The sequence below is a fragment of the Vipera berus genome (assembly GCF_964194415.1).
Source record: "Vipera berus genome assembly, chromosome: 7".
Classification (NCBI taxonomy): domain Eukaryota; kingdom Metazoa; phylum Chordata; class Lepidosauria; order Squamata; family Viperidae; genus Vipera; species Vipera berus.
Genome location: NC_138209.1, coordinates 13,963,431 through 14,251,788, shown reverse-complemented (window position 1 = coordinate 14,251,788; position 288,358 = coordinate 13,963,431). Strand labels below are relative to the sequence as shown.

General features: G+C 41.6%; 3 protein-coding genes across 7 annotated transcripts; 2 read left to right on the top strand and 1 right to left on the bottom strand.

The window, feature by feature from the left end:
- Positions 1 to 5,603: 5,603 nt before the first annotated feature.
- On the top strand, positions 5,604 to 37,337 carry GPRIN3 (GPRIN family member 3). Of its 2 annotated transcripts, none has more exons than XM_081332764.1 (2): positions 5,604 to 6,008; positions 33,916 to 37,337. In XM_081332764.1, the coding sequence occupies exon 2, from the start codon at positions 34,026 to 34,028 to the stop codon at positions 36,288 to 36,290; it is 2,265 nt and encodes a 754-aa protein (XP_081188890.1). In that variant the 5' UTR covers positions 5,604 to 6,008; positions 33,916 to 34,025; the 3' UTR covers positions 36,291 to 37,337. The 2 variants fall into 2 exon arrangements, with proteins under 2 accessions (XP_081188890.1, XP_081188891.1); XM_081332765.1 differs by lacking the exon at positions 5,604 to 6,008 and adding an exon at positions 13,080 to 13,138.
- A 26,799-nt stretch (positions 37,338 to 64,136) lies between these two features.
- On the top strand, positions 64,137 to 217,092 carry FAM13A (family with sequence similarity 13 member A; the record flags this gene model as incomplete). 2 transcript variants are annotated; one of them, XM_081332705.1, is made up of 24 exons in its annotated part: positions 64,137 to 64,430; positions 69,033 to 69,222; positions 74,465 to 74,674; positions 79,445 to 79,625; positions 90,579 to 90,729; positions 96,535 to 96,615; positions 121,229 to 121,398; positions 153,545 to 153,586; positions 162,067 to 162,108; positions 165,526 to 165,705; positions 171,436 to 171,622; positions 174,356 to 174,432; positions 174,868 to 174,910; positions 187,970 to 188,114; positions 199,864 to 200,077; positions 201,199 to 201,337; positions 202,373 to 202,454; positions 202,569 to 202,786; positions 205,221 to 205,304; positions 206,328 to 206,423; positions 208,978 to 209,061; positions 210,493 to 210,689; positions 211,657 to 211,758; positions 213,533 to 217,092. In XM_081332705.1, 24 exons carry the CDS (start codon positions 64,404 to 64,406, stop codon positions 213,657 to 213,659), a joined length of 3,069 nt encoding a protein of 1,022 aa, XP_081188831.1. In that variant the 3' UTR covers positions 213,660 to 217,092. The 2 variants fall into 2 exon arrangements, with proteins under 2 accessions (XP_081188831.1, XP_081188830.1); XM_081332704.1 differs by lacking the exon at positions 64,137 to 64,430 and having other exon boundaries at positions 68,976 to 69,222.
- A 7,819-nt stretch (positions 217,093 to 224,911) lies between these two features.
- LOC308670896 (putative E3 ubiquitin-protein ligase HERC3) lies at positions 224,912 to 286,974 on the bottom strand. Of its 3 annotated transcripts, none has more exons than XM_081332701.1 (25): positions 286,862 to 286,974; positions 274,566 to 274,830; positions 266,418 to 266,577; positions 264,100 to 264,176; positions 262,806 to 263,027; positions 260,105 to 260,196; positions 256,929 to 257,059; positions 254,932 to 255,092; positions 253,779 to 253,855; positions 252,467 to 252,591; positions 251,287 to 251,349; positions 249,156 to 249,267; positions 246,408 to 246,597; positions 244,591 to 244,754; positions 243,132 to 243,245; positions 241,951 to 241,974; positions 241,775 to 241,864; positions 237,967 to 238,137; positions 237,187 to 237,330; positions 235,798 to 235,964; positions 233,363 to 233,429; positions 231,954 to 232,036; positions 231,165 to 231,348; positions 228,976 to 229,078; positions 224,912 to 226,553 (listed from the first exon to the last, which is right to left on the bottom strand). In XM_081332701.1, exons 2-25 carry the CDS (start codon positions 274,789 to 274,791, stop codon positions 226,345 to 226,347), a joined length of 3,156 nt encoding a protein of 1,051 aa, XP_081188827.1. In that variant the 5' UTR covers positions 274,792 to 274,830; positions 286,862 to 286,974; the 3' UTR covers positions 224,912 to 226,344. The 3 variants fall into 3 exon arrangements, with proteins under 3 accessions (XP_081188827.1, XP_081188829.1, XP_081188828.1); XM_081332703.1 differs by having other exon boundaries at positions 251,287 to 251,346; XM_081332702.1 differs by having other exon boundaries at positions 286,845 to 286,959.
- Between the last annotated feature and the right edge of the window lie 1,384 nt (positions 286,975 to 288,358).

Here is a 288,358-nt window from a genome sequence, read left to right as displayed (position 1 = left end):
AGATGGACTCCAGAAGATGGTAGAGGACAGGAAGGCCTGGAGGAACATTGTCCATAGGGTCGCGATGGGTCGGACACGACTTCGCAACTAACAACAACAACAACAACAAAATTCAAAGGGCTTTAGGTCTGGCTCCAGGAAGAACCCATTTGGATTTATAACAGCACTATCTGTCAGACTGCAATCTCAACATATGTTTATTAGGAACAAAGTCCCTCCAAATTCATTGGATTTAATGACCAAGGAAGTCATTGAGAGATCAAACTATACTGTTGCGATCCTTAAACATGCTGAGCAAGAAATGAGTTCTTCCAAATCTAGTGAGATGTTTTGAATTAAATCTGCTGAAAAACTGCATGCTCGCTTGGCACATCCTATGATAATGTCAGTAAATGAAAAGTTCTCAGCTCAAAAGAAGAAATGCCCAAAGGAGGAAGAAAGCTTTAGGCTGATGTGGTAGAAAGGTGATTTTTCTCTCTCCTCTCTGATTACCATGATTCACACAGAGTGCATTCAACCACATTTGCTGCTGAATAAGCTGGTATTGGCAGACCTCAAACTTTTAAAACTCTCCTGTTTAGAAAGCACAACCAGGTAGGATAAAATGTCAGAAAAGCCTACTGACTTTGGATGAATGATGGATTCTTTCAAGCCATTATATTGCAGCTAGGATCATTTCAAATGCAAGAACTGAAAAAGCACGATATAAAAAAATAAGTAGTGGACGAGTCCTTAGAAAAAGGGCAGAATAGCAGAAGTGGCAGAATGCATCAAATCTATTGCATTACCCTGAAAGTGTTGCATAATCCCACCCCTCCTGCTGGACTTTATTAATTAAACCCAGAGTTTAAGGCTCAAACTTAAACCTCAGTGTTTTCTCCAGTGCTGTTCTGCCTCTGTATGAAGCCACTGGGTGAGATCGTCCATCTTTAGTTCTGAACGAGACTGCGTTTCTCCAAATAGAACTGGTTTGCAATTTGGGAATCTCCTCCTGGACTCACAGCTCTGCTCCACAGGTAACAGTTTGTCTTTGCTGATCTCCATCTTGTGCGCCAACTAAGTCCTTTCTTGATATGGGAGGCTTCACTCATGTCACTCATACCTTAGTCATCTTTTGAACGTACTCACGGAATGTGCTCTGAACTGGCTGCCTGTGAAAAAAAATCTGGAAGCTACGGCTGGTCCAGAATACAGTGGCTTGAGTAATTATGGGAACATCTAAAGGCACCGATATATCGCCTCTACTTCAATTAGCTGCCAGATGGCTTCTGGGTGCAATTCAAAGTGCTACGGTAGTTGCCATCTTTTAAGACCTGGTGTAGGGCCTGGATATCTGTGGGGCTATCTTCTCTCAATAACATCTGTTTGTTTGCTAAGATCATTTTGAATTGTTGTTTCCCTCTTCAGGAATTTGGGTGCTCCCCTCTCTTTGTCTCGTATTCTTCAGAAAGTTTGTAAAGACCAGGGTAGGTTACCACGGTTTACAGCTACTGTGACTATCCCATTGGATGAATAATTATTTTTAATTAGGTTTTGGGAATATTTGATTCCTGATTTTGGTTTTGGTTTTTATTATTATGTATTCATTTAAATTCAAAATACAGATCTGAAGGAGTGTTTTGCTGTTTGGAATTGGCCGATAGGGACAGCCTGTAAGCCAAGCCAATAAGTAAATAATTAAATAAAGAAACTTCTGGGGGGGGGGGGGAAACGGTAGCAGTATTTTTTTAAACAGGCTATTTCTACTTCATACCCCAAATCCTTGCCTTTTCTATAGCTCTACCAGCCCTGGAAGAAATTATAAGTACATAGATATTTTCTCTTGTAAATGAAAAACAACATGGAGGCTAATTAATTTTCAAGAGGAACACAACACAGTATGACAGATTCTCTCTTGAGGCTACTTTGGGTATTTAAAAATATTAAGTAGACGATATATATGATTATGTGTCTCATTTGGTTGGGGCTTTAATTGGATTACCAAATTTAAAATTGTTCTGCGGGCTGGGACATATATTCTCATAAAGAAAAAGTAAATTTACAGGTGTATCTCTGACAAAAACCAGGATAATTCTTGTCTTGAATATTACTTCATTAGATTCATCTCTGTTAGCTAACTCCTAAAATAGGCTGTACTGAACAAAAGAAGCTGATGTTTATGGATGTTGCTGAGATATAAATAGACTTCCAATGGCAAACTGAACAATAGGCTTTCCATTGTCATAATTTTGAGACAATGTCCTTAAAAGCTGGAAAAGAAACTCAGAAGCAACTTGGGTACTTTGTATAAATAACGCTATCGGAAATGCACAGCTTTTAAAGTGTTTTAATATTGCTGTTCCTCCTAGAAAAATCAAAGGCATAATAATGAAAATTGATGCCAGAAGGACTCAGCTTAATGACATAGAACATGCTTTGCATGCAAAGAATCCCAGGTCAGTCACCAGCTTGTTGACATCCACAAATTCAGTACTAATTTGTGTAGAAGGAACTGGACTTTATGGACTAATGATCTCAAAGGAAGGGTTTTTCATATTTCTGTTTTTCAATTGCCAAATATGGAACAAGACAGGGAATATCACATATCTAATGTAATTCAGCAATCTGCTCATAAAAACTGAACAACTAAGTTTTGAAATTTGGGTGATTCTGATCATTTCAGAAACAGTTTTCTTTGCCTGATGTCAAACTCAGATGGCATTTATTTAAAAAAAGAAAAATCTGATGTGAATGGATTTTAAAATGTCTGAGAACAGACTTCACCATCTTTGGTTTATTCCTGGCTAGGTCAACCATATTTTAGCCTAAAATGTTATATGAATCCTCCTGGAATTCAGTTCAAGATTATGTCTGCCTTGAGAAAAGTTTGTCAGATAGACACAATTGTGAGTTGTAGCACTGTAGCACATGTGACTTTGGATACACATAGAGTGTGCAGCCAACCCCTATGATAAATACCGGTAGTCAGATTTGGGCTCTGTGAAGTTAGTGAAACTGAGTGAAAATTGTTATAATAGAGACCTCAATGAAAATAATAATTTTGTACTTGATGGTCATGACAAAAATGTTTCTTTCAATCACTTTCAATATTCTAAGGTCCTTATATTAATTTGTGGACTTCTATTGCCAAACCTCAAAAAAAATGAAAATCAGGTTACTTGTGTCTATCTGATAAGAACTAAGAGGGGGGGAAAATGGGTGTTAGGTTAGGAGAACAGTGAAAAAAGAAACACAACAGTGCTAAAAAAGCATCTCCTCTCCTAGATGAAATGAATAGCACCCATTTTACAACCTTTTTGACACAATTGTTATGCAAATCACTGCAGCTGTTCAGTGTATCTTGTGGTCTTTAAACAAATTTTGCTTCCCCCATTGACTCTGAATGTCGGAAACTGGCTGGGAAGGTCACAAAAGGGCAATCATATGATCCCAGGATGCTGCAACCGCCATAAATACATGCCAATTGCCAATACCCAAAATTTTGACCAGATAACCGTGGGGCTGCTGTGACAGTCACAGATGTGAGGACTATAAGTAACTTTTTTCAGCGCTGGTGTAACTTCAATGGGTTGCTAAATGAATGGTTGTTAAGTTGAGGACTTCCTTATACCTCACCCGACAGAGGAACATTATAAAGTCCTCATGGAATAATGGCCCTCTTCTAGTGTTCTCCTCAGCTTAAGTCAGAAGCTGGTGAACAGCCATTAAGACTAGCAGCAATTAATAATCTGTATTAAATGTAAATGTAAATGAGTCCAATCCTATTTTAGAGGCCCATCCACACATCTAAAGGTGCCAAATTCCTCTTTAATTGCAACATTGCATTATATAGTGCTTCCTTTTATTGGCGCTCTCTGTACTTCATCAATAATGGTTTTGACTCTCCCTCTTTGTTCTAAATGTACCACTCGGGTCATACGTGTGGCATCCATACACCTATGCTCACATACACTTCTACCAGAAGAAGCCTCCATTGAATCCAGGAACTTTTATCAAAACAGCCACCCTAGCATTGCAGTCTGCCTCACTTTTTATTTATACGTGTGCAAAAGGGGTGAAGCTAGCATAATAATGCCACTTAGCAGTGTCATTTCCCCAGATTCTCCCCCCCCTCTCTCTCTCTCACACACTCACACACACACACACACACACACACAAATTAAGGAGAGACGCAACCCAGAACTAAGAAGAAATTTCCTGACAGTTAGAACAATTAATCAGTGGAATAACTTGCCTCCAGAAGTTGTGAACGGTCCAACATTCAAAGTTTTTAAAAAGAGATTGGACAACCATTTGTCTGAAGTAGTACAGGGTTTCCTGCCTGACCAGGGGGTTGGACTAGAAGACCTCCAAGGTCCCTTCCAACTCTGTTATTGTATAGTCTAAACCCTATAGTTTACCTGAAAAAAAATGTGAAGTCAGCAGGCTGCAAAACAACACATAAAATTCCTTTTTTTCGGGAGACCTAGGTTTTTTGTGGGTTTTTTTTTCTTTTTTCTTTTTTGATCAGGAAATGTGTAGTAACAAAGTTTGGAAGCAGAGAAGTCACAAACTAAGGTATAGTAAGGAACAGAAGCGGTGATAAGAGGTATTCTGGAAAATCAGTATTTTTGTCACTGGCTACTTTCCTTTCCCTGCCCACAGCAGCCATTTCATGAATGGCCACTAGCCATTCTAAGAAAGCGCCTCCATGTGCTCAGAATACCACATATCCCCTCTGGTTTGGGGATTCCCTGTTTTTATTGGCACAACAAAGATAGCATACATATGTGTATAATAATCATTTTGTAGTGTTTGTTCCTCTTGGGAGAAAGAGGCGTCCTTCCCTGTCAACTCATCTCAAAATTATTATTTTTCTCCAATGTTTTCCACACTTTACACTGAATAACAGACGAGTTTCCTATCCAATCTCTGGAAACAGCACCCGGAACTACCTACAACAAACGTCTTTCCATTAATTCCAGGCAAGTCAAAGCCTGGAAGATCTGAGTTGCGCAAAGGTGAGCATGGAAGGGGGGAACAACATCAGAGAATTCTGCATGTGGGCAGTGGCACCCTTTCTTTGGCCTCCATTTGCAGATACCACAGAACAAACTAAAGGTTGCCCTCAACTTACAACCGATCATTTAGTGACCATTCAAAGTTAAAACAGTACCGAAAAAAGTGACTTAGGACCAGTGCTTTTTTTGTAAAAGAAAAAGGTGCCGGAACTCACACATGTCATATAACCCACCTTTTTTGGTTCCATCCAAAAAAGGTGCCGGAACTCCGTTCTGAGCGTTCTATGACAAAAAAAAGCCCTGCTTAGGACCATTTTTCAGAATTAAAACCACTGAAGCATCCCCACGCTCGCGTGATCAAAATTCAGACTCTGGGCAACTGAATCCTATTTTATGACCGTTGCAGTGTCCTAGGAGGGTGACGCGATCCTCTCTCTCCACCTTCCGACAAGCAAAGTCAACGGGGGAAGCGAGCCAGATTCACTTAACAACCGCGTTGCCAACCTAACAACCGCCAGGATTCGCTTAACAACTGTGGCCCGAAAGGTCGTAAAACGGGGAAGCCAGATTCACTTAACAACTGCTTCGCCTTAGCCCCAGAAACGCCGGGCTTCACCGAGGTCGCAAGTCGAGGACTAGCTCTACTTTTAGGGCGCCCAAGGACGAACCGAGCCGGAGTTGTTTTCCCCACCGACGAGAGGAAGGCTGGCGGGGCTCCGCGCCGGCTCCACCTCCTGGCGCGGCGCTGGGGCCTCTTCGGTTCCTCCCCGCCCTGCCTGCCTGCCTGCCTCTGACGCGCCGGTCCCTTTCGCCTCGTGCGCTCCCTCAGCTCCTCTTCGCCGTTCAAAGGGCGGCCAGGCGGGCGCGAAGCAGCAAGCCGGTCCGAGCGCTGGCAGCGGAAACAGCCGCCTCCCTGCCCCGACGCCGGGCGAGCGAGCGAGCGAGGGAGGAGGCACCTGCCCGGCCGCTCAAAGCAACCCAACCCCGCCGCTTCCGACTCCTTCAGGGGTGTGTGTGTGTGTTTGTGTGTGGTGTCTTCGCAGGCTTGGCGCTCGGCTGGCGGGTCCTCCTCACCCGCGGAGGGCTGCGGGGAAGGCGCGCTCGCTTGAGGAATCTCTCCGCAAGGTCAGCCCGCCTGACGTCTGCGCAGCTGCTGCAGCGGCGGCAGCGGCAGCCGAGGAGGAGGCGGCAGCCGGTTCCTCCTGCCCTGCTGAGAGAGGTGAGGAAGCCGCGACTTGCAGAGCGGGCGAGGCGCTGCTCGAGCTCTGGGAACGACGGGCGAAGAGGCGCAACGCCTCGCCTCTTAACGGAGAACCCTTTCCCTGGGATAGCCAGGCGGGACGTGCTGTGGACTGAGGGGGGGGGGGTCGGGGGTGGTTGTTGGGGGTTTTTTTGGTTGGTTTTCTTCCCTCGCTCCCTTCTCGGGAATTCCTGTTTTACTTCGGAGAAAAATCGGCGTTTCCCAGAGATGCTTGAGTAGAGCCTAGCCCAGGGGTCGGCAACCTCGGCTCTTTTATGACTCGTGGACTTCAACTCCCAGAATTCCTGAGCCAGCATAGCTGGCTCAGGAATTCTGGGAGTTGAAGTCCACGAGTCATAAAAGAGCCGAGGTTGCCGACCCCTGGCCTATCCTGAGCGGCTGGGGGGAGGTGGGGGGTGGGCTAGATGACCTCTACGGGAGATCCCTTTCGAGCGTTGGGATCCTATGAGATCGGCCGGGGCCGGTCTGCTTTGCAGCCTGGCAGTACTTTGGTTGGCAGGGCTAAGTACTGTTAACTTGGGAGGATTCCTCTGAGCTACAGGTCTTAAAGAGGCAAGAAAATGTTTCACAACTGTTTTAGAGCCTTTCGGCATTTTCTTCTGCTCGGGGTGTAAAACGACGCCTCTCCCCCTTCTCCTCCTCCTTCCCCCCCCCAGGAAAAAAAAACACCCCTGGGGTTTCTATTGCACGTGGGATGGTGGAGAAAGTTTTTAAAAAAATATATAAAAAGGATTGCCTTCGTCTTTCCTCTAATTTATACCTGATCTAATCCCAAATAACATTCTCCTGTTGTCCTTGTTTAAAAATTGGCTTCCTCCCTCCCCCCCCCAAACTTCTCCAGAGAAGGAATTGAAGGACACCAACAATTTTTTTATTTTTTATTTATTTTAATTCCATTTATATCCTGCCCTTCTCCGAAGACTCAGGGCGGCTTACAAGCTTAGCAGTAGCCTTCATTCTATGTATATGCCTGCTTGTTAGGGCTTTCACACACCCCCCCAAGCGGCATTATTACAAAGTCAGCTTATTGCCCCCAACAATCTGGGTTCTCAAGATTTTGCAGGGGGGGGGGAAAGGGGAAAAAGAAGGAATAGAACTGAGGCCCGGAGACATGTCGTGTGTGCAAATTGTTTGTATTTATTGGGATGGCTGGATGAATTATTCTGAAAATAAAACCCGCTGGCATTTATCCCTCGTGCAAATTCTGCCTTGAAGAGACCCTCCGTTCATTAGGTCATTGGGGCTGGGGATGATGGGAGATGTAGCCCAAAACGGTAGAGAAAGGAGGCGCCTGCAGACATAGAGGAGTATTCCGGTGTGCAGGAAATCAAAGTTTCCGGCCAGCCTTGATTTTGCCCATTCATAAATGCAATTCACACAAGAACAGATGTTGTTACACTCAGTGATGGCTTTGTGAGAGGGATGACTCAGGCTTCGTTGTGAGAACGCAGCCTTTCTACATACGTCTTGGGTTTGCTGAACGATGCCCAGCTTCCACAGGCGTGCAAACTCCAGCAAGATATGGCAGACAAACGCTCCCCAGTAACTCTGTTTGGGAGAAGTGTGCATTTCTGTTTACCACATACATCTACCTCCCTGTTCTTTAAAATAGCTTTAAACATATTGACTTCCCTCTTCCTGTTTCTAAGGAGTGGTTTGTCTACAGATAACAGCAAGCTACACAAGATAGCTGTGTGAAGGTGCTATGAGAAAACAATGAAACCTTGAGGTTTTTTTAAATCAGGGGGAGGGAAGTTAAAGATCCAAAAAAACAACAACAACCCCAAAGACAAAAGCACCAATTCTTTTTGAAAGAATAATAGCATATCCTGTTGGAGCTTTTGACCAAAATTTCTACCAACTGAAAATGTCTGCTCATAGTCCACCAGGAATTTTTCCTGTAAAAACACCATTTTGACATGAATGGAACTGGGTGTAAATATTGGACCCTTTGTCATCGTATGTTTTGCTGCAGTGTGATTAGCTTTCGGTGGATTTTTTTTTTCTTCTTCATTTTATTTTTTTGCCATCCGGTAGGGAAGAGTCATCACCATAGCAACACAACTGTCACAGCCTCCAAATGCTGCCCCGGCACAGGTGATCAGAAAACAACGCAACAGCCTCAGAAAAACAAAAAAAACAGGCTAGTTGCTTTGTTGGTTAACTCTCGCGTTGATGTTTCGGGTCCTTGGTTGACTAGTTGCGGGGACAGACAGGAAAAGCCTGAGGAAGAAATATTTGCATTTTTACAAAAATGCTATCCTATGAATTGTCTGTGTTGACCCATATATCGCTTAGGCCATCTTTTTAAGTTGGGAGAAGTGCATTAAAAAATTGTGCTGTTTTCTCCTTAGGTCTGTTCACTTACAAACCGGCCCATAGCAAAATACATGCGCCCTACAGAGGTAGAAACAGGATGAAAGAGAAAAGGCAATGCAGAGAAAGATTTGAGTCTCTGCTCAGTATTGAAGCTAGATGGTGAGGTTACGTTGATCCAGTTGCTGTATTGCTCACCGCCTTGTAAAGAGTGCTAAGATGGTAACTTAGATATGTATTCAGCTCTATGTTTTCTTTGCTTGTTTGTGACAAAATGAAAGCTTTAGGAGTGTGAGATAACGAACCCAAATCGGATTGGTTCACCGTCTGGCCTAATCCTGTCTACTTTGCAAGGGCACTAACGTATCAAATAAGAGTTTTTCCCCATTGACTGCTATAGCTTTTCAACCCAGTGTCAGATGTCCGCATTTTGGGCACTCGGCAATTGGCTTACTAGTCAGTTGTAACTGACCACATCACATAGCCATGATTTATGACATCTTTGCCAGTTTCCAGACTTTAGGGGCAGCTTCTAGCAAAAAAAAAAAAAAAGTCCCATTGGAATATTTGGATTCGCTTAACATGGCAATTGCTTAAAGACCACCATAAAAAAGTTTTAAAATAAAGTCTGGTCCCATGGATGCCTCAACTTATGACAGAAGTCGTATCATGACTTATGACAGAAATTTCAGGCTTCATTACAGTCGTAAATCAAGGACCATTTGTCTTAGGCCTCGAAGATATATGGTAGTGATGCCCCTATACCAGAGGTCTTCAAACTTGGCCCTTTATGTGACTTGTGGACTTCAACTCCCAGAATTCCTCAGCCAGGCATGCTGGCTGAGGAATTCTGGGAGTTGAAGTCCACAAGTCATAAAAGGGCCACGTTTGAAGACCCCTGTCCCATACTTTCGAGCAGCCTCGCTGCCCCCTCGCAGAACAGCTAAATGGAACAGGTAGGACTTGATGACTATCATTCCCCTGAATCTTGTTCTTCATATACTCCAGGGAGCAATCAGCACCAACCAGGAAAGTAACATAGGGTGTTCTCTATTCTCCCATTTCCTGTTCAAAATAAATTCAGTAAAACAGTGGTTCTTAACCTTTTCTTCACCCTCTGCTCCTTTTAAATACCTTTTGTGGCCACAGACCATGGCCACAGACCCTCAAGTCTTAACTCAAGATTTAAACCATAACATTTCTTCAAGCCTTCTCGGACTCCCCTGTGACAACATTGCGACCCTCCCCCTCCAGGGCCACAGGTTGAGAGCCACTGCGGTAAAGTATGGCTGTGTTTGTGACTGATGCTATCATTTTACCACAAGTAAAAAAGAGGGGAGCTGCATCTGGAAAAATGGCAGCAAAAGTATGGGTATTCTTTGTTACCTGTTAACCAATAAAGGAGAATATTTGTACCTCAGGGTTGAAATGAAGGGTCCTTGGTGCTCTTTGAACTTGATTGTTTTCTTGCAGGTGTTTCATTACCCAAACTAGGTAACATCGTCAGTGCTTTTAACTTATGGCAGTTTGGCTTGCTGCAGTCTGGAAATGCAAATTGTCCTTCAGCTTCTGGCATTGCTGCCTTTGCCCTACAGATGATAAAAGGGAGATCCCAGTGATGAACTTGTTGAGAATCTTGGAAGTGATTTTTGCTAAGGTAATTGGTTACTCTTGGGAGGAGAGAAAGAGATTCAGGCCATAAAGATCCCAGAGTGACCTTGCACCAGTCAGTAACTCCATTCACACAGTTATTTTGAAAAGATATCTGCAAGGAAATACATGGTAGGGATAAAAGCGTGCGTGTGCGCGCGCATGCACACGTGTGCATATACTCTGTGTGCTACCTGAGAGAGAAGCAAGTAGCCTATTGAATTGCTTATGTGCTTTTAACCCATCAAAATAGATTGCGGTCTGTCCGGGGGAAGGGGGGGGAAGGTCTAGAGCTAGTTTTGCATATGCAAATTTCCTTCCTTTCCCTCCTCCCCCATTTCAGAAAGTAAACTCATGTTTCTACTCCTGCAATGCAAATGAGCACAGTTTGGCATTATATTTACTGAACTGGGTAGGAGATTTCAGAATGACACGGCGATTAGATAGATTTAGTTGCTGTTTCTATCTTGTTCGGAGACTAGTGGTGCCCAGAGCATCAGGAAGGTCTAATTCTAGAAAACCTGGAGTCCTAACATATTCCCCCCCCCTTTCAAATTCTGTCAGCCGTGTGACATGTGAACCAAACAATCCATGCAGGCGTTAGCAGGCAGGGGATGTTTTGGTAAATGTTGCTATGTGCTGTAGATCTCAACAGTGGCATTTGCCACCTAGCTGCCTGAAAGAAATAGAGCTGTTCCATTTTCTGTTGAGTTCTACCCAAAGTTGGAGATTCATTGAACTGCTGGTATGTAAAAGCCTGCTGGTTTTAGCGGTAAGTTCTTTTTCTGGTACAAATAGATGTGGGGATGCAGGAAAGGGAAGGAGGAAATGAACCAAACAATGCATTGTGTCTGAAAGAAGGGAACCCTTTTTCACAGAATTATATCTGAGTGTAGCAATAGCACCAGCTGCACTAAGAGAGCTTTGCTGTGATCACACACACACACACACGCCCTAGTGACATGATTGCTGCAGTGTATTAACTATGGGGCTACCTTTGAAGTCTCCTTAGACATTTATTTGGTTCAAAACACAGTTGCTAGCTATAATCTGGACCTTCTCTTGAGACATATAGCATCCTTAGTGGTTTCCATTTGCTTCTAGGAAGAGGCTGATTTCATTGTTCACATTTATAGTTGTTTAAGTGCCTTCACATGTTACAAGATTTTTGCAGATGCAAACCTTGAGAAAAAAAACACCAGATTGACATGTTGCTGTATAAATGCAGCCAGAATGTTGGTGATTTGCATGTTTGCAAACTGCCTTTTCCTTTTCTTTTTTCTTTTTTCTTCCTTTCTTTTTTCCCCGTGAGCAACCAAGTGCTCACATATTTCCTAGAAACACAGCTGCATGGAAGATTGTCCACTGACTATGAACCCAGGATAGATCTAGGATCTTCTAACTAACGATCATTCATTTAGTAACCGTTCGAAGTTACAATGGCACTGAAAAATGTGACTTATAACCAGTTTTCACACTTATGACCTTTTCAGCATCCCCATGGTCACATGATCAAAATTCAGATGCTTGGCAACTGGCATGTATTTATGACAGTTGCACTATCCCGGGTTCATTTGATCACTATTTGTAACCTTCCCAGCCAGTTTCCGATAAGCAAACTCAATGGAGGAAGCCAGATTTGCATAATGGCCGCATGGGTCAGTTAATAGCTGTTAAGTGATTCACTTAACAACTGTGGCAAAAGTGGGCAAAATGCACTTAACAATTGTCTTGCTTAACAAATTTTGGGCTCATGCTCTAGTCTAATGAATCTACTCCCTGGCATTGTCTCCAGACTGAAAAAGACCAAGCAGTAAGATACTATCATCTTCATCCTCCACAGTGAGTCAGTTGGCTGTTTAGGTCTGGTTAAAATTGGTGTTTTATCCTCACCTAGAAAATTATCAGGGACGCGGTGGCTCAGTGGGTTAGAATGCTGAGCTTGTCGATCAGAAGGTCGGCAGTTTGGTCGAATCCCGAGTGCCGTGTAGCAGAGTGAGCGCCTGTTACTCGTCCCAGCTTCTGCCAACCTAGCAGTTCAAAAGCACGTAAAAATGCAAGTAGAAAAATAGGGACCACTACAGTGGGAAGGTAACAGCGTTCCGTGCGCCTTTGGCGTCTAGTCATGCTGGCCACATGACCACAGAGACGTCCTCAGAGAAGCAGCGCTGGCTCTTCGGCTTTGAAACGGAGATGAGCACCGGCCCCTAGAGTTGGAAACGACTAGCACGCATATGCAGGGGAACCTTTACCTTAGAAAATTATCAATCTTTTTGTTGGCCCACTTAATTTTGTTAGGTGTTTGGCTGTCAGATCTGAGCTCATTGCTCAAACACCTAAGTATTTAATTTGCTTTTGTTCCTGATCTTTGCATCCATAAAAACAACAACCAATAAAATATTTTGGGATAAACTTTTATAATGTTGACACCTTTTTTAAAAAAGTTATTTGTGAAAGCTCACTTCAGAACAAAAGGAAAATAAATGGTGGAATGGGACAAGATGCCTTCTTATTTCATGATGAAAGGCCCAGACAGTCATTTGATCTCACTTAAAATATACATTTGAAACTTGGTGGTTAAGATTAACACCCACCCTGGGAAAGCACTTTTTGATGCCAAATTTGCCAAGATTCCCTATGAATACAAATCAGGAAGGATCTCCCAGATTGAAGAAATGGTAGACGCTATCCTTCCATTTCAACCCACGCTCTTCATCGGTGGTCTGTTGAATGTCATTTAAACTCCGTTTGCTTTTCACTTGTTTTTTGCAGACAGCATTAAGAAAGGCTGGGAATCTATAGGCGATATATGCAATACTTGAGAACAAAACCCAGAAGCAAAAGAATTTGCATAAGGCATAAGATTCTGATGTAAAGGCTGGTTTGCCCATTCATGTTTCTCACTTGAAAGGTATGACATTGAGGTATTGTGGTTTTCCTGTAGCCTTTAATAGGATTTACGTTCAGTTTCTTGGAAGAACAAACAATACCTTTGCTTTTCTAAATGTGATTTGAAAAATTCATCAATTCTGCATCCTGTTTCGAGCAGTATCAGAAAGATGCAGGAAATGAAAATTTTGATCTTCTATTTTTTTTTGGTCTTCCTACCTTAGTTTATCAAGGTATAAAGCCACTGGACAATGGATAAAATTCAGCATCCATTGAACATTCTTAGTTGAAAACAATAACAGAAATTGGATATATTTAATGCTTAAAATCTCTAGTGAGCTCATTTTATAACCAGAGCAATAGATGGTCATAGCTATAGACAGATTGGTTTGTGGTCCCAGAATGCATGTTTTTTTTTTAAAATTCCATTTATATCCCGCCCTTCTCCGAAGACTCAGGGTAGCTTACAAGCTTAGCAGTAGCCTTCATTCTATGTACCGTATATGCCTGCTTATTAGGGCTTTCACACACACCCCCAAGCGGCATTATTACAAAGTCAGCTTAATTGCCCCCAACAATCTGGGTCCTCATTTTACCTACCTCGGAAGGATGGAAGGCTGAGTCAACCTTGAGCCTGGTGGGATGCGAACCTGCACTAATTGCAGGCAGCTGGTGTTACTTAAGGAGGCATTAGCCCACTGCTCCACCAAGGCTCTTATATGTTGGTAGATTAAGATATTGGAAGATGGCCAGGGATAAGTTAATAAGCAACATTTTATAACTGCAACTTATGTACATAGGTTATGTGTGAAACTACCTGATAATAGTAAGTCTGGATGTTTATCCATTCCATTAGATAAGATTCCTGTCATTCCCAATCTGAAATCCTGAACGGCAACTCAACTGAAATTCTCTAGGGGACTACATGCAGATGCCATATTTTGCAGTTCTTTGTGCCTTAGTGACAGCATGCTAATCAATGCTTCATTTCGTACCTGAAAGACACAATGCAAAGGACCAGTATAAAAATAGACCACAGTCATAGCCATAATGGTGAAAATATCCCAAAGTCTTTTTTTAAAACACAGCCTTAATGGATTTGTTTCTTTATTATTCAGTATAGAATAGAATAGAGCTGGAAGGGACCTTGGAGGTCTTCTACTCCAGCTCCTTGCTCAAGCAGGAGAACCTATACCATCTGAGACCGGTGATTGCCCAGTCTCTTCATACTGCCCAATGCCAAATGACTCTGAGCAGCTCACAGTCCACCAAGGCAATATATATATATATAGAAAAGAAGAACAAATCAGACTCAGAAAAACAAAAGGAAGAAGAGCAAAAATATATTGAGTTGGGCAACCCCACCTACAACTGACATCCAACAAAAGGGTCCCCAATCACCCAAGGGAGAACAGCCAAGGGTTTGAGGTGTTCTGGATGCCAATAGGGTGAAAGCCAAATGGAGGACCTCATTCTTGAGGCACTGCAGCCAAGAAGGCACACTTCCTGGGTCCTTATGGATGCCATTCTTTAATCAAAAGAATCCAAAGCATGCCAACACTGTCCGTTAAAATCAGTTGGGTAGGCACCTCAGAAGATAGATCTCAAGCAACTAGGCTCTTGATCTGTATGTCTTTATAAATCTTAACCAGCACCTTAAATTGCACTGGATTGGAAGTACAAATAACCAGTGCAGCTCACGGAGCAGAGATGTGACGTAGGTACACTGAGGCATGTCCATTACTTTCTCTACTGCTGAATTCTGGAGTACAGTAGTTGAAGCTCACAAGTGATCTTCAAAAGCAACCTCATGTAGAGCACATTACTGTATAATAGTCAAGCCAGGAGGTGATTATGGAATGCATGAGTGTCTACAGAGCCTCTCAATCTAGGAATGGAGCACAACTGACACATCACATGAAGCTGTGCAAAGGCCTTCCCAGCTCATTGAGCAGGAACTGTAACTGACTATGTGCCATTGTTAAATGGGGAAACACAATCTGTCCAAGGTCAAAAATGGAATATCCCCAGATCTAGACGACTCAAACTCCCATAGCCATTCAGTTTTGGTAGGACTAAGTCATAGGCAGTTCTTCTCTATCTAGATCTCCAGGCACAGGGACAGGACCTTGATAGCATCAGTTGACCAGTCTGGGGTCAAAAGACATAAATGGGTATCAGGAGCATGCTGGTGATGATTCGAGCAATAGTTATGAAAGACATCATGGCTAGTCCTGCTAACGTTGAAAAATATGGATTTGCCTATTCTCTCTCACTCTCTCTCCAGCCCATATGCATAAACAAAAAAATGATAATATGTATTTTGCATATAGGTAAAAAGACTTCAAACATTGGAGCAGCATTATATTTAAATTTATTTTTTTGCACCTCTAGACAGCATATCAAATGTTCCCTCCTATTTTTCCCACAGTAACAACCTTCTGAGGGGTTTGGACTGGGAGACAGTGACCAACACAAGGTCTCCAACTGGTTTTCATTCCTAGGGAAGGATTAGAACCCATGGCCTCCCAGTTTCTGATCAGCACCTTAAGCACCAAGCTGGCCCTCCAGTTACACTGTGCAATGAATGAAAATGTGCCTTTTAACCAAATTGCCTCAGCCTCCCACATTGCCTGGAAATTGTGGAGTTGCTGTCCTTATGAAGGGCACTAAGGTTGGGAAAACTCTGTTTTGAGTAGTTTATCAACTGATTAAACAATGGAAAGGTGAAATCGTAGCAAGTTTGAATAGATTGATATATTTCCAATCTATTTTTGTGCACTTTGAACTCTACTGATATTTTGCTGAAATAAAGACTTGTGAAGACTGGTATTGTAACTGTGGAAATTTAGTTACTTATTATATCTGTAAAAATCTTTAGACCAAAGTTAGTAGCTTTGGGGAAGTGAGGAAAAAAAGCCTTTTTAAATTGGTATTTATTTATATATTATCAGTGTTTGTCAAACTTGGCCACTTTAAAAATTTGTGGACTTCAATTCCTAGAATTTTCCAGCCATGGATCTCAATTCCCAGAATTCTCTAGCTTGCCGGCTGCGGAATTCTGGGAGTTGAAGTCCACTTGATTTAAAGTGGTCAGGTTTGACAAACACTGATATAGGTTGCTATAATCTGGTTTGTTTGTTTTTTGTTTAAAATGGTGCTGCCCTCAGAACAATGGTGAGCATTAATCACTTTCCTCAACATAAAACTAAGTGGGAGAGACATTAGAAAGGAGAAATGAGCAAATAGGCAAATTTAGAACAGGTCGCTTGTGAAGAAAACAGATTTCTGCTACAGAAAGATCAATGCTTTGTTTGGAAACATTTCTTTGTCTTCCAAACAGTGAAGGATAGGATAATTAGCTAAATGAAGGAAAGTGCATCTTTACAGTCTGACGGTACTGTGTTTAGAAGGCCATTGCACAAAACGATCTTTAGGCATTAATTTGAGAGAGTCATGGAGAAAATCACTCGTATTTGGAGAGCCCTTTCTTGACTGCTAAAAAGGTTGGCTTTATATAGCACTTGTTATATGAATACAATTAATTGGTGAGGCAGGTTCTGAAATATTTAAACCTTTACTGTGTTTTATTGCATGCACTTTTTTAGGCAAGTTCTTCTGGAAGACTTTATTTTCAGATTTTTTTTAAAAAGCGGGTAACGGATAAATAAAGTTCAAATTGCACCAGGAAACCAACCATTCACTAACGCTGTGATATAGCAAGAGAGAATGTAATAGACATATCTGATACCTTTGTGGACTGCCAAACTGGAAAAAGATAGTTCCATATTTTCTTTTGGTTGTAAACCTGAAAGTGCTACTGGAGATGGACTTCAGTTTACTGGCTAATGTATTTTGCCCAAATTAGTACATGGTGTTTCATTTCTATCATAGTTTGGCCTGAACCTTATATCTATTCCATGTTTGGTGATTTTTTTAAAAAAATAGAATCTGTTCTTCAGATTTCTCAGTGCTAGGACTGATTTGCAAACTCAGTACCAACTCTGTTGGTAACAGTGGCCCGCTATCAATAATAATAACAACTGCAGAAGTAATCACAGCTTCACACCAGTATATCTGCCCATTAAGCGAACTACTTATCAAGTTTATGTGAATAGCTGTTCCAGTTACCAGAACGCCCAGTGAATAAACATCCCACTGAACAACAGGACTTATTATACTGTCTAAGATTAAATAATACCGGTAGTCCTCGATTTATAACCATTCATTTAGCAATCATTGGGGATTACAACAGTTGTGAGAAAAATGACTTATGACTGGTTTTTGTGCTTGCAGCATCCCCACAATCACGTGGTCAAATTTGAGCGCTTGGCCATTGGCACGTATTCACAATGGCTGCACCATCCTAGGGTCACATGACCTCCATTTGTGACTTTCCAGTCAGCTTTGGACAAGCAAAGTCAATAGGGGAAGCTGGATTTGATTAATGGCCACATGATTTGCTTAACAACTACAAGGATTTGTGTAATAATCAGGACAAACAAAGGTTGTAAAATCAGGTGTGACTCACTTAACAACTGACTTGCTTAGTAACAGAAATTCCGATCCCAATTGTGGTCATTTGTAAGGCTTCCTTTGAGCTGGGCTCAGTTGTGACGTCTTCACAGACATTGATCTGGAGTTTCCTTGGCCCATATCTAAGCGGTAATTGTTGCCTGCTTTCAAGATACTGTCAAGGTTCCGACTAACAAAACCAACCAAGCAAACACCTTCGAGACATTCCGATCTCTTAATGTGAAACTTTATTGAGTACATCACTTCGGCACTAATGAAAGCAAAACCAGGTCTGGCAAGACCCCTGCCAAACCCATATGGTAAAAGCATTGAATTCTCCCTCCTCCCTCTGGGTCAGGTGACGTTGCCCAATCAAGTGGAAAAATATTGTTATGAGAAAGCATCTCTAGCTCTGGCCAGACACCTGGTGTAATGTCCTTGAGTCTCATGGTCTAGCCTCTTAATCTTTGAAGTTGGCAAGTTCATTGGCAAGCTGAGAAGCAATATTTGTCGCACCAGCAAAACCATGCTTCAAAACTTGACAGATACTTTTTTCAGTTTCCCAGTCTAGCTTTCAGTTCTGGTATTCCCTGGAGATTCCCGTGGGAATAGCAACCAAGCCCAACCCTACTTAGCAATAACAATAGCACTTATACCATCTCTGAGTGGTTTACAGAGTAAACATATTGCCCCCTACAATCTGGGTCCTTACTTTACCAGCTTCAGAAGGAGGGAAGACTGAGTCAACCTTGAGCCGGTCAGGATCGAACTCCTGGCAATCGGCAGAGTCAGCCTGCAATATTGCATTCCAGCCACTGCACCACCAAGGCTCTACTTAATCTCTCAACTGAAGCAAGGTCAGTCAGGTGCTGTTGTTCGTTGAAGCCTTTCCTTTAAAAAGTAAGTTTCTGCTCAGATATACACTTTGATATAGCTCCACTTTATTTTTCCATCTAGGTACAACAGTAACTGTGGTCTATTCTAGCATACTTTGGCCAGTTTTATGCAAGTTGCTCCACTTCTAAAGGGCATATATAAATTGCAGAATCCCGTGTTTAAATTAGTACAAGGTTGGGTGATTTGGGAGTAGGAAGTTAATTAGTGGAATACTGCCTTAATCTAAGATTAGGAAGCATTAGGAAGTATAATATTAAGATGGAGTGGGAAAGTTGTAGTTTGGTTCTTTGGAGGCAGTCGTGTTTTTTTTTCCCTCGGCAATACTTCTATGCAGTTTGAACAAACCAAGCTTTTAAATGAATTATAAAGCAGAACTGACTGGACCAGATCTTCCCTCACTCTGCCATTGGCAACAAGTGGTTAATACTCAGTTTTGCAGTGCTGTGAAAATGTGTGGTACACCTGAGGCTAAATATGTTGTTGATCTCTCCAAATGTATTGTTCACCTGGATTACTTCTAAGTTAATAGATTTTGAAAGAATGTGTTATTAACACATCATATTGCATTATTTTATAAAAAACAAGATATTAATTAGACACAATGATTGGGGGATTTCCATGGAAGCTGTGAAAAATGACAGCTGTATAACCTAGTTTGATGCTTATTGGCACAGAAGTAGCACCTTCTTAATTAAGGATGGAATAAGTTTTTTTCTAAGAATTGAGAGTTTTCCTGTAACATAAGCCTACACCCTTTATAATCAGTTAAGCTCAAAATAGTCTGTTAAATGCCAGGTGTTTGTCCTGTTTTTCAGCCCAAAGCAGGACAATCTGGAAGCTATTGAACTACGTAAATTGCTATATGTGGCATAGTGGTCAGTTCTGGGACCTTTTTTTGCTTTTACTTCCACATGTGAATATGACCAGTTTTGTTCACTTTTATCTGCATGAGTCTCACATAGAGATCTTCCACTGCAGTTAAAGGTAATCATTTGTGTAGCCCAGGAAAATAGGTAGTTAAGGAAACATCAACAAAATACAATAAGATCATGATGATGGCACCACAAGAGGGTGCTAGAAATTCCTAAAAGAAAAGGGCACCCCAGTAATGAGTTACTGAGGGCCCCTAGGAGAGAACTAGTAAAATCTACCAGATTTTAATAAAAGCCCGCCAAAAGATAAGTTGTGTGGCCAGGTGAATTTAGTCATCCAATAAGAATTGCAGATGTAATGTAGGAACTGTATAAATATCTGCTGTGAGGACATGCGGTGCACTTGGTTTGAGATAGTCTCAAGTGAAAATTCTTAAACTCTGTGCAGACATAAAGTTTTTCAAAATGTTACCACCCACCTTTGTATGATTATTTGGGCTAACTTACACTGAGTGAAATGAGCCATCCAGCTTTGGACTGGGCCAACAGTGGTGATCCCCTTAGAGCAGGGGGGGGTCTTCAAACCTGGCCCTTTTATGACTTATGGACTTCAACTTCCAGAATTCCTCAGCCAGGCACGCTGGCTGAGGAATTCTGGGAGTTGAAGTCCACAAGTCACAAAAGGGCCAAGTTTGAAGACCCTTGCCTTAGAGCCTGCTTAAATCAAATGGTTATTTTCTGGGTGTCTGCAGCTAATGCAAGCCCAAGAAAAGGGTCTCCTTTAAGGATGCACCTTAAAGTGCTCCAACACTGGAAGGTTTAAGAAGAGATTGGACACCCGCTTGTCTGAAATGGTATAGGGTTTCCTGCCTGAGCAGGGGGTTGGACTAGAACAGGGGTGTCAAACTCAATTTCATTGAGGGCCGCATCAGCATTGCGGTTGCCCTCAGGGGGCCAGGTGGGTATGGCCAGGGTGGGCGTGGCCTACTGGGTGGGCATGGCTAGAGTGCATATGGCCTACTGGGTGGGCGTGGCCAGCTCTACATCGTTCGCATCAAGGGTGCCTATGGGGGCCTGGGCAGGAGTGGGACAGATCTGAGGATCTCTGGCAGAAGGAGGGTCTCTGGGCCAGGGCCAAGGCAGCGGGGGCCGTTCCCTCACTGTTTCCAGGATGGTTTCGCGGGCCAAAATGAAACCACTTCGCGGGCCGGATCTGGCTCCCGGGCCTTGTGTTTGACATGTCTAGACTAGAAGATCTCCAGTCTCCTTCCCAACTCTGTTATTCTGTTAAGTGCCCTTTCCTCTCTGGATCTGAATAGCTGCACATCTCTGTTTGACACAGATTTATTCTTCTTTTTCTTTCTCCTGCTTTCCCATTCTGTTTTCCTTCATTTCTTTTTATTTGTTGTTGTTGTTAGCTGCGAAGTCATGTCCGACCCATCGCGACCCTATGGACAATGTTCCTCCAGGCCTTCCTGTCCTCTACCATCTTCTGGAGTCCATTTAAGCTCACGCCTACTGCTTCAGTGACTCCATCCAGCCACCTCATTCTCTGTCGTCCCCTTCTTCTCTTGCCCTCAACCTTTCCCAGCATTAGGCTCTTCTCCAGTGAGTCCTTCCTTCTCATTAGGTGGCCAAAGTATTTGAGTTTCAGCTTCAGGATCTGGCCTTCTAAAGAGCAGTCAGGGTTGATCTGCTCTAGGACTGACCGGTTTGATCGCCTTGCAGTCCAAGGGATTCTCAGGAGTCTTCTCCAGCTGTTCTGTACCAGCCTGCTACCGGCCCTGCAGAAAAGGCAGGGACAACCCCTTTTACAAGAAGGCAAGAGGCTGGAATACGCCTGCCAAATTTATAGCTACAAAAACAAACAAGACACGAACCAAGAAACAGGAGCTTTAAGAAACAGGAACTATCCAAGCGGTTGCCTTCAGCAAACCAGCCCTCCCACACATTCCCCTTATATAGAGTTCAGGGCGTGGCTTCTCTCTGCCTCCTTCTGAGGAGCCCCATTGCCTTCCTCTGTTTACTCCTACTTGACTGCCTCCTGCGTCGGGCATCCTTGAACAGGGCCAGCTGTGGGTCATCTTCATCCACGCTGTCAGGCTCACACAGCTGGGTCTCCGTGGTGACCAAGTGGGAGGGGCCTGGCTGAGGGCTCTCATCAGCAAGATCTTCAACCCCCTCAGCAAGGTCTTCAACACCCCCCTCCTCCTCTGAGTCGTCCGACCCAACTGCTGAACCCACAGGCTGACCCTGAATCACAACAGCAGCACCATAGTTCAAAGGCCTCAATTCTTTGGCGCTTAGCCTTTCTTATGGTCCAACTTTCACTGCCATACATTGCAACTGGGTAATAAACTTGTTGAGGTTCAGATGACAGAAGTTATCCCATTCAGTCACGACTGAATGGCTTTCTTTTCAGGCTGAGCATATATGGCTGGTTTCAGTGGCAAACTAAGAAACAAACTTCAGAAAGTAGGTGACCAGAACGAAGAAATGGACAGGGCCAAGACAAAAGCCTAAATGGGTTGAATTTACAGTTCAGCTCACCTTACTTAAATGTCATTTAATTAAATGAAATTAGTTCTCATTTACTTAATTACTATGCACATCTCTCATCTTAAAAATGATACGTTGGGAGGAATCTTTGGATTGGCCCCAGGAGGAGGGCCTGAGATTCTAGGGTGCTATTCACACCTGAAATAATTGGGGTTTTCCCCTTGTATTAAATCAGGGGTCTTGACTCTTTTATGACTTGTGGACTTCAACTCCCAGAATTCCTCAGCCAGCGTGCCTGGCCAGGCATGCTGGCTGAGGAATTCTGGGAGTTGTGCCTGTCCAGGCACGCTGGCTGAGGAATTCTGGGAGTTGAAGTCCACAAGTCACAAAAGGGCCAGGTTTGAAGACCCCTGTATTAAATACTGACTAATTGTATCAATTATACATACCTTGTTGTAGAGCTTATCTGTAACACTCCATACATTTACATAGGCTTATTTACTTATAGCTACAAAATCCCTAATATTTTTAATTTCAGAGGCACCAACAGGGTAAAACAAGGTTGTGCATCAACTAACTGTGTCCTTAAACATATATTTATTTGGGACTTCACATTTGCTGTGCAACCCCCCCCCCCCTGCCACCCCCAGGCACCCCTTCTTTAAGGGGACACCAACAGGTGTACTAAGTGCCCCAAAATTTTCTCTGAAGCATTTTTCTTTAAATTCAGATGTGAACAGCTGTATAAACCCTAGTATTGGGTGAGGCCAGGACAAAAACAATATCTGATTTAATTTCACTTGTACTTGAATCTATAATTAAGGTACTTATTCTCTAAAATATTCTCTCCTTCTGTCTCGTTGAAAATTACTATTTAATGACAACAGTGGGAGATCTCCGGAGCCACACACAAGATTGCTGGCCTCTATAAGTGCAGGACTTATTTTAAATAGGGCAGCACAAAATGTGATATGGGAAAGCTTAAGGAGAGCTTAAACAACTTTTAAACAACTTTGCTTTGAATACAGGTCAGCCTCAACTTATGACTGTAATTGATCCTGGAAGTTCAGTTGTAAGTCATTGTGGTTGCTAAGTAGGACATCATGTAACCTGGCCCAATTTTACAGTTGTTGTGGTGGTCATGCAGTTGTTCAGTGAATAGATTTTACCAGCGGTGGGACTGAAATATGTGAACAACCGGTTCTCTGTGTGGAATGCTGCTTCCGGAAGTCCGTTCTGGGCCTGGGCAACAAAAAATTAGCTACCAGTTCTGCCGAAGTGGTGCGAACCAGCTGAATCCCACCACTGGATTTTACCCAATGTCCATTGTTTTCCCCAGAAACTGGAAGTTTGCTGCTGTCATAGCTTCAGAATTTGGTCATAAGTAACTTTTGAGGGATCCACTGTAACTTCAAACCAGTCATAAGTTGAGGACTACCTATTAAAAAAATGACCTTAGGGTAGAGTAGAGGGATGATTTAAAAATTTTACTCCTTGTGCTGATGTCCATTTCTCAGCTATTAATCACTATTTGGTCTCACTTTCTGATTTATCAAGTGCAATAGTGTAAAAGAGAATTATAAAAACATTAGCTCCGTTGATAAATATAAAAGTGTTCAGGAGATTGAGAGAAGGCAAGGCCATTTTATGATGTCCAACCAAGCCTAGAACCTTCAAATTGAAATTCTGGGGGACAAAGTAAACAGCTCTTAACTTATTTCTAGTATGAATTTCTCAGCCAGTCAGTCTCACCAAACTGGATGGTGTTCCTGCAACAATATGGAAATAATACAGTGATAATAATACAAGCAAATAACAATTAAAATGTGTTTTCATGTTTATAGAAGCAGTTACAGGTTTTTTTACAAAGCTGTTTTTTTATTATTGTTACATTTTCTTTTGTGGAAAAAACAGGGAAAAACCCAAAAGCTGCTTTCTTCCTCCATTTTGCTCCATGCTCATTTGCTTCCTCTGTTTTAAAACATTCAAGCACACACATAGCAGTTCATACTGTCTGCCCAACCCCTTCACCATGTCCACCCATCAGCTTTGGCTGGTTGCTTATTAAGAGCTGCAGCTTTACAGACTGGAAAAACTGGATTTGAAATGGGGAAGGTGAATCACTCTGCAAGTTCACTGGACTCCAGTTTGCAGAGGCTACCATGACTTAGGCAAGCTTGCTGTAAAAGCTTTAGAAAATGCACACAATGTACTGATGTATCAGTCGAGGCTTCACACATTGGTTTACCAAAAGAGTATCACCCTGGATTGGTTGCTGTCACCCAAATGTATATAGAACATCGTAGTGGGTCTTATTACAGGTGGAGATGAAACAGCATACAGGGGGGAGGTACGAAAACTATCCATAAGGCGTTCAGAGAACAACTTGCACCTGAACATCGGCAAGACAAAAGAGATGGTGCTAGACCAGGGCTTTTCAACCTTTTCACCCATTGTACCTCTTTTAGGATATGGCAACATTCGAGTACCACCAGTCGCCTAGCAAGGTGTCAAAAACATGATGACCAAAAAAAAAGGAAAAAAGTGATGAAGTACAGGTAGTCCTCGACTTACAACAGTTCGCTTAGTGACTGTTCGAATTTACAATGGCACTGAAAAAAGTGCCCCCCAAGCCACAGCCAAGCAAGACACCTGCCTGCCCGCCCAGCGACACTCTTCCTCCTGTCCGAGGTTTTCATTGTTGTGAGCATTTCTGCTGAGGATTGGCAGTGGGGGTGGGGGGTGTTTGGTTTTTATTCCCCCCCGTCTTCTGGGTGGTTGCAGCAGGTTTTGGTCACTTCACATGACCCTGGGACACTGCGACCATCATAAATATGAATCAGTTGCCAAGCATCTGAATGTAAATCACAAAACCCTGGAGATGCTGCAACATTCCAACTGATTGGCGCTTCTGGGCTCAGCAGAAGTGCCAGGATCAGCGCCGAGCTCCAGCTGGAGCCTAGCGCTGATCCTGGTGCTTCCACTGAGCCTTGCAGCTCCAGCCATCTCTCGCTCAGGCTTGTGCGGTGCTGCCACCGGTTCAGCTCATTGCCCTCCCCTGCTACCACTTTTCTAGTATGGTCGTGTACCACCTGCCAGGTGCCAATGTACTACAGGTGGTACCTGTACCACTGGTTGAAAAGCCCTGTGCTAGACTTCCAAAGGAAAAGAGAGGAACCTGCCCCACTTTACATCGGGGGGGGGGGCTGTGTGGAGAGAATTTCCTCCTTTAAATTCCTGGGAGTCTACCTCTGTGAAGATCTTACCTGGAAAGTCAATACAACCCAGGTGGCCAGAAAGGCCCAACAGAGACTCCACTTCCTCAGGGTTTTGCGGAAGAACAGGGTAGAACAACAGCTAATGACCTTCTTTTACCGGTCTACTGTAGAGAGCGTCCTCTCACACTGTATTGTGGTTTGGTATGCTGGCCTGACAGCCGCGGATAGGAAAGTATTACAGAGGGTGGTGAGCACAGCACAAAACATCGTGGGCTGTCCCCTGACACCACTGGATGACATCACCAGGGCTCGCTGCCTTGGAAGAGTGAGGAAAATTCTTAGGGATGACTCACACCCTGGTCGGTATCTCTTTACTCTCCTACCATCGGGTAGGAGATACAGGAGTATAGCCAGCCATAGCAACAGGCTGAAGAACAGCTTCTATCCATGGGCTGTCAGTCTCTTGAACGGGATATAATTTTATAATTTTATGTATGATTGACTTGCGAGGCCGGTATGTTGTGCAATTAGCTCACATGGTGTAACAAGATGGTGGGTTTGTTGTCACTGTGAGTTGTGGGGCGGGGCATGAAGGGAGGCTCAGCCAATCTCAATGTATACATGGTTGTACTTTGACAATAAAGGTTTATTCATTTAAGTTGTTGATAGATCTTCATTTATGGTACATACAGTCTACACTGGAGCTGCCCTTTGCTATAGGAACTATGGAAACTGTAATATACTGGGCAGACCACTTGCCAATATAGCTCAACTTAGTCTTCTCTTACTAGCAGTAGTAAAGATCTTGAGCAAGGTTCTGGTTCCTGAACCATTTTAAACAAAAGGTTGTTGGAAATGGAAATAGAATTCTCTATAGATAAAACATCATTTTTTAAGATAATCCCTTCTTCAAATGCAGGGGGCACAATGGCTCAGCGGTTAAGATGCTAAGTTTGTCAGCTGAAAAGCTGATAGCTGGCTTACAGACCTGAGCACTGAATGGCGGGGTGAGGTCTCGTTACTTGCCCCAGCTCCTGTCTAACTAGCAGTTCAAAAGCATGCAAATGCGAGTAGATAAAATAAATACCACATTGGTGGGAAAGGTTACTGCATTCCATATTCTCAAGCTGATCACATAATGAAAGAAAAATGTCTCTCAGACAATGCAAAACTCCCTTGGCTGAGAATTGTAGACGAGCACCACTCCCTTGAGTCAGTGACAACTGGACAGGGAAAACATTTAACTTTCTTCAAATGTGTATAGATGGTTGAAAAGCCAGGTGGAATAAATGACAAAGATATTGAGATGTGGTGGCACAGTGGTTAGAATGCAGTATTGCAGGCTGACTCTGCTCAATGCCAGGAGTTCAATCCTGACTGGTTTAAGGTTGACTCAGCCTTCCATCCTTAAGAGTTTGGTAAAATGAGGAACCAGATTGTTGGAGGCAATCTGTAAACCACTTGGAGAGTATTGTAAAGCACTATGAAAACAGTATATAAGTCTACGTTCTACTGCTATTGCTATATAGTCTAGTACAGTGTTTCTCAACCTTATAACTTTTAGCGGCATGCTGCATGCTGGATAGGGAATTCTAGGAACTGAAGTCTACAGCCCTTAAAGTTGGCAAGATTGAGAAACATTGATCTAGTAGGAACTCCATTTCTCACTGGCTGCTTTGTCTGTGTTAGAAATTCTGTTTATATATAGTACCACAGAGCAAACAAAGAATACAGTCACCATGTGCTTTACTGCTCAGTTGTTAAGCTGTAACAGGAAACTCTCCTCAGAACATAAAGAACCATAGATAAAAATCATAGATGCAAACTAAACACTGCCATCTACTGGCTGAATTATTCTGTAATGGTTGCAATACAAAATACATTCTAACATGTATTCCAACAGTCTGGGCAGAAGCTGAAAAGCAGACGAGCCAGTATTTCTTTGGATACTGTACATATAGCAGCAAGGTGGCACTTTTATTCATAATGCATATTTTGCCCATGACATTCTTTTAGAAACATCGGCATTGCTTTCTACATAATGTTTTGGTTCTTTTGTTTGTGCTGTCATGGGGGGAAAGAATTAGTTAGAATTTTATAGCTTTTTTTTAATCCTCTGGTTCTGAAGGTATAATTCAATTGTTTTTTAGGTTTGCTTTTACCATGTATTTTGCAAAACATAAAGAAATGTTGCCTTAGTTTTCATGCCACACAGTACCCATAGGTATAAACCTGGGTTTTTATACTTTCTCCATTATACTGTAACCAACATTCACAGTCACTGAAATGCAACAAAATAGGGAACTAACTCCATCACCCATCCCTTTATGCAATAGATTGCAAAGGTCAAACCTGTTTTTAAATCCTGGTTCCTTCCAACTTTATTATTATTATATATTATATTATATTTAGATTCCCAAACAAAAAGAGAATCGGTCTCTTCATTCAATAGGACTTTTATTAACTTCCTCAAGGTCTCCTATCATCATAAAAGCGATGAACACTTGCGCATTTTGCTACATTGTTGATTTTTATCTTCAAAGTGAGTTGGGCAGATTTAGTCCCATTATCTAGTCCCTTTGTAGGTGAAAAACCAAGGTATGTTTCTCAGGAAAAATGGGTAAGGCAAAGGTAGTTCATACTGTTGACAACACACTAAACATTATTTCTGCAGCCTGCAGTATGAACTACTTGCAATGCAATCAGTTCAATGTATTTAAATGATAAGCTTGAAATAGAGCATTTGAGTGTTGAAAAGGAGCTTTTTTTTTAGCTTGGAGCAATAGTTGAATTGGTTAAGCAGTCCCATTTTGCATTCCCAAGGGCTTGGTCCCCAGTAATGCCCCCCACATTCACACTTCGGTTTTGATCTTAGACATGTCACCATGTCTTGCAGTGTTGAGATCTAAAATAGGTTGCTGTGGACTACTTTTGTTGCGCTGTTCGCCTTTTGTTTTCCTCTGGGCACAATATCGACATATTGTGGCTTTTGAGTGAGTTGGAAAAAAGGCATCTTCAAAGAATCATTTTCTTTGTGTGGAACTATCATTTTAAAAGAATTTTTCTAATAGCGGACAGAAAAATAAAAATAAAATGTAACCATCTAATCCCTAGTGAAAAGAAGAGCTTAATCTTAGCACAATAGTCATTATGGTGGCAACTCACTATAATCCAGTTGTGTTTGGAAGGATTGATGGCTGAATCTCAGAACTGCTGTGATTTATTTGTTTGTTTTATTTATATTATTTTTACAACTAACTCAAGCCAGCGAACATACGCCTTCCTTCTTCTATTTTCCCCAGCAACTACCCTGTGTGGTTAATTGGGCTTTCATGGCTAAGGTGGGACTTGAACTCACAGTCTTTTGCTTTCTAGCCCAGTGCCTTAAGCATAAGACCAAATAGGCTGGATTGTATGCTGTATTGGATTTTGTGCAGCAGGCAGGACATTCAACTAGGTGAACGTTGCGGTTCTTTCCAACTTCCTGATTTCATTGCCTGAAATTGTCCATTGTTGTCTTCTAAAGATGGAACTTAGGGTCATGCAAGATTCTCTGAAAACCAACGAACAACTGTGCATAAATATATGCAGCCACTATTTTAAGACAGTGTTGACTGCATTCTGAATAAACTACTTCAACAAAACTTTTTTAATGCCAGATAATCTCACCAAAATTAAACAACTTACTTTTAACATTAAAACTTGGACAGTTTATTTATTCTATAAACTCTTTTGCCCAATGTATGATAATAATTTTTTTTTAAAAAGTTAAAGGAGTCTCTGTGGATTTTACTCTGCTAGTCGTTGCCGACTATAAGGAGCGGTGGTCATCTCAGTGTCAAGGCCATTGAGCCACACATTTCCATCATCATGTGGCCTTTATGATAACACAGAGAACTGTTACCTTCCCAGCAAAGTGCTACCTATTTATCTACTTGCATTTGCATGCTTTCAAACTGCTAGGTTGGCAGGAGGTGGAGCAAGGACAGAAGCTCACCCTGTTGTGTGGTGCTTAGGTCTCAAACCTGGATTGCTGGCTTTCCAGCCAACAAACCCGGCATCTTAACTGCTGAGAAATCGTGCCATCCCTGTGATACTGAATAATAGGTCCAAAACAAACAAACTACACTTTATAGTAGTACAAAGTATGAATAAGGCTTATACGTTCAAAACTTGTATAAATAACCAAGCCTCTTAAATCAATGACAAAAAGTGAATTAATCATGTATTCCTTTTGTTAATTGTAACCGTAAGATTTATTATAAAGATATTTGCTCAAGTCCACACGATACAGCTATGAATATCTGATACACAGCTAAGTTAGAACAAATAATTAGGGTTTGAGACTTAAAGTGGAATATAGAATTTTTCCTACTGTTAAATGTTATGGATGGTGAAACTAATAGGGATTTTTTCCCATGTCCTTCAGTTTCATAACAGCCATTTCAAAGGTCCTTGAAATACAATCTCCTTTACATACAGTTTCTTAAGAAAACCCATGTGGAAATGTTAATAAAAAGGAATCCAGGAATCAGACTGAAATTAAGGAAGGTTTTTATACGTAATCTGTTATAATTGTTCAGAATATATATAGTTTGTATAATAAAAAACATTGTGCAGATTAACTGATAAGCAACCGTAGCTGAGTTTTATGCAAACAAGAAATTTCATGGTTTGACCAACAAATAGAGGCTGTCCTGAGATGGCTTGAACTATAGTAGATATGAGAACAGTCTTTGCTTATAATTCTCTTAGTTGCTTTGTACAGGTGTTGTTTGATTTAATTTCTGTGTTTACTTGCAAGCTGTATTCCTTTTCTTTTACCACAAAAAGAAAAACAAACCTGTTGGTATTGGATAACAGGGTTGAATTTTGGCAAGAAATACGATGTGTCTCACAAAACAAAGACTTGTACTTTGAACTCAGCCTGAAGATGAATAAATATAATGAACAATCATTTTTTGATTGGAGTCCTGGCTGTGTAAGTATTATCTATTGAGGCTTGATAAAATAGGAGTTAATGGACTTCGGTAATGCTGTTTAACTTGATTATTACTTTCTGGTCAGTTGCCAGAACTGGAACAAAACAAGATTTTAAAATTCCAGCTGCATTACATTTGCTATTTTAGAGTGAATATGCTTATGATCTTCTCACATTGAGGTCTATTTCATGAGCAGCAATAAAAAATCTTATTTATATATCTTGTCTGCCTACCATTTTAGTTATGCCATTCTTATAGTAGGTCCTTTTTTATAGTTTCAACTTTTTTGCTTTGTGTGTGTGTGTGTGTGTGTGTGTGTGTATGTGTGTGTATATATATGTGTGTGTGTGTGTGTGTGTGTGTGTTTGTGTGTGTGTGTGTGTATCAACTGTCACCTTGTATATTTCTTCTGTAAAGACACTATTGCTTAAGACTGAAAGCGGTGGGGGGCCCTCTAATATTTAAATATATAATGCAAACATTTCCATTACTAAGGCAATAACCTTCATGAGATGCTAGCATTCAATGTAGACGCCTTTATTGTACTTGTTTTAAGCCAGACATGTCAAACACAAGGCCCGGGGGCCGGATCCGGCCCGCGAAGTGGTTTCATGTGGCCCACGAAGCCATCCTGGAAACAGTGAGGGAACGGTCCCCACTGCCTTGGCCCTGGCCCAGAGACCCTCCTTCTGCCAGAGACCCTCAGATCTGTCCCACTCCTGCCCGGGCCCCCATAGGCACCCTTGATGCAAACGATGTAGAGCTGGCCACGCCCACCCAGTAGGCCATACACACTCTAGCCACGCCCACCCAGTAGGCCACGCCCACCCTGGCCATTCCCACCCGCCCCCCTGAGGGCAACCGCAATGTTGATGCGGCCCTCAATGAAATTGAGTTTGACACCCCTCTTTTAAGCTTTTAAGTTTAGTCACTTAAAAGGAATCTCTGTCTTTATTTCAGCTAAACTACGGTATTTTAAACATTCCTCTCATATCGTCTGCTCTTAGAATGCTGATATACAATTTTCACTGACAATGTTTTTAACTGATGGCTGCATATATGTAATGAGAAAATTAAGGATTGCAGATTTATTATACTATTGATTGACCTGCTTTGGATCTGTCTGCCAAACCCCTAGAATATTCTGCTTTATTACCTTGAGAGTTGCCAAATTGATAAATGAAGACTTTGAGGGAATTTAATTTTTTTGTTTCATACTGAACTAGATCTACATACCAGTTTTAATAACACTGTGTGTGGTCTCCAAGCTCCAGCTGTTTATATATTTAAGACCAGCTGAGTCTTAGGAAGTAAATAATTACAGTAATTTCTTTCTTCAGCCCTGAGGGATTAGTCATTGGAGGAAACAAACATTGCCCAAGATTGCAGGTAATGTTTCTGAAACATGTCAAATGTCTATGAAAAATTGTCCCTTTTTTTGCTCTAATTGCTGCTTTGAAAAGGTGGACAAGCTATAGAAGTTCCATGAAAATGGTTTGCTTTTTATGAAGCTAGAAAATCTTAGTTATCAGGCATGTCCACAGGATCAAAAGGGTCAAGATGGCAGCCACGTTGGTGTGATTGAAACAAACATTCATTAAAAACAGAACTTTAATCACATCACTGTGGGCGCCATCGTGACTTTTTTTTAGTATACTTTATAGACACACCTGATAATCATAAAATGATGTCTTAATTCAGCTATTCTGGAGGCACTCCATCCCATCTCATCCTCTCAAAAAGATAATATAAATCCTAGCTGATAAATCTTCCTTCATCTTGCAATTCTGGGTTTTTGCTTAATTCTGATTTGAGTTTTACTTTTGACACCTTTTTATATAGATTAGTTTTGCAGTTTTGCCAATTAGGCTAGTGACCCCGCAACCTTTTAGGCACCAGGGACCGGTTCCGTAGAGAAAGGTTTTTCCACGGACTAGAGGGGACGTGGTTGTATGTGCTGCCTGCATCCTACAAATTGGGCTTCGCTTAAATGCGCAGCCCCATTGCTGACATGTTGCGGACCCGTGCCTGTTGCACAATTGAATGGAAATACGGTAAAAGGAAAATGAAAGGAAAAAGGAGAAAGGAGAAAGAAGGTATACAAGTTTGGCTGTCAGTTTAAGCCTATGTTTTACAATGTATTAATTAACTGCAAGGAATTAGCCGTGTAGCATTGTTCACAGTGCTTTCATTTATCAACATCTGAAAAAGTTTGACATACACAATGAAGTTACCAGGTAAGGAAACAGGATGGGAGCTAGTTTTGGTGTAGTGAGTAAGCCACTGAGATAAAAAATAGGAGTCTGTGAATTCTAGTCCCACCTTAGGCATGGAGCCAATTGGGTGAAAGGGGCATGTGCCAAGTACCTCAAAATCTTGCCAGAAAAGCTGCACTGACTTGTCCAAGCAGTCACCAGCAGTTGACAATGACCTGAAGACACGCAGACACATATATACACACACATACACATGGAGGAAACAAGATAGGTGGGTCTAATTTTGTCTACCCTGATATGTTTAATGGGAATGTGGTGGCTATGGGAATGCAGTGGCTTGTACAGTTAGGACGATGGGCTGATGAACGTGTTCGAGACCCATTGCTGCCACAACAGGGTAAGCTCCCGTCCTTCACTCCAGCTCCTGCCAACCCAGCAGTTCGAAAACGGGCAACCCGAAGTAGATTAATGGGTACAATTTTGGTGGGCAACTTCATGGGGACACAAAAGGAGGCCCCAAGTGGGTGTCCTCTAGGCAACGGTGGTACCACTGCCAAATTCTTTTGCCATGGAAGCACTTCAGTGCTTCTGACCTGGAGAGAAAAAAATATGTTTAGTAACAGTGATTAGGAAAGGATCCATTGTTTTCCATTATGACTTCCATTCCTCAGGAGTCAGCAATAGGTTCTGAATAATAATGCCAGTTTCATATGCTCAAGTCACTGTGATACAACTATGAATCTACATATAAACATAGCCTACTTTCCATTTCCTTTTGTGAAGCTTGTAGGCCCCTGTTGTGCTCTTACCACATTCCAGAATCTCAGCAATAGGCAAATTACAAATATTCTGAATCCAGCTTCACTCCTGTGGGTTGGAATCCACGTCATTCACAAGGTCATACCTGGGTTGAGTACCCAGACAACAAAGCAAAGCCTTTTGTTTACGGAGCTAGGTATGTGTGGCAGACCAGACAGGAAAAGCTGAGACTTTTCTTCAGTCTATATTTTAAGATGGAAAATCCTGGAAAATCTCAAGCCAATAACTAGTAAAAGGGAATCAGAAAGGGGAAAGTCCTGATTTGCAGAACTGTTATCTAGGTAGACAATATGTAGCTAAATGATTAATTAGCATTATGTCAAAATTATTCTTTATTTTCTGTCTATAAGATTAATTTCTTGTCTGTGATTATTATTGTCTGCACACAACTTCTGGCCTTTGATACTTGATGTACATTCACACCTCTTTGCCTCAGAGTTGTGTCTGTAATTTTGTGATCTGCCCAGAAACTTACACTTTTTAATATTTTTCTATGGTAAAACGTTGGCTGTTTTACCAACATAGTCTTTCTGTTCTCCCTGATGATGATTATTTTTTAGTATCTAACATTATAATGACAGTTTTTCGACAGCAACTACCAGCATTTCTTCAATAACTCCTGTTTTCTTGAGAGAGAACAGGTACTTCACAGCTAGGTTATTATCAAAATACAGCAGGTCTCCAATTCTGATAATGTCCATAATCTTTATTCAAAATTTAAGACAAGGTTATTTTTATGTGAACATATTATTAATGTGCTTTACTTTTTTTCTTTTAACAGATTGATGCAACGAGAGCTGTCTGTATCCTTTCAGCCTGAGCAGATCTTAGAAAGAATTTGTAATTGACGCTGCATGAAGTTTCCTAGCATTTGTACTGTGTCACATTTCCATGGGGACTGTACAAGATCCACTGAGGTCTACTAAGCTTTCATTAGTTACAGCTCATGAATCTCCTAAACACCAGTGCAAGCAAGCAAGCATAGAAAGCAACAGTAATGGATATCCTTTTACTACCCAGGACCAGCCTTCTGAAGGATGCTTGTTTGAGGTGAACTCTGACCGAGACACCAGTGTTCCAAAGAGTGAGTGGCATTGTGAATATGACACCAAGCATCCAAACATGCTTTCTCCTGGGTCCTTCACTTCTTCCAAAGAAGGCAACATGGCAGCTCCAGAACCAGTAAGTTATGCTAAGCAGGAAGGCTCCAGAGCCAAGATCCATGCCCCAGCACCTGAAGACCACACTTCAGGGCTTAGTGAAGTTAAAGTGTGTCTTATTCAGGAAGCTAACAGAAATATTCCAAGTGGTGGTGGACAAGCATATAATACAACTGATAAAGCAACCACACTGCCTGGAGGAGACCTTGATTGTGTGGAGAGCAAATCCAATGATTGTGTTACTCTTCCTTCCCCTCCAAAATATTCTGATATCCAGCAAGCAGCTCCTGCAGGGAAGGGACATGTGTGTGAAATTATTGTCTCTGAAAACAGTCGAGTCTTGGTTTCAAAAGATGAGTTGGATCTCAATCTGAAAGCCCCTGCTTGTGCGGAAACAGAATTGGGGAGTACAGAGTGTGCACTTTTTTGTCCCGAGACTGAGCAACAGACTACATCTGAATGCAACCTTAAGAGCCCTCCAGAGACATCGTGTAGTGATGAGCCTGCACCAAAGGTGGTTCCAAACTTGTCCAAATTCAAAGACACAGGGACAATGACAGCAAAGCCTGAGAACAGATCTGTAGATGCAGAGACAATAAGCAGGACTCATCAAGATGCTGAGGTTCAAGCTGTAGCTAGTGTGGAAAGCAAGTCATCTTCTACTAGCCCAAGTATCTTGACTGCATTCTTAAGAGAGAACATGTCTCCCGAAGCAAAACAGGTCCCAGATCAGTTGCACATTATTTATATGGGAGCTAGAGGGAAAGAGCAGTCTGAAGTAATTGGTGACTTTGCAGCAACTGTCCAAACACCTTCGTCTATGGGCATCATGCACAAGGCACATGTTCAAATACCAGCTACAACAGAAAGGCCCCTGGGAAGTCCTACTGTCAGACTTCAGGAGAATCTCACAAACATGCGTGACCCAATCTGCTCAGCTTCGTTGGATAAGGCAGAAGAGAATTCTCAAGAAACTTTGGCCAAGAGGACAGAAGTGCAAATGACAGACATGGCTAAAGATTGTGGCAATGTTCCACAGCAACTGTCAGACAGTTCAGTTTTGCAGAAAACAAGACCTATTTCCCAAATTAGTGTCAGTCCTAGTAATGAGCCTGTGTCTATCCAGCACCCTGCAAACTTTGATACTAAACTACCTCCGTGTTCTTCAATCCCAGCCATTGACGGTAAATATCAACACTCTGGTATCGACACACTTCACAGAACAACTGAACAAGCCAAGGCTATAGTTACCAGTATGAATACTGAGAGGACCCATCAGGAGAAACAGCTGCAGATCAAGACTGTTGATAACCTTGAGACAACTTTGCCTAGTTTGCCCATTGCTGTAAATTCAAAGAGAGAAGGAAAGGGTCATCTCATATCTGAAGAACAAAAGATGAATACAACAGGATCTGTTACTGGTTCTCAAACAATGAGTGCTCCAGTTGTAGCAAAAAACAAGCAGGATACGGTTCCTGGGGATACCAAGGCAGAAACTTTAGTCAATCCCAGTCCAGCTTCTGAGCTGAGTAGAAGTTTTGCCACTGCAATAGGAATCCAGAATGATGAAATCCAGAAGGGTCCAGTGCTTGATGTATTGGCTGCTCCTACGTCTTCAGGTCCTACACCACGTCTTGGTGAAAAGAAGAAAGGACTCAAGGCTATCGCTGCTGAGGCGAAAGTGCATCTGAAGCAATCCAAGCGTGTCAGGGATGTCATGTGGGATGAACAGGGCATGACCTGGGAGGTTTATGGAGCAACTCTAGATCCAGAATCTTTGGGAATTGCTATCCAGAACCACTTGCAGAGGCAGATCAGAGAGCACGAAAAACTCATTAAGTCTCAAAGCTCCCAAGCCCGTAAATCCATTTCTTCAGATACGTCCTCAAACAAAAAACTGAAAGGGAGGCATCACAATGTTTTTCATTCCATGCTACAGAATTTTCGACGCCCAAATTGCTGCGTTCGTCCAGCTGCTTCTTCTGTGTTAGACTGAAAAAAAAAATCAGAAATGAAGATGGGAAAGTAACATCATTTGTGCGCATTTGTGTATTTGTACAAGGAACTCTATGGATGTTTGAGTTTCTAATACACTGATACAGGGTTGAGGGGAGAGGAAATTATGACAGTGTACTTTATTCCCACTAGTTAACATGCCTTCATCTGTCTAATTTCTACAAATGACACATGAAACATTCATGTTCAGGCTGAAACCTCCCAGTCAGTTGCCAAATAAAATATGAGTACCTCGTGAAGCACAATTCAGAACTGTCAGGTTACAGTAGCTTTAGATAAAAAGAGAGGGGCGACAAAATCTTAAATAGATTGGTGGGGTTTTTTTCATGAGATAATGTAGAAAAAGATTCCCAAACTGAGGAGTGGAAAGAAGGAAAGCTGGGTTGGGTTCAAGTAGAAAGATTAGAAGGAATGGTGCTTTCTTAACTGTATAAACCCTTCAAAGTTGAGACTCATCTACAGATTAGATCCAGGACCTGGTGCCCAAACCCTTTCAGCTGAGTTTTACTGTAGGCCAGAATTCCCCAACATTTCTGGCTTTGTGGACTGGCAGGGGTGAGAGGTAATGGTTCTGTGCGAGTGGCCGGCAAGCGGGCTCACACAGCTCCATTCGTGCGAGTGGTGTGCACACGTGCCTGCCGCTCACTTAAATGGAGTGCTCCCGCTTACCCACTGCTCACGCAAGTGAGGGTGCCTGTGTGTGGGCACACATTCGCCAGCCATTTCCACAGCCTGGTTGCAAACCCGCGGCCCACAGGTTGGGCACCCCTGCTGTAAGCCCATTGGCAGCCACTGTCAGCCTTGCCCCACTGAAAGTGATTAATCTCAAATGAAAAGTGCATAAGTGTCCAATTATCCTTCAAAGCCAGATTTGAGACTTCTGTGTATTCATTTATATGCTGATTTTTCTTTTGTGTTTTGTGCCTTGTTTTATCTAATAATTTTCAGAGAATGTGTGTGTATGTGTATGTATGTGTGTGTGTGTGTACACATACACACACACACACATATATATACATATATATATCAATGGAAATATAATTTAATCAAGAATGTAATGCAATAACTTTTATGAAGGATTTGCTATTAGAATAGCAGTTATAAAGAAGAAAAGTGAAACACGTAGAAAAAACGAAATATACAAAAATTATCACCATGTCAGTTTATACTTAGTTGGGTAACCTTTAGCATGAATTACAGCCTTACAATGTCTTCCCAAGAAGTAAACCAAATCCTTTAGTTCTGCAGCTGTTATAAAGTGAAACCAAGATTGAATGATTGCTTCTATTAACTGGGTTTTATTGCTGGGTCACTTCTGACTAACAAGTTTCTTTAGTTGGCTCCATAGATTTTCAATTGGGTTAAGGTCTGGTCTATTCCCAAGCAATTCCAGCAGTGGAATATGATTTTTGCACACAGCAGCAACATGACATGGAGCTGAATCCTGTTGAAATATAAATGCTTCATTGTCTTGGAAAAGATCATGTGTGGAAGGCTTCAGTTTGGGCTCAAGTATTTCATTAATGTATTTTTGGCCATTTATATTCCCATTAATCACACAAATTCTGCCCACACCTTATGATGTCATACAACCCCAGATCATAACACTGACTGGATGTTTCACGGTACATGTAATGCAATCAGGATGCAAACCTTCTCCAATTCTTCTCCTTATGTATTTTATGCCATCACTACCAAACAGGGAGATCTTGGTCTCATCACTCCAAATAACACTGTCCCATTGTTCCTCTGTCCAGGTAACATGGGTTTTAGCCCAGTTTAGTCTTTTCAACCTTTCTTTGAGAGAGAAAAGTGGCTTTTTTCGTGGAATTCTAGATTTCAGGCCAAATTCCTGCAGTCTGTGCCAAACAGTCCTTGCACTCAACTTCACATTGCATTGCACCATTTCATCTTGTATACACCCAGATGATTTTCTTCTGTCACGTAGGCACAGTCTCTTAATTCTTCTATCATCACTTGCTGTTGTGCACCTTTTTTGCCTTTACCAGTGTGGTTTTGTAGTGACTGAGTCTCCTTATACCTCTTCAAAAACTTAGAAATGCCACCTTTGGTTAAGTTTCCACCATTTTTCTTCTAATTTCTTTATACGTAACTGTAGCCTTCTTCACTTAATAATACTATTTTACATCACTTTCTGGGTGACACAAACAGCATTTCACATAATGCTAGAGAAAAAGGGATGGATGGAAATCTAGAGTGGATTGGAGAAGTTAAGAATTGGTAGAACCTTTTGCAGTCTTTTCAAATAGATAGTTCCAGCCTATTGATGCCTGCTGCATAGATATTGTCTGCTTGTTTCTTGATATTGCCTGATGGCTAGGGAATTGTGGGAGTTGAAGTCCATGCAGAATAAAATTGCCAAGGTTGAGAACAGTCATCAAAGGGAAAAACAACTGCATTTACAGAAAAATATTCAAATCATTGTATAGTGAACCAGTCACCTACTGATCACTGGTTTAATTTTTCGTGTACATTTCTTATGACAGTGTTGTATATTCCAGCCTTTCCAAATATTTTGTGCCTTCCAGGTATATTGGATTAGAAATCCTGGAAGCTGTGATTCCAACAATTTGAGAGTTCCAAGTTTGGGAAAGGCTGTTCTAGAACAAGGTTGTCAAACTGCTGGCCCGCAGGCCGGATGCATCATAGCAAAACTGCACCCACCCCACTGCCAGCAATGGCAAAAAAAGTCATGATACGTTGTGACACATCACGTGACATTGCGAGTTTGACACCCCTGTTCTAGAACAAGAGCTTTTATCCATGGTTGAAAAAGAAGATTAGTATCACTTTTTCTATTTTGTTTGTATTTTCTTTGGTACCAAAGCACCAGACTATTTTTCATGCTTGAAGCTAAGCTTTGACCCTTGTGTTGATTGTTATTACTAAGCTCCAGTACTCCAGTTAACATAACAACAAAGTTGGAAGGGAGCTTGGTGGTCTTCTAGTCCAGCCCCCTGCTCAAGCAGGAAACCCTATACCAGGGGCAGGCAACCTTGGCTCTTTTATGACTCGTGGAGTTCAACTCCCAAAATTCCTGAGCCAGCATGGCTCAGCTTGGAAACCTCTCCCTTTCCCCTCAGCATGGCTGGCTCAGGAATTCTGTGAGTTGAAGTCCACGAGTCATAAAAGAGCCAAGGTTGCTTACCCCTGCCCTATACCATTTCAGACAAATGGTTGTCCAATCTCTTTTTTAAAACCTCCAGTGTTGGAGCATCCACAATTTCTGGAAGCAAGTCGTTTAATGATTAATTATTCTAACTGTCACGAAATTTATCCTTGGTTCTAGGCTGATTCCTTGATCGGTTTCCATCCATTGGTTCTTGTCCTGCCTTCAGGTGCTTTGGATTAAAGGCCCTTTTGATATTGCTTGTATATTTTTTTTCCCAGCATAGCATTCCTCTGCAAATGTTTCTAGAGACGTCAGTGCATAAACAGCTGTTTCTAACTTCGGTTCTAAGATGACCATTTATATGTGTGTCAACAATTTATATATGCAGATGCTGATGTAGAAACAGTTGCTATAACTGAAAGTGCCATGCAGTTCAGCAGAAGGGAGAAAGGTTGTGATTATGTGTGACCTTGGAGCATATTTCACATTGTCTGAATTTTAACTGCTGATAAGTAACATCAAGCAAAGTATCTTTCTTCTTTTTAATCTTTAAATTGGATTAACGTGAGAGCCTATCAAGTAAGAAGTGTTTCTCAACCTTGCCATCTTTTAAGATATGTGGATCTCAACTCCCAGAATTCCAGGCCAGCATGTTTGGGGAACATGGCTGGTTGGGGAATTCTGGGAGTTAAAGTCCACACATCTTAAAAATGCCAAATTCAGAAAATTATCTCTAAAAATATAAATATAATTTAATTTAATTTAATTTAATAATATTTATATACCGCCCTTCTCCCTGAGGACTCAGGGCGGTTCACAGGGCAGAATAAAATACTAAATACAAACGTTAAAACAAGATTAAATAATTGCCCATATTAAAACAGTTGGAATCAAGTTCTAAAACACCAAGTTAAAATTAAAACACAAGACTAAAAACCCCACCAATCCCCATCAGGCTAGGCCGGCTTGAACAAACAGAAACGTCTTGAGATCGCGACGAAAGGAGCGAAGATCGGGCGCCATCCGGAGCTCTACCGGTAGCTGATTCCACAGCTCCGGAGCGCCCACAGAGAAGGATCTCCCCCTGGGGACCACCAATCGACATTCTCTGATCGGTGGCACCCTGAGGAGGCCCTCTCTGTGGGAACGCACAGGGCGCAGGGAGCTTGATGCCGGCAGCATGATATGATCATGCAGATCTGCTTGGAATATATTTACAAAACATTGAACAAAATTGCGGAATTTTCTGTGCAAATTGATTAAACCTAACAAAGTTCCTTTGTTAACCATAATTAAGTCATAATTAACTGTACATTGGGACAAATACAGGCAACATTATAGCTTCATACGATCCATAATCTAGGCCAGTAAATTTAAATGAGTTGAATCCCAGAAAAGGTAATGACATTACAGCAACCTAAATCTCAGGGATTTTTATGATTTTTTGTGGTTCTGCCTAATAGTTCAGGGCTGTTGAAACCAGTGGTATGGGTACCACCTGTGGTACATTGGCATCCTATAAAAGTGGTAGTGGGGGAGAGGAATGAGCTGAACCGGTAGCAGCGCTGCACAAGCCTGAGCGAGAGATGACTGGAGCTGCAGGGCTGTCAGGGCTCAGCGGAAGCACCAGGCTCAGCTTTTGCTGAGCCCAGAAGAAGTGCCAATCAGCTGGAATGTTGCAGCATCTCCAGGGTCTTGTGATTTACATTCAGATGCTTGGCAACTGATTCATATTTATGACAGTCACAGTGTCCCAGGGTCATGTGAAGTGAACAAAACCTGCTGCAACCACCCAGCAGATGGGGAGGGGGGAATAAAAACCAAACACCCCCACCCCCACCTCACCCCTACTGGCAATCCTCAACAGAAATGCTCACAACAATGAAAACCTCGGACAGGAGGAAGAGCACCGCCGGGCGGGCAGGCAGGTGTCTTGCTCGGCTGTGGCTTGGGGGGCACTTTTTTCAGTGCCATTGTAACTTCGAACAGTCACTAAGCGAACTGTTGTAAGTCGAGGACTACCTGTACTTCATCACTTTTTTCCCTTTTTTTTTTTGGTCATCAAGTTTTTGACACCTTGCTAGGCGACTTGTGGTACTCTGATGTTGCCATATCCTAAAAGTGGTACAGTGGGTGAAAAGATTGAAAAGCCCTCTAAAGAAAAGATTACAAGCCTTGCTTCTAATCAGACCATCTTTGGGGGGAAAAATGCAATACAGATAGTAATCATTCATTCTGCCAACTTTAACCAATTTCATATTGCACCGCTTTCAGTGGAAAGTAAGCATGTATATTACCCATTTCTGTTTAATCAAATACTAAAAATTATTTCTTTGGACTGAACCATCACATGAATGATAAAAAAAACATGTTTTCCTTTATCTTCCTCCCTGTTATAGAAAAAAATATCTTTAAATGTTATCATTTGTGATTATCATGTTTATAGGCTTCCAACCATTATCATTAGAGTTTTTGGAACATAGATATTCTCAAGCTTTATTGTTTGCCTTGCAGCAAAAATCAGCTCCTCTGGCAATTCAACACACACAATTACTACGGCAGGCAATTTCTTGAAAGGCATTCCAATTTTTCAACCTCTCCTTGAACAATGTACTATACTGCAAACCCAAACAAAAAGAGCTCTATTGCATTATTTAATCAAAGAACTGAGGTTTTAACCTATTGTATTTTGTAATGGCATTGACTGCCTCTTGAGAGCTGCTTGGTGGCCTAGAGGTGGCTTGCCTCGCAATCAGGAGGCTGTGAGTTCTATTTTAGGTAGTGGCAGATATTTCTCTCCTGGGCACAAAGAAAATATCTGCTGCGAACTCCACATAGGTGTCAGGAAGGGCATCCAGTCAGTAAACGCTCAGCTCCATTCACTCACCCTGACTCCACCCCGATGCAAGAGAATACAGGGTTATTTTTAAAAATTGACTGCCTTTTGAGAAGATTTGTGGAGTCTTAACTTGACTTTTTCGCTGTGGCTCTTGGCTACCTATCTATATTTAATTATATGGACAGAGCTAAAAAAAAGAGAAGGTTAAAAGAAATGGATATGTAAATTCCTGTGGGAAAAAGATGAGCTTCTTCCCACCTTCCTGAGATTCAGTCCTTTGAACCTGATAGGACATTTTTGAATAGAAGTGTACAAGATATTGACTTAGAATTGTATATTTGGAACGCTTCATGTTACGGAACAATTTATTATAATATACACAAAGCCCAGTTGTTTATTCATTAAAAAGATCAGTGTCAAGCTAGTAAGGTCCTATTCCCTTAAATGGATTACAAACCACAAGTAGGAAATGGAGGTCCATGTATTATATTTTTATCTGGCCCTTCTGCAAATATGAGAAGATTTCAGTAATTGTTTGCATGCTTTACCTCTAGAAATCTCAGTGTGTGGTCTACTGTCAGCTGAAATATTAGATAGCAAATTAGGGGAAAGTCCAGGCAAGATAGCTTGATAATCCAATTTGAGTTAGAGCAGACAATGTCTATCTAGATCAGTATTTCTCAACTTTGGGCACTTGAAGATGTGTGGACTTCAACTTCCACAATTCCTTAGCCAGCATGGCTGTCTGGGGAATTCTGGGAACTGAAGTCCACACATCTTCAACCAGCCACGGTTGAAAAACATTGATCTAGATAAATATAATCTTGAAAATCTAGTATAAAATAGCGTCCAGTCATATTGAGCTGCCGTGAATCATTAACACGATAGTTCTATATGTAATGAAATTATTCTAATAACATGGAAATTGTGGTTGCTAATAGATTATGGAAAAGAACACGATCATGGGCCGCTATTCATAACAGCTGTATATTACCTCCAGCATTGAAGACAACTCCCCAGTTTTTGGAGAAGGCAGGCCAAGGGGATTCTATCTTCATAGAAGGCCAGGGTAGAAACACAAAGGTTAGATAAGTTACTCATGTTACCAGCAGAGCTGAGATTCTTAAAGCTATAATCCTGTCACTTCTGTTCATTTTTTTCTACTTAAATTTGACTGCTTTTATGTGCTTAATGACTAAAGAGTTTGGTGTTTTTTTAAAAAAAATTGAGCCATTTTAATAACCATGTAATTCTTCAGGTGAATCAGATTTTTTAGGATTCGTTTGTAAAGATGCAGTTATCTGGAAGGGTTCTTGAAAGCAGCAGAGAGGAACTGTACACCAAGAAGTATTGTTTTGTAATTTGAAAATTATGCACTAACAAACTTATTGAAATCAATGGAGTTGGCTCCTAAACTGAGAAACAAGATAGGGGTAGGCTGTACACCAAAGGCACACGGAATGCTGTTACCTTCCCACCGAAGTGGTATCTATTTACCTACTCAACATTTGCATGCTTTCGAACTGACAGGTGGACAGGAGCTGGAGCAAGTAACAGGAGCTCACCCCATTGCAGGAAGCTCAGGTCTTGAACCCAGGCTGTCAGCTCTCCAGCTAAGAAGCTCAGTGTCTTTAACCTAAGTCATTGATATTAATGGTGAGTTTTCTGACTGGAAAAGCAACCATTCCTAATTATGAAGGATAATTATGTTCTATTAGATTCTCAGCATGCCAGGTTAGTGGGTACTTGGGCAAAATGCCCACAGGGTTTCTCATGTTCTAACTATTGCACTGCCAGTTTCTACTCCATTCTCTCCCTAGTTTTCTTCCCCAAGTTATACCTTTTTAACTTGTAAACATATTTTTCTGCAGAACTATACTCATAACCAGATTCTTCATTTTTCCAGGAAATATCTGTGAAAGAAAATGCATGGATATCTTTGCATTTGGGGGTCCTTAATGTACTTTATATACAGTTGCTATAAGCAATCTCTTCCTAGTTAGCCTTACTGATCTGAAGAAAGTTGCAGAAATGTACAATTTTCACCAACTATGTTTCTTAGATTCTCCTGTTTTCTTTCCACAACAAAGCAATACAGCTCTGTGATGGTTTAGCCACTGTCAGCCATACATAATCTGCAAATATTTGTGGGGTTTAGATTGGAAAATGTAGTCACTGAACACTTAATTTGACATCTTCTTAGATTTATATTTTGCTCTTTTCTCAAATTGCCCATTTTTATCCAGTTCCACCCTGGATAAATGTTTGATTATCGAATTTCCATGTATGGGATTTGTCCTGTTGATGAAGTTTATAATATTGACACTCTTCTATTGTGCAAAATGTGAACTTTTATGTGGATCGTTTGAATAATAGTAAATGTTGGTGATATTATTAGGTAAGAGTTGTTGACCCTTGGCTTCTCTTACTGCCCCTTGTCACGTTGTTGGCACCAAACTGTCTCTGCAGCTCTTTCACCCTCAGAAGATCTACTGTTTCTTCTCGCTTCTTCTTGTGTCTTCAGATGCATTGTCTTCGTCCAGATTGTGACATGGCAGCCGTAAAAGAATCTCTTGACATTTTCTTCCACATCTTCTCTTCAGGGTAAGGCTCTGAATCTGGAGTACTTTGAAGAGACTTTCTTGTGAGAATTTATTACAAACCAATGATTGTGAATCACTTATAACGTGCCAAAACAATAGAAGAAATGAACAGCTAAAGACATCTCTCCAAATTTAGAAGGCCTTGAAGCGCGTGACAAAATCTGGACCCATATTTTCACCTCCCCCTCTTCATCTACAACAAATGTTTGGCTTTTCAGTAATGGATGAAACCAACTATGGATTGAAACGGGGAAAAAGGCAAAAACGATGAACTTCTTTGACTTTGACGAAACAGGAACATTCGTCTTCAAGGTTCTCAGTTCAACCCAAACACCTCTAATTATAGTGTTTCCAATACATAGAGAAATAACTAAGTATTTTAAGAACTGACAATAATGGGGGAAAAATAAAAGGTAAAGCTTCCAGAGACTGCACATAAACAGGCAGCGAATTGACCAAGTACATCTAAGAGTATATATTTGTGGGGGGGTTTTAGGGGGGAAAAACCTGGGGCTCACAGTGACAATACAATGGGCACATAAGGCTGCTGAAATGCATTTGCTGTCGAGCAATGTGCCCTTTATGTTCCCCTCATAAGTCTATAACACCAGCACATTTCATGTTATGAGATATTCTTCTTGATTATTGAGGACCTTGCTGTGTGGATTCAGAACATAAGCAGCTTTAGTAGCCTTTATTAATCATTATTAATGTTAATGGTCAACACCTCTGGGATATCTGTGGGGTGTGTATGTCAAATAACATGTGTAAAAAAGGGACAACACATTGTGTGGCAGCTGCTGCCACTTTGATATTTGGGCCTTTAATCCACCTAAATCCCACCCGCCCCAAAACCGGCACTCCTGCTCCTCCCCATGACTAAAGGGCTGGTATGGTAAAAGAAATACCAGTTTCATATCCACAATCCATTTCTACCACAACAAGAACATTCAGGCAGTCTTAGAATATAGTATTTGAATCATTCAACTTTTGCCTTATTAAAGACTATCCATCAAATTGTATTTAAACTGATGAAATCATCAGCAATGCAAAACATGTACCTTCCCTTTACAAATGAACCAGAATGGATTGAAGTTTTGTTTGAGGTTTTCAATGACCAATCCCAATTTGAAGTCTCTCCAGTGAAAACATTTGGAGCGGGCCTAATGGGCAGCACAAGTGTGGGCACACACATGGAAATACACACTCATAGCCTAACGGTACATTAAAGTATGGAATAGTGCTCAATTCCAGCATCTGGTTTATGCTGGGATTTGACCTGACTCGCCAAGGATCAAATCCAGCTGTTGAAATGAGAAGGTCTTTAGGCTGCTAAAGCTGCCTTATGTTCATGTAGCTGTTTTCTTTTTTTATATATATTAACAGGGGAAATTATTGACTGATGTGCTATACCAAATAGCTAATTTTAGCTTGAAGCTGTACCGTAGCATTTATTTTGGATATTAACTTTAAAACATGCATGTGAGAACCAGTTGGTTCTATCTATAATAATATGCCAGAGTTACATTATTGGTTTGGGCAACTCCCATCAGGAAGTTCCACATTTTGCTGTTTTACATCATGGATTTCCACAGTAATAAATATAATAAAACTATGTCTTTATTAACTCTGGTTTGTTCATTTATGTTTGTTTGTTTGTAGATCAAATACAGTAGTGGGGGGAGCCCAAATTTGGACAAAATTTCTAGATCATGAGTGTCAAACTCACCACGTCACATGACGTGTCGCAACTTTTTCCCCATTGCCAGAACTGGGGTAGGCGCAGTTTTGGTGTGATGCATCCAGCCCGCGGGCCGGCAGTTTGACACCCCTGTTCTAGATTATGGAAACAAGGAAATGGATTTTGAATCTATGTCCTGCTGGTGAAAATATGACAAGACAGTGAATTCATTTTATATATTCATTTTATTGGTTAGATCCTGCCTTTCCTTAAGGAGCTCAACATGGCTTCTACTTGCTGCTTGTTATATCAATTGTTAAATTCATTTGGAGAAGCAATTACAGAAGAACGTTAGTGTAATTAATCACCTAAGTTATGTTGTTTTTCCAATTAAAAAAATACTCATTTTCTCAAATCTATTAATTACTTTGATTTGGAAAGAAAGTGAGGATGATATGACAATATAAAAAGGGATACAGTCCCATGGATGCTTGAACCCCCATGTCTTTGTCACAGTCTTTTTTTAATTGGAACACCCCAAAAGTTGGATAACATGTTATCTGTCAGATGATTTGTACTACAACTCCCACAATCCTTTGTCATAGGCCATGCTGGGACTGATGGGAGTTGAAGTTGAAAGGATTTGGAATACAACTAAAGTATACTGTTACACTGCACACCTACCTTTGAAGTGAATCACTTTGGGTGTGTTTGTAAGACGTTCTCCAGAAAAAAAAACAGAGATAGTTCTTGACTTATGATCAAATTTGGGACCAGAATTTCCATTGTTAAGCAAGGCAACTGTTAAGTTATTCCTGATTTCACAATGATTTTGGGTGGGTTACAGTTGTTAAGTGGATCACTGCAGTTGTTAAGTGGATTTGCAGGGGTTAAGAGAATCTGGCTTCCCCCCATTGACTTTGATTGTCAGAAGCTATCTGACAAGGGCACAAATGGCAATCACATGGCCCTGACATGCTGCAATTGTCATAAATGTATGCTGGTTGCTAAGCAACAGAATTTTGATCATATGACGGGGGGATGCAACAGTCGGTCATAAGTGCAGGCACTGATCATAAGTCACTTTTGAGATAGACTCATTACATGCAAAGCAACATAGTTCAAGCCGTGATTTGTCATAATTGTGATGATTATGGCGTACAGCTCATGAAAACCCCAAATCCACAATCTCAGAAAATTAGAATATTACATGCAATCAATAAAACAAGGAGTGTGCATAGAACAATATCGGACCTCTGAAAAGTATAAGCATGCATATGTACTCAGTACTTGGTTTGGGCCCCTTTTGCAGCAATTACTGCCTCAATGCGGCATGGCATGGAAGCTATCAGCCTGTGGCACTGCTGAGGTGTTATGGAAGACCAGGATGCTTCAATAGCGGCCTTCAGCTCTTCTGCATTGTTCGGTCTCATGTCTCTCATCTTTCTCTTGGCAATGCCCCATAGATTCTCTATGGGATTCAGGTCAGGCGAGTTTGCTGGCCAATCAAGCACAGTAATCCCACGGTCATTGAACCAGGTTTTGGTGCTTTTGGCAGTGTGGGCAGGTGCCAAGTCCTGCTGGAAAATGAAGTCAGCATCCCCATAAAGCTCGTCTGCGGAAGGAAGCATGAAGTGCTCCAAAATCTCCTGATAGATGGCTGCATTGACCCTGGACTTAATGAAGCACAGTGGACCAACACCAGCAGATGACATGGCTCCCCAAATCAACACAGACTGTGGAAACTTCACACTGGACTTCAAGCATCTTGCAGTGTGTGCCTCTCCATTCTTCCTCCAGACTCTGGGTCCTTGGTTTCCAAATGAGATGCAAAAGTTGCTCTCATCAGAAAAGAGGACTTTGGACCACTGAGCAACAGACCAGGTCTGTTTTTCTTTAGCCCAGGTAAGACGCTTCTGATATTGTTTGTTGTTCAGAAGCGGCTTGACAATAGGAATACGACATTTGAAGCCCATGTCCAGGATCCGTCTGTGTGTGGTGGCTCTTGATGCACTGACTCCAGCCTCAGTCCACTCCTTGTGAAAGTCCCCAACACTTTTGAATGGCCTTTTCCTGACAATCCTCTCCAGGCTGCGGTCATCCCTGCTGCTTGTGCACCTTTTTCTTCCTCACTTTTCCCTTCCACATAACTTTCTATTAATGTGCTTTGATACAGCACTTTGGGAACATCCAACTTCTTTTACAATTACCTTTTGAGGCTTTCCCTCCTTATGGAGGGTGTCAATGATGGTTTTCTGCACAACTGTCAGGTCAGCAATCTTCCCCATGATTGTGATTCCTACTGAACCAGACTGAGAGACCATTTAAAGGCTCAGGAACCCTTTGCAGGTGTTATGGCTTAATTAGCTGATTAGAGTGGGACACTTTGAGCCTAGAATATTGCACCTTTTCACAATATTCTAATTTTCTGAGATTTTGGATTTGGGGTTTTCATGAGCTGTACGCCATAATCATCACAATTATGACAAATCATGGCTTGAACTATCTTGCTTTGCATGTAATGAGTCTATCTCATATATTAGTTTCCCCTTTTAAGTTGCATTACTGAAATAAATGAACTTTTGCACGATATTCTAATTTTTCGAGTTTCACCTGGAGAGAGAGAGAGAGAGAGAGAGAGAGAGAGAGAGAATAGGGAATAAAAGAATAATGCACAAAAACACTTTTCACTACAAATGACATTTCCAACATACCATACTTAGAAATACATGAATTTTGCAGCTAGCTGTTATATTCTGGCAAAGGAAATTGCTCTACAAAGAGGATGCTCTTTGAGTAGTATGATTTCCATCCCTGTGGAATTTGGCTTTCTTATTTACATTCAAAGCTTCCCTTGAAGAAAAAGCTCCCTAAAGCCACTAGTTAAAGCTTCGGCATTTCCTTTGTATGCACCAGGTACAGCCAAAAATGTCCAGATAGCCAACATGGCGGAGATTCTTATTTGATTAACTTATTTTTAGCTTAAGTGTCAATTATCTAGTGGAGACGCTGATTCTCAGCCCACAATCCAAGAACAATCTACTGTAGGATCCTCTAGCTACAATGATTGATTTCTAGCCACTGTCATTCTGCCCATTCACCTTTCATGGGCCATGGATGTCAGGTTTAAGAATAGACAAGGATCTTAACACCACAAATAGGAGTATTGGCTGCCTTGGGTTGCGCATGAAAAAGGTGGGATAAAAACCTTATAAAAGTGCTCTAGAACTTGAAGCATTGAAAGCTTCAGTACCAGCCCTAAACCAAGTGGGATATTCTTTGGTGGATGCACAATGGACACACAATATTTCCCGGTATTGTTTTAGTTGTGTATTAATATTGTAAGCTGGCTTGAATGGAGCCCATATCCATTTTTAAAACAAAAGGGAAGCAAGGAGTTTTTTTATGGAGGCTTTTCTCTCTGCCGCAGCCACTGTTGGCTCCAATCCCATGGCAATAATGGGACCTAACAGAGGCTGCTATGCACCAGTATGACCCATTGGTTTGATGCACTCCATCTGCTCCTGGAGTGCCTCCTCCTCGAACTAATATTTCTCTTTATGGCATTCTAATAATGGAGGTGCCAGATAGGGAGATGTTTGCCAAAGAACCAGCAGAGGTGACGGCTGTTTGTCACCGAGATTTATGGCATTTCTGCTTGACCCAGCATTTCAGGCCAGGAAAATGCCATCTGCTCTCTCCAAGGATTTCTCCAAGCGAGCTGTTTGAAACCCAAGGACATCACTGCCCTTGGCCTGCTGAGGGTGAAACAGAAACTCTGTCCTAGATGGCAAGGACAGAGAAAAGGGAACATTTAAGAATCTAAGGATAGAATTTATCTCTTACTCTGGACACCAAAGAGAATTGGTTTGGGGATCAATTTTCCTTAAATACTTCCTTTGGGGCAACCCCCCCTCCCAGCAGTTTCTGGATATGATACGGGGAAGGGGATTATGGGGTCTTTGATGCTCTCTGAGCTTGGTGGTTTACTTGCAGACATTTCATTACCAAACTAGTATGGAAAACGTTATGTCAAAATATGGATCCAAGGGGCTTCCTCCCTTGGTAATTTCAAGATTCCACACAACAGATTTTTTTTAAAAAAAATATCTAAAGGTTTTAGTAACTGAACCCAAACTTAAACAGGTTGCTGGCCTATTCGACAACACAACACCAGCCTCCGGTGTAACAGCGTAGACCAGAACTATGCATATAACGACTCCCTACATCAGACATGTCAAACACAAGGCCCAGGGGCCGGATCTGGCCCACAAAGTGGTTTCATGTGGCCCGCGAAGCCATCCTGGAAAAAGTGAGGGAACGGCCCCCACTTCCTTGGCCCTGGCCCAGAGACCCTCCTTCTGCCAGAGACCCTCAGATCTGTCCCACTCCTGCCCAGGCCACCATAGGCACCCTTGATGCGAACGATGTAGAGCTGGCCACGCCCACCCAGTAGGCCTTATGCACTCTAGCCACGCCCACCCAGTAGGCCATGCCCACCCTGGCCATTCCCACCCAGCCCCTTGAGGGCAACCTCAACGCTGATGCGGCCCTCAATGAAATTGAGTTTGACACCCCTGCCCTACATAGATAATCACAATCATCAAATAGGAAATGAAAGACAGGTTGCTGGCATCTCCATGTATGTGTATCTATGTATCTATAGATATATCCACCTGCCCAGAGAGGATAAAAAAACAAACCAAGATGGAAACATGCTGCAAACATGCTGGAATTGGGCCAGGTGAGGGCCAAGGATGGTAAAGGATTTCCCTTTGGACAAAATGGCTGTTTTAGGATGCCAGACCCATCATAGTAACCCTTGCTAACTAGATAGGTTTATTTCTGCAGCTGATTTCTCTGACTGTGCAGGACAGACTGTTAGCATTCTGATCAAAGCCACTGACCCCAAAAGATCACCTAAGTCAGTGATGGCGAACCTTTTAGAGACCGAATGCCCAAACTGCAATCCAAAACCCACTTATGTATCGTCGGGTGCTGGGTGGGCATGGCCCATTGGGTGGGAGTGGCCCATTGGGTGGGCGTGTCTGTGGTGGTAACGGCAGACTAGGTGGGACTAAAAAGTTCAATCAATCAATTCCAACTTTGCGAGATCTTTTTTTTCCCGCGAGAAGTTGAAATTGATTGATTGAACCTTTTTTTTTTGCACACGGCGGCGGAGGCCTAAAGCGAAAAGGTTTTATAAAACCCAGCTGAAGGCCTATGACGGGGGCGACGGCACGTGTGCCCACAGAGAGGGCTCTGCGTGCCACCTGTGGCACCCGTGCCATAGGTTCGCCACCACAGACCTAAGTCTTCACTAAGGAGTTAGCTTGATTGAATACAAGGCTTATTAAAAAAAAAGCAGACATTTGCAGGATGATTTCTTAAACTTCAAGAAAGTAGCACCATCAAAAAAAAAGCGAGGAGAGGAGGTAGCATTTTGTGACTTTCTGACAAGCAAATTCGATGGGGAAGCCAGATTCACTTAACAACTGTATTGCTAACTTAAAACAGCTACAGGGATTCACCAGCTGTGTTGCTAACTTAAACAGCTACAGGGATTCACTTAACAACTCTGGCAAGAAAGGTCATAAAATGGGGAAAAAAATTCATTTAACTGTCTCACTTCACAACATAAATTTTGGACTCAATGGTGGTTGTACGTCGAGGACTACCTGTATTCAATAGGTATTTTTTTTATCTAAGCTTAAGTTTTAAAACTACAGCTTAGCTTTGTGCCCTGGTCATTCGAAGGGTATGACTTCTGCCTCTTTCCATAGCAGGGTGCATATTCTTCTCTCCTTCCCATCTATTCCCAGCAGTATTTTGAAATCTGTCCATGTCAATGAAATTCAGCTTTCTCCTACCAGATGCCCTTGGGATATGTGTGCTAGAAATTCTGGGACTCTCAAAATATCTTAAGGCCATCAGTCTGGAGAAGGCTAAAAGTATCAGCGATGCTACTTTTCCAAAACCAGTAAATTTCAAAATGTAAGCAAGAAAAATAATAAGCCCATTAAATATACGACATTTATTGCAGCATTGTCTGTTTTGTTTTGTTTTTAAATTGTTCTTGACATCATAGTGAATCACTGAATTTCTTGCCTTCTATGGTTTTCTTCCATGTCAATTTTTGGCTTATTGATGGATCTCCTGAACCTAGCCAAGCTTGTTGAATCTCCTTCAAAAATCCAACTCTGTTCCATTCCAGTAGGCCTCATTTGTTTAATCGTGTTAAGAGCCACAGAAAAAGACTCAGCCTTGTCTTTACAATGGAACACAGCATGCTTGACAAGTGATTTTTCTTTTTCTTGGCCTAATTGGGATTTCTAACTAGAAAATGGGCCTTTTGTTTTGTAGAATCTAGAGAAATCTTCCAATGAGAATAAGATGTTAAATCTAGATATTGTATCACATAAAACATGTTTTTCAACTGCTCCTTTCCAGATGAATTGAGACTATTACTCCCCAAATTCCCTGCCACGTTGGCTGTTAATTCTAGAACTTGCAGTCTAATACATCTGAAAGGTTGCAGGTTGGAGAACAGGCAAACAATTTCTGAGAGTCTTTAGAGCAGTTCAGCTAGAACTTGACTGATGTGCCATTTTTTAATAATCACATGAACGGGTTTAATATAAAGATAATGGTCACCTGGATTCAGCTATCATATCCTAAAATTAACAATAGCACTTAGACTTATATGCCGCTTCACAGTGCTTTACAGCCCTCTCTAAGCAGTTTACAGGGTCAGTCTACTATCCCCAATAATCTGGGTCCTCATTTTACTGACTGCGGAAGGATGGAAGACTGAGTCAACGTTGAGCCTTTCAAAATTGAACTTGTGGAGTAAGCACAGAGAGTTAGCCTATAGTACTGCATTCTAACCACTGCACCACCACACCTCTTAGAACAGATAAATTGGCTTCTCGGGATAATAAGTGTATCAAAGCAGTCTACATTTTATATTCTTTTAGTTGAAAAACTTTACTTTCAAACTTTACTTGTGGGAACTATTGAAACATTTGTTCTTAAAGAAATCAAGAGTCTTGTAGCACCTTGAATGCTGATAAACACAGTTTTTACATGTGCTTTTCTGGTGCTCCGTTAACAGGATAACAAAGTTGGAAGGGACCTTGGACCAGCCCTTTGCTCAAGCAGAGGATCCTATATCATTTCAGACAAATGGTTGTCTCTTTTTAAAAGCCTCCAGTGATGGAGCAGCCACAACTTCTGAAGGCAAGCCATTCCACTGGTGTATAATTCTCACTGTCATCTCGCTTCATCGGATGTATGGATGAAGTCCTAAGAAAGTTATACATATGGTTTTAAGGTTGTTAAGGGTTCCATCCCTGTGGAACATCATCCCCATGGAGATAAGAGGGACCTTGGAGTCCTAGTGGACAATCACTTGACTATGAGCCAGCAGTGTGCAGCAGCAGCCAAAAAAGCTAATACAATCCTGGGTTGTATAAACTGAGGCATAGAATCAAGATGCGAAGTATTAGTACCGCTTTATAAAACCCTAGTAAGACCACGCCTGGAATACTGCAGCCAATTTTGCAAACCAGCATCGCTTCACCTAGGTTGGCAGTGAAGATTGTCTACAGACTGGATTCTTCCTCCTTCTCCTCCTCCCAACAGGTAGTCCCTGAAATTGGGACCAGAATTTCGGTCGCTAAGCCAGAAATTCCATCACACCCAATTTTATGGCCTTTTATGGTAAAGTTGTTAAGTGAATCATGCAGTCATTAAATGAAAGTGGCTTCCCCCATCGACTTGGCTTGTCGGAAGCTGGCTGGGAATAACAATAGATGTTGGGATGCTGCTATCCGCATAGATAGATACCAGTTGCCAAGCTCCCAAATTTTGATCACGTGACCGTGGAGATACTATGACAGTTGTAAATGTGAGGATCGGATGTAAGTCCCTTTTTTCACTGCTGTTCTGAACAGTCACTAAATGTATTAGTACTGCTTTATAAAACACTAATGAGACCACACCTGGAATATTGCAGCCAATTTTGATCACCATATCACAAAAAAGATGTTGAAAGTTTGGAAAAAATTCAGAGAAGAGCAACTAAGATGATCAAAGGTCCGGAGACTAAAACATATGAAGAACAGCTGCAGGACTTGTTTTTGGCTAGTCTAAAGAAAAGAATAGGATGACATGATAGCAATATTCCAGTATTTGAGGGGCTACCACCAAAAAGAGAGCGTCAAGCTATTCTCCAAAGCACCAGAGGGCAAGACAAGAAACAATGGTTGGAAACTGACCAAAGAGAGAAGCAACCTGGAATTAAGGAGACACTTCCTAACAGTGAGGACAATTAACCAGTGGAACAGCTTGCCTTCAGAAATCATGGGCGCTCTATTACTGGAGGTTTTTAAGACTGGACAGTCACTTGTCTGAGATGGTATAGGTTCTCCTGCTTGAGCAGGGGGCTGGACTAGAAGACCTCCAAGGTCCCTTCCTATTCTATTCTATTCTATTCTATTCTATTCTATTCTATTCTATTCTATTCTATTCTATTCTATTCTATTCTATTCTAGTCTAGTCTAGTCTAGTCTAGTCTAGTCTAGTCTAGTCTAGTCTAGTCTAGTCTATTCTTTTCGGGATTATTACTTTTTATTGTTTTTATATTGGATTTTTATCTGTGTAAGCTGCCCAGAGTCCCTGAGAGGGAGTTGGAACAGCCATACAAATTTTCTTAAATAAACAGAATATTTTTACAGTTGATTTAAAATTATGCTTCTTTGGCTTACATATGAACAAGCCACTACTATATCTGAGATTTATTAATAACCTATTTATCTCTGGGATTCATGGACAAGAGGACCTAACAAAGTTGTTGCATCAGAATTTCAATGCATTGCCCTGCACCATCAAACTGATGCAACAGCTTATAAAAGGAGGAACTGGGTTGTGTCAACGCACACTTCACTTGACAAGAGTGTTCTCATTTCATTAGCTGCTCATCTTTTTCTTCTGCATATTTTATCTAAACAGATTTATACTTAGACCAGCTCTGCTAATTGTCTTCCTGAGGCATTTGGCATATGGTCTCAGGATTTTTTTTTAAAACCTCCAAGAATATCTCACTTCATTCAACCTGATTGTTAAAAAGAACAAAGTAAGAAAAGCTACAGGGAGTGCAGAATTATTAGGCAAGTTGTATTTTTGAGGATTAATTTTATTATTGAACAACAACCATGTTCTCAATGAACCCAAAAAACTCATTAATATCAAAGCTGAATATTTTTGGAAGTAGTTTTTAGTTTGTTTTTAGTTATAGCTATTTTAGGGGGATATCTGTGTGTGCAGGTGACTATTACTGTGCATAATTATTAGGCAACTTAACAAAAAACAAATATATACCCATTTCAATTATTTATTTTTACCAGTGAAACCAATATAACATCTCAACATTCACAAATATACATTTCTGACATTCAAAAACATAACAAAAACAAATCAGTGACCAATATAGCCACCTTTCTTTGCAAGGACACTCAAAAGCCTGCCATCCATGGATTCTGTCAGTGTTTTGATCTGTTCACCATCAACATTGCGTGCAGCAGCAACCACAGCCTCCCAGACACTGTTCAGAGAGGTGTACTGTTTTCCCTCCTTGTAAATCTCACATTTGATGATGGACCACAGGTTCTCAATGGGGTTCAGATCAGGTGAACAAGGAGGCCATGTCATTAGATTTCCTTCTTTTATACCCTTTCTTGCCAGCCACGCTGTGGAGTACTTGGACGCGTGTGATGGAGCATTGTCCTGCATGAAAATCATGTTTTTCTTGAAGGATGCAGACTTCTTCCTGTACCACTGCTTGAAGAAGGTGTCTTCCAGAAACTGGCAGTAGGACTGGGAGTTGAGCTTGACTCCATCCTCAACCCGAAAAGGCCCCACAAGCTCATCTTTGATGATACCAGCCCAAACCAGTACTCCACCTCCACCTTGCTGGCGTCTGAGTCGGACTGGAGCTCTCTGCCCTTTACCAATCCAGCCACGGGCCCATCCATCTGGCCCATCAAGACTCACTCTCATTTCATCAGTCCATAAAACCTTAGAAAAATCAGTCTTGAGATATTTCTTGGCCCAGTCTTGACGTTTCAGCTTGTGTGTCTTGTTCAGTGGTGGTCGTCTTTCAGCCTTTCTTACCTTGGCCATGTCTCTGAGTATTGCACACCTTGTGCTTTTGGGCACTCCAGTGATGTTGCAGCTCTGAAATATGGCCAAACTGGTGGCAAGTGGCATCTTGGCAGCTGCACGCTTGACTTTTCTCAGTTCATGGGCAGTTATTTTGCGCCTTGGTTTCTCCACACGCTTCTTGCGACCCTGTTGACTATTTTGAATGAAACGCTTGATTGTTCGATGATCACGCTTCAGAAGCTTTGCAATTTTAAGAGTGCTGCATCCCTCTGCAAGATATCTCACTATTTTTGACTTTTCTGAGCCTGTCAAGTCCTTCTTTTGACCCATTTTGCCAAAGGAAAGGAAGTTGCCTAATAATTATGCACACCTGATACAGGGTGTTGATGTCATTAGACCACACCCCTTCTCATTACAGAGATACACATCACCTAATATGCTTAATTGGTAGTAGGCTTTCGAGCCTATACAGCTTGGAGTAAGACAACATGCATAAAGAGGATGATGTGGTCAAAATACTCATTTGCCTAATAATTCTGCACTCCCTGTATAATAAACTCTTAGATGATAATTGCATAAAGGGACAGAACCATCCAGTCTTAGCTGAATCATCTCATAGCTTTATGAGATTGAATAGGGTGAGAAGGAATTCCATCCCAGACCTAAAAGCAATATATAATAACCCCGCAAACTGCACATCTTATGGAAAAATAAGTTGTTCTTCTAAGCTTAATTTAACTGTGTGTTTTTATTTATATAGCAATGCAGTCTGCTCCTTTCTCTCTTTAGGTCATGAATAAATAAGGCAGTGCCAATGTCTAGCATCACCTTTACTTAAAGAAAACAAAAAGGAGGTGGTTGCCGTTAGTGCTTTGTTTACACGCTTACTTCTGCAAACAAGAGAGACCCATTTAAATCGAAGAATGGTATGCTATGAAGAACAGGGAGCTGCCTCTCCAATTTGCTTTCCGATAAATATTTTGTAGTTGGCCACACCTTTCTTGGGAGCCATTTTGTAAATAGGCAATCCCTCCATCTAACAACCACTAGCACAAAAAGCATGTCTATGTATCCAAAAGCAGCTTTGAAGAACAAATTCTATACAGTGACAACTCTGAGGTGGAGGAGAAGGTCTTCAATCAGTTGTCCTCTCTTGGGATTGATGGACTTACCTGTTCGGCCAATGTGGCAAAAACAGCAGTAGTAACTCAATGCTTCCAAGCTTATAAAGCAATGACCAGCCTCAGTTACCCAAATTCCATAGAATATGAGGTAGTCCTCAACGTATGGCAGGTCACTTAGTTTTACAATGGATTTCCCTGGATTCAAAGTTCTGACGGTTAGGCCACCCCTGTGATCACATGACTGCACTTCGGGTGCTTAGCAACCAGCCTGCATGTACAGTCCATTTGCAGCGTGCCACAATCATGTGACCCTGTTTATGACAGTTTTGACAATAACCGGCAATTACTCTTTTTTTTTTGACAAAACCAGCCCATCGGTTCACTTAAAACCACTGTGTTCACTTAATGGCTACAGAAATTGGTTTACGACTACAACATCACTTTATAACTGTCCTTTATTACTTACCTTGAAGTAAGATGGGCAGCCTATAGATTTTATAAAGAAATAAATACCACCATTTAAATCACCATTGCAAAAAAGGTTATAAAATTGGGTCGGTCATGTGGTTGACCCAATTTATGAACGTCATGATTTACAACCACGATGAGCAAGTTCCATGACAGTCATAATTCAAGGACTACCTCTAGTCCTCAGGTAGAGAAAGATCAGGTCTTGGGAACATAAATGCAGCCCATAAAAAGGTAAAGGTTCCCCCGCACATGCGTGCTAGTCGTTTCCAACTCTAGGGGCCGGTGCTCATCTCCGTTTCAAAGCCGAAGAGCCAGCGCTTGTCCGAGGACGTCTCCGTGGTCATGTGGCCGGCATGACTAGACGCCAAAGGCGCACAGAACGCTGTTACCTTCCCACCGTAGTGGTCCCTATTTTTCTACTTGCATTTTTACGTGCTTTCGAGCTGCTAGGTTGGCAGAAGCTGGGACAAGTAACAGGTGCTCACTCTGCTACGCGGCACTCGGGATTCGACCCGCCAAACTGCCGACCTTCTGATCAACAAGCTCAGCGTCCTAACCCACTGAGCCACCGCGTCCCTTAAATGCAGCCCATACACTCAGCTAAATGTCTATGGAGATTTTCTGTCATCCAGGTTATGGTTGTTCCAAAGGTGCTTTCCAAAAGGTAACTGGACTTTCTTTGTTTTTTCCTTGAAGATGTTTCGCTTCTCATCCAAGAAGCTTCTTTGGTTCTCTTCAGTTCTCTTCAAAAGAAGCTTCTTGGATGAGAAGCAACATGGTCTTCAAGGAAAAAACAAAGAAAGTCCAGTTGCCTTTTGAAAAGGCACCCTTGAGAAGCCCATACACTCTTTCTATAAGCTCTCCAATCTCTCAATACTGTACTGCTGAGGTTCAAAGTACTGCAGGCTTAGCATATGTAGACATTTATTTTATTTATTTATTTATTTTAATTCCATTTATATCCCGCCCTTCTCCGAAGACTCAGGGCGGCTTACAAGCATTAGCAGTAGCCTTCATTCTATGTATATGCCTGCTTATTAGGGCTTTCACACACACCCCAAGCGGCATTATTACAAAGTCAGCTTAATTGCCCCCAACAATCTGGGTCCTCATTTTACCTACCTCGGAAGGATGGAAGGCTGAGTCAACCTTGAGCCTGGTGGGATGCGAACCTGCACTAATTGCAGGCAGCTGGTGTTACTTAAGGAGGCATTAGCCCACTGCTCCACCAAGGACTCTTGTAGAAGTCAATCTTTGATTGTAGAAGTCAATCTTTGAAAAGTTTTTTTTAAAAAACCTCTGTCTATCCCCTTTCATATTATTTTTTTCCCCAAGGGATGCTTTTCTTACCATTGTGTGCAGTATTAAGAACTGGCCTGGGAATTTTGGTGGGACCTCTGGATCTTTTGCAGCCATACTTTCTGACAAGGCACAGCTGTCCTGAGGGAAAAATGAAGAAAGACTCTGCTCTCCCATCTCCACCATCTTAAATTCCTGAGAGAAAAGCGGGTTACCTGTATGAACGTAAATAAATAAATGATAATGTCACTGCTTGTACTTCAGGCAGAATTGTTTGCTTTTTAAGGCCTCTTAACTTAAATTTCATCTCTGCTCAATATTTGCATTTGAAAGAACCACCTTTCATTTCTTAAAGCTAGTGAGATTTTGTTTTATTTTTGCATTCTTTCTTTCACCTTTATTAGTCACCCTGCTAACTGCTTGAAAGGCAAGGTAGAAAATCTTTCAGATTACCAATTAAGAAGTGCTACAGTTAATGACTCAATAACTGTGCCTCAGTTATCACTACCAGGTGGATATCCTGTTTGACTTTGCAATGTGTCAATGCAGGATTATCTAGGTACACATTTGCCCTGTGGCTTGACACAACCCATCACAAGCACACATTTCCTTTTGTAGTCCTGAATTCCAGATCTCAGTGAGAGAAAAAGGCATTAAAAGTGATATTTTATTCTCTGAGCCAGACAATAAAAGTTGTCTAGCCACTTTAATGATGACAGAACAATAATATGGAGAAGAATAAGGGATTTGGGTTTTTTGTAATATGTCAACATTTTTGCCTAATTCAACATCAATGCCTAAGATGTTAACATTTTCAATACCTCTATCTCACAAAAACCAAGTCACTTTTCTAAAATAATAGAATATTTTAGCTCTGTCTTATATATCAAGATGATGTCATGATAATCGAAACTGGTTACATCAGGATTTTTATAAACCGAATAACTAAGAACAAATTGTAAGCTCTTTCGAGTTCTAGAACTGTGAATCAAAACTATGGTATGAAGTTTTTAATTTGCAAAGAGCATTATTATACTGTTTGCCACATCTATCTTCCCAACAACAAAACATATGACAGAGAAGCATTGTAGTTTATTTCAGCAACTAAAATCTCCCTCCCTCCCTTCCTCCCTCCTTGCCATATGCTAAATAAATAGATTAAAACAGGGCTTTTCAACCTTTTCACCCATTGTACCACTTTTAGGATATGGCAACATCCGAGTACCACCAGTTGCCTAGCAAGGTGTCAAAAACTTGATGACCAAAAAAAAAGGAAAAAAGTGATGAAGTACAGGTAGTCCTCGACTTACAACAGTTCACTTAGTGACTGTTTGAAGTTATAATGGCACTGAAAAAAGTGCCCCCCAAGCCACAGCCGAGCAAGACACCTGCCTGCCCGCCCGGTGGCGCTCTTCCTCCTGTCCGAGGTTTTCATTGTTGAGAGCATTTCTGTTGAGGATTGGCAGCGGGGTGGGGGTGGGGGGTGTTTGGTTTTTATCCCCCCCCCCCTCTGCTAGGTGGTTGCAGCAGGTTTTGGTCACTTCACATGACTCTGGGACACTGTGACCGTCATAAATATGAATCAGTTGCCAAGCATCTGAATGTAAATCACAAGACCCTGGAGATGCTGCAACATTCCAGCTAACTGGCGTTTCTTAAGGGCTCAGCAGAAGCGCCAAGATCAATGCTGCTTTCCAGCTGGAGCCTGGCGCTGATCCTGGTGCTTCCACTGAGCCCTGACAGCCCCGAAGAAGCACTGATCCTGGCGCTTTCGCTGAGCCTTGACAGCCCTGCAGCTCCAGCCATCTCTCTCTCAGACTTGTGTGGTGCTGCCACCGGTTCAGCTCATTTCCCTCTACCGCTGCCACTTTTCTAGGATGCTCACGTAACACCTGCCAGGTGCCAATGTACCACAAGTGGTACCCGTACCACTGGTTGAAAAGCCCTGCATTAAAAAAAAATCCTTTTTTTGAGGAGGGTTGGAATATTTTATACAGCAGACAATGGTCACACTGTGGGGGAGCAAGCAACAGTGAGGTTTTGCTTTCTTTTAGGCAAGTGAGTCTTATAGGTGTGAAAACCATAGGGAAGGAATTACAGAATACTTTTTTTCCCTAGCTTCCTAACCTACTTTTAAGTCAGAAGTTGTGTTATTATAATTCTAGCATTCTAGCAAAAGGAGGAGGCACCCTGTGTATTTTAGATTTTTGTATTTTAGAGCAAAATTTCATTGTCTCGAAGGCACAAAAGGAACAATGGTGAGGTTTGAATGAAATTCATACATTACCAAGGAAAAGTCTTCTACAATGTCACTCTGATCACTTGGAATTTGTCTAGGGAACAAAGGCTTTGATTTCTGCTCTGACAAAAGAAAAAAAATGATTTGGAATCAGGGCATTTCTGTTTTTGCCAGAAAGGCACATGCTAAGGGATGAGATACTTAAATACTGCCACCTTCTGTTGCCTTACTTAGACTGAGCTAAAAAACAAAATACTAAATGTTCCTGTTCAATTTCTAAATCATATAAAATTCACAGACAGATATCCCTGGGATGGGGGAGAAGGTCCAAATCTGCAAATGGCTGAGGGCCATGTTGCAATCAAAGAGCCCCATCCCCACCCCAGCTTCTGCGCATGTACAGAAGGGGCATAACTTCCACAGGATGCCATGCCCGCCATTTTTGCAGGTTCTGGTATATGCCGCCTGTGAATATCCCTGGGCTTAGGCATTAGAAAAGAGATTAAATATTATAGCAACAACAGTTGCTTACAACAGTTTGTTTAGTGACCGTTCAAGGTTACAAAGGTACTGAAAAAAGTGACTAATGACCATTTTTCACACTTATGACCATTGCAACCTCCCATTAGTCACGTGGTTAACATATGAATGCTTGGCAACTGCTTCATATTTATGACTGTTGCTGTGTCCCGGAGTCGTGTGATCAGCTTTTGTGACTTTCTGACCAGCAAAGTTAATAGGGAAGCCAGATTCAGTTAAACAACCGTGCTGCCAATTCAACAACTGCAACGATTCACTTAACAACTGTGGCAAGAAAGGTTGTAAAATGGGACAAAACTCACTTAACAAACGTTAAGCGACATAAATTTGGGGTTTAATTGTGGCCTTAAGTCAAGGACTACCTGTGGTTTCAAGAAGCTGGGCTTGTTGACCTGAAGACTGACATTTCAAGACCCGAGAGCTGTGCGATGGGGGGAGCTCCCGTTACTTGCCCCCAGCTCCTGCCAATCTAGCAGTTGGAGAGCATGCAAATGCAAGTAGATCACAGGTCTGCAACCCGCGGCTCCGGAGCCGCATGCGGCTCTTTCAGCCGTCTCCTGCGGCTCCCAGTCTTCTGCCATGTGCAGTCCCCCCCCCAAAAAAAGTGGGACTAAAAAAGTTCAACCAATCAATTCAAATATGCAGGGTAGGTGCATATCTTGCCTTAGCTCCACTCTTCAGTCAAACCCTGTTTTGCGCATGCGCGCATGTAGGTGCATGCGCACACATTTTTTGCGGCTCCCAGTTTATCCTTTTGTGAGGGAACCGGTTCCGAGTGGCTCTTTCACTGTTTAAGGTTGCTGACCCCTGAAGTAGATCAATAGGTTGCCTTCAGTGGGAAGGTAACAGCATTCCATGTACCTTGGTGTATAATCATGCTGTCCACATGACCACAGAAACGTCTTCAGACAATGCTGGCTCCCTTGGCTAAGAAACAGAGATTAGCACCGTCCCCAGTACTGAAGACAAATTCTTGTACAAGAATTGGAGACCTCACCTAAATAGGAAAGGGTCTCAATCGCATTTAGTACTGAAGACAAATTCTTGTTCAAGAATTGGAGACTTCACCTAAATAGGAAAGGGTCTCAATCGCATTTAAAAATGGAAATCCAGCAGCCTGCTCAGCACAACTGGCTCAAGATCTTGAACAGAAATATGACTGCTTTGTCCAAGTCCTATTACACACACTCAGCCATACCCTTCTGAGATTCAAACCTGGGCCGACTGCATCTTAAGCAGTTGTTTTAACCACTAGGCCACAGGCCCTCTTTCTCTTTTTGTTAGCTGAGAAGCAAGGGAGATACGTGTTAAATATTTGTTAAGCATTCAGAATACACTTGCTTGGTCCCAGACATACATATACATACATACATACATACATACATACATACATACACACACACACAAAATATATATATATATATATATATATATATATATATATATATATATATATATATATATATATATATATATATATATATATATATATATATATATATATATATATATATATATATATATATATATATATATATATATATATATATATAGTGTGTGTGTGTATATATATATATACACACACACGTATATATACATATGTACACACACACACACACACACACATGTATGTATGTATGTATATTCCCCGTCTTTGCCACGCCAGCCTCCCCGTAAAATCCCTGGAATTTCCGGGAAAGATGCCGCTCGACTTTTTAAGCCCCGGGGGTCACGTGACTTCCAGGGTGGCCGACTTCGAGTTCCCTTCGCAGCGCTTGGATGCCAGGCGGGGCCGTCGCGCGCACCGAGGGCAACTTTTTCACTCCGCGGGGCGACGTTTTAGGGGCGCGTGCTCTTCGCGGACCTCGGGGCCAAAGCTACGGGCCAAGAGATTCCCGCCTTCCTGAGCCTGGAAAAAAGAAGATCGGGCGTGGGAGGGAGAGTCTCCAAAGGCTCCCGGGCGCCTGGCTGCTTTCTTTCTTCCGGACCCCGCTGAAAGGATGGGGGCGGGCGCCTTAGCCATCTGTGTGAGTACGGGCTGGGCCTCCTCGGACCGGCGGTTGGGAGGCGTGCAGAGCGGGAGGAAGAAGGCCGGGGGCGCGTGTTGGCTCCGCGGGCGTGCAGCAGGGGGGAGGACAAAAGCGCGCGCCTGTTTGAACGCTGCGCTACTCGGTGGATGCGCGGCCCTCCAGATTGTCCCAAAGGTGCTTTTTTTTTCCCCCACGAGGCAGCTGGACTTCCTTGTGTTTGTTTTTTTCTTTGAAGACGTTTCGCTTCTCATCCAAGAAGCTTCTTCAGCTCTGACTGGTTGGTGGGGAATGGCAGGATTTATATTCCTTGCAGACAGCTAATCAGAGGTCTTCAAACTCGGCCCTTTTATGACTCATGGACTTCAACTCCCAGAATTCCTCAGCCAGTGTGCCTGGCTGAGGAATTCTGGGAGTTGAAGTCCATGAGTCATAAAAGGGCCGAGTTTGAAGACCCTGCTAGCTGGTCATTTGCCTTCTTTTGGAGAGTCATTGGAGGCTTAGCTGTGTACCTCAGAGTCCCCTGAGTAGTGCAAATGACTGCAGGATGTTTTCTGCCCTGTGTCCCTTCACTGTGGAAGACAGGCACACAGGTTGTTGGGGACGAGTCTGTGTTGTCTGCCTCTCAAACTGAAGCGCAAATGGTCCCTGTAGTCTGCAAATGTTTTCTGGAAATCCGTTCATAAATCAAACTGCTTTTGGACAACCGTGACCTGGATGACTGAGAATTTCCATAGTCATCAACCCTCTAGCGCACGAGTCTTCAAACGTGGCCCTTTTATGACTTGTGGACTTCGATTCCCAGAATTCCTCAGCCAGGCATACTGGCTGAGGAATTCTGGGAGTTGAAGTCCACAAGTCACAAAGGGGCCAGGTTTGAAGACCCCTGCTAGCTTTTTATTCACTTTAGCTACCTTGCCAGGCTTAGGCGGTCCATATTATTTTATTGTTGGAGATATTTGCCATCTTTTTCTCCTGGCATCCAATTATAATAATAATGATTTCAAGAACCAGTGCAATACAGGTAGTCCTCGATGTATTACGGCCACAGCTGAGCCCCAAAAGTTCTGTTGCTAAGCGAGACATTTGTTAAGGGTGTTTTGCCCCATTTTATACTCATTCTTGCCCCCGTTAAGTGATCTCCCCACAGTTGTTAAGTGAATCTGGCTTCTTCATTGACTTTTTGTTTGTCAGATGGTCGCAAAAGGTGATCACATGACCCTGGGACCCTGCCACTGTCATAAATATGAGTCAGTGGCCAAGTGTGAAAAACGTGTCATAAGTCTCCTTTTTCAGTGCCGTTGCAACTTTGAATGGTCATTAAATGAACTGTTGTAAGTCAAGAATAATTGTATAGATTACTATAACAAATATTTGTAGCCCAGGGTTGAAATGAGGGTTACTAGATGCTGAAAGCAAACTTTCCTAATGTGATGGGAGGCAAAAATGTGCCACAGAAGGCTGTAAGTGGTCTTTGATGCTCTCTGAACTTGGTGGTTTCGTTGCAGACATTTCATTACTCAAACTATGCACTAATTACCTTTTGAAAAAAAGCACCTTTGGGACAACCATAATCTGGATGATTGTGAGTCTCTATAGACATTGTGCAATGATGACCTTATCTAGTTTGGATAATGAAATGTCTGCAAGGAAACCACTAAATTCAGAGAGCATCAAAGACCACTATAGCCTTCTGTGGCAGATGTTGGAAGAGGGTTAGCTTTGTTGGGCGGTATTATTTTTAGCTCTGGGAAATCATTTTTGGTACAATATGTGTTCAGTGGCATTTGTGCCCATGCCTGGAAAACTACAGTAGAGTTAGATCTCGTCCAGCTTGTGTTTGTTGTTGTTTTGCTCCTGTTTTATTGCTGTTTTGTAAAGTTGTTTCAGTGCTAGCCTGTGGTTCAGGAATTTGCAGCATTTGGTTTCACAATAAAGACAGTTGCACAAGTGCCAGCCTGCAGAAGAGGCATGAGGGAAATGTGGTTGGCCTCTCTAAATAGGATTGCCCCTTATGTGAGGACATCTTATTTTGGGATTTTGCTGATTTTTTCGTGATGTACTTTGTCAGTAAAAGTGATCGAAATTGTCAGGCTCTTGATCTCAAAAGCAAAGTGCATGCAAGCCTGCCTTCAGGGTGACGATGGTTGAAGTAGTGGTTGTATATGTGCCACTTGTTGCCTGTTTGCAGAAGCACCTTTTAAACAATTAGAAGCAGACAAGATTTAACATGGTTTGAAACTGTTCGTTCAAGGTTGATGGTTCAGACAGGCATATGAAGATTTGCTGTTCCCCTATGTAGCCTGTTAGTTCTCACTAGTGAGAAATGGATTCAGTTAGATGGGGGAAAGATCATACTGCATAAAAGATGTACAGGTAATCCTCAACTTATAACCACAGTTGAAACCACAAAGTTTCCATTACTAAGCAAAAAAAGTTGTTACGTGACTTTTGCTCCGTTTATGACCTCTCTTGCCACAACTGTTAAGTGAATCACTGCAGTTGTTAAATTAGTAACACAATTGTTATGTGGAATCTGACTTCCTCGTTGATTTTGCATGTCAGAAGGTCACAAAAGGGGATCATATGACCCCAGGACACTGCAAGCATCATAAATACATGCCAATTTACCAAGCATCCAGATTTGATCATGTGACCACAGGGATGCTGTAATAAGGGTTGTAAACGTGGAAAACGGTCGTGTCACTTTTTCACTGTTGTAACTTCAAATGGTCACTAAACAAATGCTGGTAAGTTGAGGAGTACTGGTGTAAAAATTGTATATATTCTGTATTCTTTCGCATAGTCTTATCAGCATTTTAATATGGGTGATTTACATAGGTATCAGATTTATTGCTATCTATGCTTTGGTGCTATAATGGCCAAGGATTAGGGTCACTTAATCACAGCATGCTTGGATTGAACAAGAAGAGGGGGGAACTCTATGGGGATAGTGTCGGAGCAAATAGGTGTGCAAAGCCAAGGATTGTCCCCAGTTTCCTAAAAACAGCTGAATAATATAATTACATCTGCTTTCTAGGGAAATTATATTACGTAGTATTTTTTTATAAGCGAAGTGTATTGGCTCCCAGCTAAGTTATAATATGAATAGTCAGACCTGAGTAACCCAATAGAAAATCCCACGTCTGTAGACTAAAATAAATAAATAAATAGTAATAGTCCCAGAAGTTAATTTTCAGGTAAAATTATATTTTACGGATTGCTTTTTATTTATATTTGCTGATATATGTATATGGTTGCTTTAATTATATACAGCTTAAAAGCAGTGTTTTTCAAACATGGTAACTTTAAAACGGTGACTTCAAATAATTGTAATCAGAGGTGGGGTAAGGAATGGTTGCACGGACCTTTCCCCACATTGCTCTGTCCCCTCATTAGATATAGTGGGCCCTGTGTACAATGATCTGTTTGGCTGTACCTGGGGTGGGTTTTGTCTTCTGTCCCCTCCCCCCCCCCGGACATCTGGGGTCCAGTATGGAGGCTGCAACATTGATGCTGATAGAAGCAATTGTAAAGTTGCAAGCACAGAGTAGGATGAATTGAAATAATTCTCTGAGTGGCCCTTCCTTGCTTTTTTCCTCTCTTCCTTCTTTTTTCCATTCTTTCCTTCCCTCCCTCCCTCCCTCCTTCCCTCCCCCTCCTTTTATTCCTTCCTTTTTACCTTTTCTTCCTTGTTTTTCTTTTCCTGTCTCTCTTTCATTCATTCTTTTTTCCTTTCTATTTTTTCTTTTCTCTTCCTTTTTCCCTCCCTCCCTTCCTTCCTTTCTTTCTTTCTTTCTTCCTTCCTTCCTTTCTTTCTTTCTTTCTTTCTTTCTTTCTCTTCCTTCCTTCCTTCCTTCCTTCCTTCCTTCCTTCCTTCCTTCCTTCCTTCCTTTCTTTCTCTTTCTTTCTTTCTTTCTTTCTTTCTTTCTTTCTTTCTTTCTTTCTTTCTTTCTTTCTTTCTTTCTTTCTTTCTTTTTCTTTCTCCCTCAAGCTTTCTCTAGAGCTGCCAGAAGTTGGCCACTGGTCTAAGCAACAGTTCCTTAATGACATACTGAGATAATTTTTTAATTTACAAGCATGACGTTCTGCTACGAGGCAGACTGCCAAGAAGGTAGAAAAATGCTACGCTTGTCTGTGCATGGCTGCATTACAAATCCACATTTCAGTGTTGTGCTACCACATTAGACTTGATCTGTCCCTTGCCATTGCATAATAGTACATCTTATATTTACACTCATTTTTCAGAGGGAGGGCGCCCATTCATTGAGTACGTTCAATTTCTGCTCCGCCCATAGTTTCTCTGGTGTTGCAGCCTGCGTGTTTCTAAGTTATCCGCTCAGTTGCTTGGCTACGGATTCAAGCCACTCCTGTTGACTTTCTTTTTCCTGTACACGCAGGGTGCCTGTGTTTGCATCTGTGCACACCTGTGCGTGATCTGTCCCACATCTTTTTAGAAGTCCTGCCAAGGAATCTCGACCTCAGAAAGGCTTCTGTTCCATAAAATCCCTCCAGTTCCTTCAGAAGGGAGAGCTCTGAGAAGTCATGCCACCTCCAGTCGTCACTCTGACTGGCTGTTCTCCCTTTTTGTGTCCTTTCAAGCAAAGTAATTCAGCGGTCAAGCTTAAAGAAGATATGAAAAAGATTGGCGTTCCGCCCCTGAGCCGGCAGAAGGGGTCCTGTCACCGGAAGTTGTTTGGCACCAGTCTTCAGGAAATGCAGCAAGAAGGGCTGAGCAAGTGTGGAATCCCAACAGTGGTGTGGGATATTGTAGATTATCTCTCTTATCACGGTAAGCTACTAGCAAGTTCTCCTCTTTAAAAAAAAGAAAGAAAAACTTGTGTACCTCTTAAGGAAAGATTTCCCAACCTTGGCGAACTTTAAAACGTGTGGACTTCAACTCCCAGAATTCCCCAGCCAGCATGGAATTCTGGGAGTTGAAGTCTATAGGTCTTACAAGTGACCAAGGTTGGGAAAACCCTGTTCTCTACAAAGCAATGCTTTCTGTTTTGGTTTGCTTCCACTTTTATTTTTGGTCAACTCAGGAATGCTCACACCTCATATTTTTTGCCCAACAACAATCCTGTGAAGTAGGTGGCCTTGAAAGAGAGGGATTGGTCCCAAGTCAGCCAGGCAGCTGTCACCCATTTCAGCCTGTGTGGTGTCCCATCCCCTCCAGTGTTTCCCAGGAAGAGCATTTTAATGGTGCCAAAGGTTTTATGACTTATAAATCATAGCAAGGAACAAAAGCTCAGATGGTTGAGAGAAGGTTTCCCCCCCAAATGAAGAAGACAATCAAAATGATGCAGGGGAGAATGGGGGTGGTGGTCTTTGAACCCTTTGCTTTCAAAAGAGTCTAGAATCCGTGGGACTCTTTAGCTTAAATCAGTGTTCTCTCAACCTCAGCAACTTTAAGAGGTGTGGCTTTCAACTTCCCAAATACTAGCTGGAGAATTCTGGGAGTTGAACTGTATACAGATAGTCCTTGACTTACAACCACGATGGAGCCCAACATTTCTGTGGCTAAGTGAGACAGTTAAGTGAGCTTCACCCCATTTTATGATCTTTCTTGCCGCAGTTGTTAAGTGAATCACTGCAGCTGTAAAGCTAGTAAAAACAGTTGTTAAGTGAATCTGGCTTCCACGTTGATTTTGCTTGTCGGAGGAAAACGAGGTGGATCACATGACCTCGGGACACTGCAACCGTCATAAATATGAGTCGGTGGTCAAGCTTTTGAATTTTGATCATATGACCATGGGCAGGGGTAGGCAACCTTGGCTCTTTTATGGCTCGTGGACTTCAACTCCCAGAATTCCTGAGCCAGCTGGCTCAGGAATTCTGGGAGTTGAAATCCACGAGTCATAAAAGAGCCAAGGTTGCCTACCCCTGACCATGGGGATACTGCAAAGGCCTTAAGTGTGAAAAATGGTCATAAGTCTCTTTTTTCAATGCTGTTGTTACTTAGAACAATTACTAAACAAACTGTTGTAAGTCGAGGACTACCTGTACTTGTTAATATTGCTGAAGTTCAGAAATACAGATAGCCCTCGACTTATGACTGCTCTCTTAGTGACTCTTCGAAGTTATGATGGACCCCCTTATAACCCAGTTCTGATGGCCACTCCTCCTCTGTAGTCATGTGACTGTATTTCAGGCAGTTGGCAACCTGCTTGCATTTATCGCTGTTTTTTGGGTCCAACAGTTCTATGGCTGCAATTTACAATGTTTTTCTGCCAAAAATCAGTGTTTACATCTGGTTTTTGGCAACCCTTCCCCGTAGCAAACAATGAGTTCACTTAATGATTGTGGATTCACTTAGCAACTATGATTTGCTTAACAACCACTGTAAAAACATTGTAATGTTGTGCTGGTCAGATGATGACCTGCTGACAACTGTCACAACTTAACCAGGTATAATGGGCAGGCTCTGTTTTACAATATCTTTGTAAAAACCTGGCATTCCAGTTTTCAGCAAAACTTGCCCATAGCAAAACATTGGTTCCCTTAATGGCCCCCATAAAAAAAGGTCATAAAATTGAGTTGGTCATGTGGGTGACCCAATTTATGACCATCACAACTTATGACTGTAATTGGTAGACTCCATTACAGTCATTAGTCAAAGGTTACCTATATGTAGAACAACAATTGTAAGGTTCCTCTTACAGCTTGGATACTTAACAGTTGCAAGAAAAAGTTTGTGAACCCTTTGGGATTATGTGGTTTTTTTGCATGAATTGGCCATAAAATGCGCTCTAAACGTCATGTAAGTGTCAACAATAGAGAACAGTCTGCTTAAAATAATACTACACAAACATTAGCTGTTGTCATGTTTTAATTGAAGATAAGATGGAAACATTCACAGTGCAGGGTGGAAAAAGTATGTGAACCTTTGGACTTAATAACTGGTTGACCCTCCTTTGGCAGCAGTAACCTCAACCAAACGTTTCCTGTAGTTGCAGATCAGACCTGCACAACGATCTGGAGTAATTTTGGACCACTCCTCTGCACAAAACTGTTTCAGTGTAGCAATATTCTTGGGATGTCTGGTGTGAATCACTCTCTTAAGATCATGCCACAGCATTTCAATCGGGTTGAGGTCAGGACTCTGACTGGGCCACTCCAGAAGGCGTATTCTGTTCTGTTGAAGCCATTGTTTTGTTGAATTACTTGTATGCTTTGGGTCATTGTCCTGTTACATCACCCATCCTCTGCGGAGCTTCAGTTGGCGGACAGATGGTCGTACGTTTTCCTGCAAAATGTCCTGATAAACTCTGGAATTCATTTTCCCATCAATGACAACAATCCATCCAGGCCCTGAGGCAGCAAAGCAGCCCCAAACCATGATGCTCCCTCCGCCATGTTTTACAGTGGGGATGAAGTTTTGATGTTGGTGTGCTGTGCCTTTTTTTCTCCACACATAGTGTTGTGTGTTTTTCCCAAACAACTCAATTTTGGTTTCATCTGTCCACAGTATATTTTGCCAGTAGTGCTGTGGAACATCCTGGTGCTCTTTTGCAAACTTCAAACGTTGGCTTCAACAGAACAGAATACGCCTTCTGGAGTGGCCCAGTCAGAGTCCTGACCTCAACCCGATTGAAATGCTGTGGCATGATCTTAAGAGAGCGATTCACACCAGACATCCCAAGAATATTGCTACACTGAAACAGTTTTGTGCAGAGGAGTGGTCCAAAATTACTCCAGATCGTTGTGCAGGTCTGATCTGCAACTACAGGAAACGTTTGGTTGAGGTTACTGCTGCCAAAGGAGGGTCAACCAGTTATTAAGTCCAAAGGTTCACATACTTTTTCCACCCTGCACTGTGAATGTTTCCATCTTATCTTCAATTAAAACATGACAACAGCTAATGTTTGTGTAGTATTATTTTAAGCAGACTGTTTTCTATTGTTGACACTTACATGACTTTTAGAGCGCATTTTATGGCCAATTCATGCAAAAAACCACATAATCCCAAAGGGTTCACATACTTTTTCTTGCAACTGTAGATGACTAACATTGAGAAAATCATGATTGATAAGAATGGATTGAATATAAAGGGGAAATTATGCTTAAACAAAAACTACGAAAATAGGATGCATGGTGAACTAATGAGATGATTTCTATAATAATAATATAAGCTGATGATAAGTTATCACTGTCTGTACAAACATGAAAAAAATGTTTATATTTAATCATTTATACATTGAAAATATTAAGAAATATCTGTTTAAGGTTGAATACAATTGGGAGAAGGGAAGTTCAAAGAAATATATTATTAATCAATATACTAATTATGGAATTATCAAAATCAATCATTATTGACTGTTAATAATTATTGTTTTTTTCAAATATATAAACCAAGACAACACGCTGTACACCAGGCACTGGGAGATTGTTATTGTAAAGAACAATAAAATATTTTTTTTAAAAAACCCCAATTGTAAGGTTCCCCTGTTGCCTGTGAATATTGGGAGTTGCATGGCCAGGACAAGTCAAATATACAAACTTAGGAAACCAGAGATAAGGATAAGGATTCCCAAGGTATCAATACTCGTATGGAACAGCCTTAACTGAGTTTAAGAACTGGACGAGGGGGAGTATTGAAACCAGGGGTGTGGAAACGACTGATGTCGTATCCAGATGCATTCCATACTGCAGTTCCAACATTTCCTACACAGCTTTTCAGACAGAATTTTACATTTGCAATGCTGACAGGTCTGAATGGTGTCATGTTAAAAAAGACGGAAATCAGTCTTGTTTCTCTACACTATTTTCATGTTGTCCAGCAGATGGCAGTCTGGGATTTCTGTGAATTCTGTGTATTATTATTATTATTTGCCTCTGCAACAGTTAGCATATTTAACAGCTTCTTACACCAACATTGTTAGAAGGGAAATTATAGAATTATAATAGAATTATAATCATACTCAAATGGCGGATGGAATGGCATTGAGAGATTGTAGCTCACTTAATGAAGGTGTAAGTCAGGTAGGATTTCAACACTGGATTTTGCATCTTAGAGGCTGTTCTTAACTCTGGCCTCTGCTCCAGGATGTTATACAATAAATATATAACTTCTGGTTACAGAAGTTTCGAGCACTTTTCTCAGAGCTCTAGATTGCAATGTATTTGGGGATATTCCTCTTTCCTTAGCTGTACAGGTAGACCTCACCTTACGACCAAGATTTCTGTTGTTAAGCAAGGCAGTTTAAGTGAGTTGCACCCAATTTCACGACATTTTTGCCATGTTGTTAAGCGGAGGAAGGAAACTGCAGTTGTTAAGCAAATTTGGCTTCCCTTTTGCCAGAAGCCAGCTGGGAAGATCACAAATGGCCATCACATGACCTTAGGAAGCTTCAACCGTTAAAAATGTATGCGGGTTGCCAAGGGTTCAAATTTTGGATCACATGACAGTGAGGATGCTGCATTGGTTGTAAGTGCAATGGCCAGTCGTAAATCACTCTTTCCAGTGGAATGGTCACTAAGTGAATGGCTGTAAATCGAGGACTACCTGTAGTTCTATTGGAGATCCAGGCCAAAGGGAAAGAAGCTGCTTTCTTAGAAAGCTCATTTCCTAACCCTGACCATTCGTGAGAAGACTTGTAGTATTGTCCATTCTCACTATGTTGACTTCCTGTGTGCAGTTTTTCACCAATGGGACTTTAAAAAATGCAACTATGCATCCTCACTGGCCAACCTTTTAATGCAGCAGTGGGAAACTATGGCCCCTTTATGACTTGTAGACTTCAACTCCCAGAATTCCTGAGCCAGCCATGCTTCCATGCTGGCTCAAGAATTCTGGGAGTTGAAGTCCACAAGTCATAAAGGAGCCATCGTTCCCCACCCCCTGCTTTATTGCTCCTTCCAACCTTCTCCTGTATGTATAGCCTGGACCTCAGTTTCCTGGTCCATAAAGGTGGAGAGCAGCTGGTTTTGTGAGTTTTGCCATCATTTGTTTTATCCACATATATATTTTTTTTAACGCAGGCCAGGAAATCTGCCAATGCTCTTGTCTCGTTTCATGTTTGTAATTACAGGTCTGGAGCAGGAAGGCCTTTTCAGGGTGAATGGTAACCTGAAAACAGTGGAAAAGCTGCGTCTGAAGTACGAGGGTGGAGATCAAGTAGATCTTGCCGCAGAGGCTGACGTAAGCTCAGCAGCCAGTTTGCTAAAGTTATTTCTACGGGAGCTGCCAGATCGGGTGATCCCTTCTGCCCTTTACCCCAAATTCATCCAGCTTTATCAAGGTGATTATTTCTCATCAAAATACATCCTTATTGTGTGGTCTGCTACTTTTACAGGTGTTTTTTTTAAAAAATAATATTTATCATTGCTTCTGACAGGAGAAATGCCATTATTTTTTAGAAACCCTTTTACAGAAATGCTGTGACATATTCATCACCTATAATACTTCATATTCAAATGAAAACAAACATTACACGGGTGACTAAGTCTACCCCATACAGTATGTGGAACTTTAATTAAATAGAGTGATTGCTTTGGAACAGCTTACTTTGATTATTGCAGATTAAGAAGCCTAGTAGCTCCATGGCAGAAGCAGATAAATTGTATTTAGAAGGCTCTAAGTGAGTTCCCTTGTATTTTAATGTAGGCTTGAAATATCTGCTTTGGAGAATGAAATCTGTTTTGTGTGAACTGTTCTATATGCTAGGTGAACTAATTGGTTCACTTTACTCACACTTCAGATTAAGCTGTGATTTCTTATTAAAGTTTTTTTAATATTCTACAGTTGGCTGGTTTACACAGCTTTGTCAGCAATAAAGCATAACTTAGAAAATTGAGTTAGTGAGCCACATAATATGCTAAACTGCAAACGTCCAGTTGTATTACAGCTTTCTACAGCATGTATACTTTTTTGAGGTTCTAAACCAGGGGTCCTCAAACTTGACCACCTTAAAACTTGTGGACTTCAACTCCCAGAATACCCCAGCCAGCATGAAGTCCACAAGTCTTAAAGTGGCCAGGTTTGAGGACCCCTGTTCTAAACCATGCTTGATTTTAACCATGGCTGACCATAGTGACATGATTCTGATGCATAATCTATTACTCATCACCTGGAATGGCTGCTAAGCCCAAACCAGACCAGTCATATAAAGGCACAGTTAGATGTTTCCATGTAGAAAGCATTAAACTAATCTTTATTTTTACCCATGGAGAATTATAAAGAACCTGCAGTTCAATTAAAACTAGTACATTTGAACACAGATTCTTCATCCTCACTTTAATAGAGCAAAATATGTCATTGCTCAGTGCATCCTCTTCCTTCCTTCCTTCCTTCCTTCCTTCCTTCCTTCCTTCCTTCCTTCCTTCCTTCCTTCCTTCCTTCCTTCCTTCCTTCCTTCCTGTATTTAACGGAATGGAAGAGACCTTGGAGGTCTTCTAGTCCCTGCTCAACCCTGTACCATTCCAGACAAATGGCTGTCGAGTTCCATTTGCAAAATCTTGAATTCTTTACATTGAGATTGCAAATGTCTCCTCTCTCAGAAACCAGAACAAACTTGCATTTTAAAAAAAGGCCTTCTTAAGTGTGCTTTTCTGGGCTGTCTCATGGCTCAGTTTTGAGTCCTATTTGACCCTTGTTCCCAGGTATGTTTTTTGATAAAATCAATGTTACAGATACGGGGTTTGTTTCCATAAACACTTTCTTTGCGACAAAGCCTGGTTTTGTATTGCACTACCCAAGTAATAACACTAAAAGAACATTTGCTTATGTACTGTTTACAGAAAAAACAAGCAGTAATTTAGGAAGTGGGTTAGAGGCAGCGGTGGGATTCAGCCGGTTCTCACCACTTCGGCAGAACCGGTAGCTAACCTTTTGTTGCCAAGGCCCGGAATGGACTTCCGGAAGCGGCCTCCACACAGAGAACCAGTTGTTCACACATTTGAATCCCACCACTGGTTAGAGGACTTTTCCAGCATGGACCTAAAGGATACTAAAGAAATGCACAAATGTACAAGTTCTGGAAAATAAAATGAACTATGCACACCCTCTAGGGAAATTCCTTTTCAAATATAGCAAGCATATTTTATTGTGTATATGTCTTTATAGCTCTTTAAAAACTAAATTCTCACCACATCCAGTGCAGACACCACTGCTTTGTTTGTTTATGATAAACACAGGGTGATGTGCAAACCCCAGTCTTACTAGTTTAGTATTACAGGTAGCCCTCGACTTACAACCACAATTAAACCCAAAGTTTCTGTAGCTAAGCAAGACAGTTGTTAAGCGAGTTTTGTCCCATTTTACAACCTTTCTTACCAAAGTTGTTAACTGAATCACTGCCATTGTTAAGTTAGTAACATGGTTGTTAAATGAATCTGGCTTCCCCATTGAATTTACTTGTCAGAAGTTTGCAGATGGTGGTCACATGACCCTGGGACACTGCAACCGTCATAAATGCATGCCAGTTGCCAAGCATCCAAATTTTGATTACTTGACCATGGGGAGGCTGCAGTGGTCATAAGAGTGAAAAAAAGTTCATGTCACTTTTTTCAGTGCCATTGTAACTTTGAACGGTCACTAAACCAATGGTTGTAAGTCAAGGGCTGCTTGTATATAGGAAGCCAAGCTAGAATCACTTTTTCAGCAAATCAGGGTTAAGAAATCTTAGCTTTAAGAGTGAAGTGGACCAGAATAATTGACTTCCATATTTTCGTAAGGTTAGATTGCCTCCTTTCTTTCTTCTTCACAAACTTTAGAAAGAAATGAATCTTTTTCTATTGCTGGACTGATTTTACTTTCTTGAGCAAGAGCCAAATACAAGTTACAAACAAGCCGGTTACTTTAAGGATACCAAGGTCAGGTTGGCACACAATGCTGATTGGTGTTTCTCAGCATATTGTATGAACCAAATGAGTGTTTGCCTTGGTGGAGCAGTGGGCTAATGCCTCCTTAAGTAACACCAGCTCTCTGCAATTAGTGCAGGTTCGAGTCCCACCAGGCTCAAGGTTGACTCAGCCTTCCATCCTTCCGAGGTAGGTAAAATGAGGACCCAGATTGTTGGGGGCAATTAAGCTGACTTTGTAATAATGCCGCTTGGGGGGGGGGGTGAAAGCCCTAATAAGCAGGCATATACATAGAATGAAGGCTACTGCTAAGCTTGTAAGCCGCCCTGAGTCTTCAGAGAAGGGCGGGATATAAATGGAATTAAAATAAAAATAAAATAAATAAATAAAATTTCTATGCCACCCAGCTACCAAAGACTCTGGGAAGCTTTCGTGTTTCATGACATAGCATTGAGTGTGACCCAGACCACTATAACTTGTTCAAGCATTAAGGGTTTTCGATCCCAGCTTTGTGTAATGCATGCATCAGACCAGGGCTCTTCACCATGACAATAAATTAACTAGTGATGCACTTTATCTAAATAATAGTACAAAGACTCAATTATGAGCCCCGGGATCCAATCTCTTTCATAAGGAAGCAGGTTTTCTGGCTATCTGCCTGATTACAAAATACTTTGGAAACTAATTGCCTCCTACAAGCTCCTGCTGACTTTGCAGGTGATTTGGTACTTTTCTGTTTTAACAAAGACCTTTTATAATTTTGTGGAAAACCAGCAAGATGCTAATCTCTTTCAAGATAAAAGTACTAGTAGTCAAGGTAGCTATAACTGTACTGTTTACTTGGCTGATATTGAAGAAGCTGAATTCAGTAGGCCTAGCTTCATCTTTTCATTTAATTATGCATTATCCTGTTTTACAACAGCCTGCCACAAAAACCTCAATAGGTTTGCAGTAGTTAGGTCTTCTCCTAAAAAAAGTTTTAGTTTCTGTAGACCTGGGTCTCCAACCTTAGTAACATTAAGACCTGTGGACTTCAACTGCCATGCTGGCAGGGGAATTCTGGGAGTTGAAGTCTGTTAAGTATTGTGGGTAGACCGGTGAGACAGATGACGAGACGTCGAGGTTTCAACTGAGCTTTATTTGTGGTTGAACTGAGGAGCCTTCACAACCTGGCTCCTTTAAATACTGTTGCCAACAAACCAATAACCAATCCACATCCTTAAAAGGTCCCGCCAAAACGGGCGGTCCAATGAGACGGCAGTTAGGACGCCACCTGTTGTTGCTGGGCGCCTCCAGCTGATCTTCAGCTGGCTGTCATCTTAACTAACCTTTAATACATCTTAATATATAACAAAGTCCACAGGTCTTAACGTTTGCCAAGGTTGGACACCCTTGCTGCAGAGCAATAGAAGAGAAATAAATGCCACAATTAACCAATTCCCACTTTCATTCTCAACTTCCCCAGCTGAGGAACTTTCTATAAACTTGAAATTTTCCTCCTTCCTCTGTTTTGGATATGTGTTTTTATAGCTCTCATTTAGCAGGACGTTTGACCTGGCCAGTTACAGTTAGCCCATACTGCACAGTCATGGTTTGAAGAACATTTGCAGGCCTTGGTTTAGGGACAAAATGCTAAGCAGGAACAAGTGTCATATCAAATTGCTGTCATGGTTCCGACAGACAGAGACAAATAAAGCAGAACTCCAAGACTTGCAAGTCCCTCAAAGAACATGTTTAATGATACAAAATATTAGCACGTCAAAAGTGAAACCAAGTCTGAATAGACACGTAACAATCCCCAATACAAAGTTAAGAAATCCCACCCCTAAAGCTATGCAAGCTACAACATTACCCAATACATCTTTTTGGCGGGCTTTTCACGAACCCGGGAGCAGCCCATGACCTTGGTTCCCATGGGAGAAAATCTGTTTAGTCTAATGAAGCGTCAGGTAAACCCCCCTCCCTCCATGCTATGTGTCAACCAAAAATGAGTAGGGAAAATGGCTGCAGCCACACTCTTTTTCAAAGTTGACAATTGCAGTTGGAGCAAAACAGAAAGATAAATTCATACTTTAGTTAAGGAACTTGCTTTGATGATAACCTTCACATTACTATCCATTCTCTTAAAAAAAACTACAGTTCGTTTCTGCTACTTTTGTTTGATATGTACCACGGAATAGGTGTATCATGTTTTTTTTCTCTCTTTACAGCCAGCCAGAAGTGCGGCCTGGAGACTAGCGATTTAAGAGACCTTCTAAGGCAGATGCCCGAGACTCACTATTGTCTCCTTAGGTATCTTTGCCACTTCCTGAAACGGGTTGCTGATCATCACACTGAGAACAAGATGACTGTTTCCAATCTTGCTACTGTTTTTGGACCAAACTGTTTTTGGTAAGCTCTTTCCAGGTTCTGATTTTTTTTGTCTCCCTAGCTAAGAGACTCTCCAGTTATAGGGCAGACCTGGGGTAGGGACCCCAGAGAAGCATTGCTAGATAATGTACACAATGATACATTAGCCTAGAGGGCATAGGGCAGGGATACGCAACCTTGGCTCTTTGATGACTCGTGGACTTCAACTCCCAGAATTCCTGAGCCAGCGTGGCTCAGCTTGGAAACCTCTCTCTTTCCCCTCAGCATGGCTGGCTCAGGAATTCTGGGAGTTGAAGTCCACGAGTCATAAAAGAGCCAAGGTTGCCTACCCCTGGCATAGGGAATGGCCTTGAAAATCACCACTAAGGCAATGATCAGACAACTGCACATTCTAAGAAACGAAAAAAGCCTCAGACAAGCCCTTCCCTAGTTCAAGCCAAGATAACGGGAGGAGGAGAGAAGCACATTCAGGCTTGCGAGAGTCTGTTATTATAACTGTTACAATAAAAACAGGCCTGCCACTTATATAGCATTGGTTTCTTAGCCTGATCTACCTGAAAGGGGTGATGGCTACTTAGATACTAGCCTGGTTGATCTCTTTTTTTTGTCTAGCAGCCATGTTGCACGTCAAAAATGTTTGAATGTTCAAAAAGCAGGCACTTCAGAGAAGAAAATAGGATTTTAAAAAATATATTTTAAAACATATTGTTTTATAAAATATACTATTTCATTTCAAGGGTATCTGAACCCAAAAGAACTACGAATGGCTTATATTTTATAAGATTCATATTCAACATATCCCTTTCCTTATCGTTTGGATCAGGCTTAAAATGGCTAAACCTGTGCTGTAAGGATACATTACATACTAGGGTAATTTAGGCGCTGTGTTTGTTTGAATCTGTTTTTAGGAATGAACTGCTGTGATTTATACATTGGTTTCTTCTCCTGTGATTATGCATTAACACATGTTCTTCTTTCGGCACTACATTTATTTTATAAGTCAGGCAAAATCTTGACTTTGTATGAATGCAGTTGTAGGACATAGAAACAATAAATCCTTTATTCTGATGCAAAGAACAGCAATATTATATTATCAGGATGCTGTTAGAAAAAAATAATGGCTAGTTATTTATTTGATTTTTATCCCACCTTTATTCCTCAGGGAAAGGGCGGCATACAAATGCAACTAAATAAATAAATAAATAATAAATACTTTTATAAGTAACTCATGGCAGCAAACACATTTAATACTCCTTTCTCGTTCTATTTTCTCCACAACAACAATCCTGTGAGGTGGGTTGGGATGAGAGAGAGTGGCTAGAGTCCAAAGTCACCCAACCACCTTTCATTGTTAAGGTAAACTAGAACTCCAGTCTCCTGGTTTCTAAGCCATTAGCCACTAAACCAAACCTCTTGATTTCCATTGGTTCTTCTCTGTCCTTGTTCAAAAAAATTCAGTGAGGTTAGAATTCCTTTGCTCTTTCGTAATAAAACAAGAATCTTTTTCTCTGAGCCATTTTAATGCTGTTCTTATGAAGTATTTGTTCCTTTTCTTTGCTACTCTGTAATGGTGTTTTTCCTTGACATTCCTTGTTTATGATCCTGCGAAATCTGAAGAAGGTTGAGCAGTGGAGAGCGATGAAAAATCTCTCAGGGATTTGATTTGTGCCATATACAAATAAAATTGTTGCTTGTGTTTTGATATTTTCTGACCCAGTCTTTACTCTTTCTTGAATAAAAAGCAAAGAGAAATGTTGAAAGAATTTAACTTGATGCCTCCCCCACCCCCATCTCCCCAGTTCTTCTAAATGGAATGCTTTCAGGTAGACTTTTCAAGATTTCATGTTTTGGCACTTGGTTCGTTCAAACAGTGAAGAAGTAACTCAGTGATGGAAGACTTGTTTTGAATAACTTGGATTTTAGGATCCTGCACAGAAAGATTGGAGGAGAACTGGGAGAGCCGTTCTCAGTTAGGAATAATCAATGCTGAATGATAGGTAATCATGGTGTCATTCGTTTTGATGTAGCCTCATGCCATTAACTATTTATGTAGACATCTGTTGAATTTGCTGTTGTTGTTTAGTTGCTAAGATGTCCAAATCTTTGCAACCCCATGGACCATACCATACCAAGCTCACCTGTCCTACACTATCTTCTGGAGTTTGCCCAAATTTATGCTCATTGCATTGATGAACTTATCTAACCATCTCATCCTCCACTGTCCCCTTCTCCTTTTGCCTTCAATCTTTCCCAACATCAGGGTATTTTCTCACCTTCACACTCAACCTAGAACTGAAAATTCTGTTATTTATTTGTTTGTTTTTTATATAGACCTATGTATTAATCATGCTCACTTCTTGCAAAATTATAACTGGAGCCTTTAACCCTTCCTTTGCAAGAGGCAAATGTTTGCTTTGAGTTTATATGGCAAAATAATCTCTGGGCAAATAAAATAATGAAGCTATTCAGGAAAAGAAGTGGTATTTTAATGGAGTAGAATGTAAATATTTAGTTTTAGAAATCATTTAGTTTGGTGTCAGTAATTAGAGATAATTATCAGAGCTGATTTAACGTGTTACCGGGTATGTAATGACTTACATTTACTGAGATGGAGCAGTTAAAAGATAAATCGCGGGTTGAATTGCATGTTGAATTTCATGCCGAACTGAAAGCCACATGAACTGCATACATAGATGAGAAGAAATAAGTGGCTTTTGTACTGAAGGACAGTTCTGTGATACCATACTAATGTTGGTCCATTGCTTACATTGTTTAGGCTCAGAAGCTAAGCAGGGTTGGATCTGATGAGCATTTGGATGGGAGAATTTGAATGAATGCTAGGACTGTAGGCAAGATCAGGAAATCAAAGAATCCCAGAAGCAGCAATGGAAAACTTCCCATATTGCTGCTAAGAATATAAAATTACATAAGACTTATGTAGTCTTATGTAATTGTATTCATATTTTGTTGCCCTGTACACCGCCCTGAGTCCTTCAGGAGAAGGGCGGTATATAAATCAAATAAATAAATAAATAGTAAGCACTAATAAGAACTAATAAGACTACATTGATATGTCCTTGAAGTTAATCAGCAGTTGAGCTTGATATGACTTAGGAGTAATTTTTTTCCTCAGTTTTTACCAGAGATACAAATAATTTAATGGCTGTGACAAGGATGGGGCAAGGCAAGTAATAAGAACTTGTTCTAATGAAGCTGCTTGACTGACTAAGACAAATCAAGGGGCTTTTTTTGGTTTAAAAGGACCGGTTAGAGTTGGCAGGCAGTACAAGAAATAATAATAAATCATTTTTATATACTTAAAGAGAGCCAGTTTGGTATAGTGGTTAAGGCACCAGGTTAGCAACTGGGAGACTGTGAGATCTAGTCCTGCTTTAGGTATGAAGCCAACTGGGTGGCCTTCAGTCAGTCATTCTCTCAGCTCTGGAAAGAAAGCACAGCAATTTCCATTTCAGGAAAACCTTGTTAAGAAAACTGCAAGGACTAGTCCAGGCAGTTGGCAGGATCAAAAACTGGCTCAAAGGCGCGCACACACAGACTTTCGTAAATGTAAAATGGAAGGTATGTATCTGCTTATGATTCACCCTGTTGGTTAAGTGACACAACCTCACAGGTAGCTTGGCTCAGAATTGCCAGTGTTAACTCACGGGGTTTCCTGAGAAACAAATAAGAATTAATATAGTTCTCTTTTGTCTCTCTGTGTGTCTATTTTTATTTTATTCAAGACAAGGTTAAAATAGAAAACTACCAAAAATCCAAAAAAAAGGACAAAAAAGAAAGGGAATACAAACAATGAAGACATTTAAAAAGAAAAAATGCATCAAAAACTCCCCAACAAATATTCACATATTATCCCCCTGGTTCAGGGGTGGGGAATCTTGGCCCTTTTATGACTTGTGGACTTCCACTCCCAGAATTCCTAAGCTGGCTTCTGGGAGTTGAAGTCCACAAGTCATAAAAGGGCCAAGGTTCCCCAGCCCTGCCCTTGTTGAATAGTGATTAATACATTATTACGACATTGTTTCCCACCCCTTGTGAAACTGTCCCCCCCCCAATTTTTAAACTAATAAATCTATTTGCAAGTTATTGATCTGTCTTCTATATATTATGTTTGTGACAAAATAGTTAAAGGGAGAAGAATAATACTAAAACATTAATATAGTTCTCAAAGTCAGGATGTTGGCATGAAGTCTTAAACAAGGCAGCATTACATTTCCTCAGTTAATCATCCTTCTTCTCATTTTGTGGCTCCAATCTAGGCAAATGTCTTAGCAAAATTATGTTGCCCTCCCTCTATGTCTGTTGCACTTTGCCTCGCTTTTTTTTTCATTCCTTATTCTTATCTGTTGCAAAATTGCCAGGCATGTAATTGCAAAAAAAGAGCCCTGAGGTAAATTCAAGAGCTTAATTGCACCCACGTTTGAGCTGCGCCATATCCCTTAATCCTGCTTAATGATTTTAGTCATACTCCCATTTTTTTAGAGATAGTTCTGGACAATATTTAATTACAAAATGCTGCCACTCTGGTGTGTGATTGGACATGATTCACCAGAGATTATAATGTTTCATTTCCATGTCTATGGAGATTCTCAGTCATCCAGTTCATGGTTGTCCCAAAGGGGCTTTTTCAGGAGGCAACTGGACTTCCTTGTTTTTCTTTGAAGGCGTTTCGCTTCTCATCCAAGAAGCTTCTTCAGCTCTGACTGGATGGTGGGGAATGGCAGGATTTATATTCCTTGCAGACAGCTGGTCATTTGCCTTCCTTTAGAGAGTTGTTGGAGGTTTACCTGTATCCTCAGAGTCCCCTGAGTAGTGCAAATGGATGTAAAGCCTCCTTGGCTGCAGGATGTTTTCTGCCCTGTGTCCCTTCACTGTTGAGGACAGGGACACAGGCTGTTGGGGTTGACTCTGTGTTGTCTGCATCTTAAACAGAAGTGCAAATGGTTCCTGTAGTCCAGGGCTTCTCAACCTTTTCACCCATTGTACCACTTTTAGGATATGGCAACATCCAAGTACCACCAGTCGCCTAGCAAGGTGTCAAAAACTTGATGACCAAAAAAAGAGGAAAAAAGTGATGAAGTACAGGTAGTCCTCAACTTACAACAGTTCGCTTAATGACTGTTCGAATTTACAATGGCACTGAAAAAAGTGCCCCCTAAGCCACAGCCGAGCAAGACACCTGCCTGCCTGCCTGGCAGCGCTCTTCCTCCTGTCCGAGGTTTTCATTGTTGTGAGCATTTCTGCTGAGGATTGCAGCGGGGGTGGGGTGGGGGGTGTTTGGTTTTTATTCCCTGGCCCTTCTGTTGGGTGGTTGCAACAGGTTTTCGTCACTTCACATGACCCTGGGACACTGTGACCGTCATAAATATGAATTAGTTGCCAAGCATCTCAATGTAAATCAAAAGACCCTGGAGATGCTGCAATGTTCCAGCTGATCGGCGCTTCTTCTGGGCTCAGAAGCGGCAGGATCAGCGCTGAGCTCCAGTGAGCCCTGACAGCCCCGAAGAAGCGGTGATCCTGGCGCTTCCGCTGAGCCCTGACAGCCCTGCAGCTCCAGCCATCTCTCGCTCAGGCTTGTGCAGTGCTGCCACCGGTTCAGCTCATTCCCCTCCCCCGCTACCACTTTTCTAGGATGGTCGCGTAACACCTGCCAGGTACCAATTTACCACAGGTGGTACCCGTACCACTGGTTGAAAAGCCCTGCTGTAGTGTGCAATGTTTTCTGGAAATCATACTCCTGCACTATTCAAAGGATCTTCATCTCAAAGTTCATAGCTAAATGTCTGGAGATTCACAGTCATCCAGGTTTCACTTCCATGTAGTCAAATTCTTCAAGGTCTTCTACTGAATTGCCAATGTGCTGTAATTTGATTTTGTCAGATTGGGTGACTCAGCAATTAGCAGGTGTCTTTTACATGTTTGCACCAAATTTGATTAGATTTAGTATAAATGTCTCTACTGCCATCTGGTACAGAGATCTACTACATGTCTTTCCTTCTTTCTTCTAATTCCCAAGCTCCTAAAACTAGTGCAAGACCTATTTCTTGACACACTGAACTGACCTAATGAATACACTACTCTAATCCAGTCAGTTAACTCTGGCAACTTGCCTGGAAGACGGTCATTTTGGTGTAAAATGAAACAGAGCTCTTTGAGATAAAGCTAACTCTCCCATCACCTGTCGACTGTGGTGTCCAGAGAGAATTGAGAGGTTTAGGAGAGTGCTTAATTATTTTCTCCACTTCCAGAATAGAGATTAAGCCCGAAAGATAGCCTTTCTAGGTGTCCTGTCTCCTCTTTATTATTCAGCACCAGAGGTCACCCACGGTGGTGATGGAAAAGGATCAGAACAGGATGGTTACAAGTACATTCTCCAGTATTTATTGATAGAAGAGCCAGTCAAGGCCTCTACATTTTTTTTTCCTATTTTCATATCTAAATCCAAGGGTGGGGAACAGACGTGTCATTACAGCTTCCCAGTCTACTTTGAAACAGCTGGAGTGATGCAAATGTCTATTCTTCGTTTCTGCAGGAGAGCTATTTGCAGTTTCTGGCAGTCTTAAATTTAAGAGGATCTGGAGACTGTGCCCTAAGCCGTGCAGAAATAGATGCTCTTGGACAAAAAAGAGTTATGCATTATCCAGTTAGCACTCTCTGCTTGGACCCAAGCTTCATGAGAAGTGGATTAGATTTGTTACTAGAACTTGAAAGCAATCCTCTCTTCTTTCTGCCCCAATTCCGATGAAAGGAGAATTGGCACATAGTGAACAACTGGCAAGCAAACAAAATCTACCTAAGCAGAGTAGGAGTCGGAAGCTTCAAATGACTTTCTTTCAACAGCTGTACCTAGACTACAAAGCTTCACTGACCATGGCCTCCAAGTGGACAAGACAGACATCAAACTAGACTAGGAGATTCAGAAGAAGTTTGCACCACAAGGAATTATGGTCCATTTCATTAGAAGCCACATTAGCTACCCTCGATATTAATGTACTTATGGCAGATATCTGTAGGATTTCCACAAGATCTTCCACGTCCTCCTTGACAAAAGCCTCTTTCAGCAGGACTGTAGAAAAATCATTTCCAGTAGGGACTGATTGTAAGGTGACATCTCCAGGGACCTGCCCCACAGTCAAATATTCTGACTCTGCTGTAGGAAACTAATACATTGGATCTAACCATGGAAGTACTTTTTCTACAGCTTAGATCAGACATGTCAAACACAAGGCCCGGGGGCCGGATGCGGCCCACGAAGTGGTTTCATGTGGCCCACGAAGCCACCCTGGAAACAGTGAGGGAACGGCCCCCGCTGCCTTGGCCCTGGCCCAGAGACCCTCAGATCTGTCCCACTCCTGCCCAGGCCCCCATAGGCACCCTTGATGCCAATGATGTAGAGCTGGCCATGCTCACCCAGTAGGCCATATGCACTCTAGCCACGCCCACCCAGTAGGCCACGCCCACCCTGGCCACACCCACCCAGCCCCCTGAGGGCAACCACAATGCTGATGCGGCCCTCAATGAAATTGAGTTTGACACCCCTGGCTTAGATAGAGCATCCAGCTCATCCTAATATTAATAAAATGGAGAGAGAAGGTGATCCATCAGTGTCTACGGCTAAATGTTCATAATCTCAAGTTTCTTTTCCCCCTTTTTTCCAGTATTTCTCAAGTTCTCAACCTTCTGAGTCCTATTCCTTGATTTCATCAGCTTTGCTTTATTGAAAAATGAGTTCTCTAAAAAAGCATAATTAGTGGGGAATTTTGGGGAAACATGACATAGTCAGTTTAGTATTATCCCAGATTTGTGGGGCAGGAAGAAAAATGAGCACTGATTTAAATGCATCCAGATTTCCACAAAGGCTCTGTCATGCCTTAGACACGGCAAACCTTGAGATTTTGATTTAATGGAATTGCAAAGAAAAAATGGGAGAGTTTATTTGTTTTACCAATCTTATCTTTCATCCCTTTGAATATAGCTCTTAAAGTTCCCAGTTTTTTGGTCTATTCTCTGTAATAACATATAGGTCTCCTTGCTTAATGACCATTCATTTAGTGACTGTTAAAAATTAGAATGACGCTGAAAAAAGTTATTCAAAAGTCCTCCCACTTATAAACATTGCAGCATCTCCATGGCCACACGATCATGATCTGAATACTTAGCAACCAGCCTGGATTTTCAACTGTGACCCAAAGTCACGTGATCACCATTTACAGGATTCCTAGCCAGCTTCCAATAAACAAAACCAATGGGGAAGCCGGAAGGAGGTCACAAGTTGTGGGTCACATGAAGTTTTGCTTTACCACTATGTATGATTTGCTTAACGACTGTGGCAAAAAAAGGTTGTAAAATCATGTTCCGGTCATGTGATATCTCATTTAATGATTGCACCACTTAATGATATGTGGGCATAAGGTGAGGATTACTATATATCTTGGTCAACAGGTTGCACTTTGATGTACTAATATACTAATTGCCAAATCAGGGCTTCCTGTCTAATTTAAAGGCACAGTGTAAAATTGATCAACTTACTACTGTCAAAAGAGCATCGGAGCAATTTACTTCGAGTGTTATTTGATAGCACGGAAGAACATATCCTCTCCCACTTCAAAATATAGCCAAGAATCAGGGCCTTCAGAAGTTCCTGCCTGTCATTTCTTGGAAAGTTATGTGAGGCATTGAGCTAAAAATAAACAGATAAGGGCAGTGCCAGTAAAGTATAGCATCAGTAATAGTCATACTAGCTTTTTTTTTTTAGCAAGTTGCTCCTGAGTAATTGGAAACGGTTTAACTAAAGCCTGGCTGGCAGAGTGTGACACCATTTTCTTATCAAAAATCTTCTTTCTCCCTTGGATGCAGTGTTGCGAAGGGTGTCTTTCCCAATCAAAATTCTTGCGTGTGATGAAGAAAATGTTTCCTTGAACCAAAGAGAACACCACCTGTTGTGCAAGAGTTTTCAGGCAAAAAAGAAAATGGATCACTCACAGGGTTAATAATATGGGAGATTAAAAGGGGGGGGAGCTTGCAGTACAGTTTTTGTTTAAAGCAGCTTTAAACAGCCAAAGTCCATTTACTCAATAGTATAACCACTTGATTTAAATTAGATTTGTGTATTTAGAATAGCAGTCTTTATGCACTTATTAATAGCAGGAAGCGGAATTTAAAAGAATTCTCTTAATAGGCTATAAAATGTCCAAGAGAAAGGTACAAAGAACAAACAGGCAACCTCAGGTTTTTCAGCCAAATTTCCACCAGCAGGAGGGACAATTTAATTGCAGCCCCAGCAAACAGGGCTTTCGGTGGCAGGGATACTACCAGCCCTAATGCCGAACAGATGATGAATCTAGTTTTGGCTCTATCGTTTTCTGTATTTGATAGTGTTAGCAAAACACCAGCCTCAAACTGCCTTTTATTATTTTATTAATTTTGCTGTTCTTTGTTTCACTGAATTGCTTTGATTTGTTACGGTGCCTCTTTAAAAAAAATGACATAGTATTAGTTGCCTTGGTTGGCCTTCAGCCAAAATAAGTGTAGATTGTTAGTTTCGAAAATAAATTGTGTAGGACTACTGCAGGTATGCAAAAGTGAAAAAGTATGTTTTCTTCTCCATACTATTTTATTATTTTATTTTAATGGAAGGGTTGTCTTAGGTTTGCTGGCAGTAAATCAATGAAGGGAGACTATCATCTGTTTCTGAGCTCTTTTTGGAGTGGACAAATCATGTCTTCCTTATGAGCAACTATGCATACATAACCATCCTTCCCTGTTTCAATTCTTTCCCCTCTTCTAACATTAAATAACTTTTATAAGGCAGGTAATATTTGCCACTTGAATTGCTACTCAGTTCTACTACTGAAATTCAGTGTAAATTATGAAACTGACCCAGAACTAATTAAGGAGATTGATATTATGAGCAAGGTTTTTATCAAGGTGTAGGTCAAGTCCAACTGAGAAAGATTTCAAGCTAGTTTTGTTCATAATAAGCTGAAGAGAATATATATATATGGGAAAGAGCTTGAAGCCTCTTAAGTTTCCCAAAAAGGATTATTCAAAAGACTCTATTTCATGCTAAAATATATTTGAACAGGTGGGCTGGTACCCAAAGAACCTTGGAACTGGTTTGCCTGACTCTAAAAGGGCATTTTTAGTAATTACTTTTGCAAGTGACAGATGTTTTAGAATCAGCTTGCAATGTGGCCAGGTGGCATGCTGTTCAGTGACAGAGGAGGAGAAATTTTGTTGCAACAATAGATTCTACTAGCTTTTGGTCTCTGATCCCTATCATCATGAGCAATCAAGAGATACTCTTGTCTTCACTTGAAGTAGCCTTCACGAAGTGACTCCCACATATCTTTTTTCTACCCTGGCAACAGTGGCTGAAAATTGTTGTCATGATCTGCTGTTTTGATTTAGCAAGGCCATCCTACTTTGTATTGTTATTTTGCCACTATACCTTCAACCTTCTCCAAATAGTACACATGTTCTCCAGCTATCAAAACGCACCTCCACCTGCATGCATTTGATTCTGCTGCAAAGTCCTCTAGAACTCATCTTCCATACCTTTTTAGGGAACCATCCTAGCAGGCATCCTAGTTATATAGTTACATAGTTATACTGCCCTGGTGGCGCAGTGGTTACTATGCAGCATTGCGGGGGAATTCTGCCCATAGCCTGGAGTTCGATCCTGTTGGGTCTCAAGATTGAATCAGCCTTCCGTCCTTCCGAGGTCGGTAAAATGAGGACCCAGATTGTTGGGGGCAATATGCTGACTCTGTAAACCGCTTAAATCAGTCCAAGAACAAATCAGGTTCGGACCCATCCGTCTTATTATGAACTCCCCCCCCACACACACACACTTTGGCATAGATGTGCATCATTTCAGGCCATTAGAAAAGAAAACACACAGTGCTTGATGCTTTCAACCTGCTTTATGTATTGACTGCTTCACTTGTCTTGCAGTGTCCCACCTGGCTTTGAAGGAATGAAGCAGCAGGAAATCTGTAACAAAATCATGGTGCACATGCTAGAAAACTGCAGTTCCTTGTTTGAATGGGAGCATAAGAAGAAGGAAGGAGGATGCAAGGAGTCACCAAAAATTATATTGGTGAAAGTGAGTGTTTGAACCATTCTTTCTATAAACCATGACTTTCTATAAACAAGGTCAGTATAGTAAGTGTCAGAGTAACATGGTCAGGATGAAGAGACTCAGGCTTGGGGACTTTTAATTTTTTATACTTTTTCATTGATCAAAACTGTATGTTACTCCTCTGTTGTTGTTTTTATTGTGTGTGCTCACCCATGTACGAGTATGTAATACCTGCATCCAGGAGCTTGTTTGGTAAATCAGAATACAGAATGCAACTCCGGGAAGCAAAAACCAAACGAATGGGAGAAAAACAGTGCAAAGGACTTGTTTCATTGATCTGGGCTAAAATTCTGAGAGGAAATACAGTGGTACCTCAGTACTCGTTGTTAATTGATTTCGGGAAGCGCAATGAGTACCAAAAACAATGAGTACCAAACATATTTTTTTCCCCCATAAGGAATAATGTAGTGAGTCACAAGGCAGCCGACACCGACAAGTTCTAGCTTGTGCGTTGAGTGCCAAACAAACAATGAGTGCTAGGACAAAGTTTTTGTGTTAAAATGTGTTGAGTACCAAATTCACTGAGTTTCAAAGCAGCTGAAAGAAAAAGGATAAAAGCTTAATGAGAGTATCCTCAAAGAAGTAATAGAAGGCCATATTACAGATGAAATCAAGTAGTTGAATGCCGGTTGTTTGGTTTCAAAGCAGCAAAAGAAAAAGGATAAAAGCTTAATGAGAGTATCCTCAAAGAAGTAATAGAAGGCCATATTACAGATGAAATCAAGTAGTTGAATGCCGGTTGTTTGGTTTTGATTCTAACGAGAGCCTGGAAGCCAAGAGGAAAACGCCAGAGCTGCAGCCAGATTGTTTTTTTCTCTGCCAGTGGGGTTCTTGTTAATTTCCCCTCTGCTCTCTCTGAGTTCTTCAGCCCATTTTCTTTAGCTCATCATTAAATTCTGCACCTAATGATCCCTTTGGCACTCCAGCCCCAGACCTTTTAAGAATGGAATCCAATACCAGAAGACTATAACTGATAAAGGAGAATATTTATAGCTCAGGGTTGACTTGAGGGGTCCTTGGTGCTCTCTGAAGTTGCTTGTTTTCTTGCAGACATTTCATTTCTCAAACTAGCCTTAGCCCTGATGATGCTACCTAGTTTGGGTAATGAAACGTCTACAAGAAAACAAGCAAGCTCAGAGAACACCAAAGACTATAATTACTTAGGCCTTTGCTATCCCAATCATTTACAGCAGAGCCTGATTTCCTGAAACCCTTCCATTTGGGCAGATTTCCCAATAATATTAAATTCTCCAGTCTACTTAAAAGACTGATAGGAACAGATGACTCACAGTCATCCATCAACAGCCAACAATTATATTTTCCCCAAACAAATCTATGCAATTCATCCCTGGGTTTGCTCTTATACTCCAAAATCATTTTGCTTTTCTCCTTTCTCTTCTCCACTTCCATCCCATTCATTATTAGGTCTACACCCTAACTGCAGGTTTAAAACAGACTAGTGACGCCAGATTATCAAAAAATAAAATATGTGTAAACATTGATGCAATTTATTATGGTTTGTCGCACAGCCAGCCAGATATTTAGACTGGATTTGGTATTTTTATCCTCCTATGGAGTCCTTCCTAAGGACTTGGGATAAGCAGTTATTGTTTGATGAAGTTAAACATATCATTGCAAGATGTGTAAACTGTTCCAAGTAAAGTTGTTGTGATCATTATTTACCGGTTAACATTTGTGCTGTTTAGTTGTGTACAAAGCAGTGTCTTTTATCTTTATGAGTGCTAATTAATCTGAGTTTCTGGCCATTGTTTAGGTTGAATAGGAAGCAGCCTTGGAAAATAAGATATGTCCTTGACTGGTGTTATGTCCAAACAAAAGCCAGCAGCCTTGTAACTAGAATTGTTTTTGGCTTTTTAGCATTTGTGATAATGATGTAAAATAATTTGCTTTTTGCTATCAGTCATACAGCAAAGTATCTGGGAGACTATTTTGTAAACCAAGAGACAAATGCACATAAATTCATGGGAGAAAGGCATCACTTGAAAGTTTCCCTCTCTTTAAGCTTTTATTGTTCTTGTTGCTGATTATAAATTGATGGAGAAACAAAAGGCTGGTGGGAGGGAGAGGAAAATATTTGGGGGGAGAATGATCAGGGAGAATGAATCTTTTATTTGCTTATTTTCTTGGTAGGATTGTCTAATCTTTGATTGGTGACACTATAGCCACAAAACTCAGGAAAGACTACAAAAAGAACCGTGTTAAAGTTGTACATTCTTAAAGGTAAAGGTAAAGGTTCCCCCGCACATGCGTGCTAGTCGTTTCCGACTCTAGGGGCCGGTGCTCATCTCCATTTCAAAGCCGAAGAGCCAGCGCTTGTCCGAGGACGTCTCCGTGGTCATGTGGCCGGCATGACTAGACGCCAAAGGCGCACGGAACGCTGTTACCTTCCCACCGTAGTGGTCCCTATTTTTCTACTTGCATTTTTACGTGCTTTCGAACTGCTAGGTTGGCAGAAGCTGGGACCAGTAACAGGCACTCGCTCTGTTACGCGGCACTCGGGATTCGACCCGCCAAACTGCCGACCTTCTGATCGACAAGCTCAGCGTCCTAACCCACTGAGCCACCGCTTAAATTAGCACAACTTTGGCAGGTGACAGGAAAGCCATGAAATAAAACACTGCACAGATATTCCAGTTTTTTTTTGAAGTATTATACTTTATTTATTGCAATCCAACTGTAGAATATATGTGGAATATACACATTGATACAAAGGTTTGACATACAGAAATGCAATCAGTTTGGGAGACAAGGTGTGTGTTATTTCAGATTCTCTGCTCATGGATGTATGTCCAATGTAACATATTAACTAATAAGTAAATATTAGACTAGGAAACTATAAAAGGAGAACTTACGCTGAAACACCTTTTCAAATGGACAGCACAGAGTCTTATTTATGCATAGTTGAGAAAGTCTTGTCAGGCAATCACAGTCTTGAAATAGAAGCACGTTAATACCGTAATTTGAAATAGTATCTTCTAATGCAGAGGCCCCCAACCTTTTGGGCACCAGGGACTGGTTCCGTGGAGAGAAGTTTTTCCACGGACCGGAGGTTGCATGGTTTTGTGTGCTGCCTACATCCCGCGGATGGGGCTTTGCTTGTTTGTGCGGACCAGTTGTTGGCATGCTGTGGCCCGGTACTGGTCCACGGACTGGGGGGTTGGGAACCCCTGTTCTAATGCTCTTTTTGTGTGTGTTAACCTGTAATGAGCTTGTATTTTAATTAAGAAGTGTGAGAAAGACTTTAGTTAAGTCTCCAGAGAAGTTTGGCAAAGTACTTTGTGGTAAGGGTTATGGTGATGATTTAACTATAACAGAGGCATACAAACAGATTGGGTAATAAGAAACAGTTGCTCACATTTTGTTTGAATTGGTTGGATTAGAGAAAAGAGCAAACAAACCTGGCTTAGTGCATGTTACATTTTCCACAGCATTGTGCCAATTTTTTTTCCTCTGTAATATGTCCCCCCCCCTTCCTGTTGCTGGTAAAAGCGTTTACCATAAGGCAATTGGTCATTGTCTGGTAATAATTCCTTCCCTGTCAAATGTAATATATACCAGATGTTAATTTAACTAAGAAAACTTCCAGGTCATATTTTGAGTTGATGCCAGAAATACCATCTAATCACTTGAGTGCATTCACCCATAAGGCTAAATTAAATTTTTCAGCTCAAATTACTGAAACAGCCTGGTTCATAAGCCACAATAATTGAGTTTCAGGGCAGTGTTAAGATCAAACGTAAACCAGGTTTTAACATGGTTTAGGGTTATAAACAAACCTGGCTTTGATATGAGTTGACTATCATTGCTACTGCACTATTGCCATACATTGGTTCTCCTCTGCCATTAGTGGAACAGACTGAACCTGACAGCTACATAGTAGAGCTGGGCATGTTTAGCATTATGAGCAAAATTTTGATTATTTCTTTTCAAGAGAACATTTAATTCTTGCAGATCATTTTTAGTATTTTGTTGAGCAGATGGATATTTTTTCTTAAAAAAAAATAGAAGAACAAGAAAAAAAATTCATTGGGATATTTTTCCCTAGTGAGATTAAAATACACTCCCTTCTAGGTGAAAGTTTATGAGCTTCGTGGTCTTTCCTTTAGCATCCTGTACAGCTGCCAAGGAGAGTGACGTTGTTGTATTTTATTTCACTTTCATCATTTTGACATGTCTTTCTAACGATATTGCCGCTCTAAATAACTTCCCGAATTATGTGCCATCAGATTTGTTTGTTTATGCAATGTATAGGCTGCCCAACTCCCAATGATTGTGGGTGTCTTACAATTAAAAATAAGTGAAAACCATAAAAAAAAATCATAAGCAGCCTGAATGCAAACAAACAAACGAACAGACGAAAAGGTCCTGGTGACTTCATAAAGTAAATCCTTCTCCAAGATGATCTTTTCCCCAACCTGGCCCTTCATGTTTTCTAATGGTAGAGACATTGCTGCCATAATCCATCCAACTTGCTATTGGTCTTCCTCCCTTGCCTTCTACTTTTCTCAACATTACTGATTTCTCAAGGGAGTTGAGTCTTCACATAATAGGTCCAAAATACGACCATATGAGCATGGCCATTTGTGCCTTGGGTGAGAACTATGGGTTAATTTTCCTTTGTTTTCTTGACTTATTGATAATATTTCCGGGTGTTCTTCAAAACTGAAGGTTAAAACCACTGATTTTTTTCCCTCCCGCTTCAGAATTCAGAATTCAATTTTTACTTTCCTAGAGTTATTACAGGAAAACCATTTCCTGCATGATTGTTATCTTTATACTGTAGGTAGCTTTAAAGTTTTATGGGTAAGGCTATATGTTCTAACCACTGCATCAGCGGAGTCCTGGTGGTACAGTTGTTAGACTGCAGTATTGCAAGCAAACTGCCCACAGCATGGAGTTCGATCCTGTTGGGGCTCAAGATTGAATCAGCCTTCTATCCTTCCGACTTTGGTACAATGAGGACCTAGATTGTTGGGGGCAATATGCTGACATTGTAAACCACCCAGAAAGTGCTATAAAGCATATAGCGCAGCATATAAGTCTATGTGCTATTGCTATATGTTACACTATCTGAATATCTTAACAACGCATATAAATATTTTTTGCCTTATCAATAACTTTGAGGAGAGCACTGTCAAACTGCAGCTAAGTTGTGATATCACACAGATGGATAATGATCTGAGCTTTTATGTTCTAAAGAAGCAGCAATGGTTCCACACAGTTTCTTTGTTTTGGTTTTTAAGCCCTTCTGGTACTCAGCATTATAAATTATTTCTCTCATAATGGTGCTGTAGTTTTTCTTTCTTGACCCATCAGAATATCACAACATAATGTTTTACAAATGTAATCCCAGCCTCTTTCTCACAAACCCAAGTATACCCTACCAAATCTTAAAAACAAATCACAACATTAGGATCTGCTTGATATGTTGGCAATACAGCAGTCCTATCTGCTTGAATTCAGTTAATATAAATACTAGCCTACTGCTAAGCTTGGATTTCCAATTGCTGCTTTGCTGCTGAAATACATCAGGAATGCGGGATGCAGGAGTTTTGTTTTGAGGTGTTTCTTTTTAGTCAATATAGTTGTGATTTAAAAAAAATCATTTCACACAAGTGGGAGAGAACATTTCAATGCATATCTCTATTTGAAACTCAAATGCCTGTCAAGTGAAGCGGCAGTCTGTTCTTGTTTCAGGATGCATCTCCAGACATATTTTTATTAATTCCTTTTGATGTTTCTTGATAGGAGGCTAGTTGCAAGACATCCCCGCCAATCTTGCTGAAGAGCCTTGAGACAGAAAAGCCCAAGCCAAAACCAAGAACAAAGGTACAGAAAAATAAATATATTAATTTTTTTCAGTGCCTGCTTTTCATTTTCCTTTTATCTGCATTATTTATTAAATTTAAATGCCACCCATCTCACGGTCCAAAGTGACTCTGGCTGGCTTACAGTGTAATAAAATAGAAATATAAAAACAATCGTAAATATGTTTAGAAGCATTTGGGCATACTGGAACAGAGTCAGAGAAGAGTAATGAGAATAAACAGGAGACTAGAAGCTAACTCTTGGGAAGAAAAATGGAAGGAGCTGAGCAACTTTAGCCTTTTAAAGGGAGTCTTGGGAGAGGATATAATGTTGTTGTTAGCTGCGAAGTCGTGTCCGACCCATTGCGACCCTATGGACAACGTTCCTCCAGGCCTTCCTGTCCTCTACCATCTTCTGGAGTCCATTTAAGCTCACGCCTACTGCTTCAGTGACTCCATCCAGCCACCTCATTCTCTGTCGTCCCCTTCTTCTATTGCCCCCAATCTTTCCCAGCATTAGGCTCTTCTCCAGTGAGTCCTTCCTTCTCATTAGGTGGCCAAAGTATTTGAGTTTTAGCTTCAGGATCTGGCCTTCTAAAGAGAAGTCAGGGTTGATCTCCTCTAGGACTGACCGGTTTGATCGCCTTGCAGTCCAAGGGACTCGCAGGAGTCTTCTCCAGCACCACAGTTCAAAGGCCTAAATTCTTTGGCACTCAGCCTTTTTTATGGTCCAACTTTCACTGCCATACATTGCAAGAGGATATAATAGCGCTCTTCAAATACCTGAAAGAAAAGGTACTATGTGAGAATGGCCTTGGGAGTCAGATCAAAGAGCTGCAGATAGGATTCCTGCGGAAGGAATGGGGACCTCACAAACATCTCAGAAGAGGCCCTAGTTTTTTGGATTGTAAAGTTAAGAGGGGAAATAGGTACTTTCATTCTTGGAGGATTTTGTTAATATGAATTTACAATAAAGATAGAGCTAGTGCTTCTTGGTGCCCAAGGTCATTCCTGTCTGGACTGACAAGGCTGACAGAATATGACTTAAAAGTCAAGACATGTACTCCATCGTTCCCAGATGCAGGACACAGAATCATTGAATTTGCTTAAAAGCAGATATCAGTTGCATGTTTAGACAAAAAAAACAACCCTAAAGGTCAGAGCAGTTCAACAGTAGAAACAAACATTTGGAGGAAATTATGCTCTTCCCTTCATTGTTTGTCCTCAGGGGGAAGCCAAACAGCCACCTGTCATGGACGCTTTAATTTGGCTTCCTGCACTGAGTAGTAATTTGGATTAAATGGTCTAACTGCCTTCTTCCAACTCTAGGATCACATGTCCTGTTTTGTGATTCCACTAGTTCCCACTTGTCCTTTGTGGATTGCTTCAGAGTAAATACATTCTTGGACACTGTACATTCTTGGACACTTGTTTCTTAAATCACCAGATAAAAAAATGAAGATTTCTTAGAAATGATCCCATCTACAGTAGGTTTTGTTCTGTAAACACCTACTTGCCAAGTGTGTGTGCATATACACAATACTTTGACAAAACGCCAAGGAATTTTAGCCATGCCACACTTGCATCAGTGTTTGGGAACTGAATTTAATTTTGGCATCCATGCTTTATTGACCCACCTATCAAAAATATATAACTCAACATTCTGCACTTTACAGTTATGCTGCACTCAATGTCTGTTGCTAAGACCACTTGAATTGATAGCTTTTGAAGGTATAAGAACAGGCATGATAAAAAGGTAGAGGTAGATTTGCTTAGATACAGATGTCCTCTTCTGGAATCCCAGTGAATTTAGAATTACTACAGATTAAATATTTGCCTTACAAGAGAGAAGGAATGCCCTATAATATTTGTCCTTTCAGCTCAGGAATGAAGGACATTAATAAACTTGCCTTGAAATTTTAGCAATGTCTTCTTTTCAAACTGAGAATGGGAAAGTTCAGCTTTTGGGTGGAGCAGATGGTTTAAATCCTCGGTGGCACTTCGTTCATACATCTAATTTGTCAGAAATCTGATTTGCTCTCATTTCGGTTGCAGGATTTGTTGTATCTAAACTTGAACAGACTTGTTGACTTTTTTCCACATTGGTCTTAAATGCTACCATTAAGTATGATTTTACATAGCATCAGGGACAAATGATTCAATTATCTACTTTTTAGGAACATTTGGATTTGAGTTGGATTTGTTAGGTGTATAACCTGGCTTTTCTTCCAGAAACTTAAGGCAGCTCTCCAAAGGATCTTCATTTGTTTTATCATGGTGAGTTGGAGTAAAAGGCAATGTATAAAAACTTGGTGCTTCTCATTGGGGATGTTGTAGAAAGAAAGCCTTGTTAGTCTAAAGTAGCCATAATTCAGAGTTATTTATTTGTTTATTTATTTATTTCATGAATGAAGGTGAATATACGTGTCCCAGGATAATGTTGCAGGATCCAATCTGGGTTGGTCACCAGGACCAGAGATTTAGTCTTCTGAGCTTTGGGGCTCGTGCTGTAACCCATCTTCAGGGAATTTCTCTCCAGCAGAGTGTGTGGTATTCAGTGTGTGGTATTTATGGTGCCTGTTGTAAGTGGCTTTTATATGTTGATTGGGGTGTGTCGGTGGCTGTTTTTTAAGTCGTTAGCTGTCCTTTGCTTGTGCTGGCCAGCCCTTGCATTCTAAGTACTTGATAGGCTGGTGGTAAATCAGCACTTCTATTGACTGACGAGGGGCCTGTTTCCCAGACTTCAATCACTTCCCTGGCTGTTTTTGTGCCTGCTCGTCCAACAATCTTAATAGCTGCAAAATTGAATGTATGTCTTTGTTCCTTGCAGTGTGAGGCTACCAATGAGTTTGGGTTTCCTTGTCTGACCGCTGGCTTATGTTCTTACAATCTGGTGGTTAGCTTGCTCCCCTCTGTGCTACATAATGACAGGGGCAATCCATGCAGGGGATCTGGTAGATTACATTGGAAGCATCTCCCACTTCCAAGCGATCTTTTACATCAATATTTATTTATTTATTTATTTATTTATTTATTTATTTATTTATTATTACTAATGTGAATCCAATCAACTGTGGCTTAATTAGTAAACACCAGATTAACAAATCATCAAAGTGCAATTTGTGAATCCAGTTTAATTTTCTTACATTTCATGAGCTGTTTTGGATGCTTTGGGGAGAAAGCAATAACATAAATATTTTCTCTCCAACGGTATAGTTCAGAGATTATAATGCAGTATGAATCCAGTGACCTTCTTTACTTTTTCTATCAGTTTAAGCGAGCTGGCTTACCATCATATATTGTAAAAGCAGCCAACACTCTTCAGATTACCTCTCTCAGGACCTTCCAACCTTTAGATACATTGCAAGGGAAAATAGCCATTGGAGTCTAATACATATAGCCAGAAGTTTGCACTTTCTTGTGGTCTGAGGCAATTTGAACTTGTGCAAATTTGTGGTTATTGTTTTACATGGAAACATGCTCATAAATCAGAGCTTTATTGCTACATCTTTTAGCATGCATGCTCAAAAGCCAAATTTTGGATAATTTCCCAGCCTAACCCTCCCCCTTTCTTTCCCCCTCCCCTCCTCCCACCAGCCTTTCTTGGAACACAGAAATAAAATTATAGTGAGAAAGGAAGTGGACTTTTTCATGTTTTATCAGCCTACAGCTTTTTTTGAAGTTTAAAATTGTAAGTTTGTTCCACTTGTCTTTATCTAACAGAGATGATCGTTGGCAAAACAGATACATATGGAGTAAAAGCTGAAAGTAATGTTAACTAGGAGTAGAACTATTTTCTGCCCAATCTTTAAAAATGTTTTCTTTGGCTTTGGATACATAATATAATGCAAAAGGTTTGTTTGGGGCAGAAAATAAGAGTTGTTTCTTCAGCCACATCCGTTTTTTTTCACACGTGCTTTATGACTTAGAGAAAGAGATAGTTCGGTCAGACGTAGAAGGGTTGAAATTGGTTTGCTGGTCTTGTTTTGTTATTGTTTTGTTTGGAAAGATGAAATTGAATTTGTACTGCAGGGAGAGAGGAGTAAGTCCTTCACCTGTTTTGTGGCCTGTTGTACGTTGTGTGAATTGATCTTTCTTTCAGTTCTTTGCCAGCTAGAAGAAAAGCAGCTTTTCTCCAACAACTTTCATTATTAACCTTTCTTTTGTTTATTAAAGCAAAAGTTCATTTCCTCAGTTAGCAAGGGTGTCTCTCCCTTCTTCTGAGTACTTGACGGAAGACAGTTGTTCTTTTGATTGGTGTGCTAGAGGAAGAAAACAACATCTTTTCAGGAACAGCAGGAAAAGTTGCCTATTTAGCCCCCAAGTTCTGTTCTCATAGTGAGGGCAGAACCACCAACTGTATATATCTCAAATCTGATGCAAGTTAATCTTTTCTCCAGATGTTGGAATTGGCCAGCATTGTTCTGTCCCTTGATCTGTTCCAGTTCTCCTGCTTTGTTTTAGGTCGGAGACACAACATTTATTTATTTTTTTGGTCCAAGGACTTTGACTTTGAGTTGGGCATTTCATAGCAAATGGAGGAATGAAACTGTGTTGGAAAAATTTTAAAAATGGAGGAAAATTAAAACAATGAACAATTTATGAACGTTGGTATTATTTTACACTGTTTGTTTATAAAATTTATTAGCCGCCCATCTTACCACAAGGTAACACTGGGCGGCTTACAGTCACAGAAGACTGTAAGTACACATACACATACACACACAAACACAAACACCCACCCACTGAAAAACATAACTAGGTTATTATAAGCCAGACGCTATGATCCAATTAAAGATGGAGAAGGCGGGGGCAGGATGGGTAGGGGAGGTACGATCTGTTGTTAATTGTTCAACCACCTCCACTATGATGCTCCCCATTGGAGCCCCAAGCTAACTGAGAGAGCCAGGGCTTTAGGCCCTGACAGAAGATCAGGAGGGTTGGGGCTGACCTCACAGTGGGGTGCAAGACATTCCAGAGGGCAGGTACAATGGCAGAGAAGGCCTTTTCCTGGACCCCGCCAGCCGGAATAATCAGGTCAATGGGGCCTGCAGATGCCTCCCTTGCTGGCATGGGCAGATCCCTGTAGAATGAGACAGTCCCTCAAGTACAGTTATAAACTGCATAACAGTTATCTTTAAATATGCATGCTGACATACATTTGTACGGATGTACACGTGTACATACACATGTAGAGGTAAAGATTCCTGCGCACATGCGTGCTAGTCGTTTCTGACTCTAAGGGCCGGTGCTCATCTCCGTTTCAAAGCCGAAGAGCCAGCGCTTGTCCGAGGATGTCTCCGTGGTCATATGGCCGGCATGACTAGATGCCAAAGGCGCACGGAGCGCTGTTACCTTCCCACCGTAGTGGTCCCTATTTTTCGACTTGCATTTTTACGTGCTTTCGAACTGCTAGCTGGGACGAGTAACAGGCACTCACTCTGTTACGCAGCACTTGGGATTCGACCCGCCAAACTGCCGACCTTCTGATCGACAAGCTCAGCGTCTTAACCCACTGAGCCACCGCGTCCCTACATACACATATAGTGATCACCATTCTCTGATAGATCAGCTGATTCTCGGCCTTATAACATGATTCTCCCCAGCGATTGTGTCTTGAGTATACTCCCTGTCTCCACACAACCATGTGTGTGTACACAAACATTTGTGCAGAGGAGATGGCAAGATGAGGCAGAAGAAAGTTTGTAGCAATGTGGGGTTTTGTTGCTAATTAGGAAAAAGGCCTTGGGAATGAATGTAGGAGGCCATGCGCCATTAAGATTAAGGGCCTGATGTAGAACTGAGGTCAGTGGGAGAAAGGGAATAGAAAAATGGCATGAATCCTTCAGTCATTAACTCAGAGGTGATCTTTTAGGCAGAAACACACTTCCAGATACACAAGTACAGATAGATCAAGGTGAAAATAACTCAGAGCTGCATCAGGACCCATTTCGCTTCCAAAGACTAAAATAATGCAGGATCCAGCCAGAACACAAGCTATCTTCTCAACTCTTCAAAGACAGCCCAAATCATTCCCCAGTGCAAGGAGATAACGCCCTGGAGCAAGCTTTCCCACACACACACACACACACAACAGCACTAAACCTTTCCAGGAGGCTTGCTTTCTGACTGCAAAAATGTTGATTTTTATATTGCAATGATTAAATGAAATTGCAGCCAAGCTGAACAACCTCCAACCATCCCTGAATCTTCAATCCCCCATGGTAATCAAGGGGTTAATATCGTAGCATAAGTCAGCCACCTCAGCACTTGGACAGCCAATGTTTCCAGGCATCAGAAGCAGTTAATTTAGCCAACCACCCCTATGTGCTCCAGGGAAAAAAAAACTCCTTCCAATCCATTGGAATGGCCACAGATGGAAAACCCAGAGGCTTATAGTGACCTCTCTGTGTCACAAACTGCCAAAGTAGAGCCATCGATTTGGAATATTTTCATTAGCTAACTCAGGGGTAGGCAACAGGAATTTTGGCTCAGGAATTTTGGGAGTTGAAGTCCGCGAGTCATAAAAGAGCCAAGGTTGCCTACCCCTGATAACTCATGAAATACCAAGTGTATATAATTAACTTTTCATCAGGTATTTCTTCCTTCTGAACTTATTAACTGAGTTGTTGTTGTTAGTTGCGAAGTCATGTCCAACCCATCGCGACCCCATGGACAACGTTCCTCCAGGCCTTCCTGTCCTCTACCATTTCTGGAGTCCATTTAGGCTCACGCCTACTGCTTCAGTGACTCCATCCAGCCACCTCATTCTCTGTCGTCCCCTTCTTCTCTTGCCCTCAACCTTTCCCAGCATTAGGCTCTTCTCCAGTGAGTCCTTCCTTCTCATTAGGTGGCCAAAGTATTTGAGTTTCAACTTCAGGATCTGGCCTTCTAAAGAGCAGTCAGGGTTGATCTCCTCTAGGACTGACCGGTTTGATCGCCTTGCAGTCCAAGGGACTTGCAGGAGTCTTCTCCAGCACCATAGTTCAAATTCTTTGGCTCGCAGCCTTTTTTATGGTCCAACTTTAACAGCCATACATTGCAACTGGGAAGACCATAGCCTTGACTATACGCACTTTTGTTGGCAGGGTGATGTCTCTGCTTTTTAGTGTGCTGTCTAGATTTGCCATGGCTTTTCACCCCAGGAGGAAATCCCTTCATGGATTACTGCCTTGTCGTGGCGAAGGGGCTTGCGTAATTCAATGAAGCTATGAGCTATGCCGTGCAGGGCCACCCAAGACAGACAGGTCATAGCAGAGAGTTCTGACAAAACGTGATCCACTGGAGAAGGAAATGGCAACCCACTCCAGTATCTTTGCCATGAAAACCCCATGGACAGTATTAACTGAGAGCATAACATTAAAAAGGATCCCGGTTTTTAAGAAATGGCACTCTTTTGTACCTCATGAAAGCATAACCTGGCGTATTCAATTCCTGTTGAGAGGCCTAACACTTGAAGCCCTTGTTCCTGTTCTCGGTGGCAAAAGACACCGAGATCAACCAGGACTTTGCCCAGGGCATCTTTGAGGAAAGGATAAGGAAGAGGCAGCCACAGATATTAGGCATTAAGTCTGATAGGGAAATGGATCTTTTTGGTGTTTAGGATACGCCAAAAACCTTGATTTCTTTTGAGGTTAATGAGATCTTTGTTTTCTATATACAGAACAATATCAACCTTTCCAATAATCACTGAAAAGCACATGTTTTGTCCCTATGAATAGCAGATATAATATACAATTTACAAGTAGTGAAAATTGTAAATGGCTATGAATACTTGGGAAAGATCCAAGTGGTATAGAAATACAGGAAATACATGTAGCAAATAAAGCCATTTCATAATTTATAAAGAATAAAGGATGAGTTTTGACTCCTAAGTGTTTATTTAGTAACTAAAATCTTCTGGGATATTTTTCAAGATCCCAGACTAGCCCTGTAAACCGCCCTGAGTCCTTCGGGAATAGGGCGGTATAGAAATTTAATTAAATAAATAAATAAGCCCTGGTTTTCCTAGATGTTCCCATCCAAAAACTAGCTGGAGGTGACCCTACTTAGCTTTTTCAGAATCAACCAAGTGCAATGATGTAATGTACGGTATACCAGTATAAAAAATTCTGTACTTGGAGCAGAATTTCTCCTTATTAAACTCTTCAGCTTCTCACACAGTAGCATAATATTGACAGTAGCTCTGGATTTTTATGTGTTCTCTTTCCTGGGAAAGAACATGAATACAGAAAATGATGTGTTTGTTTCCTCAATCAATCTTTGTTGTGAGATTAAACAAAATGAAGTTAGATATTAAACTATATTGTGGAAGTTCACAATCATGAGGTCTTTAGTTCAGGTAGCAAGGCTTATAAAAGAACACGTACAACTCCTTCCTAATCTTATCTGATAGTTAAATCTTCACCGATTAGCAGTTTTAAGATCGGGTTGCTGTGTTTCTGAAGACAGCAATTTGTTTTAGAAAACCAAGCAAATTTTACCAGTTTAGCATTATTAAGTCTCATGACCAATTTTATAGATTTGATAACTTACCACCATTGTCAAACAACTCTTGGGGGGGAAAAAGTTCCCACAACTTTTGGGCCTGGTGGACATTTTTGGAATATTGAGAACATCTGGATTCTGTGGTAAAATACCTGCTGGGAGTTTGAGTACTCATCACAGGTATGCTGGCTACAAAGCACTAATTGATCAAAATGCTACCCACCGTCTACTCTTCTCACCATGCTTTTGCAGGAGAGCCTGTCCTATCTCTACTTATTATTGCCTTTTGCTCAAAGTGATTGGCACATTGAAAAAAAGAAATGAGCAGCCATTTTTGTTTTCTGAGAACATAGTAGGCACTCAGAGATATTCTTGGAAATGAAAATGATGCCAGAGTTCACTCTGCTTTGAAATGCTTTAGTTTCCCTTGTTTAATTCTAAGGAGGGATAGGGATAGGGAGGGAGAGAGAGAGAGAGAATGTGGTAGAAAAATTGAGAATGTGGTGGATATCAAGTAAAATCTGAAATGGAAATTTACAGTATTAAATTAATGGACACCATCAAGACTCTCAATTTTAGGGGGAAAACCCCCTCTATTGCTGCTGCCTTTTGGAGCAATAGAGAACAAATCTTCTCCCTCTCCTGCATTGCAACCCCATAGTCCCCATAGTTATTTCATGAGCAATATCATCCCTGTCTTTAATCTTCTCTTCTCTGAATTAAACAAATCCAGGTTAGGTGTTTTGTTTGTATTTTTGTTTCCAGCCATATGCATGCTCCTCTTTTATAAGTAGCTTAGCTAAAGAACCACTATTCCTAATTATTGCTACCTGTTTTGTCTGCATGCCATGAAAACTTTTATTTAACATCAAGATGCCTAGTGCAGTTGTATGATCTCTGGAAAAGATGCAGCTATTTTAGTGAGTTGTAGATGGGTGCTGTTTGGGACATCCCCTGCTGTTCAAAGCATATTTTACTTCAAATCTGAAGTACTGCACAACTCTAAAGTGTATATTCCTGCTCAGGGTGCCGCCGGTAAAAGATTGCCGGCGGACAATACCCAGGGGGAGGGCCTTCTCTGTGGGTGCGCCTGCCCTCTGGAACCAGCTGCCCGTGGAGCTTAGGACCGTCCCCGACCTTCGTTCATTCCCCCGGGACCTGAAGACCTGGCTCTTTGAGCTCTCCGGCCCAGGCTGAGAATTTTTAACTGGGGTTTTTATTTTTTAGGGATAATTTAATCTTTTTTAATTGTTTTTAACTTTTGTATTGGTTTGGTTTTAAATACCCTGTAAACCGCCCTGAGTCCTTCGGGAAAGGGCGGTATATAAATCTAATAATAAAAATAAATATTCCTGTAAAGGGGAACTTGAAATGGAAAGGAATGATTGATCAGGACAGGAGAACTACATATAGAAAGTCTTGTTCTACCTAACCATCACTTAACATGGTTGTGCTGCTTTCAACTAAATGGAAGTTAAGGGAGAATTGAGAATTTGCATAGGCTTGGATTTTATTCTGCATTTTCTATTATTGACCTTCAGTGATTGTGTGTGTGTGTGTGTGGGTGGGTGGGTGGGTGTGGGTGTGTGTGTGTTTACTTTAATTACCTTGCTTTTGTTCAAGAAATTAAAAATGACCTACCGTTTTGAAAAGTTGAGAAACAGCAATGTTTAAAACTAAGTGAATTTCAGTGATAGTTAACAGAGCAACAGAGAATATTAGTGCCAGCTAGCATTCCTCAGAAACCTTTAAATCACCGTAGTTTAGCCAAATAGCAAAATACTGTAAGTTTTGGAATATTGTCTAGGTATCCTCGAATGGACCCTATGTAGCCATGTGCTTTTTGTAAGTAAGGCTTGGTTTGGACAAGGGGGACCCGTGCTGGATAATTTTGACTGTGCTGTCAAAGTGATTAGAGATCATTCCTTAAGTTGATTTATTTCTCCTTTCCTTCTGGTTGCGTAGGATCACAACTCCTGTCATCTATGGTGATTCTAGCTAAATTATTCTGAAAGAAGAGCACTTTTCTGGAATCATGTTCACATGCCTATCTCTGAAGAACGTGCTCTTTTGTGTGAGCAAAGGAAGTAGCTTGCATTAAGGATCTGCTGGGTTTTTTTTTTAAAAAAAGTGATAAAATTATAAACTATAGAAGGTAAAATGTTTGGGGTTAGGGTTTAGTCATTTCTCAGCCTAAATCTGGCAGGGCATAGGATAGTGGCGAACCTATGGCACGGGTGCCAGAGGCGGCACTCAGAGCTCTCTCTTTGGGCACCCATGCCATGCCCCGGAGGTGGCAACTGTCCCTCTTCAACCAGCTGCCTGCTAATTTGCCGAGGTCCCACGTGGCTGAATGTATCCCGGCACGGCTGGTTTCCCTCCCCGCCATCCCGTCCCTCCTGGCCTCGCATGCTCTCCTTTTCCCAGGCAGGACCCACAGCATCACCTCCTCAGCTGTTGGCCGACCATCCATCTCGGAGGCGGCTTCTCTGAACTGCTGGCGACGGGCTGCGGGGCCCCAGAGTGCGCCTGTTGAGGGGCCGGCAGGCTGTGACTACTGACGGACACCGTTGGCCCCCATGCGCTCGCTGGCCTCTCTGTGCGAGGGCCGATGGTGTCAGGCAGCAGCCGCCCTGGCCCCTGCCTTGCCCCATGGCAATGGCACCCCCAGCCTGCCTCGCCTCACCCCACAGGATGAGTCTCCTGCCTACTGCCCCACCTGCCAGACACCTCCTGGAGCTCCCCCAACCCTGCCCACGCCCCACAGGTCTCCCTCCCCACGAGCAACATCGAGGTGACCACACTCACCTTGGCCACACCCACCCAATCTTCCATGACCACCACAGCCACACCCACCCAGTGGGCCACGCCCACCTGGCACCCAGCGATAAATAAGTGGGTTTGGGGTTGCAGTTTGGGCACTCGGTCTCTAAAAGCTTCGCCACCACTGGCATAGGACATTTGCTAGCATCAGTCTATCACAAGAATATCATAAACCTACATCTATCCTGTTCATAGTAAACATAAATTTGGATAAAATGCTTGCTTTAGTTCTCACCTTTTATTGAATTGGAGTGTGAGCTCAGAACAAAAAATAAAATAAAATAAGGGAACTTGGCTGAAGAGATGCACAGTTTCGATTTAAGACTTCATTCCAACCAGTGGGAGAAACAGATCAAAACTTCTATTGATACTTGAACCTGAAGCTCTTATATCTGGTAATAATCCATAGAGCAGGGGTGTGAAACTGCCAGCCCGCAGGCTGGATGCATCATGGCGAAACCACACCCACCCCATTGCCGGCAATCGGAAAAAAAGTGGTGATACGTCACAACACGTCACATGATGTTGCGAGTTTGACACCCTGCCATAGAGTAACAAGTACGTGGCTGTAGGTGCTATGAGTCAGCTGATGTCTCACTGAGTATTTCTCCATTTTTATTTATTATGGACCAGTTGTTTGCTTCCATCAGATTGAGCCTACATTTTGCTAGACCTCCCTACCCATGCTTCAGCCAAGTTTTCTTTGGAACTGATCTCTGTGCTTTCCAACCCGCAGAGTGTGATTTTTCATATTAGTCAACAAGGAAGTTGATAAGTGCTACCATCTACTTTGATGGAGCTCACAATGAGCAGGTTAATCAATTTAAAAATCTTGGCTCAATTATCCAGGAATAAAAAATGGGTGCAACTGCCAATAACAATAGTTGACTTAACCAGGCTGCTCTATCTCTGAAGCACTGATGTGCTTCTGGCAAAAAAAGCAACAAAAACATTGGTACCAAAGTATGCATCTATCGATCGTTAACACTAACGATGCTGCACTATGGGGGTCAAAGCTTGGACCTTGCTTCAAAATGATTTTTAAAAGTTCAGAGTTTTCCAAATATGCTACCTGTGACAAATATGAGAGATTGCAACCAGTTGCAAATATAGTATGAAGCAATTAAAAAGAACAATGATACAACCAACCTATGGCAGCTGATGAGATTTAGATACATCAAATGTGGTAATTTAGCACATCTATGGCATGGTCCTCTACCAAATCTTTTGATACACAATAGGGAACTTGTGATCTTTATAACTTTATGACTTTGATGGAAATTCAAAAGAGTTTCATAAGTTTCTTTAAAATTTTGGTATATATTCTTCTTCCAAATTTAAGACTGCACTTTCCTCTTGTTTGGCATCTTGAAAATGGAAAGGGACATCTGGGTGTGGCCAACTTACCATGGCCAACTCAGCACAGCCAACTCGTCCTGGGACAACTCGCTGTTGAATTGAATTCAACAATTCAATTTAAATAATTAAAATAATATTTTTAGTTTTTGTCATTCACATTTCATTTTGTCCCTTCTTTTGCACATTTTTTTAATAATTTTATTCCACCATTTCTTTGATATTAGTGTAACTCTTGTTCCACAGTGAGTTGGCCGTGGTGAGTTGGCCATGCCAAGTTGGCCATGCCAAGTTGTCTTAGACCCTCTTGAGAACCTCTCTCCTAAGTAAGAAGAACCTGGTGAAAGAAGTGAAAATAGCCCAAACAAATCCATAAATTCTTTTAATTTAACCTAAAATTACACTTCATGAGGCCAACGAAATAAAATTAATTGAACTACTGCATCCCACTGTACAATAATTTTCCCCATTTGTCTGGCTAAAATATCAAGACAGCCTTTTGTGGAGCACTCAAGCTACATTGAAGGCTCCGAATAACAATATGTGATTGGGGTCTCACACTGTACGTGGCTGTTCTAGAGGTCTGCTCACCAAACCTTGACTTGCTGAGGTTCATCAGGGGTAAAGCTTTGTGGCACATCAAATCAAAGTCCTGGTAGAGCCCCAGTGAATGCACACAACGCATTTTGAAAATCACAGTGCTCCAAGCTTCTTAAATGCCCTAAGAGTTACTTTGTACTTTCTTATTTTCCCATTATAAAAACTGGCATTTTAGCAGCATGAAGTCTCTTTTGCTTTCCCAGGACGGTTTTGACAAACTGTATACTGTGAAAGGAAAAACTTACTTAGAAGCGAGATGGCTTTTTGCCAGTAACAAAAACCTGACTAATTGTGTCTTTCTGAAAAGTGGCAGGAAGTAAGGAGAGATGGGGTGAGAGCAATGGATTTTGGAAGTAGAACAGGCTATGACTGCCCAAGACCCTGTTGCTAAAAATCTGTGCAATCATGAATCAACTATTGTCAATACTGCCTTTATATGACCCTGTAATCCCTTAATTTGTGGTACAGTCAGGACAGCTAGATGGAGCTGCGTGTTTACTGGCCAACTATTGCAGCCAAATACATAAAAATTACTTTTGAAAAGTATCTGGGTAATGCTATGCTTTTAGATGAATCCTGAATGCTTGCAAACATTATTACAATATATATATACAACCGAGATGTTCAATCTGCTGGATACAGTTACATCACAACTGGTGTTCAAATAATTTAGTAGTTTACTGTCAAAACATTTTATCTTGGCTCTCCAAAGGGAAAAAGAATTATTGATCTGTTTTTGAACTGCAGATTTTACAGGCTTCCTTGTCTTTTTTTTTTTTTTTTGCAACAGTTCTGGTGGCGCTTTGTGTAAATCCCATTTTTATTCATTTTTGTGAGATTGCTCATTAAACAGGGGGAGGGGGGGGCAGAAAACAGCCGGATGGGTGAGCATCGCCTCTTTTGCTTGTGTAAAGTCTTTAATTCCTATTTCCAAAGTACTGCAAGAATTGAAGGCTTCATCTGAAGCTCCAGACCTGGGAAATCATTTCCTATCAGGTCAGATGTTGGCTTATTGGGCCTCTGCTCTGCTGATCATTGGCTTTCCCTGTTCTCATCAGTGGGCTTCCTAAATGTGTCTCTTCTGACATACATTCTTTGTCCCAGCTCCTTTGCTACTGTAAAACCATTCAAAGGTAAAGGTTCCCCCGCACATGCGTGCTAGTCGTTTCCGACTCTAGGGGCCGGTGCTCATCTCTGTTTCAAAGCCGAAGAGCCAGCGCTTGTCCGAGGATGTCTCCGTGGTCATGTGGCCGGCATGACTAGACACCAAAGGTGCACGGAACGCTGTTACTTTCCCACCGTAGTGGTCCCTATTTTTCTACTTGCATTTTTTACGTGCTTTCGAACTGCTAGGTTGGCAGAAGCTGGGACAAGTAACAGGCGCTCACTCTGTTACGCGGCACTCGGGATTCGACCCGCCAAACTGCCAACCTTCTGATCGACAAGCTCAGCGTCTTAACCCACTGAGCCACCACGTCCCTAAAACCATTCAAGTAGTAGCTAAATGTCTGTGGAGATTCTCAGTTATCCAGGTCATGGTTGTCCCAAATGTGCTTTTTTCAAAAGGCAACTGGACTTTGTTTTTCCTTGGAGACGTTTCTTTCACTTCTCATTCAAAAAGCTTCTTCAATTCTGAACAAGCATCTTGGATGAGAAATGTCTTTAAGGAAAAACAAAGGCCAGTTGAAAAAAAGTATATTTGGGACATTCAGGTAGTAGTTATAACTGAATGGGGATGTGGGGGAAGAAAAAAGTTCCCTTTACCACTTGCTGTAGTCTCAAGAACCATCAGCCTGCTGCCTTATAATAATAATAATAATAAGTTGGAAGGGAGCTTGGAGGTCATCTAGTCCAACCCTCTGCTCAGGCAGGAAACCCTATACCATTTCAGACAAATGGCTGTCCAGTCTCTTCTTAAAAACTTCCAGTGTTGGAGCATTCACCACTTCTGGAGGCAGGTTGTTCCACTGGTTAGTTGTTCTAACTGTTAGAAAATCTCCTTAGTTCTAGGTTGCTTCTCTCTTTGGTTAGTTTCCATCTGTTGCTTCTTGTCCTGCTTTCAGGTGCTTTGGAGAATAGCTTGACTCCCTCTTCTTTGTGGCAGCCCCTGAGATATTGGAACACTGCTATCATGTCACCCCTTACCCTTCTCTTCAGTAAACTACACATACCCAATTCCAGCAACCGTTCCCTATATGTTTTAGCCTCCAGTCCCCCAATCATCTTTGTTGCTCTTCTCTGTACTCTTTCTAGAGTCTCGACATCTTTTTTACATCGTGGTGACCAAAACTGGATGCAGTATTCCAGGTGTGGCCTTACCAAGGCATTGTAAAGTGGTATTAGTACTTCACGTGATCTTGATTCTATCCCTCTGTTAATGCAGCCTAGCACTGTGTTGGCTTTTTTGGCAGCTGCAGCACACTGCTGGCTCATATTTAAGTGATTATCCACTAGGACTCCGAGATCTCTCTCACAGTTACTACTATTGAGCAATGTACCACCTATACTATACCTGTGCATTTGATTTTTCCTGCCTAAATGTAGAACCTTACTTTGGTATTAATATTTAATGGATATTAAATGAAAGGATGCATTGAACCTCTTAACAGTATGTGGTTTGTCTTTATTTGCCTTGAAAACCAGAGGCAAGGAACCACCTCTAGCTTGCTATCTTTGAAAAGGGGGGGGGGGAAATGTGCTGATGGTGAAATTGTCTTGTCAGATTAAATTAGGATTGTAGCGTTGGAAAAGAGTTCTTTTAGGTTGGTTGAAAGCAACCTCTGCTCAAACAGAAATTCTTATTAAAGGACTCAAAATAGATGGCTGTCTAGCCTCGGCTTGAATGTATCCAATGAAGGCTTGTCCCTTCCCTGGGCATTTGGTTCCACTTTCAAATCAATCTTATCCTTAGGAGTTCAGCCAAAATACGAGTCCTTGTAATGTAAACCTATTAATCTGTGTCTTGCTTGCTAGTACAGCAGAGAACAACTTTTGCTGTTCTCTGGAAACACCACTTCAGCAGCTGAAAAATGCTGTCATAACTTCGCCGAGGTGTCTTCGTGTAAAGCTTAACATAATCGCTATTTTGTCTCCGTGAGAGACTTAGTGTCTGCCCTTTGATTATGCTTTGTGCCATTCTTTGCACCATTCTGGTTTTAGTTTAGAAACCTAGAGTGCAGTGACAAAAAATGGACATATGGCTATTGGAAAAACCAGAAAACTTCATAAACTTTTCCCTAAATTATGTGGCTGAATTTAGAATGAAGATGTCTTTACAAGTCTTTACACACTCACATACACACAGTTTCTCTCACACAGACACACATAATCGGGGATGGGGATAGCTTTTCCTACCCTTAGTTATTACACAACCAAACCACATAACCCACATAGATAACAGTAAGCTTGAAAAGTTGGTTAAAAATATAAATGTAAAGGAACCTCTTTAAGGTACATTTGTTATGGCCTCTGTTTTTGAAATAGACTTATCATAATGACTTTTTTGGATGATGATGGCACAAAAATAGAATAGCTGGGGAAAAATTGAGAACATTCAGTGACCTTGATTGGATATAATTCTAAGCAACAGAATGTCACACTACTGTATGCTTGTGATGCAGATCTCATCCTTCTTTGAAAAGCCAAGGTTAGAACATACAACTATATTGTGAATTCTATACATTAACTATATGGTATGCGAATAAGTACATTTTTCTATCAGTCTGAATCTACAGCAGATAACTTCTCAGGAGAGTTACAAGTTTTAATACTACAAGACTCAGCTTCTTACTGGAAAGTTAAACTTGCATCCATGGTGCTCTTATTTTAGAGCACGGGTGTCAAACTCGCAATGTCATGTGACGTGTCACAATGTATCGTGACTTTTGGTGTCAAACTCGCAATGTCATGTGACATGTTGCAACATATCATGACTTTTTTTTAATTGCTGGCAATGGGGTGGGCGAGATTTTGGCATGATGCATCCGGCCCGTGGGACGGCAGTTTGACACCCCTGTTTTAGAGGGTTTGAGGAAGAAGCATAGGAAAAGGACAGACAGAGTCTGGGGGCGGAGTCAAAAGAGGTATCAGCCTGGAGTTATGTTATTATAAATGGTCTAAGTTCAATTCCTCTTGAATTCCATTAATTCTTATCTAGCGCCAATTTAGTGCTGACCATGAGATGACAAGATTACTGTGCATAGGCATGAGCAATAAATCAGCATAACTGTAACTTAATATATCATTGTGATTCTTTGTGCCTGATAAGGTCCATATGAAAGAGTGTTGTTGTTGTTGTTAGTTGCTAAGTCGTGTCCAACCCATCCCGATCCCATGGACAACGTTCCTCCAGGCCTTCCTGTCCTCTATGAAAGAGTATTCCTCCATTTAAAACAAAGACTCTCTCTCCATGTACACAATGTATCATGAGGAATTACCAATGATAATTTATAAACACTAAGGCTAAAAGAAATATCCAGTATCAGAGCAAAAATAGGATTGTTGGGTATTAGACAATAAAGTAAACTTTCTGATTCATCCCACACCAACCCAATATTTGCAAATAGACATGCAGATCTCACTAGGAGTAATTAAGAGAGAAGGCTGTTTTCTCCAATACCCTTAATTTCCAGTCACTTAAGGATGATGGGAAGCAGAAGTCTACAGTGTTTATGAAAACTGTCAGTGGCTCTTGAAAAACCTGCATATTTTTGCTTGATTTAGCATGCCATGTATATCAATGCCAACATGTAAGTGAGACACCTACATTCTTTCATTAAGCAGTAATTCAGTATCATGGATATTAAGTATAAGACTACCATAAATGGAAACGGTTTCCCAGTAAAGCACTGTGGCCTATTTGGGTGTATATACATGGACTTGAGTAGCATAATCTTTCATTACGGCATTGGCATTAGTTTTGTGAGCAAACTAAACTTCTCAAGGACTTTTCCCCATATTGAAATCAAAACTGATGCTTTCGGGAAGAATAATGGATTTGATCAGCATATTTTAAAAGTTGTATGGAATTGTGAAGTGCAGGCAAGAAATCCCTACTATAAGCTCTGTAATTTTTGCCATTGAGTCATAATGCATATCACACTCAAGATTTATTTTAATTTAATTTAATTTAATAATATTTCTATACCGCCCTTCTCTCTGAGGACTCAGGGCGGTTCACAGGGCAAGAGTAAAATACAAAATACAAATATTAAAAAGAAATTAAATGATTGCCCAATTTTAAAACAATTGGTATACAATTATAAAACCCCAAAGATAAAATTAAGAATACAAAAAATAAAAAACCCCACCAATCCCCATCAGGCTAGGCCGGCTTGTACAAACAAAAACGTCTTGAGATCGCGACGAAAGGAGCGAAGATCGGGCGCCATCCGGAGCTCTACCGGTAACTGATTCCACAGCTCCGGAGCGCCCACAGAGAAGGCTCTCCCCCTGGGGGCCACCAATCGACATTCTCTGATCGGTGGCACCCTGAGGAGGCCCTCTCTGTGGGAACGCACAGGGCGCAGGGAGCTTGATGCCGGCAGCAGATGTTCCCTGAGGAATATGTGCTTTTGGTGATAGTAGTAATTGTTGTAATACTAGTAGTAATAATTGTAGTAGTTATCATAGCAGGAGCAGTAATAAAAATGACCTTAGTGACAAATGTTTTGGTTTAATTGCTGTAGAACATTAATTTGGCCTGGTAACATAAGAGTCATTGTAAGAGTGGACAGGGTTAGACTTTTCCTGCATCAGCCACGCTTGCTATGGAAATATATTTGGCTTATTGACACCTGAGAAAATGTTGTGTGCGGATTTTTTTTTTTTTGTTTCCTGTTGCACAAAACAAGAAAAGTCAGGAAAGGAAGAGGAGGTTTCAGGAAGCAACTTGGATATGCTACCCAATGGCTCTACAGGAGATATTCGTAAATCAAAATAGCTTTTTTTTCCTACAGAGGCTCTGAAAATGTGGTTCTCTGGATTCTTGTTAATCTCTGGAACTACTGTAGTTGATTCTGAACAGAGCACTTCAGTGACTTTACTTAAACTTTTCATTGTCTTGTGTTGAAGGTTGAGAGAAGACGCCACCTTTGCCTCTTACTAGTGGACTACAATGCCCTTCTCTCTCTTTTTCTCCACGCTTGTTGCTTCTTTTCTTTGAGATGTTGCTGCATTCATTCGTGAAGTAATTTGTTAGGACCCTGAGCTTGTCGATCAGAAGGTCGGCAGTTTGGTGGGTCGAATCCCGAGTGCCGCGTAACAGAGTGAGCACCTGTTACTCGTCCCAGCTTCTGCCAACCTAGCAGTTTGAAAGCACGTAAAAATGCAAGTAGAAAAATAGGGACCACTCCGGTGGGAAGGTAACAGCGTTCCGTGGGCCTTTGGCGTCTAGTCATGCCGGCCACATGACCACGGAGACATCCTCGGACAAACGTTGGCTCTTCGGCTTTGAAACGGAGATGAGCACCGGCCCCTAGAGTCGGAAACGACTAGCACGCATGTGCGGGGGAACCTTTACCTTTACATTTTTTGGGATCTCATGAGTTGTTCCCAGATCTTATTAACTGTTGTTGTATTAGTAGTTCTCAACTTACAGTCACAACTGGGGCTGAAATATTGTTCTTTGACCAAAGTAGTGATTAAGTGAGATGCCCATGTGACTGCTTCTCCAATGACACCACCACCACCACCACCCCCCCGATCCTGATACTCTGAAATGTAGTCATTTAGCAATCTTGTGAGTCATTAAGCGGATAGAATTCCAGGTAAGGAGTGCAGGGTGTCTCAGGAGGGTAGGGGAAAGCCTAGGAAACATCATTCATTCAGGAGTTGAAAATATGGAAATACAAACAGGATTTTCAGCCATTGACTGGAGAGACACTCGTGAGTGGCCAGCACCAGACCTCCTCCACCCATCGAAGGCACTGCGCACTTCTTAATATACCATCTCTCCACTCTCTGCTTGAATTTCAGCTTCCACTTGTCTCTGGGGCTAGCTGAAAGAGCTGCCTGTTGAAGGAATTTGGGTCTCTTCCATGCACATAAAGGAACTCCTTCAACAGGGCGCAGGAATGGACCTGAAGTCTTCAGGATTTCAGCTCCATTTCTGCACCCTGCCACGGGAATTCAGCTCCCCTTGGCAAGCAGTTCTTTCAGGCAGCCCCCAGAGATGAAAGACAGGCAGCAGCAGTTTGCGACATTCCCTGCCAGATTTCCCATTGACTTGATGTAAATCGAGGAGGACTGCCTATAATTAGGTCTGTTGTGAAGAGGTTCTTGTATGTGGATGGATTCATTCATTTATTTAGGCAGGCCTCAGTTGCTAACATAACTTGGCTCCGTTTACATACTCTGTGGGTGAACTTCTGCAGTGTATGCTGTTGTTTTTTGTTTCTTGTTTCCCACTGACACCCTGAGCCCTCCCCCTTGTGAAAGCAAACAAGGCAGTGAGGATTTCTTGAGGTTCTCCAACTGCTAGGTCTCTGTATTTTGTCTTCATGTGTTTTAGCAGTGCAGTTGCCAAAATATTTCCTCAGGAGGCTTGTTAATGGGCCTGAGATTACATAAATTCAATACTCTGGGTTCCCTCTTCTTTCCAAAATAGACTACAAATTAACACTGTGGTTGGAGCAGTGCCTAAAAGCTTGGAAATGTTTTTATAATGCAGTTTTAATCATAAGTCATGGATCCTTTAAGAGGTCAACTGGCTCAAAACAAATGGGAAAACTGGTGAATCAGTCTACAGCTAGTCCTCGACTTAACGACCACAGCCGAGCCCAAAATTTATGTGTCGCTAAGTGACACACTTGTTAAGTGAGTTTTGCCCCATTTTACAACCTTCCTTGCTACAGTTGTTAAGTTGGCAATACAGTTGCTAATTGAATTTGGCTTCCTCACTGACTTTGCTTGATGGAAGGTCACAAAAGGTGATCACATGACTGCAACCGTCATAAGTATGAGCCAGTTGCCAAGCATCTGAATTTTGATCACATGGCCATGGGAATGCCATAATGGTCGTAAGTCACTTTTTCAGTGCTCTTTTAACGTCAAACTGTCACTAAACAAACGGTTGTAAGTCAAGGGCTACCTCTATTACCATACAGAAACCTGCTCTCCTAGGGTCAAATATGGTTCTCCAGCTTATTTCAGGCAGCCCATCGGACTCCTTTCGAAACCCCTCTGCAAGAGTTCATTTAAATTATTTAATAAGATCTATCTTTTACTTGCAGTCTGCTTTTGGGGAACAAAAAAATAAAGGAAGAGAGAAAGAAAAGGATGTCAGGGGCACCCCATTTTTGATTGATGCTCCCAACAATGTATTCTTGACATATATATTTTTTTCTTTTTCACTAGTGTGTTCCCAAAAATGCACGGTTCACTTTTTTTTTTTCAGATCAGCCAAAAGTTGGTGATATAAAAGCACATCTGTGCCTTTTCTAGTGATTAGATTATCTTTAAAAATGTCTACCTGAAAGGATCATTTCAAGGAGAGTTCAGCTTGGGATAGCTATTTCACGGAAATAAATTTTTGGAAGCTGATGTAACTTGAGCAGATCTTGCTGCATCAATAAGAACCTGAGATCGGGGCAAATCTCTCAATTTCACTAAGATCTGCCCAATGAACAAATTATTTTACATATGTAACTGTGGAGGTAAATGCAGTGCTTTTTTTGTAAAACAAAAAGGTGCCGGAACTCACACATGTCATATAACCCGCCTTGCCTACCCTACAAGGTTACATCCAAAAAAGGTGCCGGAACTCCGTTCTGAGCGTTCTATGAGAAAAAAAAAGCCCTGGGTAAAGCTATGTCTAAAGCAGTGTTTCTCAACCTTGGAGCAGTGCCTAAAAGCTTGGAAATGTTTTTATAATGCCCATGCTGTCTGGGGTATTCTCGGACCTGAAGTCCACACATCTTAAAGTTGCCTTGGTTAAATAACATGAACGTGTCGTGTATTTTCAATGAGGGGTCTTGGCATTTTGGAGACTTGGCATAGTGGGCTTCTGCCAAGCCCCACACTCCATCTGGGGAACAACCACTCAAAACCTCTGCCCGTACTTTTATTTTTCTACAGTAGTGATACTCTACAGACTTCCTAAGATTTTATTTATTCCGAGTGAAATTCAAGGTGCTAACAATGACATACAAAGCCCTACATGGCATGGGTCCGGACTACCTACGGGAGCACCTTCTGCCAATGTCAACGCCCCTCCGCCCTGTGCGCTCCCACAGAGAGGGCCTCCTCAGGGTGCCACCGCTCAAAGAATGTCGGCTGGTGGCCCCCAGGGGGAGGGCATTCTCAGTGGGTGCGCCAACCCTCTGGAACTGCTTGCCTACCGAAATCCGGACGGCCCCCGACCTTCGCACCTTCCGGCGCGACTTAAAAACTTACCTGTTCCAGCAGGCCGGCCTGGCCTGATAGCTCTTGGGGTCTCAGTTGTTTTTTACTATTGTTTTTACTATTGTTCAACTGTATACCTACCTTACTCTGTACACCGCCCCGAGTCCCTCGGGAGAAGGGCGGTATATAAAAACAAACAAACAAACAAATAAATAAATAAATTTATATCCTGCCTTTTTTTCCTGGAACATCAAAGTCATTGCAAAAGATTTATTCATGGAAGAGCAATCCTGAACGTAAGCTCTATGGTTGAGCAGATGCTTGAAAACGTACGTTTCTTATAAAGGTCTCCAGAATCATAACAAGCGTACCAGTATCGAGATCAACCTTTTCATTTAAAATTGCCTTACTGATGACCTACAGGTAGTTCCGGACTTAACAATCATAATGGAGCCTGCCCACTATAGTGGCACATTCCGACCATCGTCAAGTGGATCACCATTTAACTTACCCAATTTTTATGACTTTTTGCAGCAGTTGCTAAGCAAATCTTCATGGTCATTGAGTGAATCCACAGTCATTAAGCAAACCAATTGTTCGCTACGGGGCACTTTTTTGCCAAAAACAAACACCAGTTTTTGGCAAAATGTAAATCATAGTCATGTGATCGCAGGACGCCACTAACGCCCATAAATGGGTACAGCTTGCTGAGCACCTGAAATGCGGTACATGGGGGGGGGGGCAATTGGAACGATGGAACTGGGTCATTAGTGCCTTTGGGGGGGGTCTGTCGGAACTGAATGGTAATAAAGCAACCAGTCATATAAACCATACCTATACAGCCTGGGGCAGTGATGGCGAACCTTTTAGAGACCGAGTGCCCAAACTGCAACCCAAAAACCACTTATGTTTCATTGGGTGCCGGGTGGGCGTGGCCCTTTGGGTGGGCGTGGCCCATTGGGTGGGCATGGCTGCAGTGGTAACAGCAGACTGGGTGGGACTAAAAAGTTCAATCAATCAATTCCAACTTTGCGAGATCTTTTTTCCCCGCGAGAAGTTGAAATTGATTGATTGAACCTTTTTTTCTTCTTGCACACGGCGGCGGAGGCCTAAAGCGAAAAGGTTTTATAAAACCCAGCTGAAGGCCTAGGACTGGGGCGACGGTGCGCGTGCCCACAGAGAGGGCTCTGCGTGCCACCTTTGGCACCTTTGGCACCCCACCTTTGGCCTGGGGTGTAATGGGACCAAGAAGCATCTCCTTAAACAGAAACATCATTTCAGGCTCACGTGGAACAAAGTTGAACTGCTTTAATAAGATGCTCAGAGGTGGCTTGCTTACCTATTGCTCTCTAACAGTTTGTTTGTTTATTATTAAACTTCTATGCCGCCCATTTCGCTGAGGCAGCTTACAGTCACACAGTTAAAATACTGTATAAAACATTAGAACAATAAGTAACCATACATTTAAAATTCGGTTATTTCATATTTCTGTATGATGTCGCGATGTCAACCAGATTTACAGTATCACCAGGAAGAGTACCATAAATGTAGTTGTGTCACCGTTAGGCAGCTATTAACTCTGTTTGCATAATGTACATAATAACACCTCAAATCTTGTGCTGCTATTTTGGTAATAGCAGTCTAGCACTTGTTCTGTCAAGGAAATCATCGCCTTTTATTTGGGGGGTTTACCACAAGGTAGAAGAGAATGGAGAAGCGAACACTCAAAAAGTGTAGCACGCCTTTCTTTTGAAGCTAATTATTTAATAACATTTCCAGCTTTTCTTTTCTTTTCTTTTTTTCAAACATTTCAACACATTGCAAGACTTTTGCTAGATGTTCCCTGCTGCAGCTGTTGTATGCTTTTATGCTTACCTTATAACAGAAGGGTGGGGTGGGGGTGGAATTGCTGAGTCATTCTTTGCTGAGATTTTAAAAAATACTAATCCACTCTACCTGCTGAAAATCAGCTGGGAAAATTCCTGTCCCTCACAGTGATGCATTTTCTTTGATTGGCTTTTTTCTAGATCGTAAAGTCCAAACCAGAAAGAGCATCTCTGACGCCTTTAATGCTGCAGCCGAGACTGTCAGATGGAATTCCTCGCCTTAGCATCCATTTAACGGATAGTTTGTGTCCCAAGGAGATGGAGTTAGCTGATGAAATCTCCTTCCTAAACAGCTCTGCCTTCTTCACCAGGTTAGTGTCTCTTCTTTCTGCAAGGTCAGAGGCAAGGTTAGCTTCCAGATCACCTTCTGAGAGTGTTAACTGTGTGTTTGTGGGTACACAAAGCCCGCAGCTTAAGAACACTGCAGCAGGGGGCAAGTGCTTTAAGAAATCTTAGATGCTGAACAGCCAGCCATGGCTACCTTCAATTAGATACTCATTTTGTTTTAGTATTAATAGCAAAATGATCTTTTGCTTAGGTGCATGCCAAAAAGTCTGCAATGCTAACAGCACTATTAGAAATATGCCAGCAGATGTGTGTGGTTTTTGGTGTGCTCCCAGTTAAAGATCTCCAGGAAAATAGAACAGTTGATAACATAATGCAACCGTGCATATGACAAATTAGATTTTGTGAAATAGGCGTTAGCGTTAATAAGAAGGGTAAACTAAAGGAATGCTTCTATTTGTTAGATGTGTTCTTAATGAAACAAGGTGATACTGGAATGTGGTCTTATCTTGGCTCTATTTCAGTACTTGTAATGTGAGATTGGGGGGGGGGGAAACATAACCTTAAGCATTCCTTCCCATGACCTGCTTTAACTGCAGGAAAATAAGCAGATAAATCTTAAGAGTCTGCCAGTGAGGCAAAAATGTACGGCTTTTTCCACTTGAAGCCCGTAATTTTTTTTTAAAAAAAAATTCCTCATCTATGCCGAAAAGAGGTAAATGAAAATATTAGCAAAAAGGCAAGCTAGACCAAATTAGAATGTCACTGAAACCAAAGATCCTGCATGAACCTGAAAACCTTTGTATTTATAGCTGGCAAAATGTAAAGGGGCCGCTTTGCAGAGTAGCCCTGACTCCAGGTGCTGCAGATGTTTTGAGGTAGTGCCCTGTCATAGAAGACACCCTGTCTGAACAGAAGTGCTGAAGCAGCTGATGAAAAGTGCTGAAGTCGGTATCTGGCTGCAGGGGAAATGTCTTCTCTGTGTTTAACTGAAGTGGCTAGTTTGGCGTTGCGTGTTAATTCCATGCAGCCCTGACTTAGGGCACGGCCTCGTTCAGCTACCTTGAAGGATTACCTGGAGAAACTTGATCAAAGCAAGAAGACTTTCTCAAGAAGTCGTGGTATATCAGCCATGGCGTACCAAAACTTCCTCTGTGAAACCAGAAGAAGGTATACAGGTGGTCCTTGACTAACGACCATAAGTGAGCCCAAAATTTCTGTTGCTAAGCGAAACAATTGTTAAGTAAGTTTTGCCCCGTTTTACCACCTTTCTTGACACAGTTGTCAAGCCAATCACTGTTAACACAGTTGTTAAGTGAATCTGGCTTACCCATTGATTTTGCTTGTCAGAAGGCCACAAAAGGTGATCATCCTGACCCCAGAATACTGCAACAATCAGTTGCCAAGATCTGAGTTTTAATCACATGACTATGGGGATGCTGCAGTGGTTGTAAGTGTGAAAAACGGCCATAAGTCACTTTTTCTCAGGGCCGTTGTAACTTTAAATAGTTGCTAAACGAACTGTTGTAAGTTGAGGACTACTATTTCTGTAGCCTTGAGTTACTCATCACAAGGACCGACAAATTATGGATTAGAAGTTGGCTAGCTGAACTCCCCTTGGAGCCTAAGAATAGCATAGTGGTATAGTCAGAAATCAAATCCATTGGATTAAAGCACATTAGCACAGATACAAATCAGAACCAAATTTTGTGTTTCCCAGTATTGTTTTTGCTTCTTTACTTATTTGAAATGTACATTTTGGAGAAGATACTGCACTGCCTTTGTTTAAGGCAGTGGTAGCGAACCTATGGCACACGTGCCAGAGGTGGCACTCAGAGCCCTCTCTGTGGGCACATGCGCTGTCACCCCAGATAAAGGGACGCGGGCCCAGGATGCTCCCCTCCCCCTCTTCACGCGTGCAGAGTCCGGGAACAGCTGCGAGATCTGGGCGGGGAAAAGGGAACCTATAAAAGGAACAGGTGTTGGCAGGAGAGTGAGTGAGCAGCTTTTGGAAGCAACGGTGGGCAGCGAGCGAGTAAGCACGTGGCCTTTGGAAGCGACCAGTGGTGGGTTTCAAATAATTTAACAACTGGTTCTCCTGGCCGCCCCACCTGCCAGAGACCCCCTGGAACTCCCCAACCCTGCCCGGCCCTCACCACGAGTAACACTGAGGTGGCCATGCCCACCCAGTCTGCCATGAGCACCGCAGCCATGCCCTTGGCAATAAATAAGTGGGTTTTGGTTGTAGTTTGCGCACTCAGTCTGTAAAAGGTTCGCTATCACTGGTTTAAGGAATAATTTTTAAATAAAACACAAAATGTCATGGCTTCCTCCTTAAAGTAATGTTCTTTGTTTCCAGGAACATGTTATTTTTGTCTCCATAGCAATCAAGACAAATTTTCCTATTGCTATTTTGTTAAAATTTGCTAGGAATAGAACTGATGAAAGAAGAAACTGCTTTCTCAGCTTTTTTAGTATCTGTAAATCTAAAAAGAAAACCTGTAGTTTGGAAACCAGAAGTTAAATCCTACGTAGAAGCAAGTTATTAGGGGTGACCCTGGTTGTCTTTGCCATTCTATTTTTATAATCTACAGACACCATAATTGCCTACAAGGCTAAGCACCATAAGTTGGAGAGTCTACATGGTGACTACTTTTTGTGACCATTCCCAACTCTATGCCCTTCAGTTTTGTTATGACTTACCATGCCTATCTTCCCAGCCAGCACAGCTACCGGTAATATCAGATTTAATGTGACATGTACCTTACTTAGCATTTATTCCCTTGTAGTGAATAACCTTGGAACACTAAGTCTTACGATAGTAAAGTTTCTTCTCCTAAAGCGTGTGCATGTGTATTTCAGAGCATCTTGCTGTAGTTGCTGCTGACACTGCAAATCATAGATGAGTAGGGTATGCGCTATTATGCTCTGTCTTACAATTGTACAAGTAGTGCTGGTAAATGCCAATACAACACAATGCCAGTTTTATATATACTGTATATAAGTTGTTCAATTATAAGGTCATTCACTGAAGGACTATTGCAGGGGTAGGCAACCTTGGCTCTTCTATGACTTGTGGACTTCAACTCCCAGAATTCCTGAGCCAGCATGGTTGGCTCAGGAATTCTGGGAGTTGAAGTCCACGAGTCATAAAAGAGCCAAGGTTGCCTACCCGTGCATTACTGTTTTGACTCAAACCCATATTAATTGGTGGTTTTCCAAGCTAGTTTTCTCCCTTTTCTGGATGTGAGTGGTGCAGAGCTCCCAGGAGCCCTAACCAGCCTGGCCACTGGCAGGAAATTTTAAACACTGTACTCTAAAAATATCTGGAAAACACTATATTATCTACTGGCCCTGCAGGAATCATTTCCAGACTTATGAGTGACCCATTCACAAGTGACTTCTCCCTTTTTCTCTGTATATACTAGAAGTTTGCATTATTATACTATACAGATAGTCCTTGTCTTACTATCACAATTAAGCCAAAATTTCTGTTGTTAAGTGAGACATTTGTTAAGGGAGTTTTGCCCCACAATAAAATCTTTTTTGCTACAGTTGTTAAGTGAATCACTGCAGTTGCTAAGTTAGTAACATGGTTGTTAAGTGGATCTGGCTTCCCCATTGATCTTAACATACACATGTTAATGCAGCAGTCTCCAACACACAGCAGTTACAGCAGGAAACAGAAGAGAGAGCACCTCATCTGTGGAGCCTTCCCTTTTATACAAAGATCTTAAAGGGACACAGACCCAGCTGGCTCTTAAAGAGACATAGACCCTGCTGAGTCATTCCAACATTACATCATACATTACATCAGCTGATTAGCTTCTAAATCAGGGCTGTCAAACTGCTGGCCCAAAGGCTGGATACATCATGCCGAAACCGCGCCCACCCCATTGCCAGCAATGGAAAAAAAGTCGCGATATGTCGCAACCCGTCATGTGACATTGCGAGTTTGACCTCCCTGTTCTAAATCATTGCCTTGACAACTTTGCTTGTTAGAAGGTTGCAAAAAGAGATCACATGACCCCAGGACACTGTAGCCATCATAAATAGGAGTCAGTTGCCAAGAGTCTGAATTTTGACCACAGGGATGCTGCAACGGTCATGTGAAAGGGGGTCATAACTCATTTTTTTCAGTGCCGTTGTAACTTCAAATGGTCACTAGATGAACTGTGGTAAGTCAAGGACTGCCAGTCTGGCTTTCTTATCAAATTAGTAGTTCAGCATTTTTGGTATTGGGTGTTTTAATTTTTAAATTCTGCACAGTGTATAGTTTCAGTTCTGACGAGTTGTGTTCAATTTTATTCCATCCCTATGTTTGAGTGTTTAAATATACTTTTGATCAAATGTCATTATTTTCAGTGCTCTGTTTTTCAGGATATCCTGAACATTGTTCATACATTTAGCATTAACCATCCCATTGTTAAAACAAAAACCGTAGTACCTGCTTTCTTTACAGTACTTCTAAAATAAAAAATTACATTTAATCAATTATATCCAAATAATTGCCAAATCAGTGTATACAGTGTACCGTGTATACTGATAGTATCTTGCTACGTTAAGAAAGACCTGTTAAAAATAATTGTCCTTTTGAATGTTTAGTGCTGATCAGTAATGACTATCCCCATTAATATCAAATGGAATTAAATCAGGCTCCAGCGTTTTCTGTTGAATACAGAATGATACATGATACACAAATTAGCCTTCAATGCATAATCTGCTGTGACCTCAAAATTGTTATCTACTGCCACTCTGTCTAGAGTTGGCTAGAGCAGAGTTCATTGTTTAAAGCTGATAAAATAAGCAGGTTCCTATGTACTCTCTGAGTATTCTGCCAGAGATCTTAATATGCTGTTTGGTGATTACTTGGTTGTACCCACACCTATGGCATCTGCCAGGGAAAGCATATTGTGTCACCTTTAGGGTATGCTTGAATATTTCTAAAGTAAGACTTTGAGCCGTCATTCTATTTCCTAGTATGAGGAAAATTGCTTCATATTCTAAGAGGGAAAAATTTAGTCACCTGTTTCTATGGGACTGTCATAAACAGAGTGGAGATGTGTGTGTGTGTGTATGTATGTATGTAAATTTTTTGGATTGCTAACAAAGAATAAAAGGGAGACTGATATGGCCATTTCAAACTCATTTGTTCTCATCAGTCAACCATACCCTTCTGAGATTCAGACCTGGGCTGATTTCACATTAGGCAGTTGTTTTAACCTCTAAGCCACAGGCTCTTTCTCGCTTTGTTAGCTGAGAGGCAAGGGAGATATGTGTTGAGTATTTGTTAAGTATTTTAGAATACCTTGCCAGGCCCAAATACGGGCCAAACCTTATTGCCTGTATCAGCCTAACCTAAGGCCATCCACAAGCTGTAGTCGCAACTGTGACAACTCATTATTTGTGTAAATTTTTTGGATTGCTAACAAAGAATTAAAGGGAGACTGATATGACCATTTCAAACTCATTTGTTCTCATCCAAAAAATTTACACAAATAATGAGTTGTCACAGTTGCGACTACAGCTTGTGGATGGCCTTAGGTTAGGCTGATACAGGCAATAAGGTTTGGCCCGTGTATGTATATATATATATATATATATATATATATATATATATATATATATATATATATATATGTGTGTGTGTGTGTGTGTGTGTGTGTGTGTGTGTGTGTGTGTGTGTCTGTGTCTGTGTCTGTGTCTGTGCATTTGAAATCAGTAAAAATAAAAATGATGAACTCGGGATATAAGAAAAAATTCTTCTTTATAGCTGAGCTTTCGTCAACAAGCTATTGACATCATCAGAGCAAGGGCTGAATGATAAGGGAGTCAGTACATACACTTATATGGTAATAATAATGGTCAAATTGTGGAATGTGGCTGTGGCCTACTCGTGACAAGCTCGCTTGTGTATAATCACAGTGGTTCCGGCTTTGTTGGAAAAGCCGGTCTCTGGTTGATTTTTAAAAGTCGCGCCTAGTCACTTTTCCCAGTACCCTTGTAACTTCGAACGGTCACTAAATAAACCGTTGTCAGTCAAGGACTACCTGTACAGGAATAGTTGCAGATGTTTATTATATTCTTATTTATTAATCAAATTTATACAGCTGCCCAGCTCGCCAAAGGGTGACTCAAGGCAGTGCACAAAAGTAGATATAAACCACCAATTAAAGTTTATTCCAAATGCATCATTTATGGAGCCCTAAACAATATTAGTACATGATTGTAATATTTTTTTTCTCCCATAATCCTGACATTGCAAGTTGGTACATGAAAGCTGAACTTTTTAAAAGTTGGTGATGCTTAAATTTTGTGCTGTAGAAAACTCTGCATCAAAGAGGAAGAAAAATCATTAAAAAAAATTGTTGGAGTGGAGCCAATCCCCCAAATATGTATCACAGGAGCCTTTGTTGCCTGAGCTTTTGAAAAATACGTGTCTTTTTTTTTCCAAAAACTCAGTTATGTAACATTATTCATGGTGCCAGCATCCCACCATGGAATAAAGAATCGGATTGATTGCATAGGAGGGTGGAGACAAATGTACTCAAAAATTGAAGTGAGTCAGCTTGGAAAAAGTAACGCAACGACAGCCTAAAGCATGGCGAGAAAGAACCCTTTTCTTCTGTTAAATTCTTTTGGGTCATGAGATGATTACTTATTAACTGGCAAGGAGGGCAGCTTCTCAAGTGGGCAAGGCAATCTATACATTGGTAAACAAAGGCACATGTTCCTCTGATCCTTAGCTTCTGTATCATTACAGTTTAATCTTACAAGCACAACTTTTCCCTAGTTTGAATTCATTATCACTCCTCACTGCCAACTTGCCCCCACCCCACCCCACCCCACCCCTATTCCTTAAGTCGGGTAGGCAACCTCTGCTCTTTTATGACTCATGGACTTCAACTCCCAGAATTCCTGACCCAGCATGGCTGGCTCAGGAATTCTGGGAGTTGAAGTCCATGAGTCATAAAAGAGCAGAGGTTGCCTACCCCTGCCTTAGGTAAATTGGATGCAGAATTTGTGTAGCATCTCTGGTGCGGTTGGACTACAACAATTACACTGGGTTGATGTCCTTCAAGCAGTTTGACATGTTCAGTCAACAACCTGTAATTGAATGCTCCAAACAATGAAACAGTTATGAAGGGTTATTTTCCAAATTGAGAAGATGAAAGAGATGCTAACAAAGGGGGCAAAAAAGCGGTTAGCTATATATTAATATTGTGTGTGTGTGAAGCATCTTTCTACACTGTACCAACGTTAGTTGAATTAATATCCAGCAAAATACAGTTCTTGCTTTTTGAAACTTGCATAACTTTTAAAGGAATAACATCTGTTGGGTCACCAATGATACTGTAAAGCAGCAAACTTTGGAGAAAGGTCCATGTGTCTTCTCCCCCTTCCCCCACCCTGCCGCCACTTTATCTTGAGTAGTAACTCTCTTTAAAAGAAGAGACTGTCACTGTCTACAGCAGGGGTCTTCAAACTTGGCCCTTTTATGACTTGTGGACTTCAACTCCCAGAATTCCTCAGCCAGCGTGCCTGGCTGAGGAATTCTGGGAGTTGAAGTCCACAAGTCATAAAAGGGCCAGGTTTGAAGACTCCTGGTCTACAGCACAGACAGGCCACTCTAAAGGGGGTATCTTCCATCTGTTCATTCCGGAGGCAGTGCTTACACATTTTTCTAGTCAATTTCCTGACTGAGGGAAGAGTCCCTCCCCAGTTGTGGCCCTGCCTTACTCTAAAACGTGTACCTCCATGTGGCCAGAACATCAACTTAAGAACAGCTAATCTTCCTTACTTTTATTCATTTATTTATTAGAATTTTGTTTCACCTTTACTTAGAAGCAACTCAAGGCCGTATAATACTCCTTCCTCCTCCTATATATATGTATGCCTCCCAACAACTCTGTGAGGTGAGTTGGGCTGAGAGAGAGAGACTGGCCCAAAGTGACCCGGCCAGTTTTTATGCCTAAGATGGACTAGAACTCACCGTCTCCTGGTTTCTAGGCAAGCACCTTAACCAGTACACCAACTGACTCCCTTGTCCATGCATCCATGCATGCATATGTGTGTGTTTAGCAAGCTGGATTACTAGACCACAAATGACTTTACAGTGAATCAGCTCACAGACTGCTATTTCCTGGCTATAGAACCATCAGAGGATGGAATCCAATATCGGCACATCAGTGTACCGTGTCATCTCTGTGTCACATCCGCTCAAGGAAATACTGATAATGTTGTAGCTGCTAAGCTATCAACTATGGCAGCTTGTTTGCAGCCTGATCAGCATTCTTGAGATGGCCTGAATTCCCAAGAGATGTTCGGCTGCAGCCTGTGCTGCCCAGTTAGGCCTCACCTCCCGAGAACAACTTCATATGAAACACTAGCCCCCACCACCACCACCTCTACCCCAGAGAGGAAAAGGATGATGATCTCAGGAGTCTCCAGCTGGTACTGTCATGGAGAGAGGAGTGAGTAAGGGGCCAAAGAGGAGCAGCACCAAACCCTAGCAAACTCTCTACAATTACCAATTGTAACCCTAGCCCCTAATAATTGTAGAAGATAGATACCAGTTGACACCATTGTAGAGAAAGATAAGTTCTAAAGCAGGGGTGTCAAACTGCCGGGCCCCGAGACAGTTGCATCATGCGTAGGCCACGCCCACCCCAGCTCCAGCAATGCAAAAAAAAAGTCACGACATGTCATGTGACGCGGCGAGTTTGACACCCATGTTCTAAATGAAAGATGGATTTAGAAGCTCCTCCTTGGTTGGCAAACATTTCAGACAATTAACCTGAGAACCAATCCAAATCCCAAAAGAGGAAAGGTGTTATTCCTCAGTGAGAAAGATGACCAACAGTCACTGAAGTATCCATGTTTTTCCCAGAAGTCATACTTCCCAGAACTATTCAGGAAAGCTTGCACAGGGCCCTAGGCAGAAAGATCTAGAACAGGGGTCAGGAACCTGAAACAGTGAAAGAGCCATTCGGAACCGGTTCCCTCACAAAAGGAAAAACTGGGAGCCGCAAAAAATGTGTGCGCATGCGCGTACATGCGCACATGTGCAGAACAGGGTTTGACTGAAGAGTGGAGCCAAGGCGAGATATGCACCTACCCTGCATATTTGAATTGATTGGTTGAACTTTTTTAGTCCCATTTTTTTTTTTTTGGACTGCACATGGCAGAGGACTGGGAGCCGCAAGAGACGGCTGAAAGAGCCGCATGCGGCTCCGGAGCTGCGGGTTGCAGACCTGTGATCTAGAACTATCTAACCCTTTGAAGCCTCTGATGGACCCACTAGCTATAAGGTGTTCCCAGCAACTAGTGACACCACATATGCTTCCCACTGAGGTTTTTAACAACATCCTCAAATCCAAATGTGGATTTCCGAGGATAATAACTTGAGGTATTTCTTTTGTTGCTAAGAACTATACCTTCCCTCAGACTTTCTTAAGAGTTTCTCAAGAACTCTTAGTGGACACTTCTGTGGGAAGACACTAGTTCTGGGGCCCATAACGTGTAAAGTCATGGAAAATATCTCAAAGCATCCAGAAGACAGGCAGGGATTCCGCAGTGCAGAACACCACAACCGATTCCCTAGCCATAAGGGCTTTCCTCAGCACGTCCACATTTGCTAGAGCATTTGTTCTGTGGGGCCAAGAGTAGAATCCAATTCATTCCTCCTGAACACAAAGACAACTCAGATAGGACATGAATAAACTGTCCCAGTCTGTTACATCATAGATGCTAGCCTAGACAGCATCTGTTCTAAAAGAGAACCATGATAGCTAGCATGGATACTAGGAGGCAACTCTGAATGGAAAAGTGGAATATGGACTCTCTCAAAATTGGTCCAAGCCAAATTGGATTTTTCTGGTATATATATTTCCAAGAGATTGATTCTTTGAAAGGTAAATAGCCCAACCAAAGAACCTCCAAGATTACTCCCATCAACGCTGACAGGGCAAGCCAGTATAAACTGGGAACAAACCCCATTCCTTGCTAGCACTGACAATGTTCCCTAATTTTAAAGTTCTGCTTATCAAACAGTAAAGGAGCTTGTGCCTGAGTAAACTCCTTTTTCCTGAGTTAAAAGAGAAATCCAACACATCTCCATGTCCAGTTTTGAGTTTTCCAAGACTGTACCTGGAATCTGGTGGAGTTGTGAATTATGTGAAAAGTTGCTGCAGTTAACATACTTCTATGTAAAGCAAGATTGCATAAGTCCAAAGCGCTGGGTGTGCCTACCAAATCTCTCCAAAGTTTGAGGCTAATTTGAATATGATGTACAGAAGGAAGAGTTTATTATATATCTACACACAGTAATATCTATCTATCTATCTATCTATCTATCTATCTATCTATCTATCTATCTATCTATCTATCTCTAATCTACCTACCTACCTACCTTTCTATCTAAACAACAACCCTGTGAAGTGGGTTGGTCTGAGAGAGTGACTGGCCCAGAGTCACTCAATCAACTTTAATTGCTGAAGCTCATAGCCTCCTATTTTCTAGCCTGGTGCCTTAACCACTAGACCAGGCGTCAGCAACCTGAAACAGTGAAAGAGCCACTCGGAACCAGTTCCCTCACAAAAGGAAAAACTGGGAGCCGCAAAAAATGTGTGCGCAATGCGCGTATATGTGCGCATGCGCAGAACAGGGTTTGACTGAAGAGTGGAGCCAAGGCGAGATATGCACCTACCCTGCATATTTGAATTGATTGGTTGAACTTTTTTAGTCCCACTTTTTTTTTTGGGACTGCACATGGCAGAGGACTATGAGCCGCAGGAGACGGCTGAAAGAGCCGCATGCGGCTCTGGAGCCGCGGGTTGCAGACCTGTGCACTAGACCAAACTGGCTGTCCTGGGTTTTTAGCTTCATGTAATCCTCAAAACATGATATTTGAGAGTCATCTGGCCCAGTTTGCTGACACAAGAAGCTTGCATCTCCAGCTTTCCTCCCTGATGTCCAATGAACCCATGAAGCATCTCCAATGAGCAAGTTAAATGTATTTGAATAAATGTGGCACAAATTAAGTTTAAATTTAATCAAATTTACTATTTTCTCCACTGCCATATTTGCTTGCGCCAAAATATATCTTTTCTTTCAAGGTCCAAGTGAATCTTGATTCCTTTCCCTCCCATCGCATTAAAGATGGCTCTGATCCAGTATAATATCTGGACATGTTTTGTTTACTTGTTTATACCTGTACAAAGGACAAGTCCTACACTTAACAGCCTAGCCCTATATTATCAGCTGCCATCAGATCCAGCAACTCTGCTCTTTCTCCCTTTCTTGTCAACAGGACATGATGTGTCATATTGTCATATCCTGTGTTTCTGTTCTTCACCCCTAGTCACCAGGTCAAAGTAGGGAAAGACATATGCATGAGATTTTTCATAATTTTACAATGTAAGGAAAAGTTGAGAAGGTTAATGCTTAGCTGACAGAAGTTCTCTGTTCTCTGTACTTCTGCATAAAGGTGCAGCTTAATTTCTGAATAACATGGATAGGGCTGTAACTCAACAATAAAGCATGTCCTTTGTTTCTGAAATGTTTTTGGTTTAAATCCTGGTTGTGCATCTCGCTGGAAAATCTGAGTCAAATCATTGGTTTATTTACTAACAGTGCTTCTCTAGACCAGGTTTTTGCACCACTTGTAATATATGGTGAGATACCTAGGACTGAACCAAGAGCACAAAAAAGTTGTCCGATTTGAACCGAAGTTTTGAACCTTTTTAGGGACGCGGTGGCTCAGTGGGTTAGGACGCTGAGCTTGTAGATCGGAAGGTCGGCAGTTTGGCGGGTCGAATCCCGAGTACCGCGTAACAGAGTGAGCGCCTGTTACTCGTCCCAGCTTCTGCCAACCTAGCAGTTCGAAAGCACGTAAAAATGCAAGTAGAAAAATAGGGACCACTACGGTGGGAAGGTAACAGCGTTCCGTGCGCCTTTGGCGTCTAGTCATGCCGGCCACATGACCACGGAGACGTCCTCGGACAAGCGCTGGCTCTTCGGCTTTGAAACGGAGATGAGCACCGGCCCCTAGAGTCGGAAACGACTAGCACGCATGTGCGGGGGAAACTTTACCTTTACCTTTTTTTTTTTGAACCTTTGTCCCCCTCGAAAAGCTAGCTCAAATCTACTCTTATATGAGGCTGGTAAAGATTCATGACATTTCAGCAGATTTGTGCTTGTTAGTCCTCTTGAGAGTCAAACGTTCTCAGCCAAGATTTTGTGATTGTGTGGCTTTTTTATTTAAAAAGGTGAGGTGTTATGGGAATCTCTTCAGCTCTGACAGCGTTCTGGGATTCTTGGATGTTGCAGTGCCTATGAGTAAATTATTGAGATCACTTCAACCTCAGGTTACAGACTATGAAAATGAAAATGTGTGGGTTTTATTTCTAATGTAAATATCTGTGTTGAGATACCACAGGAGAAGAAAGAGCCAAATAGACTGTTCTATGTTCTTTTCCCAATTGGCACAGTTTGGAATATTTAAATGTGTTTCCAGAAAAGCCTAGAGAAATCGAGTTTGCTAATCCACCTGCTAGGAAAAGAACAAATAGCTTTAATACCTGAATCCTGAATCAATACTCGTGCATTCCTGAGGGCTAGGGGTAGATCTTTTTTAAAACCCAGCTGCTTTTTTTTCAAGATCAGTTTTGACTTTTTTTAAAAAAAAATCTGACACACAGAAATATTTGGGGGAAATCAGACTCGGGCAAATGTGCTTTTGTTGTTTATGTTTTTATTTTTTATTTATTTAAGAAAAATTATATGGCTGCCAAGTCTCTCTCAATGACTTAGGGCAGGGGTAGGCAACCTCGGCTCTTTTATGACTCATGGACTTCAACTCCCAGAATTCCTGAGCCACCTCGGCTGGCTCAGGAATTCTGGGAGTTGAAGTCCATGAGTCATAAAAGAGCCGAGGTTGCCTACCCCTGACTTAGGGCAACTTAGAAATAGAAAAACCCAATATAAAAACAATAAAAAGCAATAACCTTCCATTTCCCTGATCAACAATCAGATGAGGCAATTGATGGGCTCCATCCCACTTTGGGGTCCCAGACCCGTTGGCAAAGCCAAGCCTTCAGGGTCCTGTGAAAGATGTCAAAACGGGGGTCATTGTTATCCCTATTCCAGGAGTCTTCAAACTTGGCCCTTTTATGACTTGTGGACTTCAACTCCCAGAATTCCTCAGCCAGGCACCCTGTCATAAAAGGGCCAAGTTTGAAGACCCCTGCCCTATTTTAAATAAAGGCAGAATTGTTCCTTGAACAGGGGCCTGGACTAGAAGACCTTCAAGGTCCCGTCGTGCTCTATTCTAAGTACCATGCTGTTTTAAATCAGTGCAGAAAAACAGAGAAGGCAAGGAATGACTAAAAAAAGATGACTAAATAAAAGTCATCGAATGTAGTTTAAGGTGCAACGCAGCAGTCATAAATCTCCGTGTAAATAAAAGCAGTAGCTACCTATTGGAATTGCTTGTTGAAATCGGGGGGATTCAGACATTCCTCCTGAAATAAGGGTAATACTCCAGACTCTAAAACGTTAGCAATTATACTTTCTGAACTTAAAGAACATTATTTAAAGGAAAATCTGTTCCAGGCGTTCTGATTTAATTGCCACCCTACTTTTTCCGTGGTTTAGTTCAAGTGTGCAATGAACTCCTGACCTACTTATATGCAGATGACTAATAATTTTCTTTGGATAGGTTCATAAGGGAGGGAGGCACCTGTCAATTTTTGCAATCTTCTTTTCATTGATTTGGAAGGTTGCAACTCTGTGATTCTCTAGTCATAAAATATAGGCAGTGGGTGGGGATGGTTGATCTGAAAGGCCTTGCAAGGCTGTATGTTTTTGAATCAAAGCTAGTTTAGAAGCATAAATTTCTGCCGCGTATGAAGGCCAATATACGCCTCCCAGAATAACGTTGCAGGATCCAATCTGGATTCGTCACCAGGAACAGAGGTTTAGTTTTTCAAGCTTTCGAACTCGTGCTGATGCTCACCCTCAAGGAACCTCTCTTTATGTGTGTTGCATTGGACCATTCGTGCTCCAGCATGAGTCTGGAAGCTCATGGTGACTGACCCAGATTAGATCTTACAGATTTCTCCATTCAAAATTTGACATTAGTAAACCTCAACTTGGCAACCAGTTAAAACAGTATGTTTTTCTTTACTTTGCAGGTTCGTTTAGTTTCATTTTAATCACGGGAAGTTTAGAAGAGGCAATAGCTGGGAAGCTACGGTATGGGCTTCATTAGGGCATTGTTGACTTTCTGATTCAATTAAATCTAGTGTTCTCTATACATTAAACTATATAGTGGCCCTGCCCATATATCTTTACAAATGTTTTCTCAAGCATTTCCATGCCAAAATAATTACTTAACTGAGATAATGCATTTCCTTTCCCCCCCCCCCCCCCCCCATTTTTAAAGCCATTTTAAATAAAAATTTGAGATTGGGTTTCTCTCATTTGTATTGTAAGATTCTTACTTGGTAAACAAAGATGACATTTGCCATAATCCCTCTCAGAGGTTTAGATATGAAATTACAATTGTTACTAGTTATAAACTAACAAATACTGACTTTCATTTGTAATTTCACATAGTGGTATATATACCAAGTTACAGTTATGGCCAATTAATTCGTTCACTTCTTAATCAAATCTCATGGAATTGGCAAAGGTGTTTGGATAAGTGCAGAAATGTAAGCATACTGCAAAGTTTCTAATAAGAGGCTATTCCTCTTATTACAGTTATTACTTTGATGCGTTGGAAACCTAAATGAAACCTGAGCTTCCAGTTAGTTCAGACAAAATGGAAAATTATGCAATTTCTCTCTTCATTGTTCTGTAGACATAGGAAATGTGAAACTTTATTGTATGGTAAAAAAATAAATTGTAATTTGCAGTAAATAGGCAAATACAATCAGGATCAGATTATTATTTCCAATCTTCAGTTTTAACAGGAGCATCTAGTGGGGTGAGGGACGGGGTTAAAAAAAAGATCTATCTTATATGCCAATCATATAAGGCTCAGCCAATCTCACCGCACACATGTTGTACTTTGATAATAAAGGTTCATTCATTCATTGCCTGTAGGTGACTGTAGGCAATTTACAAACATTTAAACAACAATATGAAACATTCAAAATTTTAAAAATAAATAGAAATATTAAAATTGACAAAGATGGAGAAGGTAGCCAGATAGACAGTTGGAGGAAGTTGAATCTTGTCTTAATCTGTTAACCAACCATCTCCAGAATGACACACTCCCATTGGGGTGCCAGGCTAGTTGGGGGTGAGGAACTTCAATTATAAAATGATGATCACCCACTTGACTTGTTGACCAGAAACTCCTAGTTAATCTATAACTGATTTCAATAAATCATACTTCCCTTCTGGTCAGATATTATAGAAAGAAAAAAGAAATAGGTGAATGCCAGACCATAGATTAGAACAGACATGTCAAACTTGCAATGTGACCTCACACAATGTATCGGAACTTTTTCCCCATTGCTAGCAATGGGGTGGGCGCAGTTTCGTTGTGACGCATCCGGCTTGCGGGCCAGCACTTTGACACCCCTGGATTAGAATGACAAATTAACAATAGCCTGATTCACACATAACACCAAGCATTACATTAAACCAAAAGCAAACAAATCATATTTTCCCTTGGTCTTTTGACCCAGAGTTATGATTTTGCACAATATTGGAATCTGGCCTCTGGGATTCCATAAAAAGAGTATTAAAAGGAGTAGAGAGAATAATTGTTTAATGTCCAAATCTTAGCATTCATGTGAAAGAATAAACTAGAAAAAATGAGTTCCCCTTAAAGATTTCTGTGATATTTAATACACTATCATTTCTAGATCTCACGGTTTTATAATGGATAGATGACTTGGGAAGAAGCTGCAGATAAGCTTTCAGTGCTTGATCTGTTTTTGATTAGATGGAAAATTCCTTCCTTTCATTCTTTTTTTGATAAAACCTGATGACTGGCTCGTTCTGGATACACCGAAGCTTGTGCAATAAAGAAAAGTAAATGTTCAAGTTCTATCTTAAAATATTGCCATGTAGAGCAAATTCCAAGATTGGAGAGATAAAGGTTTGCTTAGTATAACAAATTTGGCAATAAAGGCGCTTACATTTTAAGAACGTACATGCTTTAATGGATATCTGGGAAAAAGACAAGAAAGCAAACTTGCCCATCTTGATTTCTTATTATCGTAGAAGATGATACTTGTTAGTTTAATAAAGTGACCTTTCATCTCCGGTGTTAATCTATGTTGATATAATTTTGAGTGATAACTTCAGTGGTTGCAGATGGGTAGGAAGGTCTGTCTTTCAGGGCCAGAGAATTATTTTATAAACCAGACTTTATTGATATTTGGCGAAAATATAAATCATTAGCAGGGCCTTCCTTGTCATCAGCAGTACAAATCAGTATAAATTAAAATGTGCTTTTTTGGCAGTTGTTAATTACATTCAAAGTACATACTGTTGTAAAAAAAAACTAGCAAGAAAGAAAAATATAGGACATATATTCACAGATACACACACAGCCATATGAATACAGATATATTCTGTAAATCGAGGACTACCTGAACATTAGGAGCTTAAACAAAATGAAAATGTGAACACTTTCTAAGCTTCATAGAGCTTTTTCAAATTCAAGAGAGAGGCATCTAGGCCACAGGTCTGCAACCCGCGGCTCCGGAGCCGCATGCGGCTCTTTCAGCCGTCTCCTGCGGCTCCCAGTCCTCTGCAATGTGCAGTCCAAAAAAAAAAAGTGGGACTAAAAAAGTTCAACCAATCAATTCAAATATGCAGGGTAGGTGCATATCTCGCCTTGGCTCCACTCTTCAGTCAAACCCTGTTCTGCGCATGCGCGCATGTATGCACATGCACGCACATTTTTTGCGACTCCGAGTTTTTCCTTTTGTGAGGGAACCGGTTCCGAGTGGCTCTTTTACTGTTTCAGGTTGCTGACCCCTGATCTAGGCTGTTGGTTCTAGTGGAGAAAACCCACTTTCTTTTCCTCCTTTAAAACATGGGGATCTTAATTTTTCTAGGAATGCATGTAGACCAGGGCTCTTAAAACTTTGCCCATTTATGACTTGTGGACTTCAACTCCCAGAATTCCTCAGCCAGCGTGCCTGTCTGAGGAATTCTGGGAGTAGAAAGTCCACAAGTCATAAAAGGGCCAAGTTTGAAGACCCCCGATGTAGACCTACAAGACCTCACCAGCAGATTTTAAATTGAGGATGCCTGCAGCAGCTCTCTCAAGCAAGCGTAGCAATTGCTAAGATTCTGTGCTCGTGCAGAAATAATAGTTGACTCACTGGATTTTCCAAGTCTTCTGAGGCATAATATGGTTGGAGATCAGTTGAATGATTTATCTGTACCAGGATGTGTGTCTTGTGGCAGGAATATTTTGTTTAGTGGTATATGTGACTCTATTGTCAGGAATTATTTATTAAGCAATTGTTGGACAAACCATAGCTAACCAAAACTCCCTAACTTAGACTTAAGAAGGAAATGATTTGCTGAAAGGGATAGCTGAAAGCAAGCTTTTACACATTTCCCATATTTATCTAATTGCAAATATAAGTAAACCTTGACTTATGACCCAAAATTGAGCTCAAAATTTCTGTTGCCCAGCGAGACATTTGTTAAGTGAATTTTGCCCCATTTTACAACCTTTTTTGCCACAGTTAAGCGAATCATTGCAGTTGTTAAGTTAGTAACATGGCTGTTAAATGAATCTGGCTTCCCCATTGACTTTGCGTGTCAGGAGGTCACAAAAGCTGATCACGTAACCACAGGACACTGCAACCGTTATAAATATGAGTCAGTTGCCAACCATCTGAATTTTGATCACCTAGCCATGGTGATGCTGCAACGGTTGTTAATGTGAAATACAGTCATAAGTCAGTTTTTTTCAATGCTGTTGTAACTTTGAACAGTCACTAAATGAACTATTGTTAGTCCAGGATTACCTGTACAAGGTTGGTGGTTTTTCCTCCCATGTTTTTGGCAAACAAAGAATCTAAACATACACTATAAATCTCTTGCTCAAATGTTGAAATCATTTCACAAAGGACAATAGAGTGACTTTAGTGTAGTAGTTAAGGTGCTGGCTAGAAACCAGGAGACTGAATTCTAGTTCCCCATAGGCATGAAAGCAAATTGGGTGACTTTGGGCCAGTCACTCTCTCAGCCCAACCCACCTCACAAGATTGTTGTGGGGAAAATGGGAGGAAAGAGTACAGCGTTAGCCTTGAAGTTCCTTATGAAGTATTAAAAGGGGCATAAAAATTAATAAATATGTAAGAGTTATTTGGCCCACTGTGTCTGGTTTTGAGTATATGTGTGTGTTCAAGAAATTTAAAACTCTGAATGTGATTTTTAAAATATTTATTATTAGATTTTGAGCTTGTGTTTTATTTACTCCGTTTGCCATCCTCTGAAAAACCCAGAAACAAATCACAGTATTTCCACAGAAAGTTAACGTGGCAAAGGAAACGAGAGGAGGGAAATCGTCAGTAATCAAAAGGCATAAAATCAACCGGTAATTGAGTGGTTTACTGTACTACGGGCGTGTAGCCGGATTGTATCCTCATGAATTACATTATTTATTTTTATTTTTATTTTAAAATGCCTTCGTCCAGTTCGACAGACCCTCTGCTAGTTTTGGTTGCTAGGGGAGCAAAGTTCAAAATGTGGCTTTTGGAGCAGGAACGTCGCACCTCGCCTCTCGGTGAGCGCCGCTCGATACCTCAGCGCGAAGGCGGCGAGAGGACGCGGCTGTATGTGTGGTGCGTGTCCTGATCACGTCCGCTTCCTCCGGCCTCCCGCTCCTCCCCGCCGGGGAATGAGAGCAACGTGCTTGACGTGATGTCAGTTGGCTTGTGGCAAAGTCCCGCGGCACGGGAAACCTCCTCTGTGGATGGGAGACGCGTCGGATGCTCTCCTCCTTCGGCCCCAAACGGCTAACTCAGGGGTCGGCAACCTCGGCTCTTTTATGACTCGTGGACTTCAACTCCCAGAATTCCTGAGCCAGCTATGCTGGCTCAGGAATTCTGGGAGTTGAAGTCCACGAGTCATAAAAGAGCCGAGGTTGCCGACCCCTGGGCTAACCTAAAACTTTGGAACCGAGCAGGCCGAGGTGTGGGCGAGCGGGAGGGGGGGGGGGGACGGGAGACACTTCCACTTTCTGTCCTCTTTCCCGTCTCACTTCGCTCAACCATCTCCACGCGCCTCAGGTTCTCAAAGCAGTGGACGTCGTGCCCTCTTCCCCTGGCATGGCTGCGTCCTCCTGGAGGTGCGGGGGGGTGGGTGGGCAAGCGGGGGGGGGGTTTGGATTACAGTTACCATAATCCGCTGCCCAGCAGGACACGAGCTGCCGTGATTTCGGGAGTGGGATCTAGAGTGCTTAATGATTTAGACCCCCGGCGGCGCGCGCGGGCGCACACACACACACGGCTTCCCTTGCTGATGTTGGGGACACACACACACACACACACACACACACACACACACACACACACGGCTTCCCTTGCTGATGTTGGAGACACACACACACGGCTTCCCTTGCTGATATTGGGAACACACACGTCTTCCCTTGCTGATGTTGGGGACACACACACACACACACACGGCTTCCCTTGCTGATGTTGGGGACACACACACACACACACGGCTTCCCTTGCTGATGTTGGGGACACACACACACACGGCTTCCCTTGCTGATGTTGGGGACACACACACACACACACACGGCTTCCCTTGCTGATGTTGGGGACACACACACACACACACACACACGGCTTCCCTTGCTGATGTTGGGGACACACACACACACACACACACACGGCTTCCCTTGCTGATGTTGGGGACACACACACACACGGCTTCCCTTGCTGATGTTGGGGACACACACACACACACACACACACACACACACACACGGCTTCCCTTGCTGATGTTGGGCCAGTCTATTAAATAGCCCAGGGACACTCTCTCTCTCTCTCTCTCTCTCTCTCTCTCTCTCACACACACACACACACACACACACACACACCTCTCTCTCTCTCTCTCTCTCGGCTTCCCTTGCTGCTGTTGGGCCAGTCTGTTCAACAGCCCAGGGACGGATCTGGGAAGCCCCCCTTTCCCCTCCCCGGCGCCTGCTTGAACTCTCCAAGGAGAGCGCTGCTGCTGCGGCTTCAGCGAAAGGCGCGACGGCATAGCAGCGGGCGCCTGCTTGGGAAGCTACCCCCCCGCCTGTGCCCGGCGAGGGCGCTTTCTGCAGCCCCACGCCTCCAAAAGCGCCTTTGAAGGGCGGAGGGAGGGAGGAACGCTCGCTCCGCCTGCCTCTTCCAGCTCCAGCGCCCCAAGCCATTGGCCGCTTTGGCTGGCGGGTGGGCGGGCGGGCGGGCTGCTTGAAGGAAAAGTTTCAAGTTACTCGGGGAGCGCGAGCGGCTGAACCGGCCGTCCCCGCTTGCGGCTGCTGATTGGCTGCGGGCGGCTGGGGCTGCCGCTGCTGGTTGGTTGGGGTGGTGGTTCCTCGGGAACAAAAGGTCAATGAGGAGCTGAGGAGGGAAGCGCCGTGTCCGCGGCCAGAAAAGGGGAAGCCGTCCGCCGGCTTGGTACCTGGCGCGCACTCCGCGCTCTTGTGCAGGCAGCCGCCTCGGCCAGGCGTTGCGCGCCGGAAACTGGCAGCTGATCGCGCTGCCCGAGCAGGAAGGCGAAGCCAGCTTGCAGGGAAGTGAGAAGCTTGACAGGCGTTTGGCGCCTGCGGGCAAAGGCGGTCGTGCGAGGGGGTGTGGTGGACCAGCCCGGTCCTCTGCAGAGTCGGAAGGGATCAAAAGCTCCAAGCACCCGCGCTCCGGGTTCACCTTTCCGGCATGGCTTTGGAGATCGTCTCTCTGCAAAGGTAAAAAAAAAAAAGGGGGGGGGCTTACTTGGGTTTCTGTCTGTTTGAACAAGTGTGGGTGCCAAGCACCTCGCGCCTGGCTCCCTGCAAAATATCGGTCTGGTTTTGGACCAAAAAATAAGTTTTGTTGGGAGTAAAAAAAAAAAAAAGGAACATCCCGCTTGTATTAAAAAAAATATTCATTGTCTTGATGCCACGTTGATCTTTGGTCATTGATATGTGATGGTTTAATTGTGTACAATATCCTATACCACTTTACGCTAAATGGACTTGGCTCCTAGACACGATCATGTTGGATTGAGGTTGTTGTTACAGATGTTTTGCTTCTCCTGTTGGTATGGATTGTTTATATTTTTTATGTCTCTTTACTGGACTTGTAGAAATACAGGCAGTTGGCTTTTCCTATTAATAAATATAAGTGGTGTTTACAAAATAAAAGAATTAACAGTTGGAAGGGACCTTAGAGGTCTTCTAGTCCAACCCCCTGCTCAGGCAGGCGACCCTATACCATTCCAGACAAGCCTCCAGTGATGGAGCACCTACAAATTCTGGAGGCAAATCGTTTCACTGGTTAATTGTTCTCACAGTCAAGAGAATTCTCCTTAGTTCTAGGCCGCTATAGGTAGAACTAATGTGTGTTTGTACGAACCTAAGTACAGAGTTTCATGTTTGGGGAAGAAAAACAGTTTTTACAAGGAGCAAAGAATGCACATTTTCTCCTTTGGGGTTAGATACAGTTAGATAGAAATAAAGTCTCTTTTAATTAAGCAGTGTTCGGTACACATGTCCAAGGGTGAGGTGCAATTTATTGTGATGTAACATTATACTGCAAGCAGAGCAGGCGGCTAGGAACAAGTATTTGCTCTATGAAATATTACTCTGTTGATCTTTCTTGCCAACTGTTTCTTCTCTAAGTTGCCTTGAGGTTGTTTGTGGTTATTTAACTCAGGACAATAGTTTCTTCTCTTATGTGTAATTGAAATTGAGAGTAAAAGTTTTACCAAATAGAATACAGCATAATAAACTATATAAAAGGATAGTTTAAAAAGATAGCTTACAAAGTTTGTAAACACATTAATAATTGTTTAAAGTGTTGGCTTGGCTGAATTTCCAAGCATACTTATTAGAATATGTTCCTTTGCCTTATTTAAATATGACACATAAAGATTGTAATCTGAAAAAAGAAAGTAATGTAATATTAATATTGCTTCTAACATAATTTTTTGAGCTTTTGAATATTATAGTAAGAAAAAAATATTAAAAATTGCCTGTGTGCCTTTCCTTTAGAGCAATAAGAAAAATTCGGGGATTGACCAACAAACCAGATTCTGCTTTGCAATAATCATATTCTCCAAAAAGCTTCATTTTAACTCTATTAATTACAGGCGCTGGTTGATTGGTTGTTGTTTTTAAATGAACCCTTTGTTTGTGCAAAACATTTCTTTAATTGACAATCCTGACCAATGCAGACACAGTACCTGTTTATCAGCCTTCATTTGAAAACTTATTTCAAAATATATGAAATAAGTTAGTAGCTTTTCTGTGCTGATAAATCTTCATTTACCTCTTTTTTTCTTTTTGGTAGTGAAATGTTTAGCTTAGAGGTCAGTGTGGGAATTCCATGTGTTCAAGAAGCAGTATGTTTCTCTTAAAACAGTCTTAAATTAATGTTTAATTTAATATTAACTACTACTTAACTTCGGCATTTACTATATTTGAGCTGAGGGGACAGTATGGTGCAGAATTATTCAGATTTCTGTTAGAAATCGATTGCTCTCCCAATTTTATCTGAATTCTCAAAAACAATAGATCTGCACGTTTTCAGATAAGGTTGATCTTGTGGGTCTTGCCACCCCCTCCCCATTGGTGGTTCTGGATGTTACAGACCATCCATAGCTGAAGCTTTTTGATCTCTGCACTGGTGGAATCTATGATCTAGTGCAGGGGTCCCCAATTTCCTGGTCCGTGGACCAGTACTGGGCCCCAGCAACCGGTCTGTACAAACAAGCAAAGCCCCATCCACAGGATGCAGGCAGCACACAAAAACACGCCTCCTCTGGTCCCTGGAAAAACCTCTCTCCATGGAACCAGTCCCTGGTGGCCAAAGGGTTGGGGACTTCTGATCTAGTGGCAGGGGTCTCCAAACTTAGCAGCTTTAAAACCTAAGGACATCAACTCCCAGAATTCCTCAATTGAAGCATGGACCACAACTCCCTCAGCATGGCTGGCTGAGGAATTCTGGGAGTTGAAGTCCATACTCTTAAAGTTGCCAAGTTTGGAGATTTCTGATCGAGTGCCAGGATAGAAGTGTTTCAAAACATAGGTGAAAATTCACCTAATGAAAAATCTGTCCCACAGAAAACTAATTTTCAGGGTTCATTTTTCTGATTTAATTTTTCCCTTGGCAGATTCCATTGGAGTTGAGCGGCTAATGAATTTAAATAGATAAGGGAATTCTTTTGTATACAGCAGAAAATTTAATCATCCTGTTTGCAGATTGAAATATTGCCTCCCTGAACTCCTTTATAGCTTATTTTAAGGGAGCTGATGAGGAAAGGGGTAAGTTATTATGACAAGACAGCCCAGAAAGAGTTCAGCATATGGGTTCTGGTTTTTTTTCTTCTTCTGCAGAAAATATTCTCACTCTTATCAAACTTGGCTTGGCCGTATCATCGGTGATCCTTTGAAACTCATGGTGGTAAACATAGCATAATTGCTTTTATAATGGTAAGAGATTACTGGGTATGAAAGGGAATGTTTGTTATCATTATTAGTTAGTTCCAATGGTTAATCATTCATTAATACAATAGAATTGAAATATCATGTATTTATTAGATTTTTATCCTGCCTTTATTACTTTATAAGTAACTCAAGACAGAGAACATACATAACACTCCTTCCTCATCCTTCTGTTTACCCCACAACAACAACAACCCTATGAGACGGGTTGAACTGAGAAAGTAACTGGCCCAAAGTCACCCAGCTGGCTTTGATGGCTAAACCCAAGAGCCTTGGTGGAGCAGTGGGCTGATGCCTCCTTAAGTAACACCAGCTGCCTGCAATTAGTGCAGGTTCGCATCCCACCAGGCTCAAGGTTGACTCAGCCTTCCATCCTTCCGAGGTAGGTAAAATGAGGACCCAGATTGTTGGGGGCAATAAGCTGACTTTGTAATAATGCCGCTTGGGGTGTGTGTGAAAGCCCTAACAAGCAGGCATATACATAGAATGAAGGCTACTGCTAAGCTTGTAAGCCGCCCTGAGTCTTTGGAGAAGGGCGGGATATAAATGTAATTAAAAAAAAATTTAAAATAAATAAAGCGAGACTAGAACTCACTGGTATCGCATCAAACTTGCTCTCCGGTTTATTATTGCCTTGTGTAGGGGAAAAATGAATTTCCTGAAGGAAGTTCCATCCAATGTTTTGGTCTTAACCTCTTATGTCATACTACTGTACAGTCTTCCCCTCCACACCTATACCTTTTAAGACAGGGGTGTCAAACTCAACTTCATTGAGGGCCACATCAACATTGCGGTTGCCCTCGGGGGCCGGGTGGGTATGGCCAGGGTGGGCGCGGCCTACTGGGTGGGCGTGGCTAGAGTGCGTATGGCCTACTGGGTGGACATGGCCAGCTCTACATAGTTCGCATCAAGGGTGCCTATGGGGGCCTGGGCAGGAGTGGGACAGATCTGGGGGTCTCTGGCAGAAGGAGGGTCTCTGGGCCAGGGCCAAGGCAGTGGGGACCGTTCCCTCACTGTTTCCAGGATGGCTTCGGGGGCCACATAAAACCACTTCGCGGGCCAGATCTGGCCCCCGGGCCTTGTGTTTGACATGTCTGTTTTAAGACATATCTAGGTAACCCCGATTTCAAAGTGGGAGGGTTCCAGCCAATTACATATGCCCTTTTCCGTGGATTGTTCAACATTTCAGAGATTTTCTGGCATCCCATCATCCTTAGCCAACATGCAAATCGCCACGCTGTTAGGGTTGGTGGAAGTTGCCATCCGTCTATGGGCAGATGACTCACTGTGTCAGCTGAATTGAGGAAAGAAGTAGGATTCGATAGAGATGTGATTGAAGACGTGATCTGGTATAAGTTGTTAATGGAAAACATCAATGCAAGCTTTATAAGCTGCTGCCTTCTGGATCCCATCATTTGATATTCCCTATCCACAGCAGATCAAAGCTTTCACATGTGCTGGAGGTGGCCTCTGTGGGAGCCCAGAGTGAGTACATTTCTGAAATTTGCCTTACAATTCCCAGATCTTTTCGAGGCACAAAATGCATAAAAATAGTAGCATATGTCCTGGCTTAGCACATTTTAAAAATACTAGCGTGCGCTGTCTCTCTCTTTCTCTCTCATATTCTCACTCATTCTCTCTCTCTCTCATATTCTCTCTCTCTCTCTCTCTCTCTCACACACACACACACACACACACACAAAACACACACACACACAAAGAGAGAGAGAGGGGGGGCAGACTCTCTTTCCCCATGCATGATATGGCTCAAACTATTTGAAGTCATTGTTTGTCACTAAAGGTAAAGGTAAAGGTTCCCCCGCACATGCGTGCTAGTCGTTTCCGACTCTAGGGGCCGGTGCTCATCTCCGTTTCAAAGCCGAAGAGCCAGCGCTTGTCCGAGGACGTCTCCGTGGTCATGTGGCCGGCATGATTGGACGCCAAAGGTGCACGGAACGCTGTTACCTTCCCACCGTAGTGGTCCCTATTTTTCTACTTGCATTTTTACGTGCTTTCGAACTGCTAGGTTGGCAGAAGCTGGGCCAAACCAAAATGTTTATCTGTGGCCCCTAATCATCAAAAGTTTGTTACTTTTTAAATTTTTGTTTCCTTGAAATCATTTGGAGCTGAGTCGTCTGGAGCATCTAACAGCATTCTTCTAGCAACTATTATCAAACCCACAAACATGATGAAACAGTCTACGTGACCAAGTAGTTTTTTTTTATGGCCACCTGCAAATAATTAAGTTGGAGCACAAGATAATCTAAATAGCTTCAGGCCCATTTTACACTGACTGTATTGGTCACAGAGTTGATTTTTTGACTTGTGACCAGTTAAACTGATATGTAATCTCCCATCAGCTCTTTAATGGCCCTTCACTTAGAAAAGTGCTGTATATACAGAGCGCACAGGAAATTGGTCTTTTGGTGTCATTATAGTTGCTTGTTTTTAACCTGGATTGCAGTTTGGTTATTTATACCTGTTTCTTCCTGATAAGCGCAGTAACAAGTACTTTGAACTTCACTTTTTTATTATTATTATATAATAGTTCCTAAAATATTTTTAAAAGAAGATAAAACTCCTGCACATTAATATAAAAAAGAAAAGAGAAAAAGAAATGAAAGAGAGCAAAAATGCAAGAAAAGTAAGTTAAAAAATAGGGGGGAAAATGCAAAGTAGTGGCTTCTGATATTCTTCATGAGAGTTATAAATACAATTACATTTTAGCCTATCTCTCTCTCTAAAGTTACATCATTATTTATTTATTCAATTTTTATAGCCACCCATCTCAGCCAAGTAACTCTGACCACCTTACAATTCTAATCTATTCATTCTAATACTCTTCTTTCTATAACCTTGGAAGGAGGAGGGTTGGGCTAACTGGATTTGAAATTGTATTTCACTGCTTGCTGTTGGTTTTGGATAATACCATAGATGTCACTGAGAAATAAGAGACTTTTAGAGCTAACCTGAGGTTTGGATGGCATGGAAATTTATGGCACGATAAAGATAAAATGGTGTGAATTTCAAATATCATTTTATTAGATGCCCCACATTGAGAATATAACCAGGGTGCAATGGTTTGGTGGTTAAAGACACCAAACTTGTCAACTGGAAAGCTGACAACCCAGGTTCAAAACCCAAGTGCTTTTTAACAAAAAAAAAACAGTGTTAAGTAATAAAGTAAACTTACCATTTGCAAAGCATTTTTCCCCATAGGACAATGCTAATCAGTGTGAAAAGCGTTTGCTCACCTATCTACAATGCAATTATTTTTTTCCTGATTCTCAGATTTTGAAAAATCTGAGACTGCCATTCAGAATAAAATTTTACTATCTTTAGTGAAAACTGAACATCTTGCATAAAATTACTACTTCATATACTAAATCTAATCCAAAATCTGTAACAAATAGTTAAGGTAAGGCATTTGTCATGCAGTGACCAGCTAGAGATGGGACGATAGCTTTGTGGCACATGCTACAATTCTGTGACTATCACTCTCGAGGTAAGTTACATAGAATTGAGTGAAATACACTCTTAAGGCATGTAAAGTTATGTACATTAATTGCACAGCCTAGTCCATGGATAGGCAACCTCGGCTCTTTTATGACTCATGGACTTCAACTCCCAGAATTCCTCAGGAATTCTGGGAGTTGAAGTCCATGAGTCATAAAAGAGCCGAGGTTGCCTACCCCTGGCCTAGTCCATTGAGCAAAATTGTCCTTTCCAGAAAGACGAGAAAATCTTTAGAGCTGTTTTTTTTACATAGTTTTAGAAACAGCTCACTGGGTCAATTTAGAGTGAATAAAAAATTATTTGCAGCTGACCAAGAAGTAACCCAAGGAGAGGGAAATGATGGCTCAGCTGTTAAAGATGCTGAGCTTGTCAGCTGGAAAGCTGACATCCTGGATTCGACCCCGCATGACAGGATGAGTTCCCCTTACTCGCCCCAGCTCCTGCCAACCTAGCAGTTCAAAAGCTTGCAAATGCAAGTAGATAAATAGGTACCACTTTGGTGGGAAGGTAACAGCATTCTGTGTACCTTGGCCTATAGTCATGCTGGCTACATGACCACAGTAGCGTCTTCAGATTCCCAGCTCCCTTGGCTAAGAAAACAGAGATGAGCACCGGCCCCCAAGAGTCAGACATGATTGGTGAAGGGAAACCTTTACCTTAAGAACTAACCATTACTACTATCCCAATAGGAATTGTTATCAGGTCATTTTTCAGACCTACTTCTTGTTGAAAATAGTTTGAATGCATATTGTCAGGAAGCTAGAGTGGGGTTGTTTTCTTTCATTTTTTGTCAATGCTGGCTTTCTTGCTGAAGTACTATAACCATAGGCCGTTGATACTCAGCCACGTTTTTAGAAATAGTTTTGTGGTAGCTATTTGTGGCTTGCTTAGCAACCTCACTCATACTCTCTTATGCAACCTAAGGCTTGGTCTGTATTGACGTGCCACTGTTGAATTCAAAAGAAGGGTGCAGCTTGGCTAAAAGACAGCATCAGTCATTCCTTCCTCTGACCCATTTTTCTTTTTATTTTTTTGCCTTACCCATCCAGGGAGACTTGCCAAACTGCAAATAACAAACCAATGTTTCTTTTCCCAATTGTCTACTACTCCTTTTGATTGTAATTCTTTAAGAAATGAAGCAATAGAAGCCGAATAGCAGGACCCAGGTCTCCAGGAAAGCAACAGAAGCTGAACAACACTCTCCACCTAAACATCTTAGGAGCATGATCTTGTGATAAAAAGGAGTTGATTTCAGGTCTCCTGTAAATAAAGCATTTATCTTAATTAGAATGCTTTTTATGGCCTTTTAGATAACTTGAAGTCTAGTTATCCAGTAACTAATGGTTAAACCGCATGACCTTCTAGTTTCAGTATTATCTTTGGAACAGGATTAGCAGATACAAGTAAATGTGCAAGTGTAAGTTTTGGGGAGAAAGTTGTAAACGTGGTCTTGTGGCATTTTTGTACCCAAAGTAAGGCTTGTAGACATATGTTTGTCTGCAAACTTTGGATTGTATTTCTGATATTAAGAACTAAAGTCCAGGTTTCCGCTGTTGTTGCTTACCAATTGTCCACCAATTCCCTGAACAGACTTGGATGATGGAGGCAAGCTCAACTCATGATGACATTTTTTGCTTTCAAAATGCATGTGATCGTCCATCTGATATGCACACAATGGGCAGCTAACAACAATCAGCAAAAAGGATATAACTCACAATAAACTGAACAGAAAACAAAATTAAAATCAATAACCAGGGAAAATTGCCCACAAGGGACCTTTGTGTTGATCCTAGGGTGCACCGTGATTTTCTGAGTTGCTCTGGAGAATGAAGCATCAGAAACAATTTTTAGAATGCTGTTAAAAGCATGTTGACTGAGGAATTGTGGGAGTTGAAGTCCACACATCTTAAAGCTTAAAGCTTGAGAAACACTGATCTAAAACATTTGGTGCATCCTTGAGTTACAATAATAAAAGTTACAATAATACAGTGCAAGTCTTTTTTTTTCTAGATTGAAAAACGGGTGTGGGAAGAACTTATATAATTACCTGTTTGCAAAAGGGGTTTTACAAAAACGCTTGCCAAGGTATCCAAGTGATAAGGAGGAAATAAGATCAACAAAACAAAGTTTGCCTTCAGGTTAAGCTAAAATCAACATGCAGTTCAAGCCTACAGAGAAAAACAGCATAGAACATGACATCTTAAAAGACCTAAGGAACTAGTTTGTATGCGTTTTGGTGCACAAATGTTTAGAAATGGCTTACATGTGCAATAATATGGATGATCTGTGCTACTTCAGCTTGCTAGGAGGTGATCTAAGTTTTAAATGTTTTGTCTTAAGAATTGATGCAAATAAGGAAGCGGGACATCTGGTAGGCAACTAATTGCACAAAACCTCTGCTCATCTGGGGAAAAGCAAAAATGGTACAGGTAGTCCTCAACATACCACAACTGAGCCCCAAATTTCTGTTATTAAGTGAGACATTTGTTAAGTGAATTTTTTTATTTTATTTTTTTATTTTATTTTAATCCCATTTATATCCCGCCCTTCTCCGAAGACTCAGGGCAGCTTACAATCTAAGCACAAATCAAATGTGCTTAGCAATTTTGCCCCTTTCTTGCCTCAGTTGTTAAATGAATCACTGCAGTTGATTAATAACCTGATTGTTAAGTGAAGCTGGCTTCGCCATTGACTTTGGTTGTCAGAAGGTTGCAAAAGGGGATCACATGACCTTCAGACACAGCAACGGTCATAAATATGAGACAGTTGAGAAGCATCTAAATTTTGATCATGTGATCATGGGGATGCTGCAAAAGTCGTGTGAAAAACAGTCATACTTCACTTTTCCCGGTGTCATTGTAACTGAATGGTCACTAAATGAACTGTTGTAAGTCAAGGACTACCTGTAGTTCTTCCATCTGCTATCTGATGTGCCCGCTCTTCCTGTAGAAATTTGGACAATTCATGGCTGTTTGGCATTAGTGTTTTTATTTTATTTTTTTCCTCTGTGTTCCTGGAAATCTGTTTTATCTAGGGTATTTTAATCTAAGGTCAAAGTAGAAATAATTAAATATAGCACAGCAACCAAAAACAGTTGCTTTTCAGTACCCAAATATTTGATCAGGATGTCATGGTCCATAAACTCTTTTTAAACTTCTGGAAACTGTACAAATATGTGTATCTGGTAGCAGATCCCTTTTTAAACTTTGGCCTCGGTGAGGAGGCTTTGAACTTTCTGCCCTCAGAAGACTTATGTAGACTGTACAGATTATTCACCCTTATAGTTAAGTCAATATTTAACTGTTCCAGAAGCTCGCAACCTTAGAATTTCTTAGAAGAAATCATTAGAAATTACTTTGCATTAGGGTAACAGAATGTCAGCCTGAGAGGTGAAATGTTCTAAACCTTAACAAGTGCTGGAAGCATCCCCTTAACTTGAAGTCCGGTATAAGTAGGATTTGGATCCTTGTAGCAGTAATGACAGGGGATGTGATGGTTCAGTGGTTAAACACACTGAGCTTGCCAGATGGAAAGCTGACAGCCTGGGTTCAATACCCGCGCGCAGTTTGAAAGCATGCAAACGCAAGTAGATAAATAGGTACCATTTCGGTAGGAAGGTAACAATGTTCTGTGCACCTCGGCGCATAGTCATGCTGGCCACATGATCGTGGAAATGTCTTTGGACAATGCTGGCTCTCTCTCGGCTAAGAAACAGAGATGAGCATTGCCTCTAGAATTGGATACGACTGGATAGGGGAAATCTTTATGTTTAGCAGTAATGACAAAGCTGACTCATGAACAGTGCCATGTGGCTTGAAAAGATTTTTCACCACATAGTGGATAGTACACTTGGGTCACTGAGACCAATCTTTCTGTGAACTTTTTTCCCCCCAGATTCAGAACCTGCAGCTATCAAAAAATATTCTTGAAACACCTCCTATCTCTTTTCTGCTGCTGCCCATATGCTGAGAACTCATAAGTCTGTGGACAGCTGCTTTAAGGTGTTCCTTAAAACTCACTTTTTTGTAGCAGGTGTTAAGGATCATTTTCGCAGTTCTGTCAGAAAAGTCAGTCAGCTTGTTAACAAGCCATTTATATAGCCGGAATCTCGCTGATTTCAATAGGTTTTTGAGAATTGATGGTGTGGGCATTGATAAGGTGTCCTTGTGGCTAATCATTGAGTGTTGAACAAACCAGCAAACCTCATATCCATCAGATGCCAGAGAAGTCCCCAACCATTGAAACAGCCCATCATAAAATGTCTGTATTTCTTTTTTACCACTAGCAGATTGATTTAGGAGGTAGAGATGGAAACATGAAACAGAGCAGCATTCTTTAGAAGTGATTTTAGTTACTGAGGCAGAAATAAAAGAAAAATCGTACCTGAATGCAGTCAGCAGCTAAATAATAGCATTTTAAGCTCAGTGGGTTTCTTTATGTGGTAGCATTTGTAATTTTCCTTGCAATGGAATTGCAATTTTTAAGAGATAGATTGATGAAAGAAAGTTACCCACCTAGTATAAAATACAACGACCCAGAATTGGAATAAACCATAACACGCGGTATTTCTGTAATCATAAACAAATATAATCATAAAACCCAAAGTTAAAGTTTTCTTTCAGTTTCAACCTAAAAATTCAAAACTGGTTTCTAAGTAGAAACAAAGTTGGACAAAAGTCTTTTCTTTAATCAAAGCAGTCACTTTTGTTATCTGTGCCAGCTCCATTAATTTCAGCATCCATTCTTCCATTGCAGGTATTTGTGTTTCCACCTTAAAGAACACAATTCAGTGTTTAATTTGCTCCTCTCTCTTAACAAGCTGTTGCCTTTAATATCACAGATCAGCATATGGACTTCTTTGGGCTCTCATCCTTTCTTCTGATCTGGTTGGTGGTGTGCCAATTAGCTTGCAAAAAAAAAAGAAATAGAAATGAACATGCTATGACAAAGATATTTTATTTTGTTTTTAGTTCCCAAGAGGATGAAAGGCCTTTATCACCATTCTATCTGAGGTATTTATATCTTTTTAAAATTTATATTCTGTTTTGGCGGGGGGGGGGGGGGGTTGATTCGTAAGAAAAAGCTACAGAGGACAATTACTAGCCGTTTGCTAAGGTTTTGCCCAGAAACATTTCCTTCCTAGACAATGACTTAAGAGAATTTATAAATCTACAACAGATAGATATGCATATACAACGTGCAAACTGCATGTACCCTGCAATAAGCTGTGGTTTCTTCGTAGTGGTTTATTGATTGGACCACAGTGGGCAAGGTTGAGGCTGATGGTTGTTATTGCTAAACTCGTAGGACTGTGTAATGATATCTCAGTTTAAATTGGCTTCATTCCCTTCTTAGAGTTTAAGAATAGAAACCTGTGGCTTTGGGCTAGCCCAGGGGTCGGCAACCTTGATTCTTTTATGACTCGTGGACTTCAGCTCCCAGAATTCCTGAGCCAGCATGGCTCAGCTTGGAAACTCTCCCTTTTCCCTCAGCATGGCTGGCTCAGGAATTCTGGGAGTTGAAGTCCACGAGTCATAAAAGAGCCAAGGTTGCCTACCCCTGGGCTAGATTGAGGAATAGGTTTGGCAGGAAGAGAGAATGAAAGCCGACCAGTGGTTGATACTTCACTCCTTTTATGCTCTTGTGATGAGAAGCCGACGTTCATATTTAAGTGATTTCCACCCTTTGCCTTTGTAATCTCATTGCAAAAATTAAAGAGGAATGGCTTGGGGTTTTGCTGTGCCAGCATCTGTTTTGTTTAGAGCTGCTGTTCTGGCTTACAAAGATCCAGGTGACGGATAATTGGCAGCAAAAAGCAAGTTGCTTTCCCTGTCACCTGGTGGTCTTGTAGATCTTTGCCGCCCAGACAACCACAGTGCCAGGCAGCTGTTTATTTTCCTTCGTTCCCCTTATTGTTTTGTGAACTTCCTGACGCCCAAATTCAACTCACTGTAGACTTATTTGTGCGATATAACAACAGAGCGATGAATGTAAACACATGAAGGATGTGGGCTGCAACTTATGCAGTACACAAAGTACAGTGATTGAGAGCAGACAGTTATGTAACATACTGGGTGGATGCAGAAGAGACTTGTCCAGATTCCAAGGACCTCACAATGCCTCAGGCTTGCCAATTAGCAGGAACATTGTGTATATATTTTCCCCCTTTCCTTGTAAAATCTGTGCTGCAAATGTTGCGGAGTTTTTGAGGAGCACAGGAGCTTGAAAGGGTTCCTGTTGAACCCCCTTGTTCCCCACCCAAACCAGGCTGAGTAAACAACCTGCATAATATTAAGTACAGTGCTGCTGCAAGTTTGCCTCAATTGAAATTCCTTTTAGATTTAAATTTGCTTGCCGTTTTCTCTGTCCTGGTTGAGGTGGTATGGATCGCCCCAGACAAGAACCTTTCTGCTAATTAAATTATTGAGCCAAATTTAAGAGCTTGAAAAGATTTGAGCTGTGGTTTAAAACATACTTTTCACAAACCTGCAGATTTTTCTCTCCCAGTTTCTTCCTGCCAACTGCTCAGCTTCACCATACCTGGCTGCTTAATGGAATTCATCCTGATTGAAGCCATCTTCTTAGCCAACTGTTTGGTTGGCCTCTTGCAGCCTTCCCCAGCAAAACCATTCCAGATGCTCCGACTATAATTCCATCAACTCTTTGGCTATGTTCAAATGAGATAATGGTAGTCCAACACGTTGGGGAATTCTGTCCTACTTCTTTTCCAGCTCCTAGGTTAGTTTGTTCCTTTATGAGAAAAGTCTGTCCAACGACAGACAGAAACAGTTACCGGTAATAAGAAAGTCACTAAGTCAACGATCAAGAAGATCCTCAGTAAAATCTTCTGTGACAAGATGGTATCTGGGTTAGATTAGTCCTAGAGATTAATCCTGCTAGGTATCCCCTGCTTTGTTTGGAAATGCTTTTTGAGAAAGACATAGCAGTCCATCTCAAAACTGCAAAATGTAATCTTCTCAGAGACGTTTTATAATGAGCCCGTTACAGATGAGCACATAAAATAATATTTTCAGTGGGCAGTATTATAGCACAGGATTGCTATAGTTAAGCATCACTTTAAAATATTCTAGATATTTTTCTGGACACTTATGTAAAGTATCAAAATACATGCTTTTTCAGTTTAGATGTATTGATAGCCTAGTTTATATAGTTCTGTATACCTTCCATGATAATTTTGAAGGAAAAAAAATGAGTATCACTAATCACCATGGAAAAACAGTGATAGAAAACCCCTGATCAGAAACATTGCAAAAATACAAAACTGTGATTATGTTTCCATTATTAATCCTGCTAGATACAGCATTTGGGGATGTGTACTACTTTTACCGAATAAGAGTGGTTAAAAAATAAAATACATGACCAGAAGAAATGACACCACTGCAAAGGATCTTATGAATGTCCAGTTAGTTGTTATTGACATTAAAAGTATACATCTTAGAGACTGTAGAGTAGTACTGTTAAGGATTCTGGTGCAGACAGAAGACAGTGGGATATGGACACAGCAAAGTGCAATGTAATGTGGAAAGTTTATTTGTGAAATTTATTTGCTCCCTACCTCGCCATAGGGCTACTTTAGGCAACTTACAACAGTAAAAGCAAAGAAATGAAAAGAGTGTAATCTGAACAAAAAATAAAAGAACAGAGCAATAAAACAAGCCGTGAAAAAGAACACAACAGTACATCAATGTGATAAAAGAAAGATGGACAGGTGGAGTCTGCCATCAATCCAACAGTCACCTCCAGTATGGTATTCCACCATTGGGTCTCTCTTGTGGCAGGATAAGAGGGTGGGGCTAAATCTTGGCAGGTAAGATGTTCCAAAGGGCAGGTGCTGCAGCAGAGATGGCTCTTCTTCTGGATCCCAGTAGTCGAAATTCTTTGACCAGCAAGGATCCAAAGTAGGCCCTCTCTGCCGGCACGAGTTATAATTCTACTTATGGCTGACAGTGGAAGAAGGGTGATTAATTTGTGTTTGGAGCTGTCTACCAGAATCACCTTCAATATTTGTCTATGAAAAATGTTCTCTGCCTTGCCTTTCACGTGATAAGGAGAACACTGCTGGCACCACACTGATTAGGTAAACAGGGCATATTTCAAAACGGAGTATGAATGTCAAGTGTCAATAGATTAAGAATTTAACCCAGGTGGGGGCCAGGTAAAATGTTTTGCTTGCCCAGATACAATGTTGGACTGAAGAAAAATCGTAAACAGTGTTGCTCTTCACACAAATATTTTGTGGACATGGGACAAGTAGAATTTGGCAAGCACGACTCAATAGGTTAATTTTTTATTAAACCATCCAATGCCAAAGGAATTTTTAAATAACACAGAGGAGAATCCTTTGATAAAATCGTTTCTTGTTTATGAAGAAAAATGCTGGCTAGATCACAGCCAAGTAAGTATCCAACTAAAAATTCACAAGCTGGACATGATTTCAGTAACGTTCTTCACCACATGTTCTTTTGCAAGTGGTGTTATCCAGACTCATGCTGTCTCCTATCCAGGGGTAATAGACAGTACAATAATATTGAATAGTAGCCACTGGTGCTCTTATTCTCCATGGATTTGTTGAATCCTGTCAGAAAGCCCACCAGGTAGAAGGCTTATCACTATGGCAATACATATGATAGCATATATCAGGTATGTTTCTCTGAGGCCACACTGAAAAGCTTATTTACTTGTTACGCAATTTAAACCGCACCCTTCAACTCTGGCAAGGACTCAATGAAAATGTCTCCTTCCAATATCTTTACTATGAGGTAGTTGAAGGATGCAAAAGAGAAAAAACAGCAGTGGAAAATGATGATCTGTTGCTGGTCCCTCAATACATAGCAGTCATTACTCTGTTTCTGTTGTTATGAAGAAGCTTGAATCTTGTTTCTTGTTTTGCATTTTGTATATTTACTGTTTTAAAAGTAGCCCACCTTGGGACTCCATCAGAAAGGTAGTGTGTCAATTACGTAAGACATTACTAATATGCGGCCCAGGTTTCTTTCTTGCTGGAAACAAACAGGTTATTTTGAAATTAAACTTGCTAAGATATTTAAATTTAGTAGCTGGAGCAGTGGGTTGTGCAGTGAGCCAGAAAACATAGTTGTGGTTGATTGATTGACTGCTGGCTCCTGCCTGTGATTGGTTGCTGTGGGTGTGGAGGAGGGGGAGTTTTCCCCCCCCCACCTTTTTTCTTCCATGTGTCCTGTATTATCTGTGATTTACCTGATGCTGCTGCTGTTTGCCTGACTGTCTTGTTTGGTGTATATTTAAATGTAAAATATATTTATATAAAAACTACAAGTTTGTGTCTCTGACTTCAACCTTGGTGGAGCAGTGGGCTAATGCCTCCTTAAGTAACACCAGCTGCCTGCAATTAGTGCAGGTTCACATCCCACCAGGCTCAAGGTTGACTCAGCCTTCCATCCTTCCGAGGTAGGTAAAATGAGGACCCAGATTGTTGGGGGCAATTAAGCTGACTTTGTAATAATGCCGCTTGGGGTGTGTGTTGAAAGCCCTAATAAGCAGGCATATACATAGAATGAAGGCTACTGCTAAGCTTGTAAGCCGCCCTGAGTCTTCGGAGAAGGGCGGGATATAAATGGGATTAAAATAAAATAAAATAAAATTTGGAGACCAGTTGTGCAATTCCCTGACAAAACATCTTTCAGAAGGATGCGTTTTAGACCGAGAGAAATGGTATAAGAGAAAAACAGTACTGACTTGAGACATCTTGTTGCATGAAGCAGCTCCGGTGCCCATTTATAAAACATTACATAACAAAAGACAGCTGGACTAACCATTGAATCTTCTGAGAACTTGGCAATGACCCAACAGGTTGTACTGATTCCAAGGAAAAGAGGCCACCTAAGGCCTCTCAACATTGGTAACCTAAGTTGACTGCCTCACTCTTCCTGGGCCTAAAGATAGGGCAAATCTCATACATAAGTTTTCCCTCCTTGTCATTTACTTGAAATCTCCGCTCAAATCAGTTTCTTCACCTGTAAATTCCAACTTGGAGACAGATGTTGTCTCTCCTTATGAACTTTTTGCATAAAATGGGGAAAAAATGAATTCATCAGCAATGGTTTTGACAATTAGGTATGATAGAGTATAGAAAAAAGAAAGTAATGATGTAACTTCAAAGGAGGAGCAAAATCTACAGTTGTACTTATAACGGCTTTAAAGAACATCAGAAGCCACTTTATTTTTTTTCCCCTTTTCTACTTTTTCATCTACATTCTTTTCTTTTTGCATTATAACTTTCTCTTATAGTTCTTCCTTTCTCTTTAGAAAACAGTGTTCATTTGCTTGATATTTTTTTTCTCCTACTGTTTCTCTTTCACTAAGCTTTCACAAGTAGAATGTGACTCCCTGACACATCTCCTGCTTATTTTATTTATTTAATTTGTATGTCAACCCATCTCAAATAAGTGAGTCTGGGATCAGTAGTTGTCAAATGTGGAATTCCAGACTTTCTCTGTCATCCTCATTCAGTTCTTATGTAATTGAGGTATGCAGTCGATATTCCCCACAGAAAATCTAATGAAAACAGCTTTCAGAAATCTTTTTATTTATTTTTATAGCCCAGTTATAGGAAAATAGCCCTATCACACTATTTCTTTTGCCTGGTTGGGAATTATTGTGTCATGCTCAAAATAATATGGTAATAAAATTTATTGAAACTAGGCAGTTGCCTAGTTTCAATAAAAATAATACTTTGCACTTTTATTTGTAGGAGTTGCATTCAATTCTAAATGATTGGAAGGAATGTTCAAAAGTAAATCTTTATACTTACTATTTGGATTAGTTTTCCTGACAACAAAGGTAGCCGCTTTTGCAAACAAGCTACCACAGTGATCATAATCTGTCAGTAATGTAGGAAGACATCGTTATCTTGGGCTTACTTGACAACCTTATCTGTGTGCTATCAAAAAGTCTCACAGATTTTAGAAGGTAGAGATTTAGCAGCTGGAATTTAAAAACGTAATTTTAAAGAAGTCTCCTCAAATTAGTTCTGGATATTATATAAAGATTATATGATATTATATACATATCACATTTTGTGTATATCATAGATGTTCCTTCTAGTGTCACATGTTCTAAAACAGCCTATAGTAACTTTGGTGTTTATACATAATTATGTATGTATGTAGCAGATTTTTACAATCTGACCTACTGAAGGGCTTTCCTTTTGCATAAAACATGAAATTACATTTGTATATTTATATATGCGGCTGTGTGAGAGCAACAATTTCTGTTCCTAAGCCACAGTTCAGTATCACTTTAGATCAGGGCTCTCCAACCATGGCAACTGTAAGATTTGTGGACTTCATCCAGCATATCTGGCTGAGGTATTCTGGGAGTTGAAGTCTACCAATCTTAGACTTGGCAAGGTTGGAAACCCCTGCATTAGATGATAGACTTTGTAGCACATTGCAGTATGAGAGTACATGGTGTTTTTTCATGGCCAAAGGTGTCAGATTAACTCTTTGGCATTTGTGTTTAAAAGCTGTAAGTGACAGGTGAAGAGAAAGACCTTTTGTTGCACTGAAGCTGGCAAGCCACTATCAGTTGACAAGATCAGGAACTATCTGAGGCAGCTTCCTCTCTTCTCATGTGTATATGGATGTCTCTTTCTTCATCATGTGTATATGGATGTCTCTTTCTTCATCAATGAAAGAAATATGTCTTCTATGAAAGCAATTCTGAGAACCTGGTGTGAAGATAACAGAAGTCGTGCCTCTTTGAGCAATTTTTCTAGCTTCTTGATGGGCATTTCTTGGTCTCTATAAGCCAGGTCTCCATCACAGTTGAGATTTACCTCTTTTTTAATCTTAGGGATTGAGTATATTGATACAAAAAGAGGCAGCATTCAAGACATCCTTTACTTTTTAATAACTGGTGGGTAACCAGTTCAGCTACTGACAGAAGCGTGTTATTGCACTTGGGGTGAAAAGGGAAAATTTCAAAGAGTTCAGAATTAGCTCTAGTATTAAGTTTAGATGTAACATTGGTTTGTATATATTGGCTGTACTTGTGTAAGTTTCTTGGCCCATCCTGATGCTATGCTTATCAACTGAGATATAATTGAATGGTGAAAATTAGCATCTTAGCTCAGTTTTAGTAATTTGTTTCATAAGTAACATAAATTAATTGTCCATACTAAAGATCATTGTGTCCCTGTTCAGCCACTGGTTTTTATTTACCCATCTTTAGAATATCTTGTGTTTATCATCCTGCTTACTTAAAACAAACCTATGTCTGCTGGACAAAGCTGGATATGAATTTCACTAGAAAATATTAGCAAGAATTCAGAACATGTTAAAATTCAGTATGTTTAAAATAATAAAATTGTCACTGGTAATTTCTTGTTCTCTTGGCATGGTATGGTTACATGTTTCACAATATAGTATTCACTTAGGCTTTCCTTTAGTGATGTTGCCTTGATTTGTAGGCAGGTAGGTTAGCCCACTATCGTAAATAATAAAGATAATAAACCCTTTTTTATGCTTCACAGAAAGGTTGTTTATTGAATAGTGCATTCGGAAGGATGGCATATGACTCTCTTATCTGCAAAGCTGAGTCAGCAAAGGATGGCAAGGAAAGGGGACTGTCCAAGTCTCAAATATAATCTTAATTTAATTTAATTTAATTTATTAATATTTCTATACCGCCCTTCTCCCGGAGGACTCAATCTTGCCCTACAGTTTAAAGACATGATCTTTAGATATGAACTTAAAGGCTTCCTAAAACATCTGCTTCCATCATTAGATCAGGGAGAAATTATGACATGTTACCTTGACTATTTGTAGTAACATTTCATGGGCTTGACAATAGCTAATGAGTCTGTATGAGGCAGAAGAATTGAAAATGGTTCCAAATAAATTTTTTACCTCATGATTTTTCCTATGTGGCTTTGATTAGCTGTGGGGGGGGGGGAAAATAACTTGCTGATCAAATAAGATGGGCTTAGCTACGTTGATTTTGATTTATGTTCCTTTCTTTTAAAGCCATTACTTCATATATTATTGATGGGTTTTAAAGGTGTGTGTTTACATTTTGTGCAAAATATGTGAGACTGGCCAGCATTTCTTCTATATAAACTTAGGTCTGTCTCAGAGGTTTAGGATAGATGCCAATTTCTTTGCTGGAAACAATGGGGAAATCATTACTCCCAGAAAGTCATAATTCTCATATACAGTATGTTCTGTAATCATGGTTGTTTCAATACAAATCTGTAATTTTAAAAAAATGGTTCTGCTACTCATTTTACCAAAGGTAAAGAATTAAATGATATCTTGAACATCTAAAATCATTCCAGTGCATATGCACTATCATTTGGAACCTAGTTGCTTGATTCTCAGTAAAACTGTATCTTAAATATATCATTTAGCATTTAAGTGAACTTTTGAACCACTTTTTCTTAATGCTTTTCAGAAATTACACCTAACGTTTAACCTCTTTTTTATACATACAGTGCTCATGTGTCACACGTTAACAACATCCCTGCTACTGGAGAGTAAGTAATTCTTTCTCCTTTTTCATTCTGTTCTTTAGTTCTTGTTTTTCCTAATTAAATATCTGGAGATTTGTGTGTGCATGTGGCAAATATACCACATCCTTGATAGCAGTAGTGGTAGACATAACAGAAGATAAGACTATTGATTGTGTAGCTTGAGTTGTTTCAATTTAAACCTTTTTGTGTACAGCCACCTAATGAAGGAAAGGTATCTGTTAATGACTGCCAAACAGATTCTTGAACAGGGTGCTACAACAATTTTCCTAAAAAATGCTAGATCAGGTGGATGTTGTAATTAAGTGTGGTATTGTCAACGATGCTAACATGGAATGTTATTGCTTGACAAGAGATGAAGAAGTAGCTATTTCTTATGTTGTGTATTGCTTTAAGACTTGTGTATTGTTTTCGTTTAAAATTGGTGGGAGGGAAGAGTAGGAATGCACTTTGAAGGCCATTTGTCTCTCTAAAGAAGATAAAACTTTGGCGGTAACGGAATGGAAGCTGATTCTTTAAATTAATTGGAGAATATGATTAATGACAAAATTAGAAAGGTGGAGAATTGTGTTTTAATATATTGTGCAAGGGGCGGAGACTTCAGATTCCAGCTTCCTTCGAGCAAGCATTTGCTGGTGTATTAGGCTAATAAAGGACTTTTAAGGTAAACAATGCCTCAGAGTCACTTGAAAAGCCCATACCTCGGAGTCACCCACGCACTCGTTACCTCCCGTATAGATTACTGCAATGCTCTCTACATGGGGCTGCCCTTAAAGACCACCTGGAGGCTTCAGCTGGTGCAGAATGCGGCTGCACGGGTAGTGATGGGAGCACCCTGATACTCCCATATTACACCCCTCCTGCGTGAGCTGCATTGGTTACCGGTTGCCCTCCTGGTGAGATTTAAGATGCTGGTACTTACCTTTAAAGCCCTACATGGCTTAGGACCGGGATACTTGCAGGACCATCTGCTGCCAGGAACGAATTCCCATCGCCCAGTACGCTCACACAGAGAAGGCCTCCTCAGGGTACCGTCGGCTAGACAATGTCAGTTGGCGACCCCCAGGGGGAGGGCCTTCTCTGTGGGAGCGCCAGCCCTGTGGAACCAGCTCCCCCATGAGCTTCGGATGGCCCAAGATCTCCAGTCCTTTCGCCGTGGCCTCAAAACACTCCTTTTCCACCTGGCTGACCTGGACTGACAGGGATTTTAATTATGTTTTTAATTTTTAACTCTAATTTTTAATTTATTTTAATTTTAATTTTAATTTATTGTACAGAGGCCTTTAATTTTAATTTTATCTTAACTTCTGTATTTATTATATGTTATTGTTGTTAGCCGCCCTGAGTCCTTCGGGAGATAGGGCGGCATATAAGTCCCAATAATAAATAAAATAAATAAATAATAAATAATATAGACCTCAACTTATACCATTCATTTAGTGACCGCTCAGAATTACAACAGCACTGGAAAAAGTGATTTAGGATCATTTTTCACACTTACGATTGTTGTGACACCCCCATGGTCATGTGATCAGAATTTGGATGGTTGGCAACTGGTATGTATTTATGATGGTGGCAGTATCCCAGGGTCATGTGATCATCTCTTGCATCCATCTGACAACAGAGTCAATGGGGAAGCCAGATTCACTTCACAACCATGTTATTAACTTAACAACTGCAGTGGTTCACTTAATAATTGTGTTGAGAAAGGTCATAAAGTGAGGCAGAACTCATGTAACAGCTGTCTTGCTTAGGAAATTTTGGGCTCAATTGTGGTCATAACTTGAGGACTACCTGTGCCCAGTTTGGCAGGGACTTGACTTCTTAAGGAAGAGTGTATTTTAAGATTACTTCAAGCCAATTTGACCTGATTTTCTTTCAAGCCAATTAACAGATTTTGTTCCATATTTATTGTACACTCAAGATTTCTTCCACTCAAGTAAGGCCCAGTCCCAGGTTGCTTAGGTTCAGAAAGATTGCACGTCAGTGTTCAAACTGCTTTCAACTGCATCACTTAAAAGAACCAACTCTCCTCCCAAAAGACCAAAAACAATATTCTTTTTTTCCCCCTGGACTTCCCCCCCCCCCCCTTTAAGTACTCAAAAACTCAAGGAACCCCTTTTATCCTTAGAAACAAAAACAGAGACACTGTCCCCACCTTCCAAAAACCCTCAACAAAAGACTTCTCTCTTTTATACTTGTTGGTCTGATACAGTATTTTTTTAAAAAAGCAAATGCTACAAGATTTTTTTTTATCAGTAGAGGGAGCTACATATTTAAAAAAAAGACATGGTAGGTAAAGAAGGCAAAGGTAGATTATTTTGATGAAGGCAGAGGATTACAGTAGCGACTATCAAAATAGCATTATTAAAGAAAATAAGTGAGCCACAGAAATTTCCTATATAAAGCACCGAAACGCTGCATGATTCCTTGAACTGAAGATTGGATTCAAAAGAGCCAGACTTTGATCTCCACTTAGCCATGCATTTCTCTGGATGAACTTGAGACAGTGTCTTTTTTTCCAACTAATCCTACACAAATAAACATGGGACTCTGAAAGGGAGCCCTGTTCTGTCCCTCACAGAAAAAATGGCTACAAATACGTTTATTGATCAGGTCTGCGCACTCTTCAGAAGTGATCCATATCATGGATCTCACCCAACTGTTCACTCAAAGAAAGAGGACAGGTCTAATAAAAAAAAAACTGGTCAGTGGAACATTAGTATCTCAGGTGTCTGAAAAACTTACTTTATTGCGTAGATTCTTTTGTCAAGGACACAGCAAAACAAAAGACATTATAAACAGCATCCAGTTTTGAATTGGGGACATATCCCTATGGAACAGATTTCATATCTAGATATTTTTTTTCTCCTTTATGTTTTGATTAATTGTGGGGTTGTTTTTTTCCCGTCCTCTTTTTTTCATCTAATTTTTTTTAATTAAACATAGTTATCCTACCTGTGTTAATTAATCTAAGTAGAAAATGTTAGAAAACCTATTTGGATAAATGACCCTTTTAATCTCTTAACATTAAGTTAAGAGATATAAAAATACAAAAATATTTTTTTAATGGGACAAATGACTTAACAAATCTAACCTAGCAAAATAATAAATTCCCCAGGAAAATAAATGCTGCTGCTTTATAGAATCCTTTCATTGAAGCTAGGACAACCCTTAAAGCAGAAGTCTCTTTCTTTCCGTTTTAATGCAGAAGCCTGAAAAACGTCGGTCTCTTTTAATGAATAGTAGAACTTAATATAGAACGAGTCATATTTGAAACACTTCTTGGAAATCATTTTTGAGGCAAACACTTATAAATGTATAAAAATACTGAATGGTTCACATTGGGAATTCATTATCATTTTTTAAAAAAATATAAATCAAAACTTGTGTATGTGTGTGTAATTTATGTTGGTTTGACAGATTCTTAGAAAAGACTATCCGGACAGCTGTTGAACAACATCTTTTTGATGTTCATGGCTCTAGTGGTCAAAGTTCTGAAGACTCTGAATCTGGAACCTCATTAACATCTTCTGGTGTATCTACCGGGCAGCGCAGACGACACCATAAAGAACAAGATGAAGGCCGAAAGACCAGAGATAGGTATGCTTTTTTCTTCTCTGTTCTTCTTCTTCTTCTGTGAGACAGTTTTAGAGCTCTCTCATAGCAATTGTCAGATAATTGCAAAAAGCTGGTTTCCACCACCACCACCCCAGGTTGTCCAGAAGCCTGATGCATTCCAGAGCTAATATTCTATGTCAGGGGTAGGCAACCTTGGCTCTTTTACGACTCATGGACTTCAGCTCCCAGAATTCCTGAGCCAGCTGGCTCAGGAATTCTGGGAGTTGAAGTCCATGAGTCGTAAAAGAGCCAAGGTTGCCTACCCCTGTTCTATGTATTCAAATTATTATCATAATTAGCTGAGTTTTTCTGAAGCTCTCCAGTGCAGGATACTGTTGGCAAACATTTGTCGGATGTGAATTCCTAGTTTTATTGTTAAGATAAAATTGCCTAATTATTTCAGAACATGTTGGTCCAACAAAAATCTATCCTAGCTTAGTGATTCAAGTCACATCACTAGAGAAATAAATGAGGATGCATAAAGGAAGAATATATGTTTGCCAAGCAGAGCCCATATTCATGTTGTTATGTGCTTTCTTAAAATCCTCCAAGAGTGTTTAAAAGTTATACATACATTCATGTTTGGAGATACAAAGCCCATGCACTTCCCTTACAAGGAAAGCACAATTATGCAAAGCACAGAAAAGGAGTAAAAAAACTAGAAAGCTCCCAAAAATTAAATGTGTGAGTTAAAAAAAGAAAAGGGCAGAGAGCTAAAATAACGCCAATTAACTACATTTCTGTATGTTTTACCTTCGCCAAGTACAATTTGCAAACCAACTCATTTCTAGGAGGATTGAACAATTCATCTTGAAACAGTAGCATTCTAGCAGCAGAATAAGACTTTTGACAGTCTTATTCTTTTATCCTTCAAAATCTTTTGCAAATCTGAGCCCAGAACAAGCTGAACCTCGCATCACAGTGATATGCTAAGATTGGAAAGAGATACCTAGTTTTACATGCCAGAGGTATGCAGAAGATTCTTTGATCCTACCTAACAGTATCATTACATGGCATAGATTTATGAAACACATAATAAAAATAGGCTGTGAGATTTTCATAAATGGATCCTTGATAAACCTTCTTTACTTCCATCAACAGCATTGTAAGATTGCATTAAACCATGATTTTAGCATCATATAAGATGACTTTTTAACCCATGAAAATCTTCTCAAAAGTCAGGGGTCGTCTTATATGCTGGTGCTGAAACTTTAGGGACAGGGCTGGCTGGAAAACCTGGAGTGGATCTTCCATTTAGTCTGCGCAGGGAAAGCGGGACCAATTGGAGTAGAAGCTGCAGTCTGTGATTTTTTACAGGCTGGGGTCTGGGCGTCTTTCCTTCTAAAGTTGAAGAGCAGCTGTAGGCAGGTGGGGAATGCAAGAGCAACTAGAAAGGCAGGTGTAGCCAGAGCAGCTGCTTAGCTCTAAGGACACATTTGACTCAGGAACTGGGCAGGCTGGCTGGAAAACCTGGAGCGGATCTCCCATTTGGTCTTTTTTATTTTTAATCCCATTTATATCCCGCCCTTCTCCGAAGACTCAGGGCGGCTTACAATTTAAAGCACAAATCAATGTGCTTAGCAATAGCCTTCATCCTATGTATATGCCTGCGTATTAGAGCTTTCACACACACACACCCACAAGCAGCATTTTTATGTGCTTTCGAACTGCTGGGTTGGCAAAAGCTGGGAGAGTAACAGGCGCTCACTCTGCTACGCGGCACTCAGGATTTGACCCGCCAAACTGCCGACCTTCTGATCGACAAGCTCAGTGTCCTAACCCACTGAGCCACTGTGTCCCTTATATACATATACACATACACATAAACATACACATACACATACATACATACATACATATATATATACACACACACATACACACACACACATATACATATACATACACATAAACACACACGCACATGTGTGTGCGTGCGTGCGTGTGTGTGTGTTTGATGAAAATTTTACCAAATATTCTGATTTCCCTGTCAGATTTGTCTAGAGTCTAGACCTACCTAACCAGAAATTAATGTTGATTAGAATGCCTTTTATTAGACTGAACTCATTTTCTTTTAAGTACTTGACAGTAGGACTGTATGGAAAATCTTACATCCAGCCATGTCTTCTCATTACTATATTTCCTCTTGGAAGTCATATTTTTCACTCTCATTTGTATGTCAACCTTTTCCTATGGAATTCCAGGTAGTATCCCATCCAGCATTGTTCAGTCTGCTTCAGTTCAATTCCATTGCTGCATCATTTGGCTTTATGCTAGGCTAGATAGGGGATAGGTAATTAAGCTTCTATGATACTCCTCCCCCAGTGAACTTTAATGTTTAAACTTTTTAACCAATAAATAAAAACCTTATACATCATAGAACAAAATGCTAGGCTCTAACCGCATATCAACTTTTGGTATATGCCAGTGTTTCTGAACCTTGGCCACTTTAAGATGGGTGAACTTCAACTCCCAGAATTCCCCAATCACCAAGGCTTAATCCTAAAGCTGCGAAGTTGGAAAACATTGCATTATGCCCATCACTAGGTTTCCGGGTGCTACACCGGCCTCGGGCTCATGGTAGGGGCGGGGGAGTGGCAGTAGTTATCAGGGAGACCCTATGTCCGCGGGAGACCACCGTTCCCCAGATAGTCGGGTGTGAGTCTCTCTTTTTGAGATGTGGTCCTGGGGCGCAGTTGGGCTTGTTGCTGGTGTACCTTTCGCCTAATCGTGCAGCGGCAGCCCTGCCTGAGCTACTCAATGTCCTCTCGGGGTTGGTGATTGAGTTCCCCAAACTTATAGTTTTGGGTGACTTCAATCTACCATCCCTAGGAGGATCATCTGAGTTAGCTCGGGAGTTCATGGCTTCCATGACGGCCATGGACCTGACGCAAGTAATTCTTGGACCGACTCATGAGGGAGGCCACACCCTTGACTTGGTTTTCTTATCTGGACGGTGGTTTGATGATCTTGGTGGGGGCTCTCCAACTGTTATGCCCCTGTCATGGACCGATCATCACCTCCTGTAGCTGGCCTTCCGTTTTGCCACCTCCCGCCGTGGGTGTACGGCGCCAACTAGATGGTACCGCCCCAGGCGCTTAATGGATCCTGATAGGTTCCAGGCAGCGCTGGGGTCCCCACCTGCCTCCGCTGCTCACAACTCGGCGGATGCCTTAGTGGAAGCCTGGGAAAGGGCGGCCACGGAGGCACTTGACCGAGTTGTACCCTTGCGGCCCCTGACCCGGTACAGATCCCAGCGAGCCCCATGGTACTCCGCGGAGCTCCGGGAGATGAAGCGTCGGAGACGGGGCCTAGAGAGCCGCTGGAGGTCCAGCCGATCCGAATCTGACCAGTTGCGACTAAGAACCCACATTAGGTCTTATCTCGCAGCGATGAGAACGGCGAGGTCTAATTACTTCACCCTCATCGCGTCCGCAGATAATCGCCCGGCCGCCCTGTTTAGAGTGACCCGCTCCCTCCTCAATCAGGAGGTGAGGGAGGAACCCTTGCAGGGTCGTGCTGAGGAATTTGGTCAATATCTGTTGGATAAAATCACTCGGATTCGGACCGGTCTGGACTCCAACTGGGCAGAGTCTGACGATCAGGACACGGGCGGTCTTGTCAATGTTATCTGGGAGGAGTTTGATTCTGTGACCCCTGAGAAAGTGGACAGGATTATGGGGAGGTTGAGCTCCACCACATGTTTATTGGACCCGTGCCCTTCCTGGCTGGTTTATGCAGCTCGGGAGGGGACACGAGGCTGGTTCCAGGCGGTTATATCTGCTTCTTTGAGTGAGGGTAATTTCCCCGCCGCCTTGAAGGAGGCGGTGGTGAGACCTCTCCTCAAGAAGCCTGCCTTGGACCCAGCTGTGTTAAATAACTTTCATCCGGTCTCCAACCTTCGCTTTCTTGCGAAGGTTGTTGAGAGTGTGGTGGCGCATCAGCTCCCTCTGGTCCTGGATGAAGCGGATTATCTAGACCCGTGCCAATCGGGTTTCAGGCCCGGGTACAGCACGGAGACGGCATTGGTCGCTCTGGTGAATGATCTCTGGAGGGCTCGGGACAGGGGATATTCCTCTGTCCTAGTCCTATTAGACCTCTCGGCGGCTTTCGATACCATCGACCATGGTATCCTGCTGCGGTGTCTCAGGGGATTGGGAGTGGGAGGCACAGTTCTTCGGTGGTTCTCCTCCTATCTCCTGGGACGTTCGCAGTCGGTGTTGGCAGGAGGGCAGAGGTCGACCCCAAGGTCTCTCGTTTGTGGAGTTCCTCAGGGGTCGGTCCTCTCGCCTCTCCTGTTCAACATCTACATGAAACCGCTGGGTGAGATCATTCGTGGTTTTGGAGTTGGGTATCATCAGTACGCTGATGATACCCAGCTTTTCATTTTGACCCCAAACCACCCCAGTGATGCCCTCGACGTGATGTCCCATTGCCTGGAGGCGGTTCGGGTCTGGATGGGGAGGAACAGACTTCAGCTCAACCCTGACAAGACTGAGTGGCTGTGCATTCCGGCATCCCGGGATATTCAGAATATTCCACCTCTCTCTATGGGGGGTGAGCTTTTACCCCCCGTAGATAGGGCTCGCAACTTGGGAGTCCTCCTAGATTCGTGGCTCACTCTGGAAGATCATATAGTAGCTGTGACTAGAGGGGCTTTCGCCCAGGTTCGCCTGGTGCGCCAGTTGCGGCCCTATCTAGACCGGGATGCCCTGTGTACGGTCACTCATGCGCTCGTGACCTCTCGTCTGGACTACTGCAATGCTCTCTACATGGGGCTTCCCTTGAAGACCACTCGGAGGCTTCAGCTGGTACAGAATGCAGCCGCGAGAGTTGTCTTGGGAGTTTCCCAGTACTCCCATGTTACACCTTTGCTCCGCGAGCTGCATTGGTTACCAGTTGTCTTCCGGGTGAGATTCAAGGTTTTGGTAATGGTTTTTAAGGCCCTACATGGCATGGGTCCGGAGTACCTCGGGGACCACCTGCTGCCGGCGTCAACTTCCCTCCGCCCTGTGCGTTCCCACAGAGAGGGCCTCCTCAGGGTGCCTCCGGTCAGAGAATGTCGGCTGGTGGCCCCCAGGGGGAGGGCCTTCTCTGTGGGCGCTCCAGCTTTATGGAATCAGCTGCCGGTCGAGCTCCGGACGGCACCTGACCTTCGCTCCTTCCGACGCGGTCTGAAGACCCATCTATTTGAACAAGCCGGCCTGGCCTGATGGGGATATGTTGGGGTTTTAATGGGGATTTTTATATTGTATATTGTTATTGACTGTTTTAGCTGGGCTACTATTTAATTCTTTTTTAATTTTTGTATCTTGTATTTTTTATGTATGCCCTGTTAACCGCCCTGAGTCCTTCGGGAGAAGGGCGGTATACAAATACAATAAAACCTAAACCTAAACTTGGTGACTAGATGATCTGGCGGAGAATAGTCTTGACAGTTTGATATTTGTGAACAGGCACATTTCAGCCATGATAGGAATTTTGTGAAAGTTCAGAATTCCAGATCTGTCCATTGGACCCCTTGTTCCACACTAGAGATAGACTCAGCAGATTCTTTGAAGAAAATGCCAGGCGATATTAGGCTATAAATATCTGAGGAAGTGTAAATATCTTTCTAGAACTTGCAAAATTAAAATAATTGCTTGGGTTGCCTTTATGAGTAACTAGAAATGATCTGGAACTCTTCCATCTTTTCTCCCTCTTCCTATATAGGGAGGTCATCAATAAAGAAAATATTCCTTCTGGCTTCAGTAGCATTGAAGAGTGTATGTTAAATGCTCAAGAAGTGGAAAAATGCCACGAGAACAGTTCTGGTTACATTGGTGAAAGAAGTAAACCAAAACGTCAGAAATCCAGCACCAAATTATCTGAGCTTAACGACAACCAAGAGAGTTCTTTGGTAAGCAAAATTATGAAAGTCAAGCTTTCAAATGTCATATTGTGACTTAGTATGACCCATGGACAGCCAGTCTAAATTTCAAGTGTTCTTGATGATTATTCTTGCCGAATAGCTCTGTAACATTTCCTCAACTATTTGAGGAAATGGCCCCAGAGCCTGAAGTTTGCAAGTAACAACTGCATTCAGTGGGCAAGTCAGGAGTAAGCTTAAATAATAAAGAATTTGCCCACTGTGTTATTCAGTAACCCAGAATTTTCTGTCAAAAATTAGGACAGTCATCGACAGTTTCTTCACAGCAAAAGATGAGTCTCTACAGTGATATACATTTATGCATTTATTTTTGAGATATTTGTACTTTGTTTCATATGCAAGACTCTACATGCATATAACAGGAGAGAAAAAAGGAAAACCATGAAAATTATAAAACTCCTAGACCTTGGTTTAATAACTATAATCATAATAGTAAAACAGGTGGGTCACCTGCGATCTTACTATGGGCAAAGATCCACTGAAATAAGATCTTCAGGTCCAAAACAAAAGAGTGGGTAGGGGTAAATATATACTTCTATGCACAGAAATTTTCCAAATGTGGGACAATTACAGGGTGCGCCACCTAGCTCGTAGTCTCTGAAGCTCATATTGGAGTAGGATTCTCAACAGGCCCTCTCTAGATATTTGCAATAGATGGCCAGGATACTCCTTGGCAAAGTGGTCCTTGATATACCTTGGTGCCATACATTATAAGATGACAAGTAGCATTTTAGAGTGGGTCAGATGCTAACCATGGCAAAAATCACTGTCATTTCACCACGGCACACTGCAACCTGTCATAAATGTGATCTGGTTGCTAAGCACCTGAAACACCACCATGGAGGGGGGCTGACATCACTTTGAGGGGAGGTCATTAGTAGCTTTTTAAAAGTCCTGTTGTGATTCAACGTCAGCCTGTGGCACCGGCAGCTGAGTCTGATGATTCTGAGGAGGAGGAGTGGTTTGGAGAGCCTTTGGTGTCAGAGGGAGGCTCTGATGCACTGCAGGACTCTCAGCCTGGCCCCTCCCGTCATGTTCCTCATCAGACTCAGCCGTGTGAGCACGAGGTATTGGACATAGATGATACACAGCTGGATCTATTCAGGGACGCTAGGAGTAGGAGGCAATCCAGCAGAGCAGAACAGAGAAAGGCAATGAGGCAACTCGGTGAGAGGAGGAGAAGGCAATGAGAAGCCACGCCTTGGGACTGCTGATAAAAGGGGAAGGTGTGGGAGGTGCTGGTTGCTGAAGGCAACCGTTTGAAGATCTTCTGCTAGAGTCCTGGTCCGTTATTCCTGTTTAACTCTTGTTTGAACTTTTGGTTTAACTCTTGTTTGAACTTTTGATTTCTTTGTAAATAAATTTGGTTGGGTTTTTCCAGCCTGTTGATTATAAAAAGGGGTTGTCCCTGACATTCAAACAGGGCCGGTCGTAGGCTGGAACAGAACAAGTCTGTTGTAAGTTTGAACAGTCGGGTGATCAGTCATAAATGGAGGACTATGTATACTGGAATGAACCAGTGAAAACAGTGGCAGCACATACACATCATTGTTTGTTTTCAGCTTCATGCAGCGTGAAACCAGCTATTTTAGTTTCACATCATAGTTTTATTTATTTGCAGATATGTGTGTGCATGCATGCCTACAATTATAGATAGGCTGTCCATTTTCCCACAAAGGTGGTTTCCAATCTTAAAACAGCCAGGCAATAAAGTAATAATGAATCTATTCCAAGATAATTTTTTGTGTCAAAGCACTCAAATGGCCTTTGGAACAAATCGTTTTGAAGGCGGGGGGGGTGGGGGGGTGAAACGAGGTCTTACTTTTCCCAGAAGGAATAATGTTCCAAAGAAGATATTATGGCTGTGCACTGTACCTGAACTAGACTTGTGGCTTTGCTCAACATGTCAAGGATGAAACCAACCATTTTCATAGGAAACTCAAGCCTACCAATGCACACAGGTAGTCCTCGACTTACAACAGTTTGTTTAGTGACCGAAGTTACAATGGCACAGAAAAAAAATGACTTATGATCGTTTTTCACATGACCGTGCAGCATCTCCACGGTCATGTGATCAAAATTCAGACACTTGGCAACTGACTCATATTTATGACAGTTGCATGCCCCGGGGATCATGTGATCACCTTTTGTGACTTTCTGACAGGCAGTCAATGGGGAAGCCAGATTCACTTAACTGCGTTAGTAACTTTACAACTGCAGTGATTCACTTAGCAACTGTCTCACTTAGCAACAGATTTTGTGGGGCTCAATTGTAAGTCAAGGACCACCTGTGTTGGGGTTGAGCCCTTGGGAAAAAAACCTCTTCAGATAACGGAGGTACGTTAGAGAGGGCTGATAATATTGCACGTTTGGAATTTTTCTATGGATTTCCACTAATTCTAATTCCCCAGATTTTCCTAGGTTGTAGAAATCCCTTCCGTGGAACTATCATTCATGATCACCCATTGCACAGCAGTGTGATAATCCACCATCTCTGAGTCAGTAGACCTCTTGCTACTGTGTCCTTCGTAGTTCCTTTCTATTTCACTGCCTATATATATCATAAATAGCATTTCTCAGTATGGATGGAACAGAACTGTGGTGTGTTGGTGCACTGACAGTTGAAATCCCAATTACATTTAGAGGTTTTGAGAGGTAATACTTAAAATGATAATTCTTAACAATTGTCTTCATGTTTGACAGGCGATGGAAACTTTTGGTTCCTTGAGACATGTAGATGGAAGAGGACCAGATGAAATGGAGGTGTTTTCTGAAGAAAGGTGACTTGCTTAGAATTTATTCTACCTTAAAATTAAAGTTTTTTTTTAAACGTCAGTTAAGGTCTACACTAGAGAATCCAGTTATACTTTGAAACCAGTTTCGTTACATAGAGACAAAAAGCTAATTTTTGATTCTGCAAGCCTGTTTATGACCTCCTTTGAAAAGGCTGCTATTTTGCAGAAAAAGATTTTTTAATATTATAACGAATGCTTTCTTTTATGTATTCATATTGTATTTCATGTCTCTTAATAGTAGATTGATCTGGCTTTTCCATGCAATTCTCAAAGAAGGAATTATAAAACATGATTTGAAATTTTAAGTTTTATTTTCATCCACTTTTTAAAAAATGTTTTTTATGATTATAATAAAATGGTATGTTGCTTGTTGCTTCCTTTATGACATGCTCCTTAATATTTCTTTCTTGTTTTTTGTAGCAAAGACGGCAAAAATGAGGATGGTTTGTTAATGCACAATCAGGTTTGTGTCCATTTGTACCATTTGCAAAATAACGTATTACTTTCACTTCATTATTAATGTTGTTAACCTGCTTTTGTTACTATTTTATAACATTAATAATGAAAGAATGTGGAATCTAATTAGAGCTACCTTTGTTAGAAACATTTGGATCTCGTAGGCTTTGATTTTCAGATGCCAGATTAAAGTACCTTTGATTATTAACGTGCTTATCTATTGAGTTTATAGATTTCCAAGCACATGATTCTGAACTTTAATTTTGATACTAATTAAAATCAAAAGTAGGATATCTTTTATATATGTTTTCAATGAATTTTAATTCATCAAAATTAAATATCTGATTATTTTTGATGTTTTAAAAAATTTGAATTTATTTTAGTACGGTATTTATAAGAAGCTTCCTTGAAAAATATTCTAAGTACCATTTAAGAAGACCATTGATCTAGACGTGGTCATGAATCAGTGCAACTGAATCAGTTTAGCTGGTTGTACTTGGAAATCAGAGAAAAGATTTTTGAAGGGAATCTTAAGACCTTGGCCAAATCCCCTTTGAGTCCCCTGAAGTTCTAGTCATATTTCTACTCCAGCTGTAGAAGTAAAAAGTATACAGTTAAAATCCTGCTGGAAACGGGAGGCTAAAGTTTAAGAAAAGATTGCTCAGAGTCTCTTACTTGGTTCTTGGCAGAAAGAGATTGAAGTCAGAGAACTTCATCATTCATAAAGAGATTAAATTGTTCTGCAACTGTTACGCTAGGAAACTAGCACCCTGGTTTATTAGTAAGTTTTATACCTACTCAGGAAGGCCATGTTTGCTCCCAGCATCGTGAAAACAGCCTGTGTTTATTGCTTTGATCTGTTGAAATAACTGTTCCCTAACAAGCGCGGTGGCTTATGAAGTTAGACAGCTGGACTGACAATCAGCAGCCCGGCATTTGGGACCCATTGCGGCTATGGGGTGGAGTGAGGTCTCCTCCCACGCTCCAGTTTCCACCAGTCCACCAGTTCGAAAGCAGGCAACCATATGTAGAGTAATGCAGGGGGTCCTCAACCCCTGGGCTATGGCCTACGAGAGGGCTGCAGCCCATTCAGAACCAGGCCATGCAAGCACTGGGTGAGCGCACAGCTCCATTTGCATTAGCAGCAAGCACTTGGGCAAATGAAGCTGCACCTGCACACCTACCACTCGCGTGGAACCATCCCCTACCCCTCTCCGCCAGGTTGCCAAACCGGAAAGGTTGGGACCACTGGATTAATGGGTACTACTTTGGTGGGTAACTTCACAGAGGTGTGGAAGGAGCCCCCACCTGGGCGTCCCCCAGGCAACCACGGTGTTACCCGCAAATCCTTTCACTATGGTGCTTCCAACATGGAAGTATTAGCATTAATACTGTTCACTTATTTTTGACCTTTTCAATATAATTTTTCTCTAATCTTGTTGGATATTTTTCTCTTGCCTCAGTAATTTAGCTTGTGAATTGAAATTTACTCCTTCCCTTTGAGACTGCGAGGTTAAGAGAGGGCAGATCCATATGTAGAATGACAGTTTCCTGTCAATTCTGTTTTCCTTTTCTTTCATGAACATTCATTTCCGTATAGAAATTACCTTTAGCGTATTATTTTCTCAGAAGCAAAGAGAATCTGGATGACTAGAGACAGAGATGCTTCAACATCTTATTATCTTTTTTCAAGGAAGCTGTTCGTTTAATCTAAGACAGATGAAACAAGAAATAGTGCTGGAAATAACAAATCGGTTTGGCTGTGCCAACATAAAGATTCTCAGTATTTATCTTGCCAATTTGCATGGATGATTTTATTTTGCATAATTCATTTTACATCCACAAGCCTTGAGAGTGGGACAGGAATCTAACTGGTTATTTTTCCCTGTGGCGGCTGAAAATCTTTTTAAACATCTTCTCTGAACTTACCAGTTTTGGAGATTTTGTCTTTGCCTCTTAAAGTATTTGATGAAAACGTATATTTCAGCAAAGTTTTTTTAAAAAACAAAAATCTTGGAAAGGTGAAGTCTGTGGCTAAACTCACATTCTGTTGGTGGTGGTTATGTGGAATTATGGGTGCCTATAATACCCAGTAAAATACATAACTGTTGTTGTTAGCTGCGAAGTCGTGTCCGACCCATCGCGACCCTATGGACAATGTTCCTCCAGGCCTTCCTGTCCTACTATCTTCTGGAGTCCATTTAAGCTCACGCCTACTGCTTCAGTGACTCCATCCAGCCACCTCATTCTCTGTCGTCCCCTTCTTCTATTGCCCTCAATCTTTCCCAGCATTAGGCTCTTCTCTAGTGAGTCTTTCCTTCTCATTAGGTGGCCAAAGCATTTGAGTTTTAGCTTCAGGATCTGGCCTTCTAAAGAGCAGTCAGGGTTGATCTCCTCTAGGGCTGACCGGTTTGATCGCCTTGCAGTCCAAGGGACTCGCAGGAGTCTTCTCCGGCACCATAGTTTAAAGGCCTCAATTCTTTGGCGCTCAGCCTTTCTTATGGTCCAACTTTCACAGCCATACATTGTAACTGGGAAGACCATAGCCTTGACTATACGCACTTTTGTTGGCAGGGTGTCTCTGCTTTTTAGTCTGCTGTGTAGATTTGCCATGGCTTTCCTCCCCAGGAGCAAGCATCTTTTAATTTCAAAAATACATAACTAGGCAGTGTTAAATTGGAACCAATGTTTTGATCCAATGGGGCTGCAGGATGCCAGGATGGGTCTATAGAGCAAGTTGTACAGTAAGAGAAAGTTACTTGTGATCTGATGGTTTGTATTCTTCCCCTTCCAAAAATGTCCTCTCCGCAGGGCAGCCATGAAAATGAGTCCCTGTTGAATAGCTGTATTTGGAGGCTTAGGTCAAGATACTGTATATTTTTAGCAAGAATACAGCTCTACCTAATGTTTTTAATTCCATTGCCAAGTCTATTGTTAAATAAAGTCTTGCCCCCTTTGAGTTGAGTTTATCTCTGATAACTTCATGAGCACATCATGTAAATTTCTGGGCAACAGTAAATTGTTTCTTCTGGAATGCTTTAGTCCTTGGATTACTTGGCAATTTCTCACTGAATAACTATAAGCACCATAATCCTGCTTTTTTAAATCAGCCAAGGTTGACTGAGTGTTTACATAGGCATAAATAAATATGGTTTCTAGGGGATCTCTTGTCTCTCATGTTTGCAGAATGCTAGAGACATTAAATAAATGCTTTTATTGGAAAGGTTTCTTGGATCATTGATTCCTATGTCTAATCTTTGTGTTTTCTTGCAAGTTTTCATTGCCAGGAAAGATAAACAATCTGGAGTGGCCAAAGCATTTTTTTTTTAAAAATGCAGTCTCTCTCATGCATATAAATGGAGCTTTCAAACAGCCGCATGAGCTTTGCAAAAGATGTGGGTGCTTTAATGATTCAAAGTTAGATATTTTATTTGTCTCCCCACATGTTGTTAAGACAACTCTTTTGATTGCTTTGCCCAATAACATTTACCCTAGAATTGTGGGATTTGGATAATACGTCATCAAGAAATGTTAGAAGATACTTTCCAGATAGTTTTACTTATTTTGATAAGTGTTTTGATTTCAAAATAACAACTAATACAAATGAAACTTAAAAGAAAAAGAATTGTTGTTGTTGTTAGCTGCGAAGTCGTGTCCGACCCATCGCGACCCTATGGACAACATTCCTCCAGGCCTTCCTGTCTTCTACCATCTTCTGGAGTCCATTTAAGCTCACGCCTACTGCTTCAGTGACTCCATCCAGCCACCTCATTCTCTGTCGTCCCCTTCTTCTATTGCCCTCGATCTTTCCCAGCATTAGGCTCTTCTCCAGTGAGTCCTTCCTTCTCATTAGGTGGCCAAAGTATTTGAGTTTTAGCTTCAGGATCTGGCCTTCTAAAGAGCAGTCAGGATTGATCTCCTCTAGGACTGACCGGTTTGATCGCCTTGCAGTCCAAGGGACTCGCAGGAGTCTTCTCCAGCACCATAGTTCAAAGGCCTCAATTCTTTGGCGCTCAGCCTTTCTTATGGTCCAACTTTCACTGCCATACATTGCAACTGGGAAGACCATAGCCTTGACTATACGCACTTTTGTTGACAGGGTGATGTCTCTGCTTTTTAGTGTGCTGTCTAGATTTGCCATGGCTTTCCTCCCCAGGAGCAAGCGTCTTTTAATTTCTTGGCTACAGTCCCCATCTGCAGTGATCTTGGAGCCCAGGAAAACAAAATCTGTCACTACCTCCATTTCTTCCCCATCTATTTGCCAAGAATTGAGAGGGCCGGATGCCATGATCTTGGTTTTCTTAATGTTAAGTTTCAACCCAAGTTTTGCACTCTCCTTCTTCACCCGCAACAAGAGGCTCTTTAGTTCTTTTTCACTTTCTGCCATTAGACTTTCTAATGGCAGAAAGTGAAGAAAAAGAATAGTATGAAGCAATAAAAAGTGTAAGAAAAAAGAAAGAATATGTTAAAGAAAAAGAAAAGAACTATATAAAGAAATGAATTCTAACCGTCATTACAAATATGGAGAAATTTAATAACTGTTCATTGCTTAAGGTTACAAAAAAATGTCATCCCGTATCTCCTTAGTTATAAGCAAATCCATAAAACATAAACTTTTCAATCTTGGTGTCAGCATAAAGTCCATAAAGAGTTTTCAGAACGTAGATAAATGGCTTATTATAATATTGACCAATAAGCTACTTTATACTCATTCCTTTAACTTTTAACAGTCTTAATCTTTAGTTCATTCAAATAGTGTCATAGAATTTAATTTTTCTTCCATTCTTTTTAATCTCATTGGATAAAATTCTTTGAGGGTTTAACATGCCTCTTTTGTAGTTCCTGTAAAAAAAAACACCAAGTCATTTTCTTGATTTGTCTTGCATTTCATGCTTAATTTTTAAAACTTCAGCCAGATTCTTTCATATATCCAATAAAATGTCTATTCAAATAATTCTCTTGGCCTATCATGTTTAGTTCCATTTTTGGTATTTCTCAAAATCTTTTGGATGTAATCTATCCACGTAATCAGACACCATTACTGATACTGTTGATAATTTAACTACTAATTTCTGATTCCATTCTTCAAAGAATGGTTATGCTTGCTTAGGAACATACTGGAACATACCGTATTTTTCGGACCATAAGACGCACTTTTTTCCCCCCAAAGTGGGGGGGAAAACAAGGGTGCGTCTTATGGTCCGAAGGTGATCCGTATGGCCAGCCCCAACCTCCGCAAGTGAAAGCAAGGGAGATTGCAATTGGCTCCTGCAATCTCCCTGCGGCCCGGCTTTCTCTTGCAGAAGGCAGGCTGAAACGGAGCAAGGAATGCGAATCGCCCGATCTCGCGCTCCTGCGATCTCTGCTCGGTTTCAGCTTCTGTTTGCTACAAGAGAAAGCAGGCTGAAACAAAGCAAGGGAGATTCCCTCGCTCCGTTTCAGCCTGCTTTGTCTTGTAGCAAAGAGAAACTGAAACCGAGCAGAGGAGATCGGAGATCGGGCGATTTGCATTCCTTGCTCCGTTTCAGCCTGCCTTCTGCAAGAGAAAGCCGGGCCGCAGGGCTGCCTCCGTAGGTACTGCTCTAACGCGGAGAGGGAAGGACAAATAGGGAGGGAAGGAAGAAAGAAGGAAAGAAGGAAGGGACAATGGGAGAGGGAGGGAGGGAGAGGGAGAAAGAGAAAGAGAAAAATAGAGAGAGAAAGGGAGAGAGAGAGAAGGAGAAAGAAAGAGGGAGGGAAACAGGAAGAGGGAGAAAGAGAGGGAAAGAGAAAAATAGAGAGGGAGAGAGAGAAGGAGAAAGAAAGGGAGGGAAATAGAGGGAGAGAGAGAAAGAGGGAGAGAAAGAAAGGGAGAGAGAGACAAGGAGAAAGAAAGAGGGAGGGAAATAGAGGAAGAGGGAGAAATAGAGGGAAAGAGAAAAATAGGGAGAAGGAGAAAGAAAGGGAGGGAAACGGAGAGAGAGAAAGAGGGAGAAATAGAGGGAAAGAGAAAAATAGGGAAAGAAGGAAAGGGAAAGAGAGAAAGAAGGAGAGGAGAAAGAAAGAGGGAGGGGGAGAGAGGGAGAGAAAGAGAAGGAGAGAGAGAAATTAAATTAGTAACATGATTGTTAAGTGAATCTGGTTTCCCCACTAACTTTGCTTGTCAGAAGGTTGCAAAAGGCGATCACATGACCCTGGAACAATGTGACCATCATAAATATGAATCGATTGCCAAGCATCCGAATGTAAATCACATGACCCTGGGGATGCTGCAACGGTCATAAGTGTGAAAAATGGTCATAAGTCACTTTTTTCAGTGTCATAACTTTGAACGGTCACTAAGTGAATCATTGTAAGTCGAGGACTACCTGTACTTTATCATTTTTTTCCTTTTTGGGGGGGGGGGGTCAAGTTTTTGACACGTTGCTGGGTGACATTGCCTTGTCCTAAAAGTGGTACAATGGATGAAAAGGTTGAAAAGCCCTGTTTTAGTATACTGGTACTATTTGGTTCAGAATATTTTTTTTCTTGTTTTCCTGCTCTAAAAACTGGGTGCGTCTTATGGTCAGGTGCGTCTTATGGTCCGAAAAATACGGTACTTCATGCAATAGATAACTTTATTTAGCCTTGACAAATGAGTATAAACTTTCTTGCTTCTTTCTGTTTATTATACCTTAGGATGGAAGTGTAGGAAAAGGACAAACAGAACTTCTAAATATCTATAGTTTCATTTTTGTGTTAAGTTTCAAAATGTTTTTTATAATTTCAGTGACATTGGAATATCTTATTTTTTGTAAGTCGCCCATACTTTGCCTACTCTAATAAATCCATGCTCTTATGCTCTTGACTGGAATCCAAATGTTCATGCTCTTTTTGTTAGACTTAGATTGATGACAGCTACATATATTGTGATATGGTTGCATAAATGTACTGTACACTTGACTGTCAAATGTATATGAAAGTCTTAAAAAGAATAATATAGTGCTGAAAAGACGGATGCCAGTGAGTAGAGAATTGGGGTGTAATTATGACTAGTAAGATCTTGTAGGAAAACAGTGACAGTAAGTTTGGGGTGTCATTGATGTCTTCTTGTAAAAGGAATTATGACTTGAAAGAGATAGTGAGGTGATTTCTTAGAAAACACTCATATAACCTTAAAGAAGTAGATAGTTACATGCAGTTTTAAATATTGCTTCTTGGGCAAGTGAATGGAAAGGTTAGGGGCTGACTAGTTATAGGTGTACCTGGAGAAAATTAATGATAAGATAACCTTTATTTTCTGTAATAACCTTATTTACTGGCACACATTAAAAAAATGAAAGTCTGATGCCCACACTCAAAACAAAATAAATACACATGTTTATTTATGTACACCTACTTCAGTACAGTACTGAAACAGTTTATCACTTCTACCAAGGAAGAACTGGAATATTTTTGCCCAACTAATACTTTTAGATTTCTCTTTGCCAGATGATGTTCACCTTCATGCGTTTTGAGCTGGGAATTGTAAACACTTTTTGCAATTTTTTTTAATTTGGTTCCTGCTTATAAAACTGTTACCAAAGAAGTACCATCTGGCTCCTTGACATTGAAAGATGGCATCCCAAATTGTCTTCCCTTTTTTAAAAAAAATGATAATACTAGAACCTGTCATCTAGGTAAGATGGATAAGATATCAGCCATATCTTAACTACGTTCAGTTCTTCCAGTTCGTTCTGTGTAAATAAGATATTGTGCGTGAGAGCATTGTGACCAAAATGGATGTCAATAAACAAGCTGAATCCTGAAGAGGTGCTGGGTGGTAAAGTTTTACACAACTTAGGCATTTGCTGTCTCACCTACTGAGATTGGCAAAGGAGGTGATACTTAGAATCCCACCTGGATAAATGCCATGTCAATTATGTCTAAGTGAAAAGAAAATAACATTTCTTCTTTTTCCTCCACCACTACTTCAGTGGGTTTACCTGTCCAAAGCTTCACTGTTGTCCTTGGTGTTCAGTGACCCAGCAGTCATTGGATAGGACCTTTTTTGGAGCTTTTTCCTGCAGGGACTTTGGTCAACTTCAAATAACTGAGTGGTAAATAACATATTGGCTGCATAGCCTCCTATCACCACCTGAACGTCTACGTCTTTTCCGTATTTTGTTACACTTATATGACTGAGAGAATATCCTTGGAGTTCTCACCATCCCAACCAGATGCAGACCAGATGTTAGAGATGTGATTTCAAGTCAGACTCCAAATAGGATAGCAGACAGGCTAACGTATGTTGCTGAGAAAGCCCTGAATATGCTGTTTCCAAAAGGCAACTTGACTTTCTTGTTTGTTTGCTTTTTTTTCCTTTGAAAACATTTCGCTTCTCATCCAAGAAGCTTCTTCAGTTAATCTTGGATGAGAAGTGAAATGTTTTCAATGGGGAAAAGGAAGTTCAGTTGGCTTTTGAGAAAAGTATCCTTGGGACAACTATGATTGCGAATCTCCATAGACAACCTGAAGATGCAGTTTAGTGTGACTCTGCTGTGCCCCCTTATTTTCTGGCAGGACCAGATCATTTCTCAGCATTGAAGATTCTTGGCTTTCCTATAGGCTTCCCACTCTGTTCTCTGTTCTCACAAGCATAGAGGAGGATGATACCACAGATAGGCATGTCACCCTGCTTGAATAGCGGCATCAGAAGCAAAAAATAAAAATACATTTGTTCAGTGAACCACCCATATATGTTTGGAATGCAACTGTCTTTGAATCTACCATTCTTGAGAAAGTTTTGTAGATTATTCATCGCTCTGCAAGATATGAGAATGAGAATGAGGGAATAAATTCCATATATGTTTGTGTGTGTGTGTGTGTGTGTATGTGTACCTACTGAAGTAGGTCCCAGTTGGACTTAATACTGACTAGCTCTCTTAAGGTTGATGAATGTGCATTATAGCTTTTGGATGTTGTCGTAGGAATGTTTGATTCTCTTTATTGAATAAAATGTTCTGAATGTACAATTGATCTACCCAATTTTTTATTAATGGCAAATCCTAGTGCATAGGTGCTAGCTAGACCACTCTTGAAATGATTTTACTGCCTGGCTTTGAAAGATCCTTGGTAGTTTTAAATTACAGTGGTGACAGCATAGTGGAGATTAATGACCTGGTACAGTGTGTCTTATGGAGAAAAGGATAGGGGAGTCATTTATGACAAAACCTGTTCTTCAGATGTTCCTTTAGCCATCATGTTCTTCCTTCACAGCAGAGTAGGGCTAGAGGGAACAGGACATGTTGTAGTGGACTCTTGAAATTTTGTTTTGAATTGCTGTGTTTGCTTGTTTACATCATTTAGATAAAGGTATGATAGTCAAGAAGATTGACTGATTTTTTTAAAAAAAAAAGTTGCTTTATGTTTATCTCTTATGCTTCATTTTGTAGAGCAGCAAATGCTGTGCATATATGTTGAGGGAAAAAAGGAAAATAAAAAGTTATGCAATTGATGGGTTTATAACAGCCAAAAGTGTTTCAGCTTGAGAAAACGTGCTTCTCCTGTTAGGCAAACTAGCAGTAATGTTACTGTTTATTTATTTATTTAGCCCTTTATCAAGGCACAGTATAGAACAACAATAACAGAATAATGAATTGTAGATCAGTCTAATAAAATCAACTCGGAATCCAATAAACAAGAATTATCATTAAAACATTAAAACAATACACTTAAAATAGCATCGTGGGATAGCACTGACTATATAAACATCCATGATAATTTAAAGGAAGTGTTATCCTGGAACTGTTAGCTAGAATGGAGCACCCTGGACTACATTAGCCGCTAATCAAATATAAAGGTCTTTAAACCTCCTTTATATAGTGTGGCTTGTACAAAGGCAAAAAGAGAGTCACAAGGCCAAATCTCTAAAAGCCTGGTATTGGGAGACAGCGACTCTGGAATAAGGAACCAAGAATGTCCTGCAGAAAGGAACATAAAGAATTAGCAAAATTGTAGGTAGAAATGAGGACAAATAGATATTGGGGAGTTTGTCACTTAGCACAAGCAAGAATAATTTAAACTGGGTTCTGGCTCAAATAGAGAGCTAGTGAAGAGCTTGCCATGTTATTGAAAGATGAGAATAATGTGGAAGGTCTGGCAGAGCCCAGACAGCACTATTCCTCACTAAGATCGGGGGATGAAGAGAAGAATCAGGAACACCTGCCAGGAGATTATTCCCATATTTAGGCGTGAAACAAAAGTAGACACCAATTTCGGTGCAGTCTTCTCTGCCAAATCCTCTTGGATGCTACACATATTCATCAAATGCAAGTAAAGTCAGTAAATGGGCCAAAGTCAACTGGCCATCAAGCAAGGCTCCAATCATGCAGGCAGAAGAAAATGGAGCAATCCAGAAGCCCCAATGATAGTTGGGAGAATCACTAAGAAGAGGATGAGAAGGACAATTGGACCATAAAGCATTGTCATTTCAGTCCTGATGTGATTACAAAAGTCCATTAAAGGTTAGCATATGTATTTTAACCTTGGTCAAATAAACCAATTTTATATTCCTTCCTTTTACTGCTAGCAAACCTGATCGTTAGTCCCTATCTAGAAGTTGATTTCTGTGCTTCTCCTGCTGAATTAGGGTTTTGTTTTTGTTTTTTTTGGAACATAACATCCACTTTTAGATCCCTATAACATTCTGTTAGTGGTGAAAGGTAGTTGTACAATAAAACATTGCCTTCTCTGTTCTGTTCTTTTATTTTCTTTCTGTAGCTGATCTCTTTTCTACGGTGGTCTTATAGCAATCATGGTGAGAATCATACAAGATAGTGTGGCTATCAATTTGAATGGACTGATTAGGCTTGATAACTGAATATTCCATCCAGGTTTATAGGTAGCATCCTTTAAACACAAGCTCCTAGTGAGCAGTAAGGAAAGTAAAATCATCCTGTTTGTGTTTCTGGGCTTCTGTTGGACAAGATGGGTGATAGGCTTCATCTAGCAGAGTAGGCGTCTTTGTTCTTAATGTTTTGTTTATTGTATTGTAAGAATTCAGCCAACTGTGGTTATGGAATAAATCGTGGTTAATGGTGCAATGTGTGCATGTCAGAACAACTGTAGACAGAAGAAATGCGCTACGTTGTTTGTGAGGATGTTGACTTTGAACTTGATTTGCGTTTTCTGAGATTGGGAGCATCTTTTCCATAAAGAAAATGGGACTACTCTGGATGCCGAGGGGAATCTGTTCTCTCATCTCTTTTCTTGGAGCTGGTTTGGCAGAATGAAGCCTGCAGTACAAATATATTATTCCTTAGGTTTCTAGAACATCTGTGGTTTGATTGTTTGCATTTTGTATGCCACTTTCCTGGCGACTGGACTGCTGAGGCAGCCTTCTTAAACTTGTGTAGTTTTGTGGGTCTAAAGTGAAATCTAGATTTATTGCAGCTTCCTTTGCACCCTATGGCTGGACAAGATTTTATGCTTGGGTTGCATGTATAAATATATAGACGAGGGAGCATCAAGGGGCTGAGTAAATTTATATAGAATCGTGCTACTCAGGTTTGTTGGTTTTTGTTTGCTTTTGAACTTCCTGACAACCATCTGAAAGCAGTGCTGATTATTTGCATTACAATCAGCAGAGCAACGTGCAGCTTATTTCCCAGCTTATTTCCCACCGTCCTTTTAATTCAGCATGTTGGCAAATTCCAGAGCAGATTAATTTTAACAGCTCCCACTGCAGATACTGAAAAAAGAACTGCGGGGAAGTTACACAGAGTTTCAGATGCACAAATAGATTCTGACCGTTCTAAATAAATAAATCACAGTTAAAAATCGGCTGGGACCTTTTGTCAGCCATTCATGTTTTTACAATAGTGCCTATTAACCTGCTTTAACTTTCCCCCCAGTATTTCTGCCCTTTCTAATCGTATTTGGGGGGGCGGGGGAGAGAAGTCTCCAAGTCTCTCTCGCCATTTTTCCTTCCCTGTCTCTTTCTTCCCAAGTTACAAGTAAAGACTTTGTATGTTTGCTTACATCAGGTGCGTTCCTCTGAGAGCCCCTTTGGATTAAATTTCTCTGCATTTCGCAATAGAAACGGGTGCGCCGTTATGCCCAGAACGTAAAATCAGACAGGTTAAGCGGGCAAAGCCAGGAACAAGAGGGCAATGACTTTGATCTACCCAGACACACAGGACATATCGGGTATCTGGTGTGAGGGCACCGCGCAAAATTGCTTTTGTTTCTTTTCTTCCAGCGTACATGATAGGTCCTCTCCTGGGCAGTTTCTCGCTTAAGGTTGGGGATTGGGGGAAGGAGAGAGAATGAGGAGTTGTTAGAATGTAAAGCCTTTTCTGGTGTGTGGCCTTATTCTGCAGGCCCCTAACCCCTTCCAGTTATTAAATGCCAAAGCCCGTTACGATTTCAGTTTGCGCAACAGCAGCTTGTAATATCCCAGAGCTCCTCCATAAATAGGCCTGCTTTCCCCACGCCCAGCTAGAAAACAACCACAGGAAGCAACCAAGGACGTGCAGCCAGCCAAGCCCAACTCTGCTAGCTTTCGGAGAGTTATACCGCAGCACAGCTTGCTGGAGAGCCTTTGCAGGAAGAAGGAAAGATCGGAGTATCGTCAATTTCCAAGAGAGAGATTTTTGTTGCACTGTAGCCTTAGCAACAGCAGCCTCTTAGGTGATGCATTTTTTGGGAAACTGAGAAGTCAGAACTTTAAGGAAAAAGTCTTCCTTCTCGTTTGCTTTGTCTTTTCCAGCCGTTCCAAGTATTAACTCTACCGATGGCTTACTCCTCCGTTGGAGAGAAGCAACGTCTGAGCTGCTTACTCTTGTTTTCGGAGCAAAAGTTTTGATTTTAGGTTTTTTGGTTGTTGTTATTTTTTTGTTTTTTAAGCTAGTGTAAGTGATCCATGAGTATTGAAGGGAGTAATTGGGAAAAAGACGGGATACTATAAAAGGCTCCCATTTTTCAGTTTGTCTGTAGAAAGGGTGTGGGGGGGGAAAGGCTGTTTTGATTTTTGTGCTTGTGTGATTACTTACATTTGTACTTTCCGTTTATACTGAAGTTTGCAAAAGGTTTTTGTTTTGTTTTTCTTCGGGGGGATTTGCTGCAGAGCTCAAATATGAAGATCCAGGAGCATCCAGGCGTTCCCGAAGTCAGATTACAGAGGAACCAAGAAATTGATGGCCAGGAAGACGCTTTCATATCGGAAGTGCCTCGTCTGGACTTGTCAAGCTTGTGCAGTGACAACTGGGAAGGTAGGATTGCTTGTTGAGCATGAAGTTCAGCCAGACTGCTTTTTTTTTTACTTCTCTCTCTGATTTTCCCTCTTATTTCTGTGATGATGTGGGACAGTTTTCACCCAGCCTGTTATCATTCAGATGTCTTTAATAGTAGTTTCTCAATCCACACTGAGCTGGGGAAAGCTAATCTGTAGAAAGTAATAAACTATTTCAGTACAAGAGCTGAGCTTTTGCTGGAAAAGACACCATTGGGCTTTTTTTTTTCAGGAACATAACCCAGAGAAAAAGAAATAAAACGTTTTTGTCTTTTATCGGTCCTATTCAGTTGGTTGCTAACATTTTGCGGTTTAAAGGCAAATCAGCTAAAAGATACCTTAACAAATCCTTCTATGGGGAGCATATTTGTCCCTGAGTTCAGATAATATATATGTATTGTCTGAGGGAATGAAAGCTTAAGTTGTTGTTTTTATATCCCTGCTTAACTATCTAATTTTTAAAAATCTATTCCCATCTAAAATGTGATTCCGTTAAGAGAGTTCTCCCCACCATCTTTTTAAGGATCTTAAAATCATTGATTTACCCAATGTAAATGGATGTAACCAATGGTCCGATATCTTTTTCTGGGTAGCAAGGCAGAGATATTTAGCATTAGCAGTTCTAACACTGATTGCATGTTTCGGTATATGAATACATACTTTTATTGTCTGCGGTGGGCTAAAGAGAAGTAGAATTACTTTCCTTTGTTTACATTATTTTTACAAGAAAAGGAACATAGTACTAGTGGGGTTTTTTTCTAGCAAAAGATCTGTTTTGTCTGTCCACTAATTTAAATGGCATAGAATGCTCTAACAGTGATTGGAAACACTGGAAGAACATTTCTTCCACACATTTTGGTTCTTTAGAGCAGGGCGTTTCAACTGGTGATAAGCATGCCACTGGTGGTACGTCGGCACCTGGCAGGTGGTACGCTTATGATGGGTTGAAAAGCACCTGTAAAAAAAAAAGCGTAAAAGAGTAGCATGGGGATGAGCTGAAGTGGCAGCAATGCAGCACAGGCCTGTGGGAGAGCCAGCTGGAGCCGCGGTATTGCTTCCAGAAGCTACGCGCAGCCTGGGGAAAAGAGTCAGTTGCAGCTACACCGAAGACAAAAGGAGGAGGAGGGGATAGACATGCCCACGGGGCGTGTACATTTGGCCCGGGGCTGCCCCAGAGACGGCGAGGGGCCAGTCCACCCCAGCCCGCAATCAAAGGAAAACCCCGAATCCAGCGGGCCAGAAGGCAACCTAGCCAATGTGCCCCTCAGTTTCCTTCTCCTCACCCCCTGGGCACGTACGCAGTCGCTGCTCTTCGCCATAGCTGGGGATGGACTTGCAAGTACCTCCGTCTGCTCCGTCCTGCAAAGCGGTGCTCGCCTGGCGCTCCCCCCCCCCCCGCTGCCATGCCGACAGCCCTAACTAAAGACCACACACTCCAGCCTCGCCCAGCCAAGGAAGGGGACGGCAGCTTGTCAGGGGCGCTCAAAGGCTGCCCAAATTTAATCTGGGTTTTGGGGGTTGGAAAGTGGAGGGGCAGCGCCACCTTTTGAGGCCTGCTGAAAATCCTCCTGCTTTCTTTCCCCCCCCCCCCCCCCGCCCAGCTACCTCCTTCGGAGCTGTCCTGATTCCAACAGGCCTGCTGGCAAGCAGGAGCACTGGGTGAGCCACACTTTGCAGGACGAAGCTGGTGGATCTATGCCGCCAGGCGTGGAAACGCAGCACTTCCCCTCTGCTTGCCAACCCCAAAATCCCGGAGAAAAGTTGGGGAGCCTTTGAGTGCCGTTGACAAGCTGCGGATCTGATGTAGCCTGTGTTGCTGCCCCCTTCCTTGACAGGGCGAACCTGGATCATGCGGCCTTTAGTCGGGGCTGCCAGCATGGCGACAGGCGGGAGCACCGGGGGAGCACCACTTTGCAGGACGGAGGTACTTGTAAGTCCTGCCCCAGCTATGGCGAGGAGCAGCAACTGCATCTGTGCCCAGCGGGTGAGAAAAAGGAACCAGAGGGACGCAGTGGCTGGGCTGCCTTCTGGCCCACCAGATTCAGATTTTTCCTTTGATTGGGGGCGTATGGCCTGACCCTGGCCGAAATGCAAATCCCTCTCTAAGCAGGGATTGGGAGGCTGAAGGCCTCTATCTTTGTGGCCATGCAGTTCTGAAATCAATGGGCTGCTGCTGGGGAGCAGAATCAAAATAGGGCAAAACAAGCGTAGTCCACCATGGTTTACTGATTGCAAAGTTTTCCTCGGGTTTTCCTATCCCTTCCTGGGCTATTAAAATCACATTGGCAAGGTCTGCACTGAACACCTGGCTGCAAACTAGTCAACTGGATTTTAGCCTAGCCCCTTGTGTAATCCCAGGCCAGATTCTGGAGGTGAGAGGATGTAGTGACAGGAGAGAGCTGCAAAATTGATTCGTTATTTGTTCTGGCCTTTAGCAGCAACAATTACGTTCTTTGATGACTTTGCTAGCAACCTGCAGGCTGTGAACTTTCCTTTCCCCCTTGGGGAAAGAATTCAGGAGTGCTAGATTTATTTTTCTGCCAATTACAGTATACTTTGTGGGGGTTTTAAGGAGCTTTTGAGAAAAAGATGTGTCTGGAAATTAAAGGATGTATGGATTGAGCTGCGACAGGGAAGGGAAGTACATGGATTTATGCATTTCCAATTGCTGACAGGTGTGCCACCAATATTCTGACTGGACACCTGCAAGCTCTCAGGGCCCAAAAATTATCTTCATTCTTTATAGGGCAATATTGTGGATTAACTAGATTTTTCTGGCTTCTGATTTCAAGGTGAGTATCCTGAGCTCCGGAGGCCTTTGATCTTCTTCTTAAATTCATAATAATAAAATAATGAGAACTAAAGGCTCAAAGGGAAGGCAGATTAGAAAGAACGAGACCTTTTTAGGGTCTTCAGTTCCCTTCCTGTTAAGAGTTCCTTAATAAGGAACATCAGTAAAGGTGGTTTTTCCAGAAAATATGGGAAGAGCCATAATTAGTGATTTAACTATGTTTTCTTTTTGGCTATAATGTATGTTTAATTAAGGAGGGCTTGGAGAGGTAGAAGTGGCCAATATGGAGGCTGCACCTTGCCCTCCAGATCTCTGTCTCCCCTGCAGATCTCTGGAGAGGAGGAGGGGGGTAGGGCAGCTGTGTGAGGGAAGGCTGGCCCAACAAGCCAGCATCCTTACCACACACGATTGGAAATGGGAATTCCCTTTCGAGAAGGGCCAGCCTCCCTTGTGTAGGATGCAGGAGCGCTGCTCCCCTGCCGCCTCCTCTTGCTCTCCAGAGATCTGTCAGGACAGAAATTAGACTCGGAGGAAACTGCTTCCTGCAAATGTCCTCCACCTCCTGCTTTGCCAGGAGGGGGCACCAGACAGGGAAACACCAACGATGTCTGGGATTTGGAAAAGAACATCTCTTAGTGTGCTATCCGTACTCGTACACACACACAAACATCCCAAGCTTGAGGACTTGTATCCACATCTGAGCTAGCAAATTGCCAATCCTGCCTGGGCTTGGGGAGAAGGCCCTCTCCTTCCTCTGTGGATAAAAGTCCCCAAACCTGGAATATGGTGTGTGTGCGTGTGTGTGGGCACGCGCTTGGTTGCTAGCAGTTTGGGGAGGCGAATTTGTGGGGCACGGAGTTGTCCCCACATCGAGATAGCCAGTGCGACTTGTTCTGTTCTGACTCGGCTGTCTCGAGTCAGCTGTGTCCAGTGAGTGGCGTCGAGCAGGCCACGCCCACCTGCTAGGCGACTGCTGGTGCTCGAATATTGCCATATCCTAAAAGTAGTACAATCTCTGAAAAGGTTGAAAAGCCCTGCTTTAGAGAGCCTAGTGCCCTTTTTTTTTCCCAAGTCCTTAAGGACGTTGTATTACTGCATTTTTGGATTTGGGTATTTAGGGTGGAACTGAAAAGTTTGTTCTTTAATAGCAGTTCCTTTCATAGGAAGAGCTGTATATCTCAACTTTGGCAACTTGAAGATGAGTGGACTTCATCTCCCAGAATTCCACAGCTAGCAAGGATAGAGAGTTGGATTTATTTATTTATTTTTATTTTATTAGATTTGTATACCGCCCTTTCCCGAAGGACTCAGGGCGGTTTACAGGGCATTTTAAAATCACATCAATACAAAATACAAAAGTTAAAAGACAATTAAAAAGATTAAATTATCCCTGCAAATAGAACAGTTAAAATTCTCAGCCTGGGCCAGAGAGCTCAAAGAGCCAAGTCTTCAGGTCCCAGCGGAATGAACGCAGGTCAGGGGCAGTCCTGAGCTCCGCGGGCAGCTGGTTCCAGAGGGCAGGCGCACCCACAGAGAAGGCCCTCCCCCTGGGTGTTATCCGCCGGCAATCTTTTACCGGCGGCACCCTGAGAAGACCCTCCCTGTGCGAGCGCACTGGACGAAGGGAACTTGATGCTGGCAGCAGGTGTTCCCTCAGATATCCCGGACCCAAGCCATTTAGGGCTTTATAGGTCATCACCAGCACCTTGAATCTCACCCGGAGGGCAACCGGAAGCCAATGCAGCTCACGGAGTAGAGGTGTTACATGGGAGTATCGGGAAACCCCCATCACAACTCGCGCGGCCGCATTCTGCACCAGTTGAAGCCTCCGAGTGGTCCTCAAGGGCAGCCCCATGTAGAGAGCGTTGCAGTAGTCTAAACGGGAGGTCACGAGCACATGAGTGACTATGCGTAGGGCGTCTCGGTCCAGGTAGGGTCGCAACTGGCGCACCAGGCGAACCTGGGCAAAAGCCCCCCTGGTCACGGCTCCTATATGATCTTCAAAATTGAGCCGTGAGTCCAGGAGGACGCCCAAGTTGCGAGCCCTATCAACGGGGGGGTAACACCTCACCCCCCCATCGTTAAAGGTGGAATAGTTTGGTTAGCCCGAGATGCCGTATGTGATGATGTATGTGATCCCCTCCAACTCTTACATTCCGTGACTGAATGGAAATGTTCAGTGTATCTGTCTATCTGGACCAAAGCCTTTGGAATTGATGCCAAGTTGTGTCCACATGCTATTTTTGTATCAGTCCAGGCTCAACTATACTAGCTGATAAGCAAACCTGCACTATTGGCTGCTATGGGTATTTGTGATGGAATATACCAGATGATATAACTTTCTTTTTATAGTTTGATAATGTATTAGATGCTCTTCCTTTGGATCTGAAGAATGCCTCCAGCCACATTTATTTCCTTATATGTTCTAATTACTCTGCTCCATAACAGATCACTTTGTTGTTATATTTTCAAAGGTAATCTGAATAAAGTTGCATACTTTTCCTGTGATTTTAGCAGTCAGGGATGAAATGAGAGCTTTTTTTCTTTTTTTTTTCAAGAATTTGGAAAGACTACAGAATGGATGCTTTTTCTCTGAATCTCTTGAAATCATTGCATTGCTTGATGCAAATTCCACTTTAGGACATTTTGGAAGTGAGAGCAAGGAATACAGTTTTACTGTGCTGCTAGTTGTTTGGGATATTTATGGTTAGAATTTATACACTACCCAGAGTCTCTCTTTGAGGAAGATGGCCAGTTTCTGAATATGATATATAAATTAAAATAGAACAAAATCATGTGGAAAGAGGGGTCAATGGACATTGGAGGCATCTGTTATAATCTCATCTGACTATTTTGTAATCACAAACCAAGGATTGACAAATCATGATACTCATGTTCAATTGTTAGGTAGGTGAAGAGTTTTTGAAGTATTTGATTTAGCTACACGCACTCATTGTCTTGTCTCACAGTCTATACAGTAGTATGGATTGTCCCTAATCTGAACCATGGATAATTAGAGGGTTGGGATAGGATTACCTAGACCCCTGGTTCTCAACCTCAGCAACTTTAAGATGTGTACACTTAAATTCTGGGAATTGAAGTCCAGACATTTGAAAGTTGCTGAGGTTGAGATACACTGGCTTAGGCCAGCAATGTGAATATTCTACATTGTAGGTTTTGTCAGTAAGTGTGCAGAGGTCTCCTTGAACTTCAAGAAGTTGCACAGACAATGAAGGGTACTGAGAGCAGTAAGAGTCACACAGTAACCACAAGAGACACTGCGTTGTGATAAACAGAAAAAATATTTTACTTAGTGGTTGAAAAACAAAACACGGTCAAAAATAAACAGTCCAGGTCATACACAATAGTAACAGTCCAAGTAGTAATCCGGTCCAGAGATCAAAAACACAGTTGTTCAGGTTTAACACAGTAGTAAACCAACAATAGCAGTAACAGAGTAACTAACAGTGAAAAACAGCGAGAGCAGAGAGAAGCTACGTTCCTAGCTCCCTCTTATGGCCATCCAAAAATTTACACACCCATTGGCCAGTTAGCACCTTAAAGTTACAACATCATGGTTTATATATTTCCAACCCAACTAGACAGGCTATCACCATATGCCTAACAGGTTTGTTCGTTTTCTACTGAATTAATACTGTCTTGGGCACTCTCTGAATTCAAAGAAGTGAAAATGGAAAATTAGTAAGTAATTATTGATACTGATAGTCCATTTGCTGAAACCTTTGCTTAACGTAGAAAATAGAATTGTGTAGCGCTTTTTACTTTTTTAGATGAAAGTTAAGGAGATCAGATTCCAGCACTATCCTCATATAAGCAAATGAGAATATTTGGCAGGTCCCAGTAACAAATCCCGAATGCCCCTAGAGCAGGGGTCTTCAAACTTGGCCCTTTTATGACTTGTGGACTTCAACTCCCAGAATTCCTCAGCCAGGCAAGCCTGGCTGAGGAATTCTGGGAGTTGAAGTCCACAAGTCATAAAAGGGCCAAGTTTGAAGACCCCTGCCCTAGAGGCAATTTTCTGTTCTGTTTTGTGCCCATTGAAACACTCCTTTAACTTCAGGCCATTATTCTGTGCCCTACATTTTGGGATGTTTAAGATTAAGGCCTATTTCTTATCACAATTGTTCATATTCTTGAAGAATGCTATCATAATATCCTCTTTTAATCTTCCTACAAATGAGTAACTATCTTCCAAAGTACTTCATTTTGAGGAATTATAACATTAGAGAAGTTTGGAAGTAGACATAAATGTTCTTGAAAAAGATAACATCAATACTATTTTAAAATCAAACTATTTTTACCCTTTTGCTCTCTTTTTGTGTGCTAGTTTTAATTTATGCTAGGTATGCTTTGTCAGCTTTAATTTATGGCAGCAGTATGATTTGTTATATTCTTGAGGCATTTTATGACACAGATGTCATCTCTGTGTGTAATATTTTAGATATTCACAAATTAAGTATACCCAAGAGGAGGACTTCTGATCAGTGGCATGGTTCTCTTAATTGACAGGAACTCTTTCGGTCCTCTGAATTTGTGCTGTGTTACCTCACATGCTCATGCCTTCAACACTGTTAATATTGACACTTTCTGGAACATTTTGATTGCAAAACTTAACGCTGTAATAACCACCTACACGGCACTATATAAGAATGAATAACAGATGGCATCAACACATGCAATTTAACTTTTCAGCAGAGTGTTGTTTTTTTCTCCCAATCGTGAGGTGTGAAATCCCTTCCATTTTTCTCCATTGTTCTTATAAATAACAGGTAACAAAACAAAAAAGAATTACTATATAAGGGTTGGGGGTTTGTTTTTGTTTATAAGAAGTAGTGGTGGTGCTTGCACATTTCTGATGTGCTTGCCAGAAAGATATATTAGGTTAGTGATCTTAAGAAAGAGGGCCTTCCTTCTCTGTGATATCTCAATTCTAGCAAAATGCCCTTCCTTCAAATTTTATTTTTCCTTGACTGAAGTTAAATGGGACTTAAAGAACATGATGTCCTACTTTACTTTTAAATCAATAGATCCCCATCTTTATTCTGTAAGCGGGAATTATTTTTTACTGTTGTTTTCATTTTAAATATGTTATTTAGTAAATTATATGCCTCATGTTCCCATTTAAATACTTACTATGTTTCTCCCCCCCCCCCCCCCCCCCGTAAAGAAAATCCTTCCTCAACAATAAATAAGGTAAAGCAAAATTGCTGGTCATATTTGAACAGAAGAAAAGATAAGAATGATTGATTTGGTTTGCCTCTGCTGGCATATTTTATAAGAATAAGCAACTAAATGTTACCCTGTTGAATCAAATTTTAAAAAGTCCAATCTGTATGTAACAAAGAGATATCTCCCACAAACTCTAAAGCAGAGCTTTGTGGAATCAACCATCATTAATGATTTTCACCAAGCATCTGGCACTTGAAGATCTGTTCCTTGAACAGGAAGTTTATATCATTCTTTTTTGGGGGGGGAATACTTTTTCAGAGTTATAAACTATTGCCCAAATCCTGTATTCTGTACTTTTTAAGAATAAATTCATCCAGATCAAATTCTTCCCCGCTTGTGCTGTGACTCATTTTCATGGAAGATGTCCGCTATCTTTCCTTCTTCCTCAGTATTGTCCATTTCATGCTTTTGCCCAGAAGCCTTGTCTCTCCCTCATGTAGAAGAGAGACAAATGAGGAAATACTGGACCTATGGAATCTTTGAGACATAATGGTTCTTTGTTTGCGGAATGCCAACTTCAAAATCTAGGGAAAAAAGAGCTTGCAGTTGAGCATAGAGTGAAGAGCAGATGATAACTATTATGGCAAACTATTGAGCTCCTCCCAAATTTTAACTAATATCTTAACATTGATAGCCATCTGATTCAGTTCTCTTCCTGATGGGGTATTAAAATGCTACACAAGGTTATTGGCAGTAAGTGATTTAGGGTGGCTTAACCCATCCATAAAAATTGAACAATTATATTTTTTAACGAAATGGTATAGGTTCTCCTGCTTGAGCAGGCGGTTGGACTAGAAGACTTCCCAGGTCACTTCCAACTCTGATATTCTATTCTATTCTTCAAACCAAGCAACCTGAGGTTGTAAGAAGAGATTTGGACACTTGGGCATTTTTTGGTCTTGATATCGACAGCATAACTCCCTGCGTTAAAGCAGACCTGGCCGATCATTCTTGACATGCTGATTTTTTTTCGCTCAGGAAGTTTTATTCGTGGGGTAATATTATCGTGTTTATATTGGTACGGATCTGGAAAATTTCTACTTATTCCTATATTTTTCTGAATATGTCGGCCAAAACCTCAGTAATCTTTACAAGAAAAAATTGGCAGATAGTGATTTTGGAGTGAGTTTTAGGTATGTAAGGATTGGTTGCTGGCTTGTGCATGATCAAAACTAAGCACCTTCTATATGCTTTTCCTGCTTCTAAAGCTCTAGAAAGAGCTTTTACAGCAGTTCTTTATTTCTAACCTATTTATTGGGAATTTTTCATCATTGCCTGCATAATTCTTATTTGGAATCAGAGAGCCACAAATTGTAAACCAATTAATCCTAAGTAGGAGCATGCAAACCAGCTTAGTAAACTGTCAACTTGTAGATAAGAGTTATTGTAGGATACAGTGGGAATTATCACAAGGTATGACCATTTCTGTCAGTTTCTTCCAAAACACTGTTCTCCCTAACTTTCCATTCTAGTTTTCCTACTCTTTCATCTCCCCTGTAGCCTGTACTTTACATTTGGTCAATTAAGCAAAAGGGCAGAATTGAAATAATTACTTTCTGATAGTACTTTGAAATTAAGTTCTGTTAAGTAAAAATGGGACGAGTTGAATCTGAATAGTCATAGCTTGTAATTTACAAAAGCAAATGAGCAATTGAAAAGGGAAACATATTGGATAAATTGATGTTGGATATATTCTCTTACCTGCTCATTTGAAAATAACCAGAGCTTGGTTACAGATGCATTGGTAGAATAAGATTTGATGATGTCACAATAGAAAGCAGAAGAGTTAGATCACACAGAGAAGGTATGACTGGCCTCTCCAAAAGGAAGCCATCTCTGAGGGTGTAGAAAGACTAATACAAGGCCAAACGTTTAGTGGTCCCAACAATTTGAGGAGTCTTAGTATTCTTATAGATTCTTAAAAGTTATAATATAAAAACACTTAATGCTGCATATTGACAAATGCAAGCTACTGGTCTTTCTGGATTTTTTTGTCTGCCTTTTTCTAAACCATGATGTATGGCATTTATCTAGCATTTCTGCAGACTAAACGAAGGACTTAATTCATACAGAGGTCTTTTGCTGCCACAAATCATGCTTATAATTATAATTACAAATTTTGCACTTGTGTCCATTCAGAAACTATAGTGTGATGGCTTCTGATCTTCTTTTAAAAAGAAGTTCCCTGCCCTTTTATTTATATGGCTCATTACATCATCACAGAGGATTTTTTGAGGAGCACCTATAAGCCAAGAGTCCACATTGCAACATCTGCAGGCACTATGACACACAAGTCCCCTGATGGCATCTGCAAAATCCCCAAATATAATAATTTTAGTTTTTTTAAAAAAATAACCAACATTCCACTAGATTATCAAGCCTCGTGGCATGTTGATGTTAATATCTAAAATCTAAAAAGTGTTGAGCAAGGAAGCCAAAGCAAAGAAAGACCAAGTTCTGGAGCTTTTGGAAGTGGTTTCTGTTTTTGGAAGTTGCTTTATGAAGGAGTAGATTTGGCAGTGCTATATTGCAAAGTGGTGAGAACATGCTGTGGGAGAATCCAAAATAGTATTTCCTTCCAGACCCTCTTAAGTCCTAGTATATCCCACGGGAACGCTCTGCAAGTTCATAAACATTCTTTTGAGTTCTGAAGTGCAGAAATTTCAGCAGTTACAAAAATGGCTCATGTAAAATGCCTTCCCTTTGGCCAAATATAGTTCTCGCAAGTCTTTGCTGTTTAGAAGTGGATATATTCTAGAATTTTGGAAAAGTAGCGAAAGGGCACAGGGGTTGCAAAGTGAACATAAATATCATAACCACCGAACTATCTGCAGTCTGTTTGCTGCCCTTAACGAATGCAAAATTAAGAGCTTAATACACTCTTATGATAGCTTTCTTGCATTTATTTTCTTCCAGTGCGTTTATGGGCCAATTCAAATTACTGTATTAGTTCACCTCTGCAGAGTGCGACCTTCATAACTAATTCAACACCTGCCATGTGCTTACCTTAAGGTCATCAGCAGAATCTCTTTCTTCAATCTAAATCCAGAGATTTGCCCTGAAACAGCTGTCCTCCAGCGTTGAAATACTCATTTAGAAAAGTAATCATCACATCTTTTTTTGTGAGAACAATTGTTCTCTCAAGCATTTTAGAAGTATGACTTTATTTCTCTGAAAAAAAGACTTTTAACTTTTCTCCAAGTAATCTATGGCTCAAATAGAAAAGTTATCTAAGCCTTGCTAGTATCAAAGAAGTCAATGGATATTTTTCCATCTATCATTGGATGGTAAGTGGGCTTCCCTTGGGGGGTCACTGGGGCATAACCTGCAAGATAGTTTGAATTCTTAATGACTTGTTTGTTGTGCTGTTTTTGTTTTATTTTTTAATTGGTACCTTAGTTTGTTTGCTGGATTTTAATGATTATGGTTTCTACAGTATTAAAAGTTTAATTATGTGCAGTAGCTAGAGCAGGGGTCTTCACACTTAGTAATTTTAAGGCTTGTGGATTTCCAATTCCCAGAATTCCTCAGCCAGCTATGGCTGAGGAATTCCGGGAGTTGAAGTCCACAAGTTGCCAAATTTGGAGGCCCCTGAGGTAAAGACTGAGAGTCACTGAGTATTTATAATCAAATGAAAAACAATTGCAGACTAAGCTCCCAATTGTTGTTCCTTTCCGCTATTTTCCAGAACCTGTCCCTGCCTTTTCCTCCTGGCAACGTAATGACGTAGATTCTGATGAAGCTCACCTTTCCCCTCAGGCTGGACGCCTCATTCAGCAGCTTCTGGATGAAGACAGTGACCCAATGCTGTCCCCTCGCTTTTATAACTATGGGCAAAGTCAGCAGTACTTGAATGACACCGAAGTGCCTCCTTCCCCACCCAATTCTCATTCATTCATGAGGTAGGTTGGCTGCAGCATTCAGCACAGTCATTACTCGGGTAGGACTTCTTTGCCTTCCTTACCGAACTGCTCCAGAATTCCAGTCATCCCATTTCTTCCAGATGAGCCCAAACTCCTTCCCTTCATGCTGCTTTCCATTTTTTAGCAGATACTTAGTATGATGGGTTTTTGAACGTACTCAGTCTGCAATTCAGAATTCTCTGTGATTTAGAAGAGAGTCTGTTCTTTTCGGTTTTATTTTTAAAGGTTTCCCATATCCCTTCATATTTTGGTCTAGCTCAGATTGTGGAAGGAAAAAAGAAGGGTGGGTCCACATTTGGGAATGTTTAATTATGTAAATATAACATCCTGCAGGGACGCGGTGGCTCAGTGGGTTAGGACGCTGAGCTTGTCGATTGGTGGGTCGAATCCCGAGTGCCGCGTAGCAGAGTGAGCGCCTGTTACTCGTCCCAGCTTCTGCCAACCTAGCAGTTTGAAAGCACGTAAAAATGCAAGTAGAAAAATAGGGACCACTACGGTGGGAAGGTAACAGCGTTCCGTGCGCCTTTGGCGTCTAGTCATGCCTGCCACATGACCACGGAGACGTCCTTGGACAAGCTCTGGCTCTTTGGCTTTGAAACGGAGATGAGCACCGGCCCCTAGAGTCAGAAACGACTAGCACGCATGTGCGGGGGAACCTTTACCTTTACCTAACATCCTGCAGGGGAGAAAAGAGGAACTACAAAAATTCAAAGCTGGGATTTTGTTAAGAAAATGTTTTGCAGGTGATGGGTTGAAACTATTTCTCCACCAAGATGGAATATTGTATCCCATTTCATGATTGTACCATTTTATTTTGCTAGGCATATAAACTAGGTTTTAAAAGCAAAGAATATCATTGATAATCTTTTAAAAAAATACATTAAATCTATGATCTCAACTGCCATCTCAGTTTTAAGTCATGGAACAAAATGTAATAATATAGTGATACCAAAGGGGGCAAACATCTGGAATCAAACATCCTACTTCTACGCAGCAGTTAACATTTTCTGGGATTTCTTTTTTTTTTTTACAGGATCCCCTTTTCATGTCATTGGATGTATACAAATTAATTGAACATAATGGCATGACTTTCATTCTAGGCGAAGAAGTTCTTCTTTGGGATCTTATGAAGATGACAGTGAAGATTTGACACCGGCACAGTTGACTCGCAGGATTCAAGGACTGAAGAAAAAGATCAGGCGGTATGAAGACAAATTTGAGGAAGAGAGAAAGTATAGAGTAAGCTGACGAAAACTTTTCCTTCGGTCAAACAGCACTTTTCAGATTTTAATTTCTTTCCCAGTTCCCCATAGGTGATTTATCTGAACATCACTAGCAGTTTGGATTGCTAAACCTGCGGCCGGCGTCAACTTCCTTCCGTCCAGTGCGCTCCCACAGAGAGGGCCTCCTCAGGGTGCCTCCGATCAAAGAATGCCGATTGGTGGCCCCCAGGGGGAGAGCGTTCTCTGTGGGCGCACCAGACCTATGGAACCGCTTGCCGGTTGAGCTCCGGACGGCCCCCGACCTCCGCTCCTTCCGGCGCGACTTAAAAACATATCTATTCGAGCAGTTCTGACCTGGTCTGATGGGTTAGGGTTGGGGTTTTAATATGTTTTAACACTGTTTTAAACTGGGCTAAATATTTAATCGTTTTTTTTAATTTTTGTATTCTGCTTTTTTATATTTATTGCCCTGTACACCGCCCTGAGTCCTTCGGGAGAAGGGCAGTATAAAAATATAATTAAATTAAATTAAATTAAATTAAATTAAATTAAATTAAATTAAACAGCATAATCATTAAGCTGATTATCTAGCAGAGGAAACAAACTGACTTATTATTAAGTAGCCATCCTCTTTTAACCCATTGGGGAAAAGCCCACTAAGCTCAATAAATAATTCATATTTATGTATTTGATCAAGCTGTTCATCTCTTCAGATGACTTAGAAAGTGTACGTGCAATAGACACCTGTTCATTTTATTTACAGTATGTTTTAGACAGTGCATAAAGCAATGTACTTTGTTTTTTTTTAAAAAAGTAATATATACCTTTAATATGTACCTCACTCAGAGAACTCAAGAACGTCTTTATATTAATTATTATAAATTTAGTTGTATTAAAGAAACCCTCTGGATGGCCATCTTTTGGGAAATCTGCCCATCTTTGGGGAAATTTTGGAAAGTGCTGGAATAAATGTGCTTATTTACAAGCCTTGATTTCAGTTCCTTCATTGACAAAAATCCTTTGTTCCTATTTGCTTCCCCTTCTGGGACAGCCCTCTCACAGTGACAAAGCAGCCAATCTCGAGGTGCTGAAATGGACAAATGACCTTGCAAAGTTTAGAAAGCAACTAAAAGGTGAGAATTAATCTGGCAACACTTCCTTGTTTAGAGTTGGACTTGCCTGCATTTTCTTTCTGTTGCCTGTCATTAAAAAATACTTTTTTTCCCTTCCTTGCCCAACAAAACTAGAATCAAAACTGAAAATGTCAGAAGAAGATCTGGCTCCTAGGACTCGCCAACGTAGCAATACACTCCCCAAAAGTTTTGGCTCTCAGCTGGAGAAGGAGGAAGAGAAGCAAGAGGTTTCTGATAAATCGTCTAAGCCTTCAGTGGAGGCAACTTTGGAATCCATGCAGAAGAAGCTCCAAGAGAAAAGGGCAGAAGCAAATCGACCTGAGGACATTAAGGTACACTTAAGAAAAAGAGAAAGAAAAAATAATAATTTTTTTAAAAAATCCCGCACAATTATCGAGATCCTGTCTAAAGTGGTGTGTATACAGAAATGATTGAGGTGCTGATTTAAAAAATGCCAATTTAAAATTTTATTAAGGTTGTTTGCGGTATCCGTATGGAATAGCATAAAGTTCTAGTGGGAGAGGGCGAATAAAGGATATCAAAGGATATTTCTTCTAAATCGTACAATTGTTTGCAAAAGGTCCCAGCTAAATGATGCAATGGTGTGTTCCATTTTTTTAATCCCAAAGTATCCCAAAGTAGCAGAAGTTTGCCCAAAACAGAAAGTTCCTGTAGAGTTTTAGACAATATCTGTTCTTGAAACCCATTGATTTGGAACCCTGTGAACCTCTTTCTGTCCCAGAAGATTCATGGCAGAACATTCAGATTCCCTTTCAGGAATGGACTACACTGTTCTGCACTTAATTTGTGATTCAGCCTTTCAGCCTAAAACACTGTCATCTTTAAAAGGTTTCATAGAAATGCTGAATGTAACCTAAATAGATTTCTGCAGGCGTTGTGGAGTAAATGGTTATTTGGAAGGTCTATAATACATACTTGAGAACTACAGTGTCCATGATTGCACTGCTCTCAATTATTTTGTTAAGGGTAGGAAGATGACCTTTGCCAGGTCTCCTAGGGTTTTGTTTCCAGACAATGAAAACGACCTTGGCTGTGCTGCAGATACTGATGGGTTGAAGGCAGCGTCACTGCTGCAGTTACAAATTTCTTTCCAAACTTTAATACAATCTCTTACCTTTTGCGGAACCCACAGGAAGGAAAGAATAGGGCTGGTATATAAGGTCCTGTCACCACTCTATGTCCTCAAGGCTACCATCAGCTATTCTTACCATTCTCGATGAAAGGGAATTAGCATTCTCAGTTGTTCCCAGAAATGTGTCTCAGTCTTGTGAAGGACTGTCACATATGCCTGATTACTTCAAAACAGAACTATTAAATCACTAGCTTAGTTTTCCAGCGGTCTTCTAAAGTAGCTTGACATGTAGTAATTTTAAGTGGAAGTTTGATTGTTTACGGTTCCAGACTACTGCCCGTTTTTATTTTTTTTATTTTTTTGGTGGTGTATGTCTTTTATCCATTTTTATCATAAGCTATCCCGAGTCACGTGTGTGAGATGGACAGTTATATAAATCCAATAAATAAATCTATGATTGATTTTTCGGCTCAGGAGTTGCCCACCAGTCTAAGCTAATGGAAGATGTTTCATGCCACAGAGACCACTGTGCTAAATAACTGAAGATGCAGGATTAGTCTTTCCAAGGGAGTGCTGTCCTTCTGGACAACGTGAACATTGCAGTCTCTAGGCAAAAGAACAGCCAAGTAACATCATCAACTTTTCATCTATTAAGCTTTTTTTATTGACTTTGAACCACGTTGCTTGCCAAATTCAGTACCTGACATTGCAACGTTCTGATGTTTGCCTTTCAGTTTGACAAGTACTGTAGTTACTCAACCTCACCTTCTAGAATCAGCCACCCAACATTAATATTAAGTCTCTCCTGCTCTAATCCATCTTTCAAGAAAGCAGTCGAAATATAATGGGATAGGAAATTGTCAATACATCAAGGAGAATCAATAAGGCAGCATCCTGTAGGCCCAGGTCTCAAGACCTTCCTCATACATTGTTTCTTTCAGAAGAGCTAAAATATTCTTGCAAAAGATTTATCACTTATTTTCACTGACCCACCCAATGAACCCTTTTCTTGACCTTCTTCTTGAAAGTCCTGGTCAGGAAGCCACATTTTTCGAAGAGTTTTGTTCACATCCTTAGACATAACCAAAAAAAAAAAAGAAAAGAAAAGCTACCAATAACACCAGTCCATGCAGAATTCTGTGCATATTGATTAATTAACTGCATTTAATTTATTATTAGCTGCCTCAGTGGAGGAGCAATTCTAGGTGATGTACAGAGATAAGGTAAAGGTAAAGGTTCCCCCGCACATGTGTGCTAGTCGTTTCCGACTCTAGGGGCTGGTGCTCATCTCCGTTTCAAAGCCGAAGAGCCAGCGCTTGTCCGAGGACGTCTCCGTGGTCATGTGGCCAGCATGACTAGACGCCAAAGACGCACGGAACGCTGTTACCTTCCCACCGTAGTGGTCCCTATTTTTCTACTTGCATTTTTACGTGCTTTCGAACTGCTAGGTTGGCAGAAGCTGGGACAAGTAACAGGCGCTCACTCTGCTACGCGGCACTCGGGATTCGACCCGCCAAAGTGCCGACCTTCTGATCGACAAGCTCAGCGTCCTAACCCACTGAGCCACCGCGTAGTCGCTTGATTAGCAAATAAAAAACTCGGGGATGGGAAACAGCAGTACAAGCAACATACTGTATAACCTCTACTTTTTTGTCTGTCCTTCCTGTACCCAGGATATGACCCGGGATGAGATAGCATCAGAGAAAGTGGCCCTTCAGAAATCCCTCCTCTATTATGAAAGCATCCATGGAAGACCGGTAAGTATAGTAAATTTTATATATCAAATGGGCTCAGCATTTGGGTAAATGCAAATGTCCAGTTGTTAAATGTGAGAACGTGTCCCCTGGTCTTTGAACTATCCACAGGAAAGTAGCGAGACAGAAATGATGATGACTGGCTAGGTATGAATCTGTCCAGTAAATATAATCAGTGCAAATTGTTTACATAAAAAAGAGATTCAGGACCGGACCTTGAGCTTGGATGTGAAAGATAACAAGGTTATTTTCCTTTTTCAAGGAATTAACACAAATGAAACGGTTTAGAACTGCAGACCTGAATGATAAACATTCCCATTTAAACTGATAACTATGATGATGATAAATGCAAGAATTTAAAGTACGATTATGTATTGTTGCAGTTGTGTTACTTAAATTCCACATCCGGTACCATGCATATATACATCTTACTTAGCAAATTATAATAGGGGCAAACAGTTACATACCCAAAGAGTAGAAATTGAGTCTGGTGAGATAATGGGAAAGAAAGGGTGCTAAGAGCTAATATAATGCCATTAAGTTTGTGTTATAACCATTTCATTCCTTATCAGTAGCTCCTGTGCCCAGCCCTACCCTTCATAAGGAGATAATAGAAAGTAGATTATCCCTTTTTTTTCACAAGAGATTCCATAGAAAACAGAGTCTGTGCTGTAAAAATGTGAATGATTACTAGCGGTAAATAGTTCTCTTTGCTGAAATCGGGCAACTTCCAAGACTTTTGCAACCCAAACCCAGATATGGGTATGAGCCGTGGTGGCGCAGTGTTTAGAATGCAGTACTGCAGGCTAATTCTGCTGACTGCCGACTGCCTGCAGTTCAGCCTTTCATCCTTCCGAGGTCGGTAAAATGAGGAGCCAGATTGTTGGGGGCAAGATGCTGACTCTGTAAACCACTTAGAGAGGGGTGTGAAGCAATGTGAAGTGGCATACAAGTGATATTGCTATTGCTTTAGCCAAACCTACCTACCACCAGCGCCAACATCCAGGCAATTTTCTTCCTTTTCAGGTAACAAAACATGAACGGCAAACTATGAAGCCCCTCTATGATAGATACCGCTTGATCAAGCAGATCCTCTCCAGGGCAAACTGTATTCCCATTATCGTGAGTGTAAAGCAAACGTTTTGATTATTGCACTTGAATGTTCTTAGCAAGCAAGGAAAAGAGACCACCTTGTTGCTCACAGTCCACATCTCCTCTGTAGTCACATCCAGATAATTACATGTATACTTGCACAATATTGAAAGAAGTAACAGGTGCCTTAGCAGCTACTTAGGTCAGCGCTGTCGGCAGCATTTCCCAATAAGGAGTCTGTTCTAATGAACTGATTGGACAAGATGTGGTTTCTTCTGGGTTGTCACTTTTGTATCGTGGCAAACCAGGTTTCTTCTACGTGTGAACCATGAACCGTCAACAAGACGTCTGTTCTGCATTGGCCATGCATTCTGGCAGAGCCATTCATTTTTGCAAGGTCTTAAGGAACAAAAGCTCCTAATTGGAATTTGGTTAATTTTATAATGGATAATTTTAGTTAGAATATGATTATTATATTTATGACCCTGTATTCAGCTCTGGGAAGTGGGGGGCGGGGGGTTGGGGGCGGGTGGGTTTTGGGGATATGTTTTGTAAAAAAAAAATTGTAAAACTCTTTAATAAAAAGCTCCTAACTGGGAAAAAGTTTAAAGCTCTGTTTCACTATGTTGCATGATCTTGGACAGAAATCCACAGCACTTCGAGCTGGGCACATGTTTGGAATTGTAAGAACATAAAATATTGGCAGGAAGGATATCAATAAGCCATTAGACGTAGAGCAAACTAGTAAGGTTTTTTTCCCCACCATTAATACTTGACTATTTTTTGGTTTGGGTTTTTTTTGGTTTGGTTTTTTTTTCACCTGGGCAGGAGGATATACTTCCAAATAAAGCTGTTTTTCCTTAGAATATCTCCAAGAACTACAGCATATGCTGAAAGAAGGGCCTTGGTTTTGCCACCCATTCGCTTTCAATTTATTTTTGTTTTCATTAGAGCCAGGAAGTCTGATAAGCACCAATCAAATCTAGGATGAATTTCTCAGAACAGAATCATAGAATTAGAATTAGACATTAAGGTCCCCCTGAGCACAGGCTCTGTCCAGTGCAAGAAGCCAAACGGAAGGATTCCAGAGAATGGACTGTTGCGCTTCCACAATAAAATGGAGCTCACTATTTATCTGGGTAATCAGTTCTACTGTCAGACTACTTTTACTTCAGAAGTCTTTTTAAACCTTCAACCAGACTCCTTTCCTGTCATTGAAATCCCATTGTTTGGGATCCTTCCCTCTGGAATGAGAACACCTGCCTGTATAATATCCTTTCAGGTATCGGAAGACGTGATATCCTCCTTCAGTCCTGTTCTCAAGGCTAAAGAAGGCAGCTGCTTCAATTTCTTTTCATATGTCTTTGTTTGTAGTATTCCTAACATTTCTGTTACCTTTCTCTGAACCAGTTTCAATTTCTTGGAGCCTTGAAAGTCAGCTTCTCAGAATTAGTAGCAGAACTCGGGTTTTAGCAAAGCAAAATAGAAAAGAACGATTGCTTCCAGTCGTTCGGAAATTATATATCGTTGGATGTACCTCAGAATTGCATTTTTCCTTTTTTTTTTGCTGCCACATCACCCAACTAACTCCTATGCAGTTTACAATCCCACTTTAACCATTTGGACTTTCCTTTTGCTTAAAATCCCCACCTTGGTCCATTGGAAAGAAGTCCTATCTTATCAAAGAGGTCCCTGAGAATCTTTGAAACTCCTTAGTTGTTGTTAGCTGCAAAGTCCAACCCATCGCAACCCCATGGACAACGTTCCTCCAGGCCTTCCTGTCCTCTACCATCTTCTGGAGTCCATTTAGGCTCACGCCTACTGCTTCAGTGACTCCATCCAGCCACCTCATTCTCCGTCGTCCCCTTCTTCTCTTGCCTTCAACCTTTCCCAGCATCAGGCTCTTCTCCAGTGAGTCCTTCCTTCTCATTAGGTGGCCAAAGTATTTGAGTTTTAGCTTCAGGATCTGGCCTTCTAAAGAGCAGTCAGGGTTGGTCTCCTCTAGGACTGACCGGTTTGATCGCCTTGCAGTCCAAGGGACTCGCAGGAGTCTTCTCCAGCACCATAGTTCAAAGGCCTACCACCATCCAAATCTCAGGCTTGTTTACTTCTCTGTGTCATTTTTGCCATGAGGTTGTTGTATATTAATGGTCTCCAAAATTTCTGGCTTGGCAGACTGGCAGAGGCGGCAAGGGAGGGAAAGGGGATGGGTTTGTGCACACATATCTCTTTCACAAGTGCAGCTTCACATGCACGCACACTTGCCCACCACTTCCACAGCCTGGTTCTAAGCAAACTGTGGCCCTCCATCGGGCCACAGACCAGGGATGTTGGGGACCCCTGTTGTATACTGTAAGAAAGGCTTTCTATAGTATAATATCTGAAAAGCATGATGGAGAAACATTTTCTGTTCTGCATTGAATGGCCTAGAATATAAATATTCTTCCTTATTGGCTTAGATTGGAATAGCAATACCGTAACTTACCATGTTGATGTGGGAATGAATGTGCTGTAGGTTGTGGGGAGAAAATAAGGTGGACAAGAAAGGGGTTGTAACAAAATCTGTTTGAATATCTATTTGCAGGGTTCTCCTTCTAGCAAGCGGAGAAGTCCTTTGCTACAGCCAATAATTGAAGGAGAAACTGCTTCCTTCTTCAAAGAGATAAAGGTGAATAAAAAGTGGGATTTTTTGTTCCCCTCCCACATTAATTCATTTGCTCAACTTACATCAATTCTCCTACTCCACTGTGGGTGATGATGATGCTGTTCCTTCATCTCCATGTTTCCAGGAAGCAAAATCAGTAGAAGAGAATATTCGCAACTCACGGTTGAACTGTGGGGTCCTTGGTGCTCTCTGAGCTTGGTTGTTTTCATGTAGACATATCATTACCACACTAGGTAACCAAGGACATCGTAACAAAATCTATAGCTGTTTTTCACAGTTTGCCCGCCTTCTACTGACTGCTTTTACAGTGTACTTCAGTTGTAACAGTTTTCTATCTTAATTTAATACAGTCTGCTTTAGAAAATTGTTTAATTTAGTGATATACTGCAATTTCACAGTTGCCCTAGAGTCTAGACTTTTAAGCTGTGTAATTAGTGCAAGACCCAAGTTTGTCTAAAAGAGTATTCTGGGAATCTTTTTTTTTTAAATCTTCATGCTTTTTGTTTGTTGATTCACTACCAGTGTAAGAAATAACCTCTTTTCAGTTCTGTCTAACCACATTTGCCCACCACAAAAGGACATATCTGGCAATAAGATGGCATAAATGGTTGTGTTGTCCTCTCCCTTGCCCAACACGGATGTCCTCCAAATCTGGATCCTTCAGAATTTTCCACAGTGGACATGCTGGGTGTAGAAGAATTAAAATCTATCCAACAGTGTCTAAATTGGGAAGACTGGAATAGGCAATGCCAGTCTAGATGAATAAATCCCAGTTCACTAAAACACTTCCTGTGTTCCAGGTCTCTGTTTAGGGATGGAAACATCTGCCTTCTTTTAAGCATTGTTCAGTTCCTGGAAATGGATTATTTGACAATTAAATGTGGCCACAATATAAATACTAGGTTCAGATAACCCAAACTGAAGGTATATTCTTGGTGCTGTCTAAGTACTGTGGCCTTTTCACTTGCTGGATTCCAGCTGGCAAAAGAAAATAAAACATTTCTACATCCTTTTAGAATTGGAAAAAAGCCTGGGCAATGTTAGTGCGTTGTTATTGTTGTCACAAAGTCGTGCCCGACTCTCCATGACCCTATGCCCCACAGCACACCAGCCCCCCCCCTGTCCTCCACTATCTCCTGAAGTTCACCCAAACCCATGCCCACTGCCCTCTGTGTTGGCCTACAAGGTTTTTTTTGCAGATCTTAGCAATGTTAGTTGTATATTTACATATGACAGTTTTCTTCTTGCTTCAGACAATCCCAGCTATTTAGAAAGCATGCTAAGGAAGCATTCACAAGGTAGCAACCCAGAGACTATCCTTTCCCGTGCTGTGTTTGAAAGTATTTGGTCTCTCCGTTTTTAAAAATATTTTCAATTTTGATAATGTACGCCTATCAGAGAATAATAACCATTGAAATCAAAATCTCTCCACAGGAGGAAGAGGATGGCTGTGAGGATGACAGCGGTGTGAAACCAGATGTCACAGTCACGATAAAATCTGACTTTGGCGTACGAAGTTTTTTGGAGCAACTAGATGATGATGCTGACGGCTTCATTTCTCCAGTGGATGATAGGATCCCTTCAAGAAGCAGTCAGGACATGAGATTGTCAAATCTTCATGCTGCTTCTACGTATGTCAGTTTTTTTACTAATCAACTTCATGTTCTGGGCATAGATATTTTTTTTTTTTTAGTTTGGCTAAGATGTTACTAAACTTTCACAGTGACATGCGTTGAAATTCTTGCCATTTATGGATCACTCGGCCAAATCTTCCATTTCAGTTTTACCTTGAGAGGGAGTAGACAATGGCCTTGTGGAAGTCCCCACTCTCACATCTCATGCAGGGGGCAGAAATACAAGCTCTGAAATACAATTTGCATGCATTGGACAAGTGGCCATTGCTTTATAACTGCACTAGTCAGCCTGTTTCTGTTCAAAATTGACTCTTATTAGTGTGTCACAGCAAAAAAAATGGAATGCCTGACATTTTTCCCTGAAAACTTAGCAAAACAGGGGAAAAGTTGCAACAATGGAATGGAATGGAATTGCAAGTCAACTGAATTTTAGTCTTAATTTTTTTTTTGCTTTTAGTCAACTATGATTAACTGTGTGTAACTCAACAGGCACTTGTTAAGTTGGCTAATTATGAATGGAATTGTGGAGTTAACTGAACTATGACGTTGAGATTTGTGCTGATGAAGTCTCAAATTTCATAGGCTTCAATATGACAGTTTAATAATATGATACAATTTAACAGACTTAAAGTATAAAGCACTTTGCTACATTCTCACCCTGGAGCAGGGGTCGGCAACCTCGGCTCTTTTATGACTCGTGGACTTCAACTCCCAGAATTCCTGAGCCAGCATAGCTGGCTCAGGAATTCTGGGAGTTGAAGTCCACGAGTCATAAAAGAGCCGAGGTTGCCAACTCCTGCCCTGGAGGATTAGAAATTTTATTTCTTAAAGAGTAAGCCACACATTTTTCCTTTTTTCTGACGAATACAATACTTGGGAGAAATGTTCCACCTTGTTTTCATACTGGTTGGGCTTTTGTCTCTTTTTTAATTTCGGGCTGCCTGTTTCTCTTTTCATTTTGTAGGCGTGAACTTGTGGAGCAGCTTCAAGAAGTCAGGGAAGATAAAAAGAGGATCAGGAAAAAACTGAGAGATTTTGAAGACAATTTTTTCCGACAAAATGGAAGGTAACTTGCCACCCTCTTTTTTTTTACCCCAACCCTGGACTAATTCATGTTGCACGTTATGTTATTTTTTAACTTCTTGCAAAGGCTCTGCTTACTAATCTTTGGTTTTTCCTCTCTGCCATATTTCTAAGCTTCTAAAGTAAAGAACCTTTGGATTCTCGTTGGCTAACCAAAGGCCTCTGGAATGGTCAAAAACAAGAGAGAGAAAAGGACATTATTCCCTTGCCACGTTTTACCCTGAAGGAGGCACTTAAAGCTGTACTGCCCCCAAACAAGAGATGGCATTGAGTATTAATTGCCTTTGGTAGAGCTGTCCTCCATAAATTGTTCAATCCCTTTTTAAAGCTATCCAACCAAGCTCTATCTTGGGCTAATTTATTATTATTTATTTATTAATTTTATTTGTATACCGCCCTTCTCCCGAAGGACTCAGGGCGGTGAACAGGGCAATACATATTAAAAAACAAGATACAAAAATTAAAAAAGATTAAACAAAATGCCCACGAATAAGTTAAAACACATTAAAAAGTAGGTTAAAACACATTAATAAAACCCAACCCCATCCCATCAGGCCAGGCCAGCTTGTTCGAAAAGGTAAGTTTTGAGATCGCGCCGGAAGGAGCGGATGTCAGGCGCCATCCGGAGCTCGACCGGAAGATGGTTCCATAAATCCGGCGCGCCCACAGAGAACGCCCTCCCCCTGGGGGCCACCAGTCGGCATTCTTTGACCGGTGGCACCCTGAGGAGGCCCTCTCTGTGGGAGCGTACTGGGCGGAGGGAAGTTGACGCCGGCCGCAGGTGCTCCCCAAGGTATTCCGGACCCATGCCATGTAGGGCTTTGTAGGTCATTACCAACACCTTGAATCTCACCCGGAAGACAACTATGAATTCCACCAGTCTTAATATCAGAAGATTATAATAATGTATGGAACAGGCTTAAAATATAAAGCACTTCACTTAGAATATGTGCATCTCAAAATTTGCAGTATGGGGAACTAGAGATTTTGTTTGTTAAAGAGCCAGCAATGCTCTTTGCACTAGCTGGCAAACCAACAAATGTTTGGGGAAAATGTGTCTTGTCCACCTTGTTTTCCTGCTCTGCTTGTTGCTAGTTTTTATAGGGATTGTCATAACTGTCTTTCTATGAATGCAATAGGGGATATTAATATCCAAAAGATCTACAGATAGTCCTTGGCCTACGACCACACTTGAGGCCATTTCTATTACTCATTTAGCAATTTAATTCAATGAGTTTTGCCCCATTTTACAATCTTTCTCGCCACACTTGTTAAATGAATCCCTGCAGAGGTTAAATTAGTAACATGACTGTTAAGCAAATCTGGCCTCTCCATTGATTTTGCTTGTCAGAAGGTCACAAAAGATGATCATGTGACCCCGTGACACTGCAACCATCATACATTTGAACCAGTTACCAAGCATCCGCACTTGGATCATGTGACCGCGGGGAAGTTGCAGTGGTCATAAGTGTGAAAAACGGTTGTCACTGTTTTCAGTGTCATTGCAAATTTGAACGGTCACTAAACAAATGGTTGTAAGTCAAGGACTACCTGTACTTCCTTTCACTAAAAGACTGGACCCATACTTGAATTTTCCTTTTTTAAAAAATTCCCTAAAGCATTTTCCCACCTGCCCAACCAGGACATGCTAAGTTTACTCTTCAATTTTTCTCTCATTCCAAAAGTTGTACAATATGCCTTCAAGAATATAATCCTATACAGGAAGCTGATATATTTCACCTGGTTGTGCTTTTTAGAAATGTCCAGAAAGAAGACCGTGTTCCCATGGTTGAAGAATATAATGAATACAAGCAGGTTAAGGCCAAACTGAGGCTGCTGGAGGTCCTCATCAGCAAAAGAGATTTAAGCTCCAAGATCATGTAATAAAGCTACGCTGGATTTGCCAGTAATGTTAAGGTGATGATGCAGCCAAAAACACAAAGAACTCAGCAACAGCCTCATACCACAAAGGGCTTTTGTGGCTCTCCCTGACTGCGGCTGGCAGAAGATGATGGGGTATGAAGGAGGGAGGATCCTGCATCTTTCTTCAGACTTGTGACCTGTCCTGCCATCTGGGCTGGCAAGACCGGGAGGGTGTTGACCGACTAAAAAGACTCTGCTCCACATGGTTCCTTTTGCTTCCATCAGCTGGTGACCTGCGTTTGCTTGGACTAAAAAAAAAAAGACCTCCGTTTTTACCTTCTTTGGAGCATCAGTGTAAAAAAGGTGATCTAGTTTGAGTTCTCACGAATCTCCAAATAATTGCCTGTAATTTTCAGACCAATAAAACAATCCGGTCTGTTCTAATAGGATCTATGTTCTGAGACAATTCTGAGAGGGGAGCTAGGTCCCTCTTGTTATCTCATATTTGAGTGCAGGTTTTTCGTTGTTAACTGTCGGTACGTACTTCTTCTAACATGCTCCAGCTGAAAGTTGAATTGCCAATTGGTGGAGAACTGTTAAGTGTGATGACTGCCTTGGCTTTCAACGTGGCTCCTTTTAGAAAAGAAAAGAAAAGAAAATACACTTTCTTACTAATGAACTTTTCTGAAATGCTATTTACACAACTCCTACATCTGTTTGAGCTGGAAGAAAGAAAAAAATTGTGGAAGTGGACCTTGTAGAAATTGGGCTTAGTTAATGGGACTGTCCTCAAAAGTAGGAAGATAAGGAGTACAATGATCTTGGTAGCCAAGGTATTCCGATATAAGTGTGGGTTTCAGGCAATGTCTGGAAAGGGTTTATCATACTTTGTCCTTGATGTGAAGATCGGGAATAATTGGACAAGCATCTTTGAAAGGCAGAAGATTATCACTTGAGTTTTCTTCTGCGGTAATGGTGTTTCTATGATCCGCTCTTGACTTGTGTCAGACTGTAACGGAATCCAATTTATTGGTGCCCTGCAATATTTCTGAGAATTTTCTCCTTCATATTACTGTGGCAAATGTGCTGAGACTTTTCAGCAAATCAATTTAATGCAAAAAGTTTCCCTATGATTAGAAAGCATCAAAATGTCTGGACTGTGGACTTTAGAATTAATGACAGTGACAGTTTTGTCTCATACCCTTATAATTTTTGTACCCCAGATAGCTGAATTTCTATTCATATTCAGTTGAAGCTCTGTATGGCTTTGACGTTGCTGTATATTTTCAAATCTCTTGAGCAAAATGGTAGGGAGTAGAACAATGCACTTTAGAAAGAAACATATATTTTTTTAGAAAATGAAAAAAAACAGAATTTTTTAAAAATAACCAAATATGTACCTAAATAAAGGAAAAAAAACATTTCATCTACCTGACTTTTCTGTTACGCCATTTTTAAAGGAAAAATATGTCTTAAAAACCTTAAGATTTGCCTAGACAAGTAGGGAGCTAATTGGAAACTCTATTTATTGTAATAGATGCATACTTTATGAAGCACCAGCATTAGGAATTTTTTAATATCTGTGTTTGATACCATGAATAATAGCAGCATTTAGCATAAATGATTTCCACCCTGAAAATCAACTGAGTTAAAAAATATAATTGTCAAATCCAAAACTATTAATTTAATGCTCAACCAAACAACCAAAACAAGTGAAATGTTTGGGTCCAAATGAATGCAATACACCTAAAGATTCAAAAATCTAATTCTGTAGGCTTAAAGTAGCTTTAGCCTTTTCTTTTTCTCAACAATTAGCCCGTTGTAGCACATAATAAGCTACTTGTGAAAGCAAATACACTGTCAAATGAAGAATAAAAGGAAACTCTTTGTAGTCTAATAATAAGTCCTTTAGCATAACTCTATATAAAAAACTCCCTTTGTATAACCCTGTAATCACTTAATTGAGGGCAACTGGATGGAGCTGAGCATTTACCGGCTGGATGCCCTTCCTGACACCATGCAGAGTTCACAGCAGATATTTTTGCTTTGAGCCCCAGGGAAAAAACATCTGCCGCTATCTGGGATTGAACTCTCAACTTTCCAAGTGGGAGCCCCCCCCCCCGCCACGCTGCTAAGCATAACACTATATATTAACCCCAAATATTTTATGAATTCACTGAGATGTGCTATCAGCTATTAGAAAATTTAACAGTAGTTATTTTCATATTTCATTATTTTTAACCTGATCTTTCCTTACCTAAATTACTGTTTGTGTGAAAAGAAAGATGAAAATTGGGGGGGGGGAAATATTTCCAGAGTCTAGATTAAGATTTCAGTTAGAAACTATCAAGTGATAACAGTATAAATGAAAACAGTGTTGAGGTGTCTGTTCCTTCTCTTTTGAATAACTACGCATCTCAAGATGCTAAGCGATATGCAACTGTCCCTTTTTAAAACAAAGATTCATAATGAATGAAACACTTGCAGATAGAAATTATTCCCAGAATTCAAAGGAAATAACTTGTAATTTTGCTGATGTGCTTACTCTTGAGTGAACAATTAAGTCACATTTTTTTCACATAAAAATAAACATGGAGCAACCAGCATGTCTTCTAATCATTGTTAAGCTTTGAGGTTTAATTTGTTTATGACGTGCCTGTGTCCAGATTTGATTGGCCTGTAATTAAAAGCCCACGTGGCAAAGTCTATCTGAATAAGGTTGCCGCTGGACTTTCTGATAAGTTGGCAAGAGGCAATCTATCATTTTACCACCAGACTTATAAATCCATTTGCCATTTATATGCATGCAATGAGTAAATCCATAGCAAGAATTTCAGGCATGTCTTGAGCTTCTCGTACTACTTTCCTCTTGCCACTGGGTGAAAGGAGTGGGCAAAATGCAGGCATTCTACAAGTAGTTCTCGACCTACAGCCATTCAGAGTTACAACATCACTGAAAAAAGTGACTTATGACCATTCTTCACACTTAAGACCCACCATTCTTCGCCCTTGCAACCCTTGCAGCATCCCCACGGTCACGTGATCAAAATTTGGATGTTTGGCAACTGGCTCGTATGCATGACGGTTGCAGCGTCCCAGAGTTGCGTGACCATCTTTTGCAACCTTCTGACAAGCAAAAGTCAATGGGGAAGCCAGATTCACTTTACAACTGACGAGTGGCAAGAAAGGTCGTAAAATGGGGCCAAATTCACTAAACAACAGTCTCCCTTCGCAATAGAAATGTCGGGCTCAATTGCCGTAAGTCGAGGACTACTTAGCTGAGAATGGGGATCTTGTAAAGAGCCTTTGGATGGGAAAAGGACCTCATGATTCCATTAGTTAACTCTCTGGTGATGAAGGCTGGCGTTGGGATCTGAACCCAATTTCTCTCCACCCGTTATAAAGCAAGTAAAATTATTACCAGTATGTCAACAGGAATGAATAAGCCAGGGGTCTTCAAACTTGGCAATTTTAAGACTTGTGGACTTCAACTGCCAGAATTCTGGGAGTTGAAATCCACAAGTCTTAAAGTCGCCAAGTTTGGAGCCCCCTAGAATAAGCCTATCACACAGGTCTGCAACCCGCGGCTCCGGAGCCACATGCGGCTCTTTCAGCCATCTCCTGCGGCTCCCAGTCCTCTGCCATGTCCCAAAAAAAGTGGGACTAAAAAAGTTCAACCAATCAATTCAAACATGCAGGGTAGGTGCATATCTCGGCTTGGCTCCACTCTTCAGTCAAACCCTGTTCTGCGCATGCGTGCATGTACGCACATGCGCTCACATTTTTTGCGGCTCCCAGTTTTTCCTTTTGTGAGGGAACCAATTCCGAGTGGCTCTTTCACTGTTTCAGGTTGCTGACCCCTGTGACCTATCCTATCCTATGTAGGAAGGTGTGTACAGTATTCTTTAGAAGCCTAAGGGTAACTTTCTCAGCAATTTCATGTTTATATCTGTAGTGCAGACATGTAAAAAGCTCTCAAGGCTGACTTTTTATCCAATTCCTTTGCGGCTTGCTGTGTTGAGATTTCTGATTCATTTGTGTGGCTAAAGAAAGGTGTTGGTGACTGCACGTTCAGCCAAGCAACAGATGCTAAGAAATGACTGTACAGGTAGTCCTTAACTTACAGCAGTTCATTTAGTGACCATTCGAAGTGACAACGGCACTAAAAAAAAAAAGTAACCGTTTTTCACACTTGCGACCGTTCCAATATTCCCTCGGTCACGTGGTCAAAATTCAACCACTTGGCCATTGACTCGTACTTATGACGGTTGCAGGCTCACGGAGTCCTGTGATTCCCTTTTGCGACCTTCTGACGAGCAAAGTCAATGGGGAAGCCAGATTCACTGAACAACTGTGGCAAGAAAGGTCATAAAATGGGGCAAAACTCCCTTAAGTGTCTCAGTCACAGAAATTTGGGGTTCAGTTGTGGTTGTAAGTCGAGGACCACCTATATTTTTTTAAAAAATTTGTTTTATGAAAGCACAGATTGTTATCATCAGACCGCCTGTTTATTTTTAAGCTTTCAAATGAAGAGAAGCATGTATGTAATTTGGACACGTACCCTGTCCAAATTACCGTTTCCAAAATGTATCCTGGCAGCTAAACTGCCTTTTTGCATTCCTACTTTCCCTTCCTGGCACTTTCCTCCAGAATAAGGGGTCCTGGGGCTTTCTTTGAACTCTTTATCGCCCCTTTTTGTGTTAATTCTGTAAATATAATGCTGCCTTTCTTTTTTTTAAAAGGAAGCCACTGTACCCTGATCAAATTATGTTCGTGCTTCTCTTCTGAAGGGCCACGAAGTAGCTTTTAAAGACAATAGAAGGTACTCTGAGCAAATCCCTCGCAAATGTTCTTATTAGTAGTTACCCTACAGATTGTAAGAAATTTTGCTATGGCAAAGAAATTAATACAGAAGAGGTTTCATAAACCTGAAAATTTCAGTATAAAGGGGGAGTTCATTCAATGTTATCCTTCCAAGAAGTTAGACTTCAAGTTATTTTGCGTCTCTGGAGCAACTCTGTAGTATTGCTTAAGGTGTTCCAACAGTGACTGAAAAACATTTTCTTTTTTTGGTCTGTTCAGAGATCTATAAGTATGCATGCATGCTTTGATACTTCATCACTAGTCTACATCTATGTATATTGAAAGATCTAATTGTATTTTGAGCAGACTCCTAAAGCTGCTGAGGAGAACAGCATTATTCTGCAGTTCCCAATAATTTTTGATGAACCATGTACCAAAGAGTGTGTGTGCCTTTTTATTTTAGATATACAAACCGCCTTGATTACCGTAGAAAAGCTAAAGCCAATCATTCTTAATCATAAACAGTTATGGGAAATTCCTTTGTCAAAAGTCATCTCCGGTTTCAGATGTAACAATAATTTTTTTTTGCTGAATGATCATTCATTTTATGCCCCGATGAGACTTATGGACACAGTTCTATGTTTACATCACAGGGGGGGAAAAAGCATTTAATTCACTGCAAGTTTTTAAAAATGCAAACTGATTGACAAAACTATATGTGTGCATTTTCGTACATGATGGTATTTTGTATGGAAGAAATAAATAAACTATTTTTGACTGCATGTCTCTATAAATCCTTGCGAACAATGTAACGGTGCTGCCAGTACTGTACTTCTCAGGGAATTTATAATCCTCTTCCTTTATCTGTCTGCTCATAGTTTAGAGTCCGTACAAAACGTTCGCTTCTCCATCAAATCCCCGTTGGGGAGACACCCTGGTTGCCATTACAAAGGAAGGTTAATCAACAATCTGCTGCCAATATCCAGTTCTGGCTCCAGCAGTCCCAATTCTAGATCTTTGAGCTCAAGCTGCTTTGATAAATATGCAATGCAAGCACATTATCTGGAGGAAAGGCTGTCCTGGAAAGCTGGCCCAGTTTGGGTTGCTATAGGCAACGGTCCATGGTCTTCTCCAATTTGCTTTTTAACATTTACACTATGCTCCAGGGAGAACCCGTCAGGGGTGTTAAGTCCATTGATATGCTGATGATACTTAGCTGAATACTGCCTTTCTGAGCTCAGTGGGAGATGCTGTTGAAATCTTTGCCAGATACTTGGGAGACTGTTGGACAAAACAGGCTAAAAGTAGTCCTTGACTTACAACTGTAATGAACCTGACAATTATAGCCGATAGTCATGACAGTCATAAAGCAGATCATCACATAACCAAACTGATTTTACTGCTTTTTTTGCTGCTGCTACTGCAGCAGCCATTAACCAAACCATTGTAGGCTGTTTTTTGCTATAAACTGGACATAAACACTGGTTTCTGCAAAATCGTCATAAGTCACAGTCATGTGACAGCGGGGGCTACAAATGGCCATAAACGTGGGCCAGCTGTCAAGCTCCCAAAATGTAATCATGTGACTGGGGGTAGGCCAACATCAGAACTTTGAAACCAAGTAGCTTTTCAGGGGCCCATTCTAAGTCACAATTTTGGCCGCTAAGCAGGCAGTTATAAGTCAAAAGACTCTCTGTACAGTAACTCAAATAAAACAAATTTGCTTTGTTCGGTACTCTTATTATCTCTTGAGATGTCTCCCAAGATAGCTGTGCTGCCTTTAGAAAGTAGGTCCATAACAGGTTCCTCTTGTATTGGATGTGCAGGGGAGACCCTGGTCAACAAGACTGCTGCCAGATATAGTCTTAACTGGAGCATTCAGCTGCATTGAATCATTTGTCATCACCTGACTGGATTCCTGCAAATGCCTTTGAAAGCTACCCTTAAAATTATAGTTAGTTCAAACCGTAGCACTCCGCTTATTGGTCAGCACCCATCACTTTGAATAGGTCCAGGCCATTTTTGCAGTAAATTGGATTTTTAGTAGCTTTTGGATGCAATTTGTCAATTTTAACTTACAAAGACCTATATGGCTTGACACCAAGGTATCTTCAAGACTGCCTATGCTGGCCCGCAGGCCGGATGCGTCATGCCGAAACTGCACCCACCCCATTGCCGGCAATGGAAAAAAAGTCACAATATGTCGTGACATGTCACGTGACATTGCGAGTTTGACACCCTTGGCCTACGTCAAGCAACGTCAACCTTTCTAAGATGAGAGTCGTAAAAGAAAATGCTAGCTGCTGTTGTAAGGTGAGGAGAACTGAGCACATTTCTGTTATTAACCAATACTGTGGAGCAAATTTTCCTTAGAATTTGGCTCCTTTGGTGATAGCCTTTAGGAAACTCAAGGGCCTTTTAAGAATGATTGTAGCCACTGTATTAATAATGTTGGTTTGGTATTTAGGATGGTATCTATTTTTGTTATTTGAGGTGGTTGGGATTAGTTTGGAAGCATTACGAAGGACTTTATGACATTTTTCACGGTACATTTTCCATTCCTATAAGCCACTAAGAGTTCTGAAGGATTTGCAACAAACGGATGGAAGAAATAAATCACTAAATATTCCAGTTGCTTATCTGCTGGTTTCCATGGGAGATCACGTCCCAATCTCATCTGTTCCCCAAAGGCCTGAAGCCTGCATTATCCTGGTGCCTCTCCCATGCTTTTGCCCTTTATTGCTTGTGTTAAGAGGAGAAGGTCAGGAAAATTGCAATGACATCACAGAACGTACCACCTTGAAACACGTTCTTGGAATTGGGTCTGGAGTCTAGCATTTTCCATGCTGCTGTACAGGTAGTCCTCAACTTACAAAAATTCATTTAGTGATTGTTCAAAGCACTGGAAAAAAGTGGACTTACGACCATTTTTCACACTTAGGACTGTTGCAGCATCCCATGATCATGTGAGCAAAACTCTCTCGGGTTTTTTTTTTTTCATCTTAAAGGGGACAAACATTTTTTTTAAATTTAATAAACTAATTTTAAAAACTAATAAAAAAGACTAATTTTTTTTATAAAGGCCAAAGTCCATTCCTGTGCTAAAGTGATTTTATTATACCATCTTTCTTCATAAAAAGACTGTCTCCTTCAAGTCAAATTCAACTTACGGTGACTTCATGGACAAGTCATTTTAGTTAATTGATTACAGGTGGTAGTCCTCAATTTACAACCACAATCGGGCCCCAAATTTCCGTTGCTGAGACAGTTCTTAGAGTTTTGCCCCATTTTACCACCTTTCTTGACACAGTTGTTAAGTGACTCACTGCCATTATTACGTTAGTAACATAGCTGCTAAGTGAATCCAGTTTCCCCATTGACTTTGCTTGCCAGAAGCTCACAAAAGGTGATCATCATGAGTCAGTTGCCAAGCTTCTGAATTTTGATTGTGTGACCAGGGGGAGTCTACAACGGTCATAAGCGTGAAAAATGGTAATAAATCCATTTTTTTTCTGTGCTGTTGTAACTTAGGTCACTAAACGGAACTGTTGTAAATTGAGGAGCACCTGTAGTTTCCTTAGCAACAGAATTGAAAGGCCGTAAGCTGCCTTCTTTCTGGAACTTCTCCAAATTCCCAACAAAGCTTGCAACCCCCTAATTTCTTATGATCTTCCATCCAGGCAGTAAACAGGTCTGATCCTGCTTAATTTTTCCACAGTTGGCCAATGTCAACTATAAAACTTATAAAACTGCCTTTCAGCACAGTTTTGCATGTTCAGAGGCTGAATCATATAAGAATTGCTTTGCTTTTGACTTATCATTGTCATTTTTTAGCTAAAGCTGTCCTCTCTTTGAAGCTAGCCACAGAAATAGTGGATTACAGGAGTTAATCTGTCTCATTTCTCATCTTGCCTATCTCCTCCTATTGGGTTCTTATGATTTATCAGTTGTGGTTTGTCACTTATGATTAATGATGGTAACTGATTTATGCTCCATGTCCTATTACTTGCTCTTTATATGTACACTCTGAGCTTAGGCACCGGAGACAAATTCCTTGTGTGTCCAATCACACAATAAAGAATTGTTCATTATTATTGATCATCGCACAGTCAGCCAGATGTTCAGACTGGATTTGGCATTTTTGTCTCCTTATCGAGTCCTTACCAAGGACCTGGGATAGGCAGATGTGGATGTTTGATGGTATTACAGATATCGTCGCAGGATGGAAGCAGTTCCTAGTAAGGCCGCCTTTTGCAATTGACTAATGGCAAATTTGTCAATGCCAATGGTGTTCAAGTGGTGCTCCAGTTGTTTTGGGATTGCACCCAATGCACCTATTACTATTGGTGGTATTATTATTATTATTATTATTTTATCATTATCATTATTATTAAACATTTGAAGACATTTACAGGTAGTCCTTGACTTACAATCATTCATTTAGTGACCATTCAAAATTATGGCACTGAAAAAAGTGACTTATGACCAGTTTTCACTTACATTCCAGCCTCCCCACGGTCACGTGATCGAAATGCCAGCATTCGGCAACTGCAGTGACAATTGCAGTGATTTGCTTAACAACTGTAGCAAAAATGGTCAAAAAATGGGGCAAAACTCACTTAATAAGTGCTTTGCTTGCTTAACAACAGAAATATTTGGATTCAATTATGGTCCTAAGTCGAGGACTACCTAATCTGTAGTGAGATAAGTCTGTTCTCAGCTGCAAGGCGATTCAACCTTTTTTTCAGCAACCCTGCTGGAAAAAAAATTGAACTTTCTACATTTTTTTTTTTGCACCTGAAGAGGTGATTCTGAGTGTATGTGGTGTGGTGTTCTGCTCTGCTGGGATAGAAAAACATACCTAGAAGTGATGTTATTGCATAGTCTCCATTTTTCAGAACTTGGGTTGCTGATCTCCGTGATATAATCCTGCACAGGTCATCAACATTCATACGGGTCTTTCATATTCCAGAGAAGCTTAGTGATAACAATCCAACAAATGCCCATTGTGCTTCCAAAAGTAAATCCTCCCAGAAATGAAAGCTTTGAGGTATTACGGGAAAACTGTAAAAGCGTTTCTTGGGATTATTCTGTGCTTCCCAGCACTGGTACTCAACAGGGAAAGAGAGGTTAAAACTTGTCCCAATAATGCCGGCCACCTGCATGTCACTCAGGGATTAGTCAAACTGAAATCTGCCTTGGAAAGAGACTAGAAAACATGTGATGTTTTTTTCTGCCCAAATGGGTATTTTTCTAGTTCTACAAAAAAAAAAAGCCACCATGTTAACATATTCATAAGAGCCATAGTGGCGCAGTTAGAATGCAGCACTGCAGGCTAATTCTGCTGATTGTCGACTGCCAGCAGTTCGACCCTGAACGGCTCAAGGTTGACTCAGCCTTCCATCCTTCAGAGGCGGGTAAAATGAGGACCAGATTGTTGGGGGCAATATGCTGACTCTGTAAGCCCGCTTAGAGAGGGCTGCATAGCACTGTGAAATTGTATATATAAGTCTAAGTACTGCTGCTAATGTATATATCAGTCCCCCCAACCTAATTTTCTCCAGTTCCACTGGATTTCAACTTCCAAAAGTCCCAGTCAGCAGAAAGAGGAAGAAAGGCTTAATGATTTCAACCTGAGACCAGTTCAGACATAATAGCAATGTTCCAATATCTAAGGGGTTGCCACAAAGAGGGAGTCAAGCTATTCTCCAAACCCTCAGAAAGCAGGACAAGAAGCAACGGATGGAAACTAATCAAGGAGAGAAGCAACCTAGAACTAAGGAGAAATTTCCTGTCAGTGGGAAGAATTAACCAGTGGAATGTTTTGTTTTAATCCCATTTATATCCCGCCCTTCTCCGAAGACTCAGGGCGGCTTACAATCTAAAGCACAAATCAATGTGCTTAGCAATAGGCAATGTCTTGCCTTCAGAAGTTGTGGAGGCTTTTAAACCAAGACTAGACAATCATCTGTTTGAAATAATACAGGGTTTCCTGCCTGAGCAGGGGGGGGGGGTGGACTAGAAGACCTGTGAGGTCTTTTCCAACTCTGTTACTGTTATTATGTTAACCTTGTCAGTTACTCTTTACAGCAGTCCATCATACCAGTAGAGAGGGCAGAAAGCAGAAAAGAGCAATAATTAGCTCCAAAAAATAAAATTGGGGTTATAGAATCTGGGACGAGTTTTGGATCTTCTGAAATCTGATCGTTGAAAGCCTGCAAAAGTGTCCTTACCAGTAACGTGTATAGAAAGCTTAAGAGCTGTGTGCTTAATCCATTACCTCAGAAATTTAAAAACAAACAAACCAAAATAATCTGAAAATGAAAGGATGTTAAAAAAAAAAACCTTTCCCTCACAGATTCCACCTCCGTCCCTCCTAGCACTTAGCAGTGCTGTTAGGAAAACAGCTGAACACATCACTATTCTATTTTTCTAACTTATTTTCTTCTTGAAGCGTCATGAAAGCAGTATAAAGTCTGAAGGAAACATTCCATTTATTGCATAATATTGAGCTATGTACACACACATACGTACAAAATAAGCATTTGATAAAGTTCTTTTACACTTGCAGTAAAAAGAGGCCGGTTGGCTACCCAAACAGCCAAGTGACCCCCTTAATGCTTTTAAAGCTTTTTTCATTAGGGAAAGTGCAAAACATGGTTGAATTATAAGGTACACAAGTACTGCGGCTCCATGTCAACCAAAATTGAATTACGACTAAAGTCCACCTTGCTCGGCTGACTGAAAAATAAAACCCTCTTCATGGCTGAGCTGGATCAGGATTGCAATTAGCTTTTCCCTCCATCAGTCCCGAATGGACTAATTCCATTAGTTTCCATGGATTCAGTCATTATCAACTGGACTTGGACCAGCAATTGATAAAATTATCAGGGGCAGGGGAAGGAATATTCATTGTGACTTTTACCATAAAGTGTGCCTATGGGGGAGAGAGATTTGGGGGAGAAAAGAAAGCTGGTCGCCATTTTTCTTCCATTCATCCCACCCCACTGTAATTTGGCTCTGGATCTCAGTGGGGCAGAGATCCCCCCCAAAAAAAGCATCATCCATTCATAAGACAGGCAGAATGGCAAAGCGACGTTCAGTAGAAGTCTGCAAGAAACACATCTGCACACTGAGATGGAAAGAAAACATGGTCTATGCTGTGACATTCCCATTCCTGGAGGGAAATGAAAAATACGCTGAAACACAAATTCTCCTTTGAACAATTAACACAAAGGTAAAGTAATCCAATTCTGCGGGGTCTCTGCTGCCTGGCAGCTCTCAGAGAGGAAGTTGTGAGGTCAAACGGAGGTTAAGAAGATTGTTTTCTGCAGACTGTAGGAAATGGAGAAATTCTGTAAAGGAGAAAAACTTCTAAGCTTTTCATTTCCCGTCACTACTCTTCCAATAATCACCTTGGTGCCTTCAAAGGCATAAAGAAATTATCCCCAGAGCTGAGAAACCTGGTCTACGAGCAAAGAGGGAAGTTCAAAGCTGAAGGAGAAGGAAATGGAAAGAAATTCAGAGTTGCAGAGATGGAAAAGAAATTCACAGCAGGCAGAATCTTATTTTTGACAAAGATGCCGAGGCCTCAAAGATATAAAGGTAATTCCACAGACTTCAGAGAAGCGGAGAGAGGCTGTTTTAAACCAACAAAAATCACCCAAGAAGCATAAAATAAATTTTAAGAGATAGGTCAAAAATGTGAACATTAAAACCTCAAGAAAGATTGATAGACCTTTTTCCGGTGTCCTTTTTCTTATATACCTCCCTTCCCACCCACCCCACCCCCCGTTTTCTCGTTGGCTTCCCTGAGTAACTTGTCCCATTTCCCTACAAAAGGAAGAACAAGACAAGGTTTTTCTCTCAGTTTCGAGTGGTCTCTGTTGGGGGTGGCTTGTGCTCAGGCCAAGCTGAAGCCCTCATAGTGGTCGATGGCTTGAGTAAGTTGTGTGCTCAGGGTTTCTTTACTGGTGTACTTGGGCAAGTCAAGGAGGTTGTAGCAGGTGTGGGCCACTGGCAAGTACTGCTCATCACTGGAGGTGGACTGAATGACCATGCGTAAACTGGACATGCCGTAGATGGGGATCCGGTCGCTGCCCGTCAGGAACACTGGCAGAGGATATAAGAGACACCAGCAGAAAAAGCACGTCAGAAAGTCATCAGGGGCTGTTATTTAATTCTTTTTTAATTTTTGTATTGTTCTTTTTACTGTTGTTAGCCGCCCTGAGTCCTTCGGGAGATAGGGCGGCATATAAGTCCCAAAAATAAATAAATAAATAAATAAATAAAACAACACTTGTAGGAAAGCAGCACTTGCCTCCCTTCAAAGACCGCTTCCTGTTCCTCCAGCAATGAGCTGCCCTTACTGCAATCCAGGTAGCCCTCGATCTGCACTCGTAATTGGAACCAAAATTTATGTTGTTAAGCCAGGCGGTTGTTAAATTGATTCACCTAGTTCAGGGGTAGGCAACCTTGGCTCTTTTATGACTCGTGGACTTCAACTCCCAGAATTCCTGAGCCAGCATGGCTCAGCTTGGAAACCTCTCCCTTTTCCCTCAGCATGGCTGGCTCAGGAATTCTGGGAGTTGAAGTCCACGAGTCATAAAAGAGCCAAGGTTGCCTACCCCTGACCTAGTTAAGTGAATTTGGCTTCCCCCCAACAGATTGTCAGAAGGCGGCGTCAAAGGTCACAGATGACAATCACATGACCCTGGGAAGCTGCAGCTGTCGTATATAATATGCTAGTTGCTAAATGCCCAAATTTTGATCACATGACGGTGGGAATGCTGCAAGGATTGCTTGCCACCGTGCCTTTGAACGGTCCCTAAATGAATGGTTGTAAGCTGAGAACTACTAGAAGTCCAGTTCATTTAGCAACTGTTCAAAGTTACAACGGCACTGGAAAAAGTGACTTATGGCCAATTTTCACACTTATGACTGTTGTAGCCACCCCATGGTCAAATGATCACAATTCAGACAGCTGGCAACTGACTCATGTTTTATGACGGTTGCAGCGTCCCAGGGTCATGTGATCCCCTTTTGCGACCTTCTGACAAGCAAAGCCAATGGGGAAGCCAGATTCACTTAACAACCGTGTTGCTAACTTAACTGCAGTGATTCACTTAACAACAGTGGCAAGGTTGTAAAATGGGGCAAAACTCAATAAATGTCTCGCTTAGTGACATAAATTTTGGGCTCAATAAGTCAAGGACTACCTATACCTGTAATACCTGTCTGTGGAGTGCAGAAATACAAAACTGATCTTCTTGCTCATCCTAATTAGTTTAGGCTTCCAAGCCTAAAAATTGATTCATTTATGTCACAAACTGCCCCCCCCCCGGTGCCTGTTCATTATTTTTGCTTAGGGTTTTCCCATTGCCTCATTAACTCCACTCCCTATTTAAACTGAATCCACAAAGCACGACCATCCACAGTGACCTCAGCCTATGGTGTCTTGCAATCTTATCCTAAATTCCCAAAAGATATAAGACATTGACCAAAAAGAAAAAAAGATCTAGACAATCCTTTGATTTACAGTTACGAAGTTTGGACCAATTTGATCCTTCTTCCATTCCTGTTGACCCTTGTGTTCCGTAAACTGATCTTCCCAACCAACAAAATCTGTGACAAATATCTTCAAAAACCATGCCATTTCTGTCAGTCTGAGAATCTGCCCTCTTTTCACTTTCGCTTCACTTTCTCAGGGTCTTGCGGAAGAACAGGGTAGAACAACGGCTAATGACCCTCTTTTACCGGTCTACTATAGAAAGCGTCCTCTCGTATGGTATTGTGGTTTGGTATGCTGGTCTGACAGCCGCGGATAGGAAAGTATTACAGAAGGTGGTGAGTACAGCACAAGACATTGTGGGCTGTCCCCTGACACCACTGGATGACATCGCCAAGGCTCGTTGCCTTGGAAGAGTGAGGAAAATTCTCAGGGATGACTCACACCCTGGACGGTATCTCTTTACTCTCCTACCATCGGGTAGGAGATATAGGAGTATAGCCAGCCGCACCAACAGGCTGAAAAACAGCTTTTATCTGTGGGCTGTTAGGCTTTTGAATGAGAAATAACTTTTGTGAATTTTATGCAGAATTGACTTGGGAGGCCGGTGTGTGGTGTAGTTGGTTCACATGGTGTAGTAAGATGGAGGGTTTGTTGTCACTGTGTGTTGGGGGGGGAGCACAAAGGGAGGCTCAGCTAATCTCAATGTACACATAGTTGTACTTTGACAATAAAGGTTCATTTCTTATTTCTTAAAATAATCTAGTATTTTAGGGGGGGGGACTTCAAAGAAGAAGAAAACCAGCAGTCTCAAAAGTTTCTCATTGCTAGTTTTCTGCATGGAAGAGCAGGAGGTTTGTCGAAGAATTTTTCTTATATTTTCTTCACAGCTAAGCTAGAAGAATTGCCCATCACATGGCTGAAATCTATCTTCTATGTTTTACTGCCAAACCTCAATGAGAACATCGCTGGTCTGAACTGAGTCTCAGCTGAAGAAAATAGTTATAGTTCTATACAAATACTTACAAAGAAATTTCTTCTTCTTTTCTAAAGGGAATTCGTGAAATGTTTCCCAGAACATTTGAACAGTAGGGTGTGTAGCTGAATAATCTCCCTTGTAACTTGCACTCTGAAAAACAGATACAAAGGGCAACATGTTGTTTAAGAACAAGAGGTCAGTTATAATAATAATTTGAAATTATAATTTGGGTGTGTTGGATAAAGTTATGCTTCTGAAAGATCAATTTTGCTCTCCTATATCCCCAATGAATTACAAAATAGTAAATGACTACATAATAATTTTAGAACTGGACTGTGACATGACGTAGAAAGCAGAATAGTAAAAAATAAATAAAATTGAACCCCAATCCTTTACAGCCCAGATGTTGGTACTCCAAAGGGTTCAATATGCTCCACGTGAACATTTATATCAAAATATTTAAAAATCCACAACATTCTGCTGTGAAAAGGGATTGCCAATGGAACGTCCTAATTAGTGTAGTGGAAACCCCATACATAATTAAAAACCTCACACCTAATTAAAAAGAAATAGTGATAAGGTATCTTAAGAGTCTCTCTGTCATTTTGTCACAATACTCATACTTAATACTAGTTATGGTGTTTAAAGCCCTACATGGCAGGGGTCCGGAGTACCTTAGGGAACACCTGCTGCCGGCGTCAACTTCCCTCCGCCCTGTGCGTTCCCACAGAGAGGGCCTCCTCAGGGTGCCACCGGTCAGAGAATGTAGATTGGTGGCCCCCAGGGGGAGATCTTTCTCTGTGGGCGCCCCGGAGCTATGGAACCAGTTACCGGTTGAGCTCCGGACGGCGCCCGATCTTCGCTCCTTTCGCCGCGATCTGAAAACATACCTGTTCGAACAAGCCGGCCTGGCCTGAGGGGGGATTGGTGGGGTTTTTACTATTATTTTATTGGGGTTTTATTAATGTACTTATTGTTTTTTATGGGCATGTATTTAATTACTTTTTAATTTTTGTAGCTTTGTGTTTTATTCTTGCCCTGTACACCGCCCTGAGTCCTTCGGGAGAAGGGCGGTATAGAAATATTAATAAATTAAATTAAAATTAAAATTAATAGCAATAGCACTGAGACTTATGGGAAGGTAGAGGCTAAAACACATGAAGAATGGTGATAGGAATTGGGTATGTCTAGTCTAGTGAAAAGAAGGACTGGGGTGACATGATAGCAGTGTTCCAATACTTGAGGGGGTGCCACAAAGAAGAGGGCGTCGACCTACTTTCCAAAGCACCAGAAACAATGGTTGCAAACTAAGCAACCTAGAACAGAAGTCTTCAACCTTGGCAACTTGTAAGACTCGTGGACTTCAACTCCCAGAATTCCTCAGCCAACTTTTTAAAGTTGCCAAGGTTGAGGACCCCTGACCTAGAACTAAGGAGAAATTTCCTAACAGCGAGAACAATTAACCAGTGGAACAGCTTGCCTTCAGAAGTTGTGGGTGCTCCATCACTGGAGGCTTTTAAAAAAAGACTGGAAAGCCATTTGTCTGAAATGGTATAGTGTCTCCGGCTTAAACAGCGGGTTGGATTAGAAGACCTCCAAGTTCCCTTCTAACTCTATTATTTTATTCTTCTGTTATACACCACTTTATAGTGCTTTTGCCGTGCTCTCTAAGTGATTTACAGAATTAGCATATTGCCCCCAACAATCTGGATCCTCATTTTACCAACCTTGAAAGGATGGAAGGCTGGGTCAACCTTGAGCCGGTCAGGATCAAACTCCTGGCAGCTGGCAGAGTTAGCCTGTAATATTGCTTTCTAACCACTGCGCCATCATGGCTCAAGTAGCATTGTTTCCTTTTTTTCATTGTTTATCCTATTGTCCCATTACCTTTACTTGTTATGTTTACATTACTTTCATTTCTTCGTTCTTATTGTTGTAAGCCGACTAGAGTAGCCCCTTGGTGAGACGGGCAGCAAATAAATTTTAAAAAATAACAATCTTTTTAACAAGGTGGGTGGCACGTAAATTTAATAATAATAAAATCTGAGTGCTGTGACAATGAGGAACAGGGTGCTCTTCAGACGCTTTCTCACAACGATGGTCAGATTGGAATGGTACATTTTGAGAAGAGGATTTTCCTGTCCTGAGACATATATTTTTCTAGAGATCGTAGCTGCCTACCTTAATTTCTAGACAAGCCAAGACGTGGAAGTAAGTCAAATGGGTGTCCACTAACCTCTTCCAGCTCCTTCCAGTTGTATTTGCTACTTCCCACGATCATAGCCCTCAGCTCAGTAGGCTGGAAGAGTTCAAGCACCTTCCCACCACACACCTTCAAGAAGCCACTTGAGAAAGCAGTGTACCACTCATGCACGGAGGCATTGAAGACGTAATTCACGTAGGCATCCACAAATTCCTGTCTGGGGGAATTGGAAGGAACACTGTGTTTCGCTATTTATATTATATGGGTTGTCGGAGCTGCTGCAACTTATTTCTCTCTAAATAGAAACGATCCTTGGCTCCATTGGTTGAGAAAGGCATAGTTTATTAGAGATCAAATGTACTGCAGTGCTGCAAAGCCAGAACTAAGAATCGCGCACCAAAATCCCTACATTCAACTTTTCCCTCCCTTAACTGTCTCTCTTTGCTCACCCCCAGGTAACCAATCAGGTTTAGCTAAGATGTTTTCATAATGGTCTGTTATGGTAGTTTGACATGCAGTTCCCTCCTTCTTCTAGCTCAGAGGTAGGCAACCTCGGCTCTTTTATGACTCGTGGACTTCAACTCCCAAAATTCCTGAGCCAGCACAGCTGGCTTAGGAATTCCGGGAGTTTAAGTCCACGAGTCATAAAAGAGCCGAGGTTGCCTACCCCTGTTCTAGCCGGATGACCTTGAGGCAGCCTCTCATGGAGATACAGCCCTTACTTTCATTTCCCCCTTCATTCCCCCTCCCCACAATTCATGGCAGTCTGTCACAGCACAGCAGTGAAACATTTCTTCAACCTTACCGTCACCCAACACTTACCTATTATTGTTCTGGACAGGTATTTTGTCTCCATCAGGAACAAGATTTTTCTGTTCCACTACGCCATAACTTTCTTTGCATATCTGTATTTCCAATCCAAAGAAACAGTGGCAAAGCTGCTTTATACTTTTATCTCTTGAGCAACAACAACAGTATTATTATTTCCCACAAGGGACACGTTTTAAACAAAACTTTTGGCTTTCCAACATAACTAATGTTAAGATAGTCTTGGTTTATTGCAAATGACAATTTCTAATTTGACATACCAGGGATACGGAAGTGTCAACTATGCAAAAACTAAGTATACCATTCATTCCACAGAGGCATTAAAATCCCAGAATTCTCAACTATTTGTTCAATCTTGAATTTTCAGGATTGTGGTCAATCCTGAAAATTAGGAAAATTGGGGGTACCATTTGAGGTTTGCATTCTGAGATACTTTCAGATTAATAAAGTTTCCAGGCTGCCTCTGTCTCTTTTTCTCTCTCTGTGATAATCCAGCATGAGGAAGCAGGACTTTCAAAAGAAGCATCCACAATCATGAATGAAAGAATTTCAAAGGACTAATTGACCCATGAAGTCCAACTCTCTGTGGGCGTGCCTGCCCTCTGGAATCAGCTGCCTGTGGAGCTCCGGATAGCTCCCGACCTTCGCTCTTTTCGCTGTGACCTAAAAACCTGGTTATTCGAGCTTGCCGGCCTGGACTGAGGGATTGGGGTTTTAAATTTCATAATTTAATTTATTTTGTTTTGGGCTAAATTTAATTTAATCTATTTTTAACTTCTGTATGTCATATTTTAATTGCCCTGTATATCGCCCTGAGTCCCTCAGGAGAAGGGCGGTATATAAATCAAATAAATAAATAAATAAATAAATAAATAAATAAATAAATAAATAAATAAATAAATAAATCCAAATTAAAGTCCTAAAAAAGAAGACTGTCCAGAATCTGCTTGAAAACGTTCAGTGAGGGGATGGTTGGTCAAACATGTTCTACAGTTAAGACTTTCCCCCCCCTCTCCAATCAATATTTTCCTCTTACACTCCAACATGATAAGCCAACAGATCAACTCCATATATTTTCACACTTACGGTTGAAAGGACCCCAAAATAGGGGGTTGGGAGATATGGGGCTGAGAAGAAAAACTACGCCAGCAAGAAGGATACAACTTTTCAGTAATATGTTTATCCAAAATCTTTTTTCTCTATATCCCAAATGCTCAGCACATACATCCCTATTGCTCCCAAAGCTCAAGTCTTAAGAGAGGTCAGCTTCTCTTGATGTACCTCCTGGAAATGGGAGAGCAGCGTGTAGAAAAGCCCCAACAATATGGAACTAATATTGCTCTGAAGCGCCGGCAATCCTTAAGCTTTCATAAACCAAAAAAATAGGAATGAGTTGCTCTTACGGTAAAGGAGAGGCAAAATGTTTCTTCAATATCTTCCCCAGGATAATCTAAAAGCTCTTGGAGGCTCCTAAACAGAAGGATAAAAATAGCAGGAAGAAAAAGGGGAGCAATTTACTGGTAGCTTTAAACAATGTCTCTTGCTTCATTACAGGTAGTCCTCACCTTATGACTATAAAGTAAAGGTAAAGGTTCCCCTGCACATGCATGCTAGTCGTTTCCGACTCTAGGGGCCGGTGCTCATCTCCGTTTCAAAGCCGAAGAGCCAGCGCTTGTCTGAGGACGTCTCCGTGGTCATGTAACTGGCATGACTAGACGCCAAAGGCGCACGGAACGCTGTTACCTTCCCACCGTAGTGGTCCCTATTTTTCTACTTGCATTTTTACGTGCTTTCGAACTGCTAGGTTGGCAGAAGCTGGGACGAGTAACAGGCGCTCACTCTGTTATGCGGCACTCGGGATTCGACCCGCCAAACTGCCGACCTTCTGATTGACAAGCTCAGCGTCCCAACCCACTGAGCCACCGCGTCCCTTCCTTACGACTATAACTGAGCCCAAATTTTCTGCTGCTAAGTGAGACAATTGCTAAGTGAGTTTTGCCCTGCTTTAAGACCTTTCTTGCCACATTTGTTAAGTGAATCACTGCAGTCGCTAAGTTAGTAACACGGTTGTTAAGTGAATCTGGCTTGCCCATTGGCTTTGCTTGTCAGGAGGTCGCAAAAGTGGATCACATGACCCCGGGACACTGCAACCGTCACAAATATGAGTCAATTGCCAAGCGTTTGAATTTTTATCATGCGACCATGGGGATGCTGCAACGGTCCTAAGTGTGAAAATCACTTTTTCCAGTGCTGATGTAATTTTGAAGAGTCATTAAATAACCGTTATAAGTTGAGGACTACCTGTCCTGGAATTATACAAGATCAATTAAAACATAATTCAGTCTGCCTGTCAAAGTCATACCTGGTGACAATCATAAAACAGGTTGGTCACGTGACTGATTCAATTTTATGACCTTTTTTGCAGATCCACAACCGTTAAGCAAATGCCATGGTCATTAAGCAAACCAGTGGTTCACTATGGGCACACTTTTTCCAAAAAACAGAAGTAAATGCCAGCTTTTGGCAAAACTGTCAGAAACGTGATCAGATGACCACGGGATGTTGCAAATGGCTGTAAATGTAGGGCGATTGCCAAGCAACCAAGTGCAATAACTTAATCATGGAGGAAGAGGGGAGCTGCCCATTTGAAACTGAGTATGTGTCTTAAGTTGTTGTTGCTGTTAGCTGCGAAGTCATGTCCGACCCATCGCGACCTTATGGACAACGTTCCTCCAGGCCTTCCTGTCCTCTACCATCTTCTGGAGTCCATTTAAGCTCACGCCTACTGCTTCAGTGACTCCATCCAGCCACCTCATTCTCTGTTGTCCCTTTCTTCTCTTGCCCTCAATCTTTCTCAGCCTTAGGCTCTTCTCCAGTGAGTCCTTCCTTCTCATTAGGTGGCCAAAGTATTTGAGTTTTAGCTTCAAGATCTGGCCTTCTAAAGAGCAGTCAGGGTTGATCTCCTCTAGGACTGACCGGTTTGATCGCCTTGCAGTCCAAGGGACTCGCAGGAGTCTTCTCCAGCACCATAGTTCAAAATGTGTCTTAAGTACCCACCAGGTAACTCTGTCGGAACCTCAAAAGCAATTGGTCGTAAGACAAGGACCATCTATCTGTATTTCACAATCTAATATGACTTCCGGCAGTTCAGCAGTTCAAGTCTCCGACCGGCTCAAGGTTGACTCAGCCTTCCATCCTTCCAAGGTGGGTAAAATAAGGACCCAGATTGTTGGGGGGCAACAGGCTGACTCTGTAAACCACTTAGGGAGGGCTGTAAAGTTGTAAAGTGCTATTGCTATTGCTATAATGTATTAAAGTACAGAAAAAGGCATGGCACAAATCAAGAGAAACCTCAAATTTCAGATGCAGTGAGACAGTGATATCTCCTGCCTTTTGTAGAGAAACTCACAAGAAGCACACAAAATGCTCCCTCTTGTTTTTCCTAACAGCACTTCGTGAGATAGACTGGGCTATATGAAAGAGAGAGAGAGAGGTTGGCCCAAAATCAACCAGTGAGACAATCCATGGCAGACTAAAACCTGGGTCTCTTCACTCTTCATCCCCTATCTTTACCACTAAACCACACTGGTCGTCAAATTTCGCACAAATTTCGCACATACGATTCATTGCTCTTTTCCAAAGAGTATAATCACCTGGTTTGCTTTGGATGTTACCTTGGGCGATGTAAAGCTGCGCCGCCAAGGAAATGTACTCAATTTCAGCCTAAAGTACGCGTTTTCCAACTCTTTTCCTTTTTCCTCTAAAACAATCGGGACAATTGTAATTTTATGCTGATCATGCAAAATTGGCCAGGATAACATCCCTGTGCAACATCTACCTTCCTTCCAAAGGAGATAGCTCCTTCAAGTCGTCCAGGCTGGGTTTCGCATCCAGAAGTTTCTTATATAAAGCCAGTGGAAAATGGAGGTCCACCACGGTGAAGTTGTAGATAGCCAGACCACAGACGATGCCAATTAGGTGAAACCAATTGTGCTCAACAAAACACTTTAGAAAAAAGGAAAACATTAGGAGGGAGCCTAGAATTAAAATTATAGATTTCAGGTTAAAAAGCTGCTAAATTTACTTCCAAGACCAACATTTGTTTTCTTCACTGGAATACTCCAGATGTACTATACTACCACACAGAATAATCTGAACCCTACAGAACTCCAAGACTAAATAAACTCTTGAGTCAATTACAGATAGCCCTCGCCTTACAACCATAATGCAGCCTCCCCGCCACAATCTTTATGTCACTAGTTATAAATTGGGTTGTAACCAGGGCTTTTTTTCTCATAGAACACTCAGAACGCTCAGAAAAAAGCTTTTGCACAAGCTGTGTTACTCCCTCTATTGGCTTTCGAAAGCCAATAGGAATTGCTACTGAGCACGCCAAAAGACCCGGCTGGCAAACATTGCACAGGCAAGTTGTCTGCAGCGAAGGCAAGTTGGCAGGAACTTTGCACCCTCCCTGCTGCCCAACTACACCATCTCAACTAGGTAAGTGAGGACAAGGAGTGGGAGGTGGGTTCTGTGGAATCCATGTGTACTCTTTCCTTGTGCTCACCTGTGTCAGCCAGGTTGGTGGCCTACCTGGTGCTGGACCTGCGCCACCGCTGCCTCGCCCTGCGTGCCTATGTGGCCACCCTGCAGCGCCTGGCCTGCACCAACTCCGCCCCGCGCAGCCCTGCCATGTAAAGTGGGCCCTGCTGCTCCCACAGCACCAGCCACGCCGGCTCCGGCCCCGGGAGGCAGTCTGCCACCAAAACCCCTCACGTCCGTGACCACAGCAGTGCCACCACCCCCGCCTCCTACGCCCGCCAAGATCAGAGTTCCGGCACCTTTTTTTTTTAAGAAAAAAAACCACTAAACTGAACTGATTTTATGATCTTTTCTGCAACAGTTGTTAAGCAAACACAATGGTCGTAAAGCAGCTACCTTGGTCATGAAACAAATGTCATGACCATTAATCAAACCAATGGTTTGCTATGGGACATTTTTGCTGAAAACTGAAGGTAAATGCCGGGATTTAGCAAAAATGTGGACTGTGGGCAAATAGCCCTAAATGGCTGACATGTGTTCTTATGACTGGGGGGGGGGGGAGAACAGCTTGGCCATTGGAACATCAGAACCAACTCATAAATACCACAGGGAGGCCCATTGTTACTTGAAAGAGACGCTAAGCAAGGACTGTCTGAATCCAGAAGAATGTAGTAGTCAGACTTACAGTATCTGAGAACCAGAGTAGATTGGAGTCTGAATAGCAGGTGAACATTCCATAGATGGGATTCAAGAGCTCTTTCAGAAGCAGGAGAAAGAATTCCTTTGTGACCCCACCAGCATCCACAGCTTCCTCACCGTCAAAGATCACCTACCAGAACATACTGAGTTGATTTCAACAAGGGCAACTTTATTTAATTATTAAAGACAGAATACGGCCGCCCACCTCGCAAACAGTTCCTTAAGGTGGTTTGCATGGGCCAAAGAGAATAACCAATTGCCGTTGTCTACGGAGATTCTCAGTCATCCAGGTCATGGTTGACCCAAAGGTGCTTTTTCAAGAGGCAACTGGACTTTGTTTTTCCGTGAAGACATTTCGCTTCTCACCCAAGATGATTCTTCAGTTCTGAACTGATGAAGCTTCTTGGATGAGAAGGAAAACGTCTTTTAAGGAAAAACAAAGGAAGTCCAGTTGCCTTTTCAAAAAGCACCTTTGGGACAATGGATTCACTGAAAAAAACGGGGTGCCAAGCCACGGCAGGGGATCTCACCTCTCTGAGAAAGTCATCGCATTTTATTTTATTTTTTTTTAAAAATTGAATGCTATCTCTCAAGCAGGGTTACCCTTCATAGCGTTCTTCATTCCATGTAGAGACAATTATTTTGTATGGGTGAAGGAGTCCATCATGTGGAATTTCACCAGTAATCAGAAATAAAACATACTGAAGCAGCCCAGAGGCGAATTGGATGCTGCTGTGAGGATTAGATCACATTGATAGGAGCTTACCTTCAAAGGCTTTTTCAAGTCAACATCCGAATGGATGCTCAGTTCCCTCAAAGCATCGCCAACCAAGTTGCTCCTGCGAACGTGAAGGACCAGGAATGGGTTTCGGGCCAGAAGGGGTTCCAGGGTGAGAAACATAAAGACATTCTGTAGATTTGCTCCACTAATGGCCACCTAAAAACATTTGAGAAATGGATTTCAAGGGATATTTCCCCAACAATTCCCCACCTCTTGTTCCACTGACATCCAAGGAGAAGAGTTATGTTTCTTTAAGTAGAAAGAAGTTGCTAGCCGGGTGGCGCAGTGGTTAGAATGCAGTATGACAGGCTAACTTTGCCCACTGCCAGCAGTTCGATCCTGACTGGCTCAAGGTTGATTCAGCCTTCCATCCTTCTGAAGTCGGTAAAATGAAGGCACAGATTGTTGAGGAGAATTTGCTGACTCTGTAAACCATTCAGAGAGTGCTGTAAAGCTCTAGGACAGGGGTCTTCAAACTTGGCCCTTTTATGACTTGTGGACTTCAAATTCCCTGGCTGAGGAATTCTGGAAGTTGAAGTCCCAAGTCATAAAAGGGCCAGGTTTTAAGACCCCTGCTCTAGGAAGTAGTATATAAATGTACGTGCTCTTGCTCTTGCTAAACCATTATAATGAGGCAATCTCAAAAGCTGAGGATATTATTGGGTTTGGATATATCCTGGGGTTTAAATATTAATCTTCTAAGATAGGAAGCAGTTGCTTAGACTCCCAACTTTGGCAACATCCAGTTGGGTGGACTTCTCAACTGTTAAGCATGCTGGTTGTGAAGTTCTGGTGCCCATTCCACCCATTTGGCAGCTGCCAAGACTGGAAATACTGCCCACGGATAGAAAGGAATACAACCTCAATACTGAATTCCTCCATTCTTTTCAGAGCTAAACAACGGGCAGAATTACATTATGTGCAAGAGAGCAAAACGTGTTCTAACCATCAACACTTTGAGCTGTCATTATTATTCTTCCCCTAACCCTAACCCAAACCCCCAAGATGTTAATATGCAAATAGGGAGAAAGAAGGGAAAAGGAATATTTCTCTATCTTTAAAAATATTCTATTCATGGTTATGGGATCCTTTCATGTTAGATGTCCAACAAGCAAAAACCTATAAAATACATTCAATAAGGATAAGAAAGGATTGCTCTCAAATCAAATCCAGCCTTCTTGAATACAGCTCTTAGTGTACAGCAACACACTGTGTGAATGTTGAAAGACACAGAGCCCGGCCCATTTGCTGGTATACTGGCAAACAACAAAGCCAAGAAAGTGGTTTCACTCTGGCAGTCTAAAGTTTGATGTAGACGTGGGAGGAGGAGGTGGAGGAGGAGGAGGAAGAGGAGGAGACTTTTCTATGGAAATCTCCAGTCGGGGGGGGGGACGACACACTGTGTTGACCTAAAAAACCTAACACACCTGTTTTCTAGGATGGGAGACCACCAGAAGCTAAATAAGTTTGTAGGCTACAATAACAAATGGGAAAAAAACAAGGTACTGGGATGCCTCTTCTATATTGTTGCCACAAAAATCTACATGTCCATGAAGTTATTAAGAGACACTCAACTTTAAGGAACTGAGATTACTAGCCTTTAAGACATCTTGTAAAAAAAAAACTAGTTAACTTGTCCTTTTGACTAGGTTCTCTCCAAATAACCTCATCAGTGCCATACAGGTTAGCAGGGAAGATACCATGACCATAATTTTATTTTTCCGAGTAGTCTTTTCTTTGGAGGAAAATAAGGTAGCTTATTCTTTGCACTAGCACCATCTCCTGGGAAATGCAAACTGTAACTCAGGAATGAATTCCTATCCAGCAAAAGGCAGAATTCAGCTGTGGATACTGCAAAATTATTGCTCTGCCTTCCAGGATCACTTCTGGCACCACATACAGTATATAAAGTGAAATCGCTCCTTCCAGCGCGATCTTAAAACCTACCTCTTTGAACAAGCTGGCCTGGCCTGATGGGATGGGGTCAGGTTTTATAAATTGATCTTAACTTTTTAATTTGTATTAATTTATTACGGGCATTGTTGTTTAATTACTTTTTAATTTTTGTATCTTGTTTTTTATTATGTATTGCCCTGTTCACCGCCCTGAGTCCTTCGGGAGAAGGGCGGTATACAAATTAAATTAATAAATAAATAAATAAATAATAAATCATTTCCAAAAAAGGACGGCATAAGATTCCACACTGCCTCCTGGCTGTTTGTTAGAAATGGAGGCACACGTGGCTAAAGAACAGAGCGTCCCGTTGTTTTACATTTTCTAAATGTTTAAAGAAAATAAAAGAAGACACAACCAGGTTTTAGCAAGTACACATTGTCTTAAAAGACAGCCTTACGGTATTAACAGATTAACAGAGAGCAAAGTTACAACAGCACTAAAAAAAAAAAGGGACACGAGCAATTTTCACACCTGTGATCATTGCAGCACCAACATGGTCAAAATCTGTGAACTTGACAACCGGCATGTATTCATGAGAGTTGCACTTTCTCAGCAGGCTTCCCAAAAGCAAAGTTAATGGGGAAAGCTAGATTCACTTAACAACCATGTAATTCACTTAACAACAGAGATTTCCTTAACAACTGGCAAAAACAGTCGAAAAAATGAGATGCAACTCCCTTAAGACCTACTTTGCTTACCAATGGAAATTTTGGGATCAGTTATTGTCATAGGCCAGGGGTAGGCAACCTTGGCTCTTTTATAACTCATGGACTTCAACTCCCAGAATTCCTGGGCCAGCTTCTATTTGGCCTGCTAAGATACTGCACTCCAGGAAATAGTGGAAATAGTGAGAGTGTTGTTGTTGCTGTTAGCTTCTTGTCCTCTACCATCTTCTGGAGTCCATTTTATTTTTATTTTTATTTTTATTTTAATCCCATTTATATCCCGCCCTTCTCCGAAGACTCAGGGCGGCTTACAATCTAAGCACAAATCAAATGTGCTTAGCAATAGCCTTCATTCTATGTATATGCCTGCTTATTAGGGCTTTCGCCCCCCCCCCCAAGCGGCATTCGTACAAAGTCAGCTTATTGCCCCCAACAATCTGGGTCCTCATTTTACCTACCTCGGAAGGATGGAAGGCTGAGTCAACCTTGAGCCTGGTGGGATGCAAACCTGCACTAATTGCAGGCAGCTGGTGTTACTTAAGGAGGCATTAGCCCACTGCTCCACCAAGGCTCTTGTTTAAGCTCACGCCTACTGCTTCAGTGACTCCATCCAGCCACCTCATTCTCTGATAGTGAGTGTAGCCACACACAAAAATTGATTTCATTTAATTTACGTGTATTATAATTATTATAATTCGTCGCACAGCTAGATGTTCAAACTGGATTTGGCATTTTTGTCCACCTATCAAGACCTTCCCAAGGACTTGGGATAGGCAGATATGGATCTTTGATGGTGTTAAGGGTATCAGCACAGGATGTAACCTGTTCTGAGTAAAGTTGCCCTTTGTAATTGACCAACAGTGATTTTGTCAATGACGAAGGCGGTGCTATATTTTCATAATTTTCCCTGTCACACTAAAAAACACAAAACTTTGGGAGTCACCTCCAAGATAGGAAGGTCTATAGGTGACTCAGATTGTGCACAACTGATGTAAATGAAGATCCATCTAGTTTAGCCTGGATTGAATGAAGAAACTAATTATTTCCAGCCGATTGCCCCCAAATACATTCGTGATGTTGGTTAAGGCTCATGCAGGTTGCCAGTCATCCCGTCTGGAGGAGCAAATGTTTCCCAAAGGAAAAGATAGGCAGACTGAAAGAAGGCAGCATACCTGCATCTGCAGTTTAGCATCTGTCTGCAACATCTTTGTCTTGGCTTGTGCATCAAAGATAAAAGGATAAGAGCAGAGAGTCACAGAATCCTGAAAAGAAGGAACAGTTCAATTCAATGGTGGCAGGTTCAGATTCCAGTGAGAACAGCTATGGCAAGCGGAACTGGAATATTTACCTGCATGATAGATGGTCTTTCTTTCTGTGCAAGGGAAAAGGGAGAGAAGAAAAAGAAATATAAGCAGCATGAGCTTCCAACAAGTGCATCATCAATTAACTTTCTATTCTACTCTTCCTCTAAAGCAGGGATCTTCAAACTTGGCCCTTTTATGACTTGTGGACTTCAACTCCCAGAATTCTTCAGCCAGCATGCCTAGCTGAGGAATTTTGGGAGTTGAAGTCCACAAGTCATAAAAGGGCCAAGTTTGAAGATCCTTGCTCTAAAGAATGGATACATATATGTATCAATGGGATACATACATTCTTCCTCTTAGACCAACTCTGTGGGGTTGGTCAGGCTGAAGTCCACAAAATTGTGGACTTCAACTCCCAGAATTCCCCAGCCAGCATGGCTGGATGGAGAATTCTAGGAGTTGAAGTCTATAGGTTTTAAAGTTGCAAAGTTGGACACCCTGGTTTAAATATTTTACTCTTTCAAAGGAATAGGTTTTTTAAAAAATGCCAGTACCCTACATCTCCTTTAGGAGACTGGAGACTAAAGCATATAAAGAACAGTTGCTGGAATTGGGTATGTCTAGTTTAATGAAAAGAACAATTAGGGGTGACATGATAGCAGTGTTCCAATATTTGAGGAACTACCACAAAAAGAGGGGGTCAACCTATTCTCCAAAGCATCTGAAGGCAGGACAAAAAGCAACGGGTGTAAACTAATCAAGGAAAGAAGCAACCTAGAACTAAGGAGAAATTTCCTGACAATGGGAACAATTAATCAATAGAAAGACTTGCCTTCAGAAGTTGTGGGTGCTTCATCACTGGAGGTTTTTAAGAAGAGATTGGACAACCATTTTTCTGAAATAGTATAGGGTTTCCTGCCTGAGCAGGGGTTGGACTAGAAGACCTCCAAGGTCCCTTCCAACCCTGTTATTCTGTTCTATTCCTTTAATTTATTAATTACTGTTTTGCCTCTTCGATCTATTGCACATTCTCCTTAACTACTTGACGTAGTCTAGGTAGTCAAATCTTGGAAACAAAATGATAGGTAAACAAGTAACTTGCATAAAAACTTTTCAGAATTCCCAGTTGGGAAGTATTTAATTTTGATTCAGGGTCCACAGAACATTCTAATTTAACTAGTTCCTAGAGCATTATTTAGCCTGGCAATTAAACGAAACTTCTTACCACTTCTGCTTGATGTAAAAACCACATTAGGTAGTCTTCTTGAATATCTATCAGATTAGAAATCTCTGGGATATAAAATTTGTCATATTCTATGTGGTTAGCTTTCTGATTTACCTGATATAGAAAAAACAAATACATCAGAATAACACAATAAACAACTTCTTCATAGAATCATTACAAATCCCCAAAAGAAGGCTAGCTGAAAGGAAGGAAGACTCTGCCAGATTTGGTTTCCCATTTAGCATCCTCTACAGGGTGGTGTCAAATCAAGCGTGCCTGATTTTACAACCTTTTCCCCACACGGTTATTACCGGTAAGCGAATTATTGCAGTCCTTAAGTGAACTAGATAGTCGTTAAACAAATCCAGCTTTTCCCATTGACTTTGCTTGCTGGAAGCCGGCCAGGAATGGTGCAAATGGTAATCACAGGACATCAGGATACCAAATCATAAACACATGACAGTTGCCAAGCATCCAGATTTTGATCATGTGACCATGAGGATGCTGCCATTGTTGTAAAGTCAAGGGTCTTCAAACTTGGCCCTTTTATGACTTGTGGACTTCAACTCCATGAATTCCTCAGTCAGTGTGCCTGGCTGAGGAATTCTGGGGGTTGAAGTCCACAAGTCATAAAAGGGCCACGTTTGAAGACTCCCGTTGTAAGTGGTCATAAGTTACTTTTTTCACTTAACTTTGGATCGTGGCTAAACAAATGGTCGTAAATGGAGGACTGTCTACAGCTGGCATATCAATTTGCACAATATTTTTTCAAAGTCAACACAAAAATGCATTCCTGTTTTGAACAATTTTTCTGTTAACTGCACATAATTTTTCCTAATAAAATAGAGTATTTATTCATTATAAATATTTTTTCCTTTTTTTGCCAAAGTATCTTGCACAATTTGTAAATGTATAAACACTGACATTCCTTCTTTCATTTCTCAAATAGGTTCAGGCAAAGTTGGTACATAATGACAGCAATCAAAACGCCACTAAGAGTCCTAAAATCAATTTGCAGACAGATTATTCTAAAGAAAATCTATCCATGTATTGGTTGAGAGTTAAACTGATTTGATTGCACTTAATCAACCAACCAACCAATCAATTTTTCACTCAGTTTAATTTAAAGGTAGTATTTACTTATAATGGAACTAAAAAGCTGTAGACAATAAAATTATGGCAATACTATCCACCACAAATCTTATGCCCTTTGGCAAACACAAGTTATTGCACCATATATGTAGATGAATATTAATCTAGAGAGTCAAATATGCAAAGTCTTCACATTTATACCCTGTATTACATATTTTGCAAATATGGAAAACCATACAATTCAGGACTTAAGGTATTCTATATACACAATGCAAATGTGCAATGTACAAATGTTTGGTGGAAAAACAACCAGGGGCATCACCATGATTGAAGAGCAATGTATAGACTCAGAGAATTATTTTCTTACTTTATGTAATTTCTCCAGAAGTTTTAATGCAGCTGTGATGTAACTGCTATACAAGACCGGGATTTGCAGTGTTTTTTTTCCATTCAAGAGATAAACCACAGCATCTTTATAGACATCCACTAGCCTCAAGAAATACTCTGGACATACCTGAGACCACCAGTTTTCTAAATAAGATTACATAAAGCAAAATGGGTTATTGATTTCAGTATTACAATAATGGAAATTGAATGGAAAAACCAACATGATGGCTGCTGTCCTCATTTTTTATCTGCAGGTTCTATGAAAGTGTTTCACAGCCTTGACAACTTCATGTGTGGATTTCAGCTCCCAGGATTCTGGGAGTTAGTTGGCTGGGGAATTCTGGGAATTGAAGTCCATATATCTTCAAACTGCCAGGGTTGAGACACACTGGTCTAGGATCTCAAGTACCTTCAATGTAATCAGAGATGTACTTTTGGGAAAAATCAAAAATATTAGATGTAACTCAATCTTAGAGAAGCGAATCCTCCTGAATCAAATGGATTTAATTGCTACATGAACCAAAGACTTTGCTCTTAAATCTTAATTCTTTCCATAAGTTTTAACATTACCATGTTGTTGAAATGCCTGTACTCCATATTGGTATATGGAGTCCTAAAATGGATCACAAAAATCCAAGAAGAAAAAATGGACTGCAAATTGGATTAGCGATTCCTCTGGCACTAAGGAATATTCTGTCAAGTGCCAGGGAAACCAAGAGATCCAGGTAGTTCAAACATGTATAAATATTTATTGTAAGCTTAAGCTCTCTACAAGATTCTGACCAACTAACGGTCATGGGAAATTAGCGGGTGTTAAGAATAAAACGGAATTCAAGCTGAGCTGGATTTAGATCTCTTGTGGGCACGAAGGGACTTGTGACTGATGACGTGTTTGATTCCTTCCTCAGGTTCAGCCTGGTCATATCCTACATATTAATATCTAAAAACAGTCCTACATCACTGAAAAGCATCCTTCGCCCAGGTATTAATCAGGCAACAGCAACGCACCGTGTTGCAAAGGGGAGGTTAAAATTTCTTAAAAGGGACAGTGAAATTTGGCATTATTTCCTTCACTATTTTGGAAAACATTCATTTGGTGCCTCCTGTTTAGCTTCCTGATTCAACTTTCAACAAACAAACTCCTCTTTTATTTTTGCATTATGAAACAAAGATGAGGGAATGGGTAATTTGGAAGAGATCCAAAGGATGCTGGATGAGACTATTTGCCTGCATTATTATTGTGAGGTTAAAGCATCAGTTAAGGTTCTCAACGATAATAAAAATGCAAGGAAATGGAGCAATTTGGAAGTGCCATCTAAAAAGCAACTTATAGATGAAGAAAATGAGTCCTGTGAATTGTCCACCACTGGATCTCTCATTTCATCTCATCTACTTATTTCTGACCTCTTAAAACAGTCCTTTTTGTCCCCCATCCCCGCCCCGGGAAAGATGTGTTGGTTACTCCACATGCAAGTAACTTTGAGGTGATGGTCAGGATGGGTGAAATGGAAGGTGATGTCATAAAAGCACCACTGACAATGTCCACAACCAAACCACGTGGTTTCTACGTGGTCCTCTCCCCAAGAAAGTGCTGTAGACGTTACATACAACCTAGCTCTCACTCTCAACTCAAGTGAATCAAGGAATTTAAGAGAACACTTAACTGCCCTACAGAATAAGTGGCAGTATTTCCTGGCATTTTCACAAAGTTGATATAAAACATCTTTGTGATTTATTTTGTCCCCAAATCAGTGTGAGACAGTCCCCCTCCCAGAAAAAGAGGTGTACATCTTCTACCTAAAACTTTACTGGGGTTTTTCTCCAGGCGCAGTATGGCCGTTGCCAAAGGAAGCGTTAAGGTTACATAATATTTCGAGTCTTGAAAGAGAGGGAATTCTGGAAGAATCAGATAGATTCTCATGGCTTCAACATCTGGTGGGGAGCTAGGCAGCTGGGGGATCAAAAAGCTTTCAAAGCTCTTCAAGATCTGGAAAAAAGAAGAAAGAAAATTAGGCCTGGATTATAGCTCTTACTACTAGCTCTTCTATCATGCTTGTAGTTTCTAGGACTTAATACAGCTTAATTCAGGTAGCAGGAATTCCACCCAGAAAACTGAAACAGGTAAGTGATTTACTTGGTCCTTTGAATACTATGAAGAAATGAGACATCTCAGTTGTTCTACAATCCTATCCATAAAGAGGGAGGTTCTGCCCCTTTTAATCACCAAAGAGAAACTTTGGCACAAAACTATAACCACATTCAGTTGAAGTCAATTTTAACACTTTGCACAACCAGACAGTGTATACGTCACAATGATTTGGAGCACAGTAGTTTTGGATGCTTATATACAGTAAGTCTACTTGGTCCCAGCATATCTTCCCCATACTGTAAACGCAGGGAAGCTAGGAGTAGGGCTATGGTGTGTGCTGCTTCTGCTGGCAGGATGGTGTCAACAAGGTAATGAATGAGCTGTGACACAATCCACACAACTACTTTACCCACTGGAATTACATTGATAGCACCAAATTAAAAAAAAAAGACTAAAAAGCTGCATGACGTGGGACTTTTACAAAACGGTTTGGTAAAACGAAATATTTCCTGCAGGGAAACATCAGAGAAAGAAAGACGAAGGTTTTTTTTTCCTCAGTAAGTCATTGCTACAGTTTTGGCAAGTGAGGGAATTTATGTGCATATATGCATACATGCACACTCTCTTCCAATGTTCTATCACTCTTTTTCTTGTGCAATCAACATCAGAAGTTGACACAATCCGTAGCCAAGAAGCTTTGAGTTGGAAGAACAGTGATAAACCTTTCATGATCATTCAAATCCATAATATTAGCCGAATATCTCTCCGAATGATTTTTGCAGAGTTTCCCAGCAACTGCCTTCCATTGCCAACTCAATTATTTCCCCAAAATAATTCCTAGGACAATTTTACAAAAAAAAAAAAGAAAAAAAAGCTCATTTTCCCAGTTCATGATAATGCTAGAACAGATTCTAAAAGATGAAATCTAAAATACCTGGAATACGTCAGATGGGAGGGGAAGGTTGGCGCACACATTTATAACTACAAGCCTCAGTTTAAAGGACTGTTATGAACAAAGAAATTTAAGTAAATGGAGATGGAAATTCCTCATGGGAAAGGGCAAAGGGAGACAAATGTCTACCCAGAGTCACTTAGGGGAGATGGAGAGCACAGAAATTTGATAGATAAATAAATAAATTATAAGAATAAGGTAAAGGTAAAGGTTCCCCCGCACATGCATGCTAGTCGTTTCCAACTCTAGGGGCCGGTGCTCATCTCCGTTTCAAAGCCGAAGAGCCAGCGCTTGTCCAAGGACGTCTCCGTAGTGATGTGGCCGGCATGACTAGACGCCAAAGGCGCACGGAACGCTGTTACCTTCCCACCGTAGTGGTCCCTATTTTTCTACTTGCATTTTTACATGCTTTCAAACTGCTAGGTTGGCAGAAGCTGGGACGAGTAACAGGCGCTCACTCTGCTACGCGGCACTCAGGATTCGACCCGCCAAACTGCCGACCTTCTGATCGACAAGCTCAGCGTCCTAACCCACTGAGTCACCGCGTCCCTTCAAATTATAAGAATAGGGTTAGGTTATGTATAAGGTAAAGGAGATGGCCTTGACAGATATATGTAGGGAAGTACCTTTAAGCAACAAAGACTGAAGCATTTTTAAAGTCCAAAACAGTCATATAACATTCAGAAGTCTCTTGGGCAAACACCTGTCTAATTCACTGAACTATAAGGAGGTACAATACAATCAGAATTGCGAGATTCTGTTATTATAGCCAATCTTTATAAAAGTTTTAGCCTTCTTGTGAAATTTATTTCCTGGTCTGATTTACCTAGCGGAGATGACATGCTGTCATAATCTAAGTCCCACTTATAAAAAGAATTGGAGCTTATGTTATAATGGTGACGTAACAGTTAATCAGCGGAACGACTTGCCTCCAGACGTTGTGGCTGCTCCAACACTGGAGCCTTTTAAGAAGAGATTGAACAGGGTGTTGGACTAGATGACCTCCAAGGTCCCTTCCAACCATGTTATCCTGTTATTTTTGGTGCATCACTGCTTTCATCATATTGATAAAATGATTCTGTAGGTATCTGTGTGGCAAGCCCTCAAAAGCTCAAGTCTGGATTTGCTTCATGGATGGATGGATACTAATTTAGACTTGTTTTTCTAAACTCTTTTTTTCCCCAAATTTCAATACAGTCAGAAAAAAAACCAATGGGATGAGTATCCAGACATGTGTTAGAGGTAAAATGCATTATTCTGTTTTCACTTATCAAGGGGAAACAATTGATATGATTGTGACAGAATTAATCCTAACAGTTTAATTTGCACTAATGCAAACTAAAGTTTCTGTTCAAGCTTTCTCAACCTAATGTCCCCTAGACATTTTCACAATCTACCAGGAAGTAAGTTGAGGAAAATAGTTTAAACTTGAGTTTTCTTCTTATAAAAACTCTCAGAAGGAAGCAAACATTTGGCTTAACACTTCTACAGGAAGTTTCAATACCTGGTCACGCAGCGTAGAATGCTGAGATGTCATTAGCTTATTAAACATCACTCTGGTGCAATTCAAGTCAATCCCTGGAGTTTTGGGACTCGTTTTAAAATGTTCATCTATTCTAGAAAAGAATTTAAGCAAATTTATATCATGTTTTCTTTAAAGCGGAGATTTTAGGCATGCAATGTACTGAACGTAAAAGCAGCAAGCCAGTATTTTAGCTTACAACCTATAAATATGTCTGACCAAATGTTTTCATACAGATATCATTTACAGGAGTGGAATCCTATCCAAAGTAGCAAAAAAGTCTCTGATCAGGAACCAAAGATCAAGGAATTTTTATTTTTTTTTAGGATTATTCTATTTTCCTAAATTCCAGTAAGAATCCAGTCAGCTACAAGGGCTTTCAAATGTATAAAGTTCAACTCAAAAGGTTTTGAATTCAGAGCATATTTTCCATATATGGAACAATCAATGGATTCAAAGTAGCTTGAATTTAAAGTAGTTCATCCTTCCTTAATAAGGAGATATAACTTTGTATTTTCTCAAATTTAGGTGGTTTCTCCCCCCCCCTTAGATTTGCTCACTTTTGAAGGCAGAAAGACTATCATACCAACAAAAAGCAAAATGTAGTTTTTAGCCTAGAGCAAAGTGTGCCCACAAGTGGAATAAATGGATCAACAAATGGATCCACTAAAGCAATTCTGATAGATCTCTTTATGACGGAGTGGAACAAATCTTAATACCACATGACACTTTTCTTATTATATATGAGGAGGCCAGCAAAAGAATCTGCAACATTACAAATAATATACCTGAATAGTATATACAGTATGTGATGGATTGTATTAGATGTCTCCACAACAGTGTCTACAACAGGGGTGTCAAACTTGCAACGTCATGTAACATGTCGCATCGTATCCGGAGCTGGGTTGGGCGCGGTTTCGGCCTGGACTGAGGGGTTTTAATGATTTTGAATTGGGATTTTAATTCTTGGGGCCATATTTAATTTAATTTTATTTTAACTTAATTTTATACTGTATTGTTTTTAAATTTTGCCCTGTAAACCGCCCTGAGTCCTTCGGGAATGAATGAATGAATGAATGAATGAATGAATGAATGAATGAATGAATAAATAAATAAATAAATAAATAAATAAATAAATAAATAAATAAATAAATAAATAAATAAATAAATAAATAAATAAATAAATAAATAAATAAATAAATAAATAACACATCCGGCCCACGGACCGGCAGTTTGACACCCCTGGTCTACAATATTTTGCAATGAAAGAGAACTCTCATGAGTTTTAGTACCAAATACCAACCTCATGCTTCTTATTGGTGAGTTTGCAAGTAAGCTACTGAGTCAGTTATTAGCAGTTGCAACTACAGCCGATGTTCTTTTGACAGGCTCCACTTAAGTCACATATTTTTACCAATTCCCTGCTAAAGCATACAGATACAGAGAGCTAAACATAGCTTCTGAAACCATAAGTACTATTGCCATAACAACACAGACAATAGAGATAAGCAGTCCCTGGAAGTCCATGTCAACCAGTCTGGACACAGAAACGTCTGGCAACATGGCAGTTCAGCCCAAATCTTACTGCTCCATCTCCATGAGACCCAGTTGCTTCCCCTCCTCGATCCTTTTTTTTTAAAAAAAATCCTTCCTCCTCCTTGTATAAGAAAGCCATGGAACCAGAACAGTCTAACACTGAATATAATGAGGAATATTTTTGAACAATGGGCTCAGAGGTTATTTTTAAACACTGTCAACAGAGACATCTGCCCTCTATGGAAACGACTGTGTCTAAAATATATTATGACAGAGGATCACATTCTACCCAATTAAGATTGTGTTGAAAATGGATTTACAAATGACAGACTACAAGGATGGCATGGGAAAAGATGTTCTATTAGATGTAAACAGGAAACTGGCTGATGGCTCGATAATTAAAGAGGGCATTGAAACAATAAACAACTTCAGCAGATTCACTTAATAACTGTAGCAAGAATGGGGCAAAGTTCACTTAACAATTGTCTCACTTCGCGACAGAAATGTCACTTAACATTTCAAAAACTAAACTGGAAAGTTAGCCAAATATTTCTTTATTCCATTTTAAGCTACTTACTTCTTTTCAAGGAAGCTTCCGTTCCAGCAAGCTGCTGAAGATAAGATCTGCACCATCTCGCTGCTTCGCACGGGCAAAATGCAAGTAAGTAAAAGACAAGGAAACTGGTTAAAGCTTATATTGTTTAGGAATCACATATAATTTTTCATACACTGCCTTAATTTGCTTGTCCATGACATAGCAGAAATCGGCTGCGTTTACGTAATAAGCTATAAAACACTATTCACAAAGTCTAACAAACTGCGTTCATATGACATGATACCCAAAACTAATCAAATCAGATTATGGATTAATGTAGTAATTGAACCTAATTGTTATTCGCCTTTTCTCCTCTAATCTGTTCACTTTGCCTTTACTCTTAACACGCTGACTTAAAACATACCACACGTAACTAATCTTAGAAATGCCAAATGGGTTCTTTAGTTCAGCAGAGAAGAAATTTGATAAACAATTGAAAATATTGGGGCTAAAAATCTGATGGCTCAAAAAAAAAATCTTTATGCCACACCATTAAAACATGTTGAAGGTTCTCTTGAGCAGTCTGACACCATTCCTCTAAATCAGGGGTGTCAAACTCAATTTCATTGAGGGCCGCATCAGCATTGCGGTTGCCCTCAGGGGGCTGGGTGGGTGTGGCCTGGGTGGGCATGGCCTACTGGGTGGGTGTGGCTAAAGTGCTTATGGCCTACTGGGTGGGCATGGCCAGCTCTACATCGTTCGCATCAAGGGTGCCTATGGGGGCCTGGGCAGGAGTGGGACAGATCTGAGGGTCTCTGGCAGAAGGAGGGTCTCTGGGCCAGGGCCAAGGCAGTGCGGGCCGTTCCCTCACTGTTTCCAGGATGGCTTCGCAGGCCGCATGAAACCACTTCACGGGCCGGATCTGGCCCCCGGGCCTTGTGTTTGACATGTCTGCTCTAAATTATACCATTACGTATGAGTTAAGTATTGTATCATTAAGAGACCCGGTTTAGTAGAGTGGTTAAAAGTACCAGGCTGAACATGGGACACCAGGAGGTCAAAAGAGCTGCTAAACCACCAGTCCACAATTTGATTATCATTTGGAAGGTAGTCTAGACTGATTCAACAAGTCAACAAAGAAGGTATCACCAAGCAAGCCAGAGATTATGTCCTCACCCACCATCACAATAATTCTTTACAAATTGAAGGGAAGTGAACCTACTTCACTGAATTAGAGTTATTTCTTTCACAAAGCTTTTGCCTCCACATGTCTATTGTCTTGTCATTAATCAAACAGGTGTGGTCACTTTGATTTATGGTCCGGAAATCATCAGCTGGGAGAGAATTCTGTAAGAAGGTGCAGATTTCAAAGAGGGTTTCACTCTGAACAGGAGAAGCACCAGAGACATCCTTGCTGCTTTTGTTACAGTGAGTCACTCCCCAGGGATGGAGGCAAGATTTGGCCTGGATTGCTCTCTGTGGGCACCTTTCCCCTCCTCCAAGCAAATGTGCAGTTCATAATCCTGGACAATGTACACACGGATTACAGGTAGTCCTCGACTTACAACAGTTCGTTTAGCGACCATTCAGAGTTACCGCAGCACTGGAAAAGGTGGCTAATGGTGTTTGTCACACTTGTAACCATTGCAGCATCCCCGCGGTCACGTGATCGAAATTCAGATGCTTGGCAACTGATTCATATTTATGATGGTTGCAGTGTCCCGGGGTCACGTAATCCCCTTTTGTGACCTTCTGACAGGTAAAGTCAATGGGGAAAGCCAGATTCTCTTAATAACCATGTCACTAACTTAACAACTGCAGTGATTCATTTAACAACTGCGGGAAGGAAGCTGGTAAAACGGGGCAAAATTCACTTAACGTTTCACTTAGCAACAGAAATTCTGGGCTCAATTGTGGTCATAAGTCGAGGACTACCTGTATACACCATTTCCCCACACTTTCCTTTTTCCTGGATTCTTCCCATTTCACTTCATGCATCTGTCGATTCCTTGCTCCAAGGTTTCTCAATTTTGGCAACTTCCGGGACTTCAACTCCCCAGAATTCCCCAGTCCAGCAGCATTGAAGCCCACAGAGCTTAAAGTTGCCAAGGTTGAGAAATACTGCCTTATTCCTTTAATTGCATTTAGGACTAAAGATTCAAGCCAGATAATTCTCTCTTCTTATGGATCTTGGTTTTGCAGCTGAAAGTTGCAGAGAGAGAGAGCAATTTAGTATTGGTGCAAGTGATACTGTGCTACTGGTGCTGTGATACACTTTGCTGCCTTTTCTTTCAAGATCGGGAATTATTTAAATGTATTGGAGGTACGCTTAGTTTATTTGTTTCGTCCAAAACTAGAGCAGCTTAATTTCAGAGGAGTGGGTGGGGGTGGGGGCTCTTCATACAAAAAGCAGGACGGGTTGCATCAGCTTCAGCCCTCACTGGAAAGGGCACACGGTCTTTAGGCCCAATTCAGAATTTCCCTTCCCATAACTATCAAAGATGGAGTGGAAATCCACAAAGCTTTTATGTTACCTCTTTTTCTGAGCAAATTACAAACGATTGGTCTTCTCCAGAGAATATATGTTTAACAATATAATACGTGCAGGCATCTGTTGAAGAAGATTGACAAGAATTAGTTAGAACCATCAGACATCAGCAATCACAAACACGCCATCTGTCTTTCTTTGGGAAACTGAAATTTATATAGCCTGAAGGGTTGGGGTTGCGATCCAAAGGCTAAGTATGCTATATATCAGTGATGGCGAACCTTTTAGAGACCGAGTGCCCAAACTGCAACCCAAAACCCACTTATAAATCATCAGGTGCCGGGTAGGCATGGCCCATTGGGTGGGTGTGACCCATTGGATAGGCATAGCCCATTGGGTGAGTGTGGCCCATTGGGTGTGCGTGGCTGCGGTGATAACGGCAGACTGGGTAGGACTAAAAAGTTCAATCAATCAATTCCAACTTTGCGAGATCTTTTTTTTCCCCATGAGAAGTTGAAATTGATTGATTGATTGAACCTTTTTTTTTTGCGCACGGCGGTGGAGGCCTAAAGCGAAAAGGTTTTATAAAACCCAGCTGAAGGCCTAGGACTAGGGCGACAGCACGTGTGCCCACAGAGAGGCCACCTGTGGCACCCGTGCCATAGGTTCGCCACCACGGGTACATATCCTGCTCTCTTCTAGTCACCAGAGGGGCTGTGGCTCAGTGGCTTAATGATACTGGAGATGGTTTCTGCTCCAGCGGTTCAAGCCCCAGCACTGCATGGTGGGGTGAGCTCCCATCACTCGCTTCAGCTTCTGCCCACCTAGCAGTTTGAAAATACATTATATGCTAGTAGATAAATAGGTACCACTTTGGTGAGGAGACAAGGCAGCGCTTCATGTGGTAGTTAGAATCCTGCCGACTCTGAATCTTCCTGTTTGTGATGCCTGTTTGCGAGGAGACTCCGGGAGGAGAGAGGGGGGCCTTGGATGATGCTGTAAGGAAAGCCGCTCATCTTTCTTTCTGGTGCCAGGTTAGCTCACCCTCTAGTGGTGCACCATGGGAAGCACACAAATGTGCACCTGACAGAGCTTGTAAACAGGCAGCCAAACCACTATTCTTCATTAGCGTCCTAGGCTTCTGGCTAACGTAAACAACACCATATGCTAAATAAACAAATACAATTCTAGTCACTTACCTGCTCTACCAGAGATCTGCTCATCATAAGCTGCCCAGTGGCCTTTGACTGGAGAAGGACATTTAAGACTGCAGATATACCCAGTTCCCAGCTGGCCTTTAGTTCCACAGCCAAATGCATAGATCATTCCTGAAGAAGGCACAAAGGCTAGAGTGTGCTGTCTGAAAACGTCAAAATAATCAAACTGTTTGTAAAGTAGCCTGCTTCGATAACCAACTGTATTCAGTGCAAAATTAAACATGAAAAGAGAACCCCTTTTTCCCCCCTCCCTAGCCATTTGTCTATTTGGTAGTGCAGTGGTTAACTGCAGTATTGTAGGCAAACTCCGCTCACATCCTAGAGTTCGATCCTCAGTCTTCCATCCTTCCAAGGTCAGGAAGATGAGGTCCCAGATTGTTGGGGGCAATATACTGACACTGTAAACCACCCAGAGAGTGCTGTAAGGCACTATGGGGAGACATATAATTCTGAATGCGATTGCTAGTTACATTTGTAAGATAGAAAAAGCAGGTCCCCACCCCCATCCATGTTGCACTCGTTTCTTCTGCTACCATCCCAACCAGCTTCAGAACGGATACAATATTGATGACTGTTCTAGGTGATTAAGTCCTACAGAGTAATACAATGGGGACCTTGAAAGGAGCAAATAAAACATAACTTGGTAGATTCCTCTTGCAATAACATTCTTCAAGAAAAAAGGTGGGCCAAGTTGGGCAATGCAAAATGCATCATCCCTCTCCCAAATTTTCAAGAGGCATCGCTAAAGAAGAGACTACAAAGTCTCTGTAGGAACCGCAGAGAAGAAGATCCTGAGGGAATTCTTAAAATCGTTTGCCTCAGCACATCTCTTTCCCAATCTTTTAAGAGTGAAGAAATTTCTGCCTTCCTTACAGATCACCCTCTGACCTAACAACTTTGCCTTCTCCATCTTGGTGTCTGCTAGCTGCTGACAATTCATTTGTGTGAACCCAAGCAACATGGCTACTGCCCAGCTCAGTGCAATGATTCAGATTCTGGAAAACCATTATAACCAACTTCGTTCCATCCAGAACTCCACAATAGCTCCCTCTAAATCAGGGGTGTCAAACTCACAATGTCACGTGACGTGTTGCGACGCATCGTGACTTTTTTGCCATTGCCGGCAATGGGGTGGGCGCGATTTCGCTATGATGCATCCGGCATGCGGGCTGGCAGTTTGACACCACTGCTCTAAATTGTGTCGCCTGCTTCATAGTGTGGCCTGAACAGAGGTAAGAGGCTAGGCCTCTGCTTGTTCATTATTGTATCAGTGTTTCAACTTTGATTAAACATGTTGGTTAAATAGAAGAAAAAGTAAAGCTGATAAAATTTTAAAGTAAAATGACGGTCGAAGATGATGGTTGAATCAGATGCCATATTCCATTAGACTAGAGCAGGGGTAGGCAACCTCGGCTCTTTGATGACTCATGGACTTCAACTTTGATGACTCAGGAATTCTGGGAGTTGAAGTCCATGAGTCATCAAAGAGCCGAGGTTGCCTACCCCTGGACTAGAGCAACATCATTCCAATTTGTCCATTTTCTTTTAAACTATTTAAATGGTATGAAAACAACGTATTTCTCCAACATACAGTACTTAAAATTATTATTTGTTATTAATTTAAAATTAACAAATATTTAGTACTGCAAAAATGCAATTACAAATGGGTCTGACTTTTCGGGATGCGAAGACTGAGGTTTATAATCTCGGTCCAATAGCAGGTTGATACAAATATCTACATCTGCAATTTCTCCAGATTTAGATGTGTCCCACTTTCCCATTCCAAATATATCGGGAATAAAAGGTAATAGGAATCACCCAAGTGAACAGCTTTTGGACACCAAACATGTAATAAGGAGCATCCAACGTTGCTGATTAACTCTCTTGAGATCACTTTCCTCTGAATTTTATTTCCCATTTGTTTAACCAAGACTGAGAATCTTTGGCCTTGTGAAAGATTTGCCCAAAAGACCACTCACCTACCACAAGCGACCTGGGACACCTCACTGCCCATCAGCTCCAAAACTCTTCTAGGGTTGACTTCATCATTCAATGAATCATGACCAAGTTGCCCACTTGACCCTGCCCCAAAGGTAAACACTCCTCCACTCTGCAACGAAGATCACAAGAACATTTTCACTTAAGAGTAAAGCACCCACTGACACCAAACAATTTCCTTCTTCAAAACACTTACTCCAACAGTTCGGACAGAAATCCCAAACAACATTGTGCACAAACTTTTTAATTCAGTAATTTTAACTTAATTATTTTAAATTATGCGAAAGGACGGAATGAAAAAGAAAGCACTGTATATTTTTCAGGCATTAAACAAAGCACTAAGCTAGAAAGGAGACTATTTGTAGCTCAGAGTTGGCATGAGAGTTGGTGCTCTCTGAGCTTGCTTGTTTACTTGCAAACGTTTAATTACCCAAATTAGGTGACATCATCAGTGCTGGTAAGGAGTGCTGTTTGCTGTCAGTTTACATTCTGGTGGCTTGTTTATCAGCGTTGGTGGTGTTGGTCTTCAGAGATTCTTTGGTTGGGCTGTTTGCTATTGGCTTCTTTGGCAGTTTCTTGCCTGGGGTATTGTTTACTTCATTGTTGGTCTGATGTTAACCTTGGAATTAATCTAGGCTCCAGCTGGTGCAGAATGCGGCCGCGCGGGTAGTGATGGGAGCATCCCGATACTCCCATATTACACCCCTCCTGCGTGAGCTGCATTGGTTACCGGTTGTCTTCCGGGTGAGATTTAAGGTGCTGGTACTTACCTTTAAAGCCCTACATGGCCTAGGCCCGGGATATTTGCAGGATCGTCTGCTGCCGGGAACGACTTCCCATCACACAGGGAGGGCCTCCTCAGGGTGCCGTCGGCCAGACAATGTCGGCTGGCAACCCCCAAGGGGAGGGCCTTCTCTGTGGGAGCGCCAGCCCTGTGGAACCAACTCCCCCTTGAGCTCCGGATGGCCCCAGATCTCCGGTCCTTTCGCCGCAGCCTCAAAACTTTCCTTTTCCATCAGGCTGACCTGGACTGAAGACAGGGGTTTTTAAAATGTTTTTTTTAATTTTTAATTGTTTAGTTTAACTTATTTATTGGGGCTGTTTATTTAATTTCTTTTAACTTTTGTATTGTTGTTTTTATTGTTGTTAGCCGCCCTGAGTCCTTCGGGAGATAGGGCGGCATATAAGTCCCAAAAATAAATAAATAAATAAATAAATAAATAAATAAATAAATAAATAAATAAATAAATAAATAGGTGCTGATTGCTGGTGGAGAAGTGCTTGGGTCTTTCTGGTCCCTTTTGGGCTGGGTGATAAGTCTTTTTCGCACTATCGATAGATGTTAATGTCTATGGGTCTATTGATGGCTGATTTGTCAGAGTGCCAGGCTTCTAGAAATTTCCTGGTGCTTTTGGACCTTGGCTTAGTTTAGGATGGTCATGTTTTCCCAATTGAAACTATGGTTAAATCTGTCTATACGTCGTTAAATTAAATCAGTGCCCTTACTAGCACTGATGATGTTACCTAGTTTGGGTAATGAAAAGTTTGCAAGAAAACAAGCAAGCTCAGAGAACACCAAGGACCTCTCAGAGAACGAAGCCTATGTTTCTTATGTGCTAAAGCCCCACCTCTCTAAAGGACTAAATAATGGCTAGCACTAAAATGTATGCATGCAATTTTAACTAGCACTGATGATACCTAGTTTAGGTAATGAAAGGTCTGCAAGAAAAAAACCAAGTTCATAAAGCACCAACCACCTAGAATGCAATTTTATACAATCAGATTATTTGCACTTTTGTCAGTAGACTTGGAGTCGGGGGGAAAAAAGGAATATAAGAATATAAACTAATAAAACAGCGCAAATGATAGAATATCTTCCAAATAGGGACTGTTGAATTACAGAAAAAAATTGTTTAGATGCCTGGCTGGGTCTTTAGGATTTAAAATGCTAATTGATGTTCCCAGCCATGCATATACACACAGAGTTACTGGAATAAATGAATTATTTTCCTGGGTTGGTTTGTGCAATTAGGGGCACTTAGTTGTTTCTCACATCACAAAAGACCACTTTGCATTTCAGTGTTTTCTAGCAGGTGGTTCGTACTCTTTGGAACTGACTCCTCTTCGAAAGATATTTGAAATCCAAACTTTTGAGGTTCAAAAAATGTCCTTTTACGAAACTGGGTCTTTCATTTCAAAATGTTTTAAACATTTATTTATAATATTTTATTGTTAATCCTTGCTTCGTTTGGACTACTGCAACGCTCTCTACATGGGGCTGCCCTTGAGGACCATTCGGAGGCTCCAACTGGTACAGAATGCAGCCGCGAGAGTTGTGTTGGGAGTCTCCCGATACTCCCATGTTACACCTCTGCTCCGTGAGCTGCATTGGCTCCCAGTTGTCTTCCGGGTAAGATTCAATGTGCTGGTAATGGTCTTTAAAGCCCTAGATGGCATGGGTCCGGCGTACCTTAGGGATCACCTGCTGCCGGCATCAACTTCCCTCCGCCCTGTGCGCTCCCACAGAGAGGGCCTCCTCAGGGTGCCACCGGTCAGAGAATGTCGTCTGGTAGCCCCCAGGGGGAGGTCCTTCTCTGTGGGCGCGCTGGATTTGTGGAACCATTTGCCGATTGAGCTCCGGATGGCGCCCGACCTTCGCTTCTTCCGACGCGATCTGAAGACCTACTTGTTCGAACAAGCCGGCCTGGCCTGAAGGGTGATGGGTTTGGATTTTAATATTGTTTTAATGTATTTTAACCTATTGTTGTTAGTTTCTGGGCACCTTGTTTAATCTCTTTTAATATTTGTATTCTTGTATTTTTATATGTTTGCCCTGTTCACCGCCCTGAGTCCTTCGGGAGAAGGGCGGTATACAAATAAAATTATTATTATTATTATTATTATTATTATTATTATTATTATTATTATTATTATTATTATTATTATTATTATTATTATTATTATTATTATTATTGGATTCCATTTGGATCACACTTAGGTGTTAGCCCATATCAAATAACAATACTACTACTATTATTATTACTACTGCTACTACTGGAGAAAGAATGCCCTTCCAGCATTCAAGTACCAATCAATTTATAATCAATTATAATCCTGCCTTAGACATGAAGCCAATATTTAAAAGATGTTCTCCTACCTTTGTCAAGACAGCAGTATGTTCATTTCCACAGCTGATGTAGACAACTTTTTGAGTCCTTAAAAGTTTCACATGGCAAGGAGTTTCCCGATCTGCATGAAAGAGTATAAAAGACTATAAAATTACTTACAAAAACAAAGAAGGCTGCTTCGGAAATAACCAAGTAAAATAAACTATTATTGCTATTGATAGGTAAAGGTAAAGGTTCCCCCGCACATGCATGCTAGTCGTTTCCAACTAGGGGCTGGTGCTCATCTCCGTTTCAAAGCCGAAGAGCCAGCGCTTCTCCGAGGACGTCTCCGTGGTCATGTGGCCGGCATGACTAGACGCCAAAGGCGCACAGAACGCTGTTACCTTCCCACTGTAGTGGTCCCTATTTTTCTACTTGCATTTTTTACGTGCTTTTGAACTGCTAGGTTGGCAGAAGCTGGGATGACTAACAGGTGCTCACTCTCTTACGCGGCACTTGGGATTCGACCCGCCAAACTGCCGACATTCTGATCAACAAGCTCAGCATCCTAACCCACTAAGCCACCACATCCCTTTTATTGCTATAGATACTCTTCTCAAAAATAAACCATAAAAAGCAGCTGAAAGATGTGTCTAGGATTTAGCAGTTAAAATTTATTTTTATTTTATTGAATTTATATACCGCCCTTTCCCGAAGGACTCAGGGTGGTTTACAGGGTACTTAAAACATTGATACAAAAATTAAAAATGATTAAAAAGATTAAATTTAATCCCTGAAAAAATATAAAAAAACCCAATTAAAACTCTCAGCCTGGGCCGGAAACCTCAAAGAGCCAGGTCTTCAGGTCCCGGCGAAATGAACGAAGGTCGGGGGCAGTCCTAAGCTCTGTGGGCAGCTGGTTCCAAAGGGCAGGCGCACCCACAGAGAAGGCCCTCCGCCTGGGTGTTATCCGCCGGCAATCTTTTACCGCCGGCACCCTGAGAAGGCCCTCCCTGTGGGAGCGCATTCGACGAAGGGAACTTGATGTGGTGTTCCCTCAGATATCCCGGACCCAAGCCATTTAGGGCTTTATAGGTCATCACCAGCACCTTGAATCTCACCCAGAGGGCAACTGGAAGCCAATGCAGCTCGCGGAGTAGAGGTGTTACATGGGAGTGTCGGGAAGCCCCCATCACAACTCGCGTGGCCGCATTCTGCACCAGCTGAAGCCTCTGAGTGGTCCTCAAGGGCAGCCCCACGTAGAGAGCATTGCAGTAGTCTAAACAGGAGGTCACGAACGCATGGGTGACTGTGTGTAGGGCATCTCGGTCCAGGTAGGGTCGCAACTGGCACACCAGGCGAACCTCGGCAAAAGCCCCCCTGGTCACGGCTCCTATGTGGTCTTCAAAATTGAGCCGTGAATCCAGGAGGACGCCCAAGTTGCGAGCCCTATCAACAGGGAGTAACACCTCACCCCCCATCGTTAAAGATGGAATAGTCTGGTTAACCCGAGATGCCGGTATGCACAGCCACTCAGTCTTGGCAGGATTGAGACGAAGCCTGTTTCTCCCCATCCAGATCCGAAGCGCCTCCAGGCAACGGGACATCACGGAGAGGGCATCACTGGGTTGGTTCGGGGTGGAGAAAAAAAGTTGGGTATCATCAGCATACTGATGATACCCCACCCCGAAACCCCGAATGATCTTGCCCAGTGGCTTCATATAGATGTTGAACAGGAGGGGAGAGAGAACCGACCCCTGAGGGACTCCACAAACGAGAGGCCTCGGGGCGGATCTCTGCCCTCCCATCAACACCGACTGCGAGTGGCCCAGGAGATAGGAGGAGAACCACCGTAGAATGGTGCCTCCCACTTCCAACCCCCTGAGACGCCGCAGTAGGATACCATGGTTGATGGTATCAAAAGCCGCTGAGAGATCTCATAGGACTAGGACAGAGGAACAACCCCTGTCCTGAGCCTGCCAGAGATCATTCACCAGCGCGACCAATGCCATCTCCGTGCTGTGCCCGGGCCTGAAACCCGATTAGTACGGGTCCAGATAATCAGTTTCCTCCAGGAACAGAGGAAGCTGATGCGCCACCACACTCTCAACAACCTTCGCCAAAAAGCGAAGGTTGGAGACCGGACGATAGTTATTTAAAACAGCCGGGTCCAGGGCAGGCTTCTTGAGGAGGGGTCTCACCACCGCCTCCTTCAACGGCCCATTCTGCTACAGAAGAAACACATTAGTTTGGGAGCCCCGATTGCATAAATTATAGTTTCTTTTTTGCATGCTGCATTTGGGTACAAGAGATAAGGAGGATCTACATTCAAACCCAGGCTGCAATAAGAGTGTAAAATTCTTATGCGGGACTGTAACATATTGATTGAGTTTGCTTTTCACAAAGGATTCAGACAAGCACGGTGGCAATGTTATTAACTCATTCCACTCATTCCATACACATGCCCAACTACACAGCTGTTCTCACGTCAATTCCACCAGGCTGATTTACACACACCAGAGATGGTTTTGTGGACTTTAAGTATCTGAACTAAACAGAAAAGAGAAAGAAAGCATTTCATCTCCTTAAAACCTCCCTCTCTCGCTTCCCATTTCTGTAGCCATTCAGAGACATGCTTGGGCTGAGGGAAGAGGCATAAAGAAAGCTCTGAGAAAAACAGAAGGATTGAGTTAGAAACCTCTGCAAAATCTGAATTAAAAAACCTCTTTTATGGATGTTTGTCACAAGTACCTTTCTCGTCACTCAAACCCAGCTGTCCGGAGGTGTTTTTCCCCCAGCCAAAGACGGCTCCTGAGAGGGACAAAGCAAAGCTGTGTGCTCCACCTGCAGCCACCTGAGACAAAGGGATCCCATCAAGCGATCTGACACGCTGAGGAGAGTCCTGTGAAGGGAACTCTTTACCCAGACCAAGCTGTCCATAGTTGTTCTGTCCCCATGCGAAGAACTGTCCATCTGTGGGGGGGGGAGAGAAATAAGGCCTAGAGCTCAGAAAACAAACAATCCTTTTTCACCTCCCAGCACACAGGTAATCCTTGACTTACAACTGTTCGTTTAGTGACCATGCAAAGTTACAACGGCACAGACAAAAGCGATTTACGTCGGGGGTTTTTTTACACGTACCACCTTTGTAGCATCCGCAGGATCAAGTGATCAAAATTCAGATGCTCAGCAACTGGTTCATACTTACGACAATTGCAGTGTCCCGGGGTCACCTGATCCCCTTTTGCAACCGTTTGACAAGCAAAGTCAATGGGGGAGCCAGATTCATTTAAACAACCATGTTACTAACTTATCAACTGCAGTGATTCACTTAAAATTGTGGCAAGAAAGGTCATGGAATGGGGGCAAAAACACCAAAAATGTTGGGCTCAATTGTGATCCTAAGTCGAGGACTACCTGTACTGCAATCCCATGGAGAAAAGCTAACATGCTATTTATTTAAAACATTTATACAGCTATCCAACTTATATCGAGAGAGAATCATAGAGAGCCAGTTTGGTCTAGTGCAGGGGTAGACAACCTTGGCTCTTTTATGACAAGTGGACTTCAACTCCCAGAATTCCTGAGCCAGCATGGCTCAGCTTGGAAACCTTTCTCTTTCCCCTCAGCATGGCTGGCTCAGGAATTCTGGGAGTTGAAGTCCACGAGTCATAAAAGAGCCAAGGTTGCCTACCCCTGGCTCTAGTGCAAAGTGTCCAATCTTGGAATTTTAAGACTTGTGGACTTCAGTCCCCAGAGTTCCCCAGCCATTATAGCTCCATTACAGTTGTATGTCAAGAACTATCTGTAGCATGCCAAATAGGGGTACGTTTGAGAAGTCCTATTGTTGAAACTAGTATATTTCAGATATTACAGAGAATTATCATTTTTAGAAACTTTATCTTCTGAAAAAGAAGTGAGGATTATCCTCTTTTTGAAACTTTTCCCAGTACTGTGATTATCACTGAGTACAAACTTGTTTAATTTAATAATGTTACAGCTCTAGGAAGAGAAGTCAAATTATTAAATGTTAAAATAGTCATACCAGCTGCTAGAGCTAGACAATGCCAGTTGCCGCATGAGACCTGCAGGATCATCTCTTGATTCAGCTTTTTTATTAACCTAAGAAAACAAAACAAATTACACACTTTGACAAAGTTGCAGATGTGCAATATAATTTATCTAGTCTTCATTATTATCCTCTCTATTAAAGAGACTGTGACAGTGAGACTAGTTTAGACAATATTATCAGAGTCCTAAAACATTATTGGTTTGGTCGCTCCTAAAGCAGGCTTAGATGTTGACAGAGTAAAGTGTTTTTGGCATGGTTTCAGGTGGGATGCTCTCCTATTACTAAGAATGGTTGTCGCTGAGACGTTCACTTGGGTTGGAACTTGCAGCCAATCGACACAGACCGTTCCTCCGATGATCCATCCGAGTTCCGTGTTATTGGCCACTGGGGAACCTGGTGGGCCTTTGATCTTTTCATCAGAACCAATGGATTCAGGGGCGCCCCAAATATCATGGTGGAAATGAAAATGAATCAACAGATGTCCACAAGACATTGTTGCGAACTGAGATAAAGAAAAAAATTTGGTCATTAAAATTTAGCAGTATAAATATTAATAGCTAATTTGAATATTGATTTGTGCATAAAAGTCATGTAAAGGTGAATAATGTAGGCAAGCTAAAAACCTATTGTTGAAAGTAATAAATAGGTCTATATGGAATGTTAAAAACAAAAATTATCAGTTTAACCAAGAGATAGCAGATACAAAGAGGAAAAGAGGAAGTATTAAATATTGAAATAAAAAGAAATTTTGATTGCTACTTAAAAAACAACTGAAAATTAGCAAAAAGGAAGGATATCATATTGTATCCTTAACTTGTTGACATAGAGGGTGACAAGTTAAGTAAATGGGATGTGCATTTTGAATATTAGATTTTGTGAGGAATGGTGATAGATGAATTGGGAGTATACTAAAAATCTTGGGAATGATAAATATCAAACGTTAAATCTAAATGTTAGTGGAAATTAAAATTGAAAAATCTAGTAGGTCATTGATTGTCTAAAAGATTGTATGTTAAAATAATTACAATATATTTAAACTAAAAATAAGGATATATGTAAGAAAGTTATTTTCTATGTGATTGATAGGATAAAACTTGTCTTTAAATCTACAAATAGACAGTATATAGGAAGGGAAGAAGAGAGGAAATGTTTATGGTAGCAATTTGAAATATGTACTAATGATATCTGTATGTAATTGAATTACTACTACCCAGCCACCATGTTGCTTTCCAAATATGTGAATGTAATATTAGAAAATCAATAAAATTTGTAAAAAAAAAGAAGAAGAAATCATTTGCATGTAATAGAATATAAAAGTTGGAAGGGACCTTGGGGGTCCTCTAGTCCAATCCCTCACTCAGGCAGGAAACCCTATACTATTTCAGACAAATGGCTGTCCAATCTCTTCTTAAAAACTTCCAGTGATGGATCACCCACAACTTCTAAAGGCAAGCCATTCAACTGATTAATTGTCGTAACTGTTAGGAAAATTCTCCTTAGTTCTAGGTTGCTTCTCTCCTTGATTAGTTTCCATCCTTTGCTTCTTGTCCTGCCTTCAGGAGCTTTGGAGAATAGCTTGATTCCCTCTTCTTTATGGCAATGTCTTAGATATTGAAACACTGCTATCATGTCACCCCCTACTCCTTTTTTTCCCCATTAAATTAAACATACCCAGTTCCAACTACCTTTCTTTATATATTTTAGCCTCCAGTCCTCTAATCACTGCTCTTCTCTGCACTCTTTCTAGAGTCTGAACATCTTTTTTACATCATGGTAACCAAACTGGATGCAGTATTCCAAGTATGGCCTTACTAAGGTATTAACACTTCACATGATCTTGAGTCTGCTAACATATCTGCAATCTTCCACTGTCTTCCACTTTTTTTATGGAAAAACAGATTTCCTTGAAATCACTTGAATGTATCTACAATCTTCCACAACAGCCTTGGTGGAGCAGTGGGCTAATGCCTCCTTAAGTAACACCAGCTGCCTGCAATTAGTGCAGGTTCGCATCCCACCAGGCTCAAGGTTGACTCAGCCTTCCATCCTTCCGAGGTAGGTAAATGAGGACCCAGATTGTTGGGGGCAATTAAGCTGACTTTGTAATAATGCCGCTTGGGGTGGGCGAAAGCCCTAATAAGCAGGCATATACATAGAATGAAGGCTATTGCTAAGCACATTGATTTGTGTTTTAAATTGTAAGCAGCCCTGAGTTTTCGGAGAAGGGCGGGATATAAATGGGATTAAAAAAAAATAGGAAAAGTCTCACAACCATAATCTCTCATATTTACCTTGGAATTGTTACAGCATCTTCTGTTGTTGTAAGACCCAACTGACCATCACTTCCTGCGCCCCAGGAAAAAAGCTGGCCTTGGTCACTAAGAGCCACATTATGAGACTCACCGCAGGCCACATGGACAATGTGCTGATCAGCTAGAGCATCAATTTGTTCTGAGGGAAAACAAGAGAAAGGTTGAACATTCTAAGAATCCAAAACGTTTTACCTAGTGCAGGGGTAGGCAACCTCGGCTCTTTTATGACACATGGACTTCAACTCCCAGAATTCCTGAGCCAGCATAGCTGGGAGTTGAAGTCCATGAGTCCATGAGTCATAAAAGAGCCAAGGTTGCCTACCCCTGACCTAGTGCAAACATTCAAAACAGAACGAGTGGAAGGGAAAGAAGGGGGACATTCCAAAACACAAGGTTTGTTAAAGCTATCATAGCTGAGCTGACCATGAGACTCAAAACCTAAATGCATAGAGGTAGTATCTTCGTAGGTCATCTGAGGTTGTACAAAATTGCTGAAAAAAATTGAGTTTTCAGAATTCTCCATCAAGCAAGAGGACTGGAAAAGAAGAAGTGGTTGGAAGATTTCTATTTGTTAAACAAAAGATTGATTTATTTAAGAAAATGTATGTGGCCGCCCAACTCACTGTCAGTGACTCCAGGTAGCTAACAAGGATAAAAACCCAATACAAAAACGATAAAAAAATCAAGACGCCCCCACTACTCTGGCAACAAAATCAAATGAATCACCTATGGGCTCCATCCTACTCTGGGATCCCCAGTCCCATTGGCAAAAGCAGATCTTCAGGGCCTTGCAATAGACTGTCAAATTAAGGGCCAATCTTATCTCCAAGGGGATGATATTTCACAGGGAGGGAGCCACCACAGAGAAGGCCATTCTCCTTGGACCTGCTAGGACCTCCTGAGGACCCAAAACAATCTCTGCCTCCCCACTCTAGTGGGTCAGGTAGATGTGTCTGGCAAAAGATGGTCCTGCAAAGATTTGGTTCCTCCTGCAGCTTATCATAACTTTACACTACTTTGCATCTAAAAATATACAATTTGCATGTCTGAAACGTCCTTATTATGCTACCTAACAACATGAGATAGATACTCCCATGTTACACCTCTCCTGCGCAAGCTGCATTGGCTTCCAGTTGCCCTCTGGGTGCGATTCAAGGTGCTGGTAATTACCTTTAAAGCCCTACATGGCTTAGGCCTGGGGTACTTGCGAGACCACCTGCTGCCAATGTCAACCTCCCTTGGCCCGGTTCGCTCCCACAGAGTCGGCCTCCTCAGGGTTCCGTCGGCTAGGCAATGCCGGCTGGCGACCCCCAGGGGGAGAGCCTTCTCTGTGGGCGCGCCGACCCTCTGGAATGAACTGCCTCTGGAGCTGCGGACAGCCCCTGACCATCGATCCTTCTGCTGTGACCTGAAGACATGGTTGTTCCAACAAGCGGGCCTGGACTGACCATGGTGTTTAATTTGGTTTTTATTGTGTTAAATTGCCCCGTATTTCTTATATTCATTGTTTAATTCTTTTTTAATTTTTGTATTTTATGTCTCTTAATTTTTATTGTTGTGAGCTGCCCTGAGTCCTTAGGGAGAAGGGCAGCATATAAATTTAATAAATCCTAATCCATGCCAGGTATGCAGTGAAGGCCAAGGGAAGTAACTGGTTCTGTTACAAAAACTGTAGTGTTGCCAGCTTCTCATAACGTTAAACTGCAGCTATCCACCACAGCAATTTTTTTTCTCTAGGCGGCAAGGAGACGGCCTTGTTTCTTCATTATACTGGAATACAATGGGCAGTGATGCTTTACCAGTATTAAGTGCACTGCTCCTGACAAAGCGCTCAAGTGTTAATGGGAGACAAGGACATTTAGCATGCAAACTATACTAAGGCACACACTTTTCACTTTTCCAAGGCTTTCTAGGAGGATGCTATGAAGCAGTGAAAAACGTCTCTGAGATGATCTCCAGTTAACACCCCAGCATTGCTATCAAGAGCTCGCTAGACTGAAAATAGCAATTCAGGAGAACAGCCTCTCCTAGTTTCCTTTAAGAGGCTATGTAGAATTTCAAAGCAGATGGATTAGCAACCTTCCAGATGGAATGTAATTTTCGACGGTGCAGCTTGTTCCTTTTAATGCCACTTGGGTTCCAGAGGAAGTAGAAAAGATATGCAGAATTCCCTTAGTTGGGCCATCTCAGACTGTACAAGTGATGGCTTCAAGGTGCTTACCCAATGCCTGGAAGCGGTGAGGGCATAAACAAGGATAAACTGATTGCAACTCAATACTAAGTGTCTGCGTTTTTGAGCCCCTTGGTTTTGGAGCTATTACATCTACAACTTTAGATGGGGCAGCACTTCCCCAGACAGAACGGGTATGTGATCTGGAAGCCCTCCTGGCCTCATAATTTGAGGAGCAGGTGGTAGCCATAGCTAGCAGGGCTTTTGCACAAATCCATTTTATGCCTCAGTTGGCCCGGGTTAGGAGGTCCTGCTCTTGTTCACTACCATTTTTAATCAATCCCGATTGGATTACTGCAATCACTCTACACGGGACAGCACTTGAAAAGCATCTGAAAATTTCAAAAAGGCCAGAATGCGATGGTGCATCCAGTATTGGGGGCACTATGGTTTGTCCATATGACACTGGTAACACAATGGTTAGAATGCAGTATTGCAGGCTAACTCTGCCCACAGCCAGGAGTTCAACTCAAGGTTGACTCAGTCTCCCATCCTTCCAAGGTCAGTAAAATGAGGACCCAGATTGTTGGGAGCAATATGCTAACTCTGTAAACTGCTTAAGAGAAGGCTGCAGAACACTATGGGGCGGTATATATGTCTAAATACTATTGTTATTGCTAACACTATGACGCTGCTGCTGGATAAGCTATGCTGTCTGCTAGTGCAGGAGTCCCCAACCTGTGGGCCATGGCCCACTACCGGGTCATGGTCTGCTAGCCAGAGGGCCATGGAAACAGGCTGACCAGTGCACACACATGCGTGCGCGCACTACCGCCACTCGCGCTAGTGCCGCTATGAAAAAGGGGTACCACATGGCGAAAATGAGGCGGTGCTAGTGTCCATGCGGCAAAAACGGGGAGGTGCTAGAGTCTCACATGGGCGCTAGCACTGCCCCATTTGTATCGCGTGTGCTCGCAGCCCTGTTTATGTGTGCGCGCGTGTAAAAAGCTTCCCCCTCCCTTTCCCTCCGGTCTGCCAGCCGAGAACGTTTGGAGACCTCTGTTCTTGTAGATATCTGGCTACAATTCAAGATGCTGGTTACCATCCTTAAAGTTGTGCACAGGGTCAGTTATTTATGGGGCCACTTGACTCCAGTTGTTTCCCAAGAGATCAGACTGGGTGGGCCTGCTCCAGAGGCCCTCAGTGAAACAGTGCCATCATGCAGGGCCCAAGAAAACATGTCTTGTCACTTATCACTCTGTGGAAGAGCCTCCTTCAGAAGATCCAGATAACCTCAATTCTTCTGGACATATGAAATGTTAGGAAAGGTACGATGGCTAGGTAGCTAGTACTGCCCAATATGTGCAAGTTTGGGACTGTGAGTTGTTTGTGAGATACCTTGGTTCTGGCATTTGCTCGCTTTGTTTTTAATTATATTGTTCATTTTGTTATATCTTGGCTTTGTCCACTATTGTCAATCATTCAAAGTTTTTTTGTTTCAGATGGGCAACCATATACATTTTCTAAATAAATAAAATAAAATTCCAGGTCCAAAAGTATTTTGGTGTTGACAAATGAGCAAAGAAGAACAAAAGGAATATAATTCTTTCATTTCCACCATGTGGCAAACACAGTCAATTTTAATTACTTATGTAATTTTGGGCCATAACTTTCTTGAAGGTGGAAGACACTGTGTTTGGGATAAGGGAGAAATAAAATGCTCCCTCTTAGTAATGTCATGAATTTTAGAATTCATATGTGTTTTTTGTTTCAAATTCTTCTACAGCGGGGGGGGGGGTCAACCTTTAAAAAATTTTGGGTTGGAAAGGCACATGAATTTAGTGAAATAAATAAACATAATCATGGAAGTTTGACCAAACTGTCCTCAAGTTAGTACATATATTTTGCAGTTCTTAACCAAGCTAGAAACTAGACTGTATTCATATTGGAAAAGTACAACATGTTACAGGCACGTTTCCAAAATCTACCCCACAGATGGCAAAATGTAATTATTTTACGAAAAACCTGAGTTTTGGTGGGAATAATCTCTAGAGGATAACAGGACTAAACTGGACTGTTGGATTCTGCAAGCAAATACGTTGAGAAGGAAAATCCATGTGAGAATGAGAGATTCATTTTTAAAAGTTGCTTGTTGCCACTGGCGCCAGTTCAAAAGATAGACCAAATTTTGCCCAATATGTCTAGTTACAAACTTTTTCACTTCTCTACCTACAGTAATACATATATGAACACTTAGGGTTTTTTCCTTATTTGTTCAATCATCAATGTTTGGAATGCTGACTGGCAATATCCTTAATTCCATGGGGTACCTTAAAGCAACTTAGCCTTAACAGAGAAAATATCCAATTACACTGATAAAGCAAATATTTAAAGTATTTGAAATCAGCCCAGTAAAAAAAAATTAAGACAAAAATGATGAAACATACTGAAGTTACCTAAAGGGGAAAGAACCAAATGACTGTATGTGTGTTTGTGTCCGTGCACGTATGTGTGTATTTCATGGGTAAAAGTCTACGTAAAGGTGATGCTTAAAGGTATCCCCATCTTGTCTGTCTGAGGCCAATCATGGACATTTTCCGATTCTGAAGAAATGTGTTCACTTATCACATTTACTGTATTAATGTGCATGTATTAATAAAAATTAGTTTAAAGATTTTGATATAAAACTTTAAAACTTGTCCTTAAAATGGCAGGATCAAAAGAAAAAAAATGAGAAGCTACCAACTGTTATTCACGATTCATAAACACAGTAAATATTTACTATGTAAATACATAATGTAATAACCACTCATTTAAATGGATTGCCTGTAAATAAAGGGGGGCTGCATATCCCCTATTCACATACGAGAAGGGAAGGGACAATATGGTGTTTGTGTATGTATCTGCCTATGTACATGTGTATACCATGTCAAGTGAACATCTGTGTGGGCTAAAGAGAGAGAAGCTTTGAGTCTATTCCTTTAAGAGTTGAATCTCTCAACAATGAAGGGAATGCTTCGAACTGCTGTGGTTCCACGGCTGCGACCATATTGTGCATCTTCCAACTTTGGGACTATGCATCCCTTTCTGTTATTTGTGAATGGTTGGATACAGGGTTTGATCCTGTCATATGTCCAGTTATTCAAATGTTTGGTAACTGCGAAAGTATTGTGTGTGATTTGTAAGTTGAGTACATACAAGAAGAAAGTTGAAGGTTTTGTTGTTTATTGTCTACCATATAATCTTCATTTCATTACGAGTGGGAGTATTGTGTGTGTCTGTGTGTGTATTGTATCATCCTGAATATCCTCCCTTCTCTGTCACCCTTAAAAAGGGAAATGTGGTGGCACAGTGGTTAGAATACAGTACTACAGGCTAACTCACTGCTCCCTTGTGGAGTTCGAGTTTGAACGGCTCAAGGTTGACTTAGCCTTCCATCTTTACGAGGTCGGTAAAATGAAGACTCAGAGTGTTGAGGGCAATATGCTGACTCTGTAAACCGCTTAGAGAGGGCTGAAAAGCACTATGAAGCGGTATATAAGCCTAAGTGATATTACTGTTGCTTATGCTAGGTTTCTTGTATATACATAAGAAACTCTTATCTGTATGTGTTTATATCTCCCCTGGTTTGGTTTCATGACGATTTCTTTATTCCAACTGGTTTGCGTGTCAATGCTGCAAACATTGACATGTTTTTGCACTGACAAAATAAGAGACAGCCTGTTACTTTAATTTGCTTCGCTTGGGGGAAAGCAAAGCTACCCGGATGTTTTAAGAAGATAAGAACTTGGCGGGTTGTCTAACGAAAGAGAAACTAATTCTTTAAATTAATTGGAGAATGTGACTAATGACAAAAATAGAAAGGTGGAGAATTGTATTTAATGTATTTTGCAAGGGAGCGGAGATTTCAGATTCTGGCATCCCTCCATGAGTGCCGATGTTTCGTTTTATGATTAAGACTTTTTAGATAAACAAGGCTTGCATTCTGTTTGTCTCATTTATCGGAACCTTGACATTGCGCTTGTGTGTGTGTGTAAATTCGTATAAATATCCTCCTTGCTGATCAGGGCTGTTTGTTTGGTTTCCTATTTCCAAGTGAAGAACTGAAACCTATTATGTGCCTATTCTCCTTGTTAAGATCAAGTCTGCCTTGAGCAGGGGGTTGTACTAGAAAAGGGGTCTCCAACCTTGGCGACTTTCTGATTTGTGGACCTCAACTCCCATAGCTGGCTGAGGAATTCTAGGAGTTGAAGTCCACAAGTTGTAAAGTTGCCAACATTGGAGACCCACTGAACTAGAAGACCTCCAAGACCCCTTCCCACTCTGTTATTCTCTTATACTCCTTCCTTCTTCTCTTTTCCTCACAACCACCTTGTCAGGTTGAGTGGGTCAGAGGGACCAGCCCAAAGTCACCCAGCCGGCTTTGATGCTTAAGGCGGGAATAGGATACCACCATGCCCCTATCACATCCCTGAGACCTTAACAACATTTTAAAAAGCAAAAAGCAGTCTGTGGTCATGAAGAGATTTCCCCATCCCTGTCTTTTAGAATCTGAAGACATCTATACCACCTGAGACTTTCTATCCATCAAACCGCAGGAGAAAGCAAGCTGCTGCTTTAGTGATTGCTGTGAAAGCCACTGTTTGCAAAAGTTGCCAAAATCTGAACAGGCAAGGGACTAGCATTCTTTTAGTTCTCTACCAACATCATGGACAAAGTGAACCAGGGTTGCTCTTGATCAGGAGCCTTCAAACTTGGCCCTTTTATGACTTGTGGACTTCAACTCCCAGAATTCCTCAGCCAGGCGTGCCTATCTGAGGAATTCTGGGAGTTGAAGTCCACAAGTCATAACAGGGCCAAGTTTGAAGACCTTGATGCTGTAAATGTAAGGAAAAGGATAGAATTTGAACAAGACACACTCTTGACGTGACGCTTCATGGTTCCTGGCAAAGGTTATTTTGAGGTCACCCAGAAAAAGCACCTTATGTCAAAATCTAGATGAGAAGAAAATACTGTAACTAGTGTGAAGTACAGCAGTCCTCCACTTACAACAGTTCATTTAGTGACTGTTCAAAGTTATAAGAGCACTGGAAAAAGTGACTTATGACCATTTTTCATATTTATGACCGTTGCAGCATCCCTATGTTCATGTGATCAAAATTCAGACACTTGGCAAATATTTTTCATATTTATGACGGTTGCAGTGTGCCGCAGCCATGGCATCCCTTTTTCTGATCTTCTGACAAGCAAAGTCAACAGAGAAAACAGATTCACTTAACAACCGAGTTACTAACTTAACAGCTGCAATGATTCACTTAACAACTGTGGTAAGAACAATGGGGCACAATGGGTCGTACAGAGGGGCAAAACTCACTTAACAAATGTCTGGCTTAGCAACATAAATTGTAGACTCAATTGTGGACGTAAGTCAAGGAGTACCTGTAGAGCAATTCTTAGTTCACCGTTAAAAAGCCTCTATTTTTTATTTAGTTTAATTCCATTTATATCCCGCCCTTCTCCGAAGACTCAGGGCGGCTTACAAGCTTAGCAGTAGCCTTCATTCTATGTATAAATGTATAAATAAAAAAATAAAAAATAAAAAAGCCTCTGCTTCTTAACTTTCCTCATACCTGCCACACCCTTAAATAATTTAACTAATCCATTATTAAACATAGTATTGATAATATTTATAACCTCGCCCCCCCCACCCCAGTGTTTCCACCATTTGGATCAGGTGATGCAGCAGCCCTTTTGTGAAAATGTCCTTTAACTTGCTTTCAAAAGTTCAAACACGCCCATCGGCACAAAAACATTTGGAACCCCTGATTAACAATGGAGTCACAGAAAAAGCATAAATATAAGAATGATAATTCAAAACTACTGGAAGCAACAGATGCCTACAGAGACAAATCATGAAAGCGAAAGAATTTAGGGTCAAGTACTCAGAACAAACCTACCTGGCTTGCCGCCTTCTCTCTCATGACCAAGTTGCCCTTTGGTGTTCACACCACAGGTGTACACTTCCCCATCTTCCAGCAAGAACACAGAGTGGTTTTTCCCACAAGCCACTTCCTTGACACTCCTCTCACGAACGAATTCAGTGGTCCGGGGTTCAGGGATGACTGCCTGTAGAGTGCTATCTGAGCCAGGAAATCCGAAAGACCAATATCCCCAGCATAACATCTTCTCTGCTTTCAGCAAGGCATGGATCTTGAAATTTTCCTGCAAGCGAAAGGAGAAGAAATCTCTCTCTCTCAAAAAAAGGGAAAACAATAGGGGTCCTCTGCAGATCAAACAAAGGGCAACAGAAAGGGGTATCCGGTTTCTTTTAAAAAAACTATTTCACAGGTACGTGTTGACTTACAAAACTGTTCATTTAGTGACCACTCAAAAGTGAAAACTGCACTGAAAAAGTGACCTGTGACCGTTTTTCACACTTATGACCATTGCAGCATCCCCATGGTCATGTGATCAACATTCAGATGCTTGGCAACGGACTCGAGATTGCAGCGTTTCAGGATCGTGTGATCACCTTTTGTGACCTTCCGGCAATAGAGAAGCCAGATTCACTTAACAACCGTGTTACTGACTTAACAACTGCAGTGTTCCACCTAACAACTGTGGCAGGAAAAGTCATAAAATGGGGCAAAAACTCACTTAACAGCTGTCTCACTTAGCAACAGAAACTTTGGGCTCAGTTGTGGTCGTACGTCGCGGACAATCTGCCTATCAGTAAATAACATTCAAGGGCAAAAATCACAAGTCTGTTTGGTAGCCTCATTTTCATGAAACAAGAGATCCAAAAGCTTAAGACTGCAGGCCTTTTCCTAACAAAACAAGCTGGCCTATTCATTGATCGATATAAGCATTTTGATATGTGGAGTGATGCTTTGTGCACAGATTTGTGCACAAGCCTGGTTTTCAACCATTTCCTGCCAGCATGGTTGACGCAGGTTTCAACAACCCAAGGGCAACGTTTCAGCAACTACAACCGTGAGTGGACAGCTTGTGAACCAATGTGCCTCCAGAAAAAGCTTCCTGCAGCCTCCAAAGCACTTCTTCATTTGGTACCAATGCTCAACAATGCAGCCAAACATGGCAGATATTTGGCTCACCAAAGTCCACGGCTGCCACGTGCCACTCGAACCATTTCGCCCCACCTTTCTTTTGGACCTTCCTCCCCTTTTCTTATGTCACCCCTATTACTATATCCTACCTCTTCCAACAGCTGAAACTGCTTCTCCCTGCCCACTCTTCTTTTAAGGTGGAGTGGCACTTATGAATGAATGAACGAACCTTTATTATCAAAGTACAACATGGATGCAGTGAAATTGGCTGAGACTCCCTTCGTGCCCCCCACCACAACTCACAGGGACAACAAACCCACCATCTTGTTACACCATGTGAGCTAATTGCACAACACACCAGCCTCGCAAGTCAATAATACATAGAGTTATTTCCCGTTCAGGAGCTTGACAGCCCATGAATGGAAGCTGTTCTTCAGCCTGTTGGTACGGCTGGCTATACTCCTGTATCTCCTACCCGATGGTAGGAGAGTAAAGAGGTACCAACCATGGTGTGAGTCATCCCTGAGAATTTTCCTCACTCTTCCAAGGCAGCAGGCCCTGGCGATGTCATCCAGTGGTGTCAGGGGACAGCCCACAATGTTTTGTGCTGTGCTCACCACCCTCTGTAATACCTTCCTATCCATGGCTGTCAGACCAGCATACCAAAACCACAATACAGTGTGAGAGGACGCTCTCTACAGTAGACCGGTAAAAGAAGGTCATTAGCCGTTGTTCTACCCTGTTCTTCCACAAGACTCTGAGGAAGTGGAGACTCTGTTGGGCCTTTCTGGCCACCTGGGTTGTATTGACTTTCCAGGTAAGATCTTCACAGAGGCAGACTCCCAGGAATTTAAAGGAGGAGATTCTCTCAACACAGCTCCCTGCCCCCCCCCCCCGATGTAAAGTGGGGCAGGTTCCTCTCTTTTCTTCCTGAAGTCTAGCACCATCTCCTTTGTCTTGCCGATGTTCAAGTTGTTCTCTAAACACCATAAGGATAGTTTTTGTACCTCCCCCCTGTATGCTGTTTCATCTCCACCTGTAATAAGGCCCACTACAGTGGTATCATCTGCGAACTTAATGATTGCAGTGGATGGGTCGGATGATACACAATCGTATGTGTACAGTGAATACAGGTAGGGGCTAAGCACACAGGCCTGTGGCGAGCCCATGCAAAGCTTCAGGGGGGTGGATAAAACAGACCCGACCCTCACTGTTTGTAGCCGGTCCCTCAGAAAGTGTTTAATCCTATCACAGATGGAGGGGGGGGGAATTCAAGTCAGTCAGCTTTTCAATAAGGATGCTCAGCAGAATAGTATTGAAAGCCAAGCTATAGTCAGTGAAAAGCATCCTGACATAACTTCCAGGTTTCTCCAGATAGCTTGCTGCAGAATGTAAAGCAGCAGCTATGGCATTGTCTGTCAACCTATTCCCCCTGTAGGCAAGCTGATGTTTGTTGAAGTCCAGTGGAAGGCATGTCCTAAGATGTTGGAGAACCAGTCTTTTGAAGCATTTCATCACTACAGATGTTAATGCAATAAGGTCTGTGGTCATTTAGGCACTCGATTTCTGTTTTCTTCAAGACTGGGACAATGGTAGTTGCTTTCAAGCATGATGGTACACAGGGCTAACACTTTTTTTAGGGCTAACACTTATTTTAGGGCTAACACCTGAGTTGTGAAATCCTAGGAAGCCACTAGATGGCAGTAACAACATTGTATAAATCAGGGGTCCCCAACCTGCAGGCCATGTGGCCTACTGGCCACTGGGCCACAGGACAGGCTGGCTGTTCTCTTCCAGCCGGCCCTGTTTGTGTGTCAGGGACAACCCCTTTTTCCTTTTAACAATCAATAGGCTGGAAAAAACCCAACCCAAAGTTATTTACAGTTCCAAATAATAAAGTCTTTCAAACAAAAAAGCAGCAGAATATTTCCTTCAACCAAAAATACGATTCAAAACATCCAACAAGAGTCAAACAAGAGTCAAAAAGATTAGCAAGAACAGACCAGGATTCTCTTTGAATGTCTCTGAACGGTTGCCTTCAGCAACCAGCACCGTTCACACCTTCCCCTTTTATTATCTGTCCCAAGGTGTGGCTTCTCAATGCCTTCTCCTCCTTTCACTGAGTTTCCTCATAGATTTTCTCTGCTCTGCTGGATTGCCTTCTGCTTCTAGCATCTCTGAACAGATTCAGCTCTGACTCCTCTTAGTCTGACACCTCTTCCTCACACAGCTGAACCTCATGAGGAACACGACTGAAGGGGCCAAGCTGAGTCCTGCAGTGCATCAGAACCTCCCTCTGACACCGAAGGCTCTCCAAACCCCTCCTCCTCCTCCTCCTCCTCTGACTCAGCTGCTGGGAGCACAGGCTGACACTGAATCACAACACTGGCCAGTGCATGCACACACACACACTTCTGCTAGCGCTGTGGCCGCAAAGCAAGAAAACAGGACACTGCGCCGCATAGCACGATAACAGGCTGACACCGCACTTTGGGGCACAAAAACGGGACGCTGACACACCATGGGGCATGAAAACGGGCCGATGCTGCGCCACGGGGCATGAAAACAGGGCACTGTGCAAGAACGGGATATGAATACTGACAATTAGTACATGATGTTGAGTGTTGAGATTTGCAGGGTGCCATGTTTCCTACCCCTTCTTTAGATGACCAACATACATGAAATGAAACAAACATTCATACACCATATACATGTGGATCTTACCCAGATTGAATAACACACCACACGTTTCCAATGAGTCTCCTTTCAGAGACCACACAAGTCTGCAGTCTTCCATGAAATTCCTTTGAGAAACGTTTTCACAGCACCCTTGGAGTACCTTGTTATTTTGTATTAAGCTCTTTCTCCAGAAATTTGTTTGCCAGACCACTCCCCCATTGTGGGACCCCAACGAAAAGCAGAGATTTTATTTCTGATTCTGATTCTTGAGAAAGCATCAGCAATAGTTGTGTTGAAATCTCAAGTTGTCACTTCTGGAAAGGGCAGCTTCTGCTCTGCTGATCATTACTAGCTAACTACAAATTACTCTTATTTGCTGCCCACATTATCAGCAGCAATAACCAAATGTGCTGAACTATGAACTATATTAACTATAACAAAGAAGAGTGGAATTTTTCTGCCCTTTTCCGCCTACCCTCAAGGAAAACAGATCTGCCACTATCTGTTTATCCTCAGGTTATGCTTAATTACCTTATGCTGGAAAGAATAAATTATATAAGTTGCTGCAACAGCACACAACACATATTGCTAGAGTACTCCTCCCCTTCTCTCTTCAGAAAATTAAAGCCTACAGGTCAAAACAAAGTACGTGTCAAATTCAACTAGGAAGAAGCACTTGGGAAAACACAAGATGGGAAACGGAACACTTGTTTACAAGTAGTATTTTCCAGCTGTAGCTGTTTTCATGAGTTTCAATTAGAGTTTTGGAAAACAAGTAGCCAATAAAGCACTTATCTAGATAGATAAATTAATTAGGGTTCAAGACTAGTACAAAAATAACTTAACCAAGCAGGATCCCAAAGTACAATGAACAGTTTAGTAGCCTAATTCATGGTGTCCATCTGTTAACAAGGTTGGATATAACATACCTTTATGGCTAAGGCATGCAATTTATCTATTAATGCACATATGACATTATGCCAAGGTTGCTTTTTCGTAAGGTTACGCACATACAGTCCTAACTGACAAAGAAGAAGAGAAGTGGAAATTAATGGCAAGGGAAGAGAATCCATAAGAAGCAACCTGTTAAATCAGGTTGCGATTGGTTAAACTGATCTAGTATTTGGTGTTCACAGAGTGGCCAAACAAATGCATTCTAGATCTAGAAGCTTACATATATGGCCAGGAAAATGCCAACCTTTTTCATTGTCACTTCCTAACAGCTGATATATAAAGCATGTTCCGTAACAAAGATGAAATACGGTACATCCGTCACTTATGTATTTGAGGACCATCTTATATCAATTTTCTCCCAATTTCTAAGATAATTTTCAGATTAGTACATAAAATTCCTGAACTTTGGAAAATGTCTACTATCAATATTCTCTTGCTAGAATTGCTTAATTGTTCTGTTACAGAAAATAGAATTGTCTGCTTATTCCGAGATAAAGATAATGTTTCAAGCACTTATCTATACATGGGCGCTTTCAGGATATAGCTGTTTTCATGGGTTTCAATGAAGATTTTGGAAAACAAGATAACAAATAGAGCACTTGTCTACAAGTCGGCATTTTCAAGATATAGCTGTTTTCGAGTTTCAATGAAGGTTTTGGAAAAACAGGTAGCAAATAAAGCACTTATCTATAAATAGGTAGGTGTGTTCATGAGCTTCAGTGTGGGTCTTGGAAAGCAAGACAGCAAACAAAGCACTTGTTTACAAGTGGTAAGTAGTTTCTAAGGGACGCGGTGGCTCAGTGGGTTAGGACGCTGAGCTTGTCGATCAGAAGGTCGGCAGTTTGGCGGGTCGAATCCCGAGTGCCGCGTAACAGAGTGAGCGCCTGTTACTCGTCCCAGCTTCTGCCAACCTAGCAGTTCGAAAGCACGTAAAAATGCAAGTAGAAAAATAGGGACCACTACGGTGGGAAGGTAACAGCATTCCGTGCGCCTTTGGCGTCTAGTCATGCCGGCCACATGACCACGGAGACGTCCTCGGACAAACGCTGGCTCTTCGGCTATGAAACGGAGATGAGCACCGGCCCCTAGAGTCGGAAACGACTAGCACACATGTGCGGGGGAACCTTTACCTTTACCTTTAAGTAGTTTCTAAATGTAGCTGTTTTCATGAGTTTCAGATGAGTGCTACATTCATTCTCCCTCACATTCTAGAACACCTCTTTCCTTCCTCCTGATTCATCCCAAATTAAATTCTACACCACTCTAGCCAATCTCTGCATTTGAGGAGGTGAGCTACAGCTCACACAACCTCATTCCTTTTAATCATTTTTTTTAAGTGGAAAAGGTGCTATTAGACTGCATCTGGCCTCTTCCAAACTGAATCCAAACACGTCTTTCTAACCAAATGTGAAGTCTTGCGAAACTGTAAAGAGAAAACATTTCTAACACGGTTCTTGCCAGTTGGCAAAGCAACCATCAGGGGAGATAAGTCGCAGTACTGTTGTTGGTTGGACATTAATGCCAAAATAAATGTGTTTCTCTAGACCAGGGGTAGGCAACCTTGGCTCTTTTATGACTCGTGGACTTCAACTCCCAGAATTCCTGAGTCAGCCAAGCTGACTCAGGAATTCTGGGAGTTGAAGTCCACGAGTCGTAAAAGAGCCGAGGTTGCCTACCCCTGCTCTAGACATGGTTGGTAATTTATCACTTGCTCATTCCACCAGAAGCTACGCAAGGAAAAGCACAGCATATCCTCTTATTTTATGACAATGTACCGTAATCTTTCAGTAAAAAGCATCCATTAAAATTAGAATTAGATAGAATTAGGGACCAGTAGTTTAGCAGCCTAACTAATATCTCAATTCATGCGAAACCGTTCCTATGGGGGGGAAGTGGGGGGAAGAGAGAGAAATGGTAAGAGAGTGAAGGAAAGGCACCTGTGTATAGATAGGATTGTGTTCGGTGTTAAAGACTCACACTGAGATCTCCTGAGTACAGCTTACTCCAAACTGAAGCCGTCTGAGAATTCTGTGCTCCTAAACAGAGGCTGGAAAAATTGTGCTGACAGTCTTCTGACTGCACAAAATAACCAGTCTGTGCAGGGCTCTTAGTTATTAAGGAGGAAAAAAAATCAGAGCAGGTCTGTATCTTAAAGAGCTGACTAAAAAAGTTCCTATTATTCTTATAGGAGCTTTTCAAATGTACAAAATGGAGCTCAGCTATCTTTGACTCAATTCATACAAAGCTGCTAATAATCTTGTGTAGGGGCGCGCACGTGCCTTTGAGTCAGTTTTGACTTCAGGCAATTTCCTGGGGTGATTCCTGCAGTTTTCTTGGCAAGGTTTCTTGGAAGTGGCTTGCCCTTGCTTCCTGCCTAGGGCTGAGAGGAAATGACTGGCTCAAAGTCACCCATCTAGCTCCGTGCCTAAGGCAGAAGTAGAACCCATCACGATCACTTGGTTTCTAATATGGTGCCTTAACCACTACATCAACATGGCTCTCATGTTGTTGTTGTTAGTTGTGAAGTAGTGTCCGACCCATCGCGACCCCATGGACACCATTCCTCCAGGCCTTCCTGTCCTCTACCATCTTCTGGAGTCCATTTAGGCTCACGCCTACTGCTTCAGTGACTCCATCCAGCCACCTCATTCTCTGTCGTCCCTTTCTTCTCTTGCCCTCAATCTTTCCCAGCATTAGGCTCTGCTCCAGTGAGTCCTTCCTTCTCATTAGGTGGCCAAAGTATCTGAGTTTCAACTTCAGGATCTGGCCTTCTAAAGATCAGTCAGGGTTGATCTCTTCTAGGACTGACCGGTTTGATCGCCTTGCAGTCCAAGGGATTCGCAGGAGTCTTCTCCAGAACCATAGTTCAAAGGCCTCAATTTTTGCCTTTTGGTACTGTCCGTGGGGTTTTCATGGCAAAGATACTGGAGTGGGTTGCCATTTCCTTCTCCAGTGGATCACGTTTTGTCAGAACGCTCTGCTATGACCTGTCTGTCTTGGATGGCCCTGCACGGCATAGCTCATAGCTTCATTGAGTTACGCAAGCCCCTTCGCCGCGACAAGGCAGTAATCTCATGACAATCATTTAATAGTATGGGGTTTTTTTTACAACAGGGATACAAGCAAAGACTGAAAGAATTGTTTTCTCTAAAGCAGAAATTACAGTCAATTGGAAATGCACTTTAATCCCATTTATATCCTGCCCTTCTCCGAAGACTCAGGGCTGCTTACAATTTAAAGCACAAATCAATGTGCTTAGCAATAGCCTTCATTCTATGTATATGCCTGCTTATTAGGGCTTTCGCCCCCCCCCAAGCGGCATTATTACAAAGTCAGCTTATTGTCCCCAACAATCTGGGTCCTCATTTTACCTACCTCGGAAGGATGGAAGGCTGAGTCAACCTTGAGCCTGGTGGGATGCGAACCTGCACTAATTGCAGGCAGCTGGTGTCACTTAAGGAGGCATTAGCCCACTATTTTGACTTCTTTTGTTTCCCATCTATTAATAGTCTCTTTACAAAGTATTGTTTCATATGTCCAACTACATTATGTGCACACTTAAAAATGTGAACAAGTGTTCGGAAAATCTGTGCATCATAGAGTAATACCTGCCAAAAAAGTGAAACTGTCTGATGGTCACTGAACAAGCCAAGGTGAGAAACACATATCCTGTACAAAAGGCAGAGGATCAAACAGATAAATATAATAAATAAATAAACAGTATGTGTATGTGATTAATAAAATAAATACATTAAGCCTTGTTTGAACAAACCACAATGGAAATCCACACATCATCTATAAATGAAAAAAAAAGTGAAAAGGAAGAATCCTCCCAATAGCCTATCCACGATCCTGTCATGTACCTACTATGCTGATACCATCAAGGAAAAAAGGCTATTTGCACACAGTTATGTACAGTTACGGGTCTATAGTTGGTAAGTGAGGTTTCATCACAAGTTATTGCAAGATATGTATCTCTAGTACACTTCCTTCTCAGATTCAGGCAAAATGACCCGATTGGCAGACAGACAGACAAAGGCTTCTAATCTCTTATTTTCATTTGTATGGGACAAAATTTTTACACAAGTCTAAGCATTGTGATTTATGGCCACCTTTTTGGACCGACATGCACATTGCACACCCTTGAAAGCATGGATTGTGAATTGTGGGGGTTAAAGTCCACACATTTGGAACCTGGACAGATCAGCTATATTTATGGAGCATGCACATTTACCAGCCAGAGGTTATTTTCAGGTAATATTTTTACAATGCAATTGCCACACTTGGTGGAATTATACAAAACCTCCAAATTATATTATCTTCCAGTGGAACATATTTTTCGGCTAATTGTTCCAACTCTCTCTCTTTTTTTTTCTTATCACCAGAAAATGGCATGGGTCCGGAATACCTCGGGGACCACCTGCTGCCGGCGTCGACTCCCCTCCGCCCCGTGCGTTCCCACAGAGAGGGCCTCCTCAGGGTGCCTCCAGTCAGAGAATGTCGGCTGGTGGCCCCCAGGGGGAGGGCCTTCTCTGTGGGCGCTCCGGCTTTGTGGAATCAGCTGCCGGTTGAGCTCCGGATGGCACCGGATCTCCGCTCCTTCCGGCGTGGGTTAAAGACCCATTTATTTGAACAAGCTGGCCTGGCCTGATGGGGAGTTATTTAGGGTTTTAATATTTATATATATTTTCTATTGTTTTTATTGTGGGCAATAATTTAATTCTTTTTTAACTTTTGTATTTTTGTAGTTTTATGATATGCCCTGTGCACCGCCCTGAGTCCTTCGGGAGAAGGGCGGTATAAAAATTTAATAAACCTAAACCTAAACCTAAAATCCCTTGCAAAAGGAAAAAGGAACAGCTGTACAACTGATAAAATTAGAAGCTCTTCACCAGGAAACATTCCAAGAATAATATTCCATCCAGGCAAACGTTACTGTCATGGCAATAAAAAGTGTGGGAGAAGAGTGCAGTAAAAGCAATAAGGTTTGCATAGCATAAAGCCAAGGGGTTCTTCATCATACTGCATTCTGCTAGTCACTCCTTGGCTGCCTCCCATTCACTGACACACGAAGAGAGAAATCAGTGGTCAGGTCTGTATATATATCACCATTACCAATATGCTAAAATGTATACTATACTCAAACACACAAAAGCAAGCTCCAATTCATGAAAGAGGCGCGTCTGTGTGTGGGGGGGTATATATGAGTATGCAGTTGCACCCACCTCACTGCTCTTTTTTGTTTTCACAAAAAACTCTGTGGTGGATTTAAACTTTCTGCTGTCCGTTCCCTCTCGTTCTTGAAAGAAGCTGGACGCAACAAAATACTGCCCGCCCTAGCTTTGCATCTAAGAGATGATCTGCACACTCAAAAGCATGCATCACAGTGATGAGGTCATCACCAACTCCTGGGAACTGACTGTTGGGAAACAGACAAGGAAAAAAAACCTCCCAGGTTATACCAGTCAATCTGGATGACTGGAAAAAGAAGAGATGGGTGGGGGGGGACAGGGAAATAACTTTCAACAGCTTCTCCAGCACTACCAGTTCTGCTAGGTGCAAACCCTAGAAAAGAAAGCCAGAAACAGGACTGAGTCCAATTCTGTTGCATAGCTCTTCAGGATTTATATTGCCCCTTGTGGGTTCTGCTTTCCTTAGACCAGGGGTCTTCAAACTTGGCCCTTTTATGACTTGTGGACTTCCACTCCCAGAATTCCTCAGCCAGCGTGCCTGGCTGAGGAATTCTGGGAGTGGAAGTCCACAAGTCATAAAAGGGCCAAGTTTGAAGACCCCTGCCTTAGACCAGGTGTCACACGCCAAGCTACCTGGCATGTCTGGAGGCCATAGAAGAATTCCTGAGATCAATAGCAACACTCACTCTACTCACACAATGCTTTCTCATTATCCCAGGTCTTTGAAAGTCAACTAATATCTGCAATGGAGTAAATAAACTGTTTAAACATAGCAATTGCTTTTCCAAAATATATTCTACAAGTTCCTCTGTGGGTATCCCTCATAACGAGATGTTCCTGCACAAGGACTGCCAAAAGGGAATGGACATCCTGCATTGGATTGTGTGCAGAAATCTTTGAATTATAAAACAGGGAGGAGCCATTTGGCCATCAAGTCTCCCAGAAATTTTAGATATTTTTTTTTTAAAATCTATATTGGTTGGGATCCATTCTTCCCATCCCACAGAAATGGGGATTCCCTATTCAAACCCAAAGATTTGGTGTCCCCTAATAAGCACAAGATTTATTGTATGCGTTTAAAAGGAGATCATACAGACATAACTTAAAATAGAGCAGCCTGTCTTATCGATCCCAAAGGTGCTTTTTCAAAAGGCAACTGGACTTGGTGTTTCCTTGAAGACGTTTTGCTTCTCATCCAAGAAGCTCAGTGCTTTTTTCGTAAAAGAAAAAGGTGCCGGAACTCACCCATGTCATACAACCTGCTTTGCCTACCCTACAAGGTTCCATCCAAAAAAAGGTGCCGGAACTCCGTTCTGAGCGTCCTATGAGAAAAAAAAGCCCTGAAGAAGCTTCTTCGGTTTCAGTACTTGGAACTGAAGAAGCTCCTTGGATGAGAAGCGAAACGTCTTCAAGGAAAAACAAAGTCCTTTTGAGAAAGAAAAAAAAACACACTTTTGAGACAACCTTGACTTGGATGATTGAGACTCTCCATAGACACTTTCTCGTCTACCGTGCTCCAGAGACACCTCGGTCTGTCACAGAACCCCATGACCAGGGCTTTTTTTTTCCTCATAGAACGCTCAGAACGGAGTTCCGGCACCTTTTTTGGATGGAACCTTGTAGGGTAGGCAAGGCGGGTTGTATGACATGTGTGAGTTCCGGCACCTTTTTCTTTTACAAAAAAAAGCAGCGCCCATGACTGTATCCCCAAAATCAATGCCAATCTTGCCCAGGACGGGGCAGGAACCTTGGTAATAATAATAATAATAATAATAATAATAATAATAATAATAATAATAATAATAATAATAATAATAATAATAATAATAATAATAATAATAATAATAATAATAATAATAATAATAATTTTATTTTTATACCGCCCTTCTCCCGAAGGACTCAGGGCGGTGAACAGGGCAGAGATATAAAAAATACAAAAATACAAAAGTTAAACCTGGGGGGTAGCTAGGTTTCAAAAGAAAGAGCCGGGTAAATCCACCGTTTCTTTTTCCGCTTCGTTCATGGAATGAGCGGGATCTGCTTTCTTTCTTTCTTTTTTTTCCCCTCCCTCCCATCCGCCCCATGCGGAAAGTTGGGGGAGGCGATGGGGATGGGCACCCAGCGAGGCCTGATTCAGGAGACACGCATGCATGCATGCATGCATGCAGGTGGAGCCCAAATTAAGGGGGGGGGAGGCCGATCGTAGCCCGCGCTCCTCTAGGGTCAGCTCAGTCCTAAGGACGCCCGTCCCGACGGCGACCACCCAATTGCTGCAACAGACAGGGGTCGATCCCCCTTCCCCGTCGGTGCCCAAGCAGCAGCGCGGTGGAAAGATGGAAAACACCTGGTCGGGAGGCTCACCGGCTCCAGCTGGGGCTCCCCAGCCGCCGAAGCCCCCGGGATCCGGCTACGACCGCAGACTCCGGCAGGGAGCGTCACCCCAAAAGAAGGAAGTTTTCCTCCTCCTCCTTCTCCTCCCCCGCCCCTCCCCGCGAGCGCCAGTCAGCCAGACAGTCGGCAGAGGTCTTCAAACTCGGCCCTTTTATGACTCGTGGACTTCAACTCCCAGAATTCCTCAGCCAGCATGCCTGGCTGAGGAATTCTGGGAGTTGAAGTCCACGAGTCATAAAAAGGCTGCGTTTGAAGACCCCTGAATGGGTAGATTTTCCTCCTGGGCCAATCGGGAGCTCGCCAGATGATGACGTGACGGAGAGGCGGGGCTACGACCCAGTTTCGGGGAGGGCGAAGGAGAAGGGAATCATTAACCCCGCAGAGGCTGCCCGGGGAGGCGGAGGCGGCTTCTGCCGTCCAACGTCCAGCGGGCGAGAGGCTGGAAAAGCGCGCCAGGGATTCTCGAGGAACGCTCGGACGCCATCATCCCCTTCAGTCAGATCGACTCAGGACAAACCAATAAATCTGAACGCAGGTTGTCCTCGCTCGTTTAGGGACCGTTTGGAGTTACAGTGGCATTTTTTTTTAAAAAAAAAAAGTGGCTTAGGACCCTTTTTCACACTTACGGAAAAGTGCGCGGCATCCCCGTGGCCGGGTGATCTAAATTCAGATGCTCGGCAAACTGGTTCATATTTGTGACCAGTGCTTTTTTGTAAAAGAAAAAGGTGCCGGAACTCACACACGTCATACAACCCGCCTTGCCTACCCTACAAGGTTCCATCCAGAAAAGGTGCTGGAACTCCATTCTGAGCGTTCTATGAGAAAAAAAGCCCTGTTTTTGACGGTTCCCTTTTGCCACCTTCTGACCAGCAAAGTCAATGGAGAAGCCACTTAACAACTGACAGCTCGGGACAGGGGATATTCCTCTGTCCTAGTCCTATTAGACCTCTCAGCGGCTTTCGATACCATCAACCATGGTATCCTGCTGCGGCGTCTCAGGGGATTGGGAGTGGGAGGCACAGTTCTTCGGTGGTTCTCCTCCTATCTCCTGGGACGCTCGCAGTCGGTGTTGGCAGGGGGGCAGAGGTCGACCTCGAGGCCTCTCTTTTGTGGAGTCCCTCGGGTCAGTCCTCTCGCCTCTCCTGTTCAACATCTATATGAAACCACTGGGTGAGATCATTCGTGGTTTTGGAGTTGGGTATCATCAGTATGCTGATGATACCCAGCTTTTCATTTTGACCCCAAACCACCCCAGTGATGCCCTCGACGTGATGTCCCGCTGCCTGGAGGCGGTTCGGGTCTGGATGGGGAGGAACAGGCTTCAACTCAACCCTGACAAGACCGAGTGGCTGTGCGTACTGGCATCTCGGGATATTCAGGATATCCCATCTCTCTCTATGGGGGGTGAGTTATTACCCCCCCGTAGATAGGGCTCGCAACTTGGGAGTCCTCCTAGATTCACAGCTT

What these genes read in the sequence shown, in the direction of transcription:
- GPRIN3 (XM_081332764.1), top strand. Translation starts at nt 34,026, where the DNA reads ATGGGGACTGTACAAGATCCACTGAGGTCTACTAAGCTTTCATTAGTT.
- LOC308670896 (XM_081332701.1), bottom strand. Translation starts at nt 274,791, where the DNA reads ATGTTATGCTGGGGATATTGGTCTTTCGGATTTCCTGGCTCAGATAGC. An exon ending in GAGAGAAGGCGGCAAGCCAG is followed by an intron (nt 266,578 to 274,565) that starts GTAGGTTTGTTC and finishes GTTTTCCCTCAG; the next exon opens with AACAAATTGATGCTCTAGCT. An exon ending in AAAGACCATCTATCATGCAG is followed by an intron (nt 241,865 to 241,950) that starts GTAAATATTCCA and finishes CCTTCTTTTCAG; the next exon opens with GATTCTGTGACTCTCTGCTC.